The following is a 271,211-nucleotide window of genomic DNA, read 5'->3' as shown; positions in this document are numbered from 1 at the left end:
ATTGAAAGTGGTTTTGATAAAATAGAAATTCAATTTAAAAAATTACAAGAACATATATACAAGTATATACATGTATAAAACATACATCTAACCATATGTATAGGTTAATATGCAACTGAGATAATAAAATAAGGATGTGTAACGATTTGCTCACCAGGACTTCCTCCATCATTAAAATCTGTGTTCCTGGGTCCTACAGAGGGATAAATAGGAAAGAGTAAGGATGTCATCCAGCCCAGACTGTCTGGCCACATCAAAGATCTCTGTATCTTAACAAAACGCAGATGATATTTTACCTAGAAGTAGCAATAGGAAAGAAATCATGCTTAAAACATATAAAACGGAAATGCACATATTAAAAAAAAAGAAAAGTTAAGTCCAAATGGGAAAACACACAGTTTGAAAGATGAGACTAATCTGATGTCACAGTGATTCTGAACACTTGGAAAGGACAGTGACTGAAAGTACAACAATAAGTCCTCCAATCATAAGAACATCTAAAGTCCTTTCAGAATATAGACAGTTCACAAAAAGACACACAAATGGCCCATAAATATATGAAAAGCTTCTCAATGTCATACAATGAAATAAGTACAAATTAAAATTACAGAGATATGTCTTATGCATCACACTGCAAAAATCAAAAGCTTAACAACATGCTCCATCAGTGAAGCTGTAGACAAACAGGCACTTTAATACGTTGTGGGATGCAAAATGGCACAACTATAATGGAGAATCTGGCAATGTTTAATAAAACTACACATGCATTTATGGTTTGATTCAGCAATCGTACTTTCAGGAACAGACTTGGAATATACACCTCCAACAACATAAAGGAAACATGCACAAGTTTGTTGTAACATTATTTGTGGTAGAAATATATGGGAATCAACCTAATTGCTCAAAGGAGATGGCACAAAAGGTGGAACCTGTACACAACAGACAGCTATGTATCTGTTCAAGCTACAGTCAGAAAACAGAAATCATATTGATACTAGATAACCTGAAAAGGTAAATGCTTTTTCTACACCTTCTGAGGATCATATGGTTCTTATTCTTTCATTTAATGTGGTATATCATGTTCATTGATTTGTAAGTACTGAACCATCCCTGCAGCCCAGGAATAAATCCCACTTGATCGTGGTGAATAATTCTTTTAATGGACGGTTGGATCCTATTGGCTAGTATCTTGGTGAGAATTTTGGCATCCATGTTCACCAGAGATATTGGCTTGTAATTTTCCTTTTTAGTGTGGTCTTTGGTTTTGCAATCAAGGTAATGGTGGCTTTGTAGAATGAGTTTACAAATTTTCCTTCCATTTCTATTTTTTGGAAGTTTGAGGAAAATAGGTATTAACTCTTCTTTAAATGTCTGGTAGAATTCCCCTGGGAGCCCATCTGGCCCTGGACTTTGGTTTCTTGGGAGATATCTGATGACTGATTCAATTTCTTTGCCGGTTATGGGTCTGTTCAAATTTTCTATTTCTTCCTGTTTCACTTTTGGTTGTTTGTAGGTTTCTAGGAATTTGTCTATTTCTTCCAGGTTGCCCAGTTTGATGGCATATAATTTTTCATAGTAGTCTCTGATAATTCTTTGTATTTCTCTGGTTTTGGTTGTGATCTTTCATTCATGATTTTATCTATTTGGGTCCTTTCTCTCTCTTTTTTTTTTAAGATTTGAGAGAGAGAGAGAGCACAAGCAGGCAGAGCAGGAGGCAGAGGGAGAGAGAGAAGCAGGCTCCCTGCTGAGCAGGGACTCAATCCCAGGACCCTGGGATCATGACCTGAGCTGAAGGCAGACACTTAACTGACTGAGCTACCCAGGCGCCCCATCTCTTTTCTTCTTGGTAAGTCTGGCTAGGGGTTTATCAATTTTATTAATTCTTTTGAAGCAGAAGCTAATTAGTTTCATTAATCCACTGTTTTGTGGTTGTTGTTGTTTGTATATCATTTGTTTCTGCTCTAATCTTTACTATTTTCATTCTTCTGCTGACTTTAGGCTTTATTTGCTATTCCTTTTCTAGCTCTTTTAGGTGTAAGGTTAGGTTGTGTATTTCAGACTTTTCTTGCTTCTTGAGGTAGACCTGTATTGCAATATACTTCCTTCTTAGAACTGCCTTTGCTGCATCCCAAAGGTTTTGAACTGCTGTGTTTTCATTTTCATTTGCTTCCATGTATTTTTGAAATTCTTAATTTCCTGGGTAACCCATTCCTTCTTTAGTAGGATGTTCTTTAGCCTCCATGTATGTGTGGTCTTTCCAAATTTTTCTGTTGTTGACTTCCAGTTTCATAGTGCTGTGGTCTCCATCTTTTTGTACCAGTTGAGGGCTGAACTGTGACCCAGTATGTGATCTATTCTGTAGAATGTTCCATGTGCACTTGAAAAGAAGTGTATTCTGCTGCTTTAGGATGAAATGTTCTGAGTATATCTGTTAAGTCCATCTGGTCCAGTGTGTCATTCAAAGCCATTGTTTCCTTGTTGATTTTCTGCTTTGATGATCTGTCCATTGCTGTGAGTGGGGTGTTAAAGTCCCCTACAATTATTGTATTATAAATGAGTTTTTTATGTTTATTATTAAGACATATATTTGGATGCTCCCAAGTTGGGGGCATATTTACAATTGTTAGATCTTCCTGATGAATAGACCCTTTAATTATGATATAATGCCCTTCTTCATGTCTTCTTACAATCTTTGGTTTAAAATCTAGTTTTTCTGATATAAGTATGGCTATTCTTGCTTTCTTTTGACATCCATTAGTATGATAGATGGTTTTCCATCCCCTCACTTTCAATATGCAGGTGTCTTTAGGTCTAAAATGAGTCTCTTGTATGCAGCATATAGATGTATCTTATTTTTAAATCCATTTTGATACCCCATGCCTTTTGATTGGATCATTTAGTCCATCTACATTCAGAGTGATTATTGAAAGATATGAACGTAGTGCCATTGTGTTACCTGTAGAGTTGGTGTTTCTGGTGATGTTCTCTAATCCTTTCTAGTCTTTGTTGCTTTTGTTCTTTTTTTTTTCCTTCACTCAAAGAGTCCCCCTTAAAATTTCTTACAGGGTTGGTTTAGTGGTCATGAACTCCTTTAGTTTTTGTTTAGTAAACTCTTTCTTTCTCCTTCTGTTCTGAATGACAGCCTTGATGGATAAAGTATTCCTGGCTGCAGGTTTTTCCCATTCAGTATGTTGAATATTTCTACTCTTTTCTGGCCTGCCAAGTTTCTGTGGACAGATCTGCTGTGAACCTAATATGCCTTCCCTTGTTGGTTAAGGGCTTTTTTCCCCCTTGCTCCTTTCAGGATCCTTTTCTTGTCTGTGTATTTTGTGAATTTGAATATGATATGCTTTGGCGATGGTTAGCTTTTGTTGAATTGAATGGGAGGTCTCTGTGCTTCCTGGATTTGATGTCTGTGTCCTTCCCCAGATTAGAAAAGTTTTCAGCTATAACTTGTTTAAATAAACCTTCTGTCCCCCTTTCTCTCTCTTCATCCTCTGGGACTACTATGATACGAATCTTACTACATTTTAAGAAGTCAATGAGTTCCCTAAGTCTACCTTTGTGGTCCATTACCTTTCTTTTCCTCTTCTTTTCAGCTTCATTTTTTTTTCTATAATTATATCTTCCATATCACTGATTCACTTCTCTACTTCATCTATCCTCATTTTTATGGTCTCCACTTGGGATTGCATCTTGTTTGTAGCATTTTTAATTTTGACCTGAATAGATTTTAGTTCTTTTATCTCTGCAGTAAGGGATTCCCTAGTGTCTTCTATGCTTTTTTTTTTTCAAGCCGAGCTAATATATTATACTTGTTTTAAATTCTAGTTCAGACATCTTACTTATATCTGTAGTGATTAAATTCCTGGCTGTGAGTACTACCTCCTGTTCTTTCTTTTGGGGTGAATTTCTCTGTCTCATCATTTTGCCCAGAAAATAAAAGAAGAAAAAGAAAACAAACAAACAACAACAAAAAACTAGATCCTGGGCATGTGTTCATTCTTCTTGTTATAAGACTCTAGATTCTAAAATAAGAAAGTAAAATAAAATATGATGAAAGTAAACAAAAAATAAAAATACATATATAAAAATAAAAATAGAAAAAAACTTGAAAAAAATGAGAAAATAAATGAAATAATAATAAAAAAGAATAGAAGTACAAAGGAGGCTAGATACTATTTTCCCCTAGAGCTGAAGCTTTGCAGCCCTCTCTGCAGTGAACTTTGTGTGAGCTAATTGTTTGTGCTGGTCTTCTGGGGGAGGGGCCCGTTGCACTGATGCTCAGGTGGACTTACCCTAGCAGAAATGTGCCTCCAGGGCACAGGGCAGCAGGGGTTGGTGTAAGTGGGTTTGGACTCCACTAGGTGGTGCTGTTTTTCTCCCTGGAGGCTTTCCGCACTCATGAGTGGGATAAATATGGCAGAGGCGCCCCCCTAGCCCCAGAGTTGGAAGTTTGCACCCTCCACTCTTCAGTGAGCCCTCAGAGAAGAGTAACCAATCACTCTTATCTCCCTAGTTTGTGTCAGAACCCTGCCTTCACCCTGCCTGTGTCCCAGCTTTTTTATTTCAGGTGTGTGACTGAGTTTCAAACACCAAATTTTAGGGACTCCTGTGGCGTGGATCCATAATGTTCCTCCTAGGGAGAACTCACCACACTTCTGCCATTTGCTGGCCTGTCCCAGGAAAGTGGTCGCAGGACCACAACTGCACAGTGGTTCACAGTTTATGGCAACACAGAGCAGAAAGCTGGCACCTAGATTCACTGTTATACTGGGAAGAGTATAGCACTTAGTTGCCACCCATTCTTGTGACCCACGGGATCCTCAGACCAGGGTGTCACACCTGGAATTCCACCCTGCTTCACCACCTGAGCACCTTTAAGCTAGGCACATCCCCCCTCTGATTTTGCATTTCACTACGTAAGCAGGCTCCTTCCCCACCACTGTATCCACACCTCTCTCTCCCCAAATTCAAGTATCTGTACCTCCTTCCTACCAAAAGGTGGTGGCTTTTCTACTTGTAGACTTGTAGTTTTTGTTCTCCCAGATCTCCGATTGATTTCCTGGGTGTTCAGAGTGATTTGATAACTAACTAGCTGTATTCAAGGGACAAGCTGAGGGTGCTCCTAATTCTCCATCATCTTAACTCCACCCCCCACAAAGATTTATACATGTGCACTTCTGAGAGTTTTGTTTTTAGCTCCTATGTTTAGATCATTAGTCCATTTTGAGTTGATTTTTGTATATAGTGTGAAGTAGAGGTCCACTCTTAGTCTTTTGTATGTGGAAAATCAGTTGTCCTAGCATCATTTGTTAAAGAAATTGTTCTTTCCCAATGAATGGACTTCTCACCATTTTCACAAATTGACTGGCTATAAATATGTGGGCTTATTTCTGGACTCTCAATTTTATATCATTGGTCTATTCCTGTTCTTATGCCAGTGCCACACTGTTTTGATTATGGTAGCATTGTAGTAAGTTTGCAATTGGGTAATATGAATCCTCTGACTTTGCTCTTTTTTAAAACTGTTTTTACTAGTTGGGTCTCCTGCAATTATATATGAATTTGAAAATTTGAAGACTGGCTTTTCTCTTTCTGCATAAAAAGCTGTTGGAATTTTGATAGCGACTGTGATGGATCAGTAGGTTAACTATGGGTAGTACTGACATCTTTGTTTTTTAAGTAGGCTCCATGCCCAGTGTGGAGCCCAATGCAAGGCTCGAACTCACAACCCTGAGATCAAGACCTGAGCTGAGATCAAGAGTCAGACACTTACCTGACTGAGCCACCATGTGCCCCCAAAGACATCTTAATAATATTAGGTCTTCCTACCCAGGAACTTGGGCTGTCTTCACATTTATTTAAGTCTTCTTTAATTTCTTTCAACAGTGCATTGTAGTTTTCAGTGCATACCCCTTGAACCTTTTTGGCTAAATTTATTCTTCAGTATTATATCCTCTGCTCTGTCCATTCTACTATTAAGCCATTCAGCTAGTTTTTTATATGTCATTGTATTTTTAAGTTTATAAATTGTTTATAATTTCTGTGTCTTTGCTAAGATTTCCTATTTTTCATTTCAAGACAATTTTAATTTGTTGTTTAAACATTTTTTATGGTGTCTGCTTTGAAATCTTTGTTAGATAATTCCAATCTCTGATTCATCTCTGTGTTTGTGTCAGTTGATTGTTTTTACTCATTCAAATTGTAGTTTTCTTCAAAACAAACAAGGAAAGGGAAAAATTAAGAGACAGAGAGAGAGAGAAATCAAGAAACAGAGTCTTAATTATAGAGAACAAATTTATGTTACCAGAGGGGAGGTGGGGAGGAGAATGAATGAAATAGGTGATGAGGATTAAAGAGTGCACTTGTTGTGAAGAGCACTGAGTAATGTATAGAATTACTGAATCACTATATTGTACACCTGATAGTAATATAGCATTGTATGTTAACTAATTGGAATTAAAACAAAACCTTTTAAAAAAGAATATAGAAAAAGAATTTTAGTATATGTGCTGCCGAAGCGAGCACGAATATAGAAAAAGAATTAAAGACCTGGCTCCTTTAAAATATAATAATCTAATCATCAAAAGAAAATCTGATCATGACAAAAAAACTGAAAGAAAAGCCACAAACTGGAAAAACATACTTGTAATATACATGAGAGACAAGGGATCCCTATGTAGGATAGACAAAGAAATTGGTCAATTAATATGTAAAATGGATTTTTCCATAGAAAATTGGGGGAAAAGACCAAATATATACCTCACTAAAGAATAATTCATCACTTAAAACATGGACATATGTAAATCTCATTAGGAACGAAGGAAATGGAAATTAAAGCCAAAGTTGCATACCACTTCACACCTATGGAATTAGCTAATTCATATCTGTGGAATTAGTGAATGTAAACATCTGAAAATATTAAGTTTAATAATGAGAACTTTCAGACACTGTTGCTGGGAGTCTGAATTGGTATCATCACTTCAGAAAACAATTTGGCATTATGTAATAAATTTTAAGATGTGACCATGCCCCAGAAATTCTACGTCCAGGCATATATCCAGAGTATCTAATGTTCACAGTAGCACTGTTTCACTAGCAAAAAAGAAAAAAAAAAGCTGTAAACATCCCAAGTGTCCGGTAGCAGAATTGATAAGTAAATTGTGATCTCTTTATATAATGTAATATTATTCTGTAAATAAATGAATCAGAACCCCCCCAAAATTGTGGTTTTCTTGGATCTTTATGTGATAATTTTCTATTTTATCCTGTTCATTTTGTCAATTATGTTGGGAGACAGATCCTATTTAAATCTTTCATTACATCAAGCAGTGAGCCTATTTCAGTTTAGCAGACAGGTAGTGGCTGGAATTTAGTACAAATATTTGAGGGCACAAGCACAGTCAATTAGTAATTATAACAAAACTTGAAATGGCACTTAACACACTTTGAGCCAATGCATACTGTTGAGCCTAAATCCATTATCAGCATATGGATAATTCTGACTTAGTAAATGGAAGGAAGTTGGTACAGAAGCATGGAGTCATGGAAGGATGGGACATACAGAAAGAATATATATTATCCTACCAGGGGTCTTATTAATTTTGCCTTCTACTAACATGCGTCTGCATTATAAACATAGAACTTGGCTCCATGTCTAGATATTATAGATTGATCATTTATTTCTATCACCACCAGGATAGAATGCCTAAAAAGATCTGCTAAGGAGACACCAAGTTCAAGGCACTGTCTTTCTTTCTCCTTCCCATGGGCTGTGCTATAATCAGATCCTTTCTCAGTGCTTATGGATGTCCTCATTCTGAATCAATGTGGCTGAGCCCTAGAGTTTTTTCTAGTCATTTATGAAAGGACTTAAATTCTGTGTTTCATTCAAAGAAGAAGGATTTTTTTTTACATACTTGGTTCCTTGTTAGTGAAAATGCATCTCCTCTGTAGCTTGTTTCTCCTGTCTTTGTAGAACTAGAAGCAATGCCTGAGTAGTCAAAGTTTCCTATGGGTCTAAGGCCTTGTGTGTGCAGTTCTTTCCTTATCATAATGCAACAATTAACAGCACAGTAATTACTCAGATCTGGATTTACATTCTTGCTCTATTGTATACTAGTAGTTTGATTTTGGGAAAATTGGTTGCCTCATCCATAAAATTGGGTTTGTAATAGCAAATCATTAAAATCCTAGAAACTGGAAGTGCAACTACTAGAAAACTATGTATTTAGAAAACTCCAAATAAAACATTCTCACCTGAAGTGGCAGAGGGTCACTGCTGCTTTTGAAGTTACAGTAAAAAATGATGGCAGCCAGTACTTTACGCGATCCATAGTCATACTTAATGTACGTCTCAAGCTCCATTTCTGAAGCAAACCCTCGAACTGTAGAGAGGATAAATTGTTCACTATAATGGGAATATCTGATAATTCCTCCTGAGGGGAGATACATGGATAAAAGCTTATCCCAATATTGTAAACTTAAAAACACTGTTTTTCAAATATTGGTATCACAGCTACTTAATGGATATTGGGGGTTCAAAACAATTTTAGGCATAAAACTTTACTCCAATTTTAAATAACAATCATTATAAAATATACATAAAGACAAGTCATTAGTCATAAGGGAAATGCAAATCAAAATCACAATGAGATACCAATTCACAACCACTGAGATAGTTATAATCAAAAAGAGAGATGATAACAAGTGCTTGTGAGAATACGGAAAAACTGGAACCTTCATACAATGCTGATCAGAGTATAAAATAGTAAAACAACTTTAGATAGCAACTTTTGGTAGCCCCTCAAAAAGTTAAACATAGTTACAACATGACATATTCATTCCACTCTTAGGTATATACCCAAAAGAAATGAAAACATATGTCTACATAAAACTTAGAGATGAATGTTCATAGCAATTGGTTTATAACAGCTAAAGGTGGAAACAACCCAAATGTCCATCAACTGATGAAGGATATACCAAGTGAATGCAGGAAATCCATACAATGCGCTATTACCTGACTATGAAAAGGAATGAAGTATTGATACAAACTACAACATAGATGAACCTTGAAAACATTATGCTAAGTGAAAAAAGCCAGTCACAAAAGACCACATCTTCCATGCATATAAAATTTAAACGACAGGTTTATATATAAGCCATCTACATAAAAGATAGGCAAATCTATAGAGACAGATAGTAGTTTAGTGTTTTCCTAATCTTGGTGGGACTGGAAATTATAGAGTCATGGCTAAAGGTTACAGGGTTTATTTTTGGTGATGAAAATGCCCTAAAATTGATTATGGTAATGGATACACAACTCTGTGAATATACTAAAAGCCACTGAATTGTATGCTTTAAATGGGTGAATATACGGTATGTGCCTTAGATCTTAAAAAGCTGTTTTATAGTTTTTTACAGTTTTTTTTTTTCAAGCAGGCCCAATATGGGGCTTGAACTCACAACCCTGAGAGCAAGAGTCACAGGCTCTACCAACTGAGCCAGACAGGGGCCCACAAAAAGCTGTCTCAAAACAAGATAAATCAGGAGGTAGAGATCACTTCAAACTGTACTTTTAAGAAAACCAACACATCTGATGGCTCAATAGCTGTATAGAGATAACAGAGGAAGGAGTCAGTGAAGACAGATTAGTAGACATTACCTAATCTGAACAAGAGAGGGAAAAAATGGGAAAAAAACTCAAATAGATCCTTAATGACTTACGGGACAATACAACTTTGAGAAATAATGGTTAAAAACTCCTCAATTTGGTGAAAGATAGAAACTTACAGATTCAAAATGCTCAGTAAACCCCTAACAGAATAAACCAAAGGAAATCCACACTAGGACATAACATAATCATAATTTTGACAAGAACAGAAAATATCTTGAAAGCAGCTAGAGAGAAATGATGCAATACCTATAAAGAAAACAAGGATTCTTTTCAAACACCAAGGAGGTCAGAAGAAACTGACAAATAGTCTTTAAATGTAGAGAAGACTGTCAACCCAAAAGTTTACACCAAATGAAAATAATCGACAGGAATGAAGATGAATTAAAGACATTCTTAGATGAAGGAAAACAAAGAGAACTCATTGCCAGTAGACCTGCTCTAAAAAATTGTTAAAGTTCTTCAGAGAGAAGGAAAATTTCTCTTTCTACAGTTGCATCATTATTATATAAGAAAGCAACTGATTTCTGTGCATTGATTTTTGTATCCTGCCACATTACTGAATTGCTGGATGAGTTCCAGTAATTTGGGGGTGGAGCCTTTTGGGTTTTCCACATAAAGTATCAACTGTAGAAAGAGAAATTAGAGAAATGATTCCACTTACAATAGCACCAAAAACCATAAGATACCTCGGAATGAACCTAACCAAAGAGGTAAAGGATCTATAGGAACTACAGAACACTCATGAAAGAAATTGAAGAAGACACAAAAAGATGGAAAAATATTCCATGCTCATGGGTCGGAAGAATAAACATTGTTAAAATGTCTATGCTACCCAGAGCAATCTATACCTTCAATGCCATCCCAATCAAAATTCCAATGATATTTTTCAAAGTGCTGGAACAAACAATTCTAAAATTTGTATGGAATCAGAAAAGACCCCAAATTGCCAAGAAAATGTTGAAAAAGGAAAACAAAGCTGGGGGCATCATGTTGCCCGATTTCAAGCTATATTACAAAGCAGTGATCACCAAGACAGCAGGGTACTGGCACAAAAACAGACATATAGACCCATGGAACAGAACAGAGAGCCGAGATATGGACCCTCAACTCTATGGTCAACTAATCTTCGACAAAGCAGGAAAAAATATCCAATGGAAATAGTGTCTTCAATAAATGGTGCTGGGAAAATTGGACAGCTACATACAGAAGAATGAAACTGAACCATTTTCTTACACCACACATAAAGATAAACTCAAAATGGATGAAAGACCTCAATGTGAGACAGGAATCCATCAAAATCCTAGAGGAGAACATAGGTGGTAACCTCTTTGACATTGGCCACAGCAACTTCTTTCAAGACATGTCTCTAAAGGCAAGGGAAGCAAAAGCAAAAATGAACTTTTGGGACTTCATCAAGATAAAAAGCTTCTGCACAGCAAAGGAAACAGTCAACAAAACTAAGAGGCAACCCATGGAATGGGAGAAGATATTTGCAAATGACACTACAGATAAAGGGCTGGTATCCAAGACCTAGAAAGAACTTCTCAAACTCAACACCCAAAAAACCAATAATCAAGTCAAAAAATGGGCAGAAGACATGAACAGACACGTCTCAAAAGAGGACATACAAATGGCTAACAGACACATGAAAAAATGTTCAACATCACTAGCCATCAGGGAAATTTAAATCAAAACCACACTGAGATACCACCTTACACCAATTAGAATGGCAAAAATTAACAAGACAGGAAACAACAAGTGTTGGCAAGGATGTGGAGAAAACGGAACCCTCTTACACTGTTGGTGGGAATGCAAGTTGGTATAGCCACTTTGGAAAACAGTATGGAGGTTCCTCAAGACATTAAAAATAGAACTACCCTATGACCTAGCAATTGCACTACTGGGTATTTACCCCAAAGACACAGATGTAGTGAAAAGAAGGGGCACATGCATCCCAATGTTCATAGCAGCAATGTCCACAAAAGTCAAACTGTGCAAAGAGCCAAGATGCCCATCGACAGATGAATGGATAAAGAAGATGTGGTTCATATATACAATGGAATATTACTCAGCCATCAGAAAGGATGAATACCGACCATTTGCACTGATATAGCTGGAACTGGAGGGGATTATGCTAAGTGAAATAAGTCAAGCAGAGAAAGACAATTATCACATGGTTTCACTCATATGTGGGACATAAGGAATAGCACGGAGACTACAGGGGAAGGGAGGGAAAACTGAAGGGGGAGAAATCAGAGAGGGTGTCAAACCATGAGAGACTATGGACTCTGGGAAACAAACTGAGGGTTGCAGAGGGAAAGGGGTTGAGGGATGGGGTGGCGGGGTGATGGGTATTAAGGAGGGCACGTGTTGTAATGAGCACTGGGTGTTATATGCAACTGATGAATCACTGAACACCACATCAAAAACTAATGATGTACTATATGGTGGCTAAAAAAAAAAAGAATGAAGTTACAAGCCAGAGCTATGGTAAATATCTGAATAGTTTTCTTAAGTTCTTTAAAATATGTGCATAAATTATAACACTTTCTGGTATAGTTTTCAACTTATGTAGATGTGAAAATAAAGTAGTAAAATGTTCTAAGTTGATTGTAAAAAATTATGCATGCATATTTTAACCCCAAGAGCAAACAATAATAAATATTATATATCAGGAGTCCAATTTTTCATTTTTTTCTTTCATGAATGGTATCTAAGAATTCTTTAACTCTTTATAAAGTTACAAAGATTTTCTTCTATGTTCTCTCCTAAATGTTTTATCATTTTACTTTTAGATCCATGATCCATTTTGATGTATTTTTTTCTGCCTAAGATGTGATGTTTCATTGTTTTGGCTACTGACGTCCAATTGTTTAGCACTATTTTTTGAAAAGCTTATCCTTCCACTATTGTAAATAATATTTTGGCATATTTGTATAGTTCTATCTCTCTATTCTCCACAGGTATAATTTGTTTTATTGCACTTTGCAGATACTGTGTTTTTTAAAAATTGAAGGTTTTTGGCAAGCCTGAGTCAAGTAAGTCTACTGATAACATTTTTCCAACAGCACTTGCTCATTTCATCTATATGCCACATTTTGGTAATTCTTGCAATATTTCAAACCTTTTCCTCATTATTATATTTGTATGGTGCTATGTGATCAGTGATTATGACTCGCTGAAAGCTCAGATGATGGTTAGCATTTTTTAGCAATAAAGTATTTTTAGGTATGAATTGCTAAATATGAAATTAAGGTATGAATTGCTTTTTTAGACATAATGCTACTGCATACTTAACAGACTACAGTATAGTGTAAACATAACTTTTATATGCACTGGGAAACGAAAAAATTCATCTGACTAGCTTTACTGTGATATTTGTTTTACTGCAGTGGTCTGAAACTGAACCTGCAATATCTCCCTGTGGTATGCCTGTATTGTTTCTCTGATCTATGTGTCTATCCCTCTACCAATACCACACTGTCTTAAGAGTTACATTGCAAGTTTAAAAATTGGGAAATTAAAATTTAAAATTGTGACTCCTTTAATTTTGTTCTTTTTTAAAACACTGCTTTACCTCCATTGAAAAGCATTGCAAGTGTTACAGAAAACCTTAATTTCTAACCTTTTACATTGATGTTCAGATACCTCTTCACATTCTCAGTGATCTCCTGTACCACATCAATGTCAGAAGGCACATAAATCAATTCCTACTCTTCAGGATTTTTGATGAAAGAAGGCAAACTATTGACGGGCTGAGAAGTATAATTGTAAGGTCCAACAACCTTTATAGCAATATGTGTACAGAATAGCAAAATCATCACCGGAAACACCAGTGCTGTTAAGACTTCCAATGTTAAAGTAAAGAACTGCCTCCTCTAGAAGAGAAACAAAAAGATGGTGTTAATTAATTTAAGGACATACATTCAATGCAAATGGGTAGTTCTATGATGTTAAACTTCTGCATTTTTACTCTGGAACAGCTAAGTGCTTCCCAGACTGTCTTGTTCCAGCTTTTCACCCACCCCTCCCAACTTTCTTATAGGTCATACTATTCTACTGATTAACTCAGTTTTATACATTTGGAAGAGCTACCTACAGGTCTGGAATTGACTTTTTCAAAAGTATGTACACACACACACACACACACACACACACACACACACACACACACACATAACCCTGAACTGCAACAAATGGCCATTTATGAACATTTTACATGTATGCCTTTACCCACCTTTAAGGTAAAATTTTTCCAGAGGAGCACTGCAAATTGGTTGAATGTCAACAAATCCATTCTCTAGGGGTAGAGGAAAGGTTTTATAATATTACGTTACCCAATAATGTGAATATCAAATAACAGAATTACTTCTTTCTCCTAATTTTCTTCTTAATCAGCCTCAAATATCGATAGCAAGAATGATTACATATTTTAAATAAAGAAAATCATATTGTTTCCATTTTTATATTAGTTTACCTAATATCTAATGAGGTTCTAATATGTTTAACATATAAGTAAGATGTGGTTCCATTTCTCCAAATGGTTATATGCCTATGGGTATGAGGGCTGAATCCCAATTCTTTCACAGAATCATGGTGAGAATGGTTTCACAATGATTTAGCCAAGTAAAACACATATGTATATGCAATAAGGAAAATATCCATGAATACACTTACAGTAACTATTTGTAATACAAAAAACCTAAAAACAACCCAAAAGTCAACAATGTAATGGAAACTGCAGTGTATTCATACAACAGAATATTGAAAATCAATGATAGGGATGAACTACAATTACACACAGTGTAAATAAACATCCCAATATAGTATTGACCAATGAAAGTCAAGTCCAAGAAGAATATGTTCATTAAGTTCTCATTTAGCTAAAGTTCAAAAGGTAAAACTTCAGCACATAGTGATTAAGAATACATTTACAGGTGGCACCTTGGTGGCTCAATCAGTTGAGCGTCTAACTCTTGGTTTCGGCTCAGGTCATGATCTCAGGATCTTGGGATTGAGCCCTGAATTGGGCCCCATGCTCAGCGGGGAGTCTGCCTGAGATCCTCTCTCTCCCTCTCCCTCTGCCCCTCCCCTCGTTCATTTGCTCTAATAAATAAATCAATCTTAAAATAAAAGAATATATTCATAGGAAGTACACTGGAACAAGGAAAGGATTACCCTAAATATCAGAATACCTATAGACTGGAGAGAGGCTTGTAAGTGGCTTTAAATCTGGAAATGGGAGGAAGAAAAGATGGCGGAGGAGTAGGGAACCCTATTTCAACTGGTCCCCGGAATTGAGCTAGATATCTACCAGACCTCTCTGAGCACCCACGAAATCAGCCTGAGATGTAAGAAGATCTGGATCTCTACAAACAGAACATCACGGGTGGTTGGTTTCGAGGTAAGAAACAGGGAGCCATGATTCTGTGGGCAGATATTGAGGATAAATGGCCTCAATGAGGCCTCAATATCCTCAATGAGGATAAATTGAGGAGGGAGCCTGGCCCTGGGGATCCTACACTGTCGGTGAACAACAGCCTCGCTCGCTGGGGATGGGGCACAGACTCGCAGACCAGTAGCGGCCGGGAAAGGACTTTAGGGCAGCCCCCGGGGCGGAAACATGGAGCAGTGGGGTCACGCGTGGGAACTGGGAGCGGCTGGCGGTTTTAGAAGCACAAAGGGCAGAGACATGCTCCAACCTGGAGGCAGGACTGGGAGCGCCACATAGGGGCGCACAACCCAGGACTCTGCAGTTTATAGCAGCACGGACAGAAACCAAGACAGTGTGGCCTGGAGAGCTCACTGAAGAACAGACTGCGATCTCTCTGCTCTGAGGCAGAGGTTGGAAATGGTCTCTTCTGCTCTCTCGGAAGAGACGCGGAAAGCCACCAGGGAAAGCCTCCAGAGAACAAAAGCCCCTAAAACTGATTCCCACTGAGCCCATCCTCCGCCACAGGGGGGGGCACGGCAACTCCACCCAAACAGGGTTGCCTGAGTAACAGCACGGCAGGCCACCCCCAGAAGACAGGCTGGGAAAACAAGAGCCCAGCAACCCTAAGGTCCCTAGAAAACAGGTGCATCTTGCTTGGGTCTGGTCAATAATTTGGACTCTATACATTCCCTCAACCACCCATCAATGGAATGACTAGGAGAAGTAGCCCCCAAAATAGAAAAGACTCAGAGATTATGACTTATGCCACAGATTTACAAATGGATGCAGATATAACCAATATGTCGGAGATGGAATTCAGGCTAGCAATTGTGAAGACAATGGCTAGAATGGAGAAATCAATTACTGGCAACACAGAGTCTCTAAGGGCAGAAATGAAAGCTGAATTGGCAGAACTTAAAAATGCTATCAGTGAGATCCAATCTAAACTAGATAATCTAACAGCTAGGGTAAGTGAGGCAGAAGAACGAATAAGTGACCTGGAAAACAATTTAATAGATAAAAAGGGAAAAGAGGAGGCCAGGGAAAAACAACTCAGAATCCATAAAAATAGAATCAGAGAAATAAGTGACACCATGAAGCATTCCAATGTCAGAATAATTGGAATCCCAGAGGGAGTGGAGCGAGAGAGAGGACTAGAAGATGTATTTGATCAAATCGTAGCTGAGAACTTCCCTAATCTGGGGAATGAAACAAACATTCATGTCCTAGAGGCAGAGAGGACCCAAGATCAAGGAAAACAGGCCAACACCCCAGCATGTAATAGTAAAACTCACAAATCTTAGAACCAAGGAAATCTTAAGGGCAGTTAGGGGGAAGAGATTCTTTATGTACAGAGGGGAGGAACATCAGAATAATGTCAGACCTATCCACAGAGAGCTGGCAAGCCAGAAAGGCCTGGCAAGACATATTCAGGGTACTAAACGAGAAGACCATGCAGCCAAGAATACTTTATCCAGTGAAGCTGTCATTTAGAATGGATGGAGAGATGCAGAGCTTCCAAGACCGGCAGAAACTGAAAGAAAACGTGACCATGAAGCTGGCCCTGCAAGAAATATTAAGGGGAGTTCTATAAAAGGAGAAAGACCCCAAGAGTGATATACAACAGAAATTTACAGGAACAATCTATAAAAACAACGTCTTCACAGGCAACATGATGACAATTCATATCTTTCAATAATCACTCTCAACGTGAACAGCCTAAATGCTCCCATAAAACAGCACAGGGTGGCAGATTGGATAAAAAGACAGGACCCAACCATATGCTGTCTACAAGAGACTCATTTTGAACCTAAAGATACATCCAGACTGAAAGTGAAGGGATGGAGATCCATCTTCCATGCCAGCAGACCTCAAAAGAAAGCTGGGGTAGCAATTCTTATATCAGACAAATTAGATTTTAAACTAAAGTCTGTAGTTAGAGATGCAGAAGAACACTATATCATTCTTAAAGGGTCTATCCAACAAGAAGATGTAACAATTGTAAATATCTATGCCCCCAACATGGGAGCAGCCATCTACATAAGCCAACTGTTAACCAAAATAAAGAGTCATATTGATAACAATATGTTAATTGTAGGAGACCTCAATACTCCACTCTCAGCAATGGACAGATCATTTAAGCAGAAAATCAACAAGGAAACAAGAGCTTTGAATGATACACTGCACCAGATGGACCTCATAGATATTTACAGAACATTCCACTGTAAAACAACAGAATACTCATTCTTCTTGAGCGCTCATGGAACTTTCTCCAGAATAGACCACATACTGGGTCACAAATCAGGTCTCAACTGATACCAAAAGACTGAGATTATTCCCTGCATATTCTCAGACCACAATGCTTTAAAATGGAACCCAGCACGCTTAGGTTGCTCAGTTTGTTTATCTCCTGCCTTGATCTCTGCCATGGAACCTGGGAGTCCTTCCTGAGTCCTCTGCTCCCCTGCCCTCCCCCCCTCTGGCTCTCTCTCTCCACTCAAATAAATAAATAATACAATCTTTAAAAAAAAAACTGGAATTCAAAAAAAAAAGAAAAATTTGGCAGAAATTCAAACACTTGGAAGCTAAAGACCACTCTGCTCAAGAATGTTTGGGTCAACAGGGAAATAAAAGAAGAACTTAAAACAATCCATGGAAATCAATGAGAAAGAAAACACATCCGTCCAAAACCTATGGGATACTGCAAAGGTGGTCCTAAGGCCTATGGGATACTGCAAAGGTGGTCCTAAGGGGGCAATACATAGCGAGCCAAGCCTCACTCAAAAAAATAGAAAAAAATGAATTCACCAACTAACTCTACACCTTAAAGAACTAGAGCAAAAGCAACAAACGATGCCAAAGCCACGCATTAGAAGAGAAATAATTAAGATCAGAGCAAAGATCAATGAATTAGAAACCAGAAACACAGCAGATCAGATCAACGAAACTAGAAGTTGGTTCTTTGAGAGGATTAATAAGATCGATAAACCACTGGCCAGACTTATCCAAAAGAAAAGAGAAAAGGACCCAAATTAATAAAACTATGAATGAAAGGGGAGAGATCACGGCTAACACCGAGGAAATAGAAACAATTATTAGAAATTATTATCAACAACTATATGCCAATAAACTGAGCAATATGGATGAAATGGAGGCCTTCCTGGAAACCTATTAGCTGCCAAGACTGAAACAGGAAAAAATTGACAACCTGAATAGGCCAATAACCAGTAATGAGATTGAAGCAGTGATCAAAACCCCCCTCAAAAAACAAGAGTCCAGGGCCTGATGGATTCCCTGGGGAATTCTACCAACCATTCAAACAAGAAATAATACTTATTCCACTGAAGCTGTTTCAAAAAATAGAAACAGAAGGAAAACTTCCAAACTCATTCTATGAGGCCAGCATTACCTTAATCCCCAAACCAGGCAAAGACCCCATCAAAAAGGAGAATTCCAGACCGATATCCATGATGAATATGGATTCCAAAATCCTCATCAAAATCCTAGGTAATAGGATCCAACAATACATTAAAAGGATCATGACCAAGTGGGATTTATTCCCGGGATGCAAGGGGTGGTTCAACATTCGCAAATCAATCAATGTGATAGAACACATTAATAAGAGGAGGGAGAAGAACCACATAGTCCTCTCAATTGATGCAGAAAAAGCATTTGACAAAATACAGTATCTTTCCTGATTAAAACTCTTCAGAGTATAGGGATAGAGGGAACATTCCTCAAGTTCATAAAATCCATCTACGAAAAACCCACAGCGAATATCATCCTCAATGGGGAAAAGCTGAGAGCCTTTCCCTTAAGATCAGGAACATGTCAAGGATGCCCACTCTCGCCACTATTGTTCAACATAGTACTAGAAGTCCTAGCAATAGCAATCAGACAACAAAAAGAAATAAAAGGTATTCAAATTGGCAAAGAAGAAGTCAAACTCTCTCTTTTTGCAGATGACATGATACTTTATGGGGAAAACCCAAAAGACTCCACCCCCAAATTACTAGAACTCATACAGCAATTCAGTAATGTGGCAGGATACAAAATCAATGCACAGAAATCAGTTGCTTTCTTATACACTAACAACGCAACCATAGAAAGAGAAATTAGAGAAACGATTCCATTTACAATAGCACCAAAAACCATAAGATACCTCGGAATAAACCTAACCAAAGAGGTGAAGGATCTGTACTCTAGGAACTACAGAACACTCATGAACGAAATTGAAGAAGACACAAAAAGATGGAAAAATATTCCATGCTCATGGATCGGAAGAATAAACATTGTTAAAATGTCTGTGCTGCCCAGAGCAATCTATACCTTCAATGTCATCCCGATCAAAATTCCAATGACATTTTTCAAAGTGCTGGAACAAACTCTGGACTGGCTAACTGGTGAAGGGCTTTGCCTGACAAAGCCAGTCTGTAAAGACTGGAAGATGTACCTACTTCTTGAAGTGCCACACACAGACACAAGGCCACAAGGATTATGAATAATCAAGGAAACATGACACCACCAAAGGAAAAAAAAAATCTCCAATGACTAACCCTAAAAAAAGGAGGTGTACGAAGTGTCTGACAAAGAATTCAAAATTACGCTGTTAAAGAAATTCAGTGAACCACAAGAAACACACATATACAACTAAATAAAATTAGGAAAATAATACATGAACAAAATGAGAAGTTACATAAAAAAGTAAAAACCCACTACCCCACATCCCACCTCCAAAATCCCAGAGTTGAAGAATATAATGACTGAACTCAAGAATTCAATAGTAAACTTCAACAGCAGACTGAATCAAAAAGAAGGAAGAGTTAGTGTAGAAGAAGTCAGGTCACCAGACTGTCAGAACAGAGAAGGCCCAAGATGACAGTGTAGGAAGATTCTGAATTCACCTCCTTCCACAGACATACCAATCTATAGCTATATATGGATAATTTCTCTCCGAAAAAACCCTGGAAACTAGATGAACTGCTTTTCACAACAGGATGAAAGGACCACATTGAAAGGGGTAAAAGAGGCAGAGATAAGGACTCACAAAAAAAACCCTCCACTCTGGCATGGCAATATACACTGGGGAAGGATCTCACCAGACAGGCTCTTCTCTCAGAGGAACAAGGGCTTTGTACCCCATGTTGGGCACCCTGGCCTCTGGGATCTGCACTGAAGAGATGAGCTCTCAGGATGTCTGGCTTGGAAAACCAAGGGACTGACATCCAGGGGTCCCAAAGTGCTGTAAGAAACAGATTCCCTCTGGAGGACTTGTATATGGTCTCACTGGCCCTGAGACCCAGTGAAAGAATAGCAGTATGAAAAATACCTCGACTACATATGGAGATTCATTTGTATATCAAGGGGCATCAGCTGGAGGGGCAGGGGAGAGTTGAGATGCACCCCAGAGATAGAGGCATTGGCAGATGCCATTGCTGCACTCTCCACATAGCCTGCTAACACAGGCAGGTGAGCTTGGACACAGCACTCCCAACCACCCTGCTGGGACAGGTGCGCATGAGCAGTCACGGCACTTGCCGAGGCCAGATAGTACAAGCAAGTGCAGCACTCCTCCATTCCATGGGTGGTGCAGGCAAGCACAAACGGTCACACAGTTCTCTTGCTCCCTAGCTAAAGTCTGCAAGCAGGGCAGCTGCAACATTCCCTTGCCCTCTGGCTGGGGCTGGTGAGTGTGAACAGTTATGGTATTGTTCCACTCCCAACTTAAAGCCAGCAGGCATACAAAGACAAGGCACTCTTCTGTTGCACTACTGAAGCCCATGGGCTCATGTAGCCAACACATTTTCCTGCTGCCTTTCTGAAGCCAACAAACATGTCCTACCCCAGATGATCTCCAGCTGCCATGCTAAAGTCAGCTGGAGCATGAAATCCACACAGGAGACATCCCTCAGTTGACAAGCCCTGGTGGCCAAGAGGGCTGGTGTTCCATGCGACTGTAACAAGAGGAAAGACAGTTCCTGGCAGACCACCAATGCCAGGGCACTGCACAGACAGCAGACTGAAACACAACTTCAGTTTTCCTGTGAAACAGGCCTATTTACTTAGACTGGAGTTTCAACCTGAGGGACAGACTTCAGGTTTCATACACTTAGAGGCTAAGTAGGTGGTCCCAGGGAATGTAAGCAGGGAGACCATCATTCTTGTGCACTCACTTGTCCTTGCCAGAGCTCAATGAGATCTCCCAGAAAGAAGCTTATACACTCATTTGGAACCTCAATTTTTACAACAGTGGCTCAGGGGATCCTCCAGATCTCCTGGTCTGAAGGCCAGCAGGGATTATTATTGTGACCCCACAGAATTGTACATTTTTGTATACTTTAAAAGTTGTTACCTGGCGTGGCTTCCAATTAGCCTGAAAGTAGGTGCTAAATGAGATTTCTTCTCTTGGATCATAGACAGGTCCTGGCACACCCTCATCAAGGGCATATAAAGAATAAATCAGGTGGTTTAGACAATCACAAACATTTAAGAGATCTAGGTCAAAGTTGAAGGATGAGGATCATTACCTAAACAAGGCCACTCCTTCAGTAGCTGTTTTGCCTAATACATAGATACAAACACAGAGAGCCAAGGAAAATGAGGAAACAGAGATATATGTTCCAAACAGAACAATACAAGACAAAATGTCAGAAAAAAACCTTAATGATAGGTACATAAGTAATCTACCTGATAAATAATTCAAATACTCATAAATATGCTCACCAAACTCAGGAGAAGAATGGATGAATGCAGCGAGAACTTGGCAACAAAGAGAAAGAAAACATAAGTATCAAATAGAAGTCAAAGAGCTTAAGCACATAATAATGAAAAATACACTAGAAGGGTTCAACAATAGACTAAATAAAGTAGAAGAATGGATCAGCAAGCTGGAAGATAAAGCAATGGAACTCACCCAGACAGAAAAGCGAAAGTAAAAAAGAATTTAAATAATGAAGGTAACTTAAGGAACTAGGACAACATCAAGCTGAATAACATTCACATTATTGGAGTCCAAGGAGAAGAGAGAGAGAAAAGGGAAGAAAACTTACTTGAAGAAATAACTGCTGAATATTTCTCTAACCTAGGGAAGGAAACAGACATCCAGGTGCAGAAAGCCTGGAGAGTTCCAAAGAAGATAAACACAAAGAAAGCCACACCAAGAAACATGATAATTAAAATGCCAAAAGTTAAATAGAGAATCTTAAAAGCAGCAAGAGAAAAACAAATTGTTACATAGAAAGGAATCCCATAGAAGTAACAACAAATTTCTACACAGAAACTTTGCAAGCCAGATGGGACTGGCATGACATATTCAAAGTGCTTAAGAGAAGAAAACACGCAACCAAGAATACTCTATCTAACAAGGCTGTCATTCGTATTTGAGGGAGAGATGAAAAGTTTTCAAAACAAACAAATGATAAAGAGGTTCATCACTACTAAACCAGCTTTTCAAGAAATATTAAAGGGACTTCAAAGCTGAAAAGAAATGGCAATAATTAATTAGAAAACATACAAAAGTAAAAATTTCACTGGAAAAGGTAATTATAAAGTTAGTGGACGCATCACTTATAAAGCTATTAAGAAGTTTAAAAGGCAAATGTAGTAAAATTAATGAAAACTACAAGAGTTAGGGATACATATATAAAAAGATGTAAAGAGTAACAAAAACATAAAATGAGAAAAGAGTAAAAAATGTAGAGTTTTGGAATGTGTTCAAATTTAAGTTGCTACCAAATTAAAATAGATTGTTATACAGAGGATGACATATGTGATCCATTAACCACAAAACCTTAGAGTAAGAAAATGAAAAAGGAATCTAAACACTAAAGAAAGTCATTGAACTATAAGAGATAAAGAAAAGAAGAAAGGAACAGAGAGAAACCCAGAAAACAATTAACAAAATGGCAACAAGTACATACCTATCAAGAGTTACTTTAAAATACATGGACAAAATTCTTCAATCAAAAGTCACAGAATGGCTGACTGGATTAAAAACAATGAGACACACCTATATAACGGTTAATGAGGTGAAGTTTAGCTCTACCAGATGTTAAAACATATTATAAAGTCTCTATACTTAAAAATGGGTGGTAGGGGCACCTGGGTAGCTCAGTTGGTTAAGCATCTGATGCTGGATCTCAGCTCAGGTCTTGATCTCAAGGTCGTGAGGTGAAGCCCTGCGCTGGGCTCCATACTGTGTGTGGAGCCTACTTAAAAAAAAAAAAAGCGGTACTCGTACATTAATTGAAAGCCAGGCAAATGGAACAAAATAGAAAGTCCGGAAATAAACCAAAGTACATACAGAAATTCAGGATATGCGTAGGTAACATTGAATTCACTGGGCAAAAGGTGTATTTTTAAAAAAATGTTGCTGGAACAAATGAATAGTCATTTGGAAAAAGATAAAATGTGGGAGTGGGAAAAGTCTCCATGAATCAAAATCCACTAGCAATACAAGTTTCATAAAATAACATATATAAAAAAAGTAAGTGTTGTGTGGTAAATATTAACATGAACAAAGTCAAAAGACCAATGACAAACTGAGAAAACTAGCAACTTATATTGTTGGCAAACGGCTAATCTCTCTAAAATACAGAGTTCTTCAAATGGAAGGGGGAAATAAGCACCACAAAAATAGAAACAAAAAATAGTGTGGTATTGGTGAAGAGACAGAAACATAGATCAACGACACAGAATAGGGTCCAGAAATACAGTCCCAATTACAGTCCTATTACAGGACTGTAATTATAATTAATACACAATTACAGTCACAGTCCTATTTTCCACAAATTACCAAGGGAATTCGACGGGAAAAGAAAAGACTTTTCAAAAAACGATGCTGGGACAACTGGATATGTGTATGGAAAAAAAACGAGCACTGACCTTACCTCATACCATACATAAAAAGGAACCCAAAATATATCACAGATCTAAATTAAAAGTCTAAAAATATAAAGCTTTCAAAAGAAAACAGGAGAAAACCCTCATCACCTGGTATGTGAAGATTTCTTATTTAGGACACAAAAAAATTAATAAACTGGGAATAAGTAATATAAAAAAACTTTTACTCTTCAAAAGACACTGCTAAGAAAACCAAAAGGCAAGCCAGAAAAAGAAAATATTCACAATACATGTTATCTGATAAAGATCTTCTATCTAGAATACATAAAGAAGCCATATAAAATTAGAGAGACATAAAACAGATCAGTACTCTAGGTATGGATGTGACATAGGGGTATAAGGGGAAAGAGCCAGGCACAAAACGTACATCCCACATGACTGCATTCATGTGAAATACCCAGAACAGGCAAAATCCTATCAAGGGTTAGGGTGTGCAGGATGAGTGGTGGGTGAAAACAAAGGGGCAGGAGGATATTCTCTGTTGTGATACAAATGGTCTGTGTCTTCACAGAGGTATATATTTTTCAGAATGGATCAAACTGTCACTCAAAACCTGGGCATTCCATTTTATGTAAATTATACTTCAAGTGAAAAATTTTAAAAATCATTATAGCTCCTATATACTGAACACAGAGGCTAAAAAACAATCTTTAGCTTTAAGAATGTGACAAGATATCTTCGACAGCCCTGTAGTGGGGATAGTGTCATTTTCCTTTGTGTCTCAAACAACATGGAGCCTACTGCATTGCGCATTATTTATTTAAAGACCACAATCCTGAAAACCTCAATTCATACAAGACTAACCTCATTCAAAATGGCATGGCAGGTGTTTTGTTTATATGGCAATGGTGTAACATCAACTTACAATTCAGACAGCCTTCTATCTGTGCAATTATACCATTCTTGAACTTTTCATTAGAAGGTAGGGCTTCACATCAGGGTAAATATTATCCCTCACTGGTTGATAAAAGACACTCAATAGGTGTCTGCTACATTAACAATAAAGGAGTTTATGCCGATCAAAGTCTTAAAAGAGAAAAACAAAACAAAACCAGAAACAAAGTTCCTAAAGCAAAACCAGAGCAAAACAAAGATTCATACAGAAAGATGATCATTCACCAGAACATTGGAAATAGGAAGATAAAATGTAAACAGAATGATGCTATAAATAATGGCAATCCCTTCAGTGAAATCCTATTAATCTGTTTCAAAGAGGAAGATAAAAATGTACTTTCATGGGAGGATAATATATCATGAGGGTGGAAAAGATGCAAAACATTCTATGTGATATACTTTTTTGTAAAAATATACATATATAAGTTAGTTTATGAAGAAGAGAAGAAAAATGGTAGAATATACTCTAGTGTGTTGACAGTATTTGTCTCTCAAGAGTGAAATACAGGAGATTTACACATTCTACAGTTTGTTATGCCTGTAAGACTTGAATTCTATACAAGGCAATCGTACCGTTTTTCTAATTGCTTCTTCAGATGTTAGGGGTTATAAATCTGTGAAGAACTACCTGTTGTACTGACTGACCCAAAAACTTTTTTCTCTTGCTCTTATAGTGGGTAATATTTTGAAAAATTAACTAAAAGTTTGCACCTCAATACAATCTTAGTGTCCCATCCCCCATTCAATCTTTTTTTTTTTTTGGTCTCAAAGAAGAGAGAGGAACACCTAAGCCTAAAAGGACAAAGTCTAGTTCTTTCCATTCGTCCTTTCTAGGATAACACAAATGATTTGAAATTATGCACAAAGAGGAAAAGCAAACCTTCTTAATATCCTGTCACCCCACCTTCTTCACTATCTCTGAAACAGATCTGGGAGAATCTTCGGGCAGAAGAGGTCTGACTCCACAAGAGCCAGGCCAGGAACCAGTTCATCTACAATAATCTGGCCTTAGATACTAAATGCACTGCCACTCCTGTCCTTCCCAAACTTGGATGCAACACTGAGGTGGGAGGGAAAGGAGGAGGAAGTTGAAGGGACATGAACCTGGTGTGTCTAAAAAACTTTAGGGCAACCCATTGATGTGTGGGCTCTCAAAAAACAATTAAATGGAGTTACTGAAAATTAAGCCATTACATTGCTTACAGTCCTAAATTCTTAGAATGAGACTTATACTCACTACAATTTATTTCCTCTTCTGAAAAGCACTGAGCTGTTCTGAATGAAACACAGCAGCTTTCTTCTCCTTAAACAGAGGTTATCTTTCCTTTTAAATCTTCTGCCTACTTTACATAAAATGAGGGGACCAAGATGGCTTGAATGTTCCTCTGGGCTGGACTAATACTATACATATGGCTCTCCCTGGTTCTAGGTCCTGACCACCCCTTTCTCTGGGCATCTGCTTTAGAAAACCTTTAATTAAACATCCCTTCTCTGTTTAAAACATATATAACTCTTTTTACAAGCCTCTTTTCTGTTTTACAACCCCAAACTCTCTTTCTGAAGGGCCTGGGAGCCATCCTTTGAAATGTAATCCTCAAGGAAGATAGCACCCCTATTCCCAGTCTCTGTGGGAGGGTAGGAGCTAGCTTCTAACAGGCACCAACAGCAAACACACATGGCCTAATCACAGAGAACCACAGAGAAAACTTCAGGAAGTTACTCAATGTGTTCTCCTGGTCAACCTCCCCTCTACAGTCCTCCAGCACATTCCCACTGTCTCACTCAGCCCTCAAACACCCTCCCATCCCTTGTCTGAGCAGAACTGAGCTCAGACTGAGTTCTGGCCTGTGTTCCCAGTTCCTAGAGCCGTGCATAAAGTCTTCCTTGCCTGTTTAACGTAGTTCAGTGCAATTTCCGCTTTGGCAGAGGAGAACAAAGACACTTGAGCTTCCTGCAACACTTAACTTCCATACCCCTTCCTCTATTTCTTGAACGTTTACTACCTCCTGTCAGTTGAAATATTCTAATGGGTACCAATAGTATCCAGCTTCTTTTACAGGAGGATACTGAGGCTTAGTGAAATCAAACAATTTACATTAGGTCATCGCTATAATCTGAATGTCTGTGTCCTCCTCTTCTCCCCAGATTTGTATGTTGAAATCCTAACCCCAGTGTGATGGTATCACCATGAGGGACACGCAGCATGTGACGAGCTCATGAGGATGGAGCCCTGATGAATGGGATTAGTGCCCTTATGACACAGCCCCCAGAGAGCTCCCTTGCTCCCTCCACCATGTGAAGGACACGTTGAGAAGATGCCTGTCTGTGAATCAGAAATCAGGCTCTCACCACACACTGAATCTGCATGGAGCTTTGACGGAAGACTTCCCAGCCTCCAGAACTGTGAGAAATACATTGGTTGTTTTAAGTCACCCAGCCTACAGTATTCTGTTAGGGCAGCCCCAGCTGACTGGGACAGTCACACAGCAAATAAATTCTGGACTCCGCAGGCCTAGACCCACAACACGTGCCTCCAGAGCCCTGGCTTTCAAATACTTGGTACAGCCCAAATAAAATTTTGTTGAATTTGTTCTCGTTAGCTTCTGTGTGTGTTTCGGGGTCCAGAGAAGTGTCTTTTACTTCCTGTGTTTGTTTTGGTGTTTTTGAGGGGGAGGGCACTTTCTCTTCCCTGGGAAGCCCTGGATGCATTCCCCAGAGCAGGGGGACCCGGAGAGAAAAAGGATGGGAGTGAGGTCCAGCGAGGGACACGCAAAACAGGAGGGAGGGTCAACACTGGGTGTGGCGGCCCCTGACAGTCGACAGTGAGGTACAGGTAATATTATATGTGTATCACTTCCAAGGGGGTTTGGGTATCGTTTTGAGGGGAGCAGAGATGGCTGTGGTGGGTTCCAGTGTATTTGGGGGCTTGGGGGTCTTGTGTGGGGTTCGCACTTTCGGGCTCTGCGCTCAGAGTGCGGCCGGCGGGTCGGCCTCCCGGGGGCACTCCAGGGAGCACCCTCCGCCGCCCCGGGGGAATCTGGGGAGAAGACACCAGGGCGGGGACGTCCCACACTCACCGCTCAGGCCTCGTAACAGCCACGGCCACACCTCCACCTCCACCTGTGAGGGACAAGCGTCACCCGCGGCGCGGTGCCTCCTGCCAACGCCTTCCCCAACCGCCCAGCCACCGCGGGCCCCTTCCTCGCGCATGCGCACACGCGCCCAGGCCCCACCCGCCCCTCGCTCCCCGCAGCCCTCGCGCGCTCAGGCTTCACCACCTTCCCAGCACGCATCTCACTATCCCCCCCGCGTCACTATCCGCGGTCCCCCCCCAACCCCGGGCGCACTGGACCCTCCCCGGGACACCCCAGAGCGTGAGGCCTCACTAAACTCTTCCCTCGCGTACTGCCCCGGGGCCCCACCACCCTGAGGGCCCTACCTCGGGCCCGTTCGCTTGCTCCCAGGCTCTTTGCCTCTGCACCCCACTGGACGACCCGACCACCCTCCATCTGTCGCTGGCTCCCCTCTCCCTCATGTGTCATGGCCAGTAGCTGGTGGCAGGAAGTGGGAGGAGATTCAGTGGCCGCCGCCCTCCACGGTCTGTGGGGGTCAACAGATAACTTGCAGAGGCGCAGGCACAGGGGCCCGCAACCCTGCTCCGGGGGCCACTCAAAGCCCCAGACGCGCGGCGACCCGGCCTAGGGCGCGCCGTCCACGCGCCTCGCCCCGGTGGCATGCGCCGCCTCTGCCCGTGGGCGCTCAGCGCGTGGAGACCCCCACTGCGTCCTCTGCACGCGCTGCCCTGACCCGCCAGCCACTCAGTGGGCCTCACCCCCGGACCTCTCTCATGCTGCTGCAATTCACTGATGGTCGCTTCTCTTGGCGGACCCCCGCCCCAGCCAATACGCACCTCCAGTGTAGCTTAATGGTTGGAAGCCCAGGTTCTGGATTCTGTCAGAGGGCAAATCTCTTCCCTACTGGACCAGGTATCGGGTTCGGGCCTCTCAGGGCTAAATGGAGCTGGGCTCTTGAACTGTTAGGTTAAGCTTTGTCAGGAAAGCGTGCTGGATGGACCGTGCAGGACCAAGGGCTGCTGGTCCAGGTTCGGGTGTTTTCTCTTGATTTTTCTTACTTACACCTGCATGTAAATTGCTTAGTAGAGGAACTGACATATAATTTTTTGTTTCTTTCTCGAAGATAAGAGGTGGATTGGAAGATAGGGAGGAACAGTGAAAGAGACTACCACATTAAAGTAATTTTAAAAAGAGTCATTAATGATGCCAACTGTGAGACTAGATACAAGTAATAGCTTAATCAAATGAGTTCCCTCTCCTCTTTTAAAGGTGGCGAGCCTTGTTTTACTGAAATCAGTGGTGATGTACGGCATGTGTGGGAGTGGAACCCATAGAAAGTTGTACCCCAAAACAATAAAACACAGAATAGCTTCTGGGTATCATTTTATTACTCACAAAACCCAACTGAGGCTATAAAAATCTTGAACAAACCATCTCAAAATAGAGTAGCTTCATGGATGCTTTCTGTCTTGCAAGTGGACAACAGTCATCCCTACTTGTCTGCTCATCTGCCCATGAATCTTGAGAGTGATTAGATTTCTCATGTGGCTTATGGTGTACTCCATGTGCCCAGACAAGATCTGAGGAAGAGCTCTCTGTCTCCCTCTCCACTTCATTTCTTCTTCTTTCTCTCTTAATCAGAAGTAGGGTGAGAATAGGAAAGAAAACACACTATTTTTAAAGAAGTGTTTTACCTTCTGTTCTTGGAGTCTAAATGTCTTGGTACAAAGATTCTCTTACAAATGAAGAATCTTGGTTTGAGTTTTGGAAATAATCCAACTTACTCCTATCCCTTAAGCTTTGGTATTGATTTTAATTACATCCTTTTTGGTATAAACCTGTGTATGTGTGTACTCATGCAAAAGATGATTTGATACAGGCTTACTGCTCCTCTTAACCATAACTCAATACTGAAAAATAATCCTCTTGCTTTTCAAGCTATCCCATTTGACAGCACCACCATTTCTGGATGTTTCTGTTTAAACATTCAGGATGCTCACGAATAGGTCCTTTTCCTACCCTGATTAATGGCGCTCTTTTATATTTCTAGGAAAATGAACGGGAATTTCTCCAAATGTCTTTAGATTTGCACATGCTGTATACATGAGCCACTCATGTAAATCTACAAAGGAGTGACATATGTTCTTCTTTGGGGCACTCTTTATTATGTAAATATATTTATACCAAGATAGGCACACACGTAGTAGTGCCCCTCTGTGTGTCCATGCATAGACAGAGTAGTCTAAGGAAGACATAAAGTTCACTGGTTGGGAGTGAATCTCAGGGTACCTTTTCTTTATAATCACCTTCTGTGTTCTCTGGGTTAGCAAAGGCCAGGAAGATTTGTTCCAGCGTTATCTGACTGATGGAATAGTCTTCTAAATTGAATTGCTCTTTAGCATCTTCCAAAATACCAAACACCTTTAGCAACAACAGCAATAAAAAAGTGCAGTTACCATTTTTATAGTCCTCCCCTCCAGTGCCCAACCCAGATAAGCCTCTCCTGCACTTCCTCCAAGTCCTGTCAAGTTAATGTTGGTGGACAAAAGGGGGAGATGAGAAAACGATAGAAAACATAATTGAGAATCTGCAAGGAAGCAGTTCTCTGTCCCCCTTCTCTTGATGGACAGAGATTAATAATGGGATTTAAGGAATAAATCAATTAAATTCTAGGGACTTTTGGAAAATATCATACTTTAGGTTACCTTTCTGCTCCTTATACAATGTCAGGCTCCCATTACACATGCCTGGATATCAAATACTCCCCCTATCATTAGTGCTTTCTTAATATAAAATGTTAGAAGGTCATGGTTTCTACATTACCTTTCCCCAGGTGTTGTCCTTGCTGGGAATGTAGTAGGTAAGGATCCCTTGATTCTCCTGCTTTAACACACTACCTAAGAAATGAAAGACAGGATAGATGAATAATCTTGCAGATATCATTTTAAATTTCCAAAATATTGCTACATCAACTTAATTATTCACAATAGAGGGGTGAATAGACATTGTTAATACAAAAAGGGACATGGTCAGATAACCTGCTCTCTTTGATATATATGACATGGTTAATTCCTTTTGGATTTATTTCTGATGAAATATTCTTATTATATGAATTTCATAACAGTTATTGAGGGCAGGCTTTCAGGCACAGTAAAATTGTCAGCTCACATACCCCATGGAAAAACTCTGAGCCTTCTTTTTTTTTTTTTTTTTTAATTTTTTTATTGTTATGTTAATCACCATATATTACATCATTAGTTTTTGGTGCAGTGTTCCATGATTCATTGTTTGTTCATAACACCCAGTGCTCCATGCAGAACGTGCCCTCCTCAATACCCATCACCAGGCTAACCCATCCCCCTACCCCCCTCCCCTCTAGAACCCTCAGTTTGTTTTTCAGAGTCCATTATCTCTCATGGTTCGTCTCCCCCTCTGACATACTCCCCTTTTCTTCCTCTCCTGTTATCTTCTTCTTTTTCTTTTCTCTTAAAATATGTTGCATTATTTGTTTCAGAAGTACAGATCTGTGATTCAACAGTCTTGCACAATTCACAGTGCTCACCGTAGCACATACCCTCCCCAATATCTATCACCCAGCCACCCCATCCCTCCCACCCCCAACCACTCCAGTAACCCTCAGTTTCTTTCCTGAGATTAAGAATTCCTCATATCAGTGAGGTCATGCGATACATGTCTTTCTCTGATTGACTTATTTCACTCAGCATAACACCCTCCAGTTCCATCCACGTCGTTGCAAATGGTAAGATCTCATTCCTTTTGATGGCTGCATAATATTCCATTGTGTATATATACCACTTCTTCTTTATCCATTCATCTGTCGATGGGCATCTTGGCTCTTTCCACAGTTTGGCTATGGTGGACATTGCTGCTATAAACATTGGGGTACACGTACCCCTTCGGGTCCCTACATTTGTATCTTTGTGGTAAATACCCAGTAGTGCAATTGCTGGATCGAACGGTAGCTCTAATTTCAACTGTTTGAGGAACCTCCATACTGTTTTCCAGAGTGGTTGCACCAGCTTGCATTCCCACCAACAGTGTAGGAGGGTTCCCCTTTCTCCACATCCCCGCCAACATCTGTCGTTCCCTGACTTGTTAATTTTAGCCATTCTGACGGGTGTGAGGTGGTATCTCATTGAGGTTTTGATTTGGATTTCCCTGATGCCAAGCGATGTTGAGCACTTTTTCATGTGCCTGTTGGCCATTTGGATGTCTTCTTTGGAGAAATGTCTGTTCATGTCTTCTGCCCATTTCTTGATTGGATTATTTGTTCTTTGAGTGTTGAGTTTGATAAGTTCTTTATAGATTTTGGATACTAGCCCTTTATCTGATATGTCATTTGCAAATATTTTCTCCCATTCTGTCGGTTGTCTTTTGGTTTTGTGGACTGTTTCTTTTGCTGTGCAGAAGCTTTTTATCTTGATGAAATCCCAATAGTTCATTTTTGCCCTGGCTTCCCATGCCTTTGGCGATGTTTCTAGGAAGAAGTTGCTGCGGCTAAGGTCGAAAAGGTTGCTACCTGTGTTCTCCTTTAGGATTTGGATGGACTCCTGTCTCACGTTTAGGTCTTTCAACCATTTGGAGTCTATTTTTGTGTGTGGTGTAAGGAAATGGTCCAGTTTCATTCTTCTGCATGTGGCTGTCCAATTTTCCCAACACCATTTGTTGAAGAGACTGTCTTTTTGTCATTGGACATTCTTTCCTGCTTTGTCAAAAATAAGTTGACCATAGAGTTGAGGGTCCATTTCTGGGCTCTCAATTCTGTTCCATTGATCTATGTGTCTGTTTTTGTGCCAGTACCATACTGTCTTGATGATGACAGCTTTATAATAGAGCTGGAAGTCCGGAATTGTGATGCCGCCAGCTTTGCTTTTCTTTTTCAGTATTCCTCTGGCTATTCTGGGTCTCTTCTGGTTCCATACAAATTTTAGGATTATTTGTTCCATTTCTTTGAAAAAAGTGGATGGTATTTTGATGGGGATTGCATTGAATGTGTAGATTGCTCTAGGTAGCATTGACATCTTCACAATGTTGATTCTCCCAATCCATGAGCATGGAACGTTTTTCCATTTCTTTGTGTCTTCTTCAATTTCTTTCCTGAGTATTTTATAGTTTTCTGAGTACAGATCCTTTGCCTCTTTGGTTAGATTTATTCCTAGGTATCTAATGGTTTTGGGTGCAATTGTAAATGGGATAGACTCCTTGATTTGTCTCTCTTCTGTCTTGTTGTTGGTGTATAGGAATGCCACTGATTTCTGTGCATTGATTTTATATCCTGCTGCTTTACTGAATTCCTGTATGAGTTCTAGCAGTTTTGGGGTGGAGTCTTTTGGGTTTTCCACATACAGTATCATATCATCTGCAAAGAGTGAGAGTTTGACTTCCTCTTTGCCGATTTGGATGCCTTTGATTTCTTTTTGTTGTCTGATTGCTGTGGCTAGGACTTCTAATACTATGTTGAATAGCAGTGGTGATAGTGGACATCCCTGCCGCGTTCCTGACCTTAGGGGAAAAGCTCTCAGCCTTTCCCCATTGAGAATGATATTCGCTGTAGGTTTTTCGTAGATGGCTTTTATGATATTGAGGTATGTACCCTCTATCCCTATACTCTGAAGAGTTTTGATCAAGAAAGGATGTTGTACTTTGTCAAATGCTTTTTCTGCATCTATTGAGAGGATCATATGATTCTTGTTCTTTCTTTTGTTAATGTATTGTATCACGTTGATTGATTTGCGGATGTTGAACCAGCCTTGCAGCCCAGGAATAAATCCCACTTGGTCGTGGTGAATAATCCTTTTAATGTACTGTTGGATCCTAGTGGCTAGTATTTTGGTGAGAATTTTTGCATCCATGTTCATCAAGGATATTGGTCTGTAATTCTCTTTTTTGATGGGGTCTTTGTCTGGTTTTGGGATCAAGGTAATGCTGGCCTCATAAAATGAGTTTGGAAGTTTCCCTTCCATTTCTATTTTTTGGAACAGTTTCAGGAGAATAGGTATTAATTCTTCTTCAAATGTCTGATAGAATTCCCCTGGGAAGCCATCTGGCCCTGGGCTTTTGTTTCTTGGGAGATTTTTGATGACTGTTTCAATTTCCTTAGTGGTTATAGGTCTGTTCAGGTTTTCTATTTCTTCCTGGTTCAATTTTGGTAGTTGATACATCTCTAGGAATGCACCCATTTCTTCCAGGTTATCTAATTTGCTGGCATAGAGTTGCTCATAATATGTTCTTATAATTGTTTGTATTTCTTTGGTGTTGCTTGTGATCTCTCCTCTTTCATTCATGATTTTGTTGATTTGGGTCATTTCTCTTTTCTTTTTGATCAGTCTGGCCAGGGGTTTATCAATCTTGTTCATTCTTTCAAAGAACCAGCTCCTAGTTTCGTTGATCTGTTCTACTGTTCTTTTGGTTTCTAGTTCATTGATTTCTGCTCTGATCTTTATGATTTCTCTTCTCCTGCTGGGTTTAGGCTTTCTTTGCTGTTCTTTCTCCAGCTCCTTTAGGTGTAGGGTTAGGTTGTGTATTTGAGACCTTTCTTGTTTCTTGAGAAAGGCTTGTATTGCTATATACTTTCCTCTCAGGACTGCCTTTGCTGTATCCCAAAGATTTTGGACAGTTGTGTTTTCATTTTCATTGGTTTCCATGAATTTTTTTAATTCTTCTTTAATTTCTTGGTTGACCCATTCATTCTTTAGTAGGATGCTCTTTAGCCTCCATGTATTTGAGTTCTTTCCGACTTTCCTCTTGTGGTTGAGTTCTAGTTTCAAAGCATTGTGGTCTGAAAATATGCAGGGAATGATCCCAATCTTTTGGTACTGATTGAGACCTGATTTTGACCTAGGATGTGATCAATTCTGGAGAATGTTCCATGGGCACTAGAGAAGAATGTGTATTCCGTTGCTTTGGGATGGAATGTTCTGAATATGTCTGTGAAGTCCATTTGGTCCAGTGTGTCATTTAACGTCTTTATTTCCTTGTTGATCTTTTGCTTAGATGATCTGTCCATTTCAGTCAGGGGGGTGTTAAAGTCCCCCACTATTATTGTATTGTTGTCAATGTGTTTCTTTGCTTTTGTTATTAATTGCCTTATATAATTGGCTGCTCCCATGTTCGGGACATAGATATTTACAATTGTTAGATCTTCTTGTTGGATAGACCCTTTCAGTAGGATATAGTGTCCTTTCTCATCTCTTATTACAGTCTTTGTTTTAAAATCTAGTTTGTCTGATATAAGGATTGCCACCCCAGCTTTCTTTTGGTGTCCATTAGCATGGTAAATGGTTTTCCACCCCCTCACTTTCAATCTGGGGGTGTCTTTGGGTCTAAAATGAGTCTCTTGCAGACAGCATATTGATGGGTCTTGTTTTTTAATCCAATCTGATAGCCTGTGTCTTTTGATTGGGGCATTGAGCCCATTTACATTCAGGGTAACTATTGAAAGGTATGAATTTAGTGCCATTGTATTACCTGTAAGGTGACTGTTAACTGTCTGTTGTCTGTGTTCGTTTCTGCTCTTTGCTGCTTTTAGGTTCTCTCTTTGCTTAGAGGACCCCTCTCAATATTTCTTGGAGGGCTGGTTTCGTGTTTGCAAATTCCTTTAGTTTTTGTTTGTTCTGGAAGCTTTTGATCTTTCCTTCTATTTTCAATGATAGCCTAGCTGGATATAGTATTCTTGGCTGCATATTTTTCTCGTTTAGTGCTCTGAAGATATCTTGCCAGTCCTTTCTGGCCTGCCAGGTCTCTGTGGATAGGTCTGTTGCCAATCTAATGTTTCTACCATTGTAGGTTACATATCTCTTCTCCCGAGCTGCTTTCAGGATTTTCTCTTTGTCTCTGAGACTCGTAAGTTTTACTATTAGATGTCGGGGTGTTGACCTATTTTTATTGATTTTGAGAGGGGTTCTCTGTGCCTGTTTCCTTCCTCACATTAGGGAAGTTCTCTGCTATAATTTGCTCCAATATACCTTCTGCCCCTCTCTCTCTCTCTTCTTCTTCTGGGATCCCAATTATTCTAATGTTTTTTCGTCTTATCATATCACTTATCTCTCAAATTCTGCCCTCGTGATCCTGTAGTTGTTTCTCTCTCTTTTTCTCAGCCTCTTTATTTTCCATCATTTGGTCTTCTATATCGCTGATTCTCTCTTCTGCCTCATTTATCCTAGCATTTAGTGCCCCCATTTTTGATTGCACCTCATCAATAGCCTTTTTGATTTCGATTTGGTTAGATTTTAGTTCTTTTATTTCTCCAGAAAGGGTTTCTCTAATAACGTCCACGCTTTTTTCAAGCCCAGCTAGTATCTTTAAAGTCATGATTCTGAACTCTAGGTCCGACATCGTACTAATGTCCGTATTGAGTAGGTCCCTGGCTGACGGTACTACCTCTTGTTCTTTTTGCTGAGGTGATTTCTTTCGTCTTGTCATTTTGTCCAGAGGAGAATAGATGAATGAGAGAACAAAAGGCTAACAGGTTTACAACGTCCCCAGCAAATATACTGTATACAAATCAGAAAAGACCTGAAACCAGGGGAAAAGAAAGGGAAAGAAAGAAAAAAGAAAGAGAAAAAGAAAGAGAAAAAGAAGAAAAAAAAAAGAAAAAAGATAAAAACAAAAACAAAACAATTCAAAAAAGGCAGAATATGATCAAATATGATCAGGCTAGTGCATAGATCAGTGCCACACACTAGATTTTGGGCGTATTTTGGTCTGTTAGAAAAAAGTGCCTCCTAAAATTTTAAAGGAAGAAAGACATATATGTACCAAATAAGGGTTGATACAATGAAGGGATGGAAGATGACTGTAAAGATGAAAATTATAAAAGATTTTATAAAAGGACTTGGTAAGATAAGTTGTTTGAAAAAAGAAAGAAGATTTAAGGAAAAAAAAAAAGGAAAAAGGGAGAGAATGTGATCAGGCAGGAGACTAGAACAAAGCCATACACTAGTGGTTTAGGGTATATTTTGATCTGTTAGAAGAAACTGTACCTCAAAATTTTAAAGAGAGAACAACTTATATATATATATGCCAAAAACAAGGATAACTACTATGAAGGGATAAAATATGACTCTAAAAATGAAAAAAAAAATGTTTTTTTTTTAAAAAAAGGGATTTGTAAGATGTTCGCTGAAAAAGGGAAAAAGAAAAATAAAAAAAAGTCAACAAAAATTAACTTTGATGAAATAATGAATCATGGTAAAAAAAAAAAAAAAAAGAAGCCATGAATCTATGTGCAGTATTCCCCTAGCGCTGGAGTTCTCCTATTCTCCTTGATCGATCAACTTGGTCTTGGCTTGCTGGCTGTTTGTGTTGATCTTCTGGGGGGAGGGGCCTGTTGCTGTGGTTTCCAAATGTCTTTGCCGGAGGCGGAATTGCCCCGCCCTTGTCGGTCCGGGCTAAGGAAGCTGCTCCAGTTTGCTCTCAGGAGCTTTTGTTCCCTGCAAGCTCTCGGTACAGCTTTGGAGGACCAGGGCGAAAATGGCGGCCTCCTAGTCTCCGCCCGGAGGAGCCGAGAACTCGGGGCCCCACTCCTCAGTGCGCCCCCAGAGAAAAGCAGTCACTCCCGTGTCCCCGGTTTCTGGCCGCACTCCGTGCTCACCCGGCCTGTGATCGAGCGTTGCTATCTCTGGCACCCGACCCCGCTCGGAGTCTCCAAACCCAGCAGATCCCTGCAGTGCGTTCCCGCACCGCTCCTCCCCGGGAAGGAAGGGGAGTCTCCCCGGATCTGCTGCTTGTTGGGTCCTTGCTGGGGGAGCCGTGCCCCGACTGGGCCGCAGATCACAGTTTATGGCAACCCCGAGCTGAGAGCCCGCGACTCTGCTCCGTATCTGCAGCCAGCTTCCCCGCCCCGACACCTGGGAGCTCTGCCGCACTCAGGCACCCCCGGTCTCTCTGTGACCCCAAGGGTCCTGAGACCACACTGTCCCGGGAGGATTCCACCCCCCGCTTAGCCACTGCAGCGACGTCCCTCCGCCGAGCCAACTTTTAAAAGGTCCGATTTTGTGCTCCGCGGCTCTAGCACTTGCCAGAAGCGGCCGGCGGAGGCCCCTCCCCCGCCGTCTATCCTCCCGAATATCGCCTCAGATTCACTTCTCCGCACGTCCTACCTTCCAGTAAGTGGTCGCTTCTCTGTTCAGAGAGTTGTTGCTACTCTCCTGTTCGATCTCCTGTTGAGTTCGTAGGTGTTCAGAATGGTTTGATCCCTATTCAGCTGAATTCCTGAGACCAGACAAAATCTAGGTCTCCTACTCCTCCGCCATCTTGCTCCGCCCCCCAACTCTGAGCCTTCTAAAATTCTGTTACAAGACTTTATTCCTGAACATAGTGTTGAGAATATGAGCTGGCCGGATTTTCACTCCGGTTGTGTGGATATGTATGCATGTGCTGTGTGCTCGGTGGGGAGGAGAGCAGGACAAGGCCCCCTTGCTTTTTCATTATTACATGTCCTGTGAAAGAGGAAATCATACATATAAATCACCAAAGTCAGGCTGTGTGCTCTGGTTTTGTTCACTGGTGAATAAGAACCCACTGGTGGAACGAAAGGGAAGAGGGTAGTATCCACTTCTAATTGGAACAAACGTGTTTACTCTCATCAGTGCACATTTGTAGGTTGTTGCAAATTGGATTAACTGGGGTCAAAATGTTTTAAAGTAAAAAATACATGTTTATAAGGGTGAGTGGATTTTCTTATGTGAATTTTAATGCGTGTATTGTTTCCATGATGCCATAAAGCTCTTTTTTGTGTGTGAAAAATTTGAAACATGGAGTTTAATGAATTATTCAAAGCAAACACTGGTGAAATCACCCCATTTAGGCCAAGTAATAGTAACGAAGAGACTTCCATGTCCCACTCCTCAGCCTCTATCCCACATAAAAAATTACCAATACCTTCATTGTTATTGTGGACATTTCCTTTTCAAAGTAGTTTTTACCAATGCATATACTTCTAAAAATTGAGGTAGAGTTTTCCTACCTTTGACCTTTATGTGAATAGAATCATCTGGTATGTTTTCTTTCTTCTCCTTTTACTCAATGTTTGTGAGATTCATTCATGCGGTTGCATATAGCTATAATTCGTTTTCTTCTCTAAATAGTAATCTGGCATATGAATATTCTGCAATTTATCAATTAGGCTACTGATAGACATAGAAATTGTCTGACTATTGTGAATATTACTGACTTAAATATTTTACTTATCTCCTTTTACAGGTGGATGCAAGTATCTAAAATATAGCTTTAGGTAGAATCATTGGGCCATTGCTTTTTTAAAAATTGGTCCAGTTTCACCTGTGAAATATAGTGAGTTGAAGAGTGTCACTCCCACTGTTACTACAAGAAAGCTGGACAAATTGCAAATTAATGCATTTCTTGAACCCATCAGTTTTCTGACAGGGCAAACTCAGGGCAAATAACTAACCCATATGTGGGTAGAGTCAGGCATCTACAGAGAAGATCGGGACCATAGCATTTGCTTGTACAAGGCAGACACTACCAGATGACATAAGCTGCAATAAAAAATGTAATAAGTTGCTAAAGATCAAGTGTGGGATAGCAAGAGAATTATGAAGCCCATTTTCAAAATTTTTAATCTCTCTGATTTAGGTTTTTTAGTGGTGCTTACTTCTTATACACATTAGAGAACTGAATTTTGCTTGTGAGCCAAGCTGAAATTTTTTTTCATTTAATGCAGGAGTTAAGTCTATTTACATATATTGAAAGGAACAATATATTTAATTATAGTCCTCCTATATAATTTTTAAAGTTATATATGCATATATACTGGATAAATGCATATATATCAATACAAATGTAAATATACAAAATATGTCTGTGTTTGTATGTGTTTCACTTTGTGGCTGGTTCTTATTCTTACTGTTATATTTGTGATACAGTAAAGAATATATATATATATTTTTTTAAATCTTTTTTTTAAAGATTTTATTTATTTATTTGAGAGAGAGAGAGGTAGAGAGCATGAGAAGGAAGAGGGTCAGAGGAAGAAGCAGACTCCCTGCTGAGCAGGGAGCCCGATATGGGACTCGATCCCAGGACCCTTGGGATCATGACCTGAGCCGAAGGCAGTCGCTGAACCAACTGAGCCACCCAGGCGCCCAGTAAAGAATATATTTTTGTTCTAATGGTTAACTTCATTCTAACATCTTTTCCTAATACCATAAATTGTCCCTTCTTTTTAAGATACTGGTATAAATATTCAGTGCTCACCAATAGTACTTATGCAGAAACTTCTCCAGTCATTCCTCAGTCAACGGGAAATTTTTGTCTGTGTAGTCTTCAGGGAGAGCCATCAGGAATAATATCCCCTGAATACCTATTTGTTTATAACTCTTTTGAATTTTAATCTTGATCATTTTGACTATATATGAGAACTATGGCTTACATTTTTCTTAGCATAAAATGTTTTGTCACAAAGCCCAAAATCAATCTAATTTTCTTCCGTTATAAATTTTCTTTCTTCCCCTTGTTTTTTTTTTTATCTGGCATCCAAAGGTCATCCCACTTTATTATTAAAATACAATTGTTATATTGGAATATTCCTTGGTATTGATGATACTGGGTCAATTTTTCAGGTTGTCCTTTCAGTAAGCAGGCTTGTCTCATCTTAGGAAATTTTCTTGAATGATAGTTTTTAGTATTTGTTCTAATCTATGGCTTTGCTTTTCTCCTTTTGGACTAATTTCATAGTTGTGTTGGATTGTCCTTGCCTTACCTCTCACTCACTTTTTTTGAAAGCTTACCTGTGTTTCCATTTGATGGTTTTCTGTTTTTCTCCTTTCCAATCTCCATTTCCCTCCTGCTTTCTATGTGGTTTGTTTGCTCTTGATAGTTAAGTATTTCTGAAATATTTAACTTAAAATACCGTCTCCAATGTGGTCAGCTGTCTGCATATCACCCTGTTGGCTTAATCTCTTTGTCCTTTCAATTGGAATTTAGGATTTTCTTACATACCATTCATCCCTTTCTTAATTCTTTAGGCTCATGTTGAAATATTAGATAATAGTTTCAACTGTTTTGTGGCCTTATAGCTCTGCTGTTCTTTCAGTGTCTGTAGGTATTTTCTTTTATCCTCTTTTACTTATGATATTTTTCTGTGGGATTCAATGATAATCTTTTCAGTCACTTATCTTTGAGATTAATTTTCTTAAAGCTTTAGAAGGAGTTTCCTATATAGAAGGTGAGGTGGGACAGAATATCTTTCTTAGCTTTAGAGTCCTCTCCTGTAGGGTTCCTTCTGAGAGGCTTCTGGGATGTATCAAGTGATATGGCCTCCCAGTGTAGACCTTCCTCTGGTACTTTCTCATATCTGCCTCTTGTGAGTCTCTCCCCACTCCAAGCTTAAATTTCAGATCCTTTCCTCCAGAGAGGATCTCTGCTTGCTCCTGCTTGGAATCAGAAATGCTCCTGATCGCCCACTTGAGGGTCCCCCTTTACAAGGCAGTCTCAGCATGAGCTTCCCAACCCTGAAGAGGGTCCAGAACTTCATCAGTGATCCCAGTGCTACAATGGCATTTGCTTCCACAATTAGCATTTTCTAACTGCTCACTGTTTCCTTTCTTTTGTTTGGTTTCTTCTTCTTCTTCTTCTTTTTTTTTTTCTTGTTTTCTGGTTAAATTGTTTTTCTCTCTTTTGTTTGTAAGCCAACTATTGTATTAAAGATGCATTTGTTTTAATTTTGATCAATTTCTAGTTTTGTTTTACCAGCAGTACTTTTCAGAATATATAATCTTCCATGTTGTAGAAATAGAATCATCTTTGCATTTTTTTTAGATTTTATTGTATTTATTTGAGAGAGAGAGTAAAAGAGAGAGCACAAGAAGGGGTAGGGTCAGTGGGAGAAGCAGACTCCCTGCTGAGCAGGGAGCCTGATGCACGACTTGATCCTGGGACTCCGGGATTATGACCTGAGCTGAAGGCAGTCGCTTAACCAACTGAGCCACCCAGGCGCCCCCATCTTTGCATTTTAAAAAGAGAACACACGTCACTTAAATTTCCTTGGGCTTGTGTAGAATCATTTATCCCAAATATCTGATTATTGTGGTAAATCCTCTTTATATACATTCTGGATAACTTTTGCTTGCAATATTTATTTCTTCTTTTTAAAAATCAACATTTAGGTGTAGGTTCCATGTCAATTCCTTTTTGATTCTGTCATATTTGAATAAGTATTTGCTCCAGAATGATGTAGGGAAGAACGGGGCAGCAACCACGTTACAGTAGACAATGTGCCTTGAACCCACATTCTCATTAAACCTCTTGTGTCCACATCCTCAAGGTCTTAGGTCAGTGTTTAGTGTCCCTCCTTCAAGCAAAGCTAGGACAGCACACAGTAAGTGAGGTTTTTTGGTCACAGCTTCTCTTTGTGGTAATTTAGACACCACATGAAATGGAAGTCTGATAGAATTATTACTCAAAAATATGTGCTCAATAAATGCGTTAAGTGAGTATTGAACTTCTTAATGGACACATCCATTTGCAGGTGTCATAGGCAGATCACAATCACTATGACTAACACTGGTGTAATTATTTTCCCATACATCCCTTCTCCACATCTGCTCTTCCATTCATTTCTTATCTATTTTGTGATCTCTGTTCCTACACTGCAATCAATCATGCTATTTTCCATTGCCTGGAAGATAAACTTACAACTCTTCAGCCTGACACATAATGGGAACTTCTGTGATATTTTGCTCAACCCTAACAAAGTGGAAAGTAAGATAAAAAACCAGCATTATTAAAATCTTTGCCATGCTTCTGCTTTATGTTTAGGAAAGAGAGGTAAAGGACAGAAAAAAATAGTTGCTATCTCTGGTATTATACCATGTAGGCAGAGGGGTGCTTGTTGAATTTAGCAGCAGAAGCAGAACTAGTTTTGAGAGAAGAGAAAAGCTTAGTGGTTCTTGTTTGCATTTCTGTACCACAGCCTGGCTGAGACATCAAAAGACTAGGGATACATGCTTAGTTGGAGGAAAAAGCCTTTAAACTTTGCATGGGTAATATGTGAAAATAATTGAGAACTGTACTCAAAAATATGACTTTAGTGATATAATTTATATTGACAGCTTGAATCCAAAGCCGCCTTATTAAAATGATACAAGAGCTGAGTGAGAACCTTTGTATGTGTAGAAAACATATGCCTTATCATGCTAAGAAACTACAGGAAGAAGGATTCCCAAAAGGAATTTACTATGGAAGATCAATAAATATCAATAACCCATAGGAAAGTTATTGAAGACATAAAACATATGGATGGTGAAACAAAAAAACCCATGATTTAACACATCTCTATAAAAGTTAGTTCAACCTAATTTACCTGGGAATGTCAGTGTGATGAAATACTTTAAACGATCCAGTTTATCCTCCTGTGCATCGATCTTGACCTTGACCTTCAGGATGTAAATGTTGCCAAACTTGTTTTTGAGGTGCTGAGGGCTACCCAGGCACAGGAACTTTCCTTGCACCATGATGGCCAGCCTGGTACAGAAGGCATCACATTCCTCCATTCTAGCAAAACATGATAGCATAGAAAGTTCTGGTTTGGAGGACATTCTGTAGTTCAAACGGAGCCAGGATTTTGTGACTCTGTTTTCAGTGTGAAATGGAATTTGCTAATCATAAAGATCATAGTTGGAAAGTGAAAAGCTTTCAAACAATTAGTAGTAGAGTACTAATCCCCAGACACAACAGCTCCTGAACGTCTTGCTCTTTCCCCATTCTTAATTATTTAACTCAACAAAGATTTGTGGTCATTCCATTCATTAGTACTAAGGTGGAAATCACATACCTATGCAAATTTACTGTCAATATTCCTAACCCCAAATAATTCTTGCATATAAGCCACTATCATACTTGCCAACCCTCATTCAAGCATCCAAATGAGTCACACCTATGGGAAGTTATAATGATGGCTTTGCCACTTTCACGTGTCCATGTCACAGCATCCCAGAGCAGGTGTCGGGCTACAGGGTCCATGCCAGTTGATGGCTCGTCCAGCAAAATGAGTGAGGTCTTTCCCATTAGGGCAATAGCAGTACTCAGCCTACGTTTGGTTCCTCCACTTTATGGTCATAGAAGGAGAGAAAATTTAGGGGAAAGGGAAGTTATATAAATTAGTAACTTATAGGACAGAGCACAAACATATCCACAAACATGTAATATAGAATTCCACAATGCGGATTAGTTGTACTTCAATAAGTTAGCAAACCCAGTACAGGTGTATATACCAATTAATTTTCTTTCTTTTTTAAATTTAATTTAATTTTATTATGTTATGTTAGTCACCATACAGTACATCATTAGTTTTTGATGTAGTGATCCACGATTCATTGTTTTCATATAACACCCAGTGCTGCATGCAGTACATGCCCTCCTTAATACCCATCACCGGGCTAACCCACCCCCCACCCCCCTCCCCTCTAAAACCCTCAGTTTGTTTCTCAGAGTCCATTTCATTTGAAATGTAGATGAGTGACTTTTTTTAAAAAAAATCATTTGAGACACAGAGATACAGAGAGAGAGAGAGAGAGAGCACGAGCAGGGGGAGAAGCAGAGGGAGAGGGAGAAGCAAGCTCCCTGCTGAGCCAGGAGCCCGATGGGGGCTTGATCCCAGGACCCTGGGATCACGACCTGAGCCAAAGGCAGACACTTAACCATCTGAGCCACTCAGGTGCCCCTGTAGATGAATGATTTTATGTAACTGATTTTAGGTACACTATCAGGGGCATTTGTTTACTTGTGCTTAGGGTACCATGATTTCCCAAGTATAAAAATCTACCATAATTCAAGGGACCTAGATTCCTTCTTTCTTGGGAGACAACCATATGGACACTCGGAAGAATAATATAATCTCTTTTGAGATTTAGAGGCTACAGTTCAAATAGAACTGGGATATTTAGTTCCATCTCTGCAAAGGAAAGACATGGAACTACATTGATTTGTCTTATTACTATTACCTGAAACCTAGCAACTTGTGAGATAGTTTTACAATTAGATAATTGTGTGACAGAGGGACCTGGGTGGAGCTGTGCTCATTTATTTCAAACATCAGAAACATAGGGAAGCATGTCAACATTAATGGCAGCAACAAAAAGATCATCATAATGAAATGACTCACCTGTAGGTTCTGATAAGCTTGTCAGCATGGGGTTCCAGTTGCACTGAACTCAACCATCTATTCACATACAGCTGAATTTGGGGCTCAGAGACTCCCCATAATCTGGCACACATGATCATTATTTCCCGACCAGTCATGTATTCCAGCAATGCATCAGATTGAGGACAATAGCCAACTCTTGACTTCACCTGATTATGAGAATTGTCTTAATAAGGACCCAAGTCATCTATCCCGCTGAGCATCCCTGGATGAGATAGAAGACCACAGTCCTCCAGGCCATGTCTCTAAGAATCTTACCAAGAATTTTTCTTTTCTAAAGCCTACACAGCGATGGCTGCTGGATCTATTGTAATAAGTTGGAATAACAGGTTCCTCAATTCACTTTTAATGATCTTGGGAATGAAAAAGTTAAAATCCCGGAGCCCACTGAATTTGGAGGAGTATTAGAATATGAGATTCTCTCCTCATTAATAAGAAACTCTAAAGGACATGGCCACCATGGAAGTTTTTTGCACTGGGTACAACTTACACATTTGTAGATCTTGTTTCACAGTAAGGCTGAACCAGAAGCAAAGCCTTTCCCCACTCCCACAAACAGGAGAATGCAATGAGTGTTGTTTTCCCAATAACCAACCCTTTAATGGATTTGCATTCAGAGGCACACAGACAAGAGAAAAAGATAACATCATTTTATTAAAATTAATTAAAGTTAAAAATAGTTAAAATTATTCTAAATACTTCAAATTCATACCTTTTCCTCTGAGATTTTATTAATTAATTTACAGTAATCCCAGGTTGTTTACACCCCTAATCTCTTGCCAGAAATCAAAATAAACCCTTTCTTCTATTCTAGGTATAAAATTATTCTCCCATCTAATTTTGAAAGTAAATGAGCTTCATACAACCATAACTCAATGAACAAAGAAAAAGATAACCATGAATGCCATCAGTAGAAACAATACTCACGAGAAACATATTTGAAATGACTTCAGATATTGGGATTATCAGATCAAATGTGCAAATGATTGTGCAAATGATACATTTTTAAAACTTAAAAATATATTAATAAAAAAATGAAGCTGGAGGTATCACAATTCCAAATTTCAAGTTGTACTACATCTTGTAGTAGTAATCAAAACACTGTGATACTGGCACAAAAACAGACACATAGATAAACGGAACAGGATAGAAGCCCAGAAACAAACCCATGATTATATGGTCAATTAATCTTTGACAAAAGAGACAAGAATATACAATGGGACAAAAACAGTCTCCAGCCTCTTCAACAAATGGTGTTGGGAAAACTGGACAGCTACATGCAAAAGAATGAAAATGGACTACTTTCTTTCACCACACACAAAAATAAACTCAAAATGGATTAAAGACCTAAATGTGAGACCCAAAACCATAAAATTCTTAGAAGAGAACACAGGCAATAATTTCTTTGACATTGGCCACAGCAAGATTTTTCTAGATATGTCTCCTGAGACAAGGGAAATAAAAGCAAAAATATAATATTGGGACCACATTAAAATAGAAAGCTTCTGCACAGTGAAGGAAACAACAAAACTAAAAGACAACCTACTGAATGCGAGAAGATATTTGCAAATGACATATACAATAAAGGGTTAGTATCCAAAATATGTAAAAAAGAACAAAATATGTAAAGAACTTATACAACTCAACACCCAGAAACCAAATAATCCAATAAAAAATGGGCAGAAGACATGAACAGACATTTCTCCAAAGAAAACATCCAGATGGCCAACAGGCACATGAAAAGATGCTTAACATCACTCATCATCAACGAAATGCAAATCAAAACCACAGTGAGGTATCATCTCACAGCTGTCAGAATGGTTAAAATAAACCACACAAGAAACAACAGGTGCTGAAGAGGGTGTGGAGAAAGGAAAACCCTCCTGCACTGTTGGTGAGAATGGAAACTGGTACAGCCACTGTGGAAAACAGTATGGAGTTTCCTCAAAAAATTAAAAATAGAACTACCCTATGATTGATCCAGTAATTCCACCACTGGGTATTTACCCCAAAGAGAGAAAAACACAATTCAAATGGATAAATGCACCCCAATGTTTATTGTAGCATTATTTACAATAGCCAAATTATGGAGGCAGCCCAACTGTCCATTGACTGATGAATGGATAAAGAAGTGGTATATACATATATATACAATGGAATATTACTCAGTCATTTCAAAGAATTTCAAAGAATGAAATCTTGCCATTTGCAACAACATGGATGGATCTAGAGAGTATAATGCTAAGTGAAACAAGTCAGAGAAAGACAAATACCATATGATTTCATTTCATATGCAGAACTTAAGAAACAAACAAACAAAAGGGAAAAGAGGGAGAGAAACAAACCAAGAAACAGACTCTTAACTATAGAGGACAAATTGATGGTTATCAGAGGGGAGGTAGGTGGGGGATGGGTGAAATAGATGATGGCAATGAAAAGTACACTTATCATGATGAGCATTGAATTATGTATGGAATTGCTGCATCACTATATTGTCCACCTGAAACTGATATTATACTGTATGCTAACCATACTAGAATTAAAATTAAAAACTTTATAAAATTTAAAAAATCTTTATGAAAAAGAAAAGGATAAAGTCACTCGGATATTTTAGGAATGAACCATATATAACACCTAAAAACTAAAAATAAATAATAAATAAAGCATGTTACAAACTTTGTGAATGCATTTGACAGCAATTTAATGACAATGGAAGAAATTAACTTAGCCTGGAGATTAGGTAATAAGAAAGCACCTAGGATGCAGCACAAAAATTAACAAAAATGGGGAATCATGAAAGTGAGAGATACATTGGAAATATCTGGATAGCTGAACTTGCAGAAGGAGAGAAAGAAAGGAACAGGAGAAATAGTTGAGGAAATCGTAAGTGAAAATGATCCAGAACCAATTAAAGATACCAATTGATAAATTGAAGAATGTCAACACATTCCAAGCAGGACAAAATTTTAAAAGATTCATATCTAAATATTTCATGTTGAAGCTTATGTAAAACAAAGAAAATATAAAAGGCAGCTACAGAGAAAAGAAAGATTATCTAAAAGGAATATCAGACTGAGCTAATTTCTCAAAAGTAGATGGAAACTATGGATGGTGAAATAACAGCTCAATTTGCTAAAGAAAAATAATGGCAAACCTCAAATTCTATAAACAATGAAAATATCTTTTGTCAATGAGGGTAAATAAGAGGTATTTACAGGTAAAAACAAAACATGAATAAGAAAATTTGCCTGTGAGTTTCAGATTGAGAATCTGCAACTGCCATTTCTATTCCATGCTGAGGAGAGGTTCTAGCCATTGTAATAAGGTAAGAAAAAAAAAAGCATAGGGTTGGAAAGGAAAATAAACCTTTGTTATCTGGAGCAGTCAATGATTTATAAGTAAACATTCCAATATAATTTATAGATAAATATTAGAATTAAGAGAATTTAGTAATTTTGTTCAATACAAGTTCAATATTTAAAAATCAGTTGCACTCAGGGTGCCTGGCTGGCTCAGTTGGTTAAGCATTAGGTTCTTGATTTCAGCTCAAGTGATGATCTCAGGGTCCTGGGATCCAGCCCCACGTTGGGCTCTGTGCTCAATGGGGAGTCTGCTTCTCTCCCTCTCTCTCTGCCTCTCCCCTTGCTCACACACACACTCTAAAATAAACAAATAAATCTTTTAAAAAAATCAGTTACACTCAATAGACCACCAGCACATAAAAAATATAAAATCATTTAAATATTAAAACATAATATATATAGAAATAAATTGCACACAGTATTATTGCTTCTTGATCTTATATCCAAAGAAGCTGAATTCTCTGTTTAGTGTAAAATTCCTATACAACTTTAAAACCATTATTCTGAGACATTTAATGAGATCCAACACATGGAAAGATATGTTCACTACAAGTATGTCAATCTTCTGGAATCCCACTTAAAATCCCAGGATTTTTATGCAAAGATAAGCTAATTCCTCAATTCATCTATAATTTAATTTTTGTTTAATTTTTTAAAAAAGATTTATTTATTTTTTTGAGAGAGATCACGAGCAAGGGGAGGGGCAGAGATAGAGGGAGAGAGAAAATCCTCAAGCAGACTCCCCACTGAGCTTGGACCCCCAATCCGGGGCTTCATCCCAGGACCAAGAGATCATGGTCTTAGCCAAAATCAAGAGTTGGATGCTTAACTGACTGAGCCACCCAGGAGCTCCTCAGTAGAATTTTTTTTTTAAATTTTTTTATTGTTATGTTAATCACCATATATTACATCATTAGTTTTTAGTGCAGTGTTCCATGATTCATTGTTTGTTCATAACACCCAGTGCTCCATGCAGAACGTGCCCTCCTCAATACCCATCACCAGGCTAACCCATCCCCCTACCCCCCTCCCCTCTAGAACCCTCAGTTTGTTTTTCAGAGTCCATCATCTCTCATGGTTCGTCTCCCCCTCTGACATACTCCCCTTCTCTTCCTCTCCTGTTATCTTCTTCTTTATCTTTTTTCTTAACATATGTTGCGTTATTTGTTTCAGAAGTACAGATCTGTGATTCAACAGTCTTGCACAATTCACAGCGCTCACCGTAGCACATACCCTCCCCAATGTCTATCACCCAGCCACCCCATCCCTCCCACCCCCAACCACTCCAGTAACACTCAGTTTCTTTCCTGAGATTAAGAATTCCTCATATCAGTGAGGTCATGTGATACATGTCTTTCTCTGATTGACTTATTTCACTCAGCATAACACCCTCCAGTTCCATCCACGTCGTTGCAAATGGCAAGATCTCATTCCTTTTGATGGCTGCATAATATTCCATTGTGTATATATACCACCTCTTCTTTATCCATTCATCTGTCAATGGGCATCTTGGCTCTTTCCACAGTTTGGCTATGGTGGACATTGCTGCTATAAACATTGGGGTACACGTACCCCTTCGGGTCCCTACATTTGTATCTTTGTGGTAAATACCCAGTAGTGCAATTGCTGGATCGAACGGTAGCTCTAATTTCAACTGTTTGAGGAACCTCCGTACTGTTTTCCAGAGTGGTTGCACCAGCTTGCATTCCCACCAACAGTGTAGGAGGGTTCCCCTTTCTCCACATCCCCGCCAACATCTGTCGTTCCCTGACTTGTTAATTTTAGCCATTCTGACGGGTGTGAGGTGGTATCTCATTGAGGTTTTGATTTGGATTTCCCTGATGCCGAGCGATGTTGAGCACTTTTTCATGTGCCTGTTGGCCATTTGGATGTCTTCTTTGGAGAAATGTCTGTTCATGTCTTCTGCCCATTTCTTGATTGGATTATTTGTTCTTTGGGTGTTGAGTTGGATAAGTTCTTTATAGATTTTGGATACTAGCCCTTTATCTGATATGTCATTTGCAAATATTTTCTCCCATTCTGTCGGTTGTCTTTTGGTTTTGTGGACTGTTTCTTTTGCTGTGCAGAAGCTTTTTATCTTGATGAAATCCCAATAGTTCATTTTTGCCCTGGCTTCCCGTGCCTTTGGCGATGTTTCTAGGAAGAAGTTGCTGCGGCTAAGGTCGAAAATGTTGCTACCTGTGTTTTCCTTTAGGATTTGGATGGACTCCTGTCTCACGTTTAGGTCTTTCAACCATTTGGAGTCTATTTTTGTGTGTGGTGTAAGGAAATGGTCCAGTTTCATTCTTCTGCATGTGGCTGTCCAATTTTCCCAACACCATTTGTTGAAGAGACTGTCTTTTTTCCATTGGACATTCTTTCCTGCTTTGTCAAAAATAAGTTGACCATAGAGTTGAGGGTCCATTTCTGGGCTCTCGATTCTGTTCCATTGATCTATGTGTCTGTTTTTGTGCCAGTACCATACTGTCTTGATGATGACAGCTTTGTAATAGAGCTGGAAGTCCGGAATTGTGATGCCGCCAGCTTTGCTTTTCTTTTTCAGTATTCCTCTGGCTATTCGGGGTCTCTTCTGGTTCCATACAAATTTTAGGATTATTTGTTCCATTTCTTTGAAAAAAGTGGATGGTATTTTGATGGGGATTGCATTGAATGTGTAGATTGCTCTAGGTAGCATTGACATCTTCACAATGTTGATTCTCCCAATCCATGAGCATGGAACGTTTTTCCATTTCTTTGTGTCTTCTTCCATTTCTTTCCTGAGTATTTTATAGTTTTCTGAGTACAGATCCTTTGCCTCTTTGGTTAGATTTATTCCTAGGTATCTAATGGTTTTGGGTGCAATTGTAAATGGGATAGACTCCTTGATTTGTCTCTCTTCTGTCTTGTTGTTGGTGTATAGGAATGCCACTGATTTCTGTGCATTGATTTTATATCCTGCTACTTTACTGAATTCCTGTATGAGTTCTAGCAGTTTTGGGGTGGAGTCTTTTGGGTTTTCCACATACAGTATCATATCATCTGCAAAGAGTGAGAGTTTGACTTCCTCTTTGCCGATTTGGATGCCTTTGATTTCTTTTTGTTGTCTGATTGCTGTGGCTAGGACTTCTAATACTATGTTGAATAGCAGTGGTGATAGTGGACATCCCTGCCGCGTTCCTGACCTTAGGGGAAAAGCTCTCAGCCTTTCCCCATTGAGAATGATATTCGCTGTAGGTTTTTCATAGATGGTTTTTATGATATTGAGGTATGTACCCTCTATCCCTATACTCTGAAGAGTTTTGATCAAGAAAGGATGTTGTACTTTGTCAAATGCTTTTTCTGCATCTATTGAGAGGATCATATGATTCTTGTTCTTTCTTTTGTTAATGTATTGTATCACGTTGATTGATTTGCGGATGTTGAACCAGCCTTGCAGCCCAGGAATAAATCCCACTTGGTCGTGGTGAATAATCCTTTTAATGTACTGTTGGATCCTAGTGGCTAGTATTTTGGTGAGAATTTTTGCATCCATGTTCATCAAGGATATTGGTCTGTAATTCTCTTTTTTGATGGGGTCTTTGTCTGGTTTTGGGATCAAGGTAATGCTGGCCTCATAAAATGAGTTTGGAAGTTTCCCTTCCATTTCTATTTTTTGGAACAGTTTCAGGAGAATAGGTATTAATTCTTCTTGAAATGTCTGATAGAATTCCCCTGGGAAGCCATCTGGCCCTGGGCTTTTGTTTCTTGGGAGATTTTTGATGACTACTTCAATTTCCTTAGGGGTTATAGGTCTCTTCAGGTTTTCTATTTCTTCCTGGTTCAATTTTGGTAGTTGATACATCTCTAGGAATGCACCCATTTCTTCCAGGTTATCTAATTTGCTGGCATAGAGTTGCTCATAATATGTTCTTATACTTGTTTGTATTTCTTTGGTGTTGGTTGTGATCTCTCCTCTTTCATTCATGATTTTGTTGATTTGGGTCATTTCTCTTTTCTTTTTGATCAGTCTGGCCAGGGGTTTATCAATCTTGTTAATTCTTTCAAAGAACCAGCTCCTAGTTTCGTTGATCTGTTCTACTGTTCTTTTGGTTTCTAGTTCATTGATTTCTGCTCTGATCTTTATGATTTCTCTTCTCCTGCTGGGTTTAGGCTTTATTTGCTGTTCTTTCTCCAGCTCCTTTAGGTGTAGGCTTAGGTTGTGTATTTGAGACCTTTCTTGTTTCTTGAGAAAGGCTTGTATTGCTATATACTTTCCTCTCAGGACTGCCTTTGCTGTATCCCAAAGATTTTGAACAGTTGTGTTTTCATTTTCATTGGTTTCCATGAATTTTTTTAATTCTTCTTTAATTTCTTGGTTGACCCATTCATTCTTTAGTAGGATGCTCTTTAGCCTCCATGTATTTGAGTTCTTTCTGACTTTCCTCTTGTGGTTGAATTCTAGTTTCAAAGCATTGTGGTCTGAAAATATGCAGGGAATGATCCCAATCTTTTGGTACCGATTGAGATCTGATTTGTGACCTAGGATGTGATCAATTCTGGAGAATGTTCCATGGGCACTAGAGAAGAATGTGTATTCCGTTGCTTTGGGATGGAATGTTCCGAATATGTCTGTGAAGTCCATTTGGTCCAGTGTGTCATTTAAAGTCTTTATTTCCTTGTTGATCTTTTGCTTAGATGATCTGTCCATTTCAGTCGGGGGGTGTTAAAGTCCCCCACTATTATTGTATTGTTGTCAATGTGTTTCTTTGCTTTTGTTATTAATTGCCTTATATAATTGGCTGCTCCCATGTTCGGGGCATAGATATTTACAATTGTTAGATCTTCTTGGTGTATAGACCCTTTAAGTAGGATATAGTGTCCTTCCTCATCTCTTATTACAGTTTTTGTTTTAAAATCTAGTTTGTCTGATATAAGGATTGCCACCCCAGCTTTCTTTTGGTGTCCATTAGCATGGTAAATGGTTTTCCACCCCCTCACTTTCAATCTGGGGGTGTCTTTGGGTCTAAAATGAGTCTCTTGCAGACAGCATATTGATGGGTCTTGTTTTTTAATCCAATCTGATAGCCTGTGTCTTTTGATTGGGGCATTGAGCCCATTTACATTCAGGGTAACTATTGAAAGGTATGAATTTAGTGCCATTGTATTACCTGTAAGGTGACTGTTAACTGTCTGTTGTCTGTGTTCGTTTCTGCTCTTTGCTGCTTTTAGGTTCTCTCTTTGCTTAGAGGACCCCTCTCAATATTTCTTGGAGGGCTGGTTTCGTGTTTGCAAATTCCTTTAGTTTTTGTTTGTTCTGGAAGCTTTTTATCTCTCCTTCTATTTTCAATGAGAGCCTAGCTGGATATAGTATTCTTGGCTGCATATTTTTCTCGTTTAGTGCTCTGAAGATATCTTGCCAGTCCTTTCTGGCCTGCCAGGTCTCTGTGGATAGGTCTGTTGCCAATCTAATGTTTCTACCATTGTAGGTTACATATCTCTTCTCCCGAGCTGCTTTCAGGATTTTCTCTTTGTCTCTGAGACTCGTAAGTTTTACTATTAGATGTCGGGGTGTTGACCTATTTTTATTGATTTTGAGAGGGGTTCTCTGTGCCTCCTGGATTTTAATGCCTGTTTCCTTCCTCACATTAGGGAAGTTCTCTGCTATAATTTGCTCCAATATACCTTCTGCCCCCCTCTCTCTCTCTTCTTCTTCTGGGATCCCAATTATTCTAATGTTGTTTCGTCTTATCGTATCACTTATCTCTCGAATTCTGCCCTCGTGATCCTGTAGTTGTTTCTCTCTCTTTTTCTCAGCCTCTTTATTTTCCATCATTTGGTCTTCTATATCGCTGATTCTCTCTTCTGCCTCATTTATCCTAGCATTTAGTGCCCCCATTTTTGATTGCACCTCATCAATAGCCTTTTTGATTTCGATTTGGTTAGATTTTAGTTCTTTTATTTCTCCAGAAAGGGTTTCTCTAATAACTTCCACCCTTTTTTCAAGCCCAGCTAGTATCTTTAAAGTCATGATCTGAACTCTAGGTCCGACATCGTACTAATGTCCGTATTGAGTAGGTCCCTGGCTGACGGTACTACCTCTTGTTCTTTTTGCTGAGGTGATTTCTTTCGTCTTGTCATTTTGTCCAGAGGAGAACAGATGAATGAGAGCACAAAAGGCTAACAGGTTTACAACGTCCCCAGCAAATATACTGTATACAAATCAGAAAAGACCTGAAACCAGGGGAAAAGAAAGGGAAAGAAAGAAAAAAGAAAGAGAAAAAGAAAAAAAAAGAAAAAAAAGATAAAAACAAAAACAAAACAATTCAAAAAAGGCAGAATATGATCAAATATGATCAGGCTAGTGCATAGATCAGTGCCACACACTAGATTTTGGGCGTATTTTGGTCTGTTAGAAAAAAGTGCCTCCTAAAATTTTAAAGGAAGAAAGACATATATGTACAAAATAAGGATTGATACAATGAAGGGATGGAAGATGACTGTAAAGATGAAAATTATAAAAGATTTTATAAAAGGACTTGGTAAGATAAGTTGTTTGAAAAAAGAAAGAAGATTTAAGGAAAAAAAAAAAAGGAAAAAGGGAGAGAATGTGATCAGGCAGGAGACTAGGACAAAGCCATATACTAGTGATTTAGGGTATATTTTGATCTGTTAGAAGAAACTGTACCTCAAAATTTTAAAGAGAGAACAACTTATATATATATGCCAAAAAGAAGGGTAACTACTATGAAGGGATAAAATATGACTCTAAAAATGAAAAAAAAAATAAAAAATGTTTTTTTTTTTTTTAAAAGGGATTGATAAGATGTTGGTTGAAAAAGGGAAAAAGAAAAATAAAAAAAGTCAACAAAAATTAACTTTGATGAAATAATGAATCATGGTAAAAAAAAAAAAAAAAAGCCATGAATCTATTATGTGCAGTATTCCCCTAGCGCTGGAGTTCTCCTATTCTCCTTGATCGGTAAACTTGGTCTTGGCTTGCTGGCTGTTCGTGCTGATCTTCTGGGGGAGGGGCCTGTTGCTGTGGTTTCCAAATGTCTTTGCCGGAGGCAGAATTGCCCCGCCCTTGTCGGTCTGGGCTAAGGAAGCTGCTCCGGTTTGCTCTCAGGAGCTTTTGTTCCCTGCAAGCTCTCGGTACAGCTTTGGAGGACCTGGGCAGAAATGGTGGCCTCCCAATCTCCACTCGGAGGAGCTGAGAACTCGGGGCCCCGCCCCTCAGTGTGCCCCCAGAGAAAAGCAGTCACTTCCGTGTCCTCGGTCTCCGGCCGCACTCCGTGCTCACCCAGCCTGTGATCGAGCGTTGCTATCTCTGGCACCCGACCCCGCGGGGAGTCTCCAAACCCAGCAGATCCCTGCAGTGCGTTCCCGCACCGCTCCTCCCCGGGAAGGAAGGGGAGTCTCCCCGGATCTGCTGCCTGCTGGATCCCTGCTGGAGGAGCCGTGCCCCGACTGGGCCGCAGATCACAGTTTATGGCAACCCCGAGCTGAGAGCCCGCGACTCTGCTTCGTCTCTGCAGCCGGCTTCCCCGCTCTGATACCTGGGAGCTCTGCCGCACTCAGGCACCCCCGGTCTCTCTGTGACCCCAAGGGTCCTGAGACCGCACTGTCCGGGGAGGATTCCACCCCCCGCTTAGCCACTGCAGGGACGTCCCTCCGCCGAGCCAACTTCTAAAAGGTCCGATTTTGTGCTCCGCGGCTCTATGACTTGCCAGAAGCGGCCGGCGGAGGCCCCTCCCCCACCGTCTATCCTCCCGAATATCGCCTCAGATTCACTTCTCCGCATGCCCTACCTTCCAGTAAGTGGTCGCTTCTCTGTTTAGAGAGTTGTTGCTACTCTCCTGTTCGATCTCCTGTTGAGTTTGTAGGTGTTCAGAATGGTTTGATCCCTATTCAGCTGAATTCCTGAGACCAGACAAAATCTAGGTCTCCTACTCCTCCCTCAGTAGAAATTTTTGAGGCTAGAATGTAGTGGAATGATATATTTAAAGTGAGAAAAAAACATCTATACCAATGAAACTGTCCTTCAAAAATAAGGAGAAAATAAGAAATTCCCCAATAAACGAAAGATGAGGGAGTTCATTACCATCAGATCTACCCTACAATAAATGCTAAAAACACTCTTTTACATTGAAATTAATGGACACTAGACAGTAAATTAAAGCCATATGAAGAGATAAAGATCTCTGGTAAAGCTAAATACACTAGCTCCTATGAAAACCAGAATTGTTATAATTTTGATTTATGATTCAAATATTTATTTCATACAGTATTTGAAAGGTAAATGCATAAAATAATATTTAATGGTACACAAAGTATAAAGATGTATTTTGTGATAACAATGACAAAGTGTGGACATGGGAACAGAGGTGTATAGGAGTAGAGTTTTTTGTGTGATTGAATTTCAGTTGGTATCAATTCAAAAGAGATGGTTACAACTTTAGAATGTTAGATGAAATCCCAATGGTAATCACAAAGAAAATATCTGTATATATACACAAAAGGAAATGTAACTACAAAAAAATCAGCTAAATACAATATAAGGCAGTAATGGAGGAAATTAGGGGCAAAAAAATCTAAATAAGAGATACAGAAAACAAGAAATGGCAAAAGTAAGTCCTTCTCTATTAGCAATTTTTTTTTAAAGATGTTATTTATTTATTTGAGAGAATGAGAGACCACAAGTAGTGGGGAGGAGCAGGAGAGGGAGAGGAAGTCTCCCAGGTGATCAGAGAGCCTAAAGCAGGACTGGATCCCAGGACCCAGGATCATGACCTGAGCCAAAGGCAGACATGTAACCAGTTGAGTCACCCAGGTGCCCCTCTATCAGTAATTACTTTAAATGTAAATGGATTTAATTCCCCACTCAAAAGGCATAGATTGGCAAAATGAATTTAAGAAAACAAACATGATCCAAATATCCACTATCTAGTCAGATTCACTTATGTTTAAGGACACAAATAGGTTGAGGGGCGCCTGGGGGGCTCAGTTGTTAAGCGTCTGCCTTCGGCTCAGGTCATGATCCTTTGGCCTTGGGATCGAGCCCCGCATTGGGCTCCCTGCTCCGCGGGAGGCCTGCTTCTCCCTCTCCCACTCCCCCTGCTTGTGTTCCTTCTCTCTCTCTCTCTCTCTCTCTCTGTCAAATAAATAAATAAATAAAATCTAAAAAAAAAAAGAGAAAAAGAAAGGACACAAATAGGTTGAGAGTAAAAGGACAGGAAAAAAATTTCATGCAGATAATGCCCAAAAGAGCTGGGTGGCTGTACTATTATTAGAAAAAATAGACCTGAAGTCAATAACTATGACAAGGACAAATACAGTATTATATATTGATGAAAGGATCAATTTACCATGAATATAGAACAGTTATACATATATATGCACCAAATATCAGAGCTCCAAAGTATATGAAGAAAGCAATAATAGATTTGAAGGGAAAAGTAAGCAGCTGAAAAATATCAGTTGGAGACTTCAATACCCCACTTTTACTTATTTTCTTTAAATTTTATTATGGAAGTATAGTTGGCATACTATGTTATATTAGTTTCAGATGTACCACATTGTAATTCAATTCTATACATTATGCAATGCTCACCATGATAAGGGTAGTTACCATCTGTCACTAAACAATGTTATTATAATATTACTGACTATATCCCCTATACTGTATTTATCATCCCCATGACTTATTTATTTTATAACTGGAAGTTTGTACCTCTTAATCCCCTTCACCTATTTTGTCTATCCCCATCCCTTCCCTCTTGGAAACTCCCAGTTTGTTCTCTGTATCTAGAGTCTGTTTCTGTTTTTGTTTGTTCATTTGTTTTTTCTTTTAATTTTTTAAAATTTTGATTTAAAAATATTTTTAATGTTCAATTAGCCAACATATAATACATCATTAGTTTTTGATGTAGTGTTCAACAACTCATTAGTTGTGTATAACACCCAGTGCTCATCAAAACACGTGCCCTCCTTAATCCCATCACCCTGTTAACCCCTCCCTTCTGTAACCCTCAGTTTGTTTCCCAGAGTCCAGAGTTCTTCATGGTTTGTCTCCCTCTCTGATTTCTTCCCACTCAGTTTTCCCTCCCTTCCCCTGTGGTCCTCTGCACTATTCCTTATGTTCCATATATGAGTGAAACCATACAATAATTGTCTTTCTCTGCTTCACTTATTTGACTTAGTATAATCCCCTCCAGTTCCAGCCATGTCAATGTGAATGGTGGATATTCATCCTTTCTGATGGCTGAGTAATATTCCATTGTATATATGAACCACAGCTTCCTTATCCATTCATCTGTTGAAGGACATCTTGGCTCCTTCCACAATTTCCCTATTGTGGACATCGCTGCTATGAGCATTGGGGTACATGTGCTCCTTTTTTCACTATGTCTGTATCTTTGGGGTACATACCTAGTAGTGCAGTTGCTGGGTTGTAGGGTAGCTCTATTCTTAACATCTTGAGGAACCTCCATACTGTTTTCCAGAGCGGCTGTACCACCTTGAATTCCCACCAACAGTGTAAGAGGTTTCACCTTTCTCCACATCCTTGCCAACACTTGTTGTTTCCTGTCTTGTTAACTTGTGCCATTCTAACTGGTGTAAGGTGGTATCTCATTGTGGTTTTGATTTGTATTTCCCTGATGGCTAGTGATGTTGAACATTTTTTCATGTGTCTGTTAGCCATTTGTATGTCTTCTTTTGAAGAAGTGTCTGTTCATGTCTTCTGCCCATTTATGAAGATTATTGGTTTTTTGGGTGTTGAGTTTGAGAAGTTCTTTATAGATCTTGGATACCAGCCCTTTCTTTATCTGTTAAGTCATTTGCAAATATCTTCTCCCATTCCGTGGGTTGCCTTTTAGTTTGCTGACTGTTTCCCTTTGCTGTGCAAACTTTTATCTTGATGAATTCCCAAAAGTTCATTTTTGCTTTTGTTTCCCTTGCCTTTAGAGACATGTCTTGAAAGAAGTCAAGTTGCTGTGGCCAATTACTGCTTATATTCTCCTGTAGGATTTTGATGGATTCCTGTCTCACATTGAGGTCTTGCACCCATTTTGAGTTTATCTTTGTGTATGGTGTAAGAGAGTGGTCCAGTTTCATTCTTCTGCATGTGGCCGTCCAATTTTCCCAGCACCATTTATTGAAGAGACTGTCTTTTTTCCATTAGATCAATTCTTTCCTGCTTTGTCAAAGATTATTTGACCATAGAATTGAGGGTCCATATCTGGGCTCTCTATTCTGTTCCATTGATCTATGTGTCTGTTTTTGTGCCAGTACCATGCTGTTTTGATGATCTCAGCTTTGTAATATAACTTGAAGTCAAGCATTGTGATGTCCCCAGGTTTGGTCTTCTTTTTCAACAATCCCCTGGCGACTCAGAGTCTTGTCTGGTTCCATACAAATTTTAGATTGTTTGTTCCAGCTCTGTGAAAAATGTCTATGGTGTTTTGATAGGGATTGCATTGAATGTGTAGATTGTTCTGGGCAGCATAGATATTTTCACAATGCTTATTCTTCCAATCCATGAGCATGTAATATTTTTCCATCTCTTTGTGTCTTCCTCCATTTCTTTCATAAGTGTTCAGTAGCTTCTAGAGTATAGATCCTTTACCTCTTTGGTTAGGTTTATTCCGAGGTATCTTACGGCTCTTTTTGCAATTGTAAATGGGATCAATTCCTTCATTTCTCTTTCTTCAGTCACATTGTTAGTGTATAGAAATACAGCTGATTTCTGTGCATTGATTTTTTTATCCTGCTACGTTGGTGAATTGCTGTATAAGTTCTACTAATTTGGGGGTGGAGTCTTTTGGGTTTTCCACATGGAGTATCATGCCATCTTTGAAGAGTGAGAGTTTGACTTTTTCTTTGCCAATTTGAATGACATTTATTTATTTGTTTGTTTATTTATTTATTTGTCTGATTGCTGAAGCTAGGACTTCTAGTACTATGTTGAATGGCAGTGGTGAGAGTGGGCATCCCTGTCGTGTTCCTGACCTTAAGGGAAAAGTTCTCAGTTTTTCCCCATTGAGAATGATAGTCACTGTGGGCTATTCATAGATGGCTTTTATGACATTGAGGTATGTTCCCTCTATCCCTATATTTTGAAGACCTTTAATCAAGAAACGATGCTGTATTTTGTCAAATGCTTTTTCTGCATCAATTGAAAGGATCATATGGTTCCTGTCTCTTCTTTATTAATGTGATCTATCACATTGATTGATTTGCAAATGTGGAACCACCCTGGCATCACAGGAATAAATCCCACCTGGTCCTGGTGAATAATCTTTTCAATGTAGTGTTGGATCCTCTCACCTAATATCTTGGTGAGAATTTTGGCATCCATGTTCATCAAGGATATTGCTCTGTAATTCTCCTTTTTGATGGGGTCTTTGTCTGGTTTGGGGATCAAGGTAATGCTGGCCTCATAGAAAGAGTTTGGAAATTTTCCTTCCGTTTCTATTTTTTAGAATAGCTTCAGTATAATAGGTATGATTTCTTCTTTAAATATTTGGTCGAATTCCCCTGGGGAGCCATCTGGCCCTGGACTCTTGTTTTTTGGGGAGGTTTTTGATTACTGTTTCAATTTCCTTCCTGGCTATTGGTCTATTCAGATTGTCTATTTCTTCCTGTTTCAGTCTTGGTAGTTTATCAGTGTCCAGGAATGCATCCATTTCTTCTAGTTTGCCTAGTTTGTTAGCCTATAGCTGCTGGTAATAAATTCTAATAATTGCCTCTATTTCCTTGGTATTGGTCATGATTCCTCCCCTTTCATTCATATCTTTCAATAGTTAACTCTCAGCGTGAACAGGCTGAATGCTCCCATCAAATGGCAGAGGGTTTCAGATTGGATAAAAAAGCAGAATCCATCCATATGCTGTCTATAAGAGACTCATTTTGAACCTAAAGACACCTCCAGACTGAAAGTGAGGGGATGGAGAATGATTTATCATGCCAATGGACCTCAAAAGAAAGCTGGGGTAGCAATTCTCATATCAGACAAATTAGATTTTAAACCAAAGACTGTAGTAAAGATGTAGAAGGACACTATATCATACTTAAAAGGTCTATCCAACAAGAAAATCTAACAATTGTAAATATCTCTGCCCCCAACATGGGAGCACCCAACTATTAACCAAAATAAAGAATCATATTGATAATAATACATTAATAGTAGACTTCAGCAATAGACAGATCATCTAAGCAGAATATCAACAAAGAAACAAGAGCTTTGAAGGACACATTGGACCAGATGGACTTTGTAGGTACATACAGAACATTCCATCCTAAAACAACAGAATACTCATTCTTCTTGGGTGCACACGGAACTTGCTCCTGAATAGACTACATACTGGGTCACAAATCAGGTCTCAACCAATACCAAAAGATTGAGATTTTCCCTGCATATATTCAGACTACAGTGCATTGAAACTGGAACTCAACCGCAGGGAAAAATTTCGAAGGAACGCAACCCTTGGAGGTTAAAAAGCATCCTGCTAAAGGATGAATGGGTCAACCAGGAAATTAAAGAGGAACTTGAACAGTTCATGCAAACCAAAGAATATGAAAACACATTGGTTCAGAACCTATGGCATACTGCAAAGGTGGTCCTTACAAGGAAATATATAGTCAACCAGGAAATTAAAGAGGAACTTGAACAGTTCATGCAAACCAAAGAATATGAAAACACATTGGTTCAGAACCTATGGCATACTGCAAAGGTGGTCCTTACAAGGAAATATATAGCCATCCAAGCCTCTCTCAAAAAATTAGAAAAATCCCAAATGACAAGCCGCCCTTACATCTAAAGGATCTGGAGAAAGAGCAGCAAATAAAGCCTTAACCCAGCAGGAGAAGAGACATAATAAGTAGAAATCAATGAAATAGAAACTAGAACAGTAGAACAGATAAATGAAACTACGATCTGGTTCTTTGAAAGAACTAATAAGATTGGTAAACTTCTGGCCAGACTTATCCAAAAGAAAAGAGAAAGGACCCAAATTCATAAAATCATTTGCTTTTTAGATTCCACATATAAGTAAAGTCACATGGTATTTGTCTTTCTCTGTCTGACTTATTTCACTTAGCATAATACCATCTAGATCTATCCATGTTGTTGCAAATGGCAAGGTATCATTCTTTATTATGGCTAAGTGATATTCCATTGTATATACCACATCTTCTTTATCCCTTCACCTATCAATGGACACTTAGGTTGCTTCCATATCTTGGCTACTGTAAATAATTCTGCAATGAACATTGGGGTGCATATATCTTTTTGAATTAGTGTTTTTGTTTTCTTTGGGTAAATACGCAGTAGTGAAATTTCCAGATCGTATGGTATTTCTATTTTTAAATTTTTTGAGGAACCTCCATAGTGCCTGCTGGGAATTTTGGAATCTCTGACTCCAAGAACCATCTGGAAGAACCCATTCACCTCTTTTCATCATACAACACTTCTTCCTCTATTTCAATTTTTTCCCTTCTAGTATAAATGTGGTCAAGTTGTTTAATGTATAAAATATCCCCTGTCTCATTCTCACAACTTTGGGTCAATTCTAATGTTCCCCTTTGCTTCAAAGCTAACTTTCTTCAGAGTATAACCCAAATTCTTAGCTTCACCTCCATTACGAGAATACTGTTCATCCTAGAGTATGCAGGCTCCCACAACCCCATCTTCCTGATGTCATAATGACAATGTGCCATGAACTAAAGAGGGAAGAAATGCACCACTTAGGCTCCCATTACTACCACTCAACTAACCATAGTACAATAGTTCTTGCTAACTGCATCAGTGAAGTTTTAGTTGCTAAATCCAATACACTCTATTCAGGCTTTACATTGCCTGAGATTTCCTGGAATCTGACACCACTGACCATTTTCTTCTTGAATTTTTGTTCCCACTTAGCTTTCCCCAAGTTAATGCACTCTCCCCCGGATGGAATGTGCACCCAATGGCTGACTGATTCAGAGATACAAAAGACAGCTACCTTGCCTTGATTTGGGACCATTCTGAAAGGCCATGATGTTCTGGAGCTCTAAGGTGTATGAAGACCTCAGTTACAAGCGAACTGCACTTATAACTGAACTACATCTTCTGCCCAGTCTTTCCTTCCTTACAGTACCTTGTCTTGCATATATGTTAGATGTACCATTGAGAGAACTTGACTTTTACTCTTGCAGTTTCAAAGAACACAAAAGATAATCCTGTCTTAGATTCTATTCTTGTTGTCTCTCTCTACTCAAAAATTTCTTTCTCCAGAATCTACTGAGTCAACAGTATCAATATCAATGTCTACCATGACTGCTGTCTGTTATCTTCAATGCCTGCCTGTTTCCTGTACCCCCAAGACATCAAGCTTCTCATATCTTAGACTGTAATTGTGTCTTACCTTTTGGAGACTTTTAGTGATGCTAAAGTGCTCAATGAACACATCCCCAGAGGTAACAGTTTCTTCTCCAGTCAAAATTTTGAAGGTAGTAGTTTTTCCAGCTCCATTGAATCCAAGCAATCCAAAGCACTCCCCCCTTTGGATTGTAACAGATATATTTTTCACAGCTAGAATGACTGGATACTTAAAATATATCTGAAAAAAATCCAGAAAACACTACTTAGTAAAGAGTATTTGAAGACCAAATAAATAAATACCTCAGACCCTATGGACCACAACTTCAGACAGTTTCACAAGAACTCTCCTATTACACTGGAAAAATACACATAGATTCTGAAGAACCACAGTGTGCCCTGGACACCAGTGACATGCTCTTGGGGATAATTGAAGCTGGTGTATATTGGCCAGTGAATGATGTTACCTTTGTGAGTTCCTTAATAAGCACTGTGGAGTCCAGCAACCCCTGAGGCTGCCCCAGGATTCTCTGTCTTTCATTTTGTACATCTTCATCATCAGATTCTCCAGATAGTTCTTTTGACACTTTTCCCTATATTTTCAAAACAAGAATCATAAAAGTGAATGCTGTTTAGGTGTCTGGTCTAGAGTGGGTGGTTTCATGAAAGCTAAACTGGGGGATAATCTCAAAGACATTAAAAAAGAAGATTTTAGTCATTCCATGAAGTATCTGAATATCACCTCAGCATCATGTACAACTTGACTAAGTTTTGACTAATAAATGGTGCATCTGAAGAATGATGGTGGAGTCAAGAGGAGAAGAAAAAGTCATTCAACATAATAGAAAGAGTGTGAATTAACATGGTACAATGTGTACTTTAAATTTATTTATTTATTTATTTAAGTTTGTATTTAAATTCCTGTTAGTTAACGTACAGTGTAATATTAGTTTCAGGTGTATAAGATAGTGATTCAGTACTTCCATTCAACATCTGGTGCTCATCACAAGTGCACTCCTTAATCCCTACCACCTATTTCACCCATCCCCTCACCTACCTCCCCTCTGATAACCATCAGTTTGTTCTCTATAGTTCAGAGTCTGTTTCTTGGTTTGCCTCTTTCTATCTCCCCCGCCCCTCGTTCATTCATGTTATTTTTTAAATTCCACATATGAGTGAAATCATGCTATTTGTTTAAAAGACAGAATATAAAGCATTCATAGAAATGGATTTTATCACTTGGATCTTTAAGAAGGAAATCATCCCAGGAGGGTAGGAAAACTCGAAAAAATAGTCATGAATACTTAATAATAACTTTTTTTCCAGGATAAATCAGGAATAGAAGTCAAGAAAATCATCAAGGTTTAACTAGATTTTTCCCAAGAAACTCATTGGCCTATATTTTAAAGATAAATATTACAAGATAATAATGCTTTTTATTACTCTTGACTAGACCAAGTAGCTTCAGGAAACTGATCTCTAGATGGTAGAACAGAAATTTGGCATAATTTTGAAGACTGTTTTGTCCAATCAGTTCAGAACAGATTGATTTTTATTTCCACAAATTAAAAAATTAGGATTACATAATGTGTTGTTTTTCCAGAAATGGACACCTCAGGAAACACTACAGCCACAACTGAGATCAATCAAGTGTGACTTATTACAATTACAGTATGTTAAACACTGAAAGGCCAAAGAATAAACTTTCTTTTATAAAAGAAACTGTCTTTATTTGAAATAGTATAGGGAAATTCAAGTCTAAAGATCCTCTCAAAACAATGGAAGTTTTTGTGTAAAGCAATTAAGAAATGAATGGTAGCTTCATTAGAAATATAAATTAACCATAGGATAGCTACTTTACTAGAAAGAACCAGGGAAAGAGACAGCTATGAAGAGCCCTCCTGTAAAACTAATCTTTAGTTTTTACTAAAGATTAGTAAACTAATCTTTAACACTGACCTCAAACTATTTCTGCAGAGAAGCTCAAATTGAATGGTTCCCTCAATGAAGCAATTTATGTATTATGGCATTAATGAAAGAAATACAAAAATCAGGGGCGCCTGGGTGGCTCAGTTGGTTATGCATCTGCCTTCGGCTCAGGTCATGATCCCAGGGTTCTGGGATCGAGCCCCGCATCGGGCTCCCTGCTCAGCGGGAGGCCTGCCTCTCCCTTTCCCACTCCCCCTGCTTGCGTTCCCTCTCTCGCTGTGTCTCTCTCTGTTAAATAAATAAATAAAATCTTAAAAAAAAAGAAATACAAAAATCAGCCAGCAGTTAGTGGAGCTTAACAGTTGGGTGTGGACATGGAAAGAGACAAAGAGAGACCTTCAAACCACTGTCATTCCAGGGTTACTGCACCCATGCCCAGGTCTGCATCCTCTGAAGAACAATACCAGAGGCTTTACACCACAAGGAAAATAGACTTCACAGAAACATCCTAGCCAGTTACTTAAACAAACTAGCAAACAACAAAACTTCCTTGGGAAAGGGCAATACCCACAGAACCAATACATATTTTAAATATCCAGAGTTCAGGAAAAAAATGATATAAAAGAAACAGGAAACTGTGTCCCATACACAGGAAAAAAAGCAAGCAACAGTAACTATCTGTGATTAAATGACCAGATGTCAGATTTAATAGACAAAGACTTCAAAGTAGTCATTATATCTATTTTCAAAATAAAGGAAACCATGCCTGAAGGAATAAAGGGAGGTATGATGACAATGTTTTATCAAATAAAGATTACTAATAACAGGATAGAAATTATAAAGAAAGAATTCAATGGAAGTTCTGGAGTTGAAAAGTATAATAACTAAAATGAAAAACTCACTAGAAGCGTTCAATAACAAACTTGAACTGGCATAAAAAAAGAATTAGAAAACTTAAATAGATACAAAGGGAGTGTGAAACCCGAAGAATGGAGAGAAAATCAAGAAAAATGAACAAATCTTCAGAGAAATGTGGGATACCACTTAGTGCATCAATATATGCATAATGATGGGAAAGTCAAATGGAAAAGAGAGAAGTATGCAGAAAAATATCTAAAGAAATAGCTGGAACTTCCCAAATTTCATGAAAAACATTAATCTGCACATCCATAGCTTAGTGAATATCAAGTATGATAAATACAAATAGATCTGTACAGACAGAAAAAAAGCTGAATGCCAAAGGCAAGGATAAAATCTTGCAATAAGGGAGAGATAAATACTTATCGCTTATAAGAGATTCCCAACAAGAGTAACACCTGACTTTTTTTTTTTACATCATTAGTTTTTAATATGGTGTTCCATGGTTCATTGTTTGTGCATAATACCCAGTGCTCCACGCAGAATGTGCCCTCTTTAATACCCATCACCAGGCTAACCCATCCCCACACCCCCTCCCCTCTAGAACCCTCAGTTTGTTTTTCAGAGTCCATCTTCTCTCATGGTTCGTCTCCCCCTCGGATTCCCCCCCTCATTCTTCCACTCCTGCTATCTTCTTCTTTTTTTTTTCTTAACATATATTGCATTAATTGTTTCAGAGGTACAGATCTGTGATTCAACAGTCTTGCACAATTCACAGCGCTCACCATAGCACATACCCTCTCCAATGTCTATCACCCAGCCACCCCTCCATCCCACCCCCACCACTCCAGCAACCCTCAGTTTGTTTCCTGAGATTAAGAATTCCTCATATCAGTGAGGTCATATGATACATGTCTTTCTCTGATTGACTTATTTCACTCAGCATAACACCCTCCAGTTCCATCCACGTTGCTGCAAATGGCAAGATCTCATTCCTTTTGATGGCTGCATAATATTCCATTGTGTATATATACCGCCTCTTTTTTATCCATTCATCTGTCAATGGACATCTTGGCTCTTTCCACAGTTTGGGTATTGTGGACATTGCTGCTATAAACATCGGGGTGCACGTAACCCTTCGGATCCCTACATTTGTTTCTTTGTGGTAAATACCCGGTAGTGCAATTGCTGGATCATGTGGTAGCTCTATTTTCAACTGTTTGAGGAACCTGCATACTGTTTTCCAGAGTGGTTGCACCAGCTTGCATTCCCACCAACAGTGTAGGAGGGTTCCCCTTTCTCCACATCCCCGCCAACATCTGTCATTTCCTGACTTGTTAATTTTAGCCATTCTGACTGGTGTGAGGTGGTATCTCATTGAGGTTTTGATTTGGATTTCCCTGATGCTGAGCGATGTTGAGCACTTTTTCATGTGTCTGTTGGCCATTTGGATGTCTTCTTTGGAAAAATGTCTGCTCATGTCTTCTGCCCATTTCTTTTTTTTAAATTTTTTTATTATTATGTTAATCACCATACATTACATCATTAGTTTTTGAACTGCCCATTTCTTGATTGGACTATTTGTTCTTTCGGTGTTTGATAAGTTCTTTATAAATTTTGGATACTAGCCCTTTATCTGATATGTCATTTGCAAATATTTTCTCCCATTCTGTCGGTTGTCTTTTGGTTTTGTGGACTGTTTCTTTTGCTGTGCAAAAGCTTTTTCTCTTGATGAAATCCCAATAGTTCATTTTTGCCCTGGCTTCCCTTGCCTTTGGCGATGTTTCTAGGAAGAAGTTGCTGTGGCTGAGGTCGAAGAGGTTGCTGCCTGTGTTCTCCTTTAGGATTTTGATGGACTCCTGTCTCACGTTTAGGTCTTTCAACCATTTGGAGTCTATTTTTGTGTGTGGTGTAAGGAAATGGTCCAGTTTCATTCTTCTGCATGTGGCTGTCCAATTTTCCCAACACCATTTGTTGAAGAGACTGTCTTTTTTCCATTGGACATTCTTTCCTGCTTTGTCAAAGATAAGTTGACCATAGAGTTGAGGGTCCATTTCTGGGCTCTCGATTCTGTTCCATTGATCTATGTGTCTGTTTTTGTGCCAGTACCATACTGTCTTCATGATGACAGCTTTGTAATAGAGCTGGAAGTCCGGAATTGTGATGCTGCCAGCTTTGCTTTTCTTTTTCAACATTCCTCTGGATATTCGGGTTTTTTTCTGGTTCCATACAAATTTTAGGATTATTTGTTCCATTTCTTTGAAAAAAGTGGATGGTATTTTGATGGGGATTGCATTGAATGTGCAGCCTGCTCTAGGTAGCATGGACATCTTCACAATGTTTGTTCTTCCAATCCATGAGCGTGGAACGTTTTTCCATTTCTTTGTGTCTTCCTCAATTTCTTTCATGAGTATTTTATAGTTTTCTGAGTACAGATCCTTTGCCTCTTTGGTTAGATTTATTCCTAGGTATCTTATGGTTTTGGGTGCAAGTGGAAATGGGATCGACTCCTTAATTTCTCTCTCTTCTGTCTTGTTGTTGATGTTAGGAATGCCACTGATTTCTGTGCGTTGATTTTATATACTGCCACTTGACCGAATTCCTGTTTGAGTTCTAGCAGTTTTGGGGTGGAGTCTTTTGGGTTTTCCACATAAAGTATCATATCATCTGCAAAGAGTGAGAGTTTGACTTCCTCCTTGCCGATTTGGATGCCTTTGATTTCTTTTTGTTGTCTGATTGCTGTGGCTACGACTTCTAATACTATGTTGAATAGTGGTGGTGATAGTGGACATCCCTGCCACGTCCCTGACCTTAGGGGGAAAGCTCTCAGTTTTTCCCCATGGAGAATGATATTCACTGTAGGTTTTTCATAGATGGTTTTTATGATATTGAGGTATGTACCCTCTATCCCTATACTCTGAAGAGTTTTGATCAAGAAAGGATGCATTTGGAAGTTTTCCTTCCATTTCTATTTTTTGGAACAGTTTCAGGAGAATAGGTATTAATTCTTCTTGAAATGTCTGATAGAATTCCCCTGGGAAGCCATCTGGCCCTGGGCTTTTGTTTCTTGGGAGATTTCTGATGACTAGCTCAATTTCCTTAGTGGTTATAGGTCTGTTCAGGTTTTCTATTTCTTCCTGGTTCAAATTTGGTAGTTGATACATCTCTAGGAATGCATCCATTTCTTCCAGGTTATCTAATTTGCCGGCATAGAGTTGCTCATAATATGTTCTTATAATTGTTTATATTTCTGTGGTGTTCACTGTGATCTCTCCTCTTTCATTCATGATTTTGTTGATTTGGGTTATTTCTCTTTTCTTTTTGATAAGTCTGGCCAGCGGTTTATCAATCTTGTTAATTCTTTCAAAGAACCAGCTCCTAGTTTCGTTGATCTGTTCTACTGTTCTTTGGGTTTCTATTTCATTGATTTCTGCTCTGATCTTTATTATTTCTCTTCTCCTGCTGGGATTAGGCTTTATTTGCTGTTTTTTCTCTAGCTCCTTTAGGTGTAGGGTTAGGTTGTGTATGAGACCTTTCTTGTTTCTTGAGAAAGGCTTGTATTGCTATATACTTTCCTCTCAGGACTGCCTTTGCTGCATCCCAGAGATTCTGAACAGTTGTGTTTTCATTTTCATTGGTTTCCATGAATTTTTTTAATTCTTCATTAATTTCCTGGTTGACCAATTCATTCTTTAGTAAGATGCTCTTTAGCCTCCATGTATTTGAGTTCTTTCCGACTTTCCTCTTGTGATTAAGTTCTAGTTTCAAAGCACTGTGGCCTGAAAATATGCAGGGAATAATCCCAATCTTTTGGTACCGGTTGAGACCTGATTTGTGACCTAGGGTGTGATCTATTGTGGAGAATGTTCCATGGGCACCAGAGAAGAATGTGTATTCTGTTGCTTTGGGATGGAATGTTCTGAATATGTCTGTGAAATACATTTGGTCCAGTGTGTCATTTTAAGTCTTTATTTCCTTGTTGATCTGTTGCTTAGATGATCTGTCCACTTCCGTGAGGGGGGTGTTAAAGTCGCCACTATTATTGTATTGTTGTTAATGTGTTTCTTTGCTTTTGTTATTAATTGCCTTATATAATTGGCTGCTTCCATGTTAGGGGCATAGATATTTACAATTGTTAGATCTTCTTGGTGTATAGACCCTTTACGTAGGATATAGTGGCCTTCCTCATCTCTTATTACACTCTTCGTTTTAAAATCTAATTTGTCTGACATAAGGATTGCCACCCCAGCTTTCTTTTGGTGTCCATTAGCATGGTAAATGGTTTTCCACCCCTTCACTTTCAATTTGGGGGTGTCTTTGGGTCAAAATGAGTCTCTTGCAGACAGCATATCGATGGGTCTTGTTTTTTAATCCAATCTGATAGCCTGTGTCTTTTGATTGGGGCATTTAGCCCATTTACATTCAGGGTAACTATTGAAAGATATGAATTTAGTGCCATTGTATTGCCTGTAAAGTGACTGTGACTGTATATTGTCTGTATTCCTTTCTGATCCATGCTGCTTTTAGTCTCTCTCTTTGCTTAGAGGACCCCTTTCAATATTTCTTGTATGGCTGGTTTCGTATTTGCAAATTCTAAAACTAAAGAGTTTTTGTTTGTCCTGGAAGCTTTTTATCTCTCCTTCAATTTTCAATGACAGCCTAGCTGTATATAGTATTCTCGGCTGCGTATTTTTCTCATGTAGTGCTCTGAAGATATCATGCCATTCCTTTCTGACCTGCCAGGTCTCTGTGGATAGGTCTGTTGCAATCTAATGTTTCTACCATTATAGGTTACACATCTCTTCCCCCGAGCTGCCTTCAAGATTTTCTCTTTGTCTCTGAGACTTGTAAGTTTTACTATTAGATGTCGGGGTGTTGACCTATTTTTATTGATTTTGAGAGGGGTTCTCTGTGCCTCCTGGATTTTGATGCCTGTTTCCTTCCCCACATTAGGGAAGTTCTCTGCTATAATTTGCTCCAGTATACCTTCTGCCCCTCTCTCTCTTTCTTTTTCTTCTGGGATTCCAATTATTCTAATGTTGTTTTGTCTTATCATATCACTTATCTCTCGAATTCTGCCCTCGTGATCCAGTAGTTGTTTATCTCTCTTTTTCTCAGCTTCTTTATTTTCCATCATTTGGTCTTCTATATCGCTGATTCTCTCTTCTGCCTCATTTATATTAGCAGTTAGTGCTCCCATTTTTGATTGCACCTCATCAATAGCCTTTTTGATTTCAACTTGGTTAGATTTTAGTTCTTTTATTTCTCCAGAAAGGGTTTCTCTAATAACTTCTACGCTTTTTTCAAGCCCAGCTAGTATCTTTAAAGTCATGATTCTGAACTCTAGGTCTGACATCACACTAATGTCAGTATTGAGTAGGTCCCTGGCAGACGGTACTACCTCTTGTTCTTTTTGTTGAGATGATTTTTTTCATCTTGTCATTTTGTCCAGAGAAGAATAGATGAATGAGAGAACAAAATAGAAAAAAGAAAGAAAGAAGAAAAAAGAAAAAGAGAAAGATAAAAACAAACAAAAACAGAGCAAAACAAAAAAAACAGAATATGATCAAATATGATCAGGCTAGTGCATAGATCAGTGCCACACACTAGATTTTGGGTGTATTTTAGTCTTTTAGAAGAAAGTGCCTCCCAAAATTTTAATGAAAGAAAGACATATATGTACAAAATAAGGGTTGATACGATGAAGGGATGGAATATGAATGTAAAGATGAAAATTATAAAAAATTTTAAAAAATGAATTGATAAGAAGATGTTTGAAAAAAGAATAAAGAGCATTAAAAAAAGGAAGGAAAGAAAGAAAAAAAGGGGGGAGAGAATGTGATCAAGCAGGAGCCTAGAACAAAGCCATACAGTAGAGATTTAGGGTATATTTTGATATGTTAGAAGAAACTTTATCTCAAAATTTTAAAGGGAGAACAACTTATATATATATCTGCCAAAAATAAGGGTAACTACTATGAAGGGATAGAATATGACTCTAAGAATGAAAAATAAAAATGTTTTTTTAAAAAAAAGTGATTGATAAGATGTTGGTTGAAAAAGGGAGAAAAAAATAAAAAAAAAACAGTTTAAAAAATTAACTTTGAAAGACTAATGAATCATGGTAAAAAAGCCATGAATTCAATGTGCAGTGTTCCCCTAGCGCTGTAGTTCTGCCCTTCTCATTGATCAGTAAACTTGGTTTTGTCTGGGTGTTTGTGCTGATCTTCTTGGGGAGGGGCCTGTTGCCGTGGTTCCCAAATGTCTTTGCCGAGGCGGAATTGCCCCGCTCTTGCCTGTCCGGGCTAAGCAATCTGCTTGGGTTTGCTCTCAGGAGCTTGTGTTCCCTGCAAGCTTTCCGTATAGCTTTGGAGGAGGACAGTGAAAATGGCGGCCTCCCATTCTCCACCCCAGAGGAGCCGAGAACTCGGGGCCTCGCTCCTTAGTGCGCCCCTAGAGAAAAGCAGTCAGTCACTCCCGTCTCCCCGGTCTCTGGCCACATTCTGTGCTCACCCGGCCTGTGACCGAGCGTTTCTATATCTGGCACCCGACCCCGTGTGGAGTCTCCAAACCCAGCAGATCCCTGCGGTGCACTCCCACGCCTCTCCTCCCCGGGGAGGAAGGGGATTCTCCCCAGCTCTGCCGCTTTTTGGGTCCCTGCTGGAGGAGCGGTGGCCCGACTGGGCCGTGGATCACAGTTTATGGCCACCCCGAGCTGAGAGCCCACGCCTTGGCTCCCTCTCTGCAGCTGGCTTCCCTGCTCCAATACCTGGGAGCTCTGCTGCACTCAGGCACCCCCAGTCTTTCTGTGACCCTGAGGGTCCTGAGACCACACTGTCCCGCGAGGGTTCCACCCCCAGCTTAGCCACTGTAGCGACGTCCCTCAGCGGAGCTGACTTCTAAAAGTTCTGATTTTGTGCTTCACGGCTCTATCATTTGCCAGAAGCAGCCGACAGAGGCTCCCTCCCCCGCCGTCTATCCTCCCAAATATCGCCTCAGATTCACTTCTCCGCACATCCTACCTTCCAGAAAGTGGTCGCTTTTCTGTTCAGAGAGTTGTTGCTATTCTTTTCTTCGATCTCCTGTTGAGTTTGTAGGTGTTCAGAATGGTTTGATCCCTATTCAGCTGAATTCCTGAGACCAGATGAAATCCAGGTCTCTTACTTCTCTGCCATCTTGTTCCGCCCCCCAACACCCGAGTTTTTACAAAAAACAATGGAGAGTGATATCAGCATGCTGGTGGATTAGGAGAGCCCAGTGCTTGCTGGCCCCCTCCAAATCAATGATTTAACAAATACCAAAGAGAAAATAACCCTGGGAGAGCTCTGGAGAACATCTAAAGAATCTGCAGCAACCTGGTGGAGGAGAAAATCCAGGGATGGCCAAATAGAAAAGTAGATGATGCATTTTACCCACATCAACCCATTCCTCAACTTCACACAGCTTGGTACCAAGAAGAATCTCTGTGTTCACAATCTCTCTTCTTGAGAGAAAAGTAGAGCAAGAAGATCCCAGAAGCCATTGTCATTAAGGACACCAGCAGCCCTCACTGCTGCTAGAGACACTAAAGCCTTTACTGCCAAAGACCCTTGCAACCTTCAATAATGCTAAACTCAGCTGATAGAATAGCCCATAGTTTATTCCACTGTTCACCCCAACACCTGAGCCAGAGAAGCTGCTGTACTCCACTGAAACCAGAGCCAGCGATGCCACACTCAACCCTCCTGGTGCCTTCACACCCACATGTAGGTAAAGGTCTTTCCCCACCGAAGCCAGTCAATAAAGTCTGGAAGAGGTGAGTGTTCCTACAAATGCACAGACATATATAAAGGCTACAAGGAACACACAAAAAAATCAAGAAGGAACCAAATTTTTTTTTGAATACAAAACATGATACCACTAAAGAAACACAATGAATTTCATGTAACTTATCCCAAAGAATTGTAGATTTTAAAATTACCTGACAAAATAATTCAAGATAATTATTTTAAGGAAGTTCAGTGAGCTATAAGAGAACACAAATCGACAATTTAATGAAATTTAGGAAAACAATATGTGAACAAAAGAGAAATTCAAAAGATGATAAAATCATAAGAAAGAGAATTAATGAATTTAGTGAGGTTGCAGTTTACAAAATCAATGTACAAAAATCTGTTGCATTTCTGTACACTAATATGATCTATCAGAAAGAGAAATTAAAAAAATAATCCCATTTACAACTGCATTAGAAAGAATAAAATACCTAGGAATAAATTTAATCATGTAGGTGAAATTCCTGTACACGGAGAACTACAAAACAATGAAAGAAATTTTAAAAGACACAAAGGAAAAGATATTCTGTGCACATGGATTGGAAGAGTTTATATTGTTACAAACAAGAGGCTCAGCTAATCAATTAGTAGTGGAGATGCAAATGAATCACAAAAATACTGCTAATCCAAAAGAAGACACAAAGGGGTGCCTGGGTTCCTCAGTCATTAAGCATCTGCCTTTGGCTCAGGTCATGATCCCAGGGTGCTGGGATCGAGCCCCGCATCGGGCTCCCCGCTCTGCGGGAAGCCTGCTTCTCCCTCTCCCACTACCCCCCACTTGTGTTCCCTCTCTCACTGTGTCTCTGTCAAATAAATAAATAAATTAAAAAAAGAAGCTTTTAAAAAAAAGAAGACATGAAAAGAGAAAAATAAAGTATAGATGTGAAAGAAAATAAAAAGCAGATGATAAATTTAAGCCCAACCATATAAACAATTACATTAGGAATAGTCTAAATTCTATTAAAATGTAGAGATTATCAGATTGAATAAAAAGAAAGTAAACTAGGGATGCCTGGGTGGCTCAGTCTTTAAGCATCTGCCTTCGGCTCAGGTCATGATCCCAGGGTTCTGGTATGGGGCCCCACATCGAGCCCCGCATCAGGCTCCCTGCTCAGTGGGAAGTCTGCTTCTCTTTCTCCCACTCCCCCTGCTTGCGTTCCCTTTCTTGTTGTCTCTCTCTCTGTCAAATAAATAAATAATCTTTAAAACAAAGTAAGATATGCTATCTATAAGATAATATACGCAGGTTAAAGGTCAAATGATAAAAAAGATACATCATGCAAAATGTATACATGAAAAAATTGGCAGAGTAACGTCAGGCAGAGTATATTATAGAACAAGGAATATCACCAGAGATTTTTTAAAAAAGCAATTACATAATGATAAAGGGTCAATTCATCAAGAGGATATAAAAATCCTAAGTGTATGTGCACCTAATATTTTAGACTCTAAAATATTAGATAAGACCAAAACCAAGAAATGAGAAAGAAAGAAAGAAAGAAAGAAAGAAAGAAAGAAAGAAAGAAAGAAAGAAAGAAAGAAAGAAAAAAGGAAAGAAGAAAGAGAAATAGGCAAATCCACTGCCATGCTTAGAGTCTTTAACACTAATCTCTTGACGGTTGGTACAACATGTTGGTGAAAAAAACAGAATACAGAAAAATTGAACAACATTATTAAACAACTTTATCTAGTTAACAGTTAAAGAACACTGCACCAATAAAAGCAGAATATGCCTTTTTTCAAGTACACAAGGAACATTCGCCAAGATAGGGCATATTTTGGGCCATGAAACAACTTCATAAATTTATGAAGACAGAAGAATATGTACTCCAGCAATAATAAGAAAATTAGAGATCAGCAGAACAATATCTATAAAATTCTGAAATTTAGAAATTAAACAACACTCTTTACAAATAACTCATGCATCAAAAAAGGAATCATGAAAGATATTAGAATATGTTTTGAAGAGAACGAAATGAAAACACGATCTTTCAAAATTTGTGAGATGCAGCTAAAGCAGTGATTAGAGAGATTTATATCATTAAATATTTATATTAAAAAGAATAAAGTTTTGAAAAAAGAATAAAGTCTCAGTGGTCCAAACTTCTACCAGAAGAAACTAGAAATAAAATTCAAATAATACAAGTAAATCCCTAATAAGCAGAAAGATATAATAATGACAAGAGTGAACTCAGTGATATCGGAAATACAAATCATAGAAGAAAAAAACTCAATGAAACCAAAAGTGGGTTATTTAAAATATCTACAAAATTCAATAACCTTTAGTTGAACTGATCAGTAAAAAAAAAAACAAATTACCAACATAAAGAATGAATAATGGGACATTACCACAGATACTCTGAATCTCAGAAGAATACTGAGTGAACCTAAGAGCTCCTTGCAAAGGAAAATTTCTGATATGAGGGAAATATTCTATATTTCAATTATGATGAGACTGTAATTGTTTCGCACCTATAAATATTTGTAAAAATTCAAAGATGGTAAAATTTAGATGACTAACTTTGAAATTAAAGAAATCACGTCCCAAGAAAAAGAATACTGAAATACATCCTATGATATATGTTGGTGAAGTTACAAAAATTTATGGGCAAAGGAGAAAAAAAAAACCCATATCGCCATCCAGACAAGAAAAAAATAAGTTCTGAAGAGAGAAGGAGTTGAGAGGTTGCTGAGACTCTGACAGTCTGTGTAAGACACCCCAAGGTAGGATTCATCTTTACCACTTTTAATTTTATTAAAATTAAAATAAAAAATTACCTCTTAGTTAAAAATTCTCAATTTTAAAATATGACTGGAGTTATTCCTTTGTTTTCACCAACTCATAAAGAGTGCCAAATGCTAACACAAGGTTAGGGTATGGGTCAAAATATAATCTTTTTTTAAAAAGATTTTATTTATTTATTTTAGAGAGAGAGGGAGACTAGGAGGAGGAACAAAGAGAGAGGTACAAGCAGACTCTGCACTGGGTGCAGAGCCCAACGCAGGGCTTGATCCCATGACATTGGGACCATGACCTGAGCCAAAATCAAGAGTTGGATGCTTAACTAACTGAGCCACCAAGGCACCCCTAAAATATAATCTTTATTGGTAAACAGAAATTGGAAAAAACACCAATGCTATTTAACTGCAACTCTAAGAATTATAAATGTTATAAGAATTGAATCATGGGAGATCTGTACTCTGAAAACTATAAAACACTGATGAAAAAATTAAAGATGACACAAAAAGGAAGACATTCTATGCTCATTAATTGGAAGGACAAATATTGTTAAACTGTCTATTGTACCCAAAGCAATCTACACATTTAATGCAATCCCTATTAAATTACCAACAGTTTTTAACAGAGAACTAGAACAAATAATCCCAATATTTGTAAGTAACTGCAAAGACTCTAAGTAGTCAAAAGAATCTTAAAAATGAAATGAAACAAGACAGGATATCACAATTCCAGACTTCAAGTTATATACAAAGCTGTACTAATCAAAACAATATGGTACTGGAACAATAACAGACACATAGATCAATAGAACAGAATAGAAAACTCAGAAATGAAGCCACAGTTATATGGTCAATGAATCTTCAACAAAGGAGGCAAGAATATACAATGGGAAAAAGACAGTCTCTTCAACAAATGGTGTAGGGAAAACTGCAGAGCAAACGTGCAAAAGAACGAAACTGGACCACTTTCTTATACCATACACAAAAATAAATATAAAATGGATTACAGATCTAAATGTGAGACCTAAACCATAAAATTCCTAGAAGAGAACATAGGCAATAATTTCTTTGACATTGGCTACAGCAAGATTTTTCTAGATATGTCTCCTGAGACAAGGGAAATAAAAGTAAAAATATTTAACTCTTGGGACTAAATCAAAACAAACTTCTGTACAGTGAAGGAAACAATCAACAAAACTAAAAGGCAACCTATGAAATGGGAGAAGATATTTGCAAATGACATATTCAATAAAGGGTTAGTATCCAAAATATATAAGGAACTTACACAACTCAATACCCAAAAAACAAATAATCCAATTACAAAATGAGCAGAAGACATGAACAGACATTTTTTGAAAGAAGACATCCAGATGGCCAACAGACACATGAGAAGATGCTCAACATCACTCATCATCAGGGAAATGCAAATCAAAACTACAATGACATATCACCTCACACCTGTCAGGATGGCTAAAATCAACAACACAAGAAACAGTGAGTGTTGGTGAGGATGTGAAGAAAAAGGAATCCTGGTGCACTGTTGGTGGGAATGGAAACCTGTGCAGCTACTCTGGAAATCAGTATGGAGTTTCCTCAAAAATTTAAAAATAGAACTACACTATATCCAGCAATTTCACTACTGGTATATAATCCCCAAATGCAAAACACTAATTCAAAGGCATACATGCACCCCTATGTTTATAGCAGCCTTATTACAATAGCCAAGTTATGGAAGCAGCCCAAGTGTCCATTAATAGATGATTAATGGATAAAGAAGTGGTATAGGACAGAGCTTGGGAAGATGGTGGAGTAGGAGGACCCTGAGCTCTCCCCATCCCATGTTTATAACTAGGTATCATCCACATCCAAGTAAATAAACGGAGAGCAATCTGAAGATTGGCAGAACAAACTCCACAGCTAAATGGAGAGAAGAAGCTGCATCTGAAAGGTTACAAAGGTCAGAAAGGTAGAGGGAGGCTGCCCATAAGAGGGAGGGAGCTAGGCATGAGCAGAGAAACAGGCCCTTGCACCGGGGAGCTTAAACAAGGAAGACTAATCCCCATAATATTTGGCTTTAAAAACCAGAGGGGCTGAATTCCATGAGTTTTTAAAAGAGGCAGATCTATGCATACTGATTTCAGAGTGTGTTGGAGGACTTCTCTGAAAACAAGGGAGCTGGCACATTCCATTTTCCTCCCCCAGCCCCCAGCATAAACACAAAGCTATTTGCAGGAGGTGGTGCTGAACAGACATTTGCTACCTAATGGGCTGGCACTGCACTAAGTCCATGAGTTCTCCTGAGGACTCACCGACTCGGAGTCTGCTAGCCTTGGCTCTGGGCTCAGGGCAGATTTTGTTAACACGTGTGCCCCTACACAGCTGCCTGGTGCACAAGTGCGGCACTGCACTGTGCACATCCAACTTGGCACTGAGCTATACTCCCTGAGCCACCTTCAGGCACTAGACCCAACTGTGTCCAGCCATTGCTGGCTCAGCCTCCCCCACCAGCTGCCATGGTCTAGAGCCCTCAGCTGTCACAGTGCTTTAGGGGATCTGGTATAGGACTAGTAGCCCAGCTCAAATTTTGCTAACACCCCTGCCTCACTCCCACATTCCCTGGCAGGCACGCCCCCTTAGAGCTGGCCTGCCTGGATCCCACTAATACCACAGAGAGTGAGCACAGCCCACAACAGGCAGTGATTGCAGATGACTGCAGTGAAATGATAAGTGACTCAGAGACGACAGCAGGGTAAAAGCAACACACATAGGATACCCTCCTAAAGTGTCAGGTTCTGCTGAGCAGGGGACATTGCACTGCAGGGCAGTACAGGACCTCTTCTTCATAAAGTCACCACTTTTAAGAGCAGAAGAAAGAGCTGACTTTGAAATTTATCCCCAATGAAAGAACAGGACAAGGCCAGAGATCTAAAAGAAACAGATATAAGTAACATGCCTAATACAGAATTTAAAGCAGTGATCATAAGGATACTCACTGGACTTAAGAAAAGAGTGGAAGATATGAGTGAGACCCTTATCATAGAGATAAGAAATAACATAGCATAGATAAAGGGCTCAATAAACAAAATGAGAAGCGTGCTTGATGGAATGAAAGGCAGGATGGAAGAAGCAGAGGAACGAATTAATGACCTAGAAGACAGTAATGGAAAGTAATCAAACTGAACAAAAGAGAGATAAAAGAATGATACAAAATGAGAACAGACTTAGGGAACTCAGTGACTCCATCAAATGTAATAACATTCATATTATAGCAGTTCCAGAAGAAAAAGAGAGAAAAGGGGGCAGAAAATTTATTTGAAGAAATAATAGCTAAAAACATCCCTATCTGAGGAAGGAAAAAGATATCCAGATGCAGGAGGCACAGAGAAGCAGACCCATAGCAAGACATACTATAATTAAATTGGCAAAATATAGTGAAAACAAAAAAATGTAAAATCAGGACGACAAAAGGAAACCATAACTTGCAAGGGAAAACCCACAAGGCTAGCACAAGATTATTTATTTGACAGAGAGAGACACAGCGAGAGAGGGAACACAAGCAGGGGGAGTGGGAGAGGGAGAAGCAGGCCTCCTGTGGAGCAGGGAGCCCGATGCAGTGCTCAATCCCAGGACCCTGGGATCATGACCCGAGCCAAAAGCAGACGCCTAACAACTGAGCCACCCAGGCGCCCCGAGCATGAGATTTTTAAGCAGAAACTTTGCAAGCCAGAAGAGAGTGGCATGATATATTCAAAGTGCTGATTGGGAAAAATCTGTAGCCAAGAATACTTCTAGCCAGCAAGGCCATCATTCAGAATAGAAGGAGAGGTAAAGAGATTCCCAGACACACAAAAAAACTAAAGAAGTTCATGATCGCTAAACCAACCCTGCAAGAAATATTAAAGGGGACTTTAGAGTAGAAAGACCAAAAATGACAGTATAAAGGTGGGAAACACAAAAGCAGTAAAAATTCAGTCAAGGAATTAATGAAATAAAAGGAAATGAAATATGGCACCACATATATATAATGTGGGGAGGAGAGGGGAAAATAATGGGTTTAAACTTAAACAACCATAAACTTAATATAGATTGCTATGTGCAAAAGAAATTATGTAAAAACCTAATGGTAACCACAAATCAAAAACCACTAATAAATATGTAAAGAATGAAGAGAAATAAGTCCAAATACATCACTAAAGAAAATCAGCAAAACATGAAAGAGAGAAAGACAAGAAAGGATCAGAAAAACTTCAGAAATAACCACAAAGCAAGTAATAAAATGGTAATAAATACATATCTTTCAATAATTACTTTGAATGTAAATGGACTAAATGCTCCAATAAAAAAACACAGGGTGACAGAGTGGATAAAAACAAAAACAAAAACAATACCCACCTATATGCTGCCTAAAACCAACACCACAGAAACACAATCATAAGAGAACATTATGAAAAACTGTATGCCAACAAACTGGTAACCTAGAAGAAATAGATAAATTCCTAGAAACATACAAACTACCAAAGCTGAAACAAGAAGAAATAGAAAACTTGAACAGGCTGATAGCCAGCAATGAAATTGGAGTCAGTAATCACAAACTCCCAACAAACAAAAGTCCAGGACCAGATGGCTTCACAGGCAAATTCTACCAAACATTTATTATTTTTTAAAAGATTTTATTTATTTGACAGAGAAAGAGAGAGATATAGCGAGAGAGGGAACACAAGCAGGGGGAGCAGGAGAGGGAGAAGCAGGCTTCCCGCTGAGCAGGGAGCCCGATGTGGGGCTCAATCCCAGGACCCTGGGATCATGACCTGAGCCAAAGGCAGATGCTTAATGACTGAGCCACCCAGGTGTCCCTCTACCAAACATTTAAGAAGAGTTAAAACTTATTCTTCTCAAACTTTTTCAGAAAATAGAAAAAGAAGAAAAAGTTCCAAATTCATTTTATGAGAGCAGCATTATCCTGATATCAAAACCAGATAAAGATGCCACTAAAAAAAGACAACTACAGGCAAGGATGTCCACTCTCACCACTTTTATTCAACATAGTGCTGGAAGTCCTAGCTACAGCAATCAGACAACAAGAATCAATAAAAGGCATTCAAGTTGGTTAGGAAGAAATTTTCACTATTTGCAGATGACATGATACTATATAGAAAACCCGAAAGACTCCACCAAAAAACTGCTAGAACTGATACATGAGTTCATAATGTTGCAGGATACAAAATCAACCCACAGTTATATGGTCAATTAATCTTTGACAAAGCAGGAAAGAATATCGAATGGGAAAAGGACAGTCTCTTCAACAAATGGTGTTGGGAAAACTGGAAAGCAATATGCAAAAGAAAGAAACTGGGCCACTTCTTTTCACTGTACACACAAAAATAAATTTGAAATGGATTAAAGACCTAAATGTGAGACCTGAAACCGTTAAAACTCTAAAAGAGAACACAGTAGTGACCTCTTTGATATCAGCCATAGCAACTTTTCTCGAGATACGTTTTCTGAGGCAAGAGAAACAAAAGCAAAAATAAACTATTGGGACTACATCAAAATAAAAAGCTTCCACATAGTGAAGGAAACAATCAAAACTAAAAGACAACCTACTGAATGGGAGAAGATATTTGCAAATGAGATATACAATAAAGGGTTAGTATCCAAAATATGTAAAGAACTTATACAACTCAACATCCAAAAAACAAATAATCCAATTACAAAATGGGCAGAAGACATCGAACAGACATTTTTCTAAAGAACACATCCAGATGGCTAACAGACACATGAAGAGATGCTCAACATCACTCATCATCAGGGAAATGCAAATCAAAACTATAATGAGATATCACCTCACAGCTGTCAGAATGGCTAAAATCAACAGCGCAAGAAACAACAGCTGTTGGCTAGCATGTGGAGAAAAAGGACCACTGTATGGGGGGGAATGGAAACTGGCACAGCCACTGTGGAAAACAGTATGGAGGTTCCTCAAAATGCTAAAAATAGCAATTGCACTTCGGCTATTTGCCCAAAGAATACAAAAACATTGGTTCAAAGGGACACATGCACCACTGTGTTTATTGTAGCATTATCTACAATAGCCAAATTATAGAAGTAGTCCAAATGTCGATTGAATGGATAAAGAAGAAATGATACATATATATATAGGAGAATATTACTCAGCCATAAAAATGGAATCTTGCCGTTTGCAACAATATGGATGGAGCTAGAGAGAATAATGCTAAGTATAATAAGTCAGAGAATGATAAATACCATATGATTTCACTCATGTGTGGAATTTAAGAAACAAGACAAAGAAAAAAGAGAAAGAGACAAACCAAGAAGCTGACTCTAAACTATAGAGAACAAACTGGTGGTTACCAGAAAGGAGGTGGATGGGGGGGTAAGTGAAGTCGGTGAAGGGGATTAAGAGTACACTTATCATGATGAGCACTCAGTAAGGCATATGATTTTGGAATCACTATATTGTATACCTGAAACTAATATAACACTATATGTTAATTCTACTGGAATTAAAATTAAAAACTTAGTAAGAAATAAATAAGATATAAACATATGTACAGGAAAAATGCAGTAAAATGAATTGCTAGATATTCATTATTTTATCAAACACAGCAATATAATGAACAATTATTAAAAAAAAGAATAAAATTATGGGAAATGACAATGCCATTCCCTGATCTATCCTAAGTAAACAACTGTGGCTTGATTTATGTTGGATAATATTCTTTTTAGTGGCATTATACACAGCTGCTAGTACCGTTTGGAGTGGTTAAGTTAAGGAGACAGATGCACTGCTATAAGACTGAGGCTAATAAGCCTGCTTCAGTTCTGCCTTCCAAATCTCATGTGCACTTCTTTCCTTACCAACTCTAAATTGGAATAATACAGGGAAGAAGATTCTGGCAGATAAGGTTCTGGCTTAGCCAAGTTGGCATCATGCCTTGGTACATCATAGTCAGACTGATGGAAACCAAAGATAACGATAAACTCAAAGACAGCCAAAGAAAAGCAATGCATTACATACAAAAGAAAACAATTTGACTGGCATCTTCGCATATGAATTAAAAGAAGCCAGAAGTTAGTGAAATGACATCATAGAGGGCCAAGAAAAAACCCAACTATCAACCTAGGCTTCTAAAGAAAGCAAAAATACACTCCAAGAATGAAGGTAAATAAAGATATTCTCAGATAAAAGAAGACTAACATAGTTCTTCTCTAGTTCTTAACTAAAATAAATCCTTAAATAAGTTTTCAGTGTAAAGGAAAACCACAGCAGAAGGAAACTCATCTATTCAGGAAAGAATGAATAGCACCAGAGATGCTAAATATCTAGGTAAATACAAAATCATTTTCCTATTGGTTACTTTGAAATACATAGTGTATTAAAGCAAAATATATTATTTTTCATGGTTAATAACATAATGTCATATATAGATGTTAGACATATGCCAACTACAGCATTAAAAACAATGAGGGATAGAGATGGACGTTTATAGTTTCACATTTACTACATTTTACAATATTAACTATAAAGAGACTATGAAAAATTAACTATGTATTTTGTAAACCCTGCATTGACAGCTAAAGATAAATATAAAAGTATTGCTAGAGTGAATTGAAAAATTAAAATGGAATTCCAATATGTTCAATTAATCCAAGTTAAGGCAGAAATGTGAAAAGAGTGAAACAAAAAACTGAAAGGACAAACAGAAGACAAATAATATATGTGGGAGATGGAAATACAAATTTATCAATGAAGGACTAAATGCTCAAATTGAAAAGTCAGAGATGATCAGAATGGATAAAAAGTTAGGACCCAATTACATGGTGTTTACAGTGAGCCACTTTAAATGTAAAGACAGAAGTTTGAAAATAAATGTATATAAAATGGCATACCATGAGAAACTATGTACAAGAGTGAAGGTGCCACACTAATGTCACAGGAAATAGACTTTAAGGCAAAGAATATTACCAGAGATATATGTCATTACCAGTGATACTCTATAATTCATTAATCAGAAAAACATATAATAGTAAATGTTTATTGGCTTAATGATTCAAAATATATTTTTAAAAGTGACAAAATTAAAGGGAGAAATAAACCTATAACTAGGATTGGAGATTTTACACTATTTTCTCAGCAACTGAAAGATAAATCTAACAAAAATATCAGTTAGAGACTGGGTGATGTAAGCAACCCTTAATCAACCATCATAACCTAATTGATATTTACAGAACATTACAACTAACAAGATACCAAATACACATTTATTTCACATGCACATGGCATATCACCAAGATAGGTCATATGCTGAGCCATACAGCAATTATCAATTAATTTAAAAGGATTGACCATAGAGTATGTTTTTTGACCACAAAGGAATGAAAGTAGAAATCAGTAACAATTAATATATCTAGAAACTTCCCAAATATTTTTTAAATTTATTTACAGACTTTTAAGTAATCCATATATCAAAAGAAGAAATCAGAGGAAATTTAAAAAATACTTAAACATTTGAATGATAATGAAAATAGAAGAAATCAAATTTTTTCAGGGTACAGCTAGAGGACTGTTTTGCTTTAAATGTTTATATTATTACAGAAGAAAGCCCTAAAGCCTGTAGTTTCAGTCTTTCCATAAAGAAGCTAGGAGGGAAGTAACCCAAAAGCAAGCAGCAGGAAGAAAAAATTTTAAAGACCAAAAATATCAGTGAAAAAGAAAACAGTCAACAATAAAGGAAATTAGTAAACACAAAATTTGGTTCTTTGAAATAATCAATAAAAACAAATGCAGTTTTTTGTAGGTAAATTACCTCAATAGATTATATTTAAGAAAATACATTTCTGGGGCACCTGGGTGGCTCAGTTAAGCAGCCACTCTTGGTTTCAGCTCAGGTCATGATCTCAGGCTCCTGGGATGGAGCCAGCCCCTTGCTGGGCTTGTGCTCTGTGCTCAGCAGGGATTGTGCTTCAGGATTCTCTCTCTCTCTCTGCCCCCATCCCCCCAGCTCACTCTCTCCCTCCCTAAAATAAATAAATAAATCTTTAAAAAAAGAAAATATATTTCCGTGAACACAGATTTTTTTTTTTTTTACCAGTAACTGTGATAGTCATGTACAGATACATGATTTTTAGGCATTTGCCTGGACTTATTTTTCTTAAGATTTTATTTATTTATTTGAGAGACCGTGAGCAAGAGAGAGTGAGAGCACAAGCCGGGAGAGGCAGAGGGAGACGGGGAGGGAGACACAGACTCTCTGCTAGCAGGAAGCCCAATAAGGGGCTTGATCCCAGGACTCTGAGATCATGACCTAAGCCAAGGCAGGGGCTTAACCAACTGAGCCACCCAGGCACCACTCCCACTTTTTTTTTTTTTTTTAAGATTTTGCTTGGAGTTAAGGCTCATGCTTAATTACTCACCTTCTTGAGTGTCTTATAGACACCAAAGTAAATATATTGATTGAAAAATGTTCTTAGCTTCCACAAAGTAGTGTCCAAAAAGAAAATGAAGAGAAGGCAAATAAAGCCTGTGATACTCATTATAATCATGTACTTTCCAATCATTTTCTCTTCCAAAGAATAAACATTCTTTGCAGTATCTGAGAATGACAGAGAGAGAGAGAGATAGAGAGAGATCGTAATAGAGAACACTGACACCATGAACAAGACTAAGAAAACAATAAATAAGAAATATAGGATGAAATGAAGTATTAGGCTAAATTGAGACAAGTAAACTATTTGGAATGTAAAAAGTGATTATCCTGCTACACAAATATCTTGTCGACAATGAATTTTGAAGACTAATTTCATGAATATAATATATACTAATCAAGTAAGCATATGAATATTAATTTACATTAATAAATATGAATAATATTTACTGATATGCCTATTAATTATTGCATGCCATGAAAAATATGCCCCAAATCCTTTCAGAAGTGTGAAATCTTAAATTGATAATTAGAAGAAAGTATTAAAGTGCAAATACTCTTACAAAACATAACACTTTGCTTTAAAAAGGTAAAAATGACCATTAGTGATACTTCTTGAGCTTTCTTGAGAAGAAAGTTGAATAAAAAGTATAGAATTTCTCTTATAAGAAAATTATATACTCTCCTTCCTTTTAAAAAAAGTTTATCTTTTAGAATGGTTTTAGATTTACAGAAAAATTACAAAGACAGTATGGAGAATTCCATATACTCTGCACACGCTTTCCTTAATTATTAACAACATACATTAGTATGGTACATGTTACAATAATGAATAAATATTATCACTAACAAATATCAAATATATCCTTAACTAAATTTCCTGATTTATTCAGGTTTCCTTTTTTTTAATGTAGTTTTCTTCCTTCCTTCCTTCCTTCCTTCCTTCCTTCCTTCCTTCCTTCCTTCCTTCCTTTTCCTTTTTTGTTCTGTGAACCAGTCCAGAATCCTGTATTACATTTTGTAGTTGTGTTTCCTGAAGTTCCTCTTAGCTGTGACAATTTCTCAGGTTTTCCTTATTTTTTATGACATTGACAGTTTTGAGGAGTACTGGTCAGGTATTTTGTAGGACTTCCCTCAGCAGGGATCTATTTGATTTTTTCTTTTTTTTCTTCTTTATGATTAGAATGGAATTATGGGGTTTTGGGAGGAAGATCACAGAGATAAAGTGACATTTTTATTGCAACAACAACAAAAGGCACACACTACCAGGGTGACCTCGATCACTTGGTTGATCTTGTGTTTGTCAGGTGTCTCTGCTGTAAAGTTACTCCCTTCCCTCTCTGTCCATACTCTATAATATTCTCTGGAAGGAAGTCAAAATGTACATCCCACTTTATATGTGGGAGAGTGAAGTTACCCTCTACCTCCTTGAGGTTGGAATAGCTACATAAATTGATCGGAACTCTATTGGAGACTTTTCTCTTATCCATCATTTTTTATTTGGTCATTTGTTTATATCAAAATAGATTCATATGATCAATTTATACTTTCAGTTACAAATCCAATATTACCTTCTTTTGTTGCTGAAATTGTTCTAGCTATGCCATTGGACTTTGTCATTTTTAAGAATAATATTTTACAAGTGTTTGCAGTTTATGTATAGAAATGCAATCGAATGTTTTGCTTGCATTTATTTCACATTAATCAACCCCAAGATATTCTTAAAAAGCTTAATATTTTATCAGAGGATCCTTTGAGATTCCTGGGTAGACCACCAAATCTAGTATTATTTCAACTTTTCCATTCCTCATATTTTAGAATTATATTATAGTTTTAAAATACTTGACTCATACAGAATATATGCTACATATGTATAGATTTAAAGCATTGTATCATAATGGAATCTATGACCTAGGCTCCAAATTAAGAGTTTACAAATAATTTTAAAATACAATACTTATATGCTCCTTCACTTCTCCACCCTCCAGAGGTAACTGCTATGATGAAATGTATTCTGCATTCCTATTTTAATTACAAGTGGACCATATAAATATAAATATATATATGAAATATATGTGTTATATATAAGTAAATAATATTTTGTTTAATTTTTAAATTTGAATGTTATAGAAATAGTATCATGCTCTATATAGTCTACAGGAGCCTGTTTCCCTCCATGTTATCATTTAAATTTTTTTCAAATATAAAGTAAAATTGAAATAATAGTAAAATAAAGACCATCTCCTCCACCTAGTATCAACTACGTTAATGTTTAGTCATATTTGCTCCCCACATGTTGCCCACTATGTGTCTATTTCTAATTAAGTTAACTCTGTGGTTTTTAAAAGATTATTTTCTTGTATGTGTTATTTTTATTTTTGTCTCCTTGCCATACTAACTTTGTATGAACGTTGGCTATCTCTGTTGTGAATTGTGAATTTTCATGAACCATCAAAACAACAATTTTATGGAGTGGTGATGAAAAGTTTCGGCTGATTACTTGGTTGCTTAGCTTATGAAAGAATTTCTGTTGGCAAAGTGAAATATAATTTCTTTAATAAATGTCCTTCTGGGATGCCTGGGTGGCTCAGTTGATTAAGCATCTGCTTTTGGCTCAGGTCATGATCCCAGAGTTTGGCATTGGGCTCCCTGCTCAGCAGGGAGCCTGCTTCTCCCTTTGCCTGCTGCTGGCGGGGGCGGGGGGGGATAGACATTTCTAGGAAGATATACAAATGGACAACAGGTACATGAAAAGATGCTCAACATCACTGGTAACATTAGAGAAATGCAAATTGAAACAATAATGTGATACAACATCATACCTACTAGAAAGGCTATATAATTTTAAAAAAATGGAAAATAACAATTGTTGGAGCGGATATAGAGAAACTGGAACCCTTCTACATTGCCATACAAAATATTCCCTGTTTCTATGGAGACTCAATATCTAATTTTCCATGTCACTATATTTTACCTGAAATGTTTCTCTTCCATTTTTTTCTACCTCAGCTCATCCCCTAAAATTTATTGTCGTAGAGTTTATAGTTCTGAACACTGAGCTTCCCTCTGAGGTCATCGACTACAGTTCTAGGTCAGATCTGGCTTACTAAGTATTCCTTCTCACTCTGCCCACTCTCACCAAAGTAAGATATTTTCAAAATTACCTAATAAGTGATACAGTGCCACTATGAGGATTTCTAAAGTTAAAATGAATGTTTACTTTTTTCAACAAAACTGCAGTACTGGGTGCCTTTCTCTTACTTTCCTTTCTGGCTCTTTTCTCTATTGTATGGCTCTTTAACACCCAAATCACCATATCCTGACCATTACTTAATTATCTAAAACAAAACAAAACAAAACGCACAGAACAGTTGAGTTCCTCTGTATGCAGATACTACATTAAATGCTGGAGGATGGATTTCACCCATTCCTTCAAAAATGTTGTGGGCAGGTGAGTTTGGGTGATTATGAGTGGTGAAGGTGGTGGGAGATAACAAAACTAAATATCATACAACTTCTTCCCCTGGAGGTTCTTTTCCAAAGATGAAATGCGTTATGCAACGAGGGAACATAAGCTGTGAATCCCAGTTCTGGACCATAAAAGCGGTGTGTCATAGGGCACAGAGTCATCTTCCTCGAAATGAGTATAAAAACTGAGAACTTGAGGTTGTGAAAATTTAAAATAATGTAAGTAGTTACTAGGTGGTTGATTATTAGTAGCTCTTATTTTTATATCTGATGACTACTTTAAAGTTACCTTGGCTTTGTTTTTGAGGTTTTATTATATTTACAAAGGTTTTCTCCCAGTCTTACAAAATGATGTATGTACTGAACATGTGTCCTGACTCTCTCTTTTGAAATAAGGGCTGATTCCCCACACGTCTCATGGGCTAAGCCCGAAACTAATTTCTTAGGCTTAGGGACCCCAAGAATACTGTGAAAATTAATAAAGGGAAGCCTCACTAAAGTGGAGTCAGGAGGCCAGCAGGGGGAACTCTCACACCCTACCAGTTGTCAGTGACAAGAATTGTCAATTATAGATCCAAAAAAAGAATCCTCAACAGGAAAGAATCATGATTACAGACCCCAACAACAACAACAAAAATGTACATTGCATCTCCTATAAGAAATTGACTACCCCTGCACCTCAGCCAATGGGAAACAGTCATCACCCCGAACTTTTGCTTCTCTCTAATGGAGTTTTGTTCAAACAGTCCCTCTCATCTTCCTCCCTCCTCCTAAATAATGTTCCTCTCTAAAATAATATTTGTGAGATTTGCCTAGTTTGCTGTAACTTGCTTGTTCTGCATTGCAATTCTCTGTCATTCCCCAATTAATCCATTTTTGCTGGAAAAATTACTGGCAGTTTTATGTTTAAGGTTAATAATACTTACTTTCTTTACTACAATTTAGGTAGATAGGAGGCTTATTTCCAGAGCACCATTTCTTTATCTGGTAGAAAGTAAAATAGTCACTGATACACTTTGCAAGGTTGTAATTGGGAAAGAACAGTAATGAGTTAAGTATGAAGGCTCTGGTGGTTTTTGACATCTTATGTTGAACTTCTAAAAAAGATGATAAGATTAGATTTCATTATAGGAAATGAACTATCTCCAGGACAACAAATCCCCCAAGGATGGTCAAACCAAGTTCAGAGAATTATTTAAAATAATAATTAAAATTATTATATTTGAAGAACACTAATTATTTCCCAATAAGTTTGTTCCAATTGACATCCAGTGACACACTTTGTGTTGATAATTGCAGAGTTCTGAAAAGTCTCTCTGGTGAAGTGGGTGTCCATGGGATAAGACTTCCTGGCACCTGATATGGATAGGAAACCACTACTATTTTTTTTATTTCTAATCTTAATTGATCAAGTAAGGGAGTAAAGTAGAGGTTGGAGATATAGCCTAGAATTGAAAAGTAGGGAACAGATAGGGAAATTATGACATGTTTGAGAGTAGAAAAATCTTCAAGGGAACCAGCTGATAGCTACTCTCTCTCAAGAATACATTAAATATGAACAGTCATTAGAGACTAAATTCCTGGAGATATAAACATGCTTAATTTATGAAATTGACATTATAGAATTCTGATCATGAATTCAGTTTTTTAAAAAGAAGATAAAAGGCTAGTCTAAACAGAAATTTCATATAAGACACTTTGGGCAAAGAGAGATGGCCAAGAAATGAAACTTCAAGTGTCCAAGCCATGGTGATTCTGTCCAGTGTAGATTTTAAACTGATAAAGAGACAAGTAATTGATCCAGATTGAAAAATTCAGGCTATTGGCCAAATGAACAGATGCCAAAAAGGGCACAATATACACCAGCACTATCTTTTTATGAATATGGAATAGCTCTATAGCTGCACCAGGTACACACATCTGACTGCTGAACACTTGAAATGTGGCTAGTGTGGCTGTGGAACTAAATTTTAAATTGCATTTAATTTCACAAAAAAGGCATAAAATATAATAATATATACCTAAAACCTGGGGAGGAGAGGAGAAAAGAAGGAGTTCAAACTTAAATGACCAACAACTTAATATAGACTGCTATATGCAGGACAGGTTATATACAAACCTAATGGTAACCACAAATTGAAAACCACTAATAAATATGTAAAGAATGGAAAGAAAGAACTCTAAATATATCACTAAAGAAAATCAGCAAAACATGAAAGACAAGAAAAGATCAGAAAAAACTTCGGAAACAACAATAAAGCAAGTAATAAAATGGCAACAAATACATATCTTTCAATAATTACTTTGAATGTAAATGGGCCAAATGCTCCAATCAAAAAACACAGGGTGATGGAATGAATTAAAAACAATGCCCATCGTTCTAGAGGGGAGGGTGGTGGGGGGATGGGTTAATCTGGTGATGGGTCTTAAAGAGGGCACATTCTGCGTGGAGCACTGGGTGTTATGCACAAACAATGAATCATGCAACACTACATCAAAAACTAATGGTGTAATGTATGGTGATTAACATAATAATAAAAAAGAAAAAAAACAATGCCCATCTATACGGTGATACTTCTATGTATATTGAGTTCTTAATTTAAATTATTACTAAATCTTAACATTTCTCAGGATTCTATTTGGATCTTTTTCAAATCTACTTGTTCTCTCTCTGTCTATATATATTATGCATATATATACATACATGTATATATAAGTAGCATATGCATATATGTTCTATTATTTATTATATATTCTATTATATATATTCCATTATTTGCTTATGTTCCTGAGACACTCTTACAATTTAAATATATTAAACATACATATTTATGCATATTAAATGCACATTATATATATTAATAATTTAAACATATATTTATATTGTATGCATATATATAACATACATGGACACATGTTCTATTATTTATATTCTATTATTTGCTCATATTCCTAAGACTCTGTTACAATTTAAATATTTTAAACATACATATTTTATATCCTTCTAAAAATCCCCAAATCTTAATTTTGCAGGTCTGATTCTGATTCTACAATTTGTGGTTTCTGCTAGCACTTGCTCTTAAGACCTTGTTTTTTTCCTCTTTTTTCTTTCTTTGTTCTTTTATTTGATTTCAAGTTCTCTAGCAAATTTAACTATGGGAATACTTTGAAGTAGAGGAATTATGTATCCCTTTGCCACTCACCTGAGAGCACAACCGAGATTATTTAAAATAAATTATCAAGTTATGTTTTTTAGCTTACATACTATGTTCTATGATTGCAGGACACAAGCCAGTATGAACAGGTACATGTGTTTACAAATTCCAAAGGGAAATTATTATCCCTCATTTCAGTGCCAAATTCAACCCTTACAAGTTTCCTTTCTGTGTCCTATTGTGGCACTCGTTTTGTTCACCCTTATAATGAAGACATAACCCCTTGAACTTCTAATTTTAAAGAGGAAGATATTAAACCTTTGTTGTACCTTTATGCTTTTTATTTTGACCTCTATGTTCCTCACAACTTATAAAATGGAAAATTAAGGTCAACAGATGCTGTCAATAACCTCAAATCAAAGCTACCTTTAATGCTTGCTTATCTTAAAGGACACTTGCTTTCACTTTATTGTTGGCCTCTGCCAATTCTATACCTTCTCCTCAGTTCATTATTTTTGGCACAGTATCATAGTGTTTGTTCTGCTGCTCAAAAGTGGAAGTCTCCTTTGATTTTCTAATTGCCAAGTCTTTGGCTTCCTTTTTGTTCTCATCCTATTCTGCATTACTCTTTGCAACATAGTCCTTCTAAAGAAGTCTTTCAAAAACTTTCTAAAACAGTAATTTATTCCTATTCTTACTCTGAAACAACTATTTCTCTCTAGTCCCTTAAATGATCATTTCCTTTTAGATTAGGGCTCACAGACTCAAATGCTTACAGGTGAGTCTTCCTCACATCACAAACTAGTACTCTTCGGACAAATGTGCAAAAATGTACAAACATTTGCTTTCCATAATTTGGGTATCCCTTTGTGAGAATGAGTGCTAAGACATATCTGTTTCACAAGATTTTTCACCTGCTGTGCATAAGCTTAAGTCTTATGCATGTGAAATTACGAACTATTCTTTTGTGACCAGGGAAGGGCAAAGGGAACAAGGCAGAAGCCAGCGTTTATGGAGCAACAACAGAAAGGGAGGATGTGGGAAAGGGCTGAGGCCAACTGAAATGCACATTAGAGGGTGAATCGACAACTCCATTTACAACAGTGGCCATTTCAGTGATGATCGTCCCAAGTCTCAAAATCAAAGAAGGAAAAGGAGGAAATACAAATTCAAGAATACTGTAGAAACTGGTCCTGGAAGGGAGGAAAACTGGCTTAATTATATGTATGTCAGATGCATATAGAGATTTTCTTCCTGGAAAATCTTGTTAGGGTGCTCATGATCTTGTGCCTTTTCATTGAATTAGGGAAGAAAAGCCACACCATAAAACCTTCCTTGAACAAAACTGTCAGCCTCTCCCAAGAACTCAAGATTCTCCTCCACTCTTCCCTCTCTTCACCTCACTACAAACTGCCATAACATCAAGGGGGAACACTTTTAAAGATAATAATGGCCTCATATAGTTGAGATAGAATTTATTCTAACTTTCTGAGGCCGGCCCTTCTAAAAAGAAAGCTCCTTTTTTGTATTCTCTCTCTCTCTTTGACAAATGAGTCTCAGGACAGATGTTCCTAAAATTTCCCATATCTGTTGCAAAACAGATTCCTTAGTCATGTGATGGAGTTACTGGAGGTGGGGATAGAGCAGAAGAAACTTGTCAAAGGACTTGTAGGTTACGTCCAGCCCCATCAGTTCAGCATGAGGATCCCAGGTCTAACACAGCACCCAGAATATCATAGCACTCAAAAATAATTTTATGAACTTACATCAAGTACAGGATTTTCCCAAAACCTAGAACTTTATTGTCTACTAATGTCGTTAGTCCATTCCTACTTATTTATTTACTGCTGCCTTCTGAGTAAAGAGAAACTTTGTGAAGCCCTTACTCTTACCGAATTGAAGTGTGGCATCTATGAGGAGACTGAAAATGCCTGAAAGGTAGTTGAATAGGACAAGTTTGATGTAGGCAGAAGTACTTCTAGTAAACAAGAAGCTCAGCAGGTACATGAGGGGAATGGCAGACCAGCCATATAGCACGAAGATCAGCATTGTGTCCAGAAAATGGTAATCTGTGATGTAAATATCCAACTGGCAGAATTTGAATGCTCCCTGAAACACAGAGGGCATAGAGATAAAGGCAAAGTGAAGGGCAAGTCGAAAATAACGCAAGCCAAAATGTGTAGAGGAGACAGCAAGTCCTATCGCTATGTAGCATGGAAGTATTCATTAATTAAATCAGTTAGCCTCTATAAAATACTTCAACCTAGGAGCATGAAGTAAGGTACTTCTACATCTACTTAACCAGAGGTTAGTCCAATGAGCAGAACCGCCATAAATCCCTTTATTTTTTTTTCCTACCTGGAATGGTTTTTTATTTTTTTTTAATTTTTTTGAAGACTTTATTTATTTGACAGAGAGAGACAGATAATGGCAGAGATAGCGAGAGAGAGCACAAGCAGGGGGAGAAGCAAAGGGAGAGGGAGAAGCAGGCTCCCCGTGGAGCAAGGAACCAAACCTGGGGCTCGATCCCAGGTCTGTGGGATCATGACCCAAGCTGAAGGCAGACGCTCAACCGACCGAGCCACCCAGATGCCCATGGAATGGTTTTTTAATGAACAAAGTCAGTATATTTTCCCCCAATAAGGCTAACTCTCACCTTTCCCAGAAAGATTACTTCTCTAGAGAGCCTCTTTCTCTGAAGATTTTTATCTCTGGTTATAGCTTTGAACCAGGTCTCCTACTCCCTATTCTACTCCCCCCCATGGCCATCGCACCCACCCAAGCAACTCTGGGGCTTAATTATCAATAGATACGTGTTTATTGCTATTTTATTATTTGTTCTGTTGTTTCTGGAGATTTTCTCTAGTCCTTTCTTGGCTTTGTCATTCTTGGTCTTTTCTTTCCACTCAAAGAATCCTCTTTAATATTTCTTGCAGGGCTGATTTAGTGGTCACAAACTTCTTCAGTTTTTGCTTGTTTGGGAAACTCTTTTATCTTTCCTTCTATTCTGAATGATAGCCTTGCTGGACAGATTATTCTTGGCTGCAGGTTTTTCCCATTCAGCATGTTGAATTTATCATGCCACTTCCTTCTGGCTTGCCATGATTCGATCCGCTAGCCTTATGGGTTTTCCCTTGTATGTTAAGGATTTCTTTTGTCTTGCTGTTTTAAAGATTTTTTCTTATCACTCTATTTTGCAAATTTAATTACAATACATCTTATTGGCCTGCTTTTGTTGATCTTGATGGGAGTTCTCTGTGCCTCCTGGATTTGGATGTCTGTTTCCTTCTCTAGGTAAGGGAAATTTTCAGCTATTATTTCCTCATATAAATTTTCTGCCCCCTTTTCTCTCTTATTCTTCTTCTGGGACTCCTAAAACAAATGTTATAACATTTGATGGAGTCACTGAGTTACCTAAGTCTATTTTTATGTTCCATAATTCTTTTTCCTCTCTTTTGTTCAGCTTATTTTCCATTATTTTGTCTTCTATATCAGTAATTCATTCCTCTGCTTCTTCCCGCTTACTGTTCATTGCATCAAATCTGTTTCCAATCTCAGTTATTGCATTCTTCATTTCTGATGGATTCTTTTTTAACTCTTTTATTTTAGTGGTAAGGGTCTCCCTGATGTCTTCCATTCTTTACACAAGCCCAGTGAATATCTTTATGATTGTTGCTTTTTTTTATGGTATTAGTAATTTTTTAAAAATTTTATTTTTTTAGTGATCTTTTTTTATTTAAAGCACAAACTCTTTGTCTTGTTCTTTAACTTAAAAAAAAAGTTTAACAGAGGGAGTCTGGGTGGTGCAGTCAGTTAAGCATCTGCCTTCGGCTCAGGTCATGATTCTGGGGGCCTAGGATGGAGCCCCGCATCAGGCTCCCTGCTCGGTGGAGAGCCTGCTTCTCCCTCTCCCTCTGTCTCTCCCCCTACTTGTGCTCTCTCTCTCAATCTCTCAAATAAATAAGTAAAATATTTTAATAAAAAAATAAAAATAAAAAATAAATTTTCACTCACATGGATTCTTTAGCTAATGGATAGTTGCATATTCACAATATATATTACAATACTGTCAGTTACACAGATATGTCATTTAATAATATGCACTCATAGTGTGGGTCTCCATGTTTTATTATTTATTTATTTTTATTTTAATTTAAATTCAATTAATATGTAATCTATTATTTGTTTCAGGGATACAGGACTGTGATTCATCAGTCTTACATAATACCCAGTGCTCATTACAACACATACCTTCCCCAGTTGCCCATCACCCAGTTACCCCATCCCCCCACCCTTCTCCCATCCAGCAACCCTCAGTTTGTTTCCTAAGATTAGAGTATTTTATGGTTTGTCTCCCTCTCTGGTTTTGTCTTGTTTCATTTTTTCCTCTTCCCCTATGATCCTCTGCCTTGTTTCTTAAATTCCACATATCAGTGAGATCTCATGATAATTTTCTCTGACTGACTTATTTTGCTTAGCATAATACCCTCTTAGTTCCATCCACGTTGCTGCAAATGGCAAGATTTCATTTTCTGATGGCTGCATAATATTCCATTGTGTGTGTGTGTGTGTGTGTGTGTATACATCTTATATCCATTCATCTGTTTTTTTGTGTGTGTGTGTGTGTCTTTTTTTTTAAATTTTTTATTGTTATGTTAATCACCATATATTACATCATTTGTTTTGGTGTAGTGTTCCATGATTCATTGTTTGTTCATAACACCCAGTGCTCCATGCAGAATGTGCCCTCTTTAATACCCATCACCAGGCTAACCCATCCCCCTACCCTCCTCCCCTCTAGAACCCTCAGTTTGTTTTTCAGAGTCCATCATCTCTCCTGGTTCGTCTCCCCCTCTGACTTACTCCCCTTCATTCTTCCTCTCCTGCTATCTTCTTCTTTTTCTTTTTTCTTAAAATATGTTGCATTATTTGTTTCAGAAGTACAGATCTGTGATTCAACAGTCTTACACAATTCACAGCGCTCACCGTAGCACATACCCTCCCCAATGTCTATCACCCAGCCACCCCCATCCCTCCCACCCCCGACCACTCCAGCAACCCTCAGTTTGTTCCTGAGATTAAGAATTCCTCATATCAGTGAGGTCATATGATACATGTCTTTCTCTGATTGACTTATTTCACTCAGCATAACACCCTCCAGTTCCATCCACGTCGTTGCAAATGGCAAGATCTCATTCCTTTTGTATCCATTCATCTGTTGATGGACATCTAGGCTCTTTCCATAGTTTGGCTATTGTAGACATTGCTGCTATAAACATTGGGGTGCAGGTGCCCCTTTGGATCACTACAATTGTATCTTAGGGGTAAATACCCAGTAGTGCAATTCCTGGATCGTAGGGTAGCTCTATTTTCAACTTTTTGAGGAACATCCTTACTGTTTTCCAGAGTGGCTGCACCAGCTTGCACTCCCACAACAGTGTAAGAGGGTTTCTCTTTCTCCACATCCTCGCCAACATTTGTTGTTTCCTGTCTTGTTAATTTTTACCATTCTAACTGGTGTAAGGTGGTATCTCATTGTGGTTTTGATTTGTATCTCCCTGATGGCTAGTGATGTTGAGCACTTTTTCATGTGTCTGTTGGCCATTTAGATGTCTTTTTTGCAGAAATGTTTGTTCATGTCTTCCTTCCATTTCTTGATTGGATTATTTGTTCTTTGGGTGTTGAGTTTGGTTAGTTCTTTATAGGTTTTGGATACTAGCCCTTTCTCTGATATGTCTTTGGCAAATATCTTCTCCCATTCTGTCAATTGTCTTGGTTTTTCAACTGTTTCCTTTGCTGTGCAAAAGCTTTTTATCTTGATGAAGTCCCAATAGTTCATTTTGCCTTTTTTTCCCCTTGCCCTTGGAGACAGGTCTTTCATCCATTTTGAGTCTATTTTTGTGTACAGTGTAAGGAAATGGTCATTTTATTCTTCTGCATGTGGCTGTCCAATTTTCCCAACACCATTTGTTGAAGAGACTGTTCTTTTTCCATTGGATATTCTTTCCTGCTTTGTCAAAGATTAGTTGACTATAGAGTTGAGGGTCCATTTCTGGGTTCTCTACTCTGTTCCATAGATCTATATGTCTGTTTTTATGCCAGTACCATACTCTCTTGATGATTACAGCTTTGTCATAGAGCTTGAAATCCGGGATTGTGATACCACCAGATTTGGTTTACTTTTTCAACATTCCTTTGGCTATTCAGGGTCTTTTCTGGTTCCATACAAATTTTAGGATTGCTTGCTCCAGTTCTGTGGAAAAACTTCATGGTATTTTGATAGGGATTGCATTGAATGTGTAGATTGCTCTAAGTAGCATAGACATTTTCACAATATTTGTTCTTCCAATCCATGAACGTGGAATGTTTTTCTATTTCTTTGTGTCTTCCTCAATTTCTTTCATGATTGCTCTATAGTTTTCTGAGTACAGATCCTTTGCCTCTTTGATTAGATTTATTCCTAGGTAGCTTATGGTTTGGGGTGTAATTGTAAATGGGGTTGGCTCCTTATTTTCTCTTTCTTCTGTCTCATTGTTGGTGTGTAGAAATGCAACTGATTTATGTGGATTGACTCTATAACTTGCCACTTTACCAAATTCCATATGAGTTCTAGCAATTTTGGGGTGGAGTCTTTAGGGTTTTCCATATAGAGTATCATGTCATCTGCAAAGAGTGAGAGTTTGAGTTTTTCTTTGCTGATTCAGATGCTTTTTATTTCTTTTTGTTGTCTGATTGCTGATGCTAGAACTTCTAGTACTATGTTGAATAGCACTGCTGACAGTGAACATCCCTGCCATGTTCCTGACCTTAGGGGAAAAGCTCTCAGCTTTTCCCCATTGAGAATGATATTCTCTGTGGGTTTTTCATAGATGACTTTTATGATATTGAGTATGTACCCTCTGTCCCTACACTGTGAGGAGTTTTAATCAAGAAAGGATGTGGGGGGGGGGGCGGAGCAAGATGGCGGAGGAGTAGGAGACCTAGATTTCGTCTGGTCTCAGGAATTCAGCTGAATAGGGATCAAACCATTCTGAACACCTACGAACTCAACAGGAGATCGAACAGGAGAGTAGCAACAACTCTCTGAACAGAGAAGCGACCACTTACTGGAAGGTAGGGCTTGCGGAGAAGTGAATCCGAGGCGATATTCGGGAGGATAGACGGCGGGGGAGGGGCCTCCGCCAGCCGCTTCTGGCAAGTGATAGGACCGCGGAGCACAAAATCGGACCTTTTAGAAGTTGGCTCGGCGGAGGGACGTCGCTGCAGTGGCTAAGCGGGGGGTGGAATCCTCCCGGGACAGTGTGGTCTCAGGACCCTTGGGGTCACAGAGAGACCGGGGTGCCTGAGTGCAGCAGAGCTCCCAGGTATCAGAGCGGGGAAGCCGGCGGCAGATACGGAGCAGAGTCGCGGGCTCTCAGCTCGGGGTTGCCATAAACTGTGATCTGCGGCCCAGTCGGGGCACGGCTCCCCCAGCAGTGACCCAAAAAGCAGCAGATCCGGGGAGACTCCCCTTCCTTCCCGGGGAGGAGCGGTGCGGGAACGCACTGCAGGGATCTGCTGGGTTTGGAGACTCCGCGTGGGGTCGGGTGCCAGAGATAGCAACGCTCGATCACAGGCCGGGTGAGCACGGAGTGCGGCCGGAGACCGGGGACACGGAAGTGACTGCTTTTCTCTGGGGGCACACTGAGGAGCGGGGCCGCGAGTTCTCAGCTCCTCCAAGTGGAGATTGGGAGGCCACCATTTCTGCCCTGGGCCTCCAAAGCTGTACCGAGAGCTTGCAGGGAACAAAAGCTCCTGAGAGCAAACCGGAAGAGCTTCCTTAGCCCGGACCGACAAGGGCGGGGCAATTCAGCCTCCGGCAAAGACATTTGGAAACCACAGCAACAGGCCCCTCTCCCAGAAGATCAGCACAAACAGCCAGCAAGCCAAGACCAAGTTGATCGATCAAGGAGAATAGGAGAACTCCAGCGCTAGGGGAATACTGCACATAGATTCATGGCTTTTTTTTTTTTTTTTTTTTTACCATGATTCATTATTTCATCAAAGTTAATTTTTGTTGACTGTTTTTTTTTTATTTTTCTTTTTCCCTTTTTCAACCAACATCTTATAAATCCCTTTTTAAAAAAAAAAACAAACATTTTTTATTTTTCATTTTTAGAGTCATATTTTATCCCTTCATAGTAGTTACCCTTATTTTTGGCATATATATATAAGTTGTTCTCTCTTTAAAATTTTGAGGTACAGTTTCTTCTAACAGATCAAAATATACCCTAAATCACTAGTGTATGGCTTTGTTCTAGTCTCCTGCCTGATCACATTCTCTCCCTTTTTCCTTTTTGTTTTTCTTAAATCTTCTTTCTTTTTTCAAACAACTTATCTTACCAAGTCCTTTTATAAAATCTTTTATAATTTTCATCTTTACAGTCATCTTCCATCCCTTCATTGTATCAACCCTTATTTGGTACATATATGTCTTTCTTCCTTTAAAATTTTAGGAGGCACTTTTTTCTAACAGACCAAAATACGCCCAAAATCTAGTGTGTGGCACTGATCTATGCACTAGCCTGATCATATTTGATCATATTCTGCCTTTATTGTATTGTTTTGTTTTTGTTTTTATCTTTTTTTTCTTTTTTTTTTCTTTTTCTCTTTCTTTTTTCTTTCTTTCCCTTTCTTTTCCCCTGGTGTCAGGTCTTTTCTGATTTGTATACAGTATATTTGCTGGGGACGTTGTAAACTTGTTAGCCTTTTGTTCTCTCATTCATCTATTCTCCTCTGGACAAAATGACAAGACAAAAGAAATCACCTCAGCAAAAAGAACAAGAGGTAGTACCGTCAGCCAGGGACCTACTCAATACGGACATTAGTACGATGTCGGACATAGAGTTCAGAATCATGATTTTAAAGATACTAGCTGGGCTTGAAAAAAGCGTGGAAGTTATTAGAGAAACCCTTTCTGGAGAAATAAAAGAACTAAAATCTAACCAAATCGAAATCAAAAAGGCTATTGATGAAGTGCAATCAAAAATGGGGGCACTAAATGCTAGGATAAATGAGGCAGAAGAGAGAATCAGCGATATAGAAGACCAAATGACGGAAAATAAAGAGGCTGAGAAAAAGAGAGAGAAACAACTACAGGATCACGAGGGCAGAATTCGAGAGATAAGTGATACGATAAGACGAAACAACATTAGAATAATTGGGATCCCAGAAGAAGAAGAGAGAGAGAGAGGGGCAGAAGGTATATTGGAGCAAATTATAGCAGAGAACTTCCCTAATGTGAGGAAGGAAACAGGCATTAAAATCCAGGAGGCACAGAGAACCCCTCTCAAAATCAATAAAAATAGGTCAACACCCCGACATCTAATAGTAAAACTTACGAGTCTCAGAGACAAAGAGAAAATCTTGAAAGCAGCTCGGGTGAAGAGATATGTAACCTACAATGGTAGAAACATTAGATTGGCAACAGACCTATCCACAGAGACCTGGCAGGCCAGAAAGGACTGGCAAGATATCTTCAGAGCACTAAACGAGAAAAATATGCAGCCAAGAATACTATATCCAGCTAGGATGTCATTGAAAATAGAAGGAGAGATAAAAAGCTTCCAGAACAAACAAAAACTAAAGGAATTTGCAAACACGAAACCAGCCCTCCAAGAAATATTGAGAGGGGTCCTCTAAGCAAAGAGAGAACCTAAAAGCAGCAAAGAGCAGAAACGAACACAGACAACAGACAGTTAACAGTCACCTTACAGGTAATACAATGGCACTAAATTCATACCTTTCAATAGTTACCCTGAATGTAAATGGGCTAAATGCCCCAATCAAAAGACACAGGCTATCAGATTGGATTAAAAAACAAGACCCATCAATATGCTGTCTGCAAGAGACTCATTTTAGACCCAAAGACACCCCCAGATTGAAAGTGAGGGGGTGGAAAACCATTTACCATGCTAATGGACACCAAAAGAAAGCTGGGGTGGCAATCCTTATATCAGACAAACTAGATTTTAAAACAAAAACTGTAATAAGAGATGAGGAAGGACACTATATCCTACTTAAAGGGTCTATCCAACAAGAAGATCTAACAATTGTAAATATCTATGCCCCGAACATGAGAGCAGCCAATTATATAAGGCAATTAATAACAAAAGCAAAGAAACACATTGATAACAATACAATAATAGTGGGGGACTTTAACACCCCCCTGACTGAAATGGACAGATCATCTAAGCAAAAGATCAACAAGGAAATAAAGACTTTAAATGACACATTGGACCAAATGGACTTCACAGACATATTCAGAACATTCCATCCCAAAACAAAGGAATACACATTCTTCTCTAGTGCCCATGGAACATTCTCCAGAATTGATCACATCCTAGGTCACAAATCAGGTCTCAATCAGTACCAAAAGATTGGGATCATTCCCTGCATATTTTCAGACCACAATGCTTTGAAACTAGAACTCAACCACAAGAGGAAATTCGGAAAGAACTCAAATACATGGAGGCTAAAGAGCATCCTACTAAAGAATGAATGGGTCAACCAAGAAATCAAAGAAGAATTAAAAAATTTCCTGGAAACCAATGAAAATGAAAACACAACTGTTCAAAATCTTTGGGATACAGCAAAGGCAGTCCTGAGAGGAAAGTATATAGCAATACAAGCCTTTCTCAAGAAACAAGAGAGGTCTCAAATACACAACCTAACCTACACCTAAAGGAGCTGGAGAAAGAACAGCAAATAAAGCCTAAACCCAGCAGGAGAAGAGAAATCATAAAGATCAGAGCAGAAATCAATGAACTAGAAACCAAAAGAACAGTAGAACAGATCAACGAAACTAGGAGCTGGTTCTTTGAAAGAATTAACAAGATTGATAAACCCCTGGCCAGACTGATCAAAAAGAAAAGAGAAATGACCCAAATCAACAAAATCATGAATGAAAGAGGAGAGATCACAACCAACACCAAAGAAATACAAACAATTATAAGAACATATTATGAGCAACTCTATGCCAACAAATTAGATAACCTGGAAGAAATGGGTGCATTCCTAGAGATGTATCAACTACCAAAATTGAACCAGGAAGAAATAGAAAACCTGAACAGACCTATAACCACTAAGGAAATTGAAACAGTCATCAAAAATCTCCCAAGAAACAAAAGCCCAGGGCCAGATGGCTTCCCAGGGGAATTCTATCAGACATTTCAAGAAGAATTAATACCTATTCTCCTGAAACTGTTCCAAAAAATAGAAATGGAAGGGAAACTTCCAAACTCATTATATGAGGCCACCATTACCTTGATACCAAAACCAGAAAAAGACCCCATCAAAAAGGAGAATTACAGACCAATATCCTTGATGAACATGGATGCAAAAATTCTCACCAAAATACTAGCCAATAGGATCCAACAGTACATTAAAAGGATTATTCACCAGGACCAAGTGGGATTTATTCCTGGGCTGCAAGGGTGGTTCAACATCCGCAAATCAATCAATGTGATATAATACATTAACAAAAGAAAGAGCAAGAATCATATGATCCTCTCAATAGATGCAGAAAAAGCATTTGACAAAGTACAACATCCTTTCTTGATCAAAACTCTTCAGAGTATAGGGATAGAGGGTACATACCTCAATATCATAAAAGCCATCTATGAAAAACCTACAGCGAATATCATTCTCAATGGGGAAAGGCTGAGAGCTTTTCCCCTAAGGTCAGGAACGCGGCAGGGATGTCCACTATCACCACTGCTATTCAACATAGTATTAGAAGTCCTAGCCACAGCAATCAGACAACAAAAAGAAATCAAAGGCATCCAAATCGGCAAAGAGGAAGTCAAACTCTCACTCTTTGCAGATGATATGATACTGTATGTGGAAAACCCAAAAGACTCCACCCCAAAACTGCTAGAACTCATACAGGAATTCAGTCAAGTAGCAGGCTATAAAATCAATGCACAGAAATCAGTGGCATTCCTATACACCAACAACAAGACAGAAGAGAGACAAATCAAGGAGTCGATCCCATTTACAATTGCACCCAAAACCATTAGATACCTAGGAATAAATCTAACCAAAGAGGCAAAGGATCTGTACTCAGAAAACTATAAAATACTCAGGAAAGAAATGGAAGAAGACACAAAGAAATGGAAAAACGTTCCATGCTCATGGATTGGGAGAATCAACATTGTGAAGATGTCAATGCTACCTAGAGCAATCTACACATTCAATGCAATCCCCATCAAAATACCATCCACTTTTTTCAAAGAAATGGAACAAATAATCCTAAAATTTGTATGGAACCAGAAGAGACCCCGAATAGCCAGAGGAATACTGAAAAAGAAAAGCAAAGCTGGCGGCATCACAATTCCCCACTTCCAGCTCTATTACAAAGCTGTCATCATCAAGACAGTATGGTACTGGCACAAAAACAGACACATAGATCAATGGAACAGAATCGAGAGCCCAGAAATGGACCCTCAACTCTATGGTCAACTTATCTTTGACAAAGCAGGAAAGAATGTCCAATGGAAAAAAGACAGTCTCTTCAACAAATGGTGTTGCGAAAATTGGACAGCCACATGCAGAAGAATGAAACTGGACCATTTCCTTACACCACACACAAAAATAGACTCCAAATGGTTGAAAGACCTAAACGTGAGACAGGAGTCCATCCAAATCCTAAAGGAGAACACAGGTAGCAACCTTTTCGACCTTAGCTGCAGCAACTTCTTCCTAGAAACATTGCCAAAAGCATGGGAAGCCAGGGCAAAAATGAACTATTGGGATTTCATCAAGATAAAAAGCTTTTGCACAGCAAAAGAAACAGTCCACAAAACCAAAAGACAACCGACAGAATGGGAGAAAATATTTGCAAATGACATATCAGATAAAGGGCTAGTATCCAAAATCTATAAAGAACTTATCCAACTCAACACCCAAAGAACAAATAATCCAATCAAGAAATGGGCAGAAGACATGAACAGACATTTCTCCAAAGAAGACATCCAAATGGCCAACAGGCACATGAAAAAGTGCTCAACATCGCTCGGCATCAGGGAAATCCAAATCAAAACCTCAATGAGATACCACCTCACACACGTTAGAATGGCTAAAATTAACAAGTCAGGGAACGACAGATGTTGGCGGGGATGTGGAGAAAGGGGAACCCTCCTACACTGTTGGTGGGAATGCAAGCTGGTGCAACCCCTCTGGAAAACAGTATGGAGGTTCCTCAAACAGTTGAAATTAGAGCTACCGTTCGATCCAGCAATTGCACTACTGGGTATTTACCACAAAGACACAAATGTAGGGACCCGAAGGGGTACGTGTACTCCAGTGTTTATAGCGGCAATGTCCACCATAGCCAAACTGTGGAAAGAGCCAAGATGCCCATCGACAGATGAATGGATAAAGAAGAGGTGGTATATATACACAATGGAATATTATGCAGCCATCAAAAGGAAAGAGATCTTGCCATTTGCAACGACGTGGATGGAATTGGAGGGTGTTATGCTGAGTGAAATAAGTCAATCAGAGAAAGACATGTATCACATGACCTCACTGATATGAGGAATTCTTAATCTCAGGAAACAAACTGAGTGTTACTGGAGTGGTTGGGGGTGGGAGGGATGGGGTGGCTGGGTGATAGACATTGGGGAGGGTATGTGCTATGGTGAGCGCTGTGAATTGTGCAAGACTGTTGAATCACAGTCCTGTACTTCTGAAACAAATAACGCAACATATTTTAAGAAAAAAGAAGAAGAAGAAGATAACAGGAGAGGAAGAATAGGGGAGTATGTCAGAGGGGCAGACGAACCATGAGAGATGATGGACTCTGAAAAACAAACTGAGGGTTCTAGAGGGGAGGGGGTAGGGGGATGGGTTAGCCTGGTGATGGGTATTGAGGAGGGCACGTTCTGCATGGAGCACTGCGTGTTATGAACAAACAATGAATCATGGAACACTGCACCAAAAACTAATGATGTAATATATGGTGATTAACATAACAATAAAAAAAAAGGATGTGGTACTTTGTCAAATGATTTTTCTGCATCATATGGTTCTTGTCCTTCCTTTTATTTATCACGTTAACTGATTTGCCGATATTCAACCACCCTGGAAGCCCAGTAATAAATACCACTTGGTCGTAGTGAATAATCCTCTTAATGCAGTGTTGGATCCTATTGGCTAGTATCTTGGTGAGAATTTTGGTATCCATGTTCATCAGGGATATTGCTCTGTAATTCTCCTTTTTTGGTCTGGTCTTTATTTGGTTTTGGGATCAAGGTAATGCTGGCTTCAGAAAAAGAGTTTGGAAGATTTCCTTCCATTTCTATTTTTTTGAAACAGCTTCAGAAGAGCTTTGATTAATTCTTCTTTAACTGTTTTGTAGAATTCCCCTGGGAAGCCATCTGGCCCTGACCTCTTGTTTGTTGGGAGATTTTTGATTACTGCTTCAACTTTCTAGCTGGTTATGGGTCTGTTCAGGTTTTCTATTTCTTCCTGGTTCAGTTTTGGTAGTTTATATGTCTCTAGGAATGCATCCATTTCTTCCAGATTGTCTCATTTGTTGGCATATAGTTGCTCATAATATGTTCTCATAATTGTTTGTATTTCTTTGGTTTTGGTTGTGACCTCTCCTTTTTCATTCATGATTTTATTTATTTGGTCCTTTCTCTTTTCTTTTTGATAAGTCTGGCTTATCGATCTTATTAATTCTTTCAAAGAACCCGGTCCTGGTTTCGTTGATCTGTTCTACTGCTCTTTAGGTTTCTATTTCATTGATTTCTTCTCTAATCTTTATTATTTCTCTTCTCCTGCTGGGTTTAGGCTTTATTCGTTGTTCTTTCTCCGGCTCCTTTGGGTGTAGGGTTAGGTTGTGTATTTGAGACCTTTCTTCTTTCTTCAGAATGGCTTGTAGTGGTATATACTTCCCTCTTAGGACCACTTTTGCTGTATCCCAAAGGTTTTGAACAGTTGTGTTTTCATTTTCATTTGTCTCCATGAATTTTTTAAAATTCTTCTTTAATTTCCTGGTTGACCCATTCATTCTTTAGTAGGATGCTCTTTAGCCTCCAACTATTTGAGTTCTTTCCAACTTTCCTCTTGTGATTGAGTTCCAGTTTGAAAGCATTGTCATCTGAAAATATGGAGGGGATGATCCCAGTCTTTTGGTACCAGTTGAGACCTGATTTGTGACCCAGGATCTGATCTATTCTGGAGAATGTTCCATGTGCACTAGAGAAGAATGTGTAATCTGTTGCTTTGGGATGGAATGTTCTGAATATATCTGTGAAGTCCATCTGGTCCAGTGTGTCATTTAAAGTCTTTATTTCCTTGTTGATCTTCTCTTTAGATGATCTGTCCATTGCAGTGAGGGGGGTGTTAAAGTCCCCTACTGTTATTGTATTATTATCGTTGTGTTTCTTTGATTTTATTACTAATGGTTTATATAATTGGCTGCTCCCATGTTAGGGGCATAGATATTTACAATTTTTAGATCTACTTGTTTGGTTGACCATTTAATTATGATATAGTGTCCTTCTCATCTCTTATTACAGTCTTCGTTTTAAGATCTAATTTGTCTGATAGAAGGATTGCCATCCCAGCTTTCTTATGATGTCCATTAATATGATAAATGGTTTTCCATTCCCTCACTTTAAATCTGGAGGTGTCTTTGGGTCTAAAATGAGTCTCTTGCAGACAGCATATTGATGGGTCTTGCTTTTTTATCCAATCTGATACCCTGTGTCTTTTGATTAGGGGCAGAGCTCCCAGATATTGGATCAGGGAAGCCGGCTGCAACAAGTGAGCCCAGGAGTGGGCTCTCAGCTTGGGGTTGCCATAAACCATGATCTGTGGCACAGTTGGGCCCCTGCTCCAAGATGAGACTAATTGAGCTGCAGTAAGAATCTGGCCGAGTTCAGCCAAGAAACTTCAGAGGAGGCCCAGTGTTCTGGGCACTCCTCCTTTGCTTTTCAAATTAGTCTCATCCAGGTAGGCATATCTAAGTCAGGTTTTATCTATCCAGGCACTGTGAATTTCCACAAGGCCAGAGATTTGGAGGCCACCATTTTCATTCTCATCCTCTAAAGCTGTGCGGAAAGCCTTCAGAAAACAAAAGCCACATAGAGCAAACCGGAGTAGATTACTTAGCCTGGTCCCCTGGCAAGGGTGGTGCAATTCCGCCTGATGCAAAAACATTTGAGAATCAATGCAATAGGCCCCTCCCCGCAGAAGATCAGCAAACACATCCAGCCAAGACCAAGTTCACCCATCAAAGGGAACTGCAAAACTCCAGCAGTAGGGGAATACAGAACTCACAGAACTCATGTCTTTTTTCCCATGATTCTTTAGTCTTTCAACTTTTTTTCATTTTAGTTTTTTAAAAATTTTCTTCTTTCCTTTTTCAATCAACTTATTTTATCAACTCTTTTTAAAATCTTTTTTTAATTTTCATTTTTATAGTCACATTCTATCCCTTCATTATATTTAATGTTATTTTTGTATATACCTAAGTTTTTCTTTCTTTAAAATTTTGGGATACAATTTCTTCTACCAGACCAAAATACACCCAAAATCTAGTGTATGGCTCTGTTTTGTTCACCCACCTGATCATATTCTCTTTTTTTTGTTTTGTTTTGTTAAAGTCTTTTTTAATTTTCATCTTCACAGTTACATTCTATCCTTTCATTGCATTTAATTTTATTTTTGTACATATGTAAGTTTTTCTTTCTTTACAATTTTGAGATGTAGTTTCCTCTAACAAACTGACCAAAATACACTCAGGAGATAGTGTATTGCTCTATTCGCTCACCGTCTGATTATATTCTCTCTCTCTCACACCCTCCCCCCCCGGTTTCAGATCTCTTCTGATTTGTTTAGTGTATATTTCTTTGGGATTGTTGTTGCCATTTTAGTATTTTGCTCTCTCCTTCATCTATTACTATGGACAGAATGACAAGATGGAAAAACTCACCTCAAAAGAGAGAACGAGAGGCAATACTGACTGTCAGGGACCTAATCAGTATGGACATTAGTAAGATGTTGGAACTAGAGTTCAGAATAATGATTTATAAAGCTATTAGCTGGGTTTGAAAAAAATCATAGAAGACACTAAAGAATCCCTTTCTGGAGAAATAAAAGAACTAAAATCTAACCAAGTTGATTGTTGCTTTAAATCCTCCATCAGGCATGTTACTTATATCTGTTTCACTTAGATATCTGACTGTGATCTCTTATCTTGTTCTTTCATTTGGGATGAATTCCTCCATCTTGGCCTTTTGTCTAAGTCATTGCCTTTTTCTTTGTGTTAGAAAAGCCAGTTATGTATCCTGCTCCAGAGAGTAAATGGTTTTATGAAGAAGAAGTCATGTAGTGTCCAGAACCTGGTACTTCAATGTCTCTGGTGTGTGCTGTGTGTGTTCTGCTATTGTATTTTGCTGGCTCTATCCTTCAGGCCAGTTGTCTGCAGAAGCTCTCCTTGTCTGCAGTGGGTAGTATTTGGTCCTTGGCCAGAATGTGGATATTTTTAACTAGGTGTGCTTTAGTCTGCTTATTAAATGCAACCTGATATTACTTCCACTAGAACTGAAGCCCAGCAGAATTCTTTGGTTGGGAGATGTAGTGTGGTCAGGGGTTTTTGCTAGTCTTCTGGGCAAAGGGCCCACTGCCCTGGGACTGAGACATGCTTGACTGAGAAAGGCAGTCCCACCACAGCACAGGGGTGTGGGACTTATTGTAAGCAAGTTAGGCACCCTGTGTAGGTGCTGCACTGCTTCCTGAAGGTGGTTGTGTATTTTTGATGAGGGGCAGGGGGGTGAAATAATAGCAGCCAGCTCGTTTGTCTCCCAGAGAGGTGTCTCTGTGAATGCTGCCTTTCAGGGAAGCACTCTGAGAAGAACAAATAATCTGCTCCCTGTGTGTCCCAAGTGTTTTTCAGATCACGGTTTCCATGCTGTCTGCCTCTGGATTGTTTGCCCGTCTTCTTTCCAGGAGCAGCATAGTACCTCCACAGCTCTATCTTAGCCAAACCTGCTGACCTTTAAAACTCCAGGCTTTAGGCCCTAATGGTTGTAGGAACTCAAAAAATCATACCCTCTCATTTTCCCAGCAGTGGCTTTGGGGAAATGCTCCCCTTGTGCATTCCCTTATCCTCTACTCTCTCACCCTTCTCTGTGACCACAACTCCCTCCCCTCCACTGCATTAGTGGTCTGTTTCTGCCCTAAACCACTTCTCTCCCTTTAGTTGTGGAGTTTGTTCTGTCAGTCTTCAGGTTGATTTCTGGAGTATTTAGAATTATTTGGTAGTTATCTAGTTGTGTTCTTGGGAGGAGATGAGCCTAGCATCCTCCTACCCTGCCACCATCTTCTCTTAGGGTTGGTTTTTCTAAGGTCTCTCTCCTTGGCTTGCAAATGTCTACCTTTTGGCTGTGTCCTTGCATGGTCTTTACCATGTGTATGCATACTCCTTGTATCTTTTTGTACGTTCAAATATCCTCTTCTTAAAAGGCATACCAGTCAGAATGGATTCGGGCCTACCCTAACTACCTCATTTTAACTTAACCACCTCTTTCAAGGCCCTATTTCCAAGTACAGTTATATTTTGAGTTGCATAATAAGAAAATAGGAGTTTTCCAGGGGATACAGAAGGAAAATGAGCCCTCAACAAACTGTATCTAACACTTACGAGTAGTAAGCAGCAGGTAATGAAGAAGATGATGAAATCCCACAGTAGAGCAGAAAGCCAGTACACAGGGACAAAAACTCCACTCAGAAATTGGATGTGCTTTGCTTTAGTGACTCGTTCAGTCACCGTCAGGAGACAAAAGCCACTGATTAAAAAAGCCATGCCAAAATGTATATATAAGGCCACCTGGAATCCATCCGATAATCTACAGAAGAAGTAACAAAAGTAGATATATCAGGAAATCAATACAGCAGAAAACATAAATTTCTATCAATAGCTATTTTTAATCATGTAAATATAATCATATAGGATAGGAGAGATGCATTTAAAATATAAAATTTTAGGGGTACCTAGGTGGTTCAGTTGGGTTAAGCATCTGCTCAGGTCATGATCCTGGGGTCCTGGGATCTAGCCCTGAGGCAGGGAGTCTGCTTCTCCCTCTCCCCTGACCCTCCCCCTTGCTTCTGTTCTTGCTCTCTCTCTCTCTCAAATAAATCTTTAAAAAATGTCAAATTTTATAAAAAGTCAGGAAACGACAGATGTTGGCGAGGATGAGAACCCTCCTACACTGTTGGTGGGAATGTAAGCTGATGCAGCCACTCTGGAAAACAGTATGGAGGTTCCTCAAAAAGTTGAAAACAGAGGTACCTTATGATCCAGCAATTGCACTACTTGACATTTATCTCAAAGATACAAATGTAGTGATCCAAAGGGGCACATGCACCCCAATGTTTATAGCAGCAGTGTCCACAATAGCCAAACTATGGAAAGCTAGATATCCATCAACAGATGAATGGATAAAGAAGATGTGGTATATATATACAATGGAATATTATGTAGCCATCAAAAAAAGAAATCTTGCCATTTGCAACAACGTGGATGGAACTAGAGGGTATTATGCTAAGCGAAATAATTCAGCCAGAGAAAGACAAGTATCATATGATCTCACTGATATGAGGAGTTTGAGAAAGAAGACAGAGGATCATAGGGGAAGGGAGGGAAAAATGGAACAAGAAGAAACCAGAGAGGGAGAAAAATCATAAGAGACTCTTAAATTCAGGAAACAAACTGAGGGTTGCTGGAGGGGAGGGGGGCGGGAGGGATGGGGTGAGGATGGGATGGACATTGGGGACGGTAGGTACTATGGTGAGTGCTGTGAATTGTGTAAGACTGAATCACAGACCAGTACCCCTGAAACAAATAATACATATGTTAATTAAAAAATAAAAAAAATCAAATTTTAATTAAAAGAATAACATACGTTCCACTTTGTTTTTTATACTTAGAGTGTGGCTGAGGTTTATTGAAGACTGTTATGGAAGCATTAGAGCCAGCAATTGTCCTGAGAAGAATGTTGTCTAATATTGCCAGGGTCAGAGATGGTGAATGATAGGCTTGATCATTGAAAAGACCAGTAAGAATTATTCTATTTGTCTTCACCTCAATAGAAAAGGCAACAATGCATAAGTGAATACAATCTTCATTTTCCATTAAGTATTTCAGTAGGTCACCTAGGATGAGGAAATAGCTTTGGTCAGTTTATCCACAAAAGAAATCATCTACAACATATATTGGGAAAAGGAACAAATAATTTTACTTGGTTCTCATCCCTTTCAAGTTTCTTATAATGATTATTTCAAACATTTGTCATTCTCTTTAAGCACTCTATTCTATCATTCAATTCCAAGCTCTCTCACTTCAGAGTCTGTGACATAGATTCGTACTTCACTGAGAAAACAAAGGCAACATAGTATAGATTTTCTTATCTTTCTTTTGTTTTTAAAGATTTTAATTATTTATTTGAGAGAGAGAGAAAGAGATAGCAAGAGAAAGCATGAATGGGGAGGAGAGGGAGAAGCAGTCTCCTTGCCCAGGACCCTGGGATCATGACCTCAGCCAAAGGCAGATGCTTAACCGACTGAGCCACTGAGCTACCCCTAATCTATCTTAAAGAGATCCATAAATATTTCCACTTACATATTTTATTGCTTAAAGCAGAAAAAAACCTTCCTCTGTGAAAATAAAAAAAAACTGGATTAAATAAATAAGAAATCACCTCTTTGAAGGTATTAGATATCTAAAAAAGCAACCAACATTTGTGGGATAAGCCCCTAGAAGGATGGAAATGCACTGAATTGAACCAAACATTCCATACCCCTTTTCCCTTTAAGGCATTTTAGATTTATAAGTTATGGAATGCATTGGTAAATCCTCAAGCTTTCAGTGGGGCTCCTGAAGGGCTATACCCTAAGAGTAACAGGAAGGTATAGATCAGTTCTTATAAAAATTTCAACCCAGTCTTAAATCACTTAAATCCCTGATTGGATTTAGATCTTCTCTTAATCTCACTGCCTTTCAGAAATTAAATTAAGCCTCCTCTGGAGAAGATAATCTCAAGTAGAGTCTATGTAATTTTCATGCACAATATCTGGCATTCAATTAAAAAATTACTAGGTATACCAAAAAACAGAACAAAAAAAAGCACAGATAATAGAAATACATCCACATATAAACTAGACATTAGAGACAGAATATTTATGAGAGAACTGAAGTCCATAGGAAATATCAAATATTGATTTTAGAGTTAAAAAAATCAACTACAATTAATAAATAGTAGGTTGGACACAAATGAAGAGTAGACAGGAAACTGGAAGACAGGTTGATTAGAAAATACTCAAAGCACAGTGAGAAAGAGAATGGGAAACAAAAATAAAACATAAATTACCAATATTAGAAATGACATAGGGGAAATCACTACAGATCCTGTAGACATCAAAAGGGTAATAAAGGAATACTGTGAACAACTCTACACATATAATTTGACATTTTAGATGAAATAGAACCCTTCCTCAAAACACACAAACTACAACAGTTCTTCCAATATGATATAGGTAATTTGAATAATTATAATTTTTAAGGAAATTTAACTCATAAATTAAAAATTCCTCCCAAAAGAAATCTCTAGGTCTAGATGTTTTCACTTGATCTTAGCCAAAAGGCCAAGAAGCGATTGGGTCTAGATGTTTTCACTGGAAAATTCTACAAAATATTTAAGGAAGAGTCAACACTAATTATACACAATATCTTTCAGAAAATACAGGAGGAGGGAACATTTCTGAATTCATTTTATCAACTTAGTATTACCCTGATAGAAAAATCATAAAAGACAGTAACAAGAAAAAGGAAAATTACAGACCAATATCTTTCACAAATATAATGTAACACCCCTTCACAAAATACTAGCAAATAAAATTCATCAATATATAAAAAGAATTACAACTATGGTCAAATGGGGTCTATTCCAGGGATTCAAGGCTGGTTCAATATTTAAAACTCAACCAGTGTTATTCACCATATTTTAGGCTGAAGTAGAAAAACCATTAATAATCATATCAAATTATGCAGAAAAAATTTTGACAAAACTCAGTAATCATTCATGAGAAAACTGAAAAAAAGGTTATAGAGCTAAACTTCCTCACCTTTATATAGAACATCTAAAAAATCTCTACAGCTAAGATTATATTTTTGATGAAAGACTGCATACTTTCCTCCTAAAACTGGGAACAAGAATGCCCATTCTCACCACCCTGATTTAGCACTGTGCTAGAGGTTCTACCCAGTGCAGTAAAGCATAAATAGGGAATAATAGGCATACAGATAATAAAAGAAGAAATGAAACTGCTTTTATTTGCAGGTGACATGACTGTCTATGTAGAAAATCCAAAGGAATTCACAAAACTTTTTTTAAACTAATACATGAGTTCAAGGTTGCAAGTTACAAAATAAACATACAAAAATCAATTATTTTCTATGCACTAGAATAACCATATGGACACCAAAATTAAGACTACAATACCATTTACATTTACTCAAAAAAGAAATACTTAGGTGTAAATTTAACAAAACATGTACAGGACATGTGTGATGAAAAGTACTCAACACTGATGAAACAAAAAAGTTCTTAATAAGTGGAATTCTAAATAAATCAGTTGTGTTCATGGATCAGAATATATAACACAGTAAAGATGTCACTTCTCCCCAGATTGATATACAGATTTAATAAGATCTTATCAAAATTCCAACAAAAAGTTTTTGTATTTATAGACAAGCTTATTCTAAAATTTAAATGGAAAGCAAAGGAACTAAGCAACTTTAGAAAACAAGAAAAGAGTGGGAGGAATTGGTCTACCAGATTTCAAGCATGATATTGGTGATGGAACAGATACACAGATTAATGGAGTATAAAAAGGAATCCCAAAACTGACTCACACACACCCAGCTGATTTTTGATAAAGGAGCAAAAAACTTTTAATGGATATCATAATTTAACAAATGCTGCTGGAGCAATTGGACAGCCACAAGCACAAAATTTAACTTGACCCACAACTCACATTTATTATTAAGATTAATGCCATATGGATCATGAATTTAGATGTTAAGTACAAAGCTAAAACTTTTAGAAAACTATAAACATTTAAGATAAAATGTTCAGGATCTAGGGTTAGGTAATGAGTTTTAGACTTGACACCAAATACACAATCCATAAAAAAATGGATATATTGGACTTTATCCAAATAAAAAACTTTTATCCTACAAATCCCATTAAGACAATGAAAAGATAATAAACATTATGAGAGAAACTATATAAAGAACTCTCAAGACTCAAGAGTAAAAAAAAAAAAAACACCATCCACTTAGAAAATGACTGAAACAGAGGGGCGGAGCAAGATGGCGGAGGAGTAGGAGACCTAGATTTCGTCTGGTCTCAGGAATTCAGCTGAATAGGGATCAAACCATTCTGAACACCTACAAACTCAACAGGAGATCAAAGAGGAGAGTAGCAACAACTATCTGAACAGAGAAGCGACCACTTTCTGGAAGGTAGGACGTGCGGAGAAGTGAATCCGAGGCGATATTTGGGAGGACAGACGGCGGGGAAGGGGGCCTCTGCCAGCCACTTCTGGCAACTGATAGAGCCGCGGAGCACAAAATCGGACCTTTTAGAAGTCGGCTCCGCTGAGGGACGTCACTCCAGTGGCTAAGCGGGGGTGGAACCCTTGCGGGACAGTGGGGTCTCAGGACCCTTGGGGTCACAGAAAGACCGGGGGAGCCTGAGTGCACCAGAGCTCCCAGGTATCGGAGCGGGGAAGCCAGCTGTAGAGATGGAGCTGAGGCGCGGGCTCTCAGCTCGGGGTTGCCATAAACTGTGATCCGCGGCCCAGTCGGGCCACTGCTCCTGCAGCAGGGACCCAACAAGTGGCAGATCCGGGGAGACTCCCCTTCCTTCCCGGGGAGGAGCAACATGGGAACACACCGCAGGGATCTGCTGGGTTTGGAGACTCCACACAGGGTCGGGTGCCACAGATACAAACGCTCGGTCACAGCCTGGGTGAGCACGGAGTGCGGCCGGAGACCAGGGACAAGGGAGTGACTGCTTTTCTCTGGGGGCGCACTGAGGAGCGGGGCCCCGAGTTCTCAGCTCCTCTGGGTGGAGATTGGGAGGCCACCATTTTTGCCCTGGTACTCCAAGTCTGTACGGAGAGCTTGCAGGGAACAAAAGCTCCTGAGATCAAACCCGAGCAGCTTTGCTTAGCCCGGACCGACAAGGGCGGGGCAATTCAGCCTCGGCAAAGACATTTGGAAACCACAGCAACAGGCCCCTCCCCCAGAAGATCAGCACGAACAGCCAGCAAGCCAAGACCAAGTTTACCGATCAAGGAGAACTGGAGAACTCCAGCGCTAGGGGAATACTGCACATAGAATTCATGGCTTTTTTTTACCATGATTCATTATTTCATCAAAGTTAATTTTTGTTAACTGTTTTTTTTTCTTTTTCTTTTTCCCTTTTTCAACCAACATCTTATCAATCTCTTTTTAAAAAAAAAAACATTTTTTATTTTTTTTTTTCATTTTTAGAGTCATATTTTATCCCTTCATAGTAGTTACCCTTATTTTTGGCATATATATATAAGTTGTTCTCTCTTTAAAATTTTGAGATACAGTTTCTTCTAACAGATAAAAATATACCCTAAATCACTAGTGTATGGCTCTGTTCTAGTCTCCTGCCTGATCACATTCTCTCCCTTTTTCCTTTTTTTTTTTTAAATCTTCTTTCTTTTTTCAAACAACTTCTTATCTTATCAAGTCCTTTTATAAAATCTTTTATAATTTTCATCTTTACAGTCATCTTCTATGCCTTCATTGTATCAACCCTTATTTTGTACATATATGTCTTTCTTCCTTTAAAATTTTCGGAGGCACTTTTTTCTAACAGACCAAAATACGCCCAAAATCTAGTGTGTGGCACTGATCTATGCACTAGCCTGATCATATTTGATCACATTCTGCTTTTTTTGTATTGTTCTGTTTTTGTTTTTATCTTTTTTCTTTTTTTTTTCTTTTCTCTTTCTTTTTTCTTTCTTTCCCTCTCTTTTCTCCTGGTTTCAGGTCTTTTCGGATTTGTATACAGTATATTTGCTGGGGACGTTGTAAACCTGTTAGCATTTTGTTCTCTCATTCATCTATTCTCCTCTGGACAAAATGACAAGACGAAAAAAATCACCTCAGCAAAAAGAACAAGAGGTAGTACCGTCAGCCAGGGACCTACTCAATACGGACATTAGTAGGATGTCGAACCTAGAGTTCAGAATCATGACTTTAAAGATACTAGCTGGGCTTGAAAAAAGCGTGGAAGTTATTAGAGAAACCCTTTCTGGAGAAATAAAAGAACTAAGATCTAACCAAGTCGAAATCAAAAAGGCTATTGATGAGGTGCAATCAAAAATGGGGGCACTAAATGCTAGGATAAATGAGGCAGAAGAGAGAATCAGTGATATAGAAGACCAAATGATGGAAAGTAAAGAGGCTGAGAAAAAGAGGGAGAAACAACTACAGGATCACGAGGGCAGAATTCGAGAGATAAGTGATTCGATAAGACGAAACAACATTAGAATAATTGGGATCCCAGAAGAAGAAGAAAGAGAGAGAGGGGCAGAAGGTATATTGGAGCAAATTATAGCAGAGAACTTCCTTAATGTGAGGAAGGAAACAGGCATCAAAATCCAGGAGGCACAGAGAACCCCTCTCAAAATCAATAAAAATAGGTCAACACCCCGACATCTAATAGTAAAACTTATGAGTCTCAGAGACAAAGAGAAAATCTTGAAAGCAGCTCGGGAGAAGAGATATGTAACCTACAATGGTAAAAATATTAGATCGGCAACAGACCTATCCACAGAGACCTGGCAGGCCAGAAAGGACTGGCAAGATATCTTCAGAGCACTAAACGAGAAAAATATGCAGCCAAGAATACTATATCCAGCTAGGATGTTATTGAAAATAGAAGGAGAGATAAAAAGCTTCCAGAACAAACAAAAACTAAAGGAATTTGCAAACACGAAACCAGCCCTCCAAGAAATATTGAAAGGGGTCCTCTAAGCAAAGAGAGAGCCTAAAAGCAGCAAAGATCAGAAAGGAACACAGACAACATACAGTAACAGTCACCTTACAGGCAATACAATGGCACTAAATTCATACCTTTCAATAGTTACCCTGAATGTAAATGGGCTCAGTGCCCCAATCAAAAGACACAGGCTATCAGATTGGATTAAAAAACAAGACCCATCCATATGCTGTCTGCAAGAGACTCATTTTAGACCCAAAGACACCCCCAGATTGAAAGTGAGGGGGTGGAAAACCATTTATCATGCTAATGGACACCAAAAGAAAGCTGGGGTGGCAATCCTTATATCAGACAAACTATATTTTAAAACAAAGACTGTAATAAGAGATGAGGAAGGACACTATATCCTACTTAAAGGGTCTATCCAACAAGAAGATCTAACGATTGTAAATATGCCCCAAACATGGGAACAGCCAATTATATAAGGCAATTAATAACAAAAGCAAAGAAACACATTGACAACAATGCAATAATAGTGGGGGACTTTAACACCCCCCTGACTGAAATGGACAGATCATCTAAGCAAAAGATCAACAAGGAAATAAAGACTTTCAATGACACACTGGACCAAATGGATTTCACAGACATATTCAGAACATTCCATCCCAAAGCAACGGAATACACATTCTTCTCTAGTGCCCATGGAACATTCTCCAGAATTGATCACATCCTAGGTCACAAATCAGGTCTCAACCGGTACCAAAAGATTGGGATCATTCCCTGCATATTTTCAGACCACAATGCTTTGAAACTAGAACTCAATCACAAGAGGAAAGTCGGAAAGAACTCAAATACATGGAGGCTAAAGAGCATCCTACTAAAGAATGAATGGGTCAACCAGGAAATTAAAGAAGAATTAAAAAAATTCATGGAAACCAATGAAAATGAAAACACAACTGTCCAAAATCTTTGGGATACAGCAAAGGCAGTCCTGAGAGGAAAGTATATAGCAAAGAAGCCTTTCTCAAGAAACAAGAAAGGTCTCAAATACACAATCTAACCCTACACCTAAAGGAGCTGGAGAAAGAACAGCAAAGAAAGCCTAAACCCAGCAGGAGAAGAGAAATCATAAAGATCAGAGCAGAAATCAATGAACTAGAAACCAAAAGAACAGTAGAACAGATCAACGAAACTAGGAGCTGGTTCTTTGAAAGAATTAACAAGATTGATAAACCCTTGGCCAGACTGATCAAAAAGAAAAGAGAAATGACCCAAATCAACAAAATCATGAATGAAAGAGGAGAGATCACAACCAACACCAAAGAAATACAAACAAGTATAAGAACATATTATGAGCAACTCTATGCCAGCAAATTAGATAACCTGGAAGAAATGGGTGCATTCCTAGAGATGTATCAACTACCAAAATTGAACCAGGAAGAACTAGAAAACCTGAACAGACCTATAACCACTAATGAAATTGAAGCAGTCATCAAAAATCTCCCAACAAACGAAAGCCCAGGGCCAGATGGCTTCCCAGGGGAATTCTATCAGACCTTTCAAGAAGAATTAATACCTATTCGCCTGAAACTGTTCCAAAAAATAGAAATGGAAGGAATACTTCCAAATTCATTTTATGAGGCCACCATTACCTTGATCCCCAAACCAGACAAAGACCCCATCCAAAAGGAGAATTACAGACCAATATCCTTGATGAACATGGATGCAAAAATTCTCACCAAAATACTAGCCAATAGGATCCAACAGTACATTAAAAGGATTATTCACCACGACCAAGTGGGATTTATCCCTGGGCTGCAAGGCTGGTTCAACATCCGCAAATCAATCAACGTGATACAATACATTAACAAAAGAAAGAACAAGAATCATATGATCCTCTCAATAGATGCAGAAAAAGCATTTGACAAAGTACAGCATCCTTTCTTGATCAAAACTCTTCAGAGTATAGGGATAGAGGGTACATACCTCAATATCATAAAAGCCATCTACGAAAAACCTACAGCGAAAATCATTCTCAATGGGGAAAAGCTGAGAACTTTTCCCCTAAGGTCAGGAACGCGGCAGGGATGTCCACTCTCACCACTGCTATTCAACATAGTATTAGAAGTCCTAGCCACAGCAATCAGACAACAAAAAGAAATCAAAGGCATCCAAATCGGCAAAGAGGAAGTCAAACTCTCACTCTGCAGATGATATGATACTGTATGTGGAAAACCCAAAAGACTCCACCCCAAAACTGCTAGAACTCATACAGGAATTCAGTCAAGTAGCAGGCTATAAAATCAATGCACAGAAATCAGTGGCATTCCTATACACCAACAGCAAGACAGAAGAGAGACAAATCAAGGAGTCGATCCCATTTACAATTGCACCCAAAACCATTAGATACCTAGGAATAAATCTAACCAAAGAGGCAAAGGATCTGTACTCAGAAAACTATGAAATACTCAGGAAAGAAATGGAAGAAGACACAAAGAAATGGAAAAACGTTCCATGCTCATGGATTGGAAGAACCAACATTGTGAAGATGTCAATGCTACCTAGAGCAATCTACACATTCAATGCAATCCCCATCAAAATACCATCCACTTTTTTCAAAGAAATGGAACAAATAATCCTAAAATTTGTATGGAACCAGAAGAGACCCCGAATAGCCAGAGGAATACTGAAAAAGAAAAGCAAAGCTGGCGGCATCACAATTCCGGACTTCCAGCTCTATTACAAAGCTGTCATCATGAAGACAGTATGGTACTGGCACAAAAACAGACACATAGATCAATGGAACAGAATCGAGAGCCCAGAAATGGACCCTCAACTCTATGGTCAACTTATCTTTGACAAAGCAGGAAAGAATGTCCAGTGGAAAAAAGACAGTCTCTTCAACAAATGGTGTTGGGAAAATTGGACAGCCACATGCAGAAGAATGAAACTGGACCATTTCCTTACACCACACACAAAAATAGACTCCAAATGGTTGAAAGACCTAAACGTGAGACAGGAGTCCATCCAAATCCTAAAGGAGAACACAGGTAGCAACGTCTTCGACCTCAGCCGCAGCAACTTCTTCCTAGAAACATCACCAAAGGCACAGGAAGCCAGGGCAAAAATGAAGTATTGGGGTTTCATCAAGATAAAAAGCTTTTGCACAGCCAAAGAAACAGTCCACAAAACCAAAAGACAACCGACAGAATGGGAGAAAATATTTGCAAATGACATATCAGATAAAGGGCTAGTATCCAAAATCTATAAAGAACTTATCCAACTCAACACCCAAAGAACAAATAATCCAATCAAGAAATGGGCAGAAGACATGAACAGACATTTTTCCAAAGAAGACATCCAAATGGCCAACAGACACAGGAAAAAGTGCTCAACATCGCTCGGCATCAGGGAAATCGAAATCAAAACCTCAATGAGATACCACCTCACACCCGTCAGAATGGTAAAATTAACAAGTCAGGGAACGACAGATGTTGGCGGGGATGTGGAGAAAGGGGAACCCTCCTACACTGTTGGTGGGAATGCAAGCTGGTGTAACCCCTCTGGAAAACAGTATGGAGGTTCCTCAAACAGTTGAAATTAGAGCTACCATTCGATCCAGCAATTGCACTTCTGGGTATTTACCCCAAAGATACAAATGTAGGGACCCGAAGGGGTACGTGCACCCCAATGTTTATAGCAGCAATGTCCACAATAGCCAAACTGTGGAAAGAGCCAAGATGTCCATCGACAGATGAATGGATAAAGAAGAAGTGGTATATATACACAATGGAATATTATGCAGCCATCAAAAGGAATGAGATCTTGCCATTTGCAACGACGTGGATGGAACTGGAGGGTGTTATGCTGAGTGAAATAAGTCAGAGGAAGACATGTATCATATGACCTCACTGATATGAGGAATTCTTAATCTCAGGAACAAACTGAGCGTTGCTGGAGTGGTCGGGGGTGGGAGGGATGGGGTGGCTGGGTGATGGACATTGGGGAAGATATGTGCTACGGTGAGCGCTGTGAATTGTGTAAGACTGTTGAATCACAGATCTGTACTTCTGAAAGAAATAACGCAACATATTTTAAGAAAAAAGAAAAAGAAGAAGCTAACAGGAGAGGAAGAATGAAGGGGAGTAAGTCAGAGGGGGAGACGAACCATGAGAGATGATGGACTCTGAAGAACAAACTGAGGTTTCTGGAGGGGAGGAGGGTGGGGGGATGGGTTAGCTTGGTGTTGGGTATTGAGGAGGGCACATTCTGCATGGAGCACTGGGTGTTATGAACAAAGAATGAATCATGGAACAGTACACCAAAACAAATTATGTAATATATGGTGATTAACATAACAATAAAAAATAAAAAAAATGACTGAAACACATGAATACACATTTCAGTGAAGATAATACACAGATGTCAATAAGCACAAAAAAGGATGTCAAAGGCAAATGAAAACAACAATGAAATATCACTACATACCTATCAGAATGAAAAATAAACATAAAAATAGTGACAACACAAATGCTGGGGAAGATGCTGAGGAACTGGATCACTCATTCGTTGTTGGTGGGAATGTAAAAGGGTACAGTCACTCTGTTTTATAATTTCTTTAAAAAATCAAACATGCAACTACCATACGGGTCAACAGTTAAAATTACAATCCCAGGCATTTATCCCATAGAACTGAAGATATAGATTCACACAAAAACCTGTACATGAAATTTCATAACAGCTTTATTCATAAAGACAAAACCTGGGAGAGGGGGGAAATGAGGTATCCTTTGATGGTGAATGGTTAAACAAACTGTGGTACAACCCCATGATGGAATGGCTCATAGCATATGATGGAATGAATGATAGAACACCAGAGAATTATGTTGAGTGAAATGCCAATCCCAGAAGTGTACATATATGATTATTCCATTTTTTTGTCATTCCAAAATGATTAAACTATACAAATGGAGAACAGATTAGTGATTGCCGGAGTAGAGAGGGAATGAAGAGAGCAACAGTAGTGATCCTTGTGGTTAAGCAAATGTTCTGTATTAATGTCAAAATCCTGGTGGGGATATTGTAGTATAGTTTTGCAAGATGTTACCATTGGTACACAAGATCTCTCAGTATTATTTTTCACAACAGTAAATTGACAATTATCTCACAAAATAAAAAGCTAAAGTATCAAATTCAGTGTTAATGGTTCTTCTCTCCTCCACTTCTAAAGAGAAAACAAAATCTACTTTAGTGCTCTTCAGATATCTTTCAAATCTATCTTTCTTTCCTTCTTTCACAGCCTTAATCTCTCTTGCCTCGATTATCACAATTACATCCCAGCTGACTTCATTGACATTGGATCTGTCCCCTTTTGAATCATTTCCTCACATTTAATTCAATTTGATAAGACTATTTCAATTTTACACTCATTGTGTGCCAGGAATTGGGTTAGGTTCTAGAGATATAAAAGAAGTTGTGGCCTCTCCATAATTAGTTTGAGAGAAGCATGAAAAATGTTCTACTGTAATTCAGTGAGATAAATTCCAAAAAAGAGGCATTCATCTAAATTGTGGATGGAGAGGAAATGTAAACTTTTGTTTGGGAGGGCAGGTGACATTTTTCAGTTATTATAAGCTCATATCCTTTCTAAAGCACATACCCACTTATTTTATGGCTCTGCTTAAAAAGTTAGCAGTGATTTCCCCAGTGTTAATGCATGTATTATTTGAGAAGAAAGCTACAGATGAGAAATTATCTAGAAATCTATTTCCTCATTAATAAACATTCTTTTTTAAAGATTTATTTGAGAGAGAGAGTGTGTGTGTGCATGAGTGAGAGGGGCAGAGGGAGAGGGAAAGAGCTCAAGCAGACTCCACACTGAGTATGGAACCCCACACAACCGTGAGATCACAATCTGAGCCAAAACCAAGTGTGGATGCTCAACCCACTGTGCCACACCGGTGCCCCCCAAAACATTTTCTTGTAGTTTAGGGAAAAGAGAGAGCAAGTTACAAGGGATTTCTTGCTCTATCTTTATACTAAAAAATTCAGTTAGAAAAGGCATGCAGGTTGGAAGAGAAACCATATAGAATTAGTAGAATTCACTTATACAAGGTTCTGTGAGAATGAGAGCACAACTTAGAAAAGTACATGTAAGTTTCTTAAAACAAAGTGGGACTGGTTAAGCCAAAATATTATCTCTCTATGCCTAGATAATTTCTAGCTAATGAATAAAACAATAACAATTGAAACTGGATATCAGTGGGGCTACTGTATTATTCTATTGTATTTAGTCTCATTATCAATATAACAAGTATATTCAGTTAATCATTTTACTTTTTTAACATAAGCAGTATACTGTAATTTTTAAAAAGATAATTATTTTATCCTTCACCCTCTGTCCTCATGTGTGACCTTGGTTAACAAATGCTTACTTACTACTTATAGCGGAGGAATAATAGGCACAATTATTTGTAGTCAGCCAATCTATTACTTGTAGGTTGTAGAATCCGTATTATAAGGAACAATCATCTCCGAAATGTATTTTCACAACAGAACCTCAATGAGAGAAATAAAAGAACCACACAGGTTTGCCAATACTGCAGGCTGTTTGCTAACTCAGAAGAACACTGTTCATCAGGTGGCAGTTAAAAAAAAATATAGTATCTGGGAGGAACTGATGACTTGAAAGAGAATAAACTTTATGATCAGAGAAGTAATGTCATGTAGTGAGTGGTTTGCAGACATCAGGTAGGACAGGTTAAATTCACGTCTCTGTATTTTTACTACATGTCTGATTTGGTGCAAATTACTGGACTTCCTTAAATGTCAGTGCTCCTCATTTAACTGATATCAGTAATAAAAATATCTACTAAATCGGGGTGATTGCTCATTTTAAATGATACACAGGTAAGATACTTAGCTGTGTTCTTGCCAAAAATAAGTGCTCAGCAAATGCAAATTTTTATTATTACTATCTTAAAAATAAATGTATTCAGAGGAGCTAGCACATTAAGTCTTTAGTTATACTGTAGCCAAATATATAGTTGACCTTCTTTGCAAATCACACAACCAGATCTTCATCTAAGAGCAGTCTTTTTTACCTAGAGTCTTACCTTGCACTTCCTTAAGTGTGTGTTTGTGAGACTCTAGCATACTCCTAAGATGTTTTAGGAAAATCAGGGTCAAATTAGAATTCCCAGAAATAGATAAAGGCACAATTGTTCGACCATATTGATCCAAATCCATTTGTCTGGCCTTTTCATCTTTAGTATGTAAAAACTTATTAGCCTCTGAGAGAAAAGTAAAGGAAACTAGAAGTGCCAGTATCTGTAGCAAAATCAGTTTCCAATTCCGCCAACTGAACATCGCCCTCTTTATGAACAAGGCACAGAACTGCTGATGATAGAGGGAATACTAAAGAAGGAAAAAAGAAACATAATATTACAATATTCATGGACCCAAACAGATCATTCCTGATGAAATTCATTAAGATGAATGAACACTCTGGAATTTTAGGGTAGAAGACACATAAAATTTATCTAAATAAATACTGAGAATAGAATTGAAGCACAGTATGATACTACATAAGAGAATAATCAGTCTTTTCTTCATAAGGCAGGAGTCAACAAATTATGATCTGTGTTGTAAATCAAGTTTTCCTGGAACACAGCTACATCCGTTCATTTCTGTGTTGTCTATGGTTGTGTTTGTGCTACAAGGACAGGATGGGACGACTGCAAGAGAGACCATGTGGCCAACCCCGCCTTACATATCGATTATTTCCTTGTGTAAGTTTGCTGACCTCTATTGTAAGGTGTTAAATACAGTGTTTAAGGTCTGAATTTTCATATAACACACTTGAAATCTCAACAGGATGATTTTCCCCAGAGTCTTTTAACAGTCAAGAAAACCAGGCTTCTTTATAGGAGGAAGAGATAATTAGAAGGAGAAGGAAAGAAATGCTGGGCAACTCACAAGGACTTCCCATACTGAGAACTGCACCGATTAGGGAAACATCCCTTATGCATTATCAATTCCCATTGCAAAAACTTACAATATTGGGCATGTTTGATTACTAAAAATCATGCTCTTTCCAGTGTACTCCAGCTTCAGTGAACTACCAAATTTCTGGGTTAGCAATTTGAAAAAAAAAAAAAGAATTCTAAGACATAAAAAAGAACTGAGGAATAGCAATGGTGTGAGTGAGAGCTGTGATTTTTACCTAGACCTTTTTGCTTCTGCATTAGGAAATTAATTAGATTGTGGTACAGACTGCTCCCTGTCTGGTAGGATGCAGTGGTTAAGAACTCCACACTACCTTCATTCAAATAGGAAACAAAAATGTACCTCTTGTACCCTAATCAAATAAATATACATCAGGTTTCTTAGCAAAGGTGCTTACCCCAGTATTAAACATAATAGCAGGGCTTTCATTCATGGTAGAACAATTGCTTGACATATTCCTATTCTGGTTCTTAACTGATACTTCATTCATCACAGCGGGAGGTGGAGTTTGGATAGCTTGGATATCTGTTTGTGAATCTTCCAGATTACTGACTCTACATAAAAAAAAAAAAAGTAACAAAGCATTCAACTCTACCCCATATCTTGTTTGGAGAATGTGAGTTACAACATTCAACTCAGAAGGCTCCTGGGTGGGGCGCCTGGGTGGCTCAGTCTGTAAGCATCTGCTTTGGCTCAGGTCATGATCCCAGAGTCCTGGGATCGAGTCCCGCATCGGGCTCCCCGCTCTGCGGGAAGCCAGCCTCTCCCTCTCCCCCTGCTTATGTTCCCTCTCTCGCTGTGTTTCTCTCTTTCAAATAAACAAATAAAATCTTTAAAAAATTTTAAATTAAAAAAAAAAAAGAAGTCTCCTGGGTTTGCTTACTGACTTGGCAGGGGCATTATATGGAAGCAACAGGGTAAACTCTGGTAGAAGAGTAGTTCCCAAACCCCAGTCACAGGACTGCTGGCAGACCATAGTAAGGCTAGGAAAATTAGGGCAAGGTATTGAGTGTTGCATTAAATTGAACCCATTCAAGTTAAAAATTAACATCTAATTCATACTTTGGATGAATCAAAATATCTGCTCTTTTTAAAAATGATAGTGGTGTGAGGGGAGGGGGTGGGGGGATGGGTTAGCCCGGTGATGGGTATTAAGGAGGGCAGTATTGAATGGAGCACTGGGTGTTATATGCAAACAATGAATCATGGAACACTACATCAAAAACTAATCGATGTGATGTATGCTGATTAACGTAACATAATAAAAAAATTGATAGTGGTGTTTTTGGGGGGTTATTACCGTAAAAAAAAATCATGTCTGTTCTCTCCTCTCCTCATCTCTTTACTTTCTAATGTGTGACTCTGAGTTTGGTGAGTTTACAAAAGGGACCAAGATGTGGTTCTTCCTCCCCGATGGTTTTTGTTTTTATTTTCCTTATGCATCCTCGCTCACCTAAAAAAGACTTCTTCCATGGTAGTAATAGAGGCACCGAAGCTAGCAATCCCTAACTCGTATCGTCTCTTTTCCAGAGCAGTAAATAGAGCTTCAAAGCTAGGATATGAATTAGGAAAAAAATAGGAAGGGGAAGGAAAAGGGGGAAGGGAAGGGAGGAATAAAAGTTAGTACCAAATCAGAAGATTTTCATATTTATATATTTTTATTCTGAACTGATTTCCCTTCAGCAGTGGGGAAAATGTAGCTCATTCTTCACTTCAGTACTTATAATAGAAACTAGTAAACTGCTCTAGCACATTGTTTCCCACTCTACTTAATTCTTGAAAACACATAATTTTGGTCTTCTAATAAACTACCATGAGACTCTATAAATGCTAGTAACTCTAGCTAGTTCACATGAATTAACTTATCACACACATATAAATGCTATGGTTCTTATTATTCAGTAAGTTTTTTAAAAAAATTATTCAAATTAACAGGAGAAAAAAGCCACTCACATAGATAATGGAGTAGGTGCAATAGAAATAGGAGACATGGACAGAACCAAGTGATTCAATAGTCAAGAAAAGCCATGGAATTTGAGCCAGATGCAATGTAGAGACATCAAGACTTTCAAAGAATAGTTTTCCTGCGAAGATTTTATAGTACTTCACATTTATAAGATGATCTTTTCCAAAAACCTCTAGGTCTCAAAACCATCAAATGTATTTTCAATGAGGAGCATTATATGCATACTGTCAGTGTTGGAGGAACTCAAAATTCCCTCTTTTGGAAGATCTATCAAAATTTCCTCCATATTCAAACTTAAATTATTTTCCATTTAATTCTATTTAGTTTTGCACATTGGTTCTAAATTTACACCATTAATTATATAGAACAGGTCTAATCTACCCACATGACAGCCCTTCACATGTTTTAAGTCCATTTCCTCTGGTGCTTCTTCATTCCCAATGCTTGGCTTTTCAACCAGGATTCACATTTTCTTCTTTTTCTTTGATTTTAGGTAAGAAATTAATGTGTGCATCATATAAAATTTAGAAAGGAATGTACAAAAATATAAATATCACAATATCATGCCCCATAGATATCCACTGTTAATACACTAATATTTTGGCATATTATTTATTTTTGTTTCCTTTGGCTTTATACCATATATGACAAAATTAAACTGTATGAGGCTTTAAAATGTACAAATAGAGCACTAAGTAGAGATAAATATTCCTTAACAGCTTAATGAATACATTCTGGTATGATATTATGAAAGAATAAGATCTAAGTAAAGTGTAGATTTCTCCTTGGTTATCTTAAAAATGGGAAGTCTTAAAAGTCCTACCATAAACAGTTGACCAAAAATGCAGGTAAGTAAACAAAACAGGATTCAGAACATTATTATGATAGGATTTCATTTCTGTTAAATCATAAAACTAATTATTATTGTATCCATATCAATGTATGTATGTGATGTACAACATATTATACTCATGTCAGTATAGGCATTTAATGATCCTGAGAAATATACACAGAAAATTTCCCAGTGATTATTCCCATAGGAAGTGATTATGGGAGACTTTCACTTTCTAATTCATATACTCCAGAACTAAATAGGTTTCTTGATTTGGTCATAATGCAATCACATGTTGATTAGCACACCCTAGGCTCCTTAGTGATATTCAGTAAAGAAAAAAGATAGTAATAGATAAATAAATTAAAAAATTCTATGAGCCAATCATTACGCAAAAAACATATTTTTCTAATATGTTTTTTATATATAATATAAAAATATATATTTAACAAATATAAATATTGTATACATTATATATATTATACTTGAGAGGAACACAAAAAATATTAAAAAGAAAAAATTTGACCACCTTGAGTATAGCTGTTTTTCCCATTATGTTTTATTTGTTTTATATATATAATACATATATATTTAATATATAGATGTTATAAAGACAATATATTGTCTACTTAAGATGAGAATACAGAAAAATATAAAAACAAAAAAAATGTGACCACCTAAAGTATACCACTGTTAACATTTGATGTACTTACTTCTATCCATTACAAAGTTTTTTCCATTACATATATTTTTAAATATTTATTTTTTTTTACTGAGGCATAACAAAGTATACTACTTGTAAATGAATTTTCACATAAGTACATATAGTACATACATGGATAACCATCCAGATAAGATAGAGAACATTTCCAGAATCCCACAGGGAGATTCTAACAGGTCCTTTCTTAGTCCCTGACTTCTTTCCCAGTGTCCATACACGCACATGCGTGCGTGCATACACACACCACGCACACGCACACACACACACACACACACACACACACACACACACCCCTACCTATGCATCTTATGGTAATTTTTATTATTTTTAAAAAAGATTTTAAGTAATCTCTATACCTAATGTGGGGCTCAAACTCACAACCCCGAGATCAAGAGTCCCATGCTCTACTGACTGAGCCAGCCAGACACCCCTGTTATAGAGGTAATTTTAATTTTAGAATTACATAAAGATTTTTTCTTTTCTTGAACTTCATATAAATGGAATCCTACAGCTTGTACTTTTTTTATCCAATGTTTCAATGTTTGTGAGATTCATTCATGCCATATATACCATTAGTTTATTCTTTTTTATTGCTATATTCTTCCATTTTCCTGTTGATGGACATTTTGGTGGCTTTGGTTTGGAGCTATTACGAATAGTGTCTACAAATATAAACACTCTCTTACATCTGTTCTGATGGACATTTGTCTTTAAGGTATATACTAGGAATAATTGCAGGGTCATAGGATAAGCACATATTTAGCTTAGTAAAAATGGCCACTCATTTTCCAAAGCAGTTTTACCATTTTATACTTCTGTTAGCAAAGAGATCCATTTATCATATTCATATGCTATAGTCTGTCTTTTTAATTTTAGCCATTCTTGTGGGTGTGTAGTGGTAATGTACTGGTTGGTCTCTTTATTTTTTGCAGGTTTCCTCATAGTTCTGGGAAGAATTCTTTTTTTTCTATTCATCAGATTCCTTTACTTATTCATATTTTTTAATGTTTTACTAAACTTTATTTTGTGAGGTAGGGCTGATAGGTTTGCAGCAAGACCTTCCTAAAGCAAGGTGACTGATTTTTTTTTAGTTAAGTTTTAAAATCTGGAAGAAGAAAAACAAGAGAATCTTAAAAATTCTGTAGGTTTTTTTTTTTTTACAAAACATTGGTACTCAAAGAAATACATCTCTTTGAATTTTGAGCTAAGTGAGAGTTTGGGGAAAAGAATACTTCCATAGGCCCATTCTCTGGTGTTGACATGACATGCAGAAACATTGAGTGAACTCCATCTCTGAAGATCACAAAGTACCTGGCCTCTTAATTCTGGGAAGAATTCTTGACATGGTGTTCTCTTTCAGTAGTTCTCTTTTCTGCCATAAGTATTGGTCAGATCTTTATTAATCAATCAGGATTTCACATCATTTTATCTCATTTTCTCTCCTCCAAACTGTTCTAGATTCACAGTGTCCTCTTTAATTTGATTGAGACTATAAAGCAGAGAATTTCTGAAGTTTCCCATTTTTGGAAATTATTTTCAAAGTAGGCATTTCTTATGATTTCTTAAATTGGTGCTTTTATTTCAAAATTCAGTATCCTTTCTACAGCCCATTCTTTTTCCCTTTCATTCTTATGAAATGATTGATATTTATCCAGGACTGACTTATAATCATATAAAACATGTGGAGGAAATTCTGTCCAAGACTAAGATGAGTTTTTGCATGATTTAGTTGTTTCTTAGTTATCATTCTAGGTTTTGGTGTGTGTGTATGTGTTTTGCTTTGAATCAACCATGGGATCATTGGTGTCAATTTTTGAAGTTTAAAATTAGAATGAGATTGGCACATCTCCAGTTTTCTAACACTGTGGGTGTTGATGGGAGAACATAAGCCTTTGTAGATAAACTGGCTTGCGTTTTAATCCAACTGTATCACCATTACTATTTGATTTAATCTCTCTTGATTTACTATTGATTTAATCTTACTATTTGGTATAATCTTTCTCAACTTAAGAGTCATTTTGTAAAAAGAGTCACTTGGAAAGAGGTAAAATTAAGTACACTTTATTTTCTTTCCTTATTTGTTGCAAAGTTATTTCACTTGAACTAACATTTATTCCTCTGCAATCACTTCATAGTGATGTGAGTGTCTCATAGGCACTTCATTACAGCTTGGAGACTTGAACTTATTTATAGCTCTGAGAAATACACTGAAAATTTTTACCTTTTTGTTTGTTCTTGTATTTTAAACTAAAAGATCATTCTCTTTGATTGAAAGATGGAATCAAAACAGGATTTGAAAAATTTCCTTTCCTTGATGCCAGCACCGAAGCTTCTTTTCCTTGACATTCTTGGTGACAATATTTTAGTCTTTTCTTTTTCTCATTTCCAGATCCCAACCTCAAAATCTCATGCCTTTAAGACAAGTCAAGGCCAGACTAGAGGAAGGTTATCAGGATACTTCCAGAGAGGCCTTGCATAACAATTATCTGGATCTATCATGTACACATTTAATTTCCCTTCTTTTTCTTCCTGGCTAATCTGCTGGACCTTATCTCAAATATTAGCTCTCCTTCTCTACAAAATAGGTTCTTGTAACCCTCATACATCTTTCCAACTTTGCTGCTTAGGAGCTAAACCTGCTCAAGACACCCCAAATTAATATTAAATGAACTACTTTTTAAACTTCCTTAGAACAACAGATTGGGGTGATAAAATTCCTGATGATATTCTGTATCAGCTCTATTATTTATCCTTGTTTATTGAATTTTAGCTGTCATTCTATTTTTTCATCTTTTGGATCTGTTGTCAGAATTTCATTTTTGAAACTTCCAAACAATCTTGAGGTTATGTTACAGAAATTTGCTTTTCTATATATCTTATATATATTCTATATAATGTTGGCCTGTGTCTAAATCTACCAAGATCCTTTCTTCTTTCCTGCCATGAAGTTCCCCATGATGTGGTAAATTTCCCATAAAATATCTGACTTTTTTTTCCCTTCAACCAACATTTTCTTGATTATCAGATTTAGGTTTACAGTATTAGTTTGTTTTAATTTCCCCCATCTTTTTCCCCCTCTCCCCGACCCCCCGTCTTTCTAAAAGGTAATTGTTGGCAACAAACCTCAGAGACCCATCAGGATACCTGCTTTCAGGTAAATGAAATATTTGTTGCATGTCTATACTTGAATTACTCTCTTTACCGTGTTATCTTGCTTAAACTTTGTACCAGGAATAACACATTTCCTCCTTTTAATTTGTAGGAGTTTCACAAAATGATATTTGTTTCTTTCTTCTATTGTCACCCACTGGTTTCCCTTTATATTTACAGCCTCTTATTTATGAATTTTAAGCATATAAATATTTCCTGATATGTAGCACTATTCTGGTAACTCTTTTATGTCTCTGCATATCACTTCCATTCACTCCACTCGCCATGCAACATTCTAAACTAAAGCTTCATTCCAACAAGTCTCAGCATTGTTTTACAGCAAGTTACATTACTGTTTTAAAATTTCAAGAGTACTTTCCTTGTGAGATACATTCAATGAATCAGAATACAGGTATATGTAATTAAAATAATTCTTTTCTGCCTCATTATTTATTCAGATTTGTAAATAAATCCATATGAGAACAATATCTTGCAAAAAGTCAGTGTTCAATTCCTAGTAGCTATGAAAATCTTAGCTGGAATGAAGATCACTAAGAATTCAACCATCATTTCATTTTTTTCATATTATATTCTGAAAAAAAAAATAGATCCATAGCTATTTCTTTTTCTTAAAATTGTTTTTTCCATTTCTTAGTTTAAAATATCTCCCTATTGGGGTACCTGGGTGGCTCAGTCAGTTAAGTATCCAACTCTTAATCTCAGCTCAGGTCTTGATCTCAGGGTTGTGAGTTCAAACCCTGTGTTGGGCTCCATGCTGTGGAGCCTACTTAAAAAAAAAAAAAACCAACTTTTTTTTTTAAATAAAACCTCTCCCTGTTAGAAAAAAAACATTCTTCCCTCATTTCATGACTTTCAAGTTTATTCTGTAGTCTGTGCATCATTATATGGCCCAGTAATCTACAATTAGTTGTTCACCTCTTGGATCTTCTTCTTTTTTCTGTTCTCTAAGCCTAAGGGATTAGTAAGAATATATGGTAAACATCTTCTGCTTCCAAATATGAAAACATGATAAAATATGAAGATACTATAACTATGAAGATATGATAAAAGATGTCATCTGCTTCAGAATACTTTCATTTCTTGTTTTAGACATTATTTGAGAATGTCATTTGTGTCCATATGAATGAGGATAGGCAGATAGTGTGATAAGTTTAAGCAAGTGCTTTACCTTTATGTCTCCTTCAGAGAGACTCTGCAGCTTCACGTCAATCACAACTATCACAATGGGCCAAAGCACCCATCTGGTTCCCCACTTTTCTGAATGAGTCAACCACCATGGATCTGAGGATACATATCTAGAATTTTATTTCTAATTCTCCATGATATTTAATTCTCTCATTCCAGCTTATGGCTAGAATCTTGGTTCCATTCTGTTGCCTGATCACACTATTCCATGCTGCTACTTCTCAAGAACTTTCAGATTTACTAAATAAACAATGTTGTCATGATGCAGTTCCTTTTCCTCCTTTTTCTCCTTTTGACACATCCCTCTTTTTCCTAGAAAAGGGGGCATTAAAGTCCTTCATATTCTTCTGGAATATGACAACTGGCTTGACTTCAGGAAATGGTACAGCAACTACTTACTTATATATTAGAAGAAGATAAAAATATCATACTCTGAAAGTCACTGATGACTACACTTAGTTTCCATTTCCCTTTATTAGGATGATTATCTCAGGTAGAGTTATTATTCTTCATGACTGCCTTTGAGGAAAAACTTGGCTAGTGAGTGCAGTCAAACTGCCTATTTACTCTGAGTTCCTGTCACCTTGGCTTCAAGAGACACCACTAACGTCATTTTCATCTCATTATATTTCCATTTACTCCACTCACCAATTCTGACTCTACCAAAACATACCACCAGTTATAACCAATTAAAACCAGGAAGCTATAGCCAAGTGTGGCATCCTTCTTTTCAGTGCAAGTGACAGCAATGACTGGAATTTTGGCTTGTTAAATAAACTCTATTTGCTAAGCCTGAAGAAACCAGGAAAAGCAATAATTACATCTGGTTATCTAAACATCAATCATTTTACATTCTCTGGACTCATACCTGTGTGTGTACTCTTTGGGTAGAATAAAAGATACTTCATTATTAACATTCTTCTCCAAAGTGGCTGTTGGTATATGATACTGAAGCAATTTGCAGATTTCTTCAACATTACAGTGAGCTTCCTTCACCATGACAATGTGGTATCCCACACCTGAGAAAATCCATTTAGAAGAACAAATAAAACAAGTTTGTATTTCCAATATTCTTGGGAGACCATAGTTGGCTTTCCATAGTTTGGGTGAACTAGAAGATAAGGCATGTTAATCATATGACTATAAGTCTAAGAAGTCTACTAAATACTTCTTTTGTAATTTTATTCATTTTCTTAGGGACTGATAGAACAGAGATGGAAATAAAAGCTCTCTTATATGGCCTCTTGTTCTATTGACACTGAAATCTGAGAAGACAAAGTTAATGTTCATTAAACAGATATATATTTGGTCCTTATTATAGGTAAGGCAGTAAATTAATCAGATAAAAGTCCTTTCCTTCAGAGATCTGAGAAATCTTTCCAAAGTGCTCTTCACCTCCATCAGCTGCACTATACTAGTCTTGCAAAGCTGGAGGAAAGGGTAGGGAGGAGAAAAAAATGCCTCTAGGGCACTATAGAACTTTGTGGAAAACATTGCAGTGGTACTCTGATAGCTCTGGGCAGGACAAAAGAGCTGAGAGAAACACTTCTGGGGTACATCAGTCCTTCACTGCAATGGCCCTTTGAAGGTTAGAGAGAAGGCAGCAGGGTAGACAGAAAACCTTTAAGGTGAAGAAAATAGTGCAGAAATGGAAATCAAAGAGCATTTGTCAGATACAAAAAGCTGGGAACTGGACTAAAGCTTAAAGAGATCTCCATGGTCTCATTCATGTACAGATTCCAACCTCCGCTAAGACTAAAATTCTGATTCTATTACTAAAACATTTGAAGACAGTGATGGGGAGAATCTAAACAAAGGCGTAATACATCCCAGTATTTGCTCAAATATAGTTTATAGACTTAGTCTTCCATAACAGTGGCCTAAGAGACCAGGGTATACCATTTTCTGGGGATAATATCAACTACTTTAGACTCCACTATTATTTTATTCATAAATTTAATCATAAAAAATAACATAAAGAATAACAAAACATGCAAGGAAACTAGAAAATATAATGCTAAGTGTGATGGAAACAATTGAGAAGCAGACACAGAAATGTTTTCCAAACAAAGGAAAAGTATATCTCCAGAATATGACTCTATTAAATGGAGATCTACATACTTTACCTGACAGAATTTAAAATAACATCATAAAGATGCTCACCAAGGTCAGGATACCAACACATTAACAAAGTTAGAATTTCAACAAAGAAACAAAGTTTAAGAAGTACCAAAAAGAAGTTGCAGAGCTGAAGAATACAATAACTAAAATGAAAAATTCATTAGAGGGGTTCAAAAGTGGACTACATAAAGTGGACAAAAGGATAAGGTGACCTCAGAGTCAAGTCACTGGAAATTATTCACTCAGAAGAACAAAAAGAAAAAAATGAAAAAGAGTAAATAAAGCCCAAGAGACTTATGGTATCACTAAGTAGAGCAATATATACAACATGGGAGTCCCATAAGGGAGAGAGAGAGATGGAGAGAGAGAGAAGGGGAAGGAGGAAGAGGAGGAGGAGGAGGAACTAGAAAGTTTATTCAAAGAAATAATGGCTGAAAACTTCCCAACCAAGGAAAGGAAATGGACATTCAGAGTCACAAATACAAAGGATCTAAACAAGATGAATCCAAAGATATCTACAATAAGGCACATTAGAATCAAATAGTAAAAAGTCAAAGACAAAGAGAAGATTTTGAAAGCAGCTGAGAAAAGCAAGTTGTTACATACATGGGAATACTCACCAGACAACTAGCTGATTTTTCAGCAGAAACCTTGAAGGCTAGAGGAAATAATGAGATATATTCAAAGTGCTGAAGGAAAAAGTTACCAACCAAGAATACTCTACCTGGCAAAACTATCCTTGAAAAATGAAGGAGAAAAACATTCCATCCCATAGCAATGGAATACACATTCTTCTCTAGTGCCCATGGAACATTCTCCAGAATTGATCACATCCTAGGTCACAAATTAGGTCTCAACCGGTACCAAAAGATTGGGATCATTCCCTGCATATTTTCAGACCACAATGCTTTGAAACTAGAACTCAATCACAAGAGGAAAGTCGGAAAGAACTCAAATACGTGGAGGCTAAAGAGCATCCTACTAAAGAATGAATGGGTCAACCAGGAAATTAAAGAAGAATTAAAAAAATTCATGGAAACCAATGAAAATGAAAACACAACTGCCCCAAATCTTTGGGATACAGCAAAGGCAGTCCTGAGAGGAAAGGATATAGCAATACAAGCCTTTCTCAAGAAACAAGAAAGGTCTCAAATACACAACCTAACCCTACACCTAAAGGAGCTGGAGAAAGAACAGCAAAGAAAGCCTAAACCCAGCAGGAGAAGAGAAATCATAAAGATCAGAGCAGAAATCAATGAAATAGAAACCAAAAGAAGAGTAGAACAGATCAACGAAACTAGGAGCTGGTTCTTTGAAAGAATTCACAAGATTGATAAACTCCTGGTCAGACTGATCAAAAAGAAAAGAGAAATGACCCAAATCAACAAAATCATGAATGAAAGAGGAGAGATCACAACCAACACCAAAGAAATACAAACAAGTATAAGAACATATTATGAGCAACTCTATGCCAGCAAATTAGATAACCTGGAAGAAATGGGTGCATTCCTAGAGATGTATCAACTACCAAAATTGAACCAGGAAGAACTAGAAAACCTGAACAGACCTATAACCACGAAGGAAATTGAAGCAGTCATCAAAAATCTCCCAACAAACGAAAGCCCAGGGCCAGATGGCTTCCCAGGGGAATTCTATCAGACATTTAAAGAAGAATTAATACCTATTCTCCTGAAACTGTTCCAAAAATAGAAATGGAAGGAAAACTTCTATTTCCAAATTCATTTTATGAGGCCACCATTACCTTGATCCCAAAACCAGACAAAGACCCCATCCAAAAGGAGAATTACAGACCAATATCCTTGATGAACATGGATGCAAAAATTCTCACCAAAATACTAGCCAATAGGATCCAACAGTACATTAAAAGGATTATTCACCACGACCAAGTGGGATTTATCCCTGGGCTGCAAGGCTGGTTCAACATCCGCAAATCAATCAACGTGATACAATACATTAACAAAAGAAAGAACAAGAATCATATGATCCTCTCAATAGATGCAGAAAAAGCATTTGACAAAGTACAGCATCCTTTCTTGATCAAAACTCTTCAGAGTATAGGGATAGAGGGTACATACCTCAATATCATAAAAGCCATCTACGAAAAACCTACAGCGAAAATCATTCTCAATGGGGAAAAGCTGAGAACTTTTCCCCTAAGGTCAGGAACGCGGCAGGGATGTCCACTCTCACCACTGCTATTCAACATAGTATTAGAAGTCCTAGCCACAGCAATCAGACAACAAAAAGAAATCAAAGGCATCCAAATCGGCAAAGAGGAAGTCAAACTCTCACTCTGCAGATGATATGATACTGTATGTGGAAAACCCAAAAGACTCCACCCCAAAACTGCTAGAACTCATACAGGAATTCAGTCAAGTAGCAGGCTATAAAATCAATGCACAGAAATCAGTGGCATTCCTATACACCAACAGCAAGACAGAAGAGAGACAAATCAAGGAGTCGATCCCATTTACAATTGCACCCAAAACCATTAGATACCTAGGAATAAATCTAACCAAAGAGGCAAAGGATCTGTACTCAGAAAACTATGAAATACTCAGGAAAGAAATGGAAGAAGACACAAAGAAATGGAAAAACGTTCCATGCTCATGGATTGGAAGAACCAACATTGTGAAGATGTCAATGCTACCTAGAGCAATCTACACATTCAATGCAATCCCCATCAAAATACCATCCACTTTTTTCAAAGAAATGGAACAAATAATCCTAAAATTTGTATGGAACCAGAAGAGACCCCGAATAGCCAGAGGAATACTGAAAAAGAAAAGCAAAGCTGGCGGCATCACAATTCCGGACTTCCAGCTCTATTACAAAGCTGTCATCATGAAGACAGTATGGTACTGGCACAAAAACAGACACATAGATCAATGGAACAGAATCGAGAGCCCAGAAATGGACCCTCAACTCTATGGTCAACTTATCTTTGACAAAGCAGGAAAGAATGTCCAGTGGAAAAAAGACAATCTCTTCAACAAATGGTGTTGGGAAAATTGGACAGCCACATGCAGAAGAATGAAACTGGGCCATTTCCTTACACCACACACAAAAATAGACTCCAAATGGTTGAAAGACCTAAACGTGAGACAGGAGTCCATCCAAATCCTAAAGGAGAACACAGGTAGCAACGTCTTCGACCTCAGCCGCAGCAACTTCTTCCTAGAAACATCACCAAAGGCACAGGAAGCCAGGGCAAAAATGAAGTATTGGGATTTCATCAAGATAAAAAGCTTTTGCACAGCCAAAGAAACAGTCCACAAAACCAAAAGACAACCGACAGAATGGGAGAAAATATTTGCAAATGACATATCAGATAAAGGGCTAGTATCCAAAATCTATAAAGAACTTATCCAACTCAACACCCAAAGAACAAATAATCCAATCAAGAAATGGGCAGAAGACATGAACAGACATTTTTCCAAAGAAGACATCCAAATGGCCAACAGACACAGGAAAAAGTGCTCAACATCGCTCGGCATCAGGGAAATCGAAATCAAAACCTCAATGAGATACCACCTCACACCCGTCAGAATGGTAAAATTAACAAGTCAGGGAACGACAGATGTTGGCGGGGATGTGGAGAAAGGGGAACCCTCCTACACTGTTGGTGGGAATGCAAGCTGGTGTAACCCCTCTGGAAAACAGTATGGAGGTTCCTCAAACAGTTGAAATTAGAGCTACCATTCGATCCAGCAATTGCACTTCTGGGTATTTACCCCAAAGATACAAATGTAGGGACCCGAAGGGGTACGTGCCCCCCAATGTTTATAGCAGCAATGTCCACAATAGCCAAACTGTGGAAAGAGCCAAGATGTCCATCGACAGATGAATGGATAAAGAAGAGGTGGTATATGTACACAATGGAATATTATGCAGCCATCAAAAGGAATGAGATCTTGCCATTTGCAACGACTTGGATGGAACTGGAGGGTGTTATGCTGAGTGAAATAAGTCAATCAGAGAAAGACATGTATCATATGACCTCACTGATATGAGGAATTCTTAATCTCAGGAACAAACTGAGTGTTACTGGAGTGGTTGGGGGTGGGAGGGATAGGGTGGCTGGGTGATAGACATTGGGGAGGGTATGTGCTACGGTGAGTGCTGTGAATTGTGCAAGACTGTTGAATCACAGATCTGTACTTCTGAAATAAATAACGCAACATATTTTAAGAAAAAAGAAAAAGAAGAAGATAGCAGGAGAGGAAGAATGAAGGGGAGTAAGTCAGAGGGGGAGACGAACCATGAGAGATGATGGACTCTGAAAAACAAACTGAGGGTTCTAGAGGGGAGGAGGGTGGGGGGATGGGTTAGCCTACTGATGGGTATTGAGGAGGGCACATTCTGCATGGAGCACTGGGTGTTATGAACAAACAATGAATCATGGAACACTACATCAAAAACAAATGATGTAATATATGGTAATTAACATAATAAAAAAATTTTAAAAAAATGAAGAAGAAAGACTTTCCTAGATAAACAAAAGCTGAGAAAATTCATTACTACTAGATCTGCATTCTAAGAAATGGCAAAGGGAGTTCTTCAAATTGGAAAGTATGGTTAAAAAGAAAAAAGGATGCTAACTGGTAATATAAAATCATATGAAAGTATAAATCTCACAGAAATTGGTAAATACACAAATACAGAATAATGTATATTGTAATGATGGTGGGTAAGCTTTTAATCCTACTATAAAAGTTAAAAGAATTAAAAAAAATATACAATATCTAAAATATATACAAATATAAAAGTATTAAAAAATAACTAAAATGTGTTATATTATTACTAAAACATGCAACTAAAAATAAAGATAAATAAACAATACAAATATACATAAATGTGGCATCAATAACTAAAGTGTTGTGGGGTAAAGAGAACAGTGTTTTGTATACAATGGAGTTTATCAGCTTATAATATAGTTATATTTTATGTGAGTCCCATGACAACCACAAAGAAAATGTCTAGAAATTACACAAAAGAAAGAAATCAAAGCATATCAATACAAAAATCAGTAAAAAGGAAATGAAGATAGCAAGACAGGAAAAGAGGGACACAAGAAGTATAAGACAAACAGAACACGAGTAACAAAGTAGTACTTCCCTATCAAAATCTATATTAAATATAAACAAACTCTTCAATCAAAAGACAGAACTGAATAGATGAAAAAAAAAGTAAGATCCACTCTTATAAGAAAACACTGGGTAAAAGCTTCTTGATATGATGTTTTTTGGATATGAAACAAATACACAGCAAAGAAAATAAAAAATAGATAAGTGTGGTAATTAACATAACAATAAAAAATTAAAAAAAATAGACAAGTGTGACCACAACAAACTAAAAAGATTCTGGGGGCGCCTGGGTGGCTTAGTTAGTTAAGCATCCAATTCTTGGTTTCGGCTTAGGTCAGGAGCTCATGGTCGTGGGACTGAGCCCTGAGTCAGGCTCTGTGCTCAGTGGAGAGTCTGTTTGAAGATTCTCTCCCTCTGCACCTCCCTCCATTCACTAGCTCTCTCTCTCACTCTTTAAAATAAATCAATAAATCTTTTTGGATCACTACATCAAAAACTAATGATGTATTGTATGGTGACCAACATAACATAATAAAATAAAATAAAACTAAAAAAAGAAATTAAAAAATAAAAATATTCTGTATGGCAAAGGAAACAATCAACAAAATGGAAAGGCAACCTACAGAATAAAAGAAAATGCTTGCGAACCAAAAATTCCTAGGAGACAACACAGGAAGTAATCTCTTTGACATTGACTATAGAAACATTTTTCTAGATAGGTCTCCTGGCAAGGGAAACAAAAGCAAAATTAAACTATTGAGACTACATCAATACTAGCTTTTGCGCAGTGAAGGAAATGTCAACAAAACAAAAAGCACCATGAGTGGGAGAAGATATTTGCAAATGATATCCAATAAAGGGTTAATATCCACAATAGACAAATAAATTATACAACTCAACACCAAAAAACAAATAATCAATTTAAAAATGGGCAGAAGACTTGAAAAGACATTTCTCCAAAGATATATAGATGGCTAATTGACACATGAAAAGATGCTCAACATTACTCATTATCAGGGAAATAGAAATCAAAACCACAAGGAGATATCACCTCACACCTGTCAGAACGGCTAAAACCACATCTTCTTTATCCATTCAACTGTTGAAGGGCACCTCGGCTCCTTCCACAGTTTGGCTATTTTGGACATTGCTGCTATGAACACTGGGGTGCATGTGCCCCTTCTTTTCATTACATCTGTATCTTTGAGGTAAATACCTGGTAGTGTAATTGCTGGGTCATGGGGTAGCTCTATTTTTAACTTCTTGAGGAATCTACATACTGTTTTCCAGAGTGATGGTATCAGCTTACATTCCCACCCACAGTGTAAGAGGGTTTCCCTTTCTCCACATCCTTGCCAACATTCGTTTTTTCCTGTCTTGTTAATTTTTGTCATTCTAACTGGTGTAAGGTGGTATCTCATTGTGGTTTTGATTTGAATTTCCCTGATGGCTAGTGATGTTGAACACTTTTTCACGTGTCTGTTAGCCATTTGTATGTCTTCTCTGGAGAAGTGTCTGTTTGTGTCTTCTGCCCATGTATTGACTGGGTTGTTTGTTTTTCATGTTGAGTTTGAGAAGTTCTTTATAGATCTTGGATACCAGCCCTTTATCTGTAATGTCATTTACAAATATCTTCTCTCATTTCGTAGGTTGCCTCTTAATTTTGTTGACTAGTTCCTCTGCAGTACGTATATACAATGGAATATTATTCAGCCATCAGAAAGGATGAATATCCACCATTTGCTTCAACATGGATGGAACTGGAGGGGATTATGCTAAGTGAAAGAAGTCAAGCAGAAAAAGACAATTATCATATGGTTTCACTCATATATGGAACATAAGCAATAGCACAGAGGACCATAGGTGAAGGGAGGGAAATCAGAGAGGGAGATGAACCATGAGAGACCATGGAACCTGGGAAAAAAAACTGAGGGTTTCAAAGGAGAGGAGGTGTGGGGGGAGTAACAGGGTGATGCGTATTAATGAGGGCACGTTTTGTGATGAGCACTGGGTTATATGTAACTAATGAATCATTGAACACTAACATCAAAAACTAATGATGTACTATACAGTGGCTAACTGAACATAACAATAATAAAAAAAAAAGAATGGCTAAAACCAGTAATACAAGAAACAACAAGTGATGGTGAGGATATGGAGAAAAAAGAACCCTCTTGCACTGTTGGTAGAAATGGAAACTGATGCTACCACTGTGGAAAGCAGTGTGGAGGTTCCTCAAAAAATTAAAAATAGAACTACAGTAATTCTGCTACTGGGCATTTACTCAAAGAACACAACCATGCCAATTCAAAAAGATATGCACCCCTATGTCTATTGCAGCATTATTTACCAGAGCCAAGTTATGGAAGCAACCTAAGTGTCCACCCACTGATGTACAAATAAAGACGATGTGGTAAATATATACAATGGAATATTACTTAGCCATAAAAAATGAAATCTTGCCATTTGTAACAACATGGATGGACCTAGAGGGTGTCATGCTAAGTGAAATAAATCAGACAAAGACAAATACCAAATAATTTCACTTACATGTAGAATCTAAAAAACAAAAAAAGTAGACAAAACAGACTCAAAGATACAAGGAACAGACTGTCAGTTACCAGAAACAGAAGGGGTTGGAAGTCAAGCAAAGGGGCAAAGGGGATTAAGAGGAATAAACTTCTGGTTACAAAATAAATAAGCAATGAGGATATAATATGCAGCATGGGGAATACAGTCAATAATATTGTAATAACTTTGTATGGTTACAGATGGTACCGAGACTTATCATGGGGATCATTTTGTAATGTATAAAATACTGAATCACTAGGATGTACACCTGAAAATAATAGGACAGTGTATGTCAATTACACTTCCATATTAAAAATAAACTATGACCATTACTTCAAAGGGCTCATAGCTGAGCCCCAAATAAAAGGATAGAGGAAATCACAGAAGTTTTGGGGAGATAGACAAAAAATTATGGAAATTATATTAGAATAATATTCCTAAGACGTCAGTATCCATGAAGATTATGTTTGAAGAATATTAAGATATCAATATCCAAAAAATAATCAAAGGGAGAGACCATATATTTTTTTCAGGAAAACTGAAGAGCCACAGCACCGCAGGGATCCGTTGACCATGATGGCTATGCGGTCACCCAGGAAGTCAGCTTCATCCATGTAGTGGGTGGTCAATAAGATGGTACGATCCTGTTTATACTGCTGAAGGACATCCCAGGTGGCCCTCCTTGAGGCTGGGTCCATGCCAGATGTTGGTTCATCAAGTATCACCACCTAAAGACCAGAAGAACAATTTTATAACCATTAAACATTATGTACTAGTGTCACTAAGGTCACTAAGTGTCACTTATGGGGCTTATTCTGGTTTTGCTTTTTCAGTCACTTGTTCAGTTAAGCTAACAAGTTTAGCCTAAAACTGAATTAGGAATGCTAGAATAATTCCAAACCTTGACAAATTTATTACAATAATTTGATAATGTGAATTCCATATGGGATTAATTTGTAAGGTTCTTTTTACAGTGTTAGATCCTTATCAGCTCTCAGGTTTCTGTTGGCTGATCTTTTTAGACCAGCTTTGGTGGGGATCCATTTTTAGTGTTCCCCCCCCCTTTTTTTTTTTTTTACCTTGGAGCCCCCTATAAGTGCTATGATCATGGAGAGTCTGCGCTTCATTCCTCCACTCAGTGAACATGAAAATTCATTACGCTTATCTAGCAGGTTAAAAGCAGCCAGCATATGATCAGTTTCCATAAGACGTGTCTTTTGAGGTACTCCTTTTACCTAGAAAGAGAAACCAGTTTACATGGTGCTTCCAGCTTTTTCCTTAGAAACACTTTAAACAAGCCTTTTCTTATATGTTTTCTATATTGTCTTCTTCCCTTAGCCTGTCTTTACGTTTAAAGGAGAATTCATCAAAAATCAGTTTTTGAACTTTCTAAGAATAAGGATATTGATATTTGGTAATCTACCTGAAGTACATCAATAGAGTGGGAAAAAGGAACATATCTTTTTTGGCTTACCACACAATAGAAATAAAGGTGTTCTGACACGGTCAAGTAATTAAACAACAAATTTTGTTGGGGACACAAGCCCAAGCTTTTCCTGATCTGGACCATCTGCTGTGAGATGTCATATCCATTAATATAGGCCTCACCACTGGTAGCAGGATAGAGACCTAGGGATCAAGCAGAAGATGTAACAATACCTTAGCTTTCATGAGGGAACATGACAACAAACTTTTCATTAAAACCTTAAATTTGAAATCTATATATGGATTATTCATTAGAATTAGCAATATCTCTCAGAAGAAAATTCCAAAAAATACCAATTGTTATATTTTGAGGTGATGAGATTAAAAATAATTTTTTATTTGATTAACTGCATGTTCTAATATTCAATGAGTATGAATGAGTACAAATCACTCAGCTATATAAAAACACTAAAGAGTTTGTTATATTGGAACTTAACAGCATTGCCATCAGCCACTTGACAACATTTATGAATTATATTATTTTTTCAAAAAAGTTTATTTTATTTTATTTTATTATGTTATGTTAGTCACCATACAGTACATCATTAGTTTTTGATGTAGTGCTCCATGATTGTTTTCGTGTAACACCCAGTGCTCCATGCAATACGTGCCCTCTTTAATACCCATCACTGGGCTAACCCATCCCCCCACCCCGCAAAAAACCTTCAGTTTGTTTCTCAGAGTCCATAGTCTCTCATGGTTCATCTCCCCCCCTTCATTTTGTCCTTCCTCCTCCTAATGTCCTCCATGCTATTCCATATGTTCCACAAATAAGTGAAACCATATGATAATTGACTTTCTCTGCTTGACTTATTTCACTTAGCATAATCCCTTCCAGTCCCATCCATGTTGATGTAAAAGTTGGGTATTCATCCTTTCTGATGGCTGAGTAATATTGCATTATTTATATATGAATTATGTTATGAATTGTACACTGACCTAGACTGTGGTAAACTTTTAATTAAAACTTGAAAACCCAGATAATAAATCTGTCATCCTTGAAGAATTTAAATTCTAGTCAGGGGAGGTAACACATAGTAACCTAAAATAGTTTCAAAATATTTATATAATTTTTATCCATAGCTCTCATAATTATTGGTTAAGTTTAAAGAAGAAAGTATCATTTAAATCCAGTAACTCATTAATCCTACTTTACACTTGCTGTGGTAAGAATTAAGTATTGTATAGAATTGCAAAATCCCTATGTTGTACACCTGAAACTAATATAACATTGTATGTCAGGTATACTTCAATATTATAAAAAAAGAAAACATGACCAAGAGGATAAGTGTGTTCACAAATATCCAACATGTCTCAAATTATCCCTGTTGTGCTGCAGTCCCCTCCATCATGATGTTTATTCCAGAGGTTTTCATTTTTAACAATGTAATCTAATTTAAATGCATTGAAATGAGACTGTTTAGCTGATCACCCCCTTTGACTTATTTCTGTAGTGGACCTTTCCTTTCTGATTTTAGTGATTTGAATCTTCTCTCTCTCTTTTTTTTTCCTTGGTCAGTATAGCTAAAGGTTTGTCACTTTCATTGATCTTTTCAAAGAACTAACGTTTGGTTTCATTAATTCCCTTATTTCCTTCTTTCTTTGGATTTAGCTGGCTGTCTTAAGTAGACAGATTGTTTATTTGAGAACTTTTTAATGTAGGAATTTACAGCTATAAATTTCCCTCTAAGCACTGCTTTAGCTGCATCTCATTAGTTTTGTGTGTTATGTCATTTTCATTCATGTCAAATATTTCCTAATTTTCTTTGTGATTTTTTCTTTCACCATTAGTATTTAGAAGTATGTTGTTTAATTTCCACAAATATGTGAATTTCTCATTTCTTCCTGTTGTAAATTTATAATTTCACTCCATTGTATTCAGAAACTACACTGTGTAATTTCAATCTTTTAAATTCATTCAGGCTTTTTTTGTGGCCTAATGTATACTCTGTCATACAGAGTATTCTACATGTGGTTGAGAAAAACATAGATTTTGCTATTAGATGAAATGTGTATAGATACTTATGAGATCTATTGTGTGTAATATTTTTCAAGTCATCTATTTATCTGTTGATATTCTGCCTACTTGCTATATCTTTCATTGAAAGTGGGATACTGAAATCTACAATTATTATTTTTCCATTGTCTATTTCTGCCTTAAATTCTGACAGTTTTTGCTTCACATATGCGGGAACTTTGTTGTTAGGTGCATATATATTTATAATTGTTACAACTTCATACTAAATTGACCCCTTTATCATTATAAAATATCCTTCTCTATTTCTAGCAACACTTTGTTTTAAAGTCTATTTTGTCTGATATTTGCATAGCTACTGCAGCTTTACTTTGGTTGCATTTTGTGTATTCTTTACATCTTTTTACTTTCCAACTATTTGTATCTTTGAATCTAAAATGTGTCTCCTGTACAGAGCATAGAGCTGGATATCTTATTTTAAAACATCTGACAATCTGCCTTTTATATGGATTGTTTAATCCACTAACAATATTATTATCAATATAGCCGGGTTTATGTTTGCCATTTTGATTTTTTGTTGATGCCTCATGTAATTTTTGTTACTCTATTTATTGCTTTCTTTTGCATTGACTATTTTCTAGTGTAACATTTAAATTCCTTTAATGATTTTTTCACTATATATATTTTTGACTTATTTTCTTAGTAGTTGCTCTGAGCCTTACTATACACAATTTAATTACCAGGTCAACTTCAGATTTATATTAACTTAATTCTAGAGAGCTGATATAGTTTTGTTCCCTCTTCTCTATTTTTGTGCTACTATTGTTATACACATTTTATCTACATGTGTTATGATTCCAAAAATACACTGTTATAATTAATACTTATATAATTTTACACCTATTACAGAAGTGGATAAAGGAGAGCAAGCATGTAATTATAGTTTGTTAAACTTACTTCTTATTTAGCATTTTTGGTCCTCTTCATTTGTTCCTATGGATTTGCATTCCCATCTAGTATCATTTCTTACTCTATTACAACTTTGTTCCCATCCACTTCCTTTATGTTATTATTGTCAGATTTATTACTTTTCTGTATTACAGGCCTAACATTGTAATTATATAAATAGTTTTATACAATTTCTTTTGAAATTAGTTAAAAGAAAAAGTGATATGTATTGATACTGTCTTTTATAATTACATAATTAACTTAAAAAATTTTTTATTAACATATAATGTATTATTTGTTTCAGGGGTACAGGTCTGTGATTCATCAGTCTTACACAATTCACAGAGCTCACCATAGTACATACCCTCCCCAATGTCCATCACCTAGCCACCCCATCCCTCCCGCCCCCCTCCCCTCCAGCAACCCTCAAATTGTCTCCTGAGATTAAGAGTCTCTTATGGTTTGTCTCCCTCTCTGGTTTCGTCTTGTTTCATTTTTCCCACCCTTCCCCTATGATCCTCTGTTTTGTTTCTCAAATCCTCGTATCAGTGAGATCATATGATACTTATCTTCCTCTGATTGACTTATTTCACTCAGCATAATACCCTCTAGTTCCACCACGTCATTGCAAATGGCAAGATTTCATTTTTTGATGGCTGCATAATATTCCATTGTGTATATATATATATATATATATATATATATATATATATATATATATATATATATATACCACATCTTCTCATATCCATTCGTCTATTGATGGACATCTAGGCTCTTTCCATAGTTTGGCTATTGTGGACATTGCTGCTATAAACATTGGGGTGCACATACCCCTTTGGATCACTACATTTGTATCTTTGGGGTATATAACCAGTAGTGCAATTGCTGGGTGGTAGGGTAGCTCTACTTTCAGCTTTTTGAAGAACCCCCATACTGTTTTCTAGAGTGGCTTCACCAGCTTGCATTCCCACCAACAGTGTAGGAGGGTTCCCCTTTCTCTGCGTCCTCACCAACATCTGTCGTTTTCTGATTTGTTAATTTTAGCCATTCTGACTGGTGTGAGGTGGTGTCTCATTGAGGTTTTGATTTGGATTTCCCTGGTGCCGAGTGATGTTGAGCACTTTTTCATGTGTCTTTTAGCCATTTGGATGTCTTCTTTGCAGAAATGTCTGTTCATGTCTTCTGCCCATTTCTCGATTGGATTATTTGTTCTTTTGGTGTTGAGTTTGATAAGTTCTTTATAGATCTTGGATATCAGCCCTTTATCTGTAGTGTCACTTGCAAATATCTTCTCCCATTCTGTTGGTTGTCTTTTGGTTTTGTTGACTGTTTCCTTTGCTGTGCAAAAGCTTTTTATCTTGATGATGTCCCAAGAGTTCATTTTTGCCCTGGCTTCCCTTGCCTTTGGCGATGTGTCTAGAAAGAAGTTGCTGTGGCTGAGGTCGAAGAGGTTGCTGCCTGTGTTCTCCTCTAGGATGTTGATGGACTCCTGTCTCACATTTAGGTCTTTCAACCATTTGGAGTCTATTTTTGTGTGTGGTGTAAGGAAATGGTCCAGTTTCATTCTTCTGCATGTGGCTGTCCAATTTTCCCAACACCATTTGTTGAAGAGACTTTTTTCCATTGGACATTCTTTCCTGCTTTGTCGAAGATTAGTTTGACCATAGTGTTGAGGGTCCATTTCTGGGCTCTCTGTTCTGTTCCATTGATCTATGTGTCTGTTTTTGTGCCAGTACCATACTGTCTTGATGATTACAGCTTTGTAATAGAGCTTGCAGTCTGGAATTGTGATGCCACAAGCTTTGCTTTTCTTTTTCAACATTCCTCTGGTTATTCAGGGTCTTTTCTGGTTCCATACAAATTTTAGGATTATTTCTTCCATTTCTTTGAAAAAAGTGGATGGTGTTTTGATAGGGATTGCATTAAATGTGTAGATTGCTCTAGGTAGCATTGACATTTTAACAATATTTGTTCTTCCAATCCATGAGCATGGAAAGTTTTTCCATTTCTTTGTGTCTTCCTCAATTTCTTTCATGAGTTTTCTGAGTACAGATTCTTTGCCTCTTTGGTTAGATTTATTCCTAGGTATCTTATGGTTTTGGGTGCTATTGTAAATGGGATCAACTCCTTAATTTCTCTTTCTTCTGTCTTGTTGTTGGTATATACAAATGCCACTGATTTCTGTGGACCAATTTTATATCCTGCCACTTTACTGAATTCCTGTATGAGTTCTAGCAGTTTTGGGGTGGAGTCTTTTGGGTTTTCCACATAAAGTATCATATCATCTGCAAAGAGTGAGAGTTTGACTTCTTTGCCGATTCGGATGCCTTTGATTTCTTTTTGTTGCCTGATTGCTGAGGCTAGGACTTCTAGTACTATGTTAAATAGCAGTGGTGATAGTAGGCATCCCTGCCGTGTTCCTGGGGAAACACGGAAAATCTCTCAGTTTTTCTGCATTGAGAATGACATTTGCTGTGGGTTTTTCATAGATGGCTTTTATGATATTGAGGTATGTACCCTCTATCCCTATACTCTGAAGAGTTTTGATCAAGAAAGGATGCTGTACTTTGTCAAATGATTTTTCTGCATCTATTGAGAGGATCATACGGTTCTTGTCCTTTCTTTTATTAATGTATTGTATCACACTGATTTGTGGATGTTGAACCAACCTTGCAGCCCAGGAATAAATCCCACTTGGTCGTGGTGAACATAATTAACTTTGATATGTCATCTGTGTTATATATGTATCTGTGTGTGTGCATGCATGCATGTGTTCAGATTTCCATCTCAGCTTACTGCTTTTAGCCCAAAGAACTTTTTAAAGGTAGGTGTGTTAGGAATGAATTCTGTCAGGTTTGTTTATCTGGGAATGTGTTATTTCATGTTAATTTCTGATACCTAGAGATGAGACTCTCAGCTGACAGTTTTTTCTTTCAGCACATCGTTCTTTAAAAAAAAAATTTTTTTTGTAACTGGAAGTTAGTACCTGTTAATCCCCATCACTGATTTTGCCCATCTCCCCCGCCACCTACCTTCCCCCTGGCAACCACCATTTTGTTCTCTGTACTTAGAGTGTTTCTTTGTTTTTGTTTCTTCAAGTCAACATATAAGTGAAATCATAAAGTATTTGCTTTTCTCTGTCTATTTCACTTAGCACAAAGCCTCTAGTTATATCCATGTTGTTGCAAATGACAACACAATACACACACACCCCACATATATATACACATTATATACACCACATACATACATACAACACATATATATATACCACATACATATATATGCACTATATATACATATATCACATCTTATCCATTCATGTGTTGATGGACACTAGGGTTGCTTCTATTTCTTAGTTGTTGTTAATAATGCTGCAGTAAATGTAGAGGTACATGTATCTTTTAGAATTACTGTTTTCATTTTCTTTGGGTAAATTCCCAGTAGTGAAATTACTGGATCATATGGTATTTCTGTTTTTAATTTTTTGAGGAAATTCCATACGATTTTCCACAGTGGCTGCACCAATTTACATTCCCACCAATAGTGCATGAGGGTTCCCTTTACCCACATTCTCCCTAACATGTGTTATTTCTTGTCCTTTTGACACTAACCATTCTGACTGGTGTGCGGTGATATCTCATTGTGGTTTTGATTTGCATTTACCTGATAATGACTGATGTTGAGCATCTTTTTTTTTTTTTTAAAGATTTTATTTATTTTAGAGAGAGAGAGAGCATGAGAGTGGGATGAGGAGCAATGGGAGAAGCAGACTCCCTGCCAAGCAGGGAATCCAACATAGGGCTCAATCCCAGGACCCTGGGATCATGACCTGAGCCGAAGGCAGATGCTTAGCTGACTGAGCCACCCAGGTGTCCCTTGAGCATCTTTTCATATGTCTATTGGCCATCTATATGTCTTTGAAAAAATATATATTTAGGTCCTCTGCCCATTTTTTAATCAGATTGTTTCCTTTTTTTGGTGTTGAGTTGTAGGAGTTCTTTTCATATTTTGGATATTAACCCCTTATTGGATATATAATTTGCAAATATACTCTTCCATTCAGTCTGTCTCTCTTTTGTGTTTGCTGATTTTTTCAGTGATATACATATGGATTTCTTTCTCTTTATTCTTTGCACATTTATGAGTGGTTTTTGATATATGGTTACCATTAGGCTTGTATATAACCACTTCTGATATAGCAGTTTATATTAAGTTGATGACTGTCCAAATTTGAACCCATTCTTTTTTCCTCTCCTCCCCATGTTTTAGGCATATGTTGTTATATTCTATATTATTTTATTTTGTGAGTTCCTTGACTGGTTTATTATAGAAATATTCATTTTTACTGCTTTTGTGTTTCCTACCTTCATACTGTCATTTTTGGTCTTTCCTTTCCACTTTTTAAAGTCCCCTTTAATATTTCTTGCTGGGTTGGTTTAGTGGTCATGAACTTCTTTAGTTTTTTGTGTGTCTGGGAATCTTTTTCTCTCTCCTTCTATTCTGAATGATAGCCTTGCTGGATAGAAGTATTCTTGGCTGCAGATTTTTCCCAGTCAGCATTCTTCTAGTTTGCAAAATTTGTGCTGAAAAATCTCCTGCTAGTCTTATGGGTTTTCCCTTGTAAGTTACAGTTTCCTTTTGTCTTGCTGCTTTAAAATTTTTTTCTTTATTATTATATTTTGCCAATTTTAATTAATATCTTAGTGTGGATCTGCTTTTGTTGATTTTGATGGGGGTTCTATGTGCCTCCTGGATTTGGATATGTTTCCTTCCCCAGATAGGGATGTTTTTAGCTATTATTTCTTCAAATAAATTATCTGTCCCCTTTTCTCTCTCTTCTTCCGGGACTCCTATAATATGAATGTTATTACATTTGATGGAGTCGGAGTTCCCTAAGTTTATTCTCATTCTGCATAATTCTTTATTCTCTCTTTTGTTCAGCTTGATTACTTTCCACTACTCTGCCTTCTAGGTCAGTAATTCATTCTTCTACTTCTCCCATCTTGCAATTCATTCCATCAGTCATGTTTCTCATTTTGTTTATTGAACGCTTTATCTCTGTTATGTTGTTCCTTACTTCTGTGTTAAGGGTCTCACTCATGTCTTCCATTCTTTTCTCTATTCCACTGAGTATCCTTATGATCACTACTTTAAATTCTCTACCAGGCATGTTACTTTTATCTGTTTTGCTTAGATCTCTGGCTGTGGCCTTGTCCTGTTTTTACATTTGGGATAAATTTCTCTGTCTCCTCATTTTGTCTGCCTGTGTCTGTTTCTGTGTATTAGGAAAGTCAGCTATGTCTTCAGCTCTTGAAAGTAGTGACTTTATGAAGAAGAGGTCCTGGAGTGCCCTGCAGTGCAGCATCCCCTGTTCACCAGAAATTGGCACTTTAGAAATGTGTGTTGTTTATGCCCTGCTGTTGTGTCTGAGTCAAGTTTCCTCTCAGTGAAGTCATCTGCAGTGACTCTCCAACTTTTGTGGGAATGCTTGTTCTCTGTGGTGTTAGTGGGACCCAGGCAGGTCAGCTCTTTTTTTTTTTTAAGATTTTATTTATTTGAGAGAGAGAGAGAGAAAGTGAGCAGGACAGAGGGAGAGGGAGCAAACTCCTCGCTGAGCAGGGAGCTCGACTTGGGGCTTGATCCCAGGACTCTGGGATCATGACCTGAGCAGAAGGCAGATGCTTAACTGAGCCACCCAGGTACCCCCAGACAGGACAGCTCTGAAGGGGTGTACCTGCTGGGGAACTTGGGAGTGTGGTGGCAGTGTTAGCAAATTTGCTCTGGGCCACTAGTCTTATGCTGGATCCCCTGAAGGGCTGCAGTGGCTGAGGGCCAGAGACTGGGCTTGGTGTACAAGGATGGCTGGGTGTAGCACATCAGACATGCAGGGCACACGATGGCAGGACGGGGTGCATGTGTGGCTTTAAGAAAATTTGTCCTGAGCCCAGGACTGAGGCTAGCAGGCTTAAAGTGGGTGAGTCCTCAGGAGAACTCATGGGCATTGTGCACTACTAGCAGGTTAGGTAGCAAGTGTATGTGCAGTCCTGCTGCCTGCAGATGGCCCTGTGTTTATGCTGGGACCAGGAAATTGGGGGGTGGGAGTGAGAAAGGGGGAAATGATGCCTGCCAGCTCCCTCAGTTTTGGAGAAGTCCCCAAACATGCTCTGAAATCACTATGAACAGATTTGTATCCCATTTGCCCCTGGCATTGTGTAAACTGCTGTTTTTATGTTACCTCTCTGTGCAGGCTGCTGTTTCTTCAAGGGCAGGGACCCAGCTATCACCAGCCTTCCCTGCTTGTCCAGTGCCGAATCAGCTGACTTTTAAAACTCCAGGCTCTAAGTTCTACTGGTTATACAAATTCACAGAATTGGGCTCCTCTGATTTTCAAAGCCAAAAATTATGGGGATCAGTCTTCCCCATGTGAGCTCCCTGGTGCGAAGATCTATTTCTCTGCCCTTTCTGTGTACAACTCCCTCCCTCCTGAAGGCAGCCTCCCTCTGCCTTTCTGACCTTCCTAATCTTTCAGATGCAGTTTCTTGTCTATATTTCATTGTAGAATTTATTCTGCTAGTCTTTGGATCACTCTCCAGTTTACTTATTTGGATATGGATGATATCTAGGTGTAAATATGGAATGGGATAAGCTCAGTGTCCTCCTACTCTGCCATCTTCCCAAACTACCCCTGCATATTAATTTTGTGTTCTACAACTTAATGGAATTAATTTATTAGTTCTAATAGTTTTTTGGTGGTTTCTTTAGAGTTTTCTACATATATCATGTCATCTGCAAATAGTGACAGTATTGTCTTCCTTACCAATTTAAATGCCTTTTATTTCTTTTTCTTGTCTGTTTGCTGTGACTAGGACTTCTACTATTATGAGGAATGAAAGTAGTGGGAGTAAACATCTTTGTCTTGTTCCTGATCTTAGAAGAAAAGATTTCAGCTTTTCACCATTGAGTATGATTTTAGCTGTAGGTTTATCATATATGGCCTTAATTATATTGAAATATGTTCCCTCCAAACATACTTTCAGAGTTCCCTCCAAACATACTTTGAGAGTTTTTAATCAAGAATGGATGTTGTATTTTGTCAAATGTTTTTTTTTTTCTGCATCTACCGAGATGATCATGTTTTTTTTCCCCCTTCCTCTTGTTAATGTGATGTACCACATTGATTGATTTGCCAATATTGAACCACACTTGTATCTGTGGCATAAATCCAACATGGTCATGATGAATCCCTTTAATGTATTGTTGAATTTGTTTCGTTAACATTTTGTTGAGGAGATTTACATATATGCTCATCAGAAATATTGACCTGTAGTTTTACGCAGGGTGCTTGATTTGGTATCAGGGTAATGCTGACCTTGTAGAATGAATTTGGAAGTTTTCCTTCCTCTTCTCTTTTTTGGAATACTTTGAGAAGAATGAGCTGTTCCTGGACTTTGGTCATTGGCACCTTTTTCATTACTGATGCAATTTCATTACTAGTAACTGATCATTTCAAATTTTCAATATTTTTTATTAAATATCATCCCGTTGCTTTCTGGCCCCCATTATTTCTAATTAGAAGTCAGCTTCTGGTCCTATTGGGGTGCAACTGAATGTGACAAAGTATTTTTGGCTTCCTGCTTTCAAGATTTTCTCCTTAATAATTTTTACTATAATATTTATGGGTGATGATCTCTTCTCATTTATCCTATTTGAAGTTTGTGGAGCTTCTTGAATGTGTAATGTTTTCAGTCATTATTTTGTAGAATACCTTTTTGGCTTTGTTCTCTTTCTCCTCTCCTACATTCCAATACATGTATCCTGGTGCATTTAAAGGTATCAAAAATTTTTATGAAACTTAATTTTCCTTCATTCTTTTTCCTTTGTTTTATTCACATTTTATAATCTCTATCAATCTATCTTCAAGTTCACCAGTGTTCTCTTGTGACAATTCACGAAATCTACTGTTGAGCCCCTTTAATGAATTTTTCACTTTGGTTATTGTACTTTTCAACTCCAGAATTCCCACCTAGTTCTTCTTTTTATAATTTCTATCTTTTCATTGATATTTTCTATTTGATACTGTTTTCATACATTCCATTACTTCTTTAATCATGGTTTCCTTTAGTTCTTTGAGAATATTTATAATGGTCACTTTGTAAAATCTTTGTAAAACCTGTTATCTGCTATCTCACACATGAAATTATTTACAATTTAAAAAGAAAGATTACTGAACAATTTTATGTATCACTGAACTGGCTAAATTGTAAATATCAAAAGAATACATAAAAGTCTTGTAGGCTTGATCTACAGTGTCTATGTGAGGATACTCTGGACAGATATATACACTTACCTGAGAGAATAGATAGAGTAGTGGATTTTCCTGCCCCATTGGGTCCTAGAAGAACAGTGATCTGCCCCACATATAAATTCAAAGACAAGTCTTTTACAGCTATCTTGGTAGTATTTGGCACTCGGAATTCCTATTGAGGAAAACCCACAAATATTAACTTTATCACTATTACTTTGGAAAGACAAGCACTCATATCAAGTGTCTATACAAGAAACCATACCACATAATCAATCTCATGAAGAAAAAAATCCAAAATTAAGAAGGATAAAAATGTGATTGGAAAAAAAATATCTGAAGGCATAACATGAGCTATAAAATTTCACAGTAAATCTATAAACATCCCCTCAGTAATATCCATTTATGCCTTGATTCAATTAACATCTTAAAGTTGATAATGCCATAATCTTCTTCAGTCCATGCATTTGTCCTGGTTTGGAGAACTGCCAATACAAAACCTGGATAGAACATCTAAAACGTAGATGTTTTATAGGCATCTCAAATTTCTTATGTGTAGTTTAGCAGTGCTCCTGCTTAAGATGCAAAAATATGGAGGGGTGCCTGAGTGGCTCAGTTGGTTAAGCATCCAACTCTTGGTTTCACCTCAGGTCATGATCTCCTGGTCATGAGCTCAAGCCCTGTGCATTGGGCGCAGAGTCTACTTCAGAGTCTCTCTCCCTCTTCTGCTCACACACTCTCTCAAATAAATAAATTTCTTTTTACTCTAGAAAACAAGAAACTTGTTTAAATAATCTAAAAAATCGTAAATTTTCTTGAACTCGTCAGAGAAGTGACTTTTCCAGGCAACCAATTAGCCTTAAATTTAAGAAAAAATAGATGCCTTTAAGGAGAGATGATATATAAACATTTGCTTATCTGGAGGAGACACAGGCACTATGTAACTAATAAAAAGATTTTGGTTAAATTTTTAATGAAAATGAAGTAAAAATACTTTACAATATCTGAATAAAAAAGTTGGGATTAAGCCCATTTCATTCAGACTTTAAACATATATTCCTTCTAGTATAACCCACTGATGGTGAATAAAGCAAAACATCTTGTGGAACAAAAAAAGCTATTTTTCTTTTACTCCAAATGGCAATAAATGTTTTCTCCCTAGGTGTCCTCATCCTCTCTTTTCCCTAGACCAAAGCATCAGGCTCATGAACTGCTTATTTGAAATCTCTACTCAGATAAGTGTGTAAAGTTTTACATCCAAAATGAAGTTCTTAATTTCTCAAAGTTTCACTTTAAAACCAACTAATCAAGCAAACCTCAAATTCTCCCCCAATGTCTCCAATATCCATAAATTGCTCCACCAATCATCCATTGCTCAAGGCACAAAACGAACTACTTTAGTTTCCTCCTTTTCCTTCAATTTTACATCCAACCAGAGAGCAAATCTTTTCAGCTCTAACCCCAGATATATTCTGAATCTCTATACTTCTATCTCCATAAGACTAGTCCACACTGCCACATTTTAGCCAAGCTATTATAAAAGCCACCAATTTGTCTTCTTCCACTCATAATCCTCACAGCAGCTAGAGTGTTCTCATAGAAAAATAAATTAGATCATGTCTCTCTACTTAATAAAGGTCAATATTGGTTGATGTACATTTGGGTTCCTTCCATAATTTGGCTATAAACATTGGGGTGCATGTATCCCTTCAGATTAGTATTTTTATATTCTTTGGGTAAATACCTAGTCGTGCAATTGGTGTATTATAGGGTAGTTCTATTTTTAACTTTCTGAGGAACCTCTATATTGTCTTCCAGAGTGACTGCACCTGTTTGCATTCCCGTCAATGGTGTAAGAGGTCTCCTCTTTCTCCACATCCTCACCAACACCTGTTGCCTTTTTTTTAAAAGATATTTATTTGAGAGAGAAAGAATGAGAGAGAGAGCACATGAGAGGGGGAGGGTCAGAGGGAGAAGCAGACTCCCTGCCAAGCAGGGAGCCCGATGCGGGACTCGATCCAGGGATCCCAGGATCATGACCTGAGCGGAAGGCAGTCGCTTAACCGACTGAGCCACCCAGGCGCCCAACACCTGTTGTCTTCTGTGTTAATTTTAGCCATTCTGAATTGTGTGAGGCAATGATGTGGATGGAGCTAGAGAGTGTAATGCTAAGGAAAGTGGCCAGATAAAGACATTTAGAATTTAAGAAACAAATGAATACAGGAGGGAAAAAGAGAAGCAAATAAGAAACAAACTATTTAAAAATGCAAATAGGCAGGCAAAAAGGCAAATATAAACAAACTATGGAGAACAAACATGGTTACAGGAGGGGAGGTAGGTGGGGGGATAGGTTAAATGGGTGATGGATATTCAGGAGGGCACTTGTTATGAGCACTGGGTGTTGTATGTTAAGTGATAAATCACTAAATTCTACACCTGAAACTAGTGTTACACTGTACGTTAACCAACTGGAATTTAAATAAAAACTTGGGAGAAAAAATAATAAAGGCCGATAATTATTTCCTAATATTAAAAAAATGGAATCCAAGCTTTATCATGGCCTTCAAGGCCCCCTGCATGGTTTATACTATGACTATACCACCAAATTCATTTTCATGTCATTCTTTCTCTTTGCTTTCTTCACTCCAACTTTAATCTCATCTGTGTTCCTCAACAAATGAAGCTCCTTTCCATCTCAGAGCTTTGAATTTTCTGTTTGAATTATCTGTACCTAGTTTTTCATCTATCGGTCCCATTCTCATCATTCCAGTCTCAGCTCTAATGTCATTGTTACAAGCCAGGTTCCAAGGAAGCAGTCTTGATTAGAAGATTAGAATGTAGTAAGTTTATTAAGGAGTGCTCTCAAGATCAAAACCTGTATAGGAGAGAGCTGGAATGGCAACTGCACAGAGGATGAAGACAAAATACAGTTCAGTATCTCTAAGGCCTCAGGTGATCCCATGAGGAGCTTTTAGGCTAGAAAGGCTATTTAAAGTTATCCCAAGTTGAGAGACAGGGTCCTTATATGTCCCCACATTGAATAGTCATTGGATTTGGGTTTCCCCAAGACAAGGAGCAAGAGCTTAGGTGAGGTGACCCTCTATCACCAAAGATATTCAAACAAGGTGACACTGAGAGCTGTTAGCTGAAGCTGTCAGTGACATGATGCTCTTTTCCACAGCTGGTAACAAGTCTTTCAGTCCAGAGGGTATCATCTGGGAGTGTAGTATATTATCCAGTCCACTCCTTGCACTGAATTCTCTTCCTTCACCAAGTTCTGGTAGCAGCTCCTCCAGGACTCCAGTGAAACTCTTTTCATCAGGGGAACTTATGTGCCCCCAACCTTAACACTGCAACTGATATTATCTTCATAATTTACTATCCATTCTAGATTACTCTCATCTTTGGCTAGCACTGCTCATGATCTAAGTTACTGTGTACTCCTCAGGCCATGACTGCTGTATTTCTTCATTTACTATCAAATTGGGTAGGAGAGTACAAAGACATACAAGTGGAACATGTGAGTACCAAATATATTCCTCCCTGTTCTATGTAATAGCTAACAACCCTACTTACTGGTGTTTAGAGTCAATCACCCTTTGCCAGAAATGTGATAAATGTGATCCTCTTCTTGTCTGTTGGTCTCTTGGCATAAAAGGTTTTAAGTGCCTTGGCAGTAACCAGTTCGTAGTTCAAAGGAACTCTTGGGGGGGGGGGCACCTGGGTAGCTCAGTAGGTTAAGCATCTGCCTTCATCTCAGGTCATGATTCCAGGGGCCTGGGATCGAGTCCCACATCAGGCTCCCTCCTCAGCGGGGAGTCTGCTTCTCCCTCTCCCTCTCCCCCCGGCTTGTCCTCTCTCCCCCTCACACTCCCTCTCAAATAAATAAATAAAATCTTAAAAAACAAAACAAACAAAAACCAAAGGAACTCTCGGTGCATCTTCCTCTTGGGGATCAGAGGCCATGGTTGCGATGACAGGAAGCACCAACTGCTCAAGAGGATCACTAGAAGTTCTAGCAACTAGGACCACTCCTGCTTCTACCCCTCGGTTTCTAACCATGTCTCCCACCTCTGGGCAACATAGCACCACATAATGGTCTTTGCTATAGCGTGAATACTACATCTGGAAGGATGGCAACTCATTTCCACAAGTTACCATCTTTATACAGTTGCCTCAAATATGCCTTCAGCAGGCTATTTCATCATTCTTTTCAGATGGGGATTTCTGAATGTATATAATAGACCAGTGCATCCCACTGTTGTGAGCTCACTGCTGTACCTCCTTTGCTGGAAAGTGGGATTCTTTGATGTGACAGCACGTAGAATCCCAGACTGGTGGACCAAACAATCAAGCTCTGGGATGTCATCTTGCCTGAGACTCTATAGGCAAAAACGTGCCTAGAGTAAGGGTTGATTCCTATAAGATGAAGCACCTTTCAGTGTGAAAGAGGTCCAATGTACTCATCTAGACAACTCATCTAGACACCAAGTAGATGTCTGATCTCCTTTTGGAATGGTCCTCAGAAGTGAGCTTTGTTGAGGAGATGCTAGAAATGTGGCAATACGAACAGCAAGGTTTGGGGCACCTGGGTGGCTCAGTCATTAAGCATCTGCCTTTAGCTCAGGTCATGATCCCAGGTTCTGGGATCAAGCCCCACATCGGGCTCCCTGCTCTGTGGGAAGCCTGCTTCTCCCTCTCCCACTCGCCCTGCTTATGTTCCCTCTCTCGCTGTCTCTCTCTGTCAAATAAATTACTAAATAAAATCTTTAAAAAAAGAATAGCAAGGTTAAGTTAGGGAGTGAGGGCCCATATTTCAGTTTTTCTTATACTCCTGCCACTGCAGATTTCTATTCCTGTACCCCTTGTATGATTACTGATGGCAGAGGCTGGCTAATGTCACCTGAATCAATTTGTCTACATGGTTATTTAGTAGTACTTCTGTGATATGTGGTCTCTGGTGGATGTTAACGTGCATTACAAAGATCTTCCCACTTTCTCATTCCTATAGTTCCATCTATGTGCCTCTAACCTAGAATTTCTTGTGTAGTCTTTCTCACTGTAGGCCCTTAATTTGCCAGATCATTCACCACCGCCCAGTTCAGTGGTTTCGGGTCAATCCTGTGACACAAAGTGGAGGACCAGGAAAATAGCCTGAAGTTCTCTCCTTTAGGAGGATTTCTTTCCCCTTTTATCTTTCAAGGTTATTCCTATTTGGGGCTTCAGTGTAGCTCCCTTCACCCATGTACCAAGCTGAGCTACCCGTGAAGCAACCTCAGAACTTTTTCCTCCTGTGTGAGTTGGTTAATACATCTCAGAATGGCCACGTGTGTGAACAGAGGGAGAAGTACTGAAGTAATAGTCATGGGTGACATCAAGATTTAGATCCCCTCCTCACAAAGACTGCTGATGTCCACTGATTCTGCTCATGTTCAATCTTTGATATACCACTTCCATCTTATGATGGGTAGCTGTTGGTCTTGCCTCTCCCTACTGATATGATGGTTCAGCTCATGATGGAACCCAGCTCATGATGGCCATTGCTGGACACAGTTATTTGGTATCCCATGATCAGTTGCTTCATCTCTACCAAGGCTCAACAGCATGCCAGAACTGTTTTTTGAAAAATATAATTCTCTCTTTCAGTTGCTGATGGCATGGCCTTGATCCAGAACACTAGATGCCCACTGAGGCTTACCATAAAATCAACATGATATGCTTTCCCAGAATGACACCACAAATACCATAAAGTCTGCTGAGTTGGGATGACCAAGCAGCAGGAGTGCTTCTACTACATCCTGCTGCAGTGTCCTTTCCCGCTCCAGACTCCACTCAAAGTTGGCAGTTTTTGGTGTCATTTAGTATAGGAGTAAAAACAGTATTCTCAGGTACAGAATATATTGGCTTCAAAACCTGAAGTAGCCAGCAGGCACTATTTTCCTTTTTCATGGTGGGAGGTATAAAATACACTAAATTATTCTTTACTTTGGAAAGAATTACTGGCAGATACCAGATCACTAACTCCCAAAAATTTCACTAATGTAGTGAGCCTCTGAATCTTTATAGGCTTTATCTGTCCCCTCCTGAGAATACATGTCTGACCAAGGCCTCCAAGAAACTTGCCATTTCTTGCTTATCTGATCCAGTTATCAATATAGTGGGCCAGAATGATGCTCTGCAAAATGTATAGCTAATCCAGTTCCCTTCAGATGAGGACAGAGAGCTGAAGAGCCTATAGCCCTGGACAAATAAATATATACTGTAGCTGTCCATTCAAATGAATACAAAGATCTCTGATCCCCATTTTGATGGTACAGGAAAAATGAATTTGCGAGATCAGTGGCCCTATATCATGTTCTCAGGCTGTGTTAATTTACCACAAGTGAAAATTACCACACTTGACACAAAAGCGGCAAATAGGTGAACGATTTGAATTTGTGGTAGATCCACTGTCATTCTGCAGGTTTGCAAGGACCAGAGTGGAGAGTTAAATGGGGTTAAGGGGAATTGCTACCCATGCTGCTTGCATCTATGCCACTTTCCCAAGAATGTGATATTGCCTTTGATTTACCATCTTGGCCACCGGGAGGAGGAGGATTCAAAGGATTCCCCCTGGCTTTTCTAGTAGGACAGCTCGTCCCCAGAGGCCAAAGAGTCAAGATACGGGTTTTTACATCGTCAGGTATGTCATTTCTAATTATACATTTGGCAACTATAGAAATGTCCACTAGATGGTACTGTAGTCCCAGTGTGCCTACTGTAAGTCATCAAAAGCCAAGATTACATTTATTACCTAGCCTGCACATAGCCTCGCTCTAACAACAGGATCGAGATGGTACTTCGGATCTCCAAGTATGGTTACCCAAGTAAATTGCTAGAAGTCCCTCTGTAGGACTTGGGTAATCGTTATCATGTACATTTGCTGTGATGTTGCAGAGCACTTCTACCTAGCCAATCCAGACCCTCCTTCAGTCAGTGAGTGTGAGCTCTGAACACTGCAAACTGTGGAGACCACCCTGAATTTATATATCGGGTGCTATCTTAGCTCCTGATGATACAACTTTTATTTCTTCTGGTAGGACAGGTTGGGCAATATCCTCACTAGCTATCCTCCCATCTTGCCTCAAGAGAGCTATGTTCTGTTAACCATCATTTGTGGACCAGGTGTCCCAGACTGCCACTCCATACTTGACACTTTATTAGAAAAATTGTTCCCGCCTGTGTCACCACCGATCCTCTGTTATGTTGGACTCATGCTACCTCCACTGCTACTAGTGAGTCCATTTCTGTTAAGGTATCTCCTACTGCCAGCCCTTACTAGTGCGGCTGGTATTCCTCTCACTAGTATATTTATTGCTTTGACTGGGCCCACCTGCAAAAGCATGGTCATGTAGTAGATTAATTGGGCGAAACTGGTTCAGGGTCTTTCTGAGGCTGCAATCAAGTGACAACCTGGGCTAAGGTCATCTGAAGACCTGACCAAGATCAGGGTATCCACTTCCTAGCAGGCCTACTCAAGTTCATACTGATTGTCTGGGGAAGATTCAGTTCTTGCCATATGAGCAGCTTGAATGGCATGGTGCTATCTTCAGAGCAAGCAATTCACAACCAAGCCTAAAGCCATAATGACTTCTATGATCCAGCCTTGGAAGTCCCATACTTCACTTGCACAGTATTATACAGGTTACAACGTCAGCCTATTCACTGCAGAAGGGGACAGTACAAAAATGTGAATATCAGTGAGGATCCCCGGGGGCCATCATGAAGGCTGCCAGCAACCACAGTCCACCCTCTGCCTCCAATGACTCATTTTGTTCTCACATAAAAACACCTTCACCTGCTCTCAGTGCTACAAATGTCTCAACTATTTATAGCATCGGCTCAAAGTCCAGGTCTTGTCATCTAAATCAGGTCCAGGTGTCAACGAGCCTCTTGTGGTCTAGTTTCTAGAGATTACCTCTTAGAGTACAATTACTCTAGAACAGAAGACCTGTGATCCAAAGGGACTTGAAATCTACCATCTTCCACTCAGGATCCTCACAAACCTAACACAAAGTAGTGGGATATGCATAAATTAACCACTACACATACTCTCGGTGAAATAAGTGGAAGGCAAGAAGCATAAGGCAGTCAAATGAAATTCTGAAATCTACTATTTGATATTGTTGGCAGTTCTCTGATTAGGACTCAAGACCAGAGAATAATTCTCCAAGGTTCTTGACTCTACTTTCTATTCTCAACTCTGACTTCTCAATCATCCTTCCTTCACCATGAAAATCATCCCATGGCTGCAGCTGTTTTATTCTAGCCTGCTTTCTATTTGTAGGTGTTTGGCAGTTCAAAGGTCTCTATTCATTTCTTACTATTTCAGTCCTTTTAAAGAAGTTAGGGGTATTTCTTATAGCACAATTTTATTTAAATTTTGCTCAATCAGACCACAAAAACCACTCCTACAAATATATTTGAGATGATCCTTGTTTACCTTTGGCTTCTGTTGAGGTTCCTGACAAATAAGGCCCTAAGTTGTTACTGTCCCTACTGTTTGACTGAACGGCACCCTGAAGCACCACCTTAGATATTTGTCCATCTAAAACAAGGGTTTTACTCAATATTTTTAGTTTTGGTTATAGTTGACACACAATGTTACATTAGTTTCAGATGTACAACTTAGTTTATACATTATGCTATGTTCACAAGTATAGCTATCATCTGCTCCATTACATCACTATTATGACATCATTGACTATATTCCTTATGCTCTGCTTTTTATTCCCCTGACTTACTTATGCCATAACTGGAGGCTTGTATCTTTCTTTCATCTTCACCCATTTTCCTCAAACTCCCATCCTGCTGCCCTCTAGAACCATCAATTCTCTGTATTTACAGTTCTGGTTCTACTTTTTGTTTATTCACTTTTTAGCCTCCATTTATCAGTGGAATCACATGATATTTGTCTTAGTCTGACTTATTTCATGTAGCATAATACATTCTAGGCCCACCCATGTTGTGTCAAATGGCACAATCTCATCCTTTTTTATGACTGTGTAATATTCCATTACACACACACACACACACACACACACATACACACAATTTTCCTTATCCATTCATCTGCTGATGGGCACTTACGTTGCTTCCACATTTTGGCTATAGTAAATAACGTTGCAATAAACACTGAGGTACATATATCTTTTTCAGTTAGTGTGTTCATTTTCCCTGGGTAAATACCCAATAGTGGAATTATTGGATCATATGATAATTCTACTTTTAATTTTTTGAGGAACCTCCATACTGTTTTCCACAGTGGATGTACCAATTTACATTCCCACCAACAGTACATGAGGGTTCCTTTTTCTCCACATCCTTGCCAACACTGTTGTTTCTTGTGTTTTTTTATTTTAGCCATTCTGACATGTGTGAGGTGATATCTCATTGTGGTTTTGATTTGCATTTCCCTGATGATCAGTAACGTTGAGCATCTCTTCATGTGTCTGTTGGCCATCTTCTTTGGAAAAATGTCTATTCAGGTCCTCTGCCTATTTTTAAATCAGATTATTTCTTTTTTTGGTGTTGGGTTGTATGAGTTTTTTTTTTACATATTTTGGATATTAACCCCTTAGCAGATATATCATTTGCAAATATCTTCTCCTATTCAGTAGGCTGTTTTGTTTTGTTGATGGTTGTATACACATCTCCAAAATTAGCTCTATTTGCAGGCAGGGCTCTGGGTTTCCCAAGGCTTGGGGTTAGGAGCTCAAACCAAGCTTAGGTAGACTTTGAGAGGCAATGCCAGGCAACGTATAGGTTACCTGAATACAACATGCCTACAGTTGGTGCAGACAAATTAAGAGATTCAAAAGTCTTCCCTTGATGAATTCCTTGACAGAGAAGAGATTACATAACAGATAAATGCAAAACATTTGCGAACAGAAATTAATGTTCATACGTTCAAATTATTCATCTCCAGTAGACTCTACTTTTTAAAATGAGGGCATTTGTGGAAGACACCATATAGTTTATAGAAAACCTGAATGTATTCTGGAGGAAGGAGAAAGGTGTGACTTTTTATTACATACTGAAAAATTTTAATTTTGATCTTTCTCAAAGGAAGTAAACAGGATGGCCATGACTTTTTATTAGCATGTGATCTTTTTCTTGGTATTTCTAGTAATAATCATTTACAATGAACTATAAACTAAATTTCAGTTCCATCAAGAAGAAAAAAATTTGTGAAACAATACCTTGCACAAATGTTTGATTTGGATACCTGCCACCAAATTAGTAGGCTCTGCTTCAAAATACTTGCTTTCATTTGTTTCATAAAATTGCCTTGTTTCCTTTTTCCCCTCAGGTGTTTCCCCAAACCAGTGAGAGCGCTAAAAAGGCGGGGGGGGGGGGGAGGGGAGAATAAAAGTGAAATCACTGCAATGGTATTGAAAAATGATGCAATAGAAAATACTTTAGCCTGTTACCTTTTGTACTGAGATGGATTGCTGAAAATTTCTTGGGATTAAATTTTGGAGCTAAGTGGCTTAATTCAAATCCCCAAAGCATGAAAGCAGACTATTCTATTAAAATCATAACTGTCCAAGAGAGACAAATGAAAACTGCTCCAAAATGAGGTCATAGCGAAAATGACTATATCACTCCTTGTTATATCTTCTTTTACCAATACATAAGCCAATAAGAACAAGGGAAAAGACTGAGAAAGGAGGGCAAGATATACATGATTCCCATCACGCTATGGCTCTGACTCTAAGACATCTGTGCCAAACAAGGATATAAAACAGGTGGTGAGTGCCCAGATAGGGGACACAACTAAACCTCTTCTTTTACCACCCAAAGACCCATACTATATTAATTTCTTTACGCCTGAGTTTAATTGTTTATGAAATACTTGCCTGTAACTGTGATGGAATACTCAGAATTTTTAAAGTTTGGAGTTACAGGCCATCATCTACAGATTATTTATGGTTATATATACTGGGTGCTTTAAAATGTATTAGGAAAAGGCCAATGAATGGGCAGAGTCATTAAAATGATTCTTTCACCCGAACTATTGGATCATTTACAGACAGTGCAAAATTAGCTCATGGTGGCTTTTAAAGAAATTACAATATATGTTCATAAGGACTGTGGCCTCTCTCAGTAACAGAGGCATTAGAACTCACCAGCAAGAAAAAGTTCCACGGCTTGGGCACACCATACTCCCCTGGAAAGACAGCTTCTATATACCAGGCCACAAGGCCATATAAGAAAGCATCAAATAAAAACATTCCCAGTATGTGGGCAAAGTCAAAGTTCTCCATTTTGGGTGGTGAGAAGATGTTACTCCATTTAATTCCAATTTCTAAGAGATAACAGTTGACATTTAATTTAGGTGCCAACTGACACTAAAACAATTATCCATCTGCATCATAATTAAAGAGTGAAGAAAAAAGGTGTTAATATTCTATAGAGATTCCCGTTATAGTCAGTTACTTTCTTATACCATTAGAATTTAGGACTTCTGAGTAAGCAATCATGTAAGATGCCTTCTAGCATGCCAGAAACAATCAGTTATGAGTGAAACAAAAACAAAATATACTAAGTCAGGAATATAAACTTTAAGAAAAATAAGCAAACCTATGGGTTAAGACACTGACTCCTCCTTCTCTGCCCCTCCTCATGCTAAATGTTCACTGGAAAATATAATTTTAGAAAACCATAATCATTGAAAAGCAGGGATAAATGCTATCTATAGAAGAGAAGACTAGCAGAATTTTTGTGTAGATATTGCACTGATGAAAAAAGGAAGACTAAAAGTCACTAAAAGCAGACCTGTTTTGCTTCCAGTCCTAGCACTAAACAGCAGCCAGGAACTCCAAATGAGCAGGGAAAGCTACTAACAGACTTGAGTAAATTTATGGAGAGAATGTGGCAGCGCTCATGTACGACAGGTGGTGGTATGAAGTAGTATCATTTTTTTGAAGGACAGTTTAACAATATTAATCTATTTTAAAACTGTGAATATCTTATGAGAATATGGTCAAACTTATAAGGTAAATACTCACTCTCCATTTCTGCCTTGACTAGGAATTTAGTTCCCAGCCCCATTGCTATATTTGAGCTGAGACAGGAAGCCAGCTTCTGGGAGAATGTCATTTGTGCAAAGTTTGTAGAGACTGTAACAAGTGGAAAGTAGGTAGCAAAATAAATGAAACCTCCAACAGAAACAGCAAAATGTGCTGGAAATAAGAAGGAAATTATAAGGTCAATTCAAGCAACATGCAGAAACCTAAACTACAAATATCTGTGTTACTGGAAGAGTGTAATAAAATAAGCACAGTGAGAATAGAAATTTGTTTTGTTCACCATTTGCTTACCATTATACAATGCGTGGCACTTTATAGGTGCTCAAAAGTATTTTTTGAATGAATAAGAGGCTGAAATTAAACATTTCAGTAACAATTTTTTCTGGAATTTATCATTCTATAGTGTAGTAACTATAAATATTATAGCTCTTAATGGAAATTTACATATTTATTTTTCAGCATAAAAATTATAAATGCAAATACTATTATTGACATAATCAGAAAATATCTAGATTGCATTCCCAGATACTATGAGGTTCAGTCTATGTCATGATACTGGGGGAAAAGAAGGATACTTGAATAAACAGAAATACAAAGTTGGTCTCAAAAGCAGATATGGTTGGGAATATGAAAAGTTCCAAAAATGTGACTCTGATAAAACACTAAAAAGAAAATTCCTGTTAATAAACCAATTAACATCATCAGGAGTTAAAATTCAGCATCTAAATAAGAATGGTATATTATAAAGTACAACATATTATTCCACTATTAGGAATGATTCATCCTTTCCCTCTTTATCTCACTCTGCATTCCATATTCACCAACTAGAACACTTATGTTTTATACACTCATCAATGTGTATTCTTTTTTAAAATTAAAATTATAAAGAGAATGAGGGGACAAATAAGAGATAACAAAGACAATATATTAGATACACCTGATAAAATAGCATCAAAATATATAATGCAAAAAATAATAGAAGTTTTAAGAATATACAAATGTACGATCATAGTGGAAATTTTAACCAGCTTTCTCAGAATTAACAAACTTGGCCTAATGAAAATACATGTCAACTATCCCAAACAACCTCAAAATATACCTTCTTTTTTTTTTTTTAAAGATTTTTTAATTCATTTATTTGACAGAGAGATAGCGAGAGCAGGAACACAAGCAGGGGGAGTGGAAGAAGGAGAAGCAGGTTTCCCGCCAAGCTTGGAAAAGCCCGACACGGGGCTCGATCCCAGGACCCTGGAATCATGACCTGAGCCAAAGGCAGACGCCTAACCATCTGAGCCACCCAGGCACCCCAAAATATACATTTTTTTTCAAACATATTTGGAATACTGATTTTTAAAAAACTGGACATTGACTAGGTCATAAAGTAAATCCTAACAAATTTCAAAGGAATTATATTAAACTGGCAATCAATAACCAGAAGATATCCATAAAAACCCAGTATGCTGAGAAATTTAAGACACACATCTTTGAATAATTACAGAAGAAAATTATAAGGAAAATTATAAAACATTTTAATGTAACAACAGGAAAAAGCTTATTTATCAAAATTTGTGTCATGCAGTCAAACCAGTATTAAAAAGGAAATTACTAGCCTTAAATTTATTTATTAAAAGAAATAAGACAAACGTACACTATCACAAGTTTTAAAAAATGGCAATAAATACAAAGTTTATGGAATGGTAAGAGGATCAACAAAGCCAAAAGCTTATTCTCTGTAGAGACTAATACTGCTAACTAACCTGTTGTGAAACTGATCAAGAAAAAAAAAAGAGAAGGCACAAATTACTGGTATAAGGAGTAAAAGAGTATATATCATGAGTAAAAGGGTATATATCATGACAGCCATTAGCAAAGACATTAAAAACATAAGAAACCATATTAAATTAATGATACTGCACCAATAAATTTCAAAACTAAAATATAAGTTAAAGAAAATACAACTTACCAAAAATGAAAGAACTAGAAAACCTGAATGTCCTAAGGTCATAAAAGAAATTGAATCAATAATTAAAATCCTTCCCAGTGCTTTTTCAGCAACTTCTAGCAGATAGTCAAAGAAGAAATAATTAGAATACTGCACTGAAATTCCCAGAGAGATAGAGATACAGAAAAAGAGGACATCCAATCAGAGAAAGACATGTATCATATGACCTCACTGATATGAGGAATTCTTAATCTCGGGAAACAAACTGAGTGTTGCTGGAGTGGTGGGGGGTGGGAGGGATGGGGTGGCTGGGTAATAGACATTGGGGAGGGTATGTACTATGGTGTCTCCTCTTTAATTTCCTTCATCAATGTTTTATAGTTTTCAGAATGTAGGTCCTTCACCTCTGTGGTTAAATTTATTCCTAGGCATTTTATTATTTCTGGTGCAAGTGTAAACGGGGTTATTTTCCTAATTTCTCTTTCAGTGAAAGGACTGCCTGCAAAGAAATGCACACATGAATGGGAACTTGACATATAGCAGAGCAGGTATTGCAGAGTAGTGAGGAAAATGTGAACTGTTTATCACATGTTGCTAGGACAACTGTCTATGCACTTGGGAGAACAATCAATTCGCTACATCATACCACACACAAAAGAACACAGGAAGATAATTTTATGACTTTGGAGTAGAGAATTTTTTTCACTGAAATATTTAATATCACAAACTATGAAGGAAAAGGTTGGTAAAGGAAAAGATTGATCACATTAAAATTAGTAACTTAAAAGACAGCATAAATAAAAGCTGAGAGCTCCAAACTGGGACAAGTTTTGCAACACATTTGCAATTAACAAAAGGTAGGTAGCAGGAATATATAAATAAGTCCTGACAATAATCATAATGGATAAGAATGCACAGATTTTACAGAAAAGGAAACACATGACCCATATTAATATTAATAACTCTCAGCTTCATCAGTAAATGAGAAAATGCAGGTCTGAACTGCCATAAGACAGGATTTCGTATCTCCAGTATGGCACAAATTAGAGTTTGATGTAGTAAATTTTGGCAGGGATATGGAATAATAGGAATTCTCATCTTCGTCCAGTAGGGCTGTAAGTGCACAGAACCACTCTGGAAGTGCTGGACACAGGTAGTTGGACATTTACAAACCCTATGACCCAGCAATTCCTTTTCTACATATGTACCATAGTGAAAGTCTAACACATATAAACTAAAGACATGTACAAAAATGTTCTAAATATCTAGTCTGCCATAATTCCAGAAACAGGAAATGACAGTATCTGTTTTCTAACTATCTCATTTTTCTCTTTGGTATATTATCACATTCTGCCTTACATTGACACACCACTTTTCTTTACCTCCTGGGTTGGTTGGTTTTATTTGTTTGTTTGTTTTGGCTGCTTATAGGTTGTACATGTGATCATGTGTCTTGTAAGGACCCATAACTAACAATATTCATGATAATGTACTGAGAAAAATAAAAATATAATGAATAGAGTTACTGGTCATGACTGCTATTGGCAAGTTAGCCCTCAAAAAGCAAGGAAACCATTTTTGCTTGCCTTTGTTTTATTATATACCGGGCCAGCTCAATGAATGACTTTTAGATACTTGCATCCATTGACTTGACTTCCCATTCCAATCTTCTAGTCTTTCAAAAATGTTTAAAAACTAACCTCTATAAGAAGCATTCATAGGTTTATCTCAATATGAAGTGGGATTATTTTAATCCTTTTTTCCTATGTATACTGATTCATAAATTTTCATTGCTCTCTGCATGTCCTATCAAATAATTTTTTTGTGCATATGATATGCATGTCCACAAGGTCAATGTCAGCTCTATGGGACAGACACTGTATTTCAAATACACAGCAAACACACAATAAATATCTATTAATGAAGTACCTGCACCCTTTCTTTCAGGCAAGCAATTTTGTTGTTTTCTTTCTCTTCACATACTGCAGATCATCATCAGATACTGACAGACTTTATTCCCTCCACTAGAATATACAGAAGCCATCTCAATCATTACCATTCCTGCTGGATGGTTAAATAGATACCATATGCATAGCAGCAGGTAAAGGTTAAAAAGAATCCTCAAATATGACTTTATTTTCATTTTTGTCCTTTTTTCACGTGTATACTATATATTAATTTTCACTGCTCCCTTCATTCCCTTTCTTATCATTTCATGTACTTACAATACTTGTCTTTTTATTTAGACTATAAAGAGAGGCTACAGACGAGATGGCAAATGAAGGTCACAGAAGCCTCCAAATATAATCCCCATTGAGTCACTAATTATCTTTCCCAGGAGTTTTAGACTCACCTTTATCGAAGAACGTGCTAACCATAAAGCTGAAGAATATTGTGGCAATGGCAAAACACAGCAAAAAGACGAAGACAAGAGATGGGTCACTGTACTGGATGACTGGCACAGGTTCTATCTAATAAAATAATCAGGAAGCCAGTTGAGCCATACTCTAAATGGCATCACAGCAAAACAATAGAGGAGAAGTGAAACATCTTTAAATATTTTAATAGTCCTAGTGAAACTAATGACAAACCTCAGGGAGATGAGTAAACAATTCATTAACTACAAAAGGTCCCCACATCTAAACTTAAAGTTTAGTTTGCTGAGAGACTAAGCAGCCCCTGCATTTCCAGATTGTAGTCAACAATAGGCACGTGTTCACTTCCTGACAACTTGAATCCATTAGGCCCATACCATGTTATATGTTTTTCCTCTCAAAGTTTAGCTATAGCATACTACAGTGAAATAGACACTTGCCTTGGCAAAGAAAATCATGCACATCAAAAGGATGATAACTGAATACAAAGAGAGGAATGTGAAGAAATAGGCACCCCAGAACATCCAATTACTGAGTCCTATCATGAGCAGATACTCCTGTGGGAGAGTTAACACAAACCAAACATCTTGTAAAATAATATAATTATATAAAATGCGTTCATAAAGATTATCTAATTTATTTCTACCACAATCAAAATTGGTGAAATAAGAATTATCACACCCGATTTATAGAAGAGGAGATCAATGATTTGATTAAAATTATTCAGCTAGTGTGTGGCAGTACTATGATGCTTATCAGCCTAGAGATGATCTCACCAATAATTTACCTGATATTGCTAAATAAAACGATAAACTGCTTAGATTAATATCCCCTTTCTTTTATTACACCCTCTTCTAGGAGATATTAAAGAATGTAAATATATTTTAATTAAATTACAAAAGATAGAAGCAAACACTAAAACTATGATAAAAAATAAGGGCGAAAATTCAGTTTTAGAATTTATGAAATATATTCTTTAAAGAAATATTTTATTTCGAGTGTTAACAAAAGAACATCAAAAAAGTTTAGCTAAGCATATAATGTAGAAAACCAATAAGATTCAAATGAGTGGTATGAGTCTTCACAGGCTATTTTAAATATTTCTATTGAATTTTACTGATGGACCAATATTAAATTCTGTAACTTTAAGTTCTTCTAGGGTAGAGGGCAGAGACCATGTTTGCCTATCTGTATCTGCCTGGCCCATACAAAGAGTTTAATAAATGTTTGTTGAAAGGACAAATGAATGAATGTGAGGATTTTGGAATTCATACTTTCCAAAGTTCTTAAAAATGGGCACAGGTCCACTTTATTATGTGAAGGGGACAGAAATAGGGATAAATGGTTCCTAGCAATCAATGGTACAACCAGACTTTCTTAGCAAGTTTTAATAACCAACAAAAATGACAAAGTACTTTTAGCAAAAGAAGTGTAAGATTTCTGGGGGCCTGAGTGGTTTAGTCTGTTGGGCAGCCAACTCTTGGTTTCAACTCAGGTCATGATCTCGGGGCCCTTGGGGATTGTGCCCCACATCCAGCTCCCTGCTCAGTGGGGAGTCTGTTTCAGGATTCTTTATCTCCCCCTGCCCCTCCCACTGCTCTCTCTAAAATAAATACATAAATGTTTAAAAAAAAAAGAAGTGTAAGATTTCTAAACTGAAAACTAAAACACTGTTGAAAGAAATTAAAGGAAACCTAAAGGAAAGACACCCCATTAATAACCCATTAATTCAACATACTATTGGAAGTTCTAGCCACAGCAATTGGGCAAGAAAGAAAGAATGGATGGAAATCAGAATTATTTGCATATGACATGATATTATACATAGGACACACTAACAATTCCACCAAAAAAGCTCTTAGAACTAATCAACAATGTCAGTAAAGCTGGAGGATACAAAACCAAAATACAAAAATCTGTTGCATTCCTATTCACTAATAAAAAACTATTAGAAAGAGAAATTAAAAAAAAACCAATCCATTTACAAATGCATCAAAAAGAGTAAGATACATGGGAAGAAATTTAACCAAGGAACTGAAAGACCTGTACACTGAAAATTCTAAGATACTGAAGAAAGAAACTGAAAACAACACAAACAAATAAACAGATATACCATGCTTGTGGATTGGAAAAATTAATATTGGTAAAATGTCCATACTACCCAAAGCAATAGACAGATTCAATGCAATCCTCATCAAAATTCCAATGTCATTTTTCACAGAAATAGAACAATCCTAAAATTTATAAGGAACCACAAAAGACCCCAAACAGGCAAAGCAATCTTCAGAAAGAAGAAAAAAGCTGGAAGCATTCTACTTCCTGATTTCAAACTATATTACAAATCTATAGTAATCAAAAAAGTACAGTACTGTCATTAAAACAGACAACAGAGCAATGCAACAGAATAGAGAGCACAGAGATAAACTCACACATACATGGCCAACTAATTTATGCCAAAAAAGTAAAAAATACACAATGGGAAAAGGACAATTTAGAAAAAATTATATATATATAAGGCATCCAAGCAGATGAGACAATCTTACATGCAAACCAGATTCCACACATAAAAAAGAATAAATGACTCATCAAAGTAGGAGAATACAAAGTCAACACACAAAAATCAGTTGAGCTTCTACACACTACCAATGAACAATCTAAAATGGAAATTAGGAAAACAATTCCACTTATAAGAGCATCAAAACGAGTAAAATATGGAGTGCCTGGGTGGCTCAGTCAGTTAAGTGTCTGCCTTTGGCTCAGGTCATGATCCAGGAGTCCCAGGATCAAGTGTCCAGGATCGAGTCCTGCATGGGGCTCCCTGCTCAGCAGGGAGTCTGCCTCTCCCTCTGCCCTCACCCTGCTCATGCGCGCTCTCTCTCTCAAATAAATAAAATCTTTAAAAAAAAAGAGTAAAATACTTAGGAGTCAACTTAACCAAGGAGGTAAAAGATTTGTACAATTAAAACAATGAAAAGTGAAAGATCTCTACGTTTTTGAGGCCAATATACTCCCATGCAATTAAAAAAAATTAGAAAATTAGATAAAGTTAGAAAATTTTGGTGAAATATAGAGCAAACAGAATTTTCATACATTGCTAACGGAAGTGAAAATTGGTAAAATTTTATTGGCAAACTTTGGCACTGTATAATAAAGTTAAATATGTATAATCTAACATTCAGCAAAAAAAATTTATAAAATATTCATAGAAGAATTACTTATAATACCCAAACTCCAAACACTAAAGGAAAATAGATAAATTTTGATAGTCATACTATGGAATCATAAAACTCATATAACTCAATGATTATAAATGAACAACAGCTACATATTTAGCTGAAAGAACCACACAGACACAACATAATACAGTGCATGATTCCATTTACCAAGTTCAAGGCAGACAAAACTAGCTCATAATACTAGAAGTCAGGTTAGTGTATACTTTGGGGAAAATGTTTTGAGGGGTACACAAGCCATCTTCTAGAGTGTTGGCAGTGTTTTATTTCTTACAGGGGTCACAATAAAATGGGCATACTTTCTTCATGATAACCCATTCAACTCTACTACAATAATTTGAAAGTTAGTGTCTCCTCAAAATTCCTAAGTAGAAAACCTTGTCCCCAGTGTGACGGCAGTTTGAGGTGGGGCCCCTGAGAGATAAGTAGGTGATGAGGGCTAAGCACTCATGAATCAGATTAGTACCCTTATAAAGGACACCCCAGAGAGCTCACATTTCTTCTGTCATATGAGGAGACAGTGATGAATGAGGTGCCATCTATGAACCACAGAGGGCATTCTCATCAGACATTTCTGAATCTGCTGGCACCTTGCTCTTGGACTTCCCAGGTTGCAGAACTGAGAGAAAGAAATTTCTCTTGCTTTATAAGCTATATAGTTTATGATATTTTTGTTACAGTAGCCTGGATGGATTAAAGCACATGCACTTTTCTGTGTGTATATATGTTATACTTCAACGAAAGTAATTTAAAAATGAAATATAAGGGGGGGAAATCTGAGGGAGAGACAAACCATGAGAGACTCTGAGAAACAAACTGAGGATTTTAGAGGGGAGGGGGTGGGGGAATGGGTTAGCCTGCATGAAGCACTGGGTGTTATACACAAACAATGAATCGTGGAACACTACATCAAAAACTAATGATGTATTGTATGGTGACTAACATAATAAAATAAAATTAAAAAATAAGTGTTCTGTAGTTTCTAGAGTACAGATCCTTTACCCCCTTGGTTAGGTTTATTCCTCGGTATCTTACGGTTTTTGGTGCAATTGTAAATGGGATTGATTCCTTAATTTCTCTTTCTTCAGACACATTGTTAGTGTATAGAAATGCAACTGATTTCTGTGCATTCATTTTGTATCCTGCCATGTTGCTGAATAGATATTGTTAAAATGCCTATGCTGCCCAGAGCAATCTATATATTCAATGCAATCCCTATCAAAATAACGTTGACATTTTTCACAGAGTTGGAATAAACAATCCTAAAATTTGTATGGAACCAGAAAAGACCCCAAATTGCTGGGGGAATGTTGAAAAAGAAAACCAAAGCTGGAGGCATCACAATTCCGGACTTCAAGCTCAATTACAAAGCTGTAATCATCAAGACAGTACGGTTCTGGCACAAAAACAGACATATGGATCAATGGAACAGAATAGAGAGCCCAGAAATGGACCCTCAACTCTATGGTCAACTAATCTTTGACAAAGCAGGAAAGAACATCCAATAGAAAAAAGACAGTCTCTTCAATAAATGGTGCTGGGAAAACTGGACGGCCAAGTCCAGAAGAATGAAATTGGACAATTCTCTTACACCATACACAAAGATAAACTCAAAATGGATGAAAGACCTCAGTGTGAGACAGGAATCCATCAAAATCCTAGAGAACATAGGCAGCAACCTCTTGGACCTTGGCCACAGCAACTTCTTCCAAGACACATCTCTAAAGGCAAGGGAACCAAAAGAAAAAAATGAACTTTTGGCACTTCATCAAGAGAAAAAGGTTCTGCACAGCAAAGGAAACAGTCAATAAAACTAAAAGGCAACCTACAGAATGGGAGAAGATATTTGCAAATGACATAACAGATAAAGGGCTGATATCCAAGATCTATAAAGAACTTCTCAAACTCAACACCTAAAAAACAAATAACCCAGTCAAAAAATGGGCAGAAGACATGAACAGACACTTCTCCAAAGAAGACATACAAATGGCTAACAGACACATGAAAAATGCTCCACATTACTTGCTGTCAGGGAAGTGCAAATCAAAACCACAATAAGATACCACCTTACACCAGTTAGAATGGCAAAAATTAACAAGGCAGGAAACAAGTGTTGGAGAGGTTGTGGAGAAAGGGGAACCCTCTTACACTGTTGGTGGGAATGGAAGTTGGTACAGCCACTTTGGAAAACAGTATGGAGGTTCCTCAAGATGTTAAAAATAGAGCTACCCTATGACCCAGCAATTGCACTACTGGGTATTTACCCCAAAGATATCAGATGTAATGAAAAGAAGGGGCACATGCACCCCAATGTTCATAGTAGCAATGTCCACAATAGCCAAGCTGTGGAAGGAGTCGAGATGCCCTTCAACAAATGGATGGATAAAGAAGATGTGGTTCATATATACAATGGACATCAGCCATCAGAAAGGATGAATATCTACCATTTGCATCGACATGGATGGAACTGGAGGGGATTATGCTAAGTGAAATAAGTGAAGCAGAGAAAGACAATTATCATATGATTTCACTAACATGTGGAATATAAGGAATAGTGCAGAAGACCATAGGGGAAGGGAGGGGAAACTGAATGGGAAGTAATCAGAGAGGGAGACATACCATGAGAGACTCTGGACTCCGGGAAACAAATTGATGGTTGCAGAAGGGAGGGGGGTGGGGGATGGGATAACTGGGTGATGGGCATTAAGGAGGGCACGTGATCTGATGAGCACTGGTTGTTATACACTACTCATGAATCACTGAACATTACATCAAAAACTAATGATGTACTATATGTTGGCTAACTGAGCTTAATAAGAAAAAATATTTAAAAATAAATGAAATATAAATATCAGTCATAATGTTGATGTTTGTGTATCACGTTCTGGGGACTCAAAAAAAGTGTTAAATTATAATTGAGAATTAAAGAGAGATAATCAACAAGGAGATGGCAGCTACAACACCTGAGACAAGTAAGTTAACTGTGTGTTCGCCAATCAGAAAAGAGGAAAGCATTACAGTCAGAGGAAACATAAACATAAAGGAAGTTTCAAAAAAAGTCATTCATTTTGGCTGGAAGGAAAGGTATCTATGTTTTTTTCACTCTCAGTGAAACACAATTCTGGAGGGGACTACAGGAGGTCATTTAAAACTTTTTTTTCAGCAATCAGAAATTGGTTAAAAAATTACAATATGTTTTTTTTTTTAGATTCTACATATAAGTGAAATCATATGGTATTTGTCTTTTCTCTGAATTATTTCACTTAGCATAATCCCTCTAGGTCCATCCATGCTGTTGCAAATGGTGAGATCTCATTTTTTATGGCTGAGTAATATTCCATTGTATCGATATACAACATCTTTATTCATTCATCTATAGATGGACAACAAACAAATGAACAAAAACAAAGACATATCTATAAATACAGAGAACACACTGATAGTTGCCAGAGAAGGGAATGGGGGGATGGGCAAAAGGGTGCAGGGGAGTGGGAGGTACAGGCTTCCAGTTATGGAATGACTAAGTAATGGGGATGAGTGGTACAGCATAAGGAATATAGTCAGAGGTATTGTAATAGCGTTGCATATTGACAGACCGTAGTTCCCCCTGTGCTGAGCAGAGCATAATGGGCGAACTCGTCCAATCACTATGCTGTACAGCTGAAACTGATGTAATACTGTGTGTCAACAATACTTCCATAAAAATTCCTTCTTAAATCACAGAATCATAGAATCTTGGAATTGATTTGTATCTAAATTCATCTAGACACAACTCCACAAATCCAGTAGATTATTTCTTTGTAGCTCTCCTTATTCCAGAGATGTTGGAGGGCATTTGGCATTTAAATTATATCCCTAAACAACAACGATAACAAAATGAGGAGTAGGTAGGGGCCAAATATTAGAAAATGCTTAAGTGGAATTTATTCAGCAGAGAACAAAGACAAATACAACCTTAAAATTTATTTCTAGCCATCTGTGTTACAGGACAATTACCCTGGCAACAATGTGCAAGGTAGATTCAGAGGAGAGCTGAGGGGTGAGGAGATATGTGCGAAGTGCCCTGAGTGAGAAGAGGTGGGTAGTGAGAAACAACGTGAGGCTGATGTGTGAAGTGGTGTGGCCACTAAGGAAAGAGAAAAATGGCAGGATTCAAGATTACACAAGCATAAATGAAATGGAGAGACAGCTGATGTTAACAGCCACATCTAACAGCTATGGAGCACCCACTAGGTGCCTGACAATGTACCAAACACTCACCACCTGTTTCCTCCTTTACACCTCACAACAGCAGGTCCAGGTGATTTGACAGTGATAATTTTTCACATAATATCTAGCTTAATATCATGACAGCCTTCCAAGTTAGTTATTATTATTATACTCAATTTATATCTGAGAAAAAAGGCTAGAAAAGTTATATGACTATGTCAGAGTCAAATAGTAGAGATAGGATTCAAATCTATGATTTATCAGAAACAAATTAGGCAATAAATCAATTATATATAATTATATAAATCATCTCTCCCTCTCTCTTTATAGGATATATTATAATATTATTGTATATTATATAATATATTATATGTTAAATACATAATAATTACATATTAATTATAATTATATATTATATATTAATAATTATATATGAATTATAAATTAATAATTGGTTAAATGACTATTTTTGAACTGCAAAGCCTCTGGCCATAACACAACATGGTCTCTACCGAGACATAGAAATTCTGAAGGGGACTATAAGTGGTCATTTAGGAAAAAAAACTCAGAAAAACTAATTATAGAATCATAGAATCTTGAAATTTACTTGTATTTAAATTCATCAAGACAGTTCCACAAGCCCAGATGATTAATTCTTTGCAACCCACCTATTCCAGGGAGATTTTAGAGCATTTGCCATTTAAATTCTATTTGTAATAATCTTGTGAAGTAGTCTTCTAGAAATAAAATTAAAGGATTCCAATGAAAACAAACTTCTAGAAAATTGCCAAGAGAAATAAGTGTTCACTTTCTGGTTGCTATTGAAACATGAGCATCTACCAGTGCTGAGTGGGTAGAAATAATCCAGCCTCCACAGAAATTTATGCTACAGACCCAAATTTTTCTATAGAAGCTCTATTTACCTCAAGAAAAGTAGAGTTACCTTCAATCGCTTTTCCTTTTCCCACATAATAGACTGAATGAGGGTAAGATGGTTCATAGAGAAGATAAATAAGATTACTAAAGGAATGAAAATACCAAAAAAGGTGAAGAAGTAATCACGAGAATATTCTGGATATGGAAATCTCTGAACAAAGACAGTGACATCTTGAAATAGCTTTTGTGTAGCTGTGCGGTTAAAATATTTCATGATGGCCTGATCCAAGGCATGCTGTATAACCAGGAACCCTTCAGTGATGTACCCTAAATGAGAAAACAAAGATTGCTAAGTACAACAGACAAGAAATAGCTGAAATGAACAAAGGAAAAGGTAACTAAAGGTATGTCAAAAACAACAAAGTTAATTATTGTAAAGAGGCTCTTGTTATAGTCTAAATTTCACAGCAATTATGGTTTCCCCACGCAAATACATAATAAATACTTTATTATTTAAATTTTTATTTACTTGAGTATGGTTGATGCACCAGGTTACATTAGTTTCAGGTGTACAATGTCGTGATTTATACATTATGCTGTGCTCACGAGTGTAGCCACCATCTGTCAGCATACAGTGCTATTACAGTATCATCAGCTATATTCCTTTGCTGTGCCTTTTATTCCCGTGACTTATTTATTCCTTAACTGGAAGCCTGTATCTCCCATTCCCCTTCACCCATTTTGCCCACCCCTCCCTCCTCTCTGGCAATCATCAGTTTGTTCTCTGTATTTGTAGATCTGATTCTGCCTTTTGTTTATTCATTTGTGGGCTTTTTTAGATTCTTTTTAAAAGGATCCTAATTCCCAGCTTCCCAGAAAGTAAAATATTGTGTAAAATTACAGAGCTGCTTTCTGCAATTTCAATCAACTGAATGAGAACTGAATAAACTACTGCATAGGTCAAGATTTTAATTCAGTACCCTTGATATTTGAGAAATTAAGGGAAGTTCATACTGAGTGAGTTATATGAACTGATGTCCACTAAAGCAGAGCTACTCAGTGTGTGGTCCTTGGATCTTGGCAATATGCAAATAGCTTCTTACTGTTAAATAAGTTTAGTATAAAAATGAGCAAACACTTAAAAACTTTTATTAAAATTTGGCAATGCCATGACATCTAAAAACTGAATTTTCTGTTCATCTATACAAGTTCTTTATAGATTTTCAATGTGAATCTGTGTCACATTTTCTCCCTTCTGGATCTCACCTTACTGTTTTAATAGGGTCTTTCACACAGGCTGGAATAATCAATTTTAATGAAGTTCAATTTGTCAATTTTTTTCTTTTATAATAATACCTTTTCTGTCTTAATGAATCACTGCTGGCCCCAAATTCATGAAGATATTCTCATAAATTTTGTTGTGGAAGCTTTATGATTTTAGTTTTTACATTTAGGTTTATGATCATCATGTTATTTAACTAATTATATGTAGATATGGATTAGTGATCAAGATTCATTCTTTACATCCACATACCATGTTATTCCATCACAATTTGTTCAAAAGATTTCCTTTTCCCAGTGAATTATACTGGTGCCTTCATGGAAAAATTAAATGTATGTATATGAGTCTATTTCCAGACACCTCATTCTTTTTATATGTATTTGTTTGTCGGGAGCCATGAGCAACAAAGGGGTTAATCGGGTAGAGCAAAGGCTCCCTGATCCCTTTGAACCATGGCCACCTGACTGCCCCCATACAAGAACATGTGGTACTGGCTAGCCCGAGTTGTATTTAGACTAAGAAAACCACAGTGTTATTGATAAGCCCTGAAAAATAGCGCACCGGGCCCTTTGAAGGCATGGGAAGAAACTATGCGCTTGAGGAACCTGGCCTTGAACCAAAAACTCGGGATGGAGCCAGGAGAGGGCAGGGAGGAACCTGTGGAACTTGTTTATGTCCTATTGTTATATAACCTGAACTTATATAAAGTGTGTAAGTAAGAATAAAGTTGTTGCTCGCGGCATCCCCGTGGGCAACCCTCCTGTTCCCATACTTTTATGTTTCATTCTCTTACCCTCACCCCTGTTCGACCTTGCACGCGGGCCGTGGCATTTGTTCATCCTTACACCTATATGGCAATGTCTTAATTATATAGATTTATAATAAGTCTTGAATGTTCTTTAACATTGACATTCCTTTTCAAGATTTTTTTTAAAATTAATCTAGACCCTTTGTATTTCCATATATTTTTTAGAATAAGCTTGGTATTTTTTTTCCAAAAAGACTGCTAGGATTCTGTCACTATATTGCTATTATAGATCAACTTAGGGAGAAGCTACATCCTAACAATTTTGAGTCACCCAAGCAATGAAATTTAGATATCTCATCATTTGTTTAAAGTTTTCTCTCAGGAATGTTTTATTGTCTTTGGTGTAGATTTATAATTTATTATCATATACTGTCTATCTTGGGTATTTGCTCAATTAATACATTATATGTAGTACTTTCCTGTGGATCTCTTCACAATCACCTACATAACATGATTCTGTCAACTTCACATAAAGATAATTTTACTCCTTCCTTTCCAAAATCTATACCTTTTATTTCATTGCCTTTTTCTGATACAAGCTAGGACTTCCAGTAAGCTTGAAAAGAACTGATGAGAGCAAACATCTTTACTTTGTTCCCGATTATTAGAGGAGAAATGTACAATATTTCACTAGGATGATACAAATTTCTTACACATGTACTTTATCAGATTCAGAAATTTCATTTTTTTCACTTTTTTTCTACTTTGGCTTGGAGAGTTTTTTAAAATATACTTTTTTATTTTGGAAAAAAATATAGTCTTACAGAAAGACTACATACCATGCATTCCTAAATACCATGCATTCTCAACAGAGTTATAGAGCTTCAAGCCATAGCACATAAAACAGATCTGTAGTATATCTGTGGTATTAAAATTTCACAAGGGGAACACACTTAGGGAAAATATGTCCAAAAGGATTCCCTAGAAGGGCAATAATGAAAAAAAAATTGAGAAATATTACTTATACCCTGCACCCAGCTTCCCGAATATGACATCTTACATTCCCATGGTACATTTGTCAAAACTAAGAAATTAATATTGGCACAAAACAATTTCTAATTTATATAAACTTGTTTGGATTTCACCAGTTTTTCCCCAGTGTCATTTTTTTTCTGTTCCCACCTAGGATACTACATTGCATTTAGTTGTCATGTCTCCATAGTCTCCTCTGATCTATGAAACTTTATTATTCTTTCTTGTTTTTCACGACCTTGAGAGTTTTTGAGAACACTGGGCATGTATTTTGGAATACATGGTTCTGTAGTTTGGATTTGCATGATGTTTTTTCACTAATAGCGTTAAAAGTTTTACAGAGGTAAAATGCCCTCTTCATCACATTATATCAGAGAATATTTGCTATCAACATGACATCAAAATACTCAAAATTGTTTTAAATTCCTTGCCAGCCAATTCCAGTATATAGCTTATCTGTCCACTTATATTGACTGTTTTTTTTTCTTTTAATTTTAGGTAACATTTTCCTGCTTGTTTGCATATCCTATAATTTTGGATCTTATGCCAGAAATTGTGGTGAAAGGAACAGTGGACACTAAAGTATATAATTGTTCTGTTTTCTTAAAGACGCTAGCTCCTTCCTTTGTCATACAGCTAAAGTGAGGAGCTGACCATTTAAATTCCAAGAGTTTAGTTGAGTTGAGCTGAACCTGGATAAAAATACATCGTTCCAACATACAGAAATTTTACACAAGTTTTTGGACACTGAAAATTTTAAAGAAATCACCAGCAGTACAAGTTAAAAATTAACAATTTCTATCATAAGATTGAAGAAATGTAGGTATAAACATGTGATAGCTCTTACTATATGACTTGATATTACAATAAGTATGACTAAAGATCTGCTCACCAGGAGGCCCCCCATTTGAGTTGCGTTCACTTCTGGGTCCCAAAGAAGGAAAAGGTGGAAAGAGAACACCTGTTTCCCAGCCTTCAGTTCGGAGAAAACCCACATACTTGTTCCTCTGAAAACTACTGAAACGCAGAAAATATTTTACCTATAAGGAGCAAAAAGAAACAATATCTGTAAATGAAAAAAATAATTAAGAATGAGAAACAAAAGGAAGTTAAAGAAAAACTGCACACGTGCGATTCTGAGGCAGAGTGTCAAGCACTAAGTAGATTCTGAACATCAGCCAATGGAGCGGACTTGTGTGGCTACTGTGGGTTTGTGGTAAGCAAACAGTGGCAACTTGCACACAATTGCCAATGTCTCTTTCCCAAAATAGACAGCTGGCATGCATACTGAAATGAAACATACCAAAAGGTGTTGCTAATTTCTCTTCCCATTATGTCAGCCAAGTGTTCCAAGAGGAAAATCTCTTCCTCCTCTAAAAGTGATTATAACCTAAGAATCCCACATGAAGATAGAGGAGAAATGTGAAAGTATAAATGTGGAATACTGCATAATTTCATTATTAAATGAAAAGATAATACTAATTCTAAAGAACTAAGTAAAAATTTCAAGGTAGATCATGCTGGGTCTAAGTAGCTTTACAAGACAGCAAATGGTCCAGCAGTTGCCTAAAGTCAGGGGTCAGACCAGAGAAATCAGTAACACCAGATGGGACAGACACATATCATAAACCTAGGTAAATATTAATATACTCAGTTATCAAGACAAAAGCTTTAGACACTTATTGAATGTTCAAGGATTAAGACATAGCACCTCTTCCTCAAGGAGCTCAAATTCTAGTTGAGACAACATATATATTTACATTATAGTAAATTCAGTGATAGTAATATGTACAGGGCATTTATGGGAGAATGAGGGAGGAAAGGGATGGGTGTGGTTAGGAGAGTCACTGTACTGTGAGTCACAGTAGCAATGCTAAGGGTAAGAGTGAGCCAAGTGGCCTGGGCAGTCGGGAGACCATACAAGGTGAAGTTTGAAACTGTACCAAAAACATTCTGACTGCACTCTATGTATCCACTGATGAGTCTACATCAGCATCACGTACACTGAATCAGCAACTTGAGGGAATTTTATACACATGAAAGGAATGAGGGAATGATGGGCAGAATGGAAGATACCTACAACTCTACTTACAACCCAGTGGTTTTCCTTACTTTTTCATTCCATTGACAGCCATCTGTATCTTAAATGTAGAATTATAGCTCCATGCATACATCTGTACCATACTTTGGTTATTTCCCTCAACACCAGGGACACCAAGTTCAAAGCACAGTCCTCGTCTCTCTTTCTTGAAAGTTGTTATCAGAATCTTTCTCAGAGTCTGCCTATGTCCTAATTCTGTTTCTGCTTAGCTAAGGCTTAACACTGTTTTCCAGATTTAGATTTTGGAGAAAAATGATGAGATTCAGTCAAAAGAAAGAGGAACATTTTCATGTTGTATTTTAACATGCTTTAACATCTCAGGTCTTGACCTGGGAAATGTGCATTTACTTCACCATCATGCACAGAACTGGAGGCAGCTGCCATAATCTGATACAGTGGTCAAGGTCGACATCTCCTATGATTCTGATTTATAAGGAGAAAACCTAATATGTGGTAAATTCAATTCTTCCCCCATCAACATAAAGTTCTGGCTAAATAAAGGCACAGACACAGAAATTAGATTTGGATTTAAATCTTTGCTCTACTATGTACAAGCAGTATGATTTTGGGTAAGTTGCAGTCTCCCCACTTAATAAATGAAATAATTATGCCTCTACTTCATTAAGCCTCAGAAACTGGAAGTATACTTATGAGGTTTCTACATTAAAAATCTATTACCTTAAATGGCAGGGGATCATTGCTATTTTGGAACTCATGGTCAAAAATAATAGCAACCAACACTTTTTTAGAGTTATTCTCTTGCTTAACATACTCTTCAAAATCTCTTTCTGAAGAAAAGCCTTGAACTGTAGAGAGAAAAAAATCGAATATGTGAGTTGCCCACATAAACGCAAACTATCTGACTGCTTTTTCTATCTGTAAGATGGGAAAATGCTTTACATGGATGAAAGACTATCAAAATATAAATTTCAAAACATTGCTGCTCAAACACTGGCATAACAAACTAACGGATATTAGGAGTGCATAAAATTTTTTAAGAGTCTTAGGAGTTTTGGGCACCTGGGTGGCTTAGTTGGTTAAGCGTCTGCCTTTGGCTCAGGGTCCTGGGATGGAGCCCCGCATCGGGCTCCCTGCTCAGTGGGGAGTCTGCTTTTCCCTCTCCCTCTGCCCCTCCCCCCACCTGTGCTCTCACTCTCTCTCAAATAAAATCTTTAAAAAAAAAGAGTTTTAAAAGTTTTATCACAAGTTTAAAATATAATTAATCATTATAATAACTGTGTAGTGAAATAAGGTACGGAAGAGGGATATTTCCAATGTGTTTTGAAATTTCCACCTTGGAAGGAAATAACAAAATTGACTCATGCAATCTATTCAAAGTCCTAGAAGATGGGAATCTATAATATCTGATTAAAAAATAACTCAGAAGTTGAAGAATGAAACAACTTCACAATTTTAATACTTGAGGTGATTATGTGTCATAATCATTATTTTTTGTATAGTTGGGAAGTGCCAAGGATGCCACACTTTTCTCAGGCTAAGTACAGTTGGGATATAAATCCCAAAGCTGTAAGCAGGATCTCAGGGACCGGAATCAGATTTGCACCTACACAAGGTGACCAGAAGCAGGATGAAACAAAGTCCTCAGAGAATTCAAATGATTAAAACTGGAAAAACAAAAGTCCACTAAGTTAAACAAAACAAAACAACATAGGAACACAGCTAGAAATAGAATCTAATATTGAAAGTCCACTGTGAACAAAGTGAAGTGTGTACAAGCGGGTAGTGAGGCACACTTTGGGGCACGTAGCCTCTACTTCTGCATCTGAGCCTAACCACTGTCATGCATCTCACCCAGGCATCCTTTATGTCCCGGGAACCTCCCCATCCCTTTGCCTTCACCACTGAGTAGCCACAATTCTTTCTAACTGCCTGGCCATGGTGCAAGGGCCTGAGGACAGGTCCACCAGTCCGTTTTAATTTAACTGAGCTTCAAGGAAGGTATTACCTGCTCAAGCAGGAGTATAAGAAAGAACGGGAGGGAGAGAGAGCTTTGAGTACTTGATGAGGTTAAGACATGTCTTTGCCTCAATTTCTCAGAAAATAGAACTGGAGGGAAATTTATTTCTTATTTATTTTCATTTATTACCTCGGGTGGCTTTATTTTTCCCCCAGCTTTACTAAAAATTGTGTGTACTTACAGTGCAAAAGATGATGACAATGTATGTCTACACTGTGAAATGACTGCCACAATCAAGCTAATTAATATATCCATGACCACACAGTTACCCCTTATTTTATTTTTAAAATTTTCTGCCCAGAGTTATTGAGGTATTGCTGATAAATTAAAATTGTATATATATAGGTTATATAACGTTATTTTAAGGTACACAAAGTGATGTTTTAATATCTGCATACATTGTGAAATAATTACCAAAACCAGGTTAATTAACACACTTATTGCCTTACATAGTTACCATCCTTTTTTGTGAGGAGAACACTACAAGATCTACTCTCTGAATAAATTTCATATACACTATACAGTATTGTTAACTATAGTCACCATGTACATTAGATTGCCAGGACTTATTTATCTTTATAACTGAAAGTTCATAAGACTTGACCGACATCTCCCCATTTTCTCTACCTACCCTCACGTCCAGAAACCATGCAACCATGATTATTTTTTTCTGAAACCATGATTCTACTCTCTGCTTCTGTGAGCTCAACATTTTTAGATAACACACATATAAGTAAGATAATACCATATTTGTCTTTCTGTGTCCAGCTTATTTCACTAGCATAATGACCTCCAAACCAACATACTGTTACAAATGACAGGATTTCCTTCCTTTTTGTGGCTGAATAATTACATTTTCTCTATGCAGCCATCTGTTGATAGACATGTTGTTTGCTTCTATACCTTGTAAACAATGCTGCAATGAATAATTATGAACTTACATACCTTGAAAAAGGGAGATGCACAGGGTGAGGGCCATATTCACCCTGGTATTTTCCCTGAAAGCATTTGCAGAAAGCTGCAGACTTACTGAGCTGAAGAAAAGAGGTGAGAGTTGAGGCTGCCAAAATGGTTGAAACTTGAGAGACAAACTTGCAAAGAGAAAAAAATAGCAGAGAAGTGAAAAATCGGCTTGTAAATTCCCCTGAAGTCACCAGTCAACCCCTTAACTGAGGATGCCTAAGTTCAGACCATGAAACCAAGAAGATAACAGCAGGTGGCAGGCTACACTGCTGAGCAGGGATTTCAGCAGGTAGGCAATGTTGATGAACCAGAGAATAGAGTTCAAGCCCCACAAAGGTAGAGGAGCCTTCATAAATATTCCAGCTTCCAGATCACACCCTAGAAGAGCCATACCCTAGGACAAGGGATAAGCTGCAGGAGTAAAGACAAAACTGAAATAGAGCACTCCTTACAAAGCCCAAAACCAGATTTTGATGGGATCAAGTCACTCTGTCAGTATTTAAACAACCATCCAGAAGAAAACTTAACCCTCTTTGGATAAAAAAGTATCCTCAAGAGCTTCTAATATTTTTCATCCACAACATCTGCCATTCAATAAAAATATACAAAATATGCTATAAAAACAGAACTCAATGACTGAAGAGAAAAAAATATACACAAGTATCCTGATATCAGAACTTTCTGGCAGGAACTTTAAAGTAACTATGATTAATAGGGTTAATAAAGCTAGAACATTTCTCTAGAGACCTGAAATCTATTAAAAACAGGACAAATGGAAATTGCAGAACAGAGAAATACTTTTAAAAACAATTCAACAGAAAGATCAGATGACCTGTTTCAAAATATATAAAAAGAAATTTTAACATACATACATACACACACACACACACACACACATAACCTATTTAATACTAACAACACCTAACTGAAAATGTAGTCTCTCTCTCAGTAACTGAGCAAATAAAAATAGTAAGAATACATATTTGAAAAGCACTATGATTCACCAACTTGACAACTTCACCTGGGTGGCATTTATACAACACTATAAGCAAAACCTACAGAATACACAGTCTTTACAAATGTACATGGTACATTTTTCAAAATATACCTTAACATGGGCATAAAATTTCTCAAAATTTCAAAGAACTGAAATCCTAGAGTATACTCTGATTCAAGGAAATTAAAATAGAAATGAAAAAAAAAACAAAAAGAGAACAACAAATTCCAACTGTGTTGAAGTAATATATTTCTAAGAATCCCACACATCAAATAAGATATCAGAATGGAAATTATGAAATATTTTAGGTAAACCAAAGTGGCCTCCAGGACTACATTTATTGGGATATTTGTGGTTATATACTTTAAAAATTATTGGGTATTTTGCAATCTTCTGCTTCGCTTTTTTTTAAATAAGTTATGTTTTGAGATGGCATCTACTCTCAAGGACCCTCAAATTCTTGAGAGACAACAAAAAGTTGAAAAAATAATATTACTGAGTACACGTATGTGTTTAAAGCAAGGGGCACTAGAGGGATGCTCACCAAACTTCTGATAGCGTTTCTCCCTGGGAATGTGAGGGGAAGCTCACTGGGGGGCTTTTAAGATAACTGTATGGAGCTTGAGTCTTCTCTAACGCATTCATATATGTCTTGTGTAACATTTTTACATGAAAAAAGTTTGAAATAACTGACCACTGAGCACGCATCTAGAATGAGGCCTCATGCTTATGCTGTGCCTCTGTGTTCCTCTGGCACACCGTCGTAGCCCTGGGGTCACACCTACCCAGCTTTAAGAAGCACAACCAGAAACAAGGAAGACGATATCACAGAATTGGAGAGTAACCTAAAATAATATAAACTGATTATCTAATTTTTAAATATTACTATTTGTTTTGGGCTCTAGGAGAAAATATTTTATATGAATTTAACTCTCAAGTATAACAAAGTGTGTACTATTATACCTAGGAGGTTACTATCTGGTTATGAGGATATATCCTACAATGTCTTACTTAGGAGATTAATGCCCAGTTAAAAGGTTATACAAGTGTCTTCACTGAAACCCAATTTAATAATACATTTTTTTCAAAAACCTTTAATTTCTAACCTGAGAAATTATAATGCAAATCCCTTTTCACGAGTTCAATGATGCCCTTTACCACAACACTTTTGGAAGGCACGAAAGCCAGTTCCCAATGACCAGAAGTGACGGCCATTCCAAGGAATGCAGGCAACTCATCAACAGGCTGAAGAGAGTAATTGAAAGGCCCAGACTTCTTTATAATCAAAAACTTGCGTGTTAACAAAAGTGTACTAGCAAATAGCACTGTTAGGATGAATTCCACAAATAACGCCACTAATCGCCGTCTCTAGGAGATAGAAAAAAAAAGATTATGGTAAGTGTCGTATGAGTCCATTACCTCTGCAAATGCCTAAATGTTTTATATCAACAGACACTTATTAAAAGAAGATACATAGATGGCAAAAAATGAACAGCTTCACTCTATAATATAGCATTAGTTTCCTGAACCATTTTTTTCTCTCCTTTCTACATGTCATTCTGCTATTATTTCACTCTGTGAGGACTCTTCATATTTGGAAGAGATACCCCCAGCCCTAGAACTGAGAAAAATACAATATAAACTGAAATGCAGTGATCAGGCTGTAAGAATTTTCCCATTGTGGTCTCTTAGCTGTTGCAAAAATCCTATAGATAGTCCAACTTACCTTTAAAATAAAATTCTTCCAGAGAAGACCCATAAATTTGTAAAACCATAAGAAATCCATTCTTCAAGTCTATAGAGGGAGTAAAGATTTTACAAAAAGAAATTAAGATTATATAACAAAATGTAAATTTTAGACAAATAAATTACTTAAATTTGAATTGCTTCATTTTCTAATCAAGCTTAAGGGGATGACAAAAAGAAACAATAAGCATTTGAAATATTTGAGAAGCTTTTTATCCCACATCCTTACTCAGTATCTTCTGAGTTTCTAATATTTATAAAACTTCAAGCACAAAACAAAGATCAGTAAGTTACTGACGCAAGTTTCCAGGTAAATTTGACCAGTACCTTTACCAAAATACTAATTAAGAAATAATACAAAAAAATCATCACCATCAGCAAAAAGACAAAATGGTATGTAAAATCACATCACAGCTATAACCCCCATATGCCACTCAACAATTAGCAAGATTGAAAGTACCTCCATTAATAACATTGCTAATGGGAACAGATTCATTCTTATATTTCATGAATATTTGCTGAATATCTATTAAGTGATATGTTAAGTGTAGGTGTATAATGGGAAACAACAAATAAAACCCTTCCTTCATGGTGTGGGTGTCACGGCAGGCTATTAATAACCCAGGAGCTGAAGTTGAACCATCTAGGCTGATTCCCAGCTCTACCACTATCTGTGTGATCTTGAAAACTTGACTTAAATTCTTGCAGCTACCAGGGAGAGAGCTACAATTCAGGGCCTGGAAGGGGGGACCTTACCTTATAAATAATGATGACACTGAAGGAGACTGGCCTTCCCAGGAACTGCAGGCCAATTTCAAATTTCAGTCTTTGATACCAGATGAAGGTATCCCATATTACAAATGCCTACAGGTGCCTAATATAAGAAAATAAATCCTCTCTGAAAAGAAATAATATCCTGGAGAGTTAGCTATTCCTCCAAACAATTTTTCTGCATGTAATATCTGGCACTCCTTACATCTGAGGTGGAGTTATCTGGACCAAAATTTAAAATAACTGCTTACCATTTTCAAGGCAAAAAACATAGAAGGTTTAGAAATTCCACAAAAGGACATTAGATTAGGATCTCAAAGGGTGAAGGAAGAAGGTCTCCTAGACCTAAGCATAAAAGCTAAACCATAAAATACAAGAAAATAGATAGGAGAATATCTTTGTGGTTTGGACAAACAGAAATTTCCTAAAGTGAATGAAAAAATTACAAGCCATAAAAAAGGGCTTCATCAAAATTTAAATTTCTGCTAATCAAAAAATACCACCGTGAAAATAAGAAGGAAAGCCGCAGAAGGGAATAAAACATTTCTAACACATTTACCTAGTAAAAGACATATCCAAAATATATAAAGCTTTGCCACAAGCCAATAATAAAAATATGACAACCCAAATTTTTAAAAATTGGCAAGACTTTAGAAAGACATTTAAAAAAATATGAGACATCAAGACAGTGACCTAAGTCATTCTCAAAATCATTCTTCCTTCAAGAAGACCAGCTAGTAACTATCCATAGATGAGACACCATTATGAAAACCCCAGAACCAGGCTGACCTGTGTGGGTGGCCCCATCTGGCCGGAGAGCCCAGTGGACAGTTCTGATTCGGATCCAAAGCTAATGAGCCTTACTGGCCATGGAGCCTATCCTACGACCCCATCCATGAAAGGAAGCAAACTGGTTCAGCCACTATGGAATGCAGTATGAAAATTTCTCAAATAATTAAAAATAGATCTACCATTGACACTACAATTCCATTTCTGGGTATTTATCCAAAGGAAATGAAATGACTATCTCAGAAACACATCTGTACTGCCATGTTCATAGCAACAATATTCACAAAAGCCATGGAAACAATCTAAGTGTCCATCAACAGATGAATGGATAAAGAAAATATGATATGTAAAAACACTCTATCTTCAAAAAAAGAAAATATGGTATGTATATGCAATGGAATATGATTCAGCCATAAAAAGGAAATACAATAATGATATCAACAATATGGATAACATTTGAGGGCATTAGGGTAACTAAAATATCTAAGAGACTGAAATACAAATACTGTATGATCTCACTTATATGTAGAATCTGAAAAAGTAGAATTTAGATTGGTGAGTGCTTAGACAAGGGATGGGAGTGAGGGAAATAGGTGAAAATGGTCAAAAAGTACAAACTTCCAGTTATGAAATGAGTAAATTCTGGGGATGGTGACTATAGTTCATAATATTGTATTATATATTTGAAAGTTGCTGACAGAATAAATCTAAAAGTTCTCACAACACACAAAAAAACTGTAACTATATGAGGTGATGTATGTGTTAACTAAGTTTATTGTGGTAATCATTTACAATATAAACATATGTCAAATCATCACACTGTATACCTTAAACTTACACAATGTTTTATGTCAATTATATATATTAAATCTGGAGAGGGGAAGATGTATATATTGCCAAAAAGCACAGAAAACTGATTTTAAAATGGACCAAAGTCCTTAACATACAGCTCACCATAGAAGGCATACAGATGACAAGCATATGAAGGGAGATGAACCATGAGAGACGATGGACTCTGAGAAACAAACTGAGGGTTTTAGAGAGGAGGGGGGTGGGGGATGGGTTAGCCCGGTGATGGGTATTAAGGAGGGCACCATACTGCATGGAGCACTGGGTGTTACACGAAAACAATGAATCATGGAACACTACATCAAAAACTAATGATGTACTGTACGGGGACTAACATAACATAATAAAATAAAATAAAAATTTTTAAAAAAGCATATGAAAAAAAGTTCCATATCATATATCATTCAGTAAATGTAAATTAAAATAACAATGAGATACCACTACACATCTATCAGAACCAAAATCCATAGCACTAATGATACCAAATATGAAAAGTATATAGAGCAAGAGAAACTCTCATTCATTGCTAGTGGGAATGTTAAATACGTAAGCACTTTGGAATGGAAGAGAATTTGGCAGTTTTCTACAAAACTCAACATACTCTTACCATACAGTCCAGAAATTACAGTCCTTGGTATTTACACAAAGGAGTTGAAAAACGTATGTCCATACAAAAACTTTCACAGAGATGCTTATAGCAGCTTTACTCATAATTTACAAAACTTATAAGCAACCAAGATATCTTTCAGTAGATGAATGGATAAATATACTGTAGTACACCCAGATAACAGAATATTATTCAGTGCTAAAAAGAAATGAGGTATCAAGCCATGAAAAGGCATGGAAAATCCTTAAATGCATAATGCTGAATGAAAGAAGCCAATCTGGAAAGGCTACATACTATATGATTCCAACTATATGACATTCAAGAAAAAGCAATACTATAGACACAGGATAAAAAGATCAGTGGTTCCTAGGGCTTGGGGGTGGAGGGAACAGGAATGAATAGATGGAGCCCAAAGAATTTTTAGGGAAGTGAAATTATTCTATATAGACACTATACCAGTGGATACATGTCATTATATACAATCCATAGAATGTATAACAGCAAAAGTGAACCCTAATGTAAACCATGGACTTTGGATGATAATGATGTGTAGGTGTAAAATTCATCAATTTTAACAAACATTACACCCTGGTGAGGGAGTGGTGTGAGGGAAGCTACACATGCATGCGGTTGTGGGTATATGGGAAATCGCTCCACCTTTCCTCAATTTCACTGTGAACCTAAAACTGCTCTTTAAAAAAGTAAAATTTTAACAAAAAAGCACAGGAAAAACTTCTCAACATTGTAAGTCATCAGTGAAGTACAAATAAAACCAAAATGAGATACTTCAACATACACACTAAAAAGACTGACAACACATAACATCTGAGAAGTTGGCTATGGCAAATAATGCTGCAGTAAACATGGGTGCATATATCTTTCCAAATTAATGTTTTCATTTTCTTTGAATAAATACCCAGTAGTGGAATTACTGGATCATTATGATAATTCCATTTTTATTTTTTTTTAAGTTTTAATTTAAATTCCAGTTAGTTAAGATACAGTGTAATATTAGCTTCAGGTGTACAATAGTGATTCAACAGTTGTATACAACACCCAGTGATCATCACAACAATTGCACTCCTTAATCCCCATCACCTATTTAACCCATCCCCCCGTCCACCTCCCCTCCAGTAACCCTCAGTTTGTTCTCTATAGTTAAGAGTCTGTTTCTTGGTTTGCCTCTCTTTTCCCCTTTGCTTATTTGTTTTTTCTTAAATTTCACATATGAGTGGGGGTGCCTGGGTGGCTCAGTCAGTTGAGCATCCAACTCTTGGTTTGGGCTCGAGTCATGATCTCAGGATCCTGAGAATTGAGCCCTGTGTTGGGCTCAGCATGGAGTCTACTTGTCCCTTTCCCTCTGCTCTTCACCCCCCACCCACACTCTCTCTCTCTCTCTCTCTCAAAGAGATATGGTATTTGTTTTTCTCTGACTTATTTTACTTAGCATAATACTCTCTACCTCCAACCATATCATTGCAAATGGCTAGACTTCATTCTTTTTTATGGCTGAGTAATATACCAGTGTGTGTGTGTGTGTGTGTGTGTGTGTGTGTGTGTGTGTGTGTGTGTGTACACATACCACTTCTTTATCCATTCATCAGTTGATGAACATTTTGGCTCTGTCTAGAGTTTGGCTATTGTAGATAATGCTGTTGTAAACATCAGGGTGCATGTATCCCTTTGAATTAGTACTCTTGTGCCCTTTGGGTAAATACTTAGTAGTACAATTGATGGATCAAAGGACAGTTCTATTTTTGACTTTCTGAGTCACCTCCATACTGTTTCCAGTGTGGCTGCACCAGTTTACATTCCCACTAACGGTGCAAGAGGATTCCCCTTTCTCCACATCCTCACCAATACCTATTGTTTCTTGTGTGGTTGATTTTAGCCATTCCGACAGGTGTGAGGTGATATCTCATCGTAGTTTTGATTTGCATTTCCCTGATGATGAGTGATGTTGAGCATCTTTTCATATGTCTGTGGGCAAACTAGATGTCTTCTCTGGAGAAATGTCTGTTCATGTCTTCTGCCCATTTTTCAATCAGATTGTTTTTTGGGTGTCGAGTTGTATCAGTTCTTTATATATTTTGGATACTAACCCTTTATTGGATTTGATATTTGCAAATATGCTCTCCCATTCCATAAATTACCTTTTAGTTTTGTTTCCTTCACTGTGCAGAAGCTTTATATTTTGATGTAGTCCCAATAGTTTATTTTTGCTTTTATTTCCCTTACCTTAGGAGACACCTATAAAAGTGTTGTTGGCAGCCAATGTTAGAGAACTTACTGTCTGTGCTCTCTTCTAGGATATTTATGGTTTCAGGTCTCACATTTAGGTCTTTATTCGATTTTGAATTTATTTTTGCGTGTGGTGAAAGACCATGTTCCAGTTTCATTCTTTTACATGTAGCTGACCAGTTTTTCCAACATTTGTTGAAGAGACTGTCTTTTTCTCATTGGATAGTCTTCCCTCCTTCTTCAAAGATTAACTCACCATATAGTGGTGGGTTTCTTTCTGGGCTCTCTATACTGTTCCATTGATCTATGTGTCTATTTTTGTGCCAGTACCATACTGTTTCATGATAGCTTTGCAATATAATTTGAAGTCTAGAATTGTGGTATCTCCAGCTTTGCTTTTTCTTTTTCAAAACAGCTTTGGCTGTTTGGGCTTTTTGGTCTAGTTGTGAAAGATCCTGTTGGTATTTTGATAGGGATTTTATTAAATCTGTAGATTGCTTTTGGTAGTATGGACATTTTAACAATAGTTGTTCTTCCAATCCACGAGCAGGGAATGTCTTTTCATTTCTTTGTGTTCTCTTCAATTCTTTCAATTAGTGTCTCACAATTTTCAGAGTGCAGGTCTTTCACCTCTTTGATTAGGTTTATTTCTAGGTATCTAGGTATCCATCTAGTTTAATTTGTCTACAAAATTGATAAACATCTAGCCAGACTTAACAATAAGACAAGAAAAAGGGCCCAAATAAATAAAATTAAAATGAGAAGGAACCAACACTACAAAAATACAAAGAATTATAAGAAAATATTAAGAAAAATTATATGTCAACAAACTGGACAACCTAAAAGAAAGGGATATACCTAAAAACATATAACCTCCCAAACTGAATTAAGAAAAAAACAGAACCAATTTGAACCAATTGCCAGCAATGAAAGTGAATCAGTAATCAAAAAACTCTCAACAATTTACAATTGCACCAAAGACAATAAAATACCTAATGGTCCAAGAACTTTTTTCTCTTGCTCCAAGGACTACAGAACAACACCTAAGCCTAAAAAGACAGAGGCCAGTTCTTTCCCTTTATCCTTTCTAGGGTAAAACAACAGATATGAAGTTATGCACAAAGAGGAAAAGCAGTTTCCCAGTGTCCTGTCAACCCACCTCCTTCACTATTCCCCAGATACATATGGAAGAATCTTAGGGCAGAAGAGGTCTGACACCAAAAGAGCCTAGTGAGGAAATCAACTTACCCTCAATATCCTGTCCCTTGTTAAAATGAAAAACAATCAGAGGCCAGCCTTAGAAATTCCCTGAGCAGACAAAAACAGTTTAAACATACAAAGCTTAATTTAGCTAGGCTAACTCAACCTCACTCATTTCTTGCTTATGCCTCTGGAAATCATAAGCAAAACTTAAAACTGTTTCCCAAAATTGTTATGAGATAACCACTAGCCATTCCCTATCATTTAAAATAATCTAATACCATAACAAATTACTATGAAGAATAAACAGTCAGTGCCTTCTCACACTATAAGCTGCTTTATGACAATAAATGCAATCATTCCATGTTTTGCTTTGAGTGCTCATAGTTCATGAACTGTCTTTTTGGTGTACGCACAAAACTTTAGTAATTACTGCTTAGGTGATTCATTGGTTTTACCTCTACTGTTTCTGAACTTTTAACACCCTAAATACTAAATGCACTGCCACTCCTCTCCATCCCAAACTTGGATGCAACACTGAGGTGGGAGGGAAAGGAGGAGGAAGTTGAAGGGACATGAACCTGGTGTGTCTAAAAAACTTTAGGGCAACCCATTGATGTGTGGGCTCTCAAAAAACAATTAAATGGAGTTACTGAAAATTAAGCCATTACATTGCTTACAGTCCTAAATTCTTAGAATGAGACTTATACTCACTACAATTTATTTCCTCTTCTGAAAAGCACTGAGCTGTTCTGAATGAAACACAGCAGCTTTCTTCTCCTTAAACAGAGGTTATCTTTCCTTTTAAATCTTCTGCCTACTTTACATAAAATGAGGGGACCAAGATGGCTTGAATGTTCCTCTGGGCTGGACTAATACTATACATATGGCTCTCCCTGGTTCTAGGTCCTGACCACCCTTTTCTCTGGGCATCTGCTTTAGAAAACCTTTAATTAAACATCTCTTCTCTGTTTAAAACATATATAACTCTTTTTACAAGCCTCTTTTCCGTTTTACAACCCCAAACTCTCTTTCTGAAGGGCCTGGGAGCCATCCTTTGAAATGTAATCCTCAAGGAAGATAGCACCCCTATTCCCAGTCTCTGTGGGAGGGTAGGAGCTAGCTTCTAACAGGCACCAACAGCAAACACACATGGCCTAATCACAGAGAACCACAGAGCAAACTTCAGGAAGTTACTCAATGTGTTCTCCTGGTCAACCTCCCCTCTACAGTCCTCCAGCACATTCCCACTGTCTCACTCAGCCCTCAAACACCCTCCCATCCCTTGTCTGAGCAGAACTGAGCTCAGACTGAGTTCTGGCCTGTGTTCCCAGTTCCTAGAGCCGTGCATAAAGTCTTCCTTGCCTGTTTAACGTAGTTCAGTGCAATTTCCGCTTTGGCAGAGGAGAACAAAGACACTTGAGCTTCCTGCAACACTTAACTTCCATACCCCTTCCTCTATTTCTTGAACGTTTACTACCTCCTGTCAGTTGAAATATTCTAATGGGTACAAATAGTATCCAGCTTCTTTTACAGGAGGATACTGAGGCTTAGTGAAATCAAGCAATTTACATTAGGTCATTGTGATAATCTGAATGTCTGTGTCCTCCTCTTCTCCCCAGATTCGTATGTTGAAATCCTAACCCCAGTGTGATGGTATCACCATGAGGGACACGCAGCATGTGACGAGCTCATGAGGATGGAGCCCTGATGAATGGGATTAGTGCCCTTATGACACAGCCCCCAGAGAGCTCCCTTGCTCCCTCCACCATGTGAAGGACACGTTGAGAAGATGCCTGTCTGTGAATCAGAAATCAGGCTCTCACCACACACTGAATCTGCATGGAGCTTTGACGGAAGACTTCCCAGCCTCCAGAACTGTGAGAAATACATTGGTTGTTTTAAGTCACCCAGCCTACAGTATTCTGTTAGGGCAGCCCCAGCTGACTGGGACAGTCACACAGCAAATAAATTCTGGACTCCGCAGGCCTAGACCCACAACACGTGCCTCCAGAGCCCTGGCTTTCAAATACTTAGTACAGCCCAAATAAAATTTTGTTGAATCTGTTCTCGTTAGCTTCTGTGTGTGTTTCGGGGTCCAGAGAAGTGTCTTTTACTTCCTGTGTTTGTTTTGGTGTTTTTGAGGGGGAGGGCACTTTCTCTTCCCTGGGAAGCCCTGGATGCATTCCCCAGAGCAGGGGGACCCGGAGAGAAAAAGGATGGGAGTGAGGTCCAGCGAGGGACACGCAAAACAGGAGGGAGGGTCAACACTGGGTGTGGCGGCCCCTGACAGTCGACAGTGAGGTACAGGTAATATTATATGTGTATCACTTCCAAGGGGGTTTGGGTATCGTTTTGGGGGGAGCAGAGATGGCTGTGGTGGGTTCCAGTGTATTTGGGGGCTTGGGGGTCTTGTGTGGGGTTCGCACTTTCGGGCTCTGCGCTCAGAGTGCGGCCGGCGGGTCGGCCTCCCGGGGGCACTCCAGGGAGCACCCTCCGCCGCCCCGGGGGAATCTGGGGAGAAGACACCAGGGCGGGGACGTCCCACACTCACCGCTCAGGCCTCGTAACCGCCACGGCCACACCTCCACCTCCACCTGTGAGGGACAAGCGTCACCCGCGGCGCGGTGCCTCCTGCCAACGCCTTCCCCAACCGCCCAGCCACCGCCGGCCCCTTCCTCGCGCATGCGCACACGCGCCCAGGCCCCACCCGCCCCCTCGCTCCCCGCAGCCCTCGCGCGCTCAGGCTTCACCACCTTCCCAGCACGCATCTCACTATCCCCCCCGCGTCACTATCCGCGGTCCCCCCCCAACCCCGGGCGCACTGGACCCTCCCCGGGACACCCCAGAGCGTGAGGCCTCACTAAACTCTTCCCTCGCGTACTGCCCCGGGGCCCCACCACCCTGAGGGCCCTACCTCGGGCCCGTTCGCTTGCTCCCAGGCTCTTTGCCTCTGCACCCCACTGGACGACCCGACCACCCTCCATCTGTCGCTGGCTCCCCTCTCCCTCATGTGTCATGGCCAGTAGCTGGTGGCAGGAAGTGGGAGGAGATTCAGTGGCCGCCGCCCTCCACGGTCTGTGGGGGTCAACAGATAACTTGCAGAGGCGCAGGCACAGGGGCCCGCAACCCTGCTCCGGGGGCCACTCAAAGCCCCAGACGCGCGGCGACCCGGCCTAGGGCGCGCCGTCCACGCGCCTCGCCCCGGTGGCATGCGCCGCCTCTGCCCGTGGGCGCTCAGCGCGTGGAGACCCCCACTGCGTCCTCTGCACGCGCTGCCCTGACCCGCCAGCCACTCAGTGGGCCTCACCCCCGGACCTCTCTCATGCTGCTGCAATTCACTGATGGTCGCTTCTCTTGGCGGACCCCCGCCCCAGCCAATACGCACCTCCAGTGTAGCTTAATGGTTGGAAGCCCAGGTTCTGGATTCTGTCAGAGGGCAAATCTCTTCCCTACTGGACCAGGTATCGGGTTCGGGCCTCTCAGGGCTAAATGGAGCTGGGCTCTTGAACTGTTAGGTTAAGCTTTGTCAGGAAAGCGTGCTGGATGGACCGTGCAGGACCAAGGGCTGCTGGTCCAGGTTCGGGTGTTTTCTCTTGATTTTTCTTACTTACACCTGCATGTAAATTGCTTAGTAGAGGAACTGACATATAATTTTTTGTTTCTTTCTCGAAGATAAGAGGTGGATTGGAAGATAGGGAGGAACAGTGAAAGAGACTACCACATTAAAGTAATTTTAAAAAGAGTCATTAATGATGCCAACTGTGAGACTAGATACAAGTAATAGCTTAATCAAATGAGTTCCCTCTCCTCTTTTAAAGGTGGCGAGCCTTGTTTTACTGAAATCAGTGGTGATGTACGGCATGTGTGGGAGTGGAACCCATAGAAAGTTGTACCCCAAAACAATAAAACACAGAATAGCTTCTGGGTATCATTTTATTACTCACAAAACCCAACTGAGGCTATAAAAATCTTGAACAAACCATCTCAAAATAGAGTAGCTTCATGGATGCTTTCTGTCTTGCAAGTGGACAACAGTCATCCCTACTTGTCTGCTCATCTGCCCATGAATCTTGAGAGTGATTAGATTTCTCATGTGGCTTATGGTGTACTCCATGTGCCCAGACAAGATCTGAGGAAGAGCTCTCTGTCTCCCTCTCCACTTCATTTCTTCTTCTTTCTCTCTTAATCAGAAGTAGGGTGAGAATAGGAAAGAAAACACACTATTTTTAAAGAAGTGTTTTACCTTCTGTTCTTGGAGTCTAAATGTCTTGGTACAAAGATTCTCTTACAAATGAAGAATCTTGGTTTGAGTTTTGGAAATAATCCAACTTACTCCTATCCCTTAAGCTTTGGTATTGATTTTAATTACATCCTTTTTGGTATAAACCTGTGTATGTGTGTACTCATGCAAAAGATGATTTGATACAGGCTTACTGCTCCTCTTAACCATAACTCAATACTGAAAAATAATCCTCTTGCTTTTCAAGCTATCCCATTTGACAGCACCACCATTTCTGGATGTTTCTGTTTAAACATTCAGGATGCTCACGAATAGGTCCTTTTCCTACCCTGATTAATGGCGCTCTTTTATATTTCTAGGAAAATGAACGGGAATTTCTCCAAATGTCTTTAGATTTGCACATGCTGTATACATGAGCCACTCATGTAAATCTACAAAGGAGTGACATATGTTCTTCTTTGGGGCACTCTTTATTATGTAAATATATTTATACCAAGATAGGCACACACGTAGTAGTGCCCCTCTGTGTGTCCATGCATAGACAGAGTAGTCTAAGGAAGACATAAAGTTCACTGGTTGGGAGTGAATCTCAGGGTACCTTTTCTTTATAATCACCTTCTGTGTTCTCTGGGTTAGCAAAGGCCAGGAAGATTTGTTCCAGCGTTATCTGACTGATGGAATAGTCTTCTAAATTGAATTGCTCTTTAGCATCTTCCAAAATACCAAACACCTTTAGCAACAACAGCAATAAAAAAGTGCAGTTACCATTTTTATAGTCCTCCCCTCCAGTGCCCAACCCAGATAAGCCTCTCCTGCACTTCCTCCAAGTCCTGTCAAGTTAATGTTGGTGGACAAAAGGGGGAGATGAGAAAACGATAGAAAACATAATTGAGAATCTGCAAGGAAGCAGTTCTCTGTCCCCCTTCTCTTGATGGACAGAGATTAATAATGGGATTTAAGGAATAAATCAATTAAATTCTAGGGACTTTTGGAAAATATCATACTTTAGGTTACCTTTCTGCTCCTTATACAATGTCAGGCTCCCATTACACATGCCTGGATATCAAATACTCCCCCTATCATTAGTGCTTTCTTAATATAAAATGTTAGAAGGTCATGGTTTCTACATTACCTTTCCCCAGGTGTTGTCCTTGCTGGGAATGTAGTAGGTAAGGATCCCTTGATTCTCCTGCTTTAACACACTACCTAAGAAATGAAAGACAGGATAGATGAATAATCTTGCAGATATCATTTTAAATTTCCAAAATATTGCTACATCAACTTAATTATTCACAATAGAGGGGTGAATAGACATTGTTAATACAAAAAGGGACATGGTCAGATAACCTGCTCTCTTTGATATATATGACATGGTTAATTCCTTTTGGATTTATTTCTGATGAAATATTCTTATTATATGAATTTCATAACAGTTATTGAGGGCAGGCTTTCAGGCACAGTAAAATTGTCAGCTCACATACCCCATGGAAAAACTCTGAGCCTTCTAAAATTCTGTTACAAGACTTTATTCCTGAACATAGTGTTGAGAATATGAGCTGGCCGGATTTTCACTCCGGTTGTGTGGATATGTATGCATGTGCTGTGTGCTCGGTGGGGAGGAGAGCAGGACAAGGCCCCCTTGCTTTTTCATTATTACATGTCCTGTGAAAGAGGAAATCATACATATAAATCACCAAAGTCAGGCTGTGTGCTCTGGTTTTGTTCACTGGTGAATAAGAACCCACTGGTGGAACGAAAGGGAAGAGGGTAGTATCCACTTCTAATTGGAACAAACGTGTTTACTCTCATCAGTGCACATTTGTAGGTTGTTGCAAATTGGATTAACTGGGGTCAAAATGTTTTAAAGTAAAAAATACATGTTTATAAGGGTGAGTGGATTTTCTTATGTGAATTTTAATGCGTGTATTGTTTCCATGATGCCATAAAGCTCTTTTTTGTGTGTGAAAAATTTGAAACATGGAGTTTAATGAATTATTCAAAGCAAACACTGGTGAAATCACCCCATTTAGGCCAAGTAATAGTAACGAAGAGACTTCCATGTCCCACTCCTCAGCCTCTATCCCACATAAAAAATTATCAATACCTTCATTGTTATTATGGACATTTCCTTTTCAAAGTAGTTTTTACCAATGCATATACCTCTAAAAATTGAGGTAGAGTTTTCCTACCTTTGACCTTTATGTGAATAGAATCATCTGGTATGTTTTCTTTCTTCTCCTTTTACTCAATGTTTGTGAGATTCATTCATGCGGTTGCATATAGCTATAATTCGTTTTCTTCTCTAAATAGTAATCTGGCATATGAATATTCTGCAATTTATCAATTAGGCTACTGATAGACATAGAAATTGTCTGACTATTGTGACTATTACTGACTTAAATATTTTACTTATCTCCTTTTACAGGTGGATGCAAGTATCTAAAATATAGCTTTAGGTAGAATCATTGGGCCATTGCTTTTTTAAAAATTGGTCCAGTTTCACCTGTGAAATATAGTGAGTTGAAGAGTGTCACTCCCACTGTTACTACAAGAAAGCTGGACAAATTGCAAATTAATGCATTTCTTGAACCCATCAGTTTTCTGACAGGGCAAACTCAGGGCAAATAACTAACCCATATGTGGGTAGAGTCAGGCATCTACAGAGAAGATCGGGACTATAGCATTTGCTTGTACAAGGCAGACACTACCAGATGACATAAGCTGCAATAAAAAATGTAATAAGTTGCTAAAGATCAAGTGTGGGATAGCAAGAGAATTATGAAGCCCATTTTCAAAATTTTTAATCTCTCTGATTTAGGTTTTTTAGTGGTGCTTACTTCTTATACACATTAGAGAACTGAATTTTGCTTGTGAGCCAAGCTGAAATTTTTTTTCATTTAATGCAGGAGTTAAGTCTATTTACATATATTGAAAGGAACAATATATTTAATTATAGTCCTCCTATATAATTTTTAAAGTTATATATGCATATATACTGGATAAATGCATATATATCAATACAAATGTAAATATACAAAATATGTCTGTGTTTGTATGTGTTTCACTTTGTGGCTGGTTCTTATTCTTACTGTTATATTTGTGATACAGTAAAGAATATATATATATATTTTTTTAAATCTTTTTTTTAAAGATTTTATTTATTTATTTGAGAGAGAGAGAGGTAGAGAGCATGAGAAGGAAGAGGGTCAGAGGAAGAAGCAGACTCCCTGCTGAGCAGGGAGCCCGATATGGGACTCGATCCCAGGACCCTTGGGATCATGACCTGAGCCGAAGGCAGTCGCTGAACCAACTGAGCCACCCAGGCGCCCAGTAAAGAATATATTTTTGTTCTAATGGTTAACTTCATTCTAACATCTTTTCCTAATACCATAAATTGTCCCTTCTTTTTAAGATACTGGTATAAATATTCAGTGCTCACCAATAGTACTTATGCAGAAACTTCTCCAGTCATTCCTCAGTCAACGGGAAATTTTTGTCTGTGTAGTCTTCAGGGAGAGCCATCAGGAATAATATCCCCTGAATACCTATTTGTTTATAACTCTTTTGAATTTTAATCTTGATCATTTTGACTATATATGAGAACTATGGCTTACATTTTTCTTAGCATAAAATGTTTTGTCACAAAGCCCAAAATCAATCTAATTTTCTTCCGTTATAAATTTTCTTTCTTCCCCTTGTTTTTTTTTTTATCTGGCATCCAAAGGTCATCCCACTTTATTATTAAAATACAATTGTTATATTGGAATATTCCTTGGTATTGATGATACTGGGTCAATTTTTCAGGTTGTCCTTTCAGTAAGCAGGCTTGTCTCATCTTAGGAAATTTTCTTGAATGATAGTTTTTAGTATTTGTTCTAATCTATGGCTTTGCTTTTCTCCTTTTGGACTAATTTCATAGTTGTGTTGGATTGTCCTTGCCTTACCTCTCACTCACTTTTTTTTGAAAGCTTACCTGTGTTTCCATTTGATGGTTTTCTGTTTTTCTCCTTTCCAATCTCCATTTCCCTCCTGCTTTCTATGTGGTTTGTTTGCTCTTGATAGTTAAGTATTTCTGAAATATTTAACTTAAAATACCGTCTCCAATGTGGTCAGCTGTCTGCATATCACCCTGTTGGCTTAATCTCTTTGTCCTTTCAATTGGAATTTAGGATTTTCTTACATACCATTCATCCCTTTCTTAATTCTTTAGGCTCATGTTGAAATATTAGATAATAGTTTCAACTGTTTTGTGGCCTTATAGCTCTGCTGTTCTTTCAGTGTCTGTAGGTATTTTCTTTTATCCTCTTTTACTTATGATATTTTTCTGTGGGATTCAATGATAATCTTTTCAGTCACTTATCTTTGAGATTAATTTTCTTAAAGCTTTAGAAGGAGTTTCCTATATAGAAGGTGAGGTGGGACAGAATATCTTTCTTAGCTTTAGAGTCCTCTCCTGTAGGGTTCCTTCTGAGAGGCTTCTGGGATGTATCAAGTGATATGGCCTCCCAGTGTAGACCTTCCTCTGGTACTTTCTCATATCTGCCTCTTGTGAGTCTCTCCCCACTCCAAGCTTAAATTTCAGATCCTTTCCTCCAGAGAGGATCTCTGCTTGCTCCTGCTTGGAATCAGAAATGCTCCTGATCGCCCACTTGAGGGTCCCCCTTTACAAGGCAGTCTCAGCATGAGCTTCCCAACCCTGAAGAGGGTCCAGACTTCATCAGTGATCCCAGTGCTACAATGGCATTTGCTTCCACAATTAGCATTTTCTAACTGCTCACTGTTTCCTTTCTTTTGTTTGGTTTCTTCTTCTTCTTTTTTTTTTTTCTTGTTTTCTGGTTAAATTGTTTTTCTCTCTTTTGTTTGTAAGCCAACTATTGTATTAAAGATGCATTTGTTTTAATTTTGATCAATTTCTAGTTTTGTTTTACCAGCAGTACTTTTCAGAATATATAATCTTCCATGTTGTAGAAATAGAACCATCTTTGTATTTTTTTTTTTAGATTTTATTGTATTTATTTGAGAGAGAGAGAGAGTAAAAGAGAGAGCACAAGAAGGGGTAGGATTAGAGGGAGAAGCAGACTCCCTGCTGAGCAGGGAGCCTGATGCGGGACTCGATCCTGGGACTCCGGGATCATGACCTGAACTGAAGGCAGTCGCTTAATCAACTGAGCCAACTAGGCGCCCCCATCTTTGAAGCTTAAAAAGAAATGACCTACAATAGTTTAATCGTTGGAATTGTTCTGTGTCTTTTGTGTACTTGGATATCTCCAGGGCATAGAGAGGTGCCAGGCCCAGAGAAGATGCCAAGTAAATATTGTTTGTGCAAATGATGAGGAGGCTGAACTTAGTCATTTACTATACGTGAGATATTCCGGGGGCGACCATGAGGCCAGGTTTTAAAAAGTTTGCAGAGTTGTAGAGGATGAGTTTGTGAATCTCTGCTGGGACTTTTTGTAGCACCACGTGAAATGCTTCAGTTGGATCATCATTCAGTGCTCAGAGCAGACTCGTAAATTCTGGGGGGGAAACCGAGGCTCAAATCAGTGAATCGAATTTCCGTCAGGGCACCTGTGGATGAAGGGGTGGGGCTGAGATCTAAACCCTGGCCTCAGTTCAAGGTTTCTCAGTGGTTTTACCTGTACTCCCTTCCCTCTTTTTAAATGAGTGATTTCAATAAAATGTCAAGTCTTACATTAAAAAAATTTTTAGTGAACCTAAAAGTTTCAGCTTGTCCCTCATAGATGTCTGATTCTCATCATCTGGAAATAATTTTCAAGTATGAGGTTGTTCTACTTAACCTATAAGAAGAAGGTTTTCACCCTTTCTAAATACAAGATTCTGTTACAGTAAATGTGCTTTTTAGTTGCCGTCTGGCATCTGAGGCTGTGCATCTGCAGAGGACATCCTAGCTTCTTGGAACCCCGAGTGAAATAAGAGTAAGTGGGCTCTCACTTAAGCCCAGAGGTGGCTTCTGGGCTGAAAAATGCATTGGCCTTTGTGTATGGTTGTTGTGATAGAGGATTTGGCTCTCTGAGGTCTGATTTTTTGCATATTGTGAAGGAGGGGACTCATCACATAAATGTTACTGACTTCAGGTCTGAATAGGAGTCCGTTTTTCAGTTAACTGTGAGCAATACGCACTGTGTTAAAAATTGTGTTGGAGAAGAGACAGGAGACTAGAGATGGCTCGGAAAACACTGCAACATTGGGAAAATTGTTGCTGACCTATCTTGGTCGAGTTCTGAGTCGTCAGTATTTGATGGTCAGATTGTGAGTGGACATCCGATATTGAGTGTCCTGCTTGGTGACCTCGCCTGAGCCCCGATCCACTGAATTGTGAGTGCGTGTGCTGACGGCCAGACGTCATGAAGCAGAAGGCCCTGTGCAGTGATGGCCCTTGCAGGATGTATTTGCTGTTTGCAGAAGGCCCTGTGCAGTGATGGCCCTTGCAGGATGTATTTGCCGTTTCTGGAGTGGGTGTTTGCAGTTTTGCTGAAACTGAGCTCCTGGACTCATTTCTCTCTCTTTCCCATCTTCCCACAGAGTCAAGCCTTTCTTATCACAACCCATTATAGAATTACAGTCAGAGGGCCCACTTCAAATCGGCAAGTACCCTTATCCTATGTGGTACAGCATGGACTATAGAACTCTCTTTGCTTTTTTTCCCGTTTTCCTTTTAAATGGTGTGTGTATGTGTGTGTGTGTGCATCAGAATCTGTGTGTGCGCCCATGATGTCACACAGCGTGTACTTCTGCTGATACATTTACACTGCATCGTATTTACTGTGAAGCAATTTAGAGCAGATGTCCATAGGTCCCCGTTGTTAAATCTTTATAAGTGTGTTTCAGTGATTTGCAAATGGTGCAAAAATAGATTTTTTCCGGAATTTCTCGCTTTCCAGCTTTCTTTAGGAACATCCAGCCCGGCAACATCAGACCCTCCCTCCTACATGGCTGCTTCATGGAGGGGGGCAGTCACCCTCCAGTCTCATCCCCACTGCTCCCCGCTGTCTGTTCCTGACCTGCTCCACCTATTAGGTCACCTCCTTGGCCCCTGTGCTCAGGTTTTCCTCCTTCGCGTTTTAATTATGAGTGTTTCCAGCAACTCTCTGCTCAGTTCTAAGCCTTTTGAACCAAGGGAAGCCTCTTCCAGAATGTTCCATCATTTTCAGTCTGTGTCTGGCAGAGTAGTTCAAGGGACTTATTGATAATTCAGGTCAGAAGACCTGCCCAGAAGGATGGCCTTCTTGGATGGTGGACACAGATCACACAGAAAATGTCGGACAACTAGACAGGCCTCTGTGCAACCACAGTGCCATAGTCATGCTCCTCGTGAAGAAACTCCTCCAGGTAGAACATCTCCCCCATCCTCTGTTTCCTCCTACAAATTATAAGTAGAACCTGTGCAGGCTTTGCCATGTGCTGGCCTAGCTGTTTTCTCCACGCTGTAGCTATCCTGGTTTTCTGTATATTTGGTGAGTACTTGTGTCAGAATGACTACCTGTAATGAAAGAGCTAACACTTGGCATCACCTTTGATCCATCAGTACACAAATGTATGAAGTAGAAAGTAAAGACCCTCCACAATCTCTCCCCCCATCAAGATAACCAATGTTCAGAGTGTTTTCTCCTGTGAAGGAACAGTGCCCCTAGAGACGGATCAATATCACACATGAGAAAACACACACAAAAATAGAATCCAGTGCCTGGCACCTAGAAGGTTCGATAAATTTTTGTTGAAAGAATGTATATACACATTGAATAAATACATAGGTTGTAGTTAATATGTATCTGTTGAATGAGTGCATCTATAGTTCTCAAAATAAATTGATCTATGTGTAAATTTAATAAAGTGAATAATTTATACATCCTGTTTTGTAACTCGCTCTTTCTGCATCCTTAGTGACTCGTGGCTGTCTTTGTGTCATCATATATAGGTCTGCCTCATTATTTCTGATGGCTTTCTCATTCTGCTTGGCATGGAAATGCCATTTTATTTAATGTATTCAGTACTGATGGTCCTTTAGATAGCTGCGTTTTTTATGGTTTTCTATTAAACAGTGTTGTAGAAAGCACAGGTACACATGCATATTTGCAGGAATTGCTGGTTCAAGGGATTGTCCCTTATGAATTCTAATAGCTACTGCCAAACTGTTTTTCGAGACCTTCTTCACTAATTTGTCTTTTCATGAGAGTAGATGAGGGCTCTTTTTCCCTACACCCTCACTAGCACTGGCTGTTACCATTTAAAAAAAATTTCTGCCAATCTGCCAAACCTATTAATCTAAAATTTTTAAATTAACTTTGAAACTGCTAATGTGATGGAGTATCTTCCTTCCTTTTTTGGCCTGTAGGATTTCTTTGTAAATGTCCATTGGAAATGTGTCAGTGGCAATGTTACATTTTCTCATCAATTGCTAGGAATCCTTTAGAAGATAAAGATACATTCTTCGATAAAAATCCCTTGTCAGCTTTTTTTGGGCAGATTTTTTCTTAGTCTTTCACTTGATTTTGAACTGTGTGTTTGTGTCTCATGTAGGCACATTTTCTGGTCCTGTGCTTTTAGTTTTTGAACTTGCGGGCATACCGAGAAAGGGGAATTCGAATCAAAACAAGGGCAATACAAAGGTGAGTGAAGACCTGAGAAAAGTGATAAGTGATCTTAAATCTGGCACAATTCCATTGAAACATTGCCCTCCTTCGTGAAACCTATGAGGCTGTGAGTGTAAGATTCACCACTATTTTTTTATCATCAGGAAAGACCACTTGCTGGCAAATTAAGTGGTGTGTTCTTGACTGTTCGATGTGTCCTGATTTCAGGAATGTTAAAGTGGAAAAAAATATCCATCTTTTGAATTGATACTATTTAAAGCTGAACCATGCACGGGGTGTAAAATTCAAAGTATATAAATGGGCACACAGGCAAAAGTAAGTCAGAAGGAGTAAATTAGGTTCTCAGATATAAGCAATCGACCAAACAGAAGACCTCAATGCCCTGCAAGCAAACTGTAGATCTTTGGTTTTGACCATTCGCATATCGAGAATGTAAAAGGACTAGACCAGAGTTTCCCAACCACAACACTCTCGACATTTAGGACCAGATCATTCTGTGTGGTGAGGCGGTCCTGGGCATGGTAGGATGGTCAGCAGTATCCCTGGCCTCTCTCAGCAGATGCTGGAGTACCCTGCCCTCCAACCCAAGTCCTACCAACAAACATGTCTCCGGACATAGCCACATGCCCCTGGAGGACCATTCCTGGTAGGAGCTACTAGACTAGAGCAACATCCAACTCTGAGCTTCCAGGATTTTATGAAAGCGTCCCACATAACTCCAAAATGGGGTTTCTCCAAGAAGAGTTGCCCACGTGACATCCAGACTTACAGCTGATTTGGAATCCCAGACCTGGTTTCTGGTTCATGACAGCTCTGCCATGAACTAGCCCGATGACCTCTTTTGAGTCCTCCCTTCCTCATCATTCAACCAGGAATAAATAACATCACCTCTGGGACTTGCTGTGAAGAAGGCAGTGAGATCATTGACGCAAAGCCTCTAGCCCAGCAGCTCAGCCAGCACCAAGGGCACTGAATCCACATTAACCCTTTCCTGGTGAATCAGGTGAAAAGGCAGCCGGCCAGGGTGTGTCCTCAGAAACACGTAGGATGCAAAGTCTGAAGCCCTGGCCCCGAGTCCTGCCTCGGCCACTGAGTAGCTGGGCATACTGGGCAAGCCATTTTTCCTTCCTCATAACCTAGACATGATAAGCACCAGTAGGCGAGAACCAAGCCAGGTGCTCTGGGACAGCACTTGGGAAACTAACCCACTAGAGAAGTACTGACGAGTATGACTATCAGATCTTTGAAAGATTTCTGAAAAGGACAGAACAAGCTCTTCCACAAATCCAAGAACCGAGAGTGCAGTCATATCAGGGTAAGGTACAGGAGAGAAAAGGAAAATTGTAACAGGAATCCTTCACCTCCCGATCCTTTTACACACGCAAGTGCCAACTGGTGACCCACACACAGACCAGGTCTGGCCACGGACAGATTCTGTTGAACCCCACATCATGTCATGGTGGTGGTTTAATTTGCCTTAAATGCCACCTGATTTTCATGAAAATCCAGATTTCAGGCCTTTTTCGAAAACTCCAAAGCTCAGGCCACACTGGGCCCATATCCCACATGCCCCTTGTTGAGACAAACACTGGCGAGGTCCCCCTTGGCCCTCAGCTGTTCTAAGTCACTCTGCTTTCACTAGCCTGGAGTCTGTAACCTTGACTTCTCTAAAGGCTACTATGTAGGAAAGCATTCGGACCTGCAGGGAGTAGTACTTCAACCTTGGCACAAACCGACACCCAAAGAGACACTCCCTTCCAGAGCCTCACCTAGGTCATCATCTCTCTTAGGTGGTGGCTCAGATTCTTTTGCTCCTTGACACTTCTGCCTCACAACTCAACGTTCCTGGGTTTCCTCACCTTGGTATACACCTTCCTCCACTGAGGCTATCACCTCCCCCAAAAGTACCACCGGCATCTGATGGATTATCTATCTGCACTGGGGATTTTCAAAATGCATCTTTCTTTTTAGAGCAGGACTACAAAAGACAGGGCGGCTACTTACCGTATCCTGACCAGCACTCCTTCTTCCCTCCTGCTGGTAACAGTACCCAGTGTTCTCTGGGGGACCAGCAGTCCCCCATTCCCAGTCCCTGTGGTTTGGGTGGGGCTGACTCCATTCCCATTTCCAGGGCAAGGCATGGGACCCAGCTGGACACATTCAGAGTCAACCCTGGGGCTCTGGCCACAGTGAAAATTAGTCTCTGTCCCTCTGGAACTTGAACAGAGGAGGAGGGAAAACTGGCTGGGGGTGGGGGTGTCCCCTTGGGACACAGCCTATGTAGAGAGTGGAACCCCTGGATCCAGCCCTGGCTGCAGCCATACTCCTTTTGGACTCTGTGGGTCACATATGAGCTAATGAAATTCCCATCTCGGCTTAAGGCAATTTGGGTTGGGTTCTCTTACAAGCAAAAGAGACCTAAACAATAGGAGAGAAAGTTGAAAGAAGTGCTTACAGTTGGGGGGAAAGGCTCTGCTCCAATTTTCTCCTGGTTTGCTGGTGTGGGTTTGGTACCTCTCTCCATGCACTGAGAGTGGAGTGTTGCTCACTGTATTAGCGATCCTTCTCTTAAGCACTTATCTCATGGTGTATAATTATTTCTTGTTTGTCTATCTCTTCCACAAATCTATTGAGCCCCTTCAGGGCAGAAACTGGGTTGTGTTCACTTTTGAATCTTTAATACCTTGATCAGTGCCACACAATGTGGGCTCAACAAGTGCCCCTTGATGAATCAATCAACCATCCTAATTCTCTTCTCTGGAACACCCCTGTCATGAGACCACCACATTAGCGTGGTGCCTGTGATACACAAAATGTCTGCTGAAACACACCCATCCTCCCATTGGAAATACATCACATCATGAGGACTCCCTCCTTCCAGCCATTCCTGATTCTCCCCCATGTTCGTCCCACGGAACCTCACTGTGGGGTTGCTCACAAGGTCCTCAATCTTGGGATGAGAACGTGGCCTTGCAATGCTCTATGAATGGATAACACACAGGATGGGAGTGCAGTTCACATACATGACTTCACTCGTGGGTGCAGGGGACCTTCTTTGCCCTCTAGGCTTCCTCTTGTGTTGAATGCACCCAGAATCCTGCTTCTGATGTCTACCAATAGCACGATAACACAAAATCACAATTCTAGGCTCTCTCCTGCCTCCACATTCCCTCCCGAGGCTTTTATAATGACTTGAGTGGAAGAAATACAAATGTATCGAGGAAATCGACAGCACTGAACCAAAAGCTTCCCCAGAAAAAGTTTGATTTGGGAAGCATAACTGTCACACCCTTCACAGCTCTGGAATAGCCTCAGCTTCCATTGGCATTGAGCAAGAAAGATTTTCAAACAGAGTCAAAGGTCAGGGCCGGAATTACTGTCCCAGTATGAATCACCATTGACTCTATCCAGTTTTCATTTTCCCATACTTGGGCTCACACCGCCAGGGCCATCTGGGAAGAACTAGATTCACACTGGATGTGACAATCTTTGTGGAGTTTCTGCCCTATGCGAGGCACCACAGCAGACGCTGGGAAATGAAAGAGAAAGACAGCAAGGGCTCTCTCAAGGCATTTCGTTTACTGGAGAACAATAACAAGGAAAATGGCCACTGCATTGTAGAAAACGAGGTGCTGTGTGGACTTCTGAAAGTTCCCCGGGCTGGGGCCATCCAGTCTGTGTTGGAGCATCAGGGAAGGCCTCTTAGAGGCAGACACCTTTGCGTGGAGAGCTGAAGAATGAGTAGAAGGCAGCTACAGGGCTGGTGCAGTGAAAGGGGCTCCGGAGAACTGCAGGTAGAGGCTCACGGGTAAGAAGCCTCGGCCTGCCCTGGGAACTAAAAGTGGGGCACCTATGGCCGGAATCCAAGTGTGAAGAGAGAAGCTGCTACAGAGGAACTGGGGCCAAAGAGACCCTGCCAGGCTTGGTAGCTTGAAAAGGCTCAGAAGTTTGCACCAAAAGAGCAAACTCCCCTTTACTGACACAGTGTATAAACAGGCCAGAATGACACTGTGACAGATCTGTCTTGACACTCACTGAATATTGATTTCACAGGGAATGTTAGTAAGAAGGCAAAAGGGGGCGGGGGTAAGAAAACTCCCAAGGAATTACTTTGGATTCATTTACAGATTCTCCTTTGAAACATTGGCCCCCACTCCTGATTGATGAGGGAGCTGAAGACTAATTGAGGACAAAGCACAAGCTGACACCCTGCAATCCCCCACCCCCTACTCCTGGGTGGGATATGTGTGACATTCCTCCAGGAAACTTCCAACTGTCTTAATGTCAATGCCTTGCTAGAAGGGAAAACCACCTTACTTGACAATGACAAGGTCTCCAGGATCTTGTACGTTCTCTTTAGCATAGGAAAGTTCTTTTGAAACCCTGCCTTTTCCTTACATCCCCCAACTCCCAATTATATAATCAGATGCCCCCCACATCCCTGGTGCAGCAGCTCTTTCTACCCACGGTCCTGTCCCGGTGCTTTAATAAACCACCATTTTGCACCAAAGACGTCTCAAGAATTGTTTTTTCTTTGTCGGCTCCAGACCTCACCCCACTAAACCTCACCTACATTCCAAAACTACATCACTACTAGCCTACCTCCCTCTTGGCATTATTTCTATCATTTCCTGCAAATGACAGAAAAGTAGGCACCGCTAGGCTTTAGGGGACAGGCATCAACTCTGGAAACAGGATAAATGCACAGTAAGATAATAGGATGGGGTAGCAACAAAATTAGACAACAAAACTAAGCCACTAAGCAAAACGTTATGGGGGGGGGGCTGAACCAAACGCTAAAAAGCAAATTTAGACAACGGGAGGGGAAGTAAAAGCATTTTGGTACACACACAAAAAGAACTATCCCCTTGGGCTTTGGTCAAATCAAGCTCCCCTTTTGACCCAACTACTGGAAAAAAAGAAGCAAAAGCTGTGGAAAACTCACACTTTCATATCTCTCCCAGAATAAACAGTAGGTCCAGTAGAGCCAACTGACCTAAAAGACGTTGAAAGATGTGCCCCAGATAACTGGGCACATGACAGTCACCTCCAGGAGCTCTCAAAACCACAAATGTTCCTGTTGCAACAGCTTAATGGTCTACAAATTCCGGTCTATTCTGTCATTTCAGAATCGATAATGTTTCCTGTCAAGCATTAAAGCAGTCCCAACGAAACCTGGAGAAGAATCGGCTTCCAAATCCACAGGGAGAAAGGGTTTTTTTAAAAAACTATTAAAAAAAACAAACTAAAGGTCGTCCCAAGGGGTTTCCACAATTCTTTCCTCCCAGTTCCCAATTTCTCAATGTCAAGACCTTGGGCAGTCCGGTCCATAGGGGCCCGGGTTTGGAGACGGCGGCACCTGTACAGTCCCTGGATGGATGCCCGAACCTCCTAGGCGTATCCGATGGGCTCTGATAGCCCCTTACTCATTTAGTGCTCTCAGGCGCTGGGAGGTGGGAGGGTCTGCAGAGCGGGGTGACCCAGAAAGCCTGAGATCTTCGCCCGCAGAGCACAGCGTCTGTTTGGCCTGGGGCCCACTGGTTACCCGAGTTTTCGCCCAGGGAAAATCCCGGGGGGAGGGTAGGGAAGGCTCGGGTCCAGTCCCCCCAGGGCGATGGTGGGCGGGGCCTGGACAGAGGGCGACGGGGTCAGGCGGTGACCAACCCCGCTGCTCCCCGGGGTCTCGGGCAGCGGCACCGAGCCAGGCTCCAGGTCCCCGCGTGGCGGAGCCCTGGGCCCGGACCCCGAGGCCTGATGCGGGGCGCTGTAAGGGACCGGAGCGCGTCACCAAGAGAGCAGCCGGCCCTCCCGCGCCCGACCCTGGTCCAGGCTCCTGCCGACCGGGATCGACGCACTCGCCTGCCCACGGTCTGGTTGGTCAGCTGCTTCATGCAGTTGGATCGCTTCTTTCTAGCGGCGGCGGCGGCCAGCAGGGCCAGGGCCGGGCAGCTGGAGGAATCGCCCGGGCCGGGGGTAGGGGGGCGGGGGGGGGGAGGGCGACATCGCTTCACGTCCATCCGAGGCGGCAGTGGAAGCTGCTCTGGGGCCAGCGCCCCGCCCTCGCCGCCTCTCATCCAGTGGCGTGGCAGGTCGGGGCCTTAGGGGGGGGCCAGACCCGGGACGCGGTTCCCAGCCCCTCCTCCACCCGTGGCGGGAACCCCGGGGCCGCCTTGTGCAGGCCCGGATGTCCCCTCTCCAGCACTGCCATCGCCGCGCCCGCGACCCCCTGCGCGGTCTAGGCCGCACACCTGCGCTAGGCTGCGGAGGCGCCCAGCGCCTCGAGCCTCTGGTGAACCGTCAAACCCGGGTCTGTGACACACCGTCCCCGCAGGGGTGTCAGGGCACGGAGGGATAGAACACTTTGGAGCCTCGGGAGGCTGGAAATGCCCAAAGTCTCCTGGAGGGCCGGGCTTCTGCGCAGGTGTAGATATTTGTCAGATGCACCTCGGATCTGCTCTCCTAGGTGAATGGATGCATGTGACTGTGTACTATTCACCTCGATTAAAAAGATACTGTTGTGTGGAAAGCACAAGCTGCAGGAGTTTGTGTACCTTAAGGGGAAAGTCCAGGGCCAGATGCATTTTCTGTGGGCGGGCACCTGGGGGCAGTCAGGCAGGAGCACTCACTAGGGGCCCACACAGGATAGCCAGGAAGCAGGGGGAGAAGGGGAAGGGGCCCAGCCCTGGCTGGGAAGTCGTGGGGCTGAGCGGCTGGGACCGGGACCAGTGGCCATAGTCGGCCTTGGGAAGGCCCAAGGCCTTGGCATTTGCTAGCAACCTGGCCTGCACAGGGGAGGCGGGGCCCGGGCCTGCGCAGGTGTTGCCTAGAAACGCCCATTGTCTTCTGATTTATAGCCTGGCGCAGGCAGGGGTCCTGGGACACTTGGCGGGGTAGTCCGACTGCGCTGGACGCTTTTCCACAGAAGACCACGACAGTTGTATGACCCGTGAAGATGTGCTCCTGGGTTGGTGGCCTGGGCTATGGCCTAGGCCATTCCCAGCGGAGAGGGGATGGCAGTGAGACTTCCTTCACCGGCTACAACTCGGATCTCACGATGGACTTTGCTGATGTCATATCATCTCAGACACAAATCAATAGACTCCTCAATGAGATCGAAACACTGGAGGCTGAGCTTACACTTTGGAAACGTTTGTCCAAGGGACCAAATCGCTCAGACTCCAATGCCATCTGGAAACTGAGGAGCACCATCAGGGACCTAGAAGAGCAGCGGATGAGGGAGATTGAGGAACATCAACTCGGAGTTGCGACACTGCTCAGTGTCCATCAAGAAAAACTGGCCGACGTCAGGGACAGGCACCGCAAACAACTCCTTGAGTATGAAAAACGGATAGAAGACCTGCAAGATCAATACTCTGCTGGTCATGGGAAAGATGACTTACTTCAAGAAAGGGAAACTGAGCTTAGAAGGTTGAAGCAACAACTTGCAGAAATGGAGCGGCTGAATGACAATTTAAACAACGTTGTTTCTGATCTCAGAGCAGAAAACCAAAAGTTGGTTTTGGCGCTCCAGGATGTAAGACATCAGCTGGAAGAAACTATTCTCCGGAACAATGAGGATTCTCTGGAAAACAGCACTGCTGTGAGGGCTTTAAAAATAGAAAAAGGACAGTTAATAGCAAAATTGTCTCGGGCAGAAAAGAAGCTGTTGGAGGAAACGAACAAGTATGAGCAAACTATCAAAGAATGGTCCCCTTTAGAGCATGCGCATTTCATTCAACACAGTCAAGAGAAAGACCTGGAAATAGTACACTTCAAAAAGAGAATCGAGCAGATGGACGCCGACCATAAAGGAACGAAGGAAATGCTGTCCTCTGCTTTGGAGGAGCAGAAGCGATTGACACAACTCATTAAAGAGAAAGAGACGTATATTGAAGAACTTACAGGAATTCCAGAGCCTCAGGAGGAATTCGGTCAGTCTATCCAAACCTTCAGAGGCAATGACATTTTCCAGCCATCTGTGGAGGACAAAGACAGGTGTCTCCCATCCGTGACAGGCAAAAATCATCATCTGGGAGAAGAACTGGAGAGCCCAAGACAACAGAGTCGCTCTGTACCTGCAGTTGACCCTAAAATCCTAGACGAGATCATAGAACTAGAGTGTGAGGTGTTTCAACTCCAGGAGTTAAAAGGCGATCTCGAGGAGGAAATCAGAGAGCAACAGAAGATCATTTACAACCAACAGCAGGGGAAGATAGGACTGCTTCATTCTTCACAAGAGCAGAAGCAGAAAGTGGACCATCTCCAATACCGGCAGGAGCAGATGACTATTGAACACGCTCAGCTCCTTTGAGCAAAAGACGAGGAGATTCAGAATTTGCAGGACACGATAGAACAGATGAAAGCCTGGCTGCCTGACAAAAGCCAGCACATTCCAACAGAAGACTGTGATGATGTGGAAGTCACAAGAAGTCAGCCTCTTCCTAGAGAAAACGGAAGTGAAAAGCTTGATTCATCTGAAGCTGAAACTCAAAGATTCGTCCTAGGAATCAAAGAACACAAACCGGAGATGAAGTTTCTAACTGAACAGAACATCCGACTGACGGAACAGATCGATCGGCTCTCCAAAGAGGAGATTGGTAAACTAACTCAGATCATCCAGCAGAAAGATTTGGAGATTCAGGGTCTTTCCAGCAGGATCTCTGCGGCTTCTCACAGCCAGAATGGGGACGTGGAGCGACTTCAGCGGCAATTGCAAGAGTATGCTGGGAAAAGCGAACAGGTCTTGGCTGCCTTAAATGAGAAAATGAGGGAGAACAGCGATCTGAAGACAGAATATGACAAAATGGCAGATAGAATTACTGTCACAGGAGCAGACCTCCAGAGAATGCAAGAGGAAAATCAAAAACTGTCCACTAGAATTGAGAGTAGTGGTCAGGAGATATTTAGAGAAAGGATTCAGAATTTATCACACATTATTCGAGAAAAAGACCTCGAAGTGGATGCGTTAAGTCAGAAATGTCAGACTTTATTGACACTCCTGCAACCATCCAGCACTGGTAATGAGGTTCGAGGAACTAATATGGATCAGTTGAAGCAGCTTCTCCAGGAACGGGACACATTAAAACAGCAAGTGAAGATCATGGAAGAGTGGAAACAGCAGGTGATGACCACAGTCCAAAATATGAAGCATAAGTCACCCCAGCTTCAGAGAGATCTGGCACAACTCCAGGTGCGGGCTTTCACCAGCAGCGAGAAGGATTCTGAAGTCCAGACGACCTCTAGTGACCTGATCGAACTGTACAAAGGCAATGAAATACATTTACAACATTTAGAGAAGGAACTGGCACAAATGCAGCTCAGCAATGGGTAGCTTTGCAATGCCAAGGATCTCCTTCTAGGGAAACTGGATGTGATTTTCCTCCAGCCCTCCACTGACTCCTCGGAGTCAGCGGATTCTCTGGAGGCCATGAAATCTGACAGAGTGAGTGAGGCTTCTTAGTTGCTCCAAGAGGAGGTAGAAGAGCTACGAAAATCCATTCAAGAAAAAGATACAATGATTCGAACCCTCCAGGAAGATAAGCAGAGATGGATTGAGTCAGTGGCTGCCAGGAGGGAAGTAGAAGGCCAACATCAGGAACAGAGGGATTCCGACATCGAGCAGCTGAAGGAGAAACAGGCTGTTCTACAAAACTTCCTTCAGGATCAGGAGCTCCGAATCCAAGCGAAAAGTGAGGAATTGCTTTCTTTACAGGAGAACTTCAGTAGCCAAGTGAGTGAAATGAACTTTTGAGGCAGACAGTCACCGATCTGAAGGAGAGAATAGCAGGGTTTGAAATGGATGTGTTTCAACTGAAAGAGGAAAATGCAAAAGTCGTGGAAACCTCTAGAGAAAAGGAAGTGGGAAATCAGGCATTGCAAGAGACACATAGGCTGGCTTGTGAGAGAGATGAAGTCCTGTTGGCCCTGAAACAGAAACAAATGGAAACCTGTGCCCTCCAGAAGGAGGTTCACCATTTACGTGAGAGCAAATTACGCCTAACCCAGGAGCTGGAGAGACGGCGACACCTGGCACTAGAAGCCGAAGATGCTCATCGCCAGGAAGCTCTGGCCTCAGAAGACAAAGTGGCTCAATCAACTCAGGAAGGAAGTGACGGTCTTGCAGGGAAAACTCGTTGTGTCTTCCACTGCCATGGAAAATGCCAGCCGAGGAGCCAGTCTGCAGGTAGAGTCGCTGCAGGAGCAACTGCACGTGGTGACCCAGCAGAAAGAGGACACTGCGCTCCAGCTTGCTGCCTCCCAGGAAAAAGGAAAGCAGTATGGTCACATCCTAGCTGACCTCAAGTTGGAACTCGCCGAATGGGCAGACAGCCTGGAAGGAAAACTGAAGTCATTGCAGGGACAATTCCATAAAACAAATGCTGACTTGGAGCTGAAGGAAGTCCAACTCCAAGAATTCAAGAAACAGAATGAGGTCCAGCAGGAAATCCTGGAGGACACACAGAAGAAACTGATGAACTTAGTCAGTAAGTCCGAAGGAATGGTGGACAAAACCCTCCTATGAAGACTCTTCCTGGGATCTTTCCACTCACCTGATGCCGAATGGCAGGAAGCGTTAAGGTTGATGGGAAGCATGCTGGGGATCCGAGAAGACCAGATGTGGCAGCTCCTCAGTGAAGGGCCAGGTGGTGTTACCAGCTGGATGACTCGGGGGCCTGGACCCAAAAGTGCCCCCAACACATGTGTGAAGCCAGATCACGGACCTATGGCCAAGAATTCTTTTTCAGAACTTTTCATCCAGTTTCTAGAAGTGGAATCTCATTCAGGTTTGCCACCACCAAAACCCTCTGCTCATGACGGGAAGCCCCCAGATTCCGGAGGAAGGGGAAAACTGGCTATGAAACAAGGCCCACCACGTCTGAACACTACCCTAGGATCCACACCCTGGAAAAAAGATGTGAAGCCCCGCACCACAGCTGTGTCTCTTGTTACCCCACCTGGACCGGAAACAGATGGATCGGAGCACCTTCTTCTAAATGCCGTCACTGATGCTTTGCCCAAGTACATGCCCCAAATACTGTCACCTGCCAAGAAGGTTGGAATGGTGGCCAAAGGCCTCTCCAAGAAATAGAGGATCCTCAAGCCAGAGACGAGACAGCGCTCGGAAGACCCCAAGTCACTCTATGTGTTTACCTTATCCCAAAATGTCCTTTTGCAAAACGTACTATTTGAAGTTTTGCTTTCAGCTTAATAAAAATATTCTTTTATGCGTTAACAGAAAAAGCGTCTTTTGGTGACTGCAGAGGTATTCACCAAACTGAAAATGGTGCTTATTTCTTATGAGAGTAGACATTGGTGGGGTTGGAGGCTGTGGTCAATGGTACTTCCAGTATTGTCTGTAATCCTTTGATGTTTTCATAAGGAGCACGTATCTACATATACCTTCAGTAAGGAAAACATAAACTTTTCTTAATGTTCCAAACTTATCGAATACACGAGCACTCACGTCTTGTTTGAGAAACTAGGTTTATAGCATGAAAGTTTAAGATAAATACATTTTTTGAAAAAGTGCAAGTTTGATTTTCCCATCTATGTCCCATTTCTCTTTCTCCTTTTTTTAAATTTTTAATCATTTTATGTTGCCTGGGAATCCACTTCATGGGTAACCTGATTTCTCTCAGGCCTTTAGAAATATATGTTTATTTGTCTATTTGGGCATATAGTATTCTCTGACTTGCTTTTTTCCAAAAAAAATCACTCTGCCTTCGAGATCTTTATAAATGTGAATGAATTCCAATTTCTTCTTTAAAAGGAAATGTAGGCATTAATGGGTATACCCTAAATTACTTTTTTTTATACCCTAAATTACTTAACTAGCTCCTATTGATCAGTATTTGATGGGCTTTTACTTCAAATGTCCATGATCAACTCCCTTGTTCATTTCCTCAAAAGCCACTCCAAATCTTCATTTGCAGTTCCAGGCTAATTACACCACTGTACTCTGGAAACGATCCATTCAGACTTCTTTTCTTCTTCTTTTTTAAATTTTATTTATTTATTTGACAGAGAGAGCAGGAGAGCACAGGTAGGGGAGGGGGTGGCAGAGGGCGAGGGAGAAGCAGGCCCCCCTGTTGAGCAGGGAGCCTGATGTGGTGCTTAAATCCCGCGTTGCTGAGAGCATGACCTGAGCTGAAGGCAGATGCTAAACCGACTAAGCCACCCAGGTGCCCCCCCCCAATTCAGACTTCTTTAAAGACCTCATTCCATTCTATTAATTTTCCATTCTGCTGTATCTTCAACCTGCCAAATATCTTAAATCCATCCTTCCCTTTCTGTTGCCAGTGTTCTGGTTCACCCATTCCTGTCTCTTGCACAGACTAGTGCAGTAGACTGCCTGCCAATCTTGCTGGTTCCACTCTCCGCCTCCCTTGCATCCATTCTCCACGCTGCTGTTAGGACAAAGTGAGATGAAAATCTGATGTTACTTCCCTGCTGTAATTATTTGAGGGTTCCCCATTGCCTGGAGTTCGACCTTTAAGAGACCATCCAAGCCCTTGCTTTTGCAGCCTTCCCTCCTGCTCATCATTCCCATACAGGCCACCCTTTAGACCCAGTGAATTCTTACAAGCCCCAAATAGATTATTATCCATATAAGTTCAAGTCCATGAGACTCATCATTGTGCTTTGACAAAGGTACAGAGCAGCAGAAGGATTTAATTTTTCTCCTCTTCACCCATTGGTGGGGGAGTGTTTCCCACCCTAATGTAATGGGATGCCCGGATGCTGAACAGATGAGCTCGACAGTAATTTATAACCCACGTGTACTTATGGCCCATACCGTGCAGGGCCAGGTTGCACCTGGGAGTAGAATGAACATGGGCTGTGGGGGGTCAGACCTTGGAGTAACAAGAGAGTGAAGGTGAGCCCTACTTCCTGCAGGAGGGCATGGCTGGCTTGCTGGATAATTCCACAGGCTGTCAGGGAACTGGACCTTACGACTTGAGGAGAAACTGTGCCTGGTCCCTGGGATAAGGAGGGCTGTTTGGCCAGGAGACCCGATCCGTGGGAGCAGAGGGCGAAGGGAACTGAGAGTAAGGCCATTGGAGGCCCTCTGATGTTCCCCGATGCCAAGACAACACTTCCTATGGAATCTTAATCTCACGCTCTCCATCCCAGTGGACTCTGGTATGTCCACATCATTTTCAGCCTGGGGCTGAGACTTTTAAGGACTAGGACAAGTGCTTCTCTAGGAAGTGTGGCTGGCACCTGACCAGGAAGGAGAGATGGCGTCAAAACCAAAATGTGTCAACTGCCATTGATGGTCACTCAGTTGATCCCAAGGGAATCCTGAAGTAGCCAAAGGACAGAAGGTAAGGCTGACGTCCCGCACGCCGCGGAATCTGACAAGGACTGTGGACCCAAGCAGCCGCCCCCACCTGCAGGTTGGATATGCAGACTGGTTCAGTCTGTAGCAAGAAGGTCTTGGTAACTACATTAAGCTGGTGGGGTACCATGACCCGCGGAGTAACAGACAGCGGGTTATGTAGGCTCAGAGTCTGTGAGAGACTCTGTTTCCAGGAGAGCCCAGTGCACGGCCAACAATTGCTCCTTTCATGGTCTATAACCTAGGGCCAAGGAGGGCTGTTTCTTGCATCAGGAGCCCATGGACAATTCCAGGGATTCCAGGAAACTGGAGAGGTGCTTGCTAAAGCCTTTTCACTTAGGGAAATAATGGGTGATATTTTTTAAAAAGATTTTATTTATGTACTTGAGAGAGAGCTGGAACTGGAGGAGGGGGTCAAAGGCAGAGGGAAAAGCAGTCTTCCCACTGAGCAGGGAGCCCCACGCTGAGCTTCATCTCAGGACCCTGAGATCATGACCTGAGCCAAAGGCAGACGCTTCACCGATTGAGCCACCCAGTCACCCCCCAACAGGCGATTTTAACTTGGACAGATCCTAGAGCCTTTTGTTGAGGGGAGCCCCACCCAACCTGGGCTCATGGACCAGTAACAGCCTAAACGGGCTTATGTAAAATTTATAAACAAGGAATATGTACCTCCAGAACCGAAAAAATACTGAAAGACTTTGGACGTGTATGTCCTTTTTCTTTTAAAAGATTTTATTTAGTTAATTGAGAGAGAGCGCGAGAGTGAGAGCACAAGGGGCTGGTAGGGGCAGAGGGAGAGGGAGAAGCAGGCTTCCCACTGAGCAGGGATCTGAGGTAGGACTGGATCCCAGGACCCTGGGATCACACCCTGAGCCAAGGCAGATACTTAAGAGACAGAGCCACCCAGTCGCCCCCTGCAGTTGTATGTCCTTAACAAATGTGTCAAACAAATGTCCTCACAGTAGGATGTCATAAATGTGATGTCATACCTTTGTTCTTGGAGAAGGTTGGGTGCAATAAGATCCTGCCTGCAAAGATTGCATGTCATAGAGTGGTTTGTGTGCCCTGTGCATAACAAGGTAAAATGTGTCCCCTTCAAGGTCAAGGCACATGTGACTGAGAGGATGTTGAAATAGGCACTAAACAGAACATATTGGAAAATCTATAATTGCAAAATATTCACCATGTTTAAATTAGTTGGGATTCCGGGTGGGCTTTTTTTATTTAAGGTTTTATTTATTTATTTATTTATTTATTTATTTATTGTAATGAGAGAAAAATAGCACAAGTGGGGGCAGGGGGAAGGAAGGGGCAGAGGGAGAGAGAATCTCAAGCCAACAGCACCCCGCACAAGGAGCCCAACAGGAGGCTTGACCCTTGATCCTGAGATCATGATCTCAGCCAAAAGCTTAACCAACTGAGCCACCCAGGCACCCCTAGGGGTCTCAGATGTTTGAAGGGGACCAAGAAAATATAGAAATAACTGTCGCAATGGAAGAAGTTTTGTAGACTCACAGATCCCAAGAAAGGAGGTCCTGAGAGCCATGGAGGGCCACCCAGGGAAGCACCCGGGTTGGTCAGCAGAAAGGGGGAATGAAGGGAAAATGTGGGCAAGACCCTTTCTTGTGGTTTCCATGGGAAGGGACAGGTGAGGCAGGGTAAGCAGGCTTAAGACTGGCTAGTTTGAATAATTTCAGTGGGCTCCAGGCCATAGTGGTATCTGGAGTAGTCTGTCCCTGTCCCTCAGGCAATCAGAGCAGGGGATAGTGGCCTGAGTGTAAGAGCTTCTTAGAGGAGGTGCTTGGGGGTAAAGGTTCTGTATCAGTTGGTTTACATGTGAAAGGTGTGCTCACAGGCAAGCTGTTGACCAAGCCTGCCAGGGACAGTCCCTCCAAAGTGAGCAAGGCCTGAGATATCAAAGCATTAAATACAGAAGCTAGAAAATATGGTTATTTTACTAGGTATAACCATAATTTGAGCCCTCGTATTAAGTTTCTGAAGGTTAGCCACCTGGTGCATCTTAGCTGACATTAAAGTTAATTCAGAACCTATGTTGTAGAGGCACAAAAGCCAATCAGCCTCCTTTTATCTTTTGTTATATAAATTATTTAAGTAACTCTTGGTTTTCCAGTTGGGTCAAATTGTGAACCTATGGTCAACTAATTTGGGGGGGGGAGGGTTCCTCCTCTTGTATCCAGTTTCCTTTCTTCCATTCCTCCTTTTTTTTCGATTTGTTTGTTCCTGGATATACTTGTGGGGTGGAGGAGGGACTTTTTACCCTGCTTGTCTTTCTGTTTTTTTTTTTTTTTTTTCTGCCAGGAAGATCATTTTGTCCATGGCCGGAGTGGGAGCCTCAAGTGCCTGGATCCCGAGATGAGTCCCTGGACGTGCCGGAAGCAACAACACTAAGAGAAAGCAAGTGTGTAGAGGAGGGGTTTTGTACTGGGAGAGAAGTGGAGCACCAAACGGCCCTCCCTCCTCTTTTGTGTTTCTCATCAGCTCCTAAGCCCTGGTCTGCCATGGATGTGAGCCTGAAAACCCTGAGGGCTCCGGAGGACACACCGTAACAGGGAGAGGAGCGGCAGCTTGAGAGTCGGGCAAGGCCACTCCTGTTGCCTGAACCACAGTGACTCAGGAGGCAGCCAGGGAGCCATTTTTACATCTCCCTGGGGTCGTGACCTCCTTCCTTTCCACCCACAACACAGAGGGTCATTCCCAGGACGGTGTGTGGGGTGCGCTCTCCCCACCAGGATCTGTCTGTCTGCCCCAAGTACTGACCCAACACCCAGTCAGTGGAACTCAAGCACACCAGTCAGCAAGTCGTGTGGTTGTGGAACTCAGGGGGGGAGCCTTGGAGGCCGATCCAGGCCAGATGGAGGTCACACTGATGGCATCTCCCTCCTAGATGCAGTCAATTCACATCCATTCTCACCTTGTTGGCAAGGATGGGACATTAGTTTGGAAACGGATGGCGACCTCCATTTGAACTAACAGAATATGAGCTAACACACAAGGTGGCCAGGGTTTGCCAGTTCCCTCCCAGGTTGCGATTGTCACTTCTGAATCAAAGCTCAGCAAAGAACAGAGGTGTCCTTCACTTAGAAAATGACAGAGGTGGATCAGTATATCTGCCTCCACCTTCTTCCAGTTACCCTCAGCCTCACAATCCACACCTAGAGGGTTGACACCTTATACTACTAGCCCTTGACACTTATTACTGACTAACACCCATGGGATGTGTCCACTGTCAAGCTGGACAGTGCTAATTAGACTGTGCTAATTCAGTGGTTTGCATTACCCTCTTGGCAGAGGACCACTCAACGAAAGTGTTGTATTTGATCTCACCACTCCCGCTGGCAAGCCTCCCTCACCTCAGCCTTCCCCACTGTCATTTCTACTTTGGCTGTCAATGAGCTCTTGTCCCTCCATACAATACTAAGTATGCTTTTGATATCTGATCTTGCTCTAAGATATGTACACTGGCTTTTTATTGTTATTGTGCTTGTGTGTGATCCAAGCTTCTTAACGTTTGAGTAGATCCATTCAGTGCTCCAGGCAGAGAAATGGAACATAAAAATACACTTCTTTATTTTTCTAGAAAATGTTTTCTAAGAAGTGCAGTACAAAATATATGTATAAGGAGCATCTTAAATATGCATAATAATGAAACACATGTGAACCACCCCAACTTGAGAAATGCTTGAGGTGCCTCTGCAATCCTTACCCTCCCCATTCCCTAAAGATCACAATGTGGTGCTTCTTGTTTCCCCCCCTCCATTCCTTTTCTCTAATGTATAGTATTTTATCATATATGTGCCTTTCTCTAAACATTCGTTTTGCTTGGTTTGAACTTTATAAAAATGTTCTATTCCCTTCTTTCACTGAATAGTATGTTTCTTAACTTAAGCCATTGATGCTTGTAACTGGCAGCTCTAGTTGGCTTTCACTACTACACAGTTTTGCATTGTACCCGTTTTCTGCACATTCCTTCCTCCACATTTGAAAGGCGATTATGTGCGCAAAGCCCTTACTTAGCACAACTCCTGGCGCAGAGTCAGTGCTCCATGAACATTTGCTCAGTGGTTGAGACTGAGCCCCGAGTAACTGTTAACACTAACAGTTGTTTCCTCCAGCTGGATTCTCTGCGCTTCACCCTGATGCTGAAGATCTTGTAGCTCTTCGTCTCCTTGAATGACCGTTGGAAAATATTCTGACCACAGGCACCTCTGCATAGAGAAGCATCTTCCCAAGAAGAAACCCGGTGCACTCCCCGCGCACCCATGACTACAATTCCCCGAATGCATTGCGGTGTGCCTTTGAGTCCATTCAGTTTACTTCAGCCACGACCCCCCCACCCGCAGCCTTCCGGGTATAGTGGGCAGGGCTACATTTTTTCTTTAAATTTTTTTATTGTTATGTTAATCACCGTACATTACATCATTAGTTTTTTTTTTGGTGGAACATCTGTAAAACTTTATTGAGAGAACTACAACAGTGAAGTACCCCACATAAGAGTAGTCTGCATGTTTCAGCTTGTCCTTGTTTAAATCTGGAGTAGTCCTTCACCTGCTTCTGGCATTTTAATGGGCTCTAAGAAGGGTAGACTTGGCCCCTTGAATCAGGGTCATCTTCAGTTATACCCCCAGCCTTTGCCTGAGGCAGCTCCTGGAGATCAGCTTCCAGGTCCCATCCTTGAGCCACAGGTCCTCCTTCAACTTCCTTCCCTTGATCAGGTAGAATATCCTGACTCTCAGGTGGTGCCTCCTTTTGTTTCGGTTGCTCATCGCTGGTTTGCTGCTCCTGCTGGTTAGACCCTGGATCATCTTTTCTTTGTTTGGATCTGGATCTGGATCTGACTCGGGCACTCATAGTTCACCCAGTTGAATTCAGCTAGCGAGAAAGCTCACGGCAGAGAGAACACCCCGCCTCAGTGGATCTCAGCTCGGCTCACAGCACATCGTTAGTTTTTGATGTAGTGTTCCATGATTCATTGTTTGTGCATAATACCCAGTGCTACGCGCAGAACGTGCCCTCTTTAATACCCATCAACAGGCTAACCCATCCCCACACCCCCCTCCCCTCTAGAACCCTCAGTTTGTTTTTCAGAGTCCATCATCTCTCGTGGTTCATCTCCCCCTCCAATTTCTCCCCCTTCATTCTTCCCTTCCTGCTATCTTCTTCTTTTTTTTCTTAACATATATTGCATTATTTGCTTCAGAGGTACAGATCTGTGATTCAACAGTCTTGCACAATTCACAGCGCTTACCACAGCACATACCCTCCCCAGTGTCTATCACCCAGCCACACCATCCCTCCCACCACCCCCACCACTCCAGCAACCCTCAGTTTGTTTCCTGAGATGAAGAATTCCTCATATCAGTGAGGTCATATGATACATGTCTTTCTCTGATTGACTTATTTCACTCAGCATAACACCCTGCAGTTCCACCCACGTCGTTGCAAATGGCAAGATCTCATTCATTTTGATGGCTGCAGATTATTCCATTGTGTATATATACCACATCTTTATCCATTCATCTGTCGATAGACATCTTCGCTCTTTCTGGGCTACATTTTTTATCTAGTGACCCCACCGCGGTGCCAGGGGACAGCGAAATTTTCCAGTGAGCGTCTGGGCAGAGGCACCAATGAGAAGGGAAAGTTGTTAGGGCAGCTGACGTGGGCGACGTCTCTGAGCGGCGCCAGCTGAGCGCAGTGGAACCAAGCCGTCCTTCCTTCTCGGAGGCTGGCTCGTTCCCCCGGCTCTTGTGTACCCTGTTTCGCTGTTCTTGGTGAGCACGGTACACCAAGTACTGGTATCTCTACCAGTGTACTGCGCTCACCAAGAACAGCGAACAGCTCACCAGCCTGAGGATGCCCTCTTTCAGCTCCTCCTCTTCCTCCTCCACAGACATAGACGACGAGGGAGTGCCCGGCACTTGCGAAGATGCTTCTCTATGCAGAGGTGCCTGTGGGTCGCGGGGTCAGGGGCCAGCGTCCCTGGGGGGCTGGGGCCTGGGTGGGAGGTGGGCCTGTGTCTCCGGAACACGCTTGTTCGCCAAAAGTTAGTCGTTACCTCATGTGACCCTCGTTTGGCACCTGTGAAGTGCGCAGGGCGGGGCTTCATTCATGGAGGCGATAATTATCTCACTTGGGCTGTACACCAGGCCTGGGGACAGCGTGACTGGGAATCTGGCCTGAACCAGGCAGACGGGGTCTTGGCCTCCTTGGGGCTAAAGTCTTTATGGAAGACCAAGGAGAAGCAAGTAAGTCTAGTGTCGATAGGGGAGGAGGAGTTCAGGTTCTCCCTTTGAATAGGTTACATTCCATTGGGGATGTCAGGGTCCCCATTGTGCACCTGAGATCAGGTCAGTCAAGGTGTGTTTGAGGGGGGGTGGATGGCCTGCTCAGGACCACGTAGTACTGGTGTGCAGAGCCAGTACTTTCCAGAGCTCTTGTGTGTTTGCCACAGGAGTCTACATTCTAGGGCTATGGTGGGGACAGCGTTGTAAGCACAGATACGTGTCCCATATCGGAAAGACCAAGGCTGGAGTGTACTTCATTCATTCGTTCATTCAACAGAAATTGTTGAGAGTGTACTTTGTGGTAGACCTTTCCTTTTGGGTGGGTGGTGGGTATTCAGCAATTGGGAACACATAAATAGGACAGATACGGTGTCTGACATATCACCACCTGGTTGGAAAAGACTGGAAGCAGATAATTACCCATGAAATACATAATTACAGTTTTGCTTTGAGTGCTGAGAAATGCAGGGAGCACTGGAGTTTGTAATTTAGGCAGTAGGGTTAACCTGAGAACAGAAGGCTAAGAACAAAACGGGGATGTGGGAGGGTGTTCACTTAGAGCAGGGAAGGAGTGTGAACTGGTAAAGGAATTGAGAGAATGCCCCTGGAAGCTAGGGCCACCTAGGGACGGGAGGGTGGGGAAAGCCAAGGTTTGGGGTTAAGACTTGCACTTTTTACAGGTTCCTGGAGACTAAGCATAGTGATTTAAAGCATGGAGTCCAGAGCCAAGCTGATCGTAGCTCTGCCCCTTATGAGCTGTGTTCCTAAACCATTCTGCATCTCAGTTTCCTGATTGAGAATTGGGGATGATAATAATCCCACTCTTCATTCCTTCTCCAGTTTTCAGGTGCTGCTGACCACATGTGTAACACTGTTGTATTAGAAATAATTTTTCTCATTATCGACTGCCATTTGCCAAGAGAATCTGAAGTGCCATTTAAATGATCAGATGGAAATAAATACGTTTCAGTACCGTATCATAATTAGGTGTATTTAAAATTTGTTGGTGATTTGGTTTATTTAATATTTGTTGGTAACATTTTGTGCAAACTTGCTTACTTAAAAGTAAATTGACTATAGAGTAATTCATACACAGAATAAGGACAGAGAAGTAGTATAAATAGAGCTTGCGTTTTCTTGAGTCTCTATTGGATAGTTTTTATAATTTCTCTGTTCTTCTCTGTCTCAGTTTCCAATGGCCCCCTGTATCTGCAGACATGTAAACAACATAGGGGAAGTTTGGGTTTGGAATTGCAGAGACTAAGGCGGCAGGAGCCAGCCAAAGTGGAAATCAGCAAAGCTTGAGGAGCTTTTTTAAAAAGATATTTGTTTGGGGCGCCTGGGTGACTCAGTGGGTTAAGTGTCTGCCTTCGGCTCAGGTCATGATCCCAGGGTCCTGGGATCGAGCCCCGCATCAGGCTCCCCGCTCCGTGGGAGGCCTGCTTCTCCCTCTACCACTCCCCTTGCTTGTGTTCCTGCTCTCACTGTGTCTCTCTCTGTCAAATAAATAAATAAAATCTTTAAAAATAAAATAAAATAAAAAGATATTTGTTTGTTTGTTTGAGGGAGAGAGTGAGAGAGAGAACAGGAGCTCAGGGGGGCTGGGGGAAGGGCCAGAGGGAGAAACCAACTCCCTGCTGAGAGGGGAGCCTGATGCAGGGCTCATACCCTGGACTCCAGTATCATGACCTGAGGCTTTTTAAAGAAAACACAGATGCTGTATGGTGACTGATATAATATAATAAAATTATATTAAAAATTATTTGCAGTTAACTATACATTAAACTGTGTCTTGAATTCCTCAAAAAAATAAAATAGAAAAGAAAACACAGATGCTTACGTCCTACTCTAGACTGAGAATCTTCTGGGATAGGCCCCAGGTATAAGGACCAGGCATGTTTGCCAACTGGATGCATTTCATCAAAGCTTTTTTTTGCACTGGGCTTTCTGTCATCTGAAAAAACATGCAGCGAGATTGGGAGAATCCATAAATGAATGTTTGAAGACATTTAGCAGGGCTCTGTCCTTCAAGTTGTGTGATATAGTGATCTGCATCTTCGCTGTAATGTGTTAAACCCTTAAATCTTGTGAGAAAGTTTGGATTGTTTTTTGTTTTGTTTTGTTTCCCCAGATTTTATTTATTTATTTAACAGAGAGGGAGCCAGAGAGCACAAGTGCAGGGAACAGCAGAGGGAGCAGGAGAAGCAGGCTCCCCGCTGAGCAGGGAGCCCAACAAGAGCCTGGATCCCAGGACCCTGAGGTCATGACCTGAGCCAAAATTAAGAGTCAGACGCTTAACCAAACTGAGCCACCCAGGCACACTTACGGGACCTGATGTCTTAGGGAAATAAATTGCAAGGGGTAAAAAGAGAAGAATGAAAGTGAGGCCTGTAATTAAAAGAGGCTTGTGAGACCTGTTAACCAGTTGGAAGGTATGGGTCTTATTTTCATTCAGTATTGAACAAATACATAGAGTGAAAATATTTATGAGACAATCATATGAATTTGAACTCTGACTTGACATGTCATGATATTATGAAATTATTTTTAAATGTTTAAAGTGTGATGATAGTTTTGTGGGTATATACGTGTGTGTGTGTGTGTGTGTGTGTGTGTCCATCAGGGGCAGTTTTGTTCCCTAGGAGACATTTGCAATGTCTAGGACGTATTTGGGGTCATAAGTAGGAGTGAGGAAGGCTACCCGCATGGAGTGTGGGGAGACCAGGGATGCTGCTAAGCATTGTAGTATGTTCAGGACAGCCCCCTCAGCAAAGAAGGACGTGGCCCAAGATGTCAGTAATGCCAAGGTTGTGAAACCCTGTCGTGGAGATACGTGTTGAAGTCGCTGTGGATAAAATGATAGGATGGAGATATTTGCTTCAGAATTTTATGGGGCATGTGGAGATGGGCCATGAGTTGAGAATTACTTAAGTTAGTGATGGGAGTTCCTCATACTGTTCTCTCTACTTGGTGTATGTGTATCTATTTATCTGTCTGTATGTGTATAGAGTATATATATATGTGCATGTGAGTATGTGTGTATATATATATATAATGCAATTGTAAATTTCTGTAAGGAAAGCTCACAAGCTTGCTACAGGTGAGGTAGAGCGTGTGTTCTGGGAGCAGCGCGGCAGCAGTATGTGGCGCCCAGTGCCAGCAGGTGGGGAGAGTGGACAAGCTGAGATGGTGGGTTTGCAGGAGTGGCAGCAGTAGCATCCTTACCAGGCTCTGTCTGTAGTGTGAGGTTGGCCGTGTCTGCCTGGCTAGCCTCTCCTTATCCCTGGTTTGTGGTTTTATTGTTTTGTTGTTGTTGTTCTTTGGGCTTCCTACTATCCTTTCAATAAATGCTTTTTCTGTTTAATTCACTCAGATTCAGTCTCTGTGAAGACTTATACAAGAAAAGAATGAAGCAGATGCATAGAGAAAAGGTAATATGACAGACCATGGGAGGAGAGAGAGGAATTAGGAGAAATAGATATGTGAAAATATATATGTAATTTATATATATAACAAATAAAAGTTACATAGTATATATATATAATATATTTAAGAGAAAGGATCTCATGGTTTCTGTTTTCCTTGTTCTTAACTTCTATCCCTCTCGAGACCACAGTTTAATTCTTGTCCGGGCTATTATGAGACACCCCCGTATTTCTTTAGTATATACACTCTCCTTTCTACTTAAACAAATACAAGTGGTCTTCTGTCACCTACAACCCAAAGAAGCTCAGCATAGTTTGGGTGATGACGTGCTCACCTAACCACCTTTTTCCTATCCCTGCTTTTGCTCACCCCTGTGCAGATGTTCCACAAATATCTGTCTAATGGACCCATGATAGTCATTTGGCTCCAGACCAGGGACAAATGTGCTGTTCATGCCAGCAGAGGCATTCTGGTATTCTTGGCATTTCAAATAATCATTGTAAGTGGACACACTTACTGAGAGTTCATTCTGGTGTATGTGCCCATCTCTTGTGAGTTTTACCAGCATGCCTCAGTCTCTGTGAACACCACTGACTGTAGGGTCATCAGTTCTTGGGTTTGTGAGGCACAAGGAATGAACGAATCCAGTGGGGCCCGTTGAGAGACAGCTTGCCCGGTGGGTCCTATACTGCTGGACACAAACCACTCCAACTTTGTTGATGAAGGCAGCGCCTATAAGGTGGGAGAATGTACAGGCAGGGTAGTCTCGGTTTTCAGAGACAGGCTTTGAGTCACATAGCCTTAGGTTATAACCCTGAGTCCACCCGGGCTCCTGTTTCCTCAGGCAAGTTATTTAACTTCTCTATGCCTCAGTTTCCTCATCTGTAAAATGGACTATTTTAAGGATTCAATTAGAGCCCATCTCTTGCAGTGAAGCATGCAGATTAAAGGTGAATGTTTTTCCTTTGCTGTCTAAAGCAGCTTTCCCCCAGGATGCCACTGCATACTCATTGCTTTTAGGAAGAGGAGAACATGGAAAAATTAGTCCTCAATTTGATTTCAAAAAAGGGAAACTGAAAATCTGTTGCCTGCAGAATGGAACCAGGACATCTAAACTCTGCTGAAGAACTGATGATCTTGGGTGTATCATTTCCATAGGCCCCAGTTTCTTCTGAAAAATGGGGAGATGAAGTTAGATCAAGTGTCCCAATAGGTATACTGTTGACATCATGGGCTGGATTATTCTTTGTTGTGGAAGCTATTCTTTGCATTGTGGAATGTCTAGAAGCATCCCTGGCCTCTACTCAGTAGATGCCAATAGTATTTCCCTAAGTGTGACAAACAGTGTCCCTAGACATTGCCAGATATCCTTTGGCCATAAAATCACCCCTGGTTGAGAACCACTGAATTAGATGATATGAGATAATAAGCCATTTACAAGTTCCAGGGCTGGAGCAAGAGTTGGGTCTCTGCCATCTCCTAGCACCTAGCCCTGTGTGTGGCATCATGGCAAGCACTCAGTACAAGCTGAATGAATGAGATGAAATACATAGTTCCTTCCAGCCAGATAACATCTCTGGCACCAAGAGAATCACATAGATGGTGAGATACTTGTTACAGATGTGACTGCCCCTATTTAAGAACTGTTCAACATTCCTGGATAGAAACGAACTAAAGATAGAGGCCAGCACTATGAAAAAAAAGAGGTCTGTCTTGCCTGGTTAGCAAGAAATAGTGAGTATAATATCAAGGAGGGTCCACTCAGTTCTGACAGCTACTTCAGATCATGTCCCCTGAAAGTTAACTCTGAATTTTTGAATATGACAAAAAGTTTAGTTGAGATGAATGAGTCCAGATCTTGGAATGAAAATTGTACACAGTTTATTGTTCAGGTAACAATGGATTATATGTAATGATTATGAATATTAATTTGCAGTTCTTAAATCGCTTATTGTCTTTTGCTCTGTGTGATTATGAAAGTAGCTTCTTTTTCAGTCCAGCCAGGACTTTCCTTCTCTTTCCTTCATCTCCACTTACCTACCTTTTGGCATTCCACAATGTCTGATAAGGATTGAACTGATTGGGATCAGTAGATCAGTTGGAAATGTGTTGCCTTTTGAACAATATTAGGTCTTTGGATCCAGGAACCTGGGATATCTTTCTGCTTATTTAGTTCTTCTTTCATTTCTTTCAACAATGGTTTATAGTTTGTACTTCCTTTGTTAAGTGTATTCCTAAGTAATATATTGATGCTATAGTATATGGAATAGTTTTCTGCATTTCATTTTTGGATTGTTTGCTAGAATGTTGAAATAGAATCAATTTTTGTGTATGAATCTCATATCCTGCAACCTTGCTGAACTCATCTATTCATGCTAATAGTTTTTTAGTGATTTCTTATATACAAGAAAGATTTTTTAGTGGTTCCTTTCCTGAATTTCTTTTCCTTTTTTTTTTAAAGATTTTATTTATTTATTTGACAGAGAGAGACACAGCGAGAGAGGGAACACAAGCAGGAGGAGTGGGGGAGGGAGAAGCAGGCTTCCTGCAGAGCAGGGAGCCCGATGCAGGGTTCGATCCCAGGACCCTGGGACCTTGACCTAAGCCAAAGGCAGACACTTAACAACTGAGCCACCCAGGCACCCCTTCTGAATTTCTTTTTTTTTTTTTTTTAAGATTTTATTTATTTGACAGAGAGAGACACAGCAAGAGAGGGAACACAAGCAGGGGGAGCGGGAGAGGGAAAAGCAGGCTTCCAGTGGAGCAGGGAGCCCGATGCGGGGCTCGATCCCAGGACCCTGGCATCATGACCTGAGCCGAAGGCAGACACTTAACGACTGAGCCACCCAGGCGCCCCCTGAATTTCTTATACACAAGATTTTTTATATGCAAGATCATGTCATCTGCAAATGGACATAATTTTACTTCTTCCTTTCCAATGTTGACACCTTTTATTTTACATTTCCTGCCTAATTTCCTTGGCTGGAGCCTCCAGTGCCATGCTGAATAGAAGGGGTAAGAGTGAACCTCCTTGTCTTGTTCCTGAACTTTGGCGGAAGAGATTCAGTCTTTCACTTTTAAGTGGGACCTTAGTGCTGATTTTTTTTTTTTGTGAATGACCTTTATCAGTTTGAACCCTTCCTAGTTTTTAAAACTCATCAGATAAGGATGTTGAATTCTGTCAAATGGTTTTCTGTGTCTCTTCAGTTGATCATATGTTTTTTGCACATTTTTCTGTTTCTGTGGTGTATTCTAATACTTGATTTCCAGATATTAAACCAGCCTTGCATCCCTAGCATAGAGGCTACTTGTTCATGGTATATAATCCTTTTAATATACTGCTGTATTCAATTTGATAGTAATTTTTGAGGATTTCTGCATCTGTCTTCTGAAGAGATAATGGTCTGTAGATTTTGTTTCCTGTAATATCCTTGCTTGTTTTTTGTATCGAGTGATATGGGCCTCATAGAAGGAGTTAACAAGTGTTCATTACTCCTTTATTTTCTGGAAGTGTTGTGAAGAAATAAATGGTATTCATTGTTCTTTAAATGTTTGGTGGAATTCACCAGTGTAGCTTTCTGGTCCTGACCTTTCCTTGGTGGGAAGTTTTGGTTTTGTTTTATTTTGTTTTTTGTTTGTTTGGTTTTTTAAAAAGATTTATTTGTCAGAGAGAGAGAGAGGTAGACAGAGAGCACAAGCAGAGGGAGAAGCAGGCTCCCCGCTGAGCAAGGAGCCCGATGCGGGGCTCAATCCCAGGACTCTGGGATCATGACCTAAGCCGAAAGCAGATGCTCAACCGACAGCCACCCAGGCACCCTGTTGGTGGGTCATTTTGAAAACATTTTTTTAATTACTAATTCCATTTCTTTACTTGTTATAGGGCTGTGAAGATTTTCTGTTTCTTCATGAGTCCAGCCATTTTTTATGTTTTTTTAAAAATTTTTTATTGTTATTTTAATCACCATACATTACACCATTAGTTTTGAATGTAGTGTTCCATGTTTCATTGTTTGTGCATAACACCCAGTGCTCCACGCAGAACGTGCCCTCTTTAATACCCATCCCCAGGCTAACCCATCCCCCCACCCCCCTCCCCTCTAGAACCCTCAGTTTGTTTTTCAGAGTCCATCGTCTCTCATGGTTCGTCTCCCCCTCCGATTTCTCCCCCTTCTTTCTTCCCCTCCTGCTATCTTCTTCTTCTTCTTTTTTTTCTTAACATGTATTGCACTATTTGTTTCAGAAGTACAGATCTGTGATTCAGCAGTCTTGCACAATTCACAGCACTCGCCATAGCACATACGCTCCCCAATGCCTATCACCCAGCCACCCCATCCCTCCCACCCCCCACCACTCCAGCAACACTCAGTTCGCTTCCTGAGTTGAAGAATTCCTCATATCAGTGAGGTCATATGATACATGTCTTTCTCCAATTGACTTATTTCACTCAGCATAACACCCTGCAGTTCCATCCACGTCATTGCAAATCCAGCCAGTTTTTTTTAAATGGGGTTTTACTGGAACACAACCATACTCCTTCATTGACAGATTGTTTATGGCTTTGATACAACAATGGCAAAGTGGAATACTTGGGACAGAGACTGTATAGCACATAAAGTCTAAAGTATTTACTATGTGGCCCCCTTATAGAAGAAGCTTACTGACCCCTCTTGTAGAACATGAGGCTTTTCAGGAATGCGTCTGTTGCGCAATAGTAAATATGCTTATATTTAATGAGCATCTATTAGGTTGTACCATATTAAGTTGCCATTCACATAGGTCAAAAATGGTCAAATATTGGTATTCACATATATGGTCCACGTAACATAAATTTCCAAACACATGAAAATTAGTGGAGTATACTCTGTGCCCTTAAGAAGCTACTGGGACACAAACACACATGCACACGCCCACCGCTGATGTCAGTGAATATAGGAATTGCTATTATAGATGCAGAAACTCAGTATTGCAGGAGCACAGAGTAGCCTGTGAACAGTTCTTACCTGTCAGGGTGAGGGAAACGGACTAGAAGCTTGAGAGGCCTCCAGAGAAGTGGCTGTGTTTCTGGCTGCTGTGCATTTGAGCTGTACTTCATAGCACATGTAGGATTTTATCAGGTAAAAAGAAGCATTTTCCAGTTTTCCTCGGGGTGGAGGTGAGGTTGACATTAAGCCATAAGCAACGTGGTGCATTTCTTTCCTTCAAACAGAATGCAGTTCTTCCTGGAAAATAGTTGCTTAGAATTAGAGGATATTAAAAATCAAGTGAGCATGGTTCCCTAATTTTTAGGTGAAGGTTGAAGGCAAAGTGATTTGTTCAAGGTCACCCAGCTGTTGACAGAAGTAGAGCCTGTGTCTTCTCACCCCCAACTCAAGGCCATTTCCATTAGGCCACTTGGATGTACAAGACACCAGAGTCAGAGAAATCACCTACTAGGGACACTGGTAGCAGACTGGTCTGGGTTTGAGTTTTGGCTCTGTCACTTACTGTTACTCAGCACAGGGTTTAGGCACCGGAATTGCCTCCTACATGGACCCCCCGGGGAGAGGTTCAGAGTCAGAGTCTGAAACCAAACTCTCTGAGTTTCACCCCAGTACCACCACTACTTCCTAGCTGTGTGACCTTGGGCACATTATTTAACCTCTCTGGGCCAGTAATGTGAAGATAATAATACCTCACTGAGCTATAGGACTGAGAGAGTTTAGGATTAATGCATACATAAGGCATGCAGAAAAATGCCTGGGACATAAAAAGTACTGTATGCTAACATTATTAGATGAAAAACAGTGGATTGGGACAGCTGGGTGGCTCAGGCGGTTAAGTGTCTCCCTTCGGTTCAGGTCATGATCCCAGGGTCCTGGAATTGAGCCCCACATTGGGCTCCTGGCTCAGCAGGGAGCCTCCTTCTCCCTCTGCTACTGTTCCCCCTGCTTATGCTCTCTCAGTCTCTCTCTGACAAATAAATAAAATCTTAGAAAGAAAAAAAGAAAAGAAAAACAGTGGATCATAGGACTGTTCTAAGAACCAAGGAGAGTAATTTAGGTGAAGCCTTGTTCCAAACTTGTAAAACAATGCAAATAGAATGTATTATTATTCTCTTTGTGAATTAAAAGACTGGCAACGTGGAGAATGAAGTTGATGACTGTCATTTCTTACAGCCTTTGATTTGCCAGGGACTTGACTTGTATTATATGAGCATCACAAGACCCAGAGATGGTTATTATTTTTGGCTGACAATAGTGACTGTGTAGCAGAGCATAGGAGGGGGGTACACAGACTCTGGGGCCAGGCTGCCTGGGTCTGAATCCTTGCCCATCCTCTTACTGGCTCTGTTAACACAGGTGCGCTGCTTACACCCTGTGCCTCCATTTTCCAGTCTGTAAATGAGGATGATGAAAATAGTATCTGCTTCACAGTTGGTTCTGAGGAGTAAATGAGATAATTTTGTGAAGTGCTTAGGATAGTGTTTGATGTATAGTAAGTATTTGAGGAAGAATGAAAGCAGGAAGGGAAGGAGGAAGAAAAAGAGAAAAAAGGAAGCTAGAGTGGGATGGAGTAAGCAGGTTATTGACAACACATGACTCATACATGTTGGGAAGTGTAAGCAGGTCTGTGTGGGTCCTGTGCCCCTTCTGCTCAACCAGAGCAGAGCCATGAAGTGAATCCACTTCACATCCAGTCAGGGTCTCTGAGGCCACTAGGTAGACAAATCCTTCCTCCACTGCATTCCTTGCCAAGGATTTGTGGTGCTGGAGCTCAAGACTGTATCTCTTCACTATTCATTTTGGCAATATCTGGGAGTTTAGGCAGGGGCTCAGGGCCCAGATCTGGAAATCGCAGACCATGGGCAAATGTTCAAATTCCTCCTTCCATGACATCTCGTTTTTCCAGGCTTAGCTGCTCTCTGTCAGCTGGCCAGTGTTCTGGCTGGGCAGTGTGTGGCTGGATCACCTCCTGAAGTCTTCATTTGTGTTTTGTTCTCCTTATCTCCATATCTCCTTATCTCTGTACCTTATTATTTCCTGGAATTGAAGATGCTATGTGTTGTAAGATGCACCGCTATTTTGTATCTCACTGAGAACAAAACCACACTACCAATTAAGCCATGACATACGCTTATCACTTAAAATTTTAGTTTGAATCTCATGAAAGGAGCTTGCTAGTCCCTTTGAGACATAGATTTCAACATGTATCACTCTTATGCACATATAAAAAAGAAAATGTGAGCAAAAAATTGTTGAGAGTAGTCCTCAAACCTCTTCACATTCAATATGTAATGCCTCTGAATCACTTTTCAACTCAGAGTTGTCTGTGGTCACCGGTGTCTTTTTTTTCCACACAGCGTCAGCCTCTGTGCTGTTCAGTGATGGTGATGTGGCATTTCCTAGAAGAGAGTTCCCAGCAGTGTCTCTGGGGTTTTCTTTTAAGAAAATTCTATAGGGCACTTGGGTGGCTCAGTCGTTTAAGCACCTGCCTTTGGCTAAGGTCATGATCTCAGTGTCCTGGGATGGAGTCCCACATCGGGTTCTCTGCTCAGCAGGGAGTCAGCTTCACCCTCTCACTCTCCCTCTTCGCTCTCCCTCTCTCTCTCTCTCTCTCTCTCTCTTTCTCTTTCTCTCTCACATAAATAAATTTTTTTTTTCAAAAAAGAACATTCTGTAAATTTTGATGTTGACATTTCCTTGATCTTATCAGGATGTTGCAGTGAAATGTTTTCAGGTAAGAAGCAACATGCATATTCCTCCCTTAAGTGATCGATCCTCCGTGGTTTGTTGACTAAAAGGTCAAAGAGGTGTAGGTGTCCAGTCACGCCACCTGGAGTAACAACCAAATTTGGACATGCAGGAAATGATCCCAATGTCTTGAGTGCCATTGACCAAAGCTATGGTAAGGTAACATCATTAATGAGATGCCTCATAATATCAGAGATGTTATAAGGAGGGAAAAGACGTACATCTTAGAATAGATGAAAGAAGGGTTGTTCCCAGAAGAAAGTATGTCTTTGCCTGGGAAGTGAGCCCCTTTCCTGGACTTTTTTGGGAGTTTATTGGTGAGAGAATACTAGATGGGTCCTAAACAAAGTGAGGATGGAGAGGGGCAAGTTCATACTCTGGGGGGGGGGCAGAAGTGAGAAGGGCAAAGAGAAGAGTAGAGGGAATCCCAACTCTAGGAAGGTGAGCAGGTTCTGTGAGACGTTGGGATGTGAGACTGGCTCCCTCGGAAACTTTGGGGTGTCCAGATCTCAGTGTGGACGGTCAAGGTGCACTCACAGAGGTGTTCTTAGACACTGGGCTTCCAGCATCCTCTGGGCCTCCTATGGCCAAGTAGGACCCATCACATTAGAGCCACCTAATTTCAGAAGGTGAAGTGGTTCCCAGAATATTCTGCTCTTTCTAACTTTGAGGCCCTTTCCTAGTCTTGGAGAGTGAGAGGAAGCTCTGATAATGACCAGAATCGGGTATTCCTGCCTGGCCGATGGTATGAGGCTGGGATTCAAATTTGATTTAGAGAAGATAAATGTGACAGTTTTTTTGTACTTTATTTATCAAATAAATATATAATATAATATGTATATTAAATATAAATATAAAATGTAATATATGTAGCTTGTCTCTTACAGATGTTAAATAATTTTTTTTAAATGAAAATCTGCTCTATGGAAATACCCCTCGAGCCTGGCCTCAGTTCCCCCAGACTGTCTCTGTGTGGCTTCATTGGGCTTTATATGGTATTTCTCAGTGGGTCACTAGAGGCATCTGGGACTGGAGAAATTGTGAACACTGCAGATGGTTTGTGCACTTGGCTCCTCCAGAAGTCAGTGATGCTCCCTTGGTCACTATGAGATCCCCAGGTACTTCCCACATTTCCAAATGGCCCCTGTCAGGGAAGCACCCCTTCTGGTGGAGAACCACTAGGGTAATGGGCTACAGCCATGGCATTGCTGACTGCCGTGAGCCACTCATTTGAACTCTCTAGGCTTACATTTCACTCCTCATTGCTATTGTGATAATTCAAAGCTAAATTCTTTTTTTTTCAAATGTTTACTGTTTTATTTTTTGTAAATATTATGTAAGAAAAAGGAAAACACTTGTGCCCAAGTTATATACAAAAATTTGATGAATGTCAGTGTAGCTTCTTTTGACATTGACAGTGACAGCTTTTGATTTGTTTACAGTAGAAGGGCCACCACCTAAAGAGACTGCTCGCTTAATCAAAAAGCTAGGGGCAGGGGTGCCTGGGTGGCTCAGTCATTAGGCGTCTGCCTTCAGCTCAGGTTTGGTCCCAGGGTCCTGGGATCTAGCCCCTCATCAGGCTCCCTGTTCTGCGGGAAGGCTGCTTCTCCTTCTCCCACTCCTCCTGCTTGTGTTCCCTTTCTTGCTGTGTCTCTCTCTGTCAAATAAATAAAATCTTAAAAAAAAAAAGCTAGGGGCAAATAAATGTATCCTTATGACAAAGATCAAAGACTGAGAGCTGAAGGATTGAAGGAAGATGTGAGAATCAGATATATTTAATCTAGAAAAAAGCAGAGTAGTATTATACACACAAATGACATTTCTAAATCTAGAATGGTTATTTTTTGCAATAAGATGTTAGGATAGAAATTTCAAAACTTTGAGAATATTAAGTTGCTTTGATGTGTTTTTGTATCTAAAAATCAGGGACTTTTTAAAAGCACATTTTATTTTTGAAATAATATTTTAGGAATTGTTTGGTCACTGCAGATGTAAACTATTTACTCCCATCTTATTTACTTAAGCTTCTTGATTAGCATTTTAAAAACAACTACATTCAGATTTTTTAAAAATATCATTCTTACTTTTATATCTCCTCTAAATAAAAGTGTCAATTTTATATTCTTGAAGTATGTATATAGCAATCTCTCACTTAAAAAAAAACAGGCAGTCTTTTTCTTTCATAATGAATATCCCACTAATATGATATTTTGATATGGAGAGTAAAGAATACATTAACTTGATTTCAATAATCATTTGTTATGTATATTACCTTTGTTTTAAGGAAGTAAATTATAGCAACCAACCAATGTGTTTATAACCTTTACAACTTTTATATAAATTTTATACTCACATATGTATAATCTCTCCAGGTAGTGGATACATGTTAAGATTTTTATAACTTATGGTGATAAATGAATGAATGTTTTGTTTTTCTGGTTTTGTTATAATAGTCTTGATACATTGCATTGATTTTCAAATGGGAAGATGATTACTTTTTGGTTTTCCATAAAAATGATAAACCCTGAACCTTTTACTGTATACATTATTACTCTCTTTATGGGAACAAGTTTCCAAAGAAAATGCAAAGCAATGAAACCATACTAACTCAACTGATCTCCATATTAAACTTATTTGGAGTTCTTATTCACTTAATGCCAAGTCACAAACTAATTTAAAAAATTTTTAATTAAATACACTAGTTACCTATGTAAAGATAGGCCCCCTCTTCATTATACAAATGATTATAGATGACTGGTCTATATTTATTACTATTCCCACACCACAGTTCAGAATTCCATGTTCTGAAGGTTAGAAAAGAAGAAAGCAATAAATATCCCCAAGTAAGAAATACTTGAATCTATGAAATCATTTTGTCTCCATCTCTTATGATGCCTATAATTAAGAACCAACATACAAATTATAAGTGCTATCAAAACCTGCAGAGAAATTTTTAAAAAAGAACCCAGTAGTCAAATTAGACAAACAATAGCCTTTAAATATTGAGAAATATTTTTGCATGAAGATGAACCAGAAAGATTATTATGCTGTGACTTGTTACATAATATGCTATAGTAGTTTAAACTGATTGATAAAATTCATTTCAAAGATACAGCCAGGTTCCAAGCGGGGGGAGATGGATAAAGTCATTGAGACATCAACCAATTTTTTTTTTATGTTATGTCCTCAAACTCACTCCTCCTTCTTCTCTTCCTGCTTTTAGCAGCTGACCGCATCTAGCCCCTCTGTGTTCCCTGATACTCTCCTGAAGGAATGTCCTTCACTTCCCTAAATAGCACAATTTTCAGTGAAGTGAAGGTAACAGGAATTAGTAGCTGTCATCTCAGAAAGAGACATGCTACTGTATTTCCTGTATTCATCTGGAGGGCAGCAACATAGACAGGACAAAGAGAAATAACCATAAGAAAAATATTAGTGTAACTACAATGGTGTAAAAAAAATTACTGACAACTACAATGTACATCTCCATGTAAAACCCTTCATTTTCATTAAAATTTAAAAATGACTCTGGTGGTTGGCTCCATAGCTCAGGGGTTAGAGCACTGGTCTTGTAAAAATGACTCCATAATCTGTTGCAAAGTAAAATATCAGGTCTTCTATAGTTTTGCTATGACTATAGAAAGTAAATGAATGAAGGAAACTGCAAGGCAATGATGCATAAAATTGCTACTATATATCATTTTCAAGGCAGAGCCATATCTATATATGGAACACAAGATATTTCAAAATGAATGCAACTTGTTGTCTTTATAATTTTACAGAATTAAAATTGAGAACATTTCAGCAAACCCTAGCAAAAGTACCATATATGCATACCCAGATGTTATATATGTGTATGTATGTAGAGGTATATATCATAGATAAATAATAATACTAAATTATTAACACTATAGAGAATATACCCCCACACCCCATTTCTAACACTACGAAAATAATCAACCTGCATGAACTGGAATCAGATTCATTTTCTTCTTCACTAGTGCCATCATCCACTTCTGGTCTATCCAGCCAATGTGCACCGCCAAAATCTTCTGCTGTAAACTCAAATGCAGGGACTTCAGAGGTGGATGCCATTGGCCAAGAAGGTGAATTCTGAAAATCCAGTTGGCTGGACCTTCGGTAACCGATTGAAGCCAAAGGCAATTGTAGGCTACATGGATCTAAAAACTTTCTCCCACCGTTTGCTCCAGTCTGTCCTCGATTCCAAAATTCTCCCTGCTGGCTGTCAACTGTAGAATTAGATGATGCTTGATGGCTAAACCACCTCCATCTGATTTTCAAAATCTGCTTCACATCAAACTCTTTACAAGAACCAGACATCCTCAGAGAAACCAAGTGATCGTCTAGGCAACGGGCAAAAAGCACTGCACACAGATTTGTGCATCCAACCAAGACGAGAGAAGTCTATGCCCTGCTGTACACAATAAAGAGATTGAAAGGAAATAAATCACATTCACATATATATCTACATTAACTTTTATACCAACATAGCAGATTATAAAGAACAAAGGAGAATGAATAGCGATGAAACACGGTGGCGCATTCCGTTCAATCAGAGCAAACTCTCATCTACCTATCCTGAAACAGCTAGACAAAGCTAAATTCTTAATAGGGACAGCAAGAGAGTATTCAAAACAAAGGAACCACAAAACAACTAACTGTATAGAAACATAATACTCTATGAGAGAAAGCGTAGGAGAAATCAAATATGCATTATTATTAGTGCTGCAACAGTAATTCTTAGAATTGCTAAAAATGCAAGAAATTCTAAACAAGTGCTATTTATCTGGGTTTCCAGAAGTTTGGGACACATTTCTTCCAGAAAGACATTTTTTCTTATATCATTTCTCTGTCAGGGAATTAGTTGAGTAGAAAAAAACACCAAACTGAGGAGAATGTGGATTCCTTTGGGAGACCTGGAGACTCTTTTGCCCCTCCAAACCCTCCCTGTCCCAGTTTCTTCTCAGGCCTCGGCCATATTCTTTCTGTCTCTGGGTCCCTGTTTTCCTGTGTGGGGAAAATTGGAGGAGAACTGATTTCATTCTCTCTCTCCCTCTGTGGTCAACCAGCAAGAAATCATGCACTTAAGAGAGACAAATTATTGGGAATGTTTCTGAACAAAAGGTGTATTGTAAATTTAAGATGTCATTGCTACTTATGAAAGGTTTCTGTTTGCAGATAGATATTTGGTCAGTTTTTTATTTTTATTTTTTTTTTAAGATTTTTATTTATTTGAGAGAGAGAGAATGAGAGACAGCACAAGAGGGAAGAGGTTCAGAGGGAGAAGCAGACTCCCCGCTGAGCAGGGAGCCCGATGCGGGACTGGATCCCAGGACTCCAGGATCATGACCTGAGCCAAAGGCAGTCGCCCAACCAACTGAGCCACCCAGGCGCCCCTCGTCAGTTTTTTAGTCTTCCACATTCTGTTCTTCTGCAAAGACAATTCCTTTGTTAATTACAGATGATAATGAACTCTACAAATACCACACAATGGGAAGAGGTTTTGGGTTCTCAGCTTTCCTGAAAAGCATACTGATTAGAGTTCTTCCATGTGCCTTTAACGCACACAGAAAATTTAGGAACCAAGTGACTTATTAGCCCATAACCACAGGAACTACATGATTCATATCATTTCAAAATGAAAGGAATATTTGTACACAGTCATTTTTTATATCCATTTTCCATACTGCTGAAGGAGAATGGGGACAGACGTGTCTAGAATAACAAATAACCCCCACATCATCTGCAAAGTGGAAATTTAACTGGGAAATTCCCCACATTCCAAACAGAATGGAAACATTGGTACGACTGCACTCTTGTTTTTTCCCCATTTTGAAACACAAACTGGCAACTTGTGAAGTCATAATGTAAGTAAAAAGACTTTATACACAGAAAAGGCAATTATATGAAAGGAATTGGGGTAATAGATTTCCAAGGTGTAAGAGACTTTGGGGGACACTTAGCCCAGCCCACTGCAATCCTGTACCGCAATCTCCGTGGCTATGGCTCAGCTGTGGCTTGCACACCACAGGTACTTCAAAGGATTCTCTGTTCAACCGAACAATGAAAGCATAGTGCAGTAATAACCGTGATAGCAGTAAGCCTTGGGTGTCAGGGGAAAGGGAAAGCTAATATAATCTGTAGGGTCCAGGAATACGTCCTAGAAATGGCTGACACTGTTGGTTGCTCTATCAGTTAGAATGGTTTTAGCTACATGTAATACAATACTTAAATAATAATGGCTAAATAAGAAAGATAATTAAGTGATATAACTAAAAACTTCAGAGAATAGCAATCACAGAACCACTTTAGTGGTTCATGGATGTCATTAAGGAGCCAGGTTCCTTTCATCATTCTACTCTACCTTTATCAGCTTATTAGTTTTTCATCCTTAGGCTTATTGTCCCATGGTTGCAAGATGGCTGCCAAAGCTCTGGGAATCATGTCCTCACACAATCAAGTGTAAAGACATGAATCAGAGAGGTAACCATGGAGGGAGGGAGGGAGAGAGCTATTTTCATGTCATTATACTTTTATCAAGGAGGACCAAGAAGAAGCCCCTTAGAGGACTTCCCCTTCCATACAAAAGTCTGGAAATAGATCACACGGCTCCCTAGCTGTAAGGGAAACTAGAAAGTGAGTCTCTTGCTGGTTTAGCCTTTATAATGGGAGATGGACAAAGGTGGAGTGTTGAAAATGACTGTTTGGTTAGCTATTTAAGTGTCTGACATAGTTACCAGCTGTGCCAGGTGCTATTCGTTCCTTCCTGGATTTGTTCAAGAATGGGATTTGCGGGGAGGATGGGTCCTCTCCAGTCCCAGGTGATGATTGGGTTAAGAAATTCAATTCCTCCTGGTGTTAGGAATAGGAAGGGGATAGCGTTCTGGTAATTGAGGTGTGAGAAGTTCTCTCCCAGAACTCTGAGGATCTTCTAGGAGACTTATCCTAGACAAGATGTCCTTACTTCTTCCCGGAGAGAAAATGTACAAGTCTGATTGGTCACAGAGTCCCCTTCAAGCTGGTAACCAGCTAAATTCTCTGACAAGTCTCAAGGCAGGAGAATTTGTAAAACTATGATCCCTGTTATTGCAGTTGGTCGTGAGCTCATAATTCACATTCCTCATATTCACCCGCCACTACCCTGCTAGATTTCTCCGACCCCTTGCCCTTATTGGACCATGGTTCCTGTAACTGCCAATTTTCTATTCACATGCGGCATGGGAGCACCAAAGGGTGCTTCAGTGACTTCTCCCTGCCCCCATTGTAGATTTGCGCCCCTGGTGCTTCATGTACTCAGAATCAAGGAAGGTCACTTGCCCTTGTCCCTCGTTTCTTTGTCTCCTTGCCCACTGGCATGAGGAACCCAATGCACTGAGAGGATGAGAATGGCACCTAGGAGGTACTGAATTCAATAGTAAATACCCTGATTTTTAAGGAACTTGGAGGTGACGGGTCTGCAGCAGCGACCTGGAAAGGCTGAGAATGCCTCCCCCAGAGCATAGTGCCCACCTGGCCTTGGGCACACCTTGGGGAGGTGAGGCATGCCCCAGGCGAAACAAAAAAACCAAACCAAACCAAACTAACAGAAAAAGAGAAGTGGGAGTGAAGAGTGAGGAAGGAGCTCCATTTATTGGGAAAATGGAGGCAGGGACTCCTCCCTGGGGCCTGAAGTTGAAGAAAACTATAGTCAAGTTTCTCCATCTTGGGGAGAGGGGCTGATCACCTCCCCCCAAACTCCAACCTTTTGATCTTGGGAGAGCCCCACAGGGGTGGTGGGTTTGCAACGGTCAGTTCAGTCTGTCCTCATGAGTTTGGTTAGGAGAGGAGCTAGAGGAGGTAATGGGACCAGGGCCTGCAAGACAGGTCCCTTCCTGCAGTCTGAATTGGACAGAATCTTCAAAGCAGGAAATGTATTTTTGACATAGGTGCCATGGCTTAATTGATTACAACTCCACCTGGTAAACAGAGTCTGGGTTCAAATCTCGCTTGTGTCACATATTACTAAATGAGCTTGGTTCTTTCTTGTGTCCTGGGGGCTCTCCAATGCTTCTGTTGCCCTTGCCCATAGGGTAGGCAAATCATGGTTAGGAATCCCTTGCACAGTACCTCATTGATCTCCAATGCAATTGTGAGGTTGGAAAACTTGGTTCCTTAAGGGTTCGTGAGAGCCAGCCTTACTCTCTATCCTGAGCTAAATGTTCACCTTGAATGCCTCCAGGCCAACTTATTAGGCCAGGAGAAGGACCAGGTAACTAGCAAAGGAAGACCATTTCCTTGGATGTGGTTTTTCAGTTTTACATTGGATTTCCCTTCTTTGAGGTACCTGCTCCTTTTTGTCCTTTCAGATTTCTGGACCCATGAATCCTCAGTGTCCACTGTAGAAGCTCTAGCCCCAATCAGTCACAACAGTTCGGTAGTGGCCCCAACCAGTTTCTAAAATTGTTGACTAACCCAGTCCTGTCACTGATTTAAGGGTGGGGACTACCCTTAAAGGACTCTGTCCTTTAGATGCTCCTTCGAGGCTCTCATCTCTCAGCTGAGCTTAAAGTTCCCAGCCTTCGATTCAGTGATTCTGCTGGTAATGCTTCTACCACCCTAGCCTTTCATCTGAGTAAACCCCAATCCCTGGGTGAACCAAAACATCCATGTTTGCCTTGAATCCTGATGGTGGAAATCACACAGCAGGGCAGTTTGGAACAACTGTGAGTTCTTGCCAACCAGCCTCACGAGTGCCCTCACGGAGCTCCCTCATTCTGTGCTTCTTTGGCCAGCTCCCTTTCCCGTTCTCCAGAATCCTTCCAGCAGACATTTCCCACTCTCCTCAACCTCTGATTGACGCCACCCTCTTCCTTCATTCTCGACATAACGTGGGTGATGGGATGGGTATTGCCTGACATAGAAGATGGGAACCTTCAGAATGGAACTCCATGAACATCCCTCCAAGAAAGGGAATCATCCCTTCTTCCCGTGACAGTGGTCAGCGTCCTCCACAAAGGCCACTGGAAGCACACCTGTCGTTAAACATAGTGACTTTGTAATCAGAGAAAGACATGTATCATATGACCTCACTGATATGAGGAATTCTTAATCTCAGGAAACAAACTGAGTGTTACTGGAGTGGTTGGGGGTGGGAGGGATGGGGTGGCTGGGTGATAGACATTGGGGAGGGTATGTGCTACGGTGAGCGCTGTGAATTGTGCAAGACTGTTGAATCACAGATCTGTACTTCTGAAACAAATAACGCAACATATTTTAAGAAAAAAGAAAAAGAAGAAGATAACAGGAGAGGAAGGATGAAGGGGAGTAAGTCAGAGGGGAAGACGAACCATGAGAGATGATGGACTCTGAAAAACAAACTGAGGGTTCTAGAGGGGAGGAGGGTAGGGGGATGGGTTAGCCTGGTGATGGGTATTGAGGAGGGCACGTTCTGCATGGAGCACTGGGTGTTATGAACAAACAATGAATCATGGAACACTGCATCAAAAACTAATGATGTAATATATGGTGATTAACATAACAATAAAAATTAAAAAAAAACAAAAACATAGTGACTTCGTTACTCATCCTGAGGGAGAACCCACATCATGGGGACTGTGGGGCTGATCCAGAAGGAAGAGGGTGTTAGAAAGAACTTACAGGATTTGGGCTTTTGGCGGGTTTTTGGGAGTGTTCAAGGAAGCAGGGGTGTGCTCTGGACTGGGTCCTGAGGTGAGGCGAGACAGTTCTGGGATCAGGTATCTCCATCTGTCTTTTCTAGAAGGAGGTGTGAGGAGAGTGGCCAACGGTGCCATTCAGAAGGAAGGCACTCCCTCGTATCAGCCGGAAGAGAGGATGATGTCGTACCCTATTTTGGGGCGGGTATGACTAGCTGGTTTTTGTCTGTTTGGACAAAAGAGGAAGTGGTCCTATTTTGTGTCCCTTCATCACCGGGGCCACGGCACCTCGAGCTGCTGTTCTGCGAGGTCGTTTGTGTCCAACAGGAGAACCACGTGACCTCTCCTTGAGCGCCAGGCCCACTGCAACCAGCCATGCAGCCTGGCTCATGGTGCCAGGCCGCCTCCTGGATGTGAGCACTGCTTTTCCTTCTTTCCCAGTGGAGGGGGGAAAGGCTTCAAAAGACAAATAGGTGTTTGTCAGAAGAAACTAGCCTGGCCATGGAAGCCCAGGGCTATGTCAGCGGCACCTGACATTGGGCCGGGGATCGGGGAGCAAGAGAGAATTCTGGAGAGGCTGTCAGAGAATGATACGTGGGAGGACTGAGGGGTTTCAGGTGGGGGAGCTGACGTGCTCCGGGTTTTCAGACAATCCCCAGCAGCCATGTGGAAATGACTTGGTAACAAAGAGCAGGTCTGTTCCCCTTTCCTTCCCTGGTGCCCCACCCCCGGCTCAGGTCCCTTCTCCTACCTGCTCTGTTGCAACACGTCCTTCTCGTTCTGCCTGCTTCTCATCCAGCTCCCTCTCCCATCCACGTGGTCCTTCTGTGGTCACGGTGATTTTTTTTGGAATCCCACATCTGCTACTGAGTCATCAAAAGCTTTTGATTCCCCGTCAGCCACGAGTTGAGAGTCTGCACTGCATGTGGTTACTGACTTTGCTTTTTGTGATCCTCTCACGGTTCCCTGGGTCTCCCACTGCCAACTGGAAATCTGTATTTCGATGTCTCAGAATTATCACAGATCCATTCTTTCCAAAACTGCTCAAGATCCCCTTCCTGTATTTTCCTCCTTGCCACCCCCCTAACTCAGTGAATCGGGCCACTGTGTCTTTCAGGTCCCATGTGCAAAAGGAAGGAGTCATCTTGGAACTCTGCTTTTACTTCCTTACCCCCTTATAGGATCATTCAGCCAGACCTGCGCTTTCATCTGTTAAATATTTCTGGAATCTACCTCCTTTTCTCCACATCTGCTTCTGCCCTCTCAGTCTTAGTTAAAGTCATTTGTGGTCTGAGCCCTGGTGCTAGTCTGCTTGCGGAGCTTCCAGGCGCTTCTACCTCCCCCAAATCCCTATCTCCCCCTGAAGCCAGAGGTTTGTGGAAGGCCCATTCGTTCATGCCACTGCCTAGTTTCCTGGCTTCTTGTTGCCGTTCGAGAATGTTCCTTCTGTGTGTGCACGGCTGCTCTGTCCTCCTTCTCCAGTCTTGCTTCCCGCTCGCCTTCCCTGCCCTACACGATCCGGTCAGTCCTTCCAATGTGCCCTGTGCCCACCGGCCTTGGGGCGGCTTGGCTGCTCCCTATGCCCGAGATGCTTTTCCCCCCCCACCCCCGTTGCCTCATGAGCTCTCATCTTCCCTCAGATGACTGCAGTCACTCCACATTCTTTATTGAATGTCAACTCAGTTGCCAGAGGCTCGGTTCTTGTGCACTTCCAGATGTGACCCAAACAGACCATGGTGGAGCTGTTAGGGAGCCTTTCTTCCAGGGAGAGAAGCAGCCAGGAAACACAGAGCCAAGGAATCTGGCATGTCAGGGGTGCTGGATGTGTAGGAGTGATGGAAGGGGTTGTCATCTGAGCTGGGATGGCCAGCGAAGGTCCCTTGAAGACAAGGTTGGGGAAAGCCTTGCAGGAGGTTGAGGGAGTGGGCCCTGTGCCTGTCTGTGGGAACAGTGTCCCAGGCAGAGAGAAAGGGGAGTAGGAAGGCCTCTGTGGAGAGAGCTGGACTTGTTCAAGGAATGAGAAGGCCAGAGTGAGGGAGAGGGGGAGCATAGCAGATAGGATATCAGGGACCTGGGCTGGTGACCACTGGGGGATTTTGAAGTGAAGAATGAGGTGACCTGACTTGGTTTTTTTTTTTTAATTTTTTATTCTTACGTTAATCATCATACATTACATCATTAGTTTTTTTTTATTTATTCATGAGAGACACACACACACAGAGAGAGAGAGAGAGAGAGAGAGAGAGAGGCAGAGGAGAAGCAGGCTCCCAAGGAGCAGGGAGCCCGATGCGGGACTCGATCCCAGGACTCTGGGATCATGACCTGAGCCGAAGGCAGACGCCTAACCATCTGAGCCACCCAGGCGCCCTACATCATTAGTTTTTGATGTAGTGTTCCATGATTCATTGTTTGTGCATAACACCCAGTACTCCACACCGAATGTGCCCTCTTTAATACCCATCCCCAGGCTAACCCATCCCCCCACCCCCCTCCCCTCTAGAACCCTCAGTTTGTTTTTCAGAGTCCATCGTCTCTCATGGTTCGTCTCCCCCTCCGATTTACTCCCCTTCATTCTTCCCCTCCTGCTATCTTCTTCTTTTTCTTTTTTCTTTTTTTTAAATTTTTTTATTATGTTAATCACCATATATTACATCATTAGTTTTTGATGTAGTGTTCCATGATTCATTGTTTGTGCATAACACCCAGTGCTCCATGCAGAACGTGCCCTCTTTAATACCCATCACCAGATTAACCCATCCCCCCACCCCCCTCCCCTCTAGAACCCTCAGTTTGTTTTTCAGAGTCCATCATCTCTCATGGTTCATCTCCCCCTCTGACTTAATCCCCTTCATTCTTCCCCTCCTGCTATCTTCTTCTTTTTCTTTTTTCTTAACATATGTTGCATTATTTGTTTCAGAAGTACAGATCTGTGATTCAACAGTCTTGCACAATTCACAGCACTCACCATAGCACATACCCTCCCCAATGTCTATCACCCAGCCACCCAATCCCTCCCACCCCCCACCACTCCAGCAACACTCAGTTTGTTTCCTGAGATTAAGAATTCCTCATATCAGTGAGGTCATATGATACATGTCTTTCTCTGATTGACTTATTTCACTCAGCATAACACCCTCCAGTTCTATCCACGTCATTGCAAATGGCAAGATCTCATTCCTTTTGATGGCTGCATAATGTTCCACTGTGTATATATACCACCTCTTCTTTATCCATTCATCTGTCGATGGACATCTTGGCTCTTTCCACAGTTTGGCTATTGTGGACATTGCTGCTATAAACATTGGGGTGCACGTACTCCTTCGGATCCCTACATTTGTATCTTTGTGGTAAATACCCAGTAGTGCAATGGCTGGATCGTATGGTAGTTCTATTTTCAACTGTTCAGGAACCTCCATACTGTTTTCCAGAGTGGTTGCACCAGCTTGCATTCCCACCAACAGTGTAAGAGGGTTCCCCTTTCTCCGCATCCCTGCCAACATCTGTCGTTTCCTGACTTGTTAATTTTAGCCATTCTGACTGGTGTGAGGTGGTATCTCCTTGAGGTTTTGATTTGGATTTCCCTGATGCTGACTTGGGTTTTAATGGGATCACTTCAGCTTCTCTGTTGAGAACAGTGAGGATGGATGCAGGGAGATCAGTTAGTAGGCTACTGGAATATTTCAAGTCAGAGGTGCTGTCGGCTTGGGTCAGGATGGTCGGGGTGGAAGTACTGAGAATTGACCAGATTCTGAGTGCGTGTTGAAGGGAGAGCTGATGGGATGTACTGACAGATTGGATGTGTGTGAGGCCGATGAGTCAAAGAAGGTGCCCAGTCCTCTGGCGCACATCAGATGCGGCTCCCTCCAGAGGCCCCTGACACCAGCAGACAAGGTCCAGCCCATTATCTGTTCTATGTGCATCTCCTTTGTGGCAGTCAGTCCTGTTGCAATGCAGACATCTCATTTAATGTTTGTCTCCCCCGTGGGAATAATGGTGCTGAGAGGGACCATGTGTGTCTCAGTGCCACGTGCCTTGCAGACCCCTAGTAAGTATTTCTGAGCCGGCAGAGTGATGAGGAACTGAACGTAGGTGCTCAAAGGTTCTATTTCCTGATGAGATCTCCAAATTCCCATGTTCTGTTTCACTGGTTTTGAGTGGTCTGAGTATTTTAGAGACCAGGCCAGGGGCTGTAAGATGGAAATTCTATTGTGAGAATTCCAGAAGTTTTTCTATGTCAACCGCATCGAAAAACGTCCCCCTTGACGTCCAAATGGGTCAGAGGGTCACCTCTTGGGAGATATAGCATTTTCTGGAGGGCCTAGGCCTTTCCTGTGCACTGATAGCATGTTCCCACCTCTGCACAGAGTGTAGGGCTGAGATTTTGATTTGAAATATTCTGAATGTGGGGGCTGCTGCTTTTCTTCTCAAGAGAAGTCATGTCACTTTAGAATGAGAATATTCTGGTGAGGATAAATTAGCTGCCAAACTTGCCCATCAAGACAGTCAAATAAATCATGGCTTTTCTAGATATTTGCCACCCCCCCAATTTTTCTCAAAGGGAACTAATTAAATTTTGGAAAATATCTGTGAAAAACAATGGTCTTGTATCTAGAATAGTAATTATTTTTCTTTTACAGTTCATTTTTTCAAAGATTTTATTTTTAAAAATCTCTGTACCCAACGTGGGGCTGGATGGCACAACCTGCAGATCAAGAGTCACGTGCTCTTCCAACTGAGCCAGCAAGGTGCCTCTTTAGGATTAAATTTTTAAATGACAAAATGAATATATTTCCCCCATTCAGTATCCTAATTTGAGTATACTGTGTATATAATTTTTTACCTTGTGTTTTTTAATGGCTGGATGGTATTCCACAGTGTGGTTGTACTTTATGTGATTATTCCTGTGTTCGTCATTTGGGTGTCTGTGATTATGGTTAAGATACAGCTGTGGTGAACACCTTTGCACGCATGTTTGAGTTTTCCAGTGAGTTGGATTTCAGAGGAGAAATTTCTGCAAAATGGTCCTCAAAGTGGTTGTATCAGTTTCTCTTCTCACCCATTGTAAATGAGATTCTAGTCACAGAATATTCTCAGTCTCTTAAATTGTTTGTGAACTGGCAGGGGGGAAATAATGTCTCTTTTAAAAATGTAAAGATTTATTTATTTGTGAGAGAGCACGCGGGAGGGTCAGAGGGAAAGGGAGGGAGAGAATCTCAAGCTGACTTCCTGCGAGTGCTGAGCTCGATGGGGGCAGGATCCCACAACCCTGAGACCATGACCTGAGCCAAAATCAAGAGCCAGATGCTTAACTGATTGAGCCACCCAGGTGCCCCTTAAATTTACGTTTGTATAATCACTAGTAAGACTGAGCATTTTTAGTTGGTCACTGTCACTGACAGTTTTTTACATGAACCCTCTCTCCTTATCATTTTCTACTGGGTTGTTGTCTTTTTCCTTGGTTATTTATAGTTTTATTATTGATTTGTAGGAACTTTTTTATGTAGGATAGTAGTCCTTTGCCTCTGTACTTGTTGAAGTATTTTCTCTCAAACTGTTGCGTGTCCCATACATTTCATGATATGCTTCATTCTGAATCTTATAGTGCCAAATCTGGGAGTCTAACTTCATGGCTTGTGGCTTTTAGATAATGCTTTAAATGACCTTTTTCAATCACTACATTTTCTTTTAGCACTTTTATGGTTTTGGCTTCATTGCTCAGACCGTTCATCTATCATTGTTATTTTTATGTTATAAGGTAACATTTTTTGTCTCTATACCATCTAGTGATGGTCTATATCCCCCACGGATTTGAAACATCACTTAGATACTCAATTCTTAAATATGCTATAACACAGCCATGGGTTTATCCTTCTTCACTACCAGCTGGATTTGCCTTTTTTTCATTTTGATGTCTAAACATTTTGACTTGGGATATAAGTTAGTTGTGAATTGATTGAGAGTTCCTATGGCTTCCTTCTCAGAGTAAGAATAGGTCTGTACCAGGGAATAGGACTCTTAGTTCATTTGAACAGCTCTACTCCAGGAAGGAAGAAGAGAAAGGGTCACTTAGAAAAGGCATGTGTCTGTGTTTGTGAAAGCAATAGCTTTTCAGGAAGCCCTACAATGTAGACTTCAACATACGTGTCACTGGCCAGAAGTAGGCACATGGCCCTACGCCTAGCTTCAGGAACATGTGGGAGGGGAGAATTTCTCACAGGGCAGATTGATACCTCGAACAAAATTGGGGTCCTCTTAGTAAGGAAGAAGGGGTAGGTGGATGTTGAAAGGGGAAATGGAGGGTCAGCTATATCTCATCTTTTTTTTTTTTCCTTTAGAATTTGCCCAGGTAGGGATGCCTGGGTGGCTTAGTTGGGTTGAGCATGTGAGACTTGATCTCAGCTCAGGTCTCAATCTCAGGGTTGTGAATTAAAGCACCAGGTTGGGCTCCATGCTGGGCGTGGAGCCTACTTAAGAAAAAGAAAACAAGAGGAATTTCTCCAGGTATTCCTAAGACACAGAGAGGGAGGGGAAGGAAGAGAATGGAGGTGGGAGGGCAGGGGAGAGAAGGAATAAAATGCTCAGGTCTTCAGTGTTCAGTTTGATGAGCATTAAGAAATGTTTACAGTGGACTCTTCAACAACATGGGTTTGAAATGCAGGGGTCCACTTGTATGTGGATTTTTTGATAAATATACTACAGCAATGCAAATGTATTTTCTTTATGATTTTATGACTATTTTCTTTTTTTTTAATTTTTTATTGTTATGTTAATCACCATATATTACATCATTAGTTTTTGATGCAGTGTTCCATGATTCATTGTTTGTTCATAACACGCAGTGCTCCATGCAGAACGTGCCCTCCTCAATACCCATCACCAGGCTAACCCATCCCACCACCCCCCTCCCCTCTAGAACCCTCAGTTTGTTTTTCAGAGTCCATCATCTCTCATGGTTCGTCTCCCCCTCTGACATACTCCCCTTTTCTTCCTCTCCTGTTATCTTCTTCTTTTTCTTTTTTCTTAAAATATGTTGCATTATTTGTTTCAGAAGTACAGATCTATGATTCAACAGTCTTGCACAATTCACAGCGCTCACCGTAGCACATACCCTCCCCAATGTCTATCACCCAGCCACCCCATCCCTCCCACCCCCCACCACTCCAGTAACACTCAGTTTGTTTCCTGAGATTAAGAATTCCTCATATCAGTGAGGTCATGTGATACATGTCTTTCTCTGATTGACTTATTTCACTCAGCATAACACCCTCCAGTTCCATCCACGTCATTGCAAATGGCAAGATCTCATTCCTTTTGATGGCTGCATAATATTCCATTGTGTATATATACCACTTCTTCTTTATCCATTCATCTGTCGATGGACATCTTGGCTCTTTCCACAGTTTGGCTATTGTGGACATTGCTGCTATAAACATTGGGGTACACGTACCCCTTCGGGTCCCTACATTTGTATCTTTGTGGTAAATACCCAGTAGTGCAATTGCTGGATCGAACGGTAGCTCTAATTTCAACTGTTTGAGGAACCTCCATACTGTTTTCCAGAGGGATTGCACCAGCTTGCATTCCCACCAACAGTGTAGGAGGGTTCCCCTTTCTCCACATCCCCGCCAACATCTGTCGTTCCCTGACTTGTTAATTTTAGCCATTCTGACGGGTGTGAGGTGGTATCTCATTGAGGTTTTGATTTGGATTTCCCTGATGCCGAGCAATGTTGAGCATTTTTCATGTGCCTGTTGGCCATTTGGATGTCTTCTTTGGAGAAATGTCTGTTCATGTCTTCTGCCCATTTCTTGATTGGATTATTTGTTCTTTGGGTGTTGAATTTGATAAGTTCTTTATAGATTTTGGATACTAGCCCTTTATCTGATATGTCATTTGCAAATATTTTCTCCCATTCTGTCGGTTGTCTTTTGGTTTTGTGGACTGTTTCTTTTGCTGTGCAAAAGCTTTTTGTCTTGATGAAATCCCAATAGTTCATTTTTGCCCTGGCTTCCCGTGCCTTTGGCGATGTTTCTAGGAAGAAGTTGCTGCAGCTAAGGTCGAAAAGGATGCTACCTTTGTTCTCCTTTGGGATTTGGATGGACTCCTGTCTCACGTTTAGGTCTTTCAACCATTTGGAGTCTATTTATGTGTGTGGTGTAAGGAAATGGTCCAGTTTCATTCTTCTGCATATGGCTGTCCAATTTTCCCAACACCATTTGTTGAAGAGACTGTCTTTTTTCCACTGGACATTCTTTCCTGCTTTGTCAAAGATAAGTTGACCATAGAGTTGAGGTTCCATTTCCGGGCTCTCTATTCTGTTCCATTGATCTATGTGTCTGTTTTTGTGCCAGTACCATACTGTCTTGATGATGACAGCTTTGTAATAGAGCTGGAAGTCCGGAATTGTGATGTCGCCAGCTTTGCTTTTCTTTTTCAATATTCCTCTGGCTATTCTGGGTCTCTTCTGGTTCCATACAAATTTTAGGATTATTTGTTCCATTTCTTTGAAAAAAGTGGATGGTATTTTGATGGGGATTGCATTGAATGTGTAGATTGCTCTAGGTAGCATTGACATCTTCACAATGTTGATTCTCCCAATCCATGAGCATGGAACGTTTTTCCATTTCTTTGTGTCTTCTTCAATTTCTCTCATGAGTATTTTATAGTTTTCTGAGTACAGATCCTTTGCCTCTTTGGTTAGATTTATTCCTAGGTATCTAATGGTTTTGGGTGCAGTTGTGAATGGGATCGACTCCTTGACTTGTCTCTCTTCTGTCTTGTTGTTGGTGTATAGGAATGCCACTGATTTCTGTGCATTGATTTTATAGCCTGCTACTTTACTGAATTCCTGTATGAGTTCTAGCAGTTTTGGGGTGGAGACTTTTGGGTTTTCCACATACAATATCCTATCATCTGCAAAGAGTGAGAGTTTGACTTCCTCTTTGCCGATTTGGATGACTTTGATTTCTTTTTGTTGTCTGATTGCTGTGGCTAGGACTTCTAATACTATGTTGAATAGCAGTGGTGAGAGTGGACATCCCTGCCTCGTTCCTGACCTTAGAGGAAAAGCTCTCAGCTTTTCCCCATTGAGAATGATATTCGCTGTAGGTTTTTCGTAGATGGCTTTTATGATATTGAGGTATGTACCCTCTATCCCTATACTCTGAAGAGTTTTGATCAAGAAAGGATGCTGTACTTTGTCAAATGCTTTTTCTGCATCTATGGAGAGGATCATATGATTCTTGTTCTTTCTTTTGTTAATGTATTGTATCACGTTGATTGATTTGCGGATGTTGAACCAGCCTTGCAGCCCAGGGATAAATCCCACTTGGTCGTGTTGAATAATCCTTTTAATGTACTGTTGGATCCTATTGGCTAGTATTTTGGTGAGAATTTTTGCATCCATGTTCATCAAGGATATTGGTCTGTAATTCTCCTTTTTGATGGGATCTTTGTCTGGTTTTGGGATCAAGGTAATGGTGGCCTCATAAAATGAATTTGGAAGTATTCCTTCCATTTCTATTTTTTGGAACAGTTTCAGGAGAATAGGTATTAATTCTTCTTTAAATGTCTGATAGAATTCCCCTGGGAAGCCATCTGGCCCTGGGCTTTTGCTTCTTGGGAGATTTTTGATGACTGCTTCAATTTCCTTAGTGGTTATAGGTCTGTTCAGGTTTTCTATTTCTTCCTGGTTCAGTTTTGGTAGTTGATACATCTCTAGGAATGCACCCAATTCTTCCAGGTTATCTAATTTGCTGGCATAGAGTTGCTCATAATATGTTCTTATAGTTTGTATTTCTTTGGTGTTGGTTGTGATCTCTCCTCTTTCATTCATGATTTTGTTGATTTGGGTCATTTCTCTTTTCTTTTTGATCAGTCTGGCCAGGGGTTTATCAATCTTGTTAATTCTTTCAAAGAACCAGCTCCTAGTTTCGTTGATCTGTTCTACTGTTCTTTTGGTTTCTACTTCATTGATTTCTGCTCTAATCATTATTATTTCTCCTCTCCTGCTGGGTTTAGGCTTTATTTTCTGTTCTTTCTCCAGCTCCTTTAGGTGTACGGTTAGATTCTGTATTTGAGACCTTTCTTGTTTCTTGAGAAAGGCTTGTATTGCTATATACTTTCCTCTCAGGACTGCCTTTACTGTATCCGAAAGATTTTGGACAGTTGTGTTTTCATTTTCATTGGTTTCCATGAATTTTTTTAATTCTTCTTTAATTTCCTGGTTGACCCATTCATTCTTTAGTAGGATGCTCTTTAGCCTCCATGTATTTGAGTTCTTTCCGACTTTCCACTTGTGGTTGAGTTCTAGTTTCAAAGCATTGTGGTCTGAAAATATGCAGGGAATGATCCCAGTCTTTTGGTACCGGTTGAGACCTGATTTGTGACCTAGGATGTGATCAATTCTGGAGAATGTTCCATGGGCACTAGAGAAGAATATGTATTCCGTTGCTTTGGGATGGAATGTTCTGAATATGTCTGTGAAGTGCATTTGGTCCAGTGTGTCATTGAAAGTCTTTATTTCCTTGTTGATCTTTTGCTTAGAGGATCTGTCCATTTCAGTCAGGGGGGTGTTAAAGTCCCCCACTATTATTGTATTGTTGTTAATGTGTTTCTTTGCTTTTGTTATTAATTGCCTTATATAATTGGCTGCTCCCATGTTCGGGGCATAGATATTTACAATTGTTAGATCTTCTTGTTGGATAGACACTTTCAGTAGGATATAGTGTCCTGCCTCATCTCTTATTACAGTCTTTGTTTTAAAATCTAGTTTGTCTGATATAAGGATTGCCACCCCAGCTTTCTTTTGGTGTCCATTAGCATGGTAAATGGTTTTCCACCCCCTCACTTTCAATCTGGGGGTGTCTTTGGGTCTAAAATGAGTCTCTTGCAGACAGCATATTGATGAGTCTTGTTTTTTAATCCAATCTGATAGCCTGTGTCTTTTGATTGGGGCATTTAGCCCATTTACATTCAGGGTAACTATTGAAAGGTATGAATTTAGTGCCATTGTATTGCCTGTAAGGTGACTGTTACTGTATGTTGTCTGTGTTCCTTTCTGATCTTTGCTGCTCTTAGGCTCTCTCTTTGCTTAGAGGGCCCCTTTCAATATTTCTTGGAGGGCTGGTTTCATGTTTGCAAATTCCTTTAGTTTTTGTTTGTTCTGGTACCTTTTTATCTCTCCTTCTATTTTCAATGATAGCCTAGCTGGATATAGTATTCTTGGCTGCATATTTTTCTCATTTAGTGCTCTGAAGATATCTTGCCAGTCCTTTCTGGCCTGCCAGGTCTCTGTGGATAGGTCTGTTGCCAATCTAATATTTTTACCATTGTAGGTTACATATCTCTTCTCCCGAGCTGCTTTCAGGATTTTCTCTTTGTCTCTGAGACTCGTAAGTTTTACTATTAGATGTCGGGGTGTTGACCTATTATTATTGATTTTGAGAGGGGTTCTCTGTGCCTCCTGGATTTTGATGCCTGTTTCCTTCCTCACATTAGGGAAGTTCTCTGCTATTATTTGCTCCAATATACCTTCTGCCCCTCTCTCTCTTTCTTCTTCTTCTGGGATCCCAATTATTCTAATGTTGTTTCGTCTTATCGAATCACTTATCTCTCGAATTCTGCCCTCGTGATCCTGTAGTTGTTTCTCCCTCTTTTTCTCAACCTCTTTACTTTCCATCATTTGGTCTTCTATATCACTGATTCTCTCTTCTGCCTCATTTATCCTAGCATTTAGTGCCCCCATTTTTGATTGCACCTCATCAATAGCCTTTTTGATTTCGACTTGGTTAGATCTTAGTTCTTTTATTTCTCCAGAAAGGGTTTCTCTAATAACTTCCACGCTTTTTTCAAGCCCAGCTAGTATCTTTAAAGTCATAATTCTGAACTCTAGATCCGACATCGTACTAATGTCCGTATTGAGTAGGTCCCTGGCTGACGGTACTACCTCTTGTTCTTTCTGCTGAGGTGATTTTTTTCGTCTTGTCATTTTGTCCAGAGGAGAATAGATGAATGAGAGAACAAAATGCTAACAGCTTTACAACGTCCCCAGCAAATATACTGTATACAAATCAGAAAAGACCTGAAACCAGGGGAAAAGAAAGGGAAAGAAAGAAAAAAGAAAGAGAAAAAAAAAAGATAAAAAAGATAAAAACAAAAACAGAACAATACAAAAAAAGCAGAATGTGATCAAATATGATCAGGTTATTGCATAGATCAGTGCCACACACTAGATTTTGGGCGTATTTTGGTCTGTTAGAAAAAAGTGCCTCCTAAAATTTTAAAGGAAGAAAGACATATATGTACAAAATAAGGGTTGATACAATGAAGGGATAGAAGATGACTGTAAAGATGAAAATTATAAAAGATTTTATAAAAGGACTTGATAAGATAAGAAGTTGTTTGAAAAAAGAAAGAAAATTTTAAAAAAATAAATAAAAAAGGGAGAGAATGTGATCAGGCAGGAGACTAGAACAGAGCCATACACTAGTGATTTAGGGTATATTTTTATCTGTTAGAAGAAACTGTATCTCAAAATTTTAAAGAGAGAACAACTTATATATATATGCCAAAAAGAAGGGTAACTACTATGAAGGGATAAAATATGACTCTAAAAATGAAAAATAAAAAATTTTTTTTAAAAAAAAGAGATTGATAAGATGTTGTTTGAAAAAGGGAAAAAGGAAAAGAAAAAAAAACAGTTAACAAAAATTAACTTTGATGAACTAATGAATCATAGTAAAAAAAAAAGCCATGAATTCTATGTGCAGTATTCCCCTAGCGCTGGAGTTCTCCCGTTCTCCTTGATCGGTAAACTTGGTCTTGGCTTGCTGGCTGTTCGTGCTGATCTTCTGGGGCAGGGGCCTGTTGCTGTGGTTTCCAAATGTCTTTGCCGGAGGCTGAATTGCCCCGCCCTTGTCGGTCCGGGCTAAGCAAGCTGCTCGGGTTTGATCTCAGGAGCTTTTGTTCCCTGCAAGCTCTCCGTACAGCCTTGGAGGACCAGGGCAAAAATGGTGGCCTCCCAATCTCCACCCGGAGGAGCTGAGAACTCGGGGCCCCGCTCCTCAGTGCGCCCCCAGAGAAAAGCAGTCACTCCCTTGTCCCTGGTCTCCGGCCGCACTCCGTGCTCACCCGGCCTGTGACCGAGCGTTTGTATCTCTGGCACCCGACCCCGTGTGGAGTCTCCAAACCCAGCAGATCCCTGCGGTGCGTTCCCGCGCCGCTCCTCCCCGGGAAGGAAGGGGAGTCTCCCCGGATCTGCCGCCTGTTGGGTCCCTGCTGCAGGAGCAGTGGCCCGACTGGGCTGCGGATCACAGTTTATGGCAACCCCAAGCTGAGAGCCCGCGCCTCAGCTCCGTCTCTGCAGCTGGCTTCCCCGCTCCGATACCTGGGAGCTCTGGTGCACTCAGGCTGCCCCGGTCTTTCTGTGACCCCAAGGGTCCTGAGACCCCACTGTCCCGCGAGGGTTCCACCCCCGCTTAGCCACTGCAGCGACGTCCCTCAGCGGAGCCGACTTCTAAAAGGTCCGATTTTGTGCTTCGCGGCTCTAGCACTTGCCAGAAGCGGCCGGTGGAGGCCCCTCCCCCACCGTCTATCCTCCCGAATATCGCCTCGGATTCACTTCTCCACACGTCCTACCTCCCAGTAAGTGGTCGCTTCTCTGTTCAGAGAGTTGTTGCTACTCTCCTCTTTGATCTCCTGTTGAGTTCGTAGGTGTTCAGAATGGTTTGATCCCTATTCAGCTGAATTCCTGAGACCAGACGAAATCTAGGTCTCCTACTCCTCCACCATCTTGCTCCGCCCCCCTCCATACTGTTTTCCAGAGTGGTTGCACCAGCTTGCATTCCCACCAACACTGTAGGAGGGTTCCCCTTCCTCGGCATCCCCGCCAACATCTGTCGTTCCCTGACTTGTTAATTTTAGCCATTCTGACTGGTGTGAGGTGGTATCTCATTGAGGTTTTGATTTGGATTTCCCTGATGCCGAGCGATGTTGAGCACTTTTTCCTGTGTCTGTTGGCCATTTGGATGTCTTCTTTGGAAAAATGTCTGTTCATGTCTTCTGCCCATTTCTTGATTGGATTATTTGTTCTTTGGGTGTTGAGTTTGATAAGTTCTTTATAGATTTTGGATACTAGCCCTTTATCTGATATGTCATTTGCAAATATCTTCTTCCATTCTATCGGTTGTCTTTTGGTTTTGTGGACTGTTTCTTTTGCTGTGCAAAAGCTTTTTATCTTGATGAAGTCCCAATAGTTCATTTTTGCCCTGGCTTCCCTTGCCTTTGGTGATGTTTCTAAGAAGAAGTTGCTGTGGCTGAGGTCGAAGAGGTTGCTACCTGTGTTCTCCTTTAGGATTTTGATGTACCCCTGTCTCACGTTTAGGTCTTTCAACCATCTGGAGTCTATTTTTGTGTGTGGTGTAAGGAAAGGGTCCAGTTTCATTCTTCTGCATGTGGCTGTCTAATTTTCCCAACACCATTTGTGAAGAGACTGTCTTTTTGCCATTGGACATTCTTTCCTGCTTTGTCAAAGATGAGTTGACCATTGAGTTGAGGGTCCATCTCTGGGCTCTCGATTCTGTTCCATTGGTCTATGTGTCTGGTTTTGTGCCAGTACCATACTGTCTTGATGATGACAGCTTTGTAATAGAGCTGGAAGTCCGGAATTGTGATGCCGCCAGCTTTGCTTTTCTTTTTCAACATTCCTCTGGCTATGCGGGGTCTCTTCTGGTTCCATACAAATTTTAGGATTATTTGTTCCATTTCTTTGAAAAAAGTGGATGGTATTTTGATGGGGATTGCATTGAATGTGTAGATTGCTGTAGGTAGCATTGACATCTTCCCAATGTTTGTTCTTCCAATCCATGAGCATGGAAAGTTTTTCCATTTCTTTGTGTCTTCTTCAACTTCTTTCCTGAGTATTTTATAGTTTTCTGAGTACAGATCCTTTGCCTCTTTGGTTAAATTTATTCCTCGGTATCTTACGGTTTTGGGTGCAGTTGTAAATGGGATCGACTTCTTGATTTGTCTGTCTTCTGTCTTGTTGTTGGTGTATAGGAATGCCACTGATTTCTGTGCATTGATTTTTATCCTGCTACTTTCCTGAATTCCGGAATGAGTTCTAAGAGTTTTGGGGGTGGAGTCTTTTGGGTTTTCCACATACAGTATCATATCATCGGCAAAGAGTGAGAATTTGACTTCCTCTTTGTCGATTTGGATGCCTTTGATTTCTTTTTGTTGTCTGATTGCTGTGGCTAGGACTTCTAATACTATGTTGAATAGCAGTGGTGATAGTGGACATCCCTGCTGTGTTCCTGACCTTAGCTTTTCCCCATTGAGAATGATATTCGCTGTAGGTTTTTCATAGATGGTTTTTATGATATTGAGGTATGTACCCTCTATCCCTATGCTCTGAAGAGTTTTGATCAAGAAAGAATGCTGTACTTTGTCAAATGCTTTTCTGCATCTATTGAGAGGATCGTATGATTCTTGTTCTTTCTTTTGTTAATGTATTGTATCACGTTGATTGATTTGCAGATGTTGAACCAGCCTTGCAGCCCAGGGATAAATCTCACTTTGTAATGGTGAATAATCCTCTTAATGTACTGTTGGATCCCTTTGGCGAGTAGTTTGGTGAGAATTTTTGCATCATGTTCATCGAGGATATTGGTCTGTAATTCCCCTTTTTGATGGGGTCTTTGTCTGGCTTTGGGATCAAGGTAATGGTGGCCTCATAAAATGAGTTTGGAAGTTTTCCTTCCATTTGTATTTTTTGGAACAATTTCAGGAGAATAGGTATTAATTCGTCTTTAAACGTTTGGTAGAATTCCCCTGGGAAGGCATTTGGCCCTGGGCTTTTGTTTTTTGGGAGATTTTTGATGACTGCTTCAATTTCCTCCGTGGTTATAGGTCTGTTTAGGTTTTCTATTTCTTCCTGGTTCACTTTTGGTAGTTGATACATCTCTAGGAATGCACCCATTTCTTCCAGGTTATCTAATTTGCTGGCATAGAGTTGCTCATAATATGTTCTTATACTTGTTTGTATTTCTTGGGTGTTGGTTGTGATCTCTCCTCTTTCATTCATGATTTGTTGATTTGGGTCATTTCTCTTTTCTTTTCGATAAGTCTGGCCAGGGGTTTATCAATCTTGTTAATTCTTTCAAAGAACCAGCTCCTAGTTCCGTTGATCCATTCTACTGTTCTGTGGGTTTCTATTTCATTCATTTCTGCTCTGATCTTTATTATTTCTCTTCCTCTGCTGGGTTTAGGCTTTATTTGCTCTTTTTTTCTCTAGCTCCTTTAGGTGTAGGGTTAGGTTGTGTATTTGAGACCTTTCTTGTTTCTTGAGAAAGGCTTTTATCGCTATTCACTTTCCTCTTAGGACTGACTTTGCTGTATCCCAAAGATTTTGGACAGTTGTGTTTTCATTTTCATTGGTTTCCATGAATTTTTTTAATTCTTCTTTAATTTCCTGATTGACCCATTCATTCTTTAGTAGGATGTTCTTTAGCCTCTATGTATTTGAGTTCTTTCTGACTTTCCTTTTGTGATTGAGTTCTAGTTTTAAAGCAATGTGGTCTGAAAATATGCAGGGAATAATCCCAATCTTTTGGTAGCAGTTGAGACCTGATTTGTGACCTAGGATGTGATCAATTCTGGAGAATGTTCCATGGGCACTAGAGAAGAATATGTATTCCGTTGCTTTGGGATGGAATGTTCTGAATATGTCTGTGAAGTGCATTTGGTCCAGTGTGTCATTGAAAGTCTTTATTTCCTTGTTGATCTTTTGCTTAGAGGATCTGTCCATTTCAGTCAGGGGGGTGTTAAAGTCCCCCACTATTATTGTATTGTTGTCGATGTATTTCTTTGCTTTTGTTATTAATTGCCTTATATAATTGGCTGCTCCCATGTTTGGGGCATAGATATTTACAATTGTTAGATCTTCTTGTTGTGTAGACCCTTTCAGTAGGATATAGTGTCCTTCTTCATCTCTTATTACAGTCTTTGTTTTAAAATCTAATTTGTTTGATATAAGGATTGCCAGCCGAGCTTTCTTTTGATGTCCATTTCCACCCCCTCACTTTCAATCTGGGGGTGTCTTTAGGTCTAAAATGAGTCTCTTGCAGGTAGCATATTTATGGGTCTTGTTTTTTAATCCCATCTGATAGCCTGTGTCTTTTGATTGGGGCACTTAGCCCATTTACATTCAGGGTAACTATTGAAAGGTATGAATTTAGTGCCATTGTATTGCCTGTAAGGTGACTGTTACTGTATATTGTCTGTGTTCCTTTCTGATCCATGCTGCTTTTAGGCTCTCTCTTTGCTTAGAGAACCCCTTTCAATATTTCCTGGAGGGCTGGTTTTGTGTTTGCAAATTCCTTTAGTTTTTGTTTGTCCTGGTACCTTTTTATCTCTCCTTCAACTTTCAATGAGAACCTAGCTGGATATAGTATTCTTGGCTGCATATTTTTCTCATTTAGTGCTCTGAAGATCTCATTCCCGTCCTTTCTGGCCTGCCAGGTCTCTGTGGATAGATCTTTTGCCAATCTAATATTTCTACCATTGTAGGTTACATATCTCTTCTCCCGAGCTGCTTTCAGGATTTTCTCTTTGTCTCTGAGACTCGTAAGCTTTAATATTAGATGTCGGGGTGTTGACCTATTTTTATTGATTTTGAAAGGGGTTTTCTGTGCCTCCTGGATTTTGATGCCTGTTTCCTTCCTCACATTAGGGAAGTTCTCTGCTATTATTTGCTCCAATATACCTTCTGCCCCTCTCTCTCTTTTTTCTTCTTCTGGGATCCCAATTACTCTAATGTTGTTTCGTCTTATCGTATCACTTGTCTCTCGAATTCTGCCCTCGTGATCCTGTAGTTGTTTCTCTCTCTTTTTCTCAGCCTCTTTATTTTCCATCATTTGGTCTTCTATATCGCTGATTCTCTCTTCTGTCTCATTTTTCCTAGCAGTTAGTGCCCCCATTTTTGATTGCACCTCATTAATAGCCTTTTCGATTTCGACTTGGTTAGATTTTAGTTCTTTTATTTCTCCAGAAAGGGTCTCTCTAATAACTTCCACGCTTTTTTCAAGGCCAGCTAGTA

At 39.4% G+C, this 271,211-nt stretch overlaps 1 protein-coding gene and 2 pseudogenes across 1 annotated transcript; 1 reads left to right on the top strand and 2 right to left on the bottom strand.

Moving 5' to 3' along the window:
* Positions 1-30,262: 30,262 nt before the first annotated feature.
* On the bottom strand, positions 30,263-202,422 carry LOC148161696 (phospholipid-transporting ATPase ABCA3-like). Its single transcript, XM_088020630.1, has 31 exons — positions 202,334-202,422; positions 193,303-193,371; positions 192,683-192,944; positions 188,317-188,444; positions 186,430-186,577; positions 182,543-182,802; positions 174,598-174,714; positions 174,136-174,253; positions 169,820-169,993; positions 168,938-169,116; positions 168,008-168,142; positions 157,812-157,941; positions 146,525-146,679; positions 146,130-146,285; positions 145,568-145,778; positions 136,119-136,269; positions 128,829-128,927; positions 127,773-127,929; positions 126,484-126,784; positions 113,224-113,477; positions 111,967-112,152; positions 95,162-95,378; positions 91,041-91,211; positions 86,636-86,814; positions 64,331-64,456; positions 63,910-64,104; positions 45,126-45,313; positions 43,899-44,069; positions 43,326-43,516; positions 30,806-30,879; positions 30,263-30,403 (listed from the first exon to the last, which is right to left on the bottom strand). The coding sequence occupies exons 2-31, from the start codon at positions 193,360-193,362 to the stop codon at positions 30,263-30,265; spliced, it is 5,034 nt and encodes a 1,677-aa protein (XP_087876756.1). The 5' UTR covers positions 193,363-193,371; positions 202,334-202,422.
* Positions 202,423-219,586: 17,164 nt separating this feature from the next.
* Positions 219,587-223,723, top strand: LOC148161695 (thyroid receptor-interacting protein 11 pseudogene; annotated as a pseudogene).
* Positions 223,724-230,522: 6,799 nt separating this feature from the next.
* LOC148161694 (P antigen family member 3 pseudogene) lies at positions 230,523-230,848 on the bottom strand (annotated as a pseudogene).
* Between the last annotated feature and the right edge of the window lie 40,363 nt (positions 230,849-271,211).

The sequence above is a fragment of the Eumetopias jubatus genome, unplaced genomic scaffold, assembly GCF_037043125.1.
Source record: "Eumetopias jubatus isolate StellerSeaLion01/CBP00866 unplaced genomic scaffold, mEumJub1_p1.0 scaffold_91, whole genome shotgun sequence".
Classification (NCBI taxonomy): domain Eukaryota; kingdom Metazoa; phylum Chordata; class Mammalia; order Carnivora; family Otariidae; genus Eumetopias; species Eumetopias jubatus.
This window is presented reverse-complemented; position numbering and strand designations above follow the sequence as displayed.

What these genes read in the sequence shown, in the direction of transcription:
- LOC148161696 (XM_088020630.1), bottom strand. Translation starts at nt 193,362, where the DNA reads ATGGATTTCTTATGGTTTTACAAATTTATGGGTCTTCTCTGGAAGAAT. An exon ending in AGATGCCACACTTCAATTCG is followed by an intron (nt 91,212 to 95,161) that starts GTAAGAGTAAGG and finishes CATCTTTTTTAG; the next exon opens with AAGTTCAACATAAGATGTCA. An exon ending in CATCACACTGACATTCCCAG is followed by an intron (nt 30,880 to 43,325) that starts GTAAATTAGGTT and finishes TTCATTTCTTAG; the next exon opens with GTAGTGTGTTAAAGCAGGAG.